General features: G+C 42.5%; 8 protein-coding genes and 2 long non-coding RNA genes across 20 annotated transcripts; 6 read left to right on the forward strand and 4 right to left on the reverse strand.

Annotated features, from left to right (window-relative positions):
* Positions 1-3,935: 3,935 nt before the first annotated feature.
* LOC146559069 (uncharacterized) lies at positions 3,936-6,362 on the forward strand. The gene is made up of 2 exons (XR_014888255.1): positions 3,936-4,217; positions 4,737-6,362. It is a non-coding gene; the product is annotated as an uncharacterized LOC146559069 (long non-coding RNA).
* A 13,221-nt stretch (positions 6,363-19,583) lies between these two features.
* On the reverse strand, positions 19,584-22,191 carry LOC146559070 (cobalamin binding intrinsic factor-like). The gene is made up of 4 exons (XM_085245234.1): positions 22,086-22,191; positions 21,851-21,992; positions 19,889-20,025; positions 19,584-19,785 (listed from the first exon to the last, which is right to left on the reverse strand). The coding sequence occupies exons 1-4, from the start codon at positions 22,156-22,158 to the stop codon at positions 19,724-19,726; spliced, it is 414 nt and encodes a 137-aa protein (XP_085101360.1). The 5' UTR covers positions 22,159-22,191; the 3' UTR covers positions 19,584-19,723.
* Positions 22,192-36,291: 14,100 nt separating this feature from the next.
* On the forward strand, positions 36,292-57,855 carry LOC146559071 (ATP-binding cassette sub-family G member 4-like). 2 transcript variants are annotated; one of them, XM_085244801.1, is made up of 16 exons: positions 36,299-36,380; positions 37,034-37,170; positions 44,127-44,395; positions 48,319-48,436; positions 48,567-48,699; positions 48,837-48,887; positions 49,124-49,269; positions 50,307-50,430; positions 50,685-50,799; positions 50,920-51,041; positions 53,559-53,657; positions 53,773-53,941; positions 54,036-54,136; positions 54,690-54,848; positions 54,925-55,043; positions 56,404-57,855. In XM_085244801.1, exons 3-16 carry the CDS (start codon positions 44,140-44,142, stop codon positions 56,627-56,629), a joined length of 1,938 nt encoding a protein of 645 aa, XP_085100927.1. In that variant the 5' UTR covers positions 36,299-36,380; positions 37,034-37,170; positions 44,127-44,139; the 3' UTR covers positions 56,630-57,855. The 2 variants fall into 2 exon arrangements, with proteins under 2 accessions (XP_085100926.1, XP_085100927.1); XM_085244800.1 differs by lacking the exon at positions 37,034-37,170 and having other exon boundaries at positions 36,292-36,380.
* Positions 57,856-58,163: 308 nt separating this feature from the next.
* lyrm9 (LYR motif containing 9) lies at positions 58,164-64,900 on the forward strand. Of its 4 annotated transcripts, none has more exons than XM_085244732.1 (5): positions 58,164-58,226; positions 60,404-60,547; positions 62,755-62,847; positions 62,928-63,001; positions 63,414-64,900. In XM_085244732.1, the coding sequence occupies exons 1-4, from the start codon at positions 58,164-58,166 to the stop codon at positions 62,943-62,945; spliced, it is 318 nt and encodes a 105-aa protein (XP_085100858.1). In that variant the 3' UTR covers positions 62,946-63,001; positions 63,414-64,900. The 4 variants fall into 4 exon arrangements, with proteins under 4 accessions (XP_085100858.1, XP_085100856.1, XP_085100855.1 ...); XM_085244729.1 differs by having other exon boundaries at positions 58,222-58,324; XM_085244730.1 differs by lacking the exon at positions 63,414-64,900 and having other exon boundaries at positions 58,181-58,273; positions 62,928-63,390.
* Positions 64,659-68,051, reverse strand: ift20 (intraflagellar transport 20 homolog (Chlamydomonas)). 2 transcript variants are annotated; one of them, XM_085244727.1, is made up of 5 exons: positions 67,756-68,051; positions 66,298-66,435; positions 66,129-66,214; positions 65,870-65,973; positions 64,659-65,389 (listed from the first exon to the last, which is right to left on the reverse strand). In XM_085244727.1, exons 2-5 carry the CDS (start codon positions 66,422-66,424, stop codon positions 65,308-65,310), a joined length of 399 nt encoding a protein of 132 aa, XP_085100853.1. In that variant the 5' UTR covers positions 66,425-66,435; positions 67,756-68,051; the 3' UTR covers positions 64,659-65,307. The 2 variants fall into 2 exon arrangements, with proteins under 2 accessions (XP_085100853.1, XP_085100854.1); XM_085244728.1 differs by lacking the exon at positions 67,756-68,051 and adding an exon at positions 67,535-67,718.
* Positions 68,052-69,310: 1,259 nt separating this feature from the next.
* tnfaip1 (tumor necrosis factor, alpha-induced protein 1 (endothelial)) lies at positions 69,311-75,057 on the forward strand. The gene is made up of 7 exons (XM_085244740.1): positions 69,311-69,463; positions 70,363-70,718; positions 71,585-71,754; positions 73,174-73,257; positions 73,530-73,582; positions 73,752-73,947; positions 74,374-75,057. Exons 2-7 carry the CDS (start codon positions 70,472-70,474, stop codon positions 74,602-74,604), a joined length of 981 nt encoding a protein of 326 aa, XP_085100866.1. The 5' UTR covers positions 69,311-69,463; positions 70,363-70,471; the 3' UTR covers positions 74,605-75,057.
* Positions 75,058-79,943: 4,886 nt separating this feature from the next.
* Positions 79,944-189,004, forward strand: sgsm2 (small G protein signaling modulator 2). 5 transcript variants are annotated; one of them, XR_014888271.1, is made up of 25 exons: positions 79,944-80,565; positions 89,140-89,215; positions 143,053-143,221; positions 162,279-162,446; positions 164,176-164,243; positions 166,108-166,256; positions 166,375-166,509; positions 169,181-169,305; positions 170,071-170,138; positions 170,457-170,620; positions 171,500-171,632; positions 171,839-171,973; positions 175,148-175,322; positions 175,831-175,895; positions 176,729-176,874; positions 179,209-179,337; positions 179,426-179,608; positions 180,710-181,096; positions 181,278-181,402; positions 184,776-184,858; positions 185,051-185,160; positions 185,244-185,340; positions 185,455-185,622; positions 185,897-186,227; positions 188,237-189,004. XR_014888271.1 is itself a non-coding variant. In XM_085244733.1 (24 exons), the coding sequence occupies exons 1-24, from the start codon at positions 80,506-80,508 to the stop codon at positions 185,983-185,985; spliced, it is 3,207 nt and encodes a 1,068-aa protein (XP_085100859.1). In that variant the 5' UTR covers positions 79,944-80,505; the 3' UTR covers positions 185,986-189,004. The 5 variants fall into 5 exon arrangements, 4 of the variants coding, with proteins under 4 accessions (XP_085100859.1, XP_085100860.1, XP_085100861.1 ...); XM_085244733.1 differs by having other exon boundaries at positions 185,897-189,004; XM_085244734.1 differs by having other exon boundaries at positions 169,184-169,305; positions 185,897-189,004.
* Positions 189,005-198,689: 9,685 nt separating this feature from the next.
* tpst1 (tyrosylprotein sulfotransferase 1) lies at positions 198,690-240,574 on the reverse strand. Of its 2 annotated transcripts, XM_085244738.1 has the most exons (6): positions 240,351-240,574; positions 223,821-224,852; positions 213,686-213,884; positions 200,429-200,479; positions 199,850-199,918; positions 198,690-199,151 (listed from the first exon to the last, which is right to left on the reverse strand). In XM_085244738.1, the coding sequence occupies exons 2-5, from the start codon at positions 224,675-224,677 to the stop codon at positions 199,883-199,885; spliced, it is 1,143 nt and encodes a 380-aa protein (XP_085100864.1). In that variant the 5' UTR covers positions 224,678-224,852; positions 240,351-240,574; the 3' UTR covers positions 198,690-199,151; positions 199,850-199,882. The 2 variants fall into 2 exon arrangements, with proteins under 2 accessions (XP_085100864.1, XP_085100865.1); XM_085244739.1 differs by lacking the exon at positions 200,429-200,479 and having other exon boundaries at positions 240,351-240,573.
* Positions 240,575-268,007: 27,433 nt separating this feature from the next.
* LOC146559077 (uncharacterized) lies at positions 268,008-269,861 on the forward strand. Its single transcript, XR_014888256.1, has 3 exons — positions 268,008-268,248; positions 268,327-268,501; positions 269,429-269,861. It is a non-coding gene; the product is annotated as an uncharacterized LOC146559077 (long non-coding RNA).
* A 10,880-nt stretch (positions 269,862-280,741) lies between these two features.
* On the reverse strand, positions 280,742-283,711 carry LOC146559078 (zona pellucida sperm-binding protein 3-like). The gene is made up of 8 exons (XM_085244671.1): positions 283,181-283,711; positions 282,970-283,088; positions 281,850-281,953; positions 281,610-281,784; positions 281,322-281,424; positions 281,162-281,244; positions 280,987-281,084; positions 280,742-280,880 (listed from the first exon to the last, which is right to left on the reverse strand). The coding sequence occupies exons 1-8, from the start codon at positions 283,676-283,678 to the stop codon at positions 280,831-280,833; spliced, it is 1,230 nt and encodes a 409-aa protein (XP_085100797.1). The 5' UTR covers positions 283,679-283,711; the 3' UTR covers positions 280,742-280,830.
* Positions 283,712-288,358: the final 4,647 nt, after the last annotated feature.

The raw sequence follows: 288,358 nt of genomic DNA on the forward strand, positions 1-288,358 counted from the left end.
ATCCCCCCTCTGGGACACCTACTGTACCTGTGTGCCAAGTTTCAGCCAGATTTACTGTAGAATTCCTCAGAAATTAATGGAAACATTTATTCAATCTAATACAGTCAGTACAATAGAATTATGTCAATTTTCAAAAATTCATTAAAAATCATCCTGATTAGTTGATGTACAACTTTCAACACATCCCTCCTCTGGGACACCTACTGTACCTGTGTGCCAAGTTTCAGCCAGATTTACTGTAGAATTCCTCAGAAATTAATGGACATTTATATGCAATTCAATACAGCCAATACACTACAATTATGGAAATTTCAGAAATTCATTAAAAATCATCCTGAGTAGTTGAGGTCCAACTTTCAACACATCCCTCCTCCGGGAAACCTGCTGTACGTCTGGGCCAAGTTTCAGCCAGATTTACTGTAATATTCTTCAGAAATTGCAGGGAACTTATGTTCAGTGCAAGAAAGGCTGAAAGACGACCACCACTGAACAAGACACACAAGCTGAAATGTCAAGACTGGGCCAAGAAATATCTCAAGACTGGTTTTTGTAAGGTTTTATGGACTGATGAAATGAGAGTGAGTCTTGATGGGCCAGATGGATGGGCCCGTGGCTGGATTGGTAAAGGGCACATAGCTCCAGTCCGACTCAGACGCCAGCAAGGTGGAGGTGGAGTACTGGTTTGGGCTGGTATCATTAAAGATGAGCTTGTGGGGCCTTTTCGGGTTGAGGATGGAGTCAAGCTCAACTCCCAGTCCTACTGCCAGTTTCTGGAAGACACCTTCTTCAAGCAGTGGTACAGGAAGAAGTCTGCATCCTTCAAGAAAAACATGATTTTCATGCAGGACAATGCTCCATCACACGCGTCCAAGTCCTCCACAGCGTGGCTGCAAGAAAGGGTATAAAAGAAGAAAAACTAATGACATGGCCTCCTTGTTCACCTGATCTGAACCCCATTGAGAACCTCTGGTCCATCATCAAATGTGAGATTTACAAGGAGGGAAAACAGTACACCTCTCTGAACAGTGTCTGGGAGGCTGTGGTTGCTGCTGCACGCAATGTTGATGGTGAACAGATCAAAACACTGACAGAATCCATGGATGGCAGGCTTTTGAGTGTCCTTGCAAAGAAAGGTGGCTATATTGGGCGCTGATTTGTTGTTGTTTTGTTTTTGAATGTTGGCGAGGATTCCGCACGGCACTCCCCTCCATTCACCTCGCGAATCTCCGCTCTCTTCCAAACAAAGTCGACGAATTACTGCTCTTAAACCGGACTAACAAGGACTTTGCACGCTCTGCTGCCCTCTGCTTCATTGAAACCTGGCTCAGTGAGCGAGTCCCAGACGCTGTCTTAAATCTGCCGGGCTTCCAACTTCACCGGGCGGACCGCGAAACAGAGCTCTCAGGGAAAACAAAGGGTGGTGGAGTCTGCTTCTACATTAATGAAGGTTGGTGTACTGATGTCACAGTGTTACAGAAACACTGCAGCCCACACTTGGAAAGTTTTCTCATCAACTGTAAACCTTTTTATTCACCGCAGGAGTTTTCTTCCTTCATGCTGGTCAGAGTTTACATCCCTCCACAGGCCAACGCGAACAACGCACTGTGCGAGCTGGCTGACCAGATTACTACCCTGGAGAGGAAATTCCCGGATTCCTTTACAATTATTCTTGGGGATTTTAACAGAGCAAACCTAAACTACGAACTCCCTAAATACAGACAGCATATAGACTGCCCCACCAGGGACAACATCATACTGGATCACTGCTACACCACTCTAAAAGATGCCTATCGCTCTGTGCCCCGGGCAGCTTTGGGACATTCTGATCACTGCATGGTCCATCTTATTCCAGTTTATAGGCAAAAACTCAAACGTGCCAAGCCTGTAGTCAAAACTGTGAAGAAGTGGACTAACGCAGCAAAGCAGGAACTGCAGGACTGTTTTGACTCCACTGATTGGACTGTTTTTGAAGCTGCATCTAAGAACCTAGATGAGCTCACGGACACTGTGACATCATACATCAGTTTCTGTGAAGACGTGTGTGTGCCAACAAAGACCTTTTGCACATACAACAACAATAAACCATGGTTCACTCCTAAACTCCAACATCTTCGTAAGGCCAAGGAGGACGCCTACAGAAGTGGTGACAGGGCCCTGTACAAGCAAGCCAGGAACACACAGGAGATCAAAGCAGCTAAAAGCATCTACTCCCAGAAGCTGGAAGAACAGCTCTCAGCCAGCGACCCTGCGTCAGTGTGGAGGGGCCTGCAGGAAATCACCAGCTAAAGACGCCCCCCACCCACTGTTGAAGCAAACAAAGACCTGGCCAACGAGTTAAACACTTTCTACTGCAGGTTTGAGACGGACAGACTCCCACGCCCCACCCTCCCCTCCCCAGGGACATTGCTTCAGACATTGACCCCCAACACACCTTCCACCTCTCCCCCCTTCACCCTGCCCCTCCCCAATCAAGACTCAACGACCACCCCCACCCTCCCCAATCCAGACTCAACGACCACCACCACCCTCTCCAACCCAGACTCAACGACCTCCACCACACCTCTCACCACCCTTTCCTCCTCCCTGAAACTAAGAATACACACTCAGGATGTGAGCCGACTATTACAGAAACAGAAGCCCAGGAAAGCCCCCGGACCAGATGGCGTCTCACCCTCCTGCCTCAAAACCTGTGCTGAACAGCTGGCTCCCATCTTTACTCGCATCTTCAACAGATCCCTGGAGCTGTGTGAAGTTCCCTCCTGCTTCAAACGCTCCACCATCATCCCTGTTCCCAAGAAACCCACCATCACAGGACTGAATGACTACAGACCTGTCGCCTTGACGTCTGTGGTCATGAAATCCTTTGAACGACTGGTGTTAGCCCATCTGAAAGACATTACAGGCCACCAGCTGGACCCTCTGCAGTTTGCCTACCGGGCAAACAGGTCAGTGGATGATGCAGTGAACATGGGGCTGCATTACATCCTGCAACACCTTGACCGCCCGGGAACTTATGCCAGGGTCCTGTTTGTGGACTTTAGTTCGGCTTTTAACACCATTGTGCCTGAACTTCTTTCCTCCAAACTCTCCCAGCTCAGCGTGTCACCAGCTACCTGTCAGTGGATCACCAGCTTCCTGACAGACAGAAAGCAACAAGTGAGGCTGGGGGAGATCACCTCTGAAACTCGGTCCCTCAGTATTGGTGCCCCTCAAGGATGTGTCCTCTCACCACTACTGTTCTCCCTCTACACTAACGACTGCACCTCCAATAACTCTGCTGTCAAACTCCTAAAGTTCCATGGCACACAGGTACAGTAGGTGTCCCAGAGGGGGGATGTGTTGAAAGTTGGACATCAACTACTCAGGATGATTTCTAATGAATTTTTGAAAATTGACATAATTCTACTGTATTGGCCGACTGCATTGGATACAAGTACCCTTTAATTTCTGAGGAATTCTACAGTAAATCTGGATGAAAATTGGCACACAGGTACAGTAGGTGTCCCAGAGGAGGGATGTGTTGAAAGTTGGACCTCAACTATTCAGGATGACTTTTAATGAATTTTTGAAATAAACATAATTGTAGTGCATTGACTGTATTGCACTGAATATGAGTTTACTGTGATTTCTGAGTAATATTACAGTAAATCTGGGTAAAAACTGGCCCAGAGGTAAAGTAGGTGTCCGAGAAGAGGATTGTGTTGAAAGCTTGGCATCAACTTTTAAGAATGATTTTTAATGAATTTTTGAATATGCAACCAGAATGTCACGATGGCTGTATTGGGCTGTTCCATTGTAATTTGTGTGCGCGCGTGCGTGTGACTGTTCACGCGCGAGTCTAGGCTTTCAATCAGGATATAAAGCGAAAAGACGCTACCGTAAAGACTGGTGTAAAAGCGCAAGGGAATTCATGCGGCGGATAGGAGGCGGCTGGCTTGACCGCAGCTCACAAATGACGGCTCACTTTACCGCGGTGCCGCGGAATGAGGATCGGAAACTGGCGTGGCTGGCAGCTTTAAGACTCAAACACCCTCCAAAGAGAGTTTATGTTTGCTCCTTTCATTTTATCGATAAAAAGCCCACAGAGCTACACCCCGACCCGGAGCTTTATCTGGGCTATGACCGACCCCCACCGAAGAAAAGAAGAAGGCTCACTCGGACCACTTTGAGTGTGACAGCTTCCAGTAATACGAACAAAAACACAGAATCTGTACCCGGTAAGTGAAAGTGTAAATGTGGTTTGCCACCGTTTCGCATTTTAAACACGCAATTCTTTGCTTTTACTAAATAATAGCCTATGGTGAATGGCGTTAGTATCAGCACTAGCTGGTTATTAGCAGCAAAGTCTAAATTTTAACGAAAGTTTATAATAATAATAATAATGCCAAAAGATTAGCTCCAAGGGCTGTAAAAGTCTTAGGTTTGTGTTTATAAAGAACATGTTTTTTCAAGTCGAGAAAACTCAAGTAAAAACGTTAAAGGCAACCTTTGCAAAATACCAACAGTTGTGACTTTTTTTAGAATGTAAAATAAAATCTAATCACATTAATTGAATAAAATTGTGACAAATTTTTAGGGGACTTAGGAACATTTTATGTTGACATTTATGATTTTGCATTTGTGTGAAAAAATGTAGAATGAGAAATTTCACTCAAAAATATAATAAGCTAAGTGACACTTTACAGTTTCTCTTATGCTAACAGTTTGACTGTACATCATATTTTTGTCTTATTCAGACTCCACAGTGTTACGTTCAGTGGAATTAGACCAGGCCAGCATCTCCACACAACCCCCTGAGCCACATCTGCACTCAGTCCACACACAGTGGGAGGATCCTTCGCAACAAGACCATCAATACTGCAACAGGTCTCGCAGAAAAGATGTGCAGGATAAGATGACTCAGTGTGATGAAGTTGCATATTTCATTCTTCAAAATGATGCAGACGCTTTGCTGTACACTGGGATAGCCTTAGAAACATTTAACACACTTGTGTCGACACTGGAAGGATATGACAACAATGAATTTACCATGCCTGTCCGAGATCAAGTCCTCATGACACTTATGAAATTAAAGAGTAACCGTGTAATAGGTGACCTAAGCCACCAGTTTCATATATCACAAAGCATGGCCAGCAAGATCATCTCACACTGGTTAGACAAGCTGGAGGAAGTTCTCCGACCATTAATTCCATGGCTGCCAAAAGAAACTATTCAAGCAACTATGCCTGAAGCCTTCAAGAAGAACTTTCCAAATAGTACATGCATTATAGACTGCAGTGAGACCCTTTTACAGAAACCCAGAAATCTGGGCTCATGAGGGGAATCATACAGCCATTATTATTCACACAACACAGTCAAATATTTGGTTGCTGTTGCACCATGTGGACTAATCATGTTTGTGTCTGCGGCATATGGCGGCCGATGTAGTGACAAATTTATCACAATGGACTCTGGAATATTAACATACCTAAAACCTGGTGATGAAGTCATGGCAGATAGAGGTTTTACAATTAAAGACTTACTCTTTGAGAGAAAAGTTAGATTAGTAATACCCGCTTTCACAAAAAAACGTAGACCGCTAACTGAGGAACAGGTAACATACACACGTCGGATTGCAAATGTAAGAATCCATGTTGAAAGAGCAATCAGACGCTTGAAAGTCTACAAAATACTTTCACAAATTGTTCCTATAAGCATGGCTCCTAAAGTAGACAAGATACTGAGAATATGTGCTGCTCTAGTGAACTTAAGAGAGGATCTCATTCGTGATACACAATAATTGTGTATGTTATGAACAATTGTGGACTCGGGGATATTAAGATGGTTACTCAGGACATAAAGTTGTGTAGTGTAATGTGATTATTTTCAAATTTGATGTACATATATGTAGAGAGTAAATAATTCCAGGTCTCACTTTTTTATCTTGTGTTCTAGATGAAAGGTTATGTGATACAGTGTGTGTGTGCGTATGTATGTATGTATGTATGTGTATATATAAAACAATTGCAATCAATCAATTGAACAATTATTACTTTTTTATTCAACCACAATGTGATAAATTTCTTAAATGAAAAAAAAATGTTTTTCTCAAATCTACAATAATTAGTTGTGCATTCTTGACATTTTTTTGTGTTGGAAGATTACAGAAATACAGAACTATTCACAACATTTAATGTTGTCAGTTTGTCATTCATTTCCCACCATATGTTACAACTACGTACATTTTAGTTGTATTGAAATATTTAACAGATTTCATATTGAATGTCTCCTTTCATTCACAAGACAGAGACCAAACTCTGCAGACATGTTGGTGTCTGACTGTCCCATTTATAGTTGTAACATGTATTAAAGCTTGCCCATTATCTTCAAGTATCTCTCATTTAACTGAAACCGTCCTGCTGCATACTCCTCTACAAGTCGAGGTAAGAAATATGAGAAGTAAAACCCTCTCAAGCGTTTTACTTGTTCCTTTACAAATGCTTCATCATATTGCACTGTAAATGAAACATGCTCAGTAGGTGTCCAGATCACAAGTGTGGCAGTCTTGAGCCCTGTGCAAAACATTGTAAGTTGCACTTGCATGTAATAGCCTCTGCTGCCAGTTTTCTGCAGCTGCAGTTCTCCATCTACCAGTTTGATATCGCTGCATTTCTGGGTAAGCTGCTCCGTGAGTGAAGGATAAGTCTGCACAGGACATTTTATTTCTAGAAGCACATCTGAGTCAATGACCCCGTCAGGACTCGCAGAGAGCCATGGCTCCTGGATGCTGATAACACTACCCCTGTGAAGGATGTTCATACCCTGTTCTTTCAGCTGATGACAAGCTTTAACTTCATTTTCTTTACCATAGTTTGTTTCATAATTCCCACGAAAGGAAGGGTACATGTGCTCAGATAAAAATTTGTCATTTTTTGTGGTGGCACGTACTGGAACTTTTTTAGCAGAGCTTGCTGTAAGTCTGATTTTCCTGCAGTTGTGCCACAAATCAGATGCACTTTGCTCTTTTGTTTCTTCTTATAATTGTTCTGCTTGCTCTTCAGAAACTTGAATGTATGCCTGGTAGAATGCCCTGCATGGATTACAGCTTAGTTTGTAACTGTGTGCTTGGTGTGGCTGAAAAAATTGCTCATCAACTTTACTGTTGCGGTGAGGACCTGCAGATGGCGAGGCATTGTAACACTTTCCAATTAATGTGTTCTTGAGGAGGAAAAGTGGCTTCACTGGTGCTTTGCTAACACTGTCAATAAAGTCTTGATGTGTAAGGTGATATGGTGTGTTAGGGAGAGATTGTGTCACTGCAGTCCGGGAGTTCACATCGTACTGCTGCTCTGCCCTGTGATGTCTGAAGTTTATCTGGCTCAGACGTTTAGGTTCAAGGTTCTTTGCTGTCCCTGCATTCCACCTGCGCTGCTCGTCTGTACACGCAAGCCCTGTCTTTCCACTGATCGCAGCATTCTGCACCTGTAACAAACATTAATAGTTTTTTCTCACTGTCAATACTCAAGATTTAACATAATGAGGAAGTTTACACTAACAAAAGCAGTACACGGTTGGTGTCCTGCATGTTATAGATATGACCCTGGGTCAATACACCTGAATCATATCCAAAACAGATATAAACACTGGCAAAGTCACCCATATTATCCATTTCATATTAATAGTCAGTTACTTTTTGATGCAGAAATATACATCCACAGTCTAATTTTTTTCAAAGTAGTGTGTGTGTACAAATATACATATATATAAACAAACATGTATTATACTACTCTGTGTCACTTCTTATAACTATAGTTGTTCTTATCTTGTAAATTTGACCTTAATGTTCAGTCTTTTATTTTTTTTATATTTTATCTTCATGTGATTGTACAGCATACAGCCCACACAAAGTTAACGAGTGGCTTTCACATGTAAACAGTGCTCCACGTAATACTTGGCTAGATGGCAGTAGCGTGACTCCTTAATCACAGCCTTTGACCAGTCCAGTGTTTCTGTTTCAGTGATTTAAACATTGTGATATCCAGATAAGTGATATACCTTCCACAGAATAGCAGCCGCATGGCTACATGATCTCCCTAATCCAGCGATACAGGAACAGCCGACTGTCTCCACTACTCCACTTTCACTTAGCATTGCCCATGCTAAGTGTTTCGCTTGATTAATACTCTGGCTCGGCTCTACAGCTGCTTTAAGAAAAATAAAGTCGCCTTGTTTGTTGAGCAGTACTTTATCAATTTTGTTGCTGTGCAGGTAATTATACGCCTCGGTGCTCTTGTAATTACGTAATTCCTCGCCATCAACGCCTTCGGAAAATACAAGGTAATTAATAATGTCGATGTAGCTAACATCCGGCCATAGTTTCATGTCATCTACCCACTCCGTGAGAAGTGACGGGTGAGGCACTGCAACTGAACTGTCCTTGCTGCTTTTTAAAACATCTCTACTGTGTATCCACCTTCGATGTGTTGCCATTTACTCCAGGTAAAACAAACTGCAGTGAGAGAAATCTTTATCAACAGTGAAGGTGTAACCCCGCAACTGTCAACAACAGCGCAAGCGGAAGTAAAAAACCGGCTTCCGCTATGAATCGGGGTAATGGCGCGAAATCAGAAATACTGTGGATAGAGATTGAAAATGTGACGTCACTCAGGGGTAAAACCGCAAAGAATTCTGGGAACTCGTGGCAAGAGGTACTAGCGCACGCAGGCTTTCAATTGAAATCAGTCACACAGCGATAAAAAGAAACACAAAAAATGGCAAGAAGCTGTTGTATTATTAACTGCAATAGCCGGTCGCAGACAGGAAGCATGTCACATTCGATTAAGGTGGGGAGTGGAATGTGAGTCTTACCATCTAATGACTCCATGATGAAATTGTTAGCTCGGCGCCCTGTTGTTTCCATAACTCCTGAGCAGGTCTTCAAGGTGTATGCTGCCGTGCCCTCTGTAACTCCAAAGAGCTCAAAAAACTCTGTTCTTGCCAAGGACTTATTGCTTTGCTCGTCGAGAACAACGTACGCCTTAACAGCTTTCTCTCTCTGGCCAGCTGGATAAACTCTGACAAGACAGATTTTGGAGCACGACTTTGCTCTGACGGTAGACCCACAAATGTCTGTGCATTTTGCTGTGACAGCTTGAGGAGCTTCTTCTCCTTGCTCCCTGCCTTGCTCTCTTGCGGTTACAGGAGTCTCTGATATCCAGGGGGCCGGCCCTGGGTGTAGCGCAATAGGGTGGTTCTCACTCTTGCACTCTCTGCACTGAACGTTTTTGTGGCAGTCTTTTGCTAGATGAGTGAACGAAGCGCAGCAATTAAAGCAAATATTATTGTCTCTAAGATAAGCTTTCCTTTCATCCAAAGACTAACTCCTAAACCCACGACAGTTTCTGAGGGGGTGTGGTTTGTTATGGAGTGGGCATTGTTCATCTGGTTCGGCCCTCCTCTTCCCTGAGGGGCTGGCTTGCATGCTTTTAGAGTTTGAGGAGACTTCTGTCTTTTTGACAGAAATGGGTATTTTCATGTTTGATTTGAAGGGGTGTTCTGGCTTCCCTGTCCTCCAACCACTTGTAAGAGGGGCAAAGCTTGGATCATTGAGCGTTTTGGCTTGATCACAAACAAACTTTGCGAAGAAGGAGAACGGTGGGTAAGACGCTTGATGATTTTCTTTGTAACGAGATGCTAAAGAGACCCACTTGTCATGCAGGGAGTATGGCAACTTTTGGACGATTGGAGTGATGCCCCGAGATGTGTCCAGGTAACTGAGGCCTGGTAGGAACCCATCGGCCCTGGCGGCTTCAAGCTCCAAGAGAATGTCTCCCAGCTCTCTCAGCTTTTGATTTTCTCGATTTGAGATTCTTGGAAAATCATCCAGTTTCTTTAGGAGAGCTTCTTCAATTGCTTCTGGCGATCCATAGCAGTCTTCCAACCTTTGCCATACCATTCTTACACCTGCAGCTGCATCGTGTATGTGGACTGCTCGTATCCTCTTAGCATGCTCTGATGACTTTGGTCCCAGCCATTTACATAGCAGATCAAGCTCCTCTCTTGACGTCAGTTTTAAGTCCTCTGTAGAACTGTGGAAAGATTGCTTCCAGGCCCAATAATTTTCTGGCTGATCGTTGAACCTTAACAACCCAGAGCTTATCATCTCTCGCCGTATTAGATACTTGGCCAAGTCTGTGGTCGATGATGAAGTGGGCTCGTCAGTCCTGGCAGCACCTGTATGAGACTTAGGCAGTTGGTAGCTACTGCTGTATTGTCTCATATCATGTGACTGTGTCTGGTGTCTGTGGGTATCCCTGGATGGATTTAAGCTGTGTGCATGTTCTTGCTTGAACGGGGCTGTCCTGCAGGGGCTTTGAGTACGAGGGTAATAGGGAGTGGCATCTTGACTCAATTTGGGTGTTCTCTGAACAGGCAAGTCGTATTTGCTGATCTCATCACTGTCGACTGGTAGTTGGTGCATCAGAGTTGGCATGAGTTCTGGTAGCTCTGAGTTTTGCTGAGGTTCAGGGCTTGGATTATGCTCAACGTATTCATTTTTCAGGCTAACCCGATCTAACTCCCCAAATTCGTTCTCAACAGCTGCTTCAAGAACATTCGCTTCAGCAATAGCAGCTGCAGCCGCGCTCTCAAGCCTCAAGGTATGCAAACTGGCTTGCAGCTCTGCTTTCTTCCTAGCAGCCTCAGCTGCTGCTTTTTGTTGTTCTTCCTCAATATATGCTTGTGCTTTTAACATATCTGCCTCTTTTTGTGCAAATAGTGCTTGAGCACGTGCAGCCTCTGCTTTTGCCCGTGCTCTGGCTGCAATGGCACTGGCTGAAGAGCGCTGACTGGCACGTGAGGTGTTGGAGCATATTGACCGCGTCTCAAGCGTGTCGTCGTTACTATCCATTGTAGCTGCCTCTGGATCAAGGACTTCCTGACAAATAGACCACAGTCTGTCAGACTCGGCCCCCACCGGTCCAGCACCATCACACTCAGCACCGGGTCTCCACAAGGATGTGTTTTGAGTCCCCTCCTGTTTACGCTCTACACATCCGACTGCTCCCCTACCCATCTCTCAAACACCATCATAAAGTTCGCGGATGACACCACAGTGGTTGGACTCATCTCAAGGGGGGATGAGTCGGACTACAGAGATGAGGTCAACAGACTGACTGAGTGGTGTTCAGTTAACAACCTCCAACTGAACACCACGAAAACTAAAGAACTTATCTTGGACTTCAGGAAGGGCAGAGCAGACCCGGCCCCACTCTACATCCACGGGAACTGTGTGGAGAGGGTACACTCCATGAGGTTTCTGGGCGTGCAGATATCTGATGACCTCTCCTGGACTGCAAATACTACAGCGGTGGTTAAAAAGGCCCAGCAGCGTCTCCACTTTCTGAGAGTGCTCAGGAGGAACAACCTGGAGGAGAGGCTGCTGGTGACATTTTACAGAGCCACCATAGAGAGCATCCTAACGTACGGCATAACAACATGGTATGCAGGGTGCTCAGCTGCAGACAGGAAAGTACTGCAGAGGGTCATCAACACAGCCCAGAAGATCACTGGCTGCTCTCTGCCCAGCCTGGAGGTCACTGCAAACTCTCGGTACCTCAGCAGAGCTGGCAATATCATCAAGGACCACTCTCACCCCAGCAACCAACTGTTTGAACTATTACCGTCAGGCCGACGGTACAGGTCACATAAAACCAGGACAAACAGATTCAGGGATAGCTTCTTCCCAGAGCTATCACCGTAGTAAATAAGCACAAAAACAATTGAACCTATTCCATACCGTCACTGTCATTATATTATGCTGCTATTCATACTGTCATTATATTAATGCTGCTATCCTGTATATATTGTACTTACTATTGTTTGAGTACTTACGATTGTTTTTTTTGTACTTTTTATATTTTACATTTATATTTATTATTGAAACTTGCACCAAGGGAGTGGCACTCCAATTTCGTTGTACTCTGTACAATGACAATAAAGGCTATTCTATTCTATTCTATTCTATTCTAGCTTAGAAGAAACAGAAGAAACTGTGTTTTCACGCAGATCCACTTTTCTGTAGGTAGCCGTGTTGGGACGATGCCTTTTTACTATTCTGCCCTCACTAAGGTGTGATGCTGGTTTCTAGCTTGGCAGATAGCTAACAGGTCCACAATAAAAGTACGACAATACACTCAACAAAAATATGCAATATGTTGTGCAAAAATTCAATTATTATTAAAAATACAAACAGAATAGGACAATAAAAAGAGATTGAGGATAATATGGCAAGATCTTATAACAATATCCTACAATTAAAGAATAAGAACATGTGGTCTAAAACCACTATGAAGCAAATACATTAGGCTCAAACATGAAAACAGAAATATAGGAAAATATCTTTTAAATAACTACCCCATCGGCTATTCAGTTTTGAAAAAGGGCGCTATGATACACAAGGGTTTTTTTCCATTACAAAAATGAGGAAAAGCCAACCAAAAATCCACCTTCAGCTAAGCAATTGCTGATTTCACAGAAATCCAAAATAAAAGCATATAGGTGTGCCTTATGGCCATTCAATTTAGCAAAAGTCACCATAACCCAGATGGCTAAACAGAACTGTAAAAACATAACTGTAATAAAATACAATGATACAGCAAAACCTGACTTGTAAACTGTAAAATGTGTGCACGATGATAAAACATGTAGGAGATATATGCAATATCTCCTACATGTACTGTATACTATATATATCTCTAACTTTCTCTAACTTTCTGGTGAACCACTACAATACATGTCATCTTGTGACATTACAGTAATAAAATTTGACAAATTAAAATGAACCTAATGCATTTTTTAAAGTTGATTTTGGATTCAAATAATAGTAAAATTGAATAAAAGGTGGAAAAACTGCTTTCATTGTTCACATGCACACATGCTGACTGAGGAAATGGGAATGCTTATAAATGGTCTCCAGACTGCCACTCTGAGACCTCTGCAGAAATGCATTTCACAAGTGTTTAGAAAAATATTGCCTCAGTTGTAATAGGAAAACACAGAAACACAAAGAAGTACCTCAAATTGCATTACAGTGGTATTTCACCAAAGACTTTTTCTTGGAACTCAGTTTCTAAACACCTTTGCTGTGACATTCACATGGGAACACTTTAGTCTTAGTTCACAACTCAAATATAATCTGTTGTAAAACAACAATAGCTTTTAAGCCATTGTCCGTGAATCAAACCTTTATATAATGTCCATAACCCACACATTTGATTCCAACATACTGTTCATCTCTGATCTGAAGTCAGGATAGCTGTCATAATTTATCGACAGCTCCAGTACACACCCACATGTGTGTGCCACAGGTCGTCTCTGGAAACCTTTAAGTTCGTTAAACCCAATGATGTCCACTCTCTCCACCGGCGTGCCACTGATGATGAGGGGCTTGTAATTCCTCGCCTGCTTTGTAGTGAAGTCCACGATCAGCTCCTTAGTCTTGCTGATGTTTAGGAGGAGGTTATTCTCCTGGCACCAGGTCTCCAGGTTCCTAATCTCCTCCAGGTAGGCCGTCTCGATGTTGTCAGAGATCAGGCCCACAACAGCAGTGTCGTCAGCAAACTTGACAATGGAGGTGGTGTCGGATGTGGCTACACAGTCATAAGTGTACAGTGAGTACAGCAGGGGGCTTAAAACACAGCCCTGAGGCACTCCAGTGCTGAGTGAGATGGAGGGGGAGACTTGTTTTCCCACCCTCACTGATTGGGGTCTGTCTGTGAGGAAGTTGAGGATCCACTGACACAGTGATGAGCTGAGTCCTAGATCCGTCAACTTGGTGAAAAGCTTAGAGGGAATTATTGTGTTGAATGCTGAACTGTAGTCCACGAACAGCATCCTAACATAATTCCCTCTGCCAGTGTCCAGGTGACTCAGGGATGTGTGGAGCAGGTGAGATATGGCGTCGTCTGTGGAACGATTAGTCCGGTAAGCAAACTGAAGTGAGTCGATGGTGGGAGGAAGTGTAGAAGTGATGTGATCTCTCATCAGTCTTTCAAAACACTTCATCACAATTGAAGTCAGTGCTACTGGACGGTAGTCATTGTGGCAAGCGGGCTGTTGTTTCTTTGGAACAGGGACAATAATGGACTGTTTGAAGCACGTGGGAACCACAGCTTGGGCCAGGGAGAGGTTGAAGATCTCCGTGAACACCGGTGCTAGCTGGTCAGCGCAGGCTCTAAGGACCCGGCCAGGGATTGCATCTGGTCCTGCTGCCTTCCTGGTGTTCACCCTCCTGAAGGTGTTCCTCACGGCATGCTCTGTGATGACGAATGCATTTTCTTCACCGGTGCACTCCGAGCGCGCGCAGCCTTTTGTTGTTTTAATTGCTGCGGCGTCGAAGCGAGCATAAAACGTGTTCAGCTCATCAGCCAGTGAAGCATCGGCATTCATCATTGAAGAAGCTGGTCGTTTATAGTCCGTTATAGTCCGCAGTCCTTTCCACAGGCTCCTAGAGTCGCACTGTCGTAGCTGTGACTCTAGTTTTTCCCCGTAGCTCCGCTTTGCCTTTCGGACCGCGCTGCGCACGTTGTAGGACGCAGCCTTGTATAGGTCCATATTACCGGAGACGAGCCCTTCATCGTAGGCAGCGGTGCGTGATCTCAGAGCGTCGCGGATGTTTTTATCCACCCACGGCTTCTGGTTGGGAAACGTTCGGATGATAGTTCTTTCTGCTGTGTCGTCCGCTAGTTTCCCGATAAATCCCACAACCGCTTCCATAAACATGTTGATGTCATCAGAGCTGCGCCGAAACATGTCCCAGTCTGCGTCATCCAGTGCGTCCTGCAGCGCGGCCACCGATTGGTCCGTCCAGCGAGCGACCTCCCTCCTGATTGGTGGTTGCTGCTTTAGCCTTTGTTTGTAAGCAGGCATGAGGAAGATGGCGGAATGGTCCGATTTTCCAAATGCCGGCAGGGGCTGAGCCTTGTAACAGTTCTTGAACGGGGTGTAGCAGTGGTCTAATGTCCTCGTGCCCCGGGTGGGGCAGTTGATGTGCTGGTGAAGGTTGTGAAATGTCCGTTTGAGATTCACTCTGTTAAAATCTCCCATAACAATGAGTGCGGCATCTCAGTGAAGTGTTTGTTGATGTGTGAGAGCCTCATGCAGCTCACATAAGGCAGTGTCCGAGTCCGCGTGAGGCGGAATGTAAACAGTGCAGGCAATGACCGCAGTGAATTCCCGAGGGAGATAGAAAGGGCGACACTTAACGATCAAAAGCTCCAGATTGGGCGAGCAAGAGCGTGTGAGTGGGGAGATGTTTGTGCTGTCGCACCATCTGTTGTTCACCATCAAACATACTCCACCACCTCTTTTCTTCCCCGACTCCATTGTCCTGTCCATGCGGTAAACCGAAAAGAATCCCGCCGGCTGCACGGCGTGGTCTGGTATCGCTGGGTTCAGCCAAGTCTCGGTGAAGCAGAGGAGGTTGCAGTCCCGAATGTCTCTCTGGAACTTGATTCTGTCTCTGAGGTCATCAAGCTTGTTCTCAATGGATTAAACATTGGCAGGATACTGGGCATGGGTGCGCGGTGTGCGCGAGCCCGTAGCCTGTTCCTGATGCCGGCTCGTTTCCCTCGAGGCCGTCGCTTAGGGTCGCGTCCTTTGTTCTCTCTCAGGATCTCCTTTGGCCAGGTTGGGTCCGGATTTAAACATGGTGAAATGTTCGTGTATTGCAGACCAATAGAAACCAGAGTGTCTCTACTGTAGCGGATTTGCATGATGCCCATGCAAGATTATGGCAGATATAGCAAAAAGTGACGAATATACAGTGGGGCAAAAAAGTATTTGGTCAGCCACCGATTGTGCAAGTTCCCCCACTTAAAATGATGACAGAGGTCAGTAATTTGCACCAGAGGTACACTTCAACTGTGAGAGACAGAATGTGAAAAAAAAAATCCATGAATCCACATGGTAGGATTTGTAAAGAATTTATTCGTAAATCAGGGTGGAAAATAAGTATTTGGTCAATAACAAAAATACAACTCAATACTTTGTAACATAACCTTTGTTGGCAATAACAGAGGTCAAACGTTTACTATAGGTCTTTACCAGGTTTGCACACACAGTAGCTGGTATTTTGGCCCATTCCTCCATGCAGATCTTCTCGAGAGCAGTGATGTTTTGGGGCTGTCGCCGAGCAACACGGACTTTCAACTCCCGCCACAGATTTTCTATGGGGTTGAGGTCTGGAGACTGGCTAGGCCACTCCAGGACTTTCAAATGCTTCTTACGGAGCCACTCCTTTGTTGCCCGGGCGGTGTGTTTTGGATCATTGTCATGTTGGAAGACCCAGCCTCGTTTCATCTTCAAAGTTCTCACTGATGGAAGGAGGTTTTGGCTCAAAATCTCACGATACATGGCCCCATTCATTCTGTCCTTAACACAGATCAGTCGTCCTGTCCCCTTGGCAGAAAAACAGCCCCATAGCATGATGTTTCCACCCCCATGCTTCACAGTAGGTATGGTGTTCTTGGGATGCAACTCAGTATTCTTCTTCCTCCAAACACGACGAGTTGAGTTTATACCAAAAAGTTCTACTTTGGTTTCATCTGACCACATGACATTCTCCCAATCCTCTGCTGTATCATCCATGTGCTCTCTGGCAAACTTCAGACGGGCCTGGACGTGCACTGGCTTCAGCAGCGGAACACGTCTGGCACTGCGGGATTTGATTCCCTGCCGTTGTAGTGTGTTACTGATGGTGACCTTTGTTACTTTGGTCCCAGCTCTCTGCAGGTCATTCACCAGGTCCCCCCGTGTGGTTCTGGGATCTTTGCTCACCGTTCTCATGATCATTTTGACCCCACGGGATGAGATCTTGCGTGGAGCCCCAGATCGAGGGAGATTATCAGTGGTCTTGTATGTCTTCCATTTTCTGATGATTGCTCCCACAGTTGATTTTTTCACACCAAGCTGCTTGCCTATTGTAGATTCACTCTTCCCAGTCTGGTGCAGGTCTACAATACTTTTCCTGGTGTCCTTCGAAAGCTCTTTGGTCTTGGCCATGGCGGAGTTTGGAGTCTGACTGTTTGAGGCTGTGGACAGGTGTCTTTTATACAGATGATGAGTTCAAACAGGTGCCATTCATACAGGTAACGAGTGGGGGACAGAAAAGCTTCTTACAGAAGACGTTACAGGTCTGTGAGAGCCAGAGATTTTCCTTGTTTGAGGTGACCAAATACTTATTTTCCACCCTGATTTACGAATAAATTCTTTACAAATCCTACCATGTGGATTCATGGATTTTTCTTTCACATTCTGTCTCTCACAGTTGAAGTGTACCTCTGGTGCAAATTACTGACCTCTGTCATCATTTTAAGTGGGGGAACTTGCACAATCGGTGGCTGACTAAATACTTTTTTGCCCCACTGTATATATTTATAATTATATATAAACATATATAAATAAAACAACTTTTTTTTACATTAGTAATTCCTTTTGTGCGTAATTTTATATTATTGTTAATAATAAATTAATTAAAGCAACAAAACAACCTGAAGAGTCGGTTCGGAGCCGAAAGAGCCGGTTCTGTAAAAGGAGCCGGAAATCCCATCACTAGTTGAGTACCTTCACTGGATGTGACCGCGAACACGCCCCCCCTACACTTCTTACGTAGCCAGGCTGCTCCAGTTTATCTGCTGATGGTTTTACTGACGACTCACTAAATTAAGGTAAATACAACCACATCACTATTATTAAAAAGACACACAGTTTATCATCTTATAATTCTACAATATCTGAAATCCCTCTGTTGTTAATTAGTTTCCTAGATTAGCCATTAGCATACACACTGTGTGTTAGAGGCTTGTTTTGCTAGCTAGTTAGCAGTGCCATACACCCGTTACTCTAATAGTCTGTATTTTTGAGTGATGCAGCACTCCTTAGTTGTTTTTTTATCCTTTTTAGACAGATATGACATCAGCTGCACACTCCACAGAGGCCCAGAGTTACTGTTAATATCAGAAATGTAATGTTGTCCTTTAGGATTTTAAAATAAGACTGAGGATGATATAAAACTGAAGATTTAAACAGTTTTAGATCCATTACACTTACAGAGCACTCTACAGCCTGCTAACATGGAAACTTTAAATTAAAAACACAGCAGAAGGTTTCATAGAAGTGTAATTTATTCTTTTCATTTAATAATAGAGTCCACAATATTATCAACAGCTACGTCCACCCTGGGGGGAAACTAGTGAGGGAGACCATCAGGACCAAACTGGGTTTCCTGGATCCAGAGGTTTGGGAAAACCTCCTCCCTTTCTTTCATCACAGCTGTCCTGTGCCAGATGTTCTGTTGACCCACTGAGAGAGGCATCATTTCAGAAACATCCGGAAGACTGAAGGTCATTAAAAATCATTCAGACTGTTTTTTTTACCTGAATGTTCGAAACAAACTTTTTAAAAAAAAAAAAACAGTGCTGAAAAAGTCATCAGTGGTTAAATTAAAAATAAATTTCAACTTAAGCTGCCAAACAGCCGTAGTTGGTGTCAGTACATAAATATTGGGCTTTGCTATTTTAGTTCACAGACACACTGTGTAACAAACTGCACTTTCCTATCACGTCTGTGTGTTTGCTTGTGCTTAAATTATGTCAGATGCTAATTTCAAGTCTGAACATGTTCATTTTGTCTATTATCATCTCATTAAAGTAAGAAAACGTCTCCAAATTTCTCAAGCACATTGACTCTTCACTTATTACATCCTGTTTCAAAACACTGATGGCAGCAGTAAAACTTCAGCTTGAGACATCACAAGAATTTACAAAGCAACACATAATGCACAAGTGGGAACTTGGAGAAGTAAATACTAGTATGAAATATGCATCCAGTCTCTTCTGGTTATCCTTACCAGGGTTGCGGGAGGAGTAACATGAAATGGTTTTATAAGACATGAAAGAATAAAGAAGTCTTGTCTCAGTTTCAGTTTTCGTACGGGTAGAAGGTTTAAGATGGGACTTGTCTGGATTATAGAGGACTGGACTGAGGTTCCAGTAATGATAAATGATCATTTAATTGATTTCATCACGTAAATATTATTTGTCACATCTGGAAACCACATTGAATTTAAGAAAATGTTGCTGTTTTTGTTGTGTGTATGAATATGAAATAGTTATTGCTAAATGACACTGAAGTGTCACTTTTTGTTAAGTTCAAATGTAACAAAGTTAAAAATTGTTATTGTTATTCGTGGACGTATGGGAGAAGACTGTAATTATATAGTGGTTCTTTAGTTTTAAAATAAAATGCAAAAGCCCTGGCATCGTCTCAGTGACGACACTGGGTCATAATTAGCAGACATCATGGACTCGATCATGGACACATCATTCACCCAAATCAAGCAGAAAGCATCTTTTGTTTCTTTTCTCTGCCAGGATCTGTTCTTGAGAACATATATTGCATTTTTTTCAGGTTGCTGCCTTCAGCACATCTGTATAACTGTGTTGCATACATATAATTGTTGTAAGTGATGATGATAAATTCAAAGATGTCAGGTGTTGCCGTGTCAGTAATGCTGTATGCCTCTTGCAGACTAACAACACCAACACTTGTAATGATGCTTTATTCAAATTTATTGTCACTCAGCAACAAACAGCTACATGTTACTGATCTATGAAATCAATTCCTCTGCAGTCACTTCCAGGATTAGCCTTTGAAGTCATTCTGTTGCATTCAGACTGATGAATATTTACCACACTGTAAAGTTCAGGATAATTTGCTGATATGGGCTGGGAATGATACAGCCGATACCTGCAAACAGTTCAGTATTAGAAATATTCAATAGATGTATCAATAAAGTATGATAAGTTGAATACAACAAGAAATGTGATGGAACATTTTACAGTGAGCTTACCAACTTCGGTTGGTTTGAATTCACTGTTTGTGACATTGGCCAGCAGCTGCCAGTAGGTACGAGCTTCATTATTCCCAGCCACGCCATTCACACTCTCCAGATATGGCCCATAGTTATCATTGTCACTGTAGGTGAATCTGTGAGAAAGAAAAGACCTTGTAAATGATCAACAACAGCAGTCAGGCTCAGTATTTGAGCTCACTTCCTCAGCAAATTTCCTGTTACGTGGCAGCTGTGTTTGCATTTCTTCTTTCTTGTTTGGACTAACGTGGTTCGGGTGAGGGAACGATCTTGGTTTGGTGTTATGTATGTGTAACATGACGATGAAAGTCATCATGTATAAGAGTATAAACAGCCACTTAAAGTTAGAAACGGCCAAAGACAAAACACTGACCATCAGTTTTGAAAACAAACAGCAGCCTTCCTGTCCCAAACATCACCAAGACCTCCTCTCAGTGCTGAGTTATGGCTCTGCAACTACATCAGCTCAGTATAATTAGTATGGCTGCTACGGGTCACTCTAACTTCAAAGAAAGTGTATATCCGATTGGTTAATTTGGGTAGACAATTGATGTCCAGATAATCTCAAATACTTACAGCATAGACTATACAGAAGATCCTTATGTCACCAAAGTGGTGTTTTTTAAAGCTACGTGTTTGGCAATTGGCTATCATAGATTTTAAAAATACAATTAATTTCAAGTCCAGATTAAAAACCTATTTTTATTCCCTGGCTTTTACTGTGTGGGTCACTGACATTTTTATTTCTTTTATTGCTATGTTTGGTTTTTGCTATTTTATTACTATATTTATATTTGTTTTGTACAGCACTTTGGTCTATCAGGTGTGTTTTTAAAGTACTATATAAATAAACGATGATGATGATGATGAAATTATTCGGTGAGCAGATTGGAGTAGAGGAGAGTAAGGCATGGATCTGACTCAGAAGCTGAAGGCCTTTTCGGGGCATGTAACGGACACACAGGTCCAATGTGTCCATTTCACACTTTTTCTCTCCAGAGTCTGAAATAGATGCACATGCAAAAGCTGAAATACCAGCAGGAGGAGATAATGTATCTAAAGCCATAAAGTGCTCGTTACCGAAGAAGGTATGAAGTCCTTTCCAGGGTGATGTTAGAAACAATTATGCTACGTGGATGATATGTATTTACATGTGTGTTTAAACACTTTCCCATGATTATTTTGGTGTTGGCTTGAAATAAACTATCACCCTCTTCTGGTACTGAAGCTTACTGCAATGTACTGGAGCTACGTGCATGTCTGTGGAGAGGCAAAGCGTGAAATGGACACAGTGGACTGGCGTCTCTGTTACACTCTTTCCTGTGATACTGGGTTGGACTGTCAATTAAATGGCAGCAACACCCTAATGTACACCCTGCCTCATCTGTTGTAGTCTACGTTTTATTGGAAAGGGGATGTATTGAAACAGGCTTAAGCTATAAATTGTAAATGTGGATAAATCTGACAACAGGATTAGCAACTGTCATAACAGATACCATTTCTTTTCTTTTTTTAAACGATGTACTGCATACTAGTATTTTACTGCCTTCTGTGACGATGTGTTCTGTGGAATCTGTAACTAAACTCAGTAATGATGTGACAGTTGATAACAACATACTGACACGAGGAGAGGAGTTAAACAGTTGCAAAGCTGCCACAGACAGTCCTTCAGTGCAAAATGAAAAGCTGCAAATTTCATTCAAAATATGGTGAGCGTCATATTGGGATTAAGGCATGGTTCCATGATGTTCTGTGCATATCTTAGTATATTAGATGTATGCACCAGATTTCATAGATGTATGTTAGCCATAGTTGCTCAATGGAGATTACATGTCCTTTAAAACATCCTAGCAGTTATAAGATTATTAAAATTCTTGTGTCAACATAAATTTCTGCATGTAAATTAAAAGACTGAGGTTCCAACTGATGCTGTTATCTCACATGAAGCCTGCATCGGAGTTATTGAGTCTCTTCATCACACCCAGCAGGATCCCCCCACTAATCACTTCAGTCTTGTAGGTTTGTAGAGGTTTGTTTTGTAAGGTGTTCTTCACCATTATCGCAATGGGAATCATTGGCGGTGCTAAATGAGCCACAGACAAAAGGTTAAAAATAGATATTAAATGATAATGACAGTCATTCTAATAAAAATTACACTTATTGTTATGAAACTTACCTTCAGTCAAAGTCCAAGGAATCAGTGAGAGCAACAGGGCTGCAGAGAGGAGCGAGGGCATCATTGTCATCATGGCTGTTAGGAGTTCGACTTCACTGATGATGATGCTCACTCCCCATGTTTTATTCCACTGATCAGTGTTTACATACAGACTTTATTGATCTTGGCTTGAAAAAGCAAACAAAGTTATCCATTGAACCAACTCTAATGTCACCTTGAGTCCTTGTTGTGAAATCATGTTTGAACTGATAACTTTGTAACTGTACAATGAACAATGACGTACCAACATGCTGCATCATGTGCCAACACCAGTGAACTCTCCCATGACCTTTCTGGATTGGGATTTCTGTTTTTTAACATTGCTTAAACTTTGTGCACATCAGCAAGAAATAAAAAGAAAACAACAAAAGTGTAAAAATGACAGTTTTACAGGGTTTTTATTAAATTATTATTTCTGTACCCTTAATATCTTGGATATTTTGTTTTTGTTTCACAATGCCTATCTACATAAATGAATGCTGCTTGACACTTCAGTCAACATCAGGAATCTCATTTGTTCTAAGAAACATGAGACAAGGGAAAACAGACAACCTGACAATGAACAAAAGGAAACAGAGGACTTAAATACACAGAAGGGTAATGATGGAAGTGTAAACACACAGTGAACACAGCTGACACTAATGAACATGACGCCCATACCCATGCCATTATACTGCTTCTGCTATGTTTGTCATGGTCCTGGGTCGTGTGACCCAGTGTGTTATGCTTAACCTATTTTGATGTTTATTGTTTGCTTAGGTTCTTTAAGGTAGTCCAGTCCTTTTTGTAATTATGTTACCCTTGCATTACGTCTCCCTTGCCCTTCGTGTGTTTATGTCTGTGTGTCTTGTACTGTCAAGTTCATGCTGTCAGTTATGTCACCTCCCCCTGTACTACGTCTCCCCGGTTCATGTCTCATGTTTCCTGTTTTACTTTGAAGGCCTGCATTCACTGTCTGTGTATTCAGCTCACTCCTCCTGTCCTGTCGTTAAGTTCATGTGTGTCAGCTGCGTTCCCATGTGTGGCCACTTCCCCTGATCATCCCTCATGTGTATTTAGTCTCTGTGTTTCTTACAGTCTGTGTCGCGTCGTCTGTGTTCCCACCCTCCGTGTTTCCATGCCTGGTCTGTTGTCTTCCAAGCCATAGCCTCACCATAGCTTGTTCCCAGTTTAGGTTTTTGTTTAGCCACGCCATCCCTGCTGTATTTGCACACCTTTGTTTTCAGCCATATTAAAGGCTCGCCTTCTGTTAAAGTTCACTCCCGTCTGTTCACTCGTGTACGCACCTGGGTCCATTACACGCATTCTCCACTCGGTCCGTCACAGCGGACCGTGACAATGTTAGACAAATGATATGGTATATCATGATCATGAGCTTCCAGTCATTCTGGAAAAGGAAAGCTATCCTGGTTTCATCGTCAATTCAATTCAATGTTATTTATATAGCGTCAAATCACAACAAAAGTCGCCTCAAGGCGCTTCATAGATACAGAGAAAAACCCAACAATCATATGACCCCCTATGAGCAGCACTTTGACGACAGTGGGAAGGAAAAACTCCCTTTTAACAGGAAGAAACCTCCGGCAGAACCAGGCTCAGGGAGGGGCGGGGCCATCTGCTGCGACCAACTAGGTTCTTTTGTTTTCAGATTCTCGCCAGATTCTTTTAGATCTTTATCGGAAAACTCAAATCTGGTTTTCCTGATCTTGTTGTATTTTCATTCATGAATACATCTCCTGATCGTAGGCTCTGGCAATGATAGACGTAAGGCCTCAAGTTTTTTTTCTTAAAAAAGGAAGAAATTTAGAATGATTCACTTCAGTATTATTTCATGGTCTTTCAGGTCTTTTGGTGTTGCTGAGCTGCCCAATGCATTCTTTCTTTTTAAGAATGTACCAGATTATTGATTTGTCTACTCCTAAAGTTTTTGCAATCTCTCAGATAGGTTTATTTTGGGTTTTGAAATTATTAATAAAGTTCTCTTAATATCTTGGGTATTTCTTTATGTCCAAAAACACAAAAAAAGTTTAATTATTGCTTTCAGTATGGTCTCTACATGTCCTAGTTGGTACCTATAACAATGATAACACTCCTATGAAAATACTGCATCCTTCTGGATGATTCTATATACAGTGTAACATTAAATATTAAATGACAAATTTCATCTTTTATTCTACACAGTCCTTATCCATATACATGAATGCTGCTTGACACTTCAGAACTGCAATCATTAACCATGTGCTTGCAAAGGAAGTTCAATAAGGTTATTGTACCTTTGCCTATTATAATTATTTAACCAGGCAAGTTATTAAGAGCACACGGCTATTTACCATGGTGGCCTGCCAAACAGCCAAGCCTATTGAGAAAATATGGCAAAGGCTAAAAAGAAATATAAAAGGTTCAAAGATCAGCAGCACACATCCGTATGCATCTCAACACGTCCTTTTCTACATACAGTCACACCAAACAAACCATGTGAAAACACATCATTTATGTTAATCATTTAACGAGGCAAGTTATTAAGAGCACACGGTTATTTACCATGGTGGCCTGCCAAAAAGCCAAGCCTCATGAGAAAATATGGCAAAGGCTAAAAAGAAATATAAAAGTTAAAAGTTAAGCTGCACACATCCTTAAACATGTCAACACACCCTAATTTACATAAAGTCCCACCAAACAAACCATGTGAAAACACACTTCACAAATAACATCCAATCTAACACAAATACTGCATCAGACAGGCAGATAACACATAATCGAGCAACTCAAGAAGGAACAAAACCAACAGACAATGCAAAAAGTGTGTGGTACAATAGTGAACAGCAGGCAGACTAATATTAGGGATAGCAGCGGGCTTGCAAAGAACTGCATCGCTCATTGAGGATGTACATTAACAGGTTTTAGCTCAGTTGTCTCATTTATTAATTTGCCCAGTTTTAATCTTGTTTTTTTCAGATTTCAACAATCTTTAGTTGCAGCAGCATGAGATGATGACAATAAAAGGGCATTTATAGCAAACTATATGGCAGAGCATTATAGAACATCAAACTGTACATAAAGTAAACTAAATCATCAATATTAATGGGAAAAAAGACGTTGTTTTTCCATCCATGAATATAATGATAGATCTAACTCCTCAAGATGTTTTGTCTTGTCTTGTTTTTATTTTTTTAACAAGGACGAAAATTTCGAATTATCCACTTCAGTTGTCTTTTATTGTCTTTCAGGTCATTCTGCTTGAATGGAAAAATGAAGGGAAAATGTCTCAGCTAAACATTAATTTGTTTGTTGATCGATTGACTGAATACATCTGAGCTTATAAAATTGTGGGTTTATGTATAAAAATGTCTATAATTCCTGAATAAATGTAATGCTTCAGATTGTTTGTTAAACCATCTGAACTAAACCTAAAGGTCTTCACTTTAATCACATCCTGTTTGTTTGATTTAAAATCCACCGTGATGGTGTACAGAGGCAAATTCCAAACATTGTGTCATCGTCCGAATACATTTGTACCAGACTGTATGTATTAGTTTAGCTACCACAGTCCACATTACAACATGTGCTTATCACCTTCCTAAACCTCATTCAAAGAGGTTCAAAGAAGTCCCAAGAGTACTTTCATATTCACCATCTGTACCTAATGATACCTGTGCAATGAGGTTTGTGGTGCACAGTCTAGTGTTTACAGTGTCATCTGTAATATGTGCGGCTGCAGCAGGTATGTCCTGCAGTGTTGGGGAGTAACAGAATACATGTACCGACATTATGCATTTAAAATACAAAATATGAGTAACTGTAATCTGTTACAGTTACCATTTAAAAAGGTGGTATTCCGAATACAGTTACTTTGTTGAAATAAGTGGATTACATGGCGGTCTTTTCCTGTTTTATATGTTAGGCTGCCCCCAATCTATTTTTGTTAATTCCACGCAGTTCTGATAAACCATCCTACTTTGGCAAAACGTCCTACTGTAAGTAGTTTATGCACATTTCTGCTGTCACAGAGTAATTCCAGCACTGCCACTTAACTTTGCCCATCAGAGTGTGCTTGTAGCTCATATTCATAAAGCCTGAATGGTTTGCCGCTTCATTTTACCCGTTAAAGTATGCTTGTAGGTAACATTCACAAAGGTATGGTTTGGCACTTAATTTCGCAGAAACAGGATGGTTTGTCAGGTAGGATGGATTCCCAGAACACCCGGTGGAAACCCAAACAAAACACACAATAAGAAGCTCTAACGCCTGTGTCTCAATCTCGCGGCCCATGTCACCACTACTTACGGCAGTGAGTGAAGAAATATTTTTAAAAATTATTATGCACAAATGATTTAATATGAAGGCAAAAGGCAGAGTGTTACAGGCATAGCCCTAAAGAATGTAGCCTCATGGGCAGTGTAGTCCGTGCTGCAGGGAGAATGGACTGCCATACCTGTTATGTGTCTGTGAGCGAGGAGGGAGAAAAAGGAAAAGTACAGCTGTCACGGAGCAGAAACGGGAGCTGGAAGCATGTAAATATAATAATAACCACTGCAGCCAAGAAGAGTGCCTGACGAGCCCAGCTGTAAGTAAGCTATTAAGACTCGACTGTACACCGTGTTCGTGTTTTCCTCTGAAACAATTAGTTTTGTTGGAGCAGCCTTTCAACGCCTCTCTCTGTCTCTGGCTAGCAAAGTCGACCCAGACAACAAAGTAAAGCTAGTTTTCTATGGCGTTATTTTTGTGCCGCCATTCTGAGCGCACGTAAAAAAAAAATGCAGGTGCAAGTGTTGTATTTTGAGGAGAAATTTATTTTGAGCGAAGAAAAGCTGAATTTGAGTGAACAAAATTCATTGCTAAAAAATGTATTTCAGTGTTTGTTGTTATCCACACACACACACAGCAGCCCCTCTCGCTCAGTTTTTGCATTTGCGTTCGCTCGCAATGTGTTGCTCGCGCTCACAACATTTCTGTCCGTGCGCGTTCAACTCTTTTTCTACACCGTTATATTTGTGCCACAAAACCAGCCAATCACAGACTTGGATGCAAAAAAATCTGATTGGCTGGTCTTAGCTCAAAATGACAAAATGCAATATCCCAGAATGAAAAATTGAGCGAGAGGGGCAGCTGTGTGTGTGTGTGGATAATAGCAAACACTGAAATACATTTTTTGCACGCAGCAATGAGTTTTTTTCACTCAAATTTAGCTTTTCTTCGCTCATAATAAATTTCTCCTCAAAATGCAACACTTGCACCTGCAAAATTTTTTTACGTGCACTCGAATTTTTTTTACATGCGTCAGAATAGTGGCACAAAAATAACGGCATACTTTTCAGCTACGAGCCCGACGCGAACCCGACGTATTAGCCAGAGGTCCCTTTACTACGGTTCGGAGCCGCGGACCTGTTGTATATACGCGAGGAATAGTTTTCTATACGAGATCGCTGCAAAAAGTGCAGCCTTACCTAATGTCCATCTACTGTTACTCATTTATATCAAGATTTAAACATCTAGTTGGTATTGGTATGGCGAGTAACCTTCAGTAATAGTAATAAATCACACAGCAATAGTACATTCATGTAGTTGTAACGTATTCAGAATACGTTACTTCTGTAATGTGTAATGGAATACATTTTAAAAGTAACCTTCCCAACATTGTCAACAGGTTAGCACCTCATACCACAGTGCAGCAAAAGCAGTCTCATGAGTAGGGATGGGTACCGGTTCTGACATAAACGGTAGTAACCAGACCGAAAAGCAGCGCACATTTCGGTGCTTTTTTTTCCTGAGCTGTGATACACTTCTAGCCAATCATTTTACGTTTCCGAGGATAGTAGGCGGGGCCAGGTACGTACGTTCTTTTATGCAGAGCTACAGATTAAAAATGCCCAAGGCGAAGCGGTCAAAAGTCTGGCTGTACTTCACAGCAAAGAATGCAAACTCAGCAGCAACAAGTGCTTTAAGCTGATACTGTGATACTGTCAAAGGAGGTAACACCTCGAATCCGATGAAACACCTGGCGACGCATAGCGGTTTTTTTTTAAAGCCGAGAAATGCGCCGTATTTGATAGCTTGCTGCGAGACCTCACACCGAGCACATCTACTGCGGGTGTGGTGCCTGTTATCGGACCCGGAGTTAGCAACATCCCCCACAAACCCGAAGAGGAGAGTCCTGGCCCCTAGCCCTGCCAGTGTAGCAGAAATGATGAGGATGATGATGCAGCAGCAGCCGTTCTTCTCTGCGTGAGTAGCTTAATGTTGTTCGTGTGTAATTTACGTTGAGTAGGCTAACCGCGTTATTACATTAATGCATGTAAGGTGAACTAGCAAACATCATCATAGCTACATGCGGTTGTCCTCTTGTTTGATGGCAGATACTCCCTTCACCCTGGCCAAAAAGGCTAAAATGACCAAAGAAAAAGTGGAAAACAGTTAAACATGAGAGGTTTTTGGACCAATTTTGTGTTCTCCATTCTTTAAGCACCGGTTTGAGCACCGGCACCATTTCAAAAGTACCGGTTTGGCACCGGTATCGGATAAAACCTAAACGATACGCATCCCTACTCATGAGCGCTGGGAAGGACAAGCCCAGAGCCCAAAACAGACAGTGCAGGAGATGACAAGGTTAGTAATTATATGGTGAAAATTATACTTTTAGTTATCTTGATTGGCAAAAAAAAAAAAGTAAATAAAAAATCAGCATTTTTAAAAGTTATTTCTGTAGGTCATTTCCGAGATTTTTTTTAAAAATTTCTTCCCTTTATTTCATTACAGTTATCCTGTGCCAGATGTTCTGTTGACTCACAATAAGAGGCATCATTTGAGAAACACCAGGAACACTGAAACTCATCGCAGGGATCAAGCAGGGCTCGTGATCTTCACCAGCAGCTCCCTCACATTGAAGTCTTCTGAGTTCCACTGTAGGCCCACCCCAGAAGATGGATAAACCCAGCATTTCATGAACACTGATGGAGACCTTTGCTTTGTGTAATGTTAGAAGTACTCAGATAATCCTCAGAGGGTCTGGACTTTTACATAATATCTTTAAGTCCTGTAGAAAGTTAAATATATGTTGTGCTCTCTGGTTACTCTGGTATGAATGACTCTGAATTACTTTATGATAAATCAGAATCAGAATACTTTATTAATCCCGAAGGAAATTATAGGTTACAGCAGGCAGCACGCTAATGGCGCATGCACACTTACAAAGGAACCTTCTGACCAGACTTACACAAACAACACATTGGGAAGACATGTCAGAGAGGTAGGCTGATAGGAAAAAACAACGACAATACATAACATGAGGTGAGAGGAGGAGAAAAAACTCCACTCAGACTGAGCTCCTAGTGGGAGAACAGTTTGATAACAGAAAAAAAACACCTCAGCACAAAAAGCACATGACTATCAATACACCATGAAACACAAGATAAGCAACAGGGTGGGTAAAGGGTAAGAGAGCCGGTGTAGACAGCGCATCCGGTCCTGCAGCATGTCTGCGCTGGTCCAGTCAACCGCCATCTTCCCCGGGAGGGGACAAGCATCGAAGCCGTTTGGAAAGGGAGGGGGGATGAGTGTGTATCAGTATATGTGTGTGTGTGTTTCCAGAGTTCAGCTGAGACAGTGTCCTTCGCCCTGCCAGGCTAAGTAAACAGTCTTCCAGCCAACCCAGGTGGCCTTGAGTGGGAAGGAACAGACTCAACACAGTCGTTATCAGGGTGTTGTTGTTCAGCTCCAGCCTTGAGAGCGCAGTAGGCGCCGAAGTGGTCTCCGCATGAAGTGATGGTGGTTTATACTTTAGTGCGAACAACTCATGTGAATTTCAAAGCTGTTCTAACACTCCAACACTGGCCTCTCAATCTCCCGTTGGAGAGCCGCGAGCTTCTCCATGATGTTATCAACCTTACGCTCCGTGATCTTGTCATTCTTGTGCTCAAAGAGCAGATTCTGAGAACTCACGACCACATTGAGCTTCTCCAAGATGTAATCCAATTTGCGCTCAGAGGTCTTATTCTGAGTGTTCATGGCAGCCGTAGCTTCTCCAAGATCTTATCCGTGCTGCACTCAATGAGCCCATTTTGAGAACTCACGACTCGTCCCATTGTTTCAATCCCAGCCTTGTGAGGGTTTGAACAGCCGATTCTGCTTTCTTTAATCTTCGATAAGCCAGGGCCCAGCCAGCTCCGATCAGCAAAAACCCTGTTATCATGGTTCCGAATAGGTAGATATCTTCAGCGTCTTCGATCGACAGTCCCGCCAGGCACACGACCCTCCAGTTATGCCACCCATCCATCGTGTATCCGGCAGATGGGACATTCCTCCCCTCCTGGGTTTGTGTTTGCTCTGATTCACCGTGATAGCATAACTCATTAACAATAATTTAGACAGTTTTTTAACCTGAATATTTGCAACAAACAAAAAATATACAGAGTCAGTGCTAAAAGAAATAATCAAAGGAAAAAATTAAACATTTTAACTTAAGCTGCCAAGCGGAAGTTGTTGGTTTCAGTACATAAATATCAGGCTTTGCTATTTAATCCGTAGCTACTGACTAATGAGGGGTTACTGAAGTGCCAGGTTTTTAAAAGTTGGTGTTAATGTCCTTCCACATGTGGCAAGCGACAGAAAACACATATTCAATAATAAGCTGTACACAGGAGCAGAAGCAGAGTCCAGCCTGTTGCTCTTACAGTATAATACTCATAATAAAAGTACAGTAACCGTGGTTAGTTAGTTACTGAGCAGCCCAGTGCATTTCCTTTGATTTCTTTAGACGGGGTAAATTCATTCACCTGCACGGGTTAGCTAAACGAACTTTACAAAACAGCTGAGTGCTCATCTTAGCTAGCTAGGTAGCTAGCTAAGGACCTAAGTTACGGATTAGCTTACAAACACATTTAACCAGTGTTGGGCAAGTTACTTTGAAAAAGTAATTAACTATAGTTACTAGTTACGTCTTCAAAAAAGTAACCTGAGTTAGTAACTGAGTTACAATATTCTAAAAGTAATTAATTACTTGAAAAGTAACTATTGCGTTACTTTTAAAAAAAACATTTAGCCGGGGAGGGAGGCGCCAGCGGGGAGGTAACGTACCGCTTAAGCTACGAGATGTGGAAAACAGGATGGACCGTCATGGCGGATTGAAGCCAGAGACGATAAGCAATGGGGTTGAGCCTGGCAGTGATCTCGTATGGGCCAACGAACCTGGGAGTGAGCTTCCTGGACTCGGTACGGAGCCTCAGGTGCCTCATGGAGAGCCAGACACGATCCCCCGGCCGAAAAGGATGACCCGGACGGTGGCGCCGACGATGTTGCTTGGCGTACAGAGCTTTGGATCGGGAAATGGCAGCCCGAGCCTTGATCCAGGCCAGACGACAGTGGCGGACCATCCGTTCAGTAGCAGGTACTTCAACCTCCACCTCCTGATGGTCGAAGACAGGAGGATGGAAACCACGACAGACTTCAAAGGGCGTGAGACCGGTGGCCGAAGAGATGTGAAGGTTATGAGACAGCTCAGCCCACAGCAGGTAACGAGTCCAAAGCGACGGTTGGGCGGAGACGAAGCACCTCAAAAAAGCGCCCCTGCTGTTGATTGGTCCGTTCGACCTGCCTGTTGGTCTGAGGGTGGTAGCCGGACGAGAGGCTGGGAGAGGCTCCAATCAGACGGCAAAAGGCTTTCCAGGACCTGGCAGTGAACTGGGGCCCCTGTCGGAGACGATGTCCTTGGGGAACCCATGAAGCCGAACGACATGTTCCAAGAAGAGCTCGGCCGTCCGCCTAGCAGAAAGGAGGCCAGCCAGTGCAACCAGGTGCACCGCCTTTGAAAACCGGTCCACAAAGGTGAGGATGGTGTCGAGACCGTCCACGGACGGGAGGCCGGTAACAAAGTCAAGGCCGACATGGGACCAGGGACGTCTGGGCACAGGGAGAGGGTCGCCAGCTGAAGGCTGAGTCGAGGACTTAGGCCGAGCACAGGTGTCACAGGCGGAAACAAATTCACGGACGTCCCGAGTCATGGAGGGCCACAAGAAGGCACGACGGAGGAGTTGGAGGGTCCTGTTGGGCCCCGGGTGACCAGAGAGTGGAGAGGAGTGGGCCCAGAGCAAGGCCTCCTGACGGCACCGGGAGGGGACATAGAACCTCCCTGCAGGGGTGTCAGGAGGAGCTGGTTCGGTGACCAGCTCCTCCGGATGGAGTCCTCCAGAGGCCACCAAAGGAGGGCAGCAAGCCGATGAGCAGGTAGGATGGGTCCAGGGTCCGATTTGAGGCCGTCCTGGGCAAACTGTCTGGAGAGGGTGTCCACCTTAGCGTTCTTGGAACCAGGACGGTAGGCGAGGTGGAAATTGTAAGACTCAAAGAACAGGGCCCAACGAGTCTGCCTTGGGTTGAGCTGCTTGGCAGTCCGGATATGGATCAGGTTCTGATGATCAGTCCAGATCAGAAAAGGGTCCTTCGCTCCCAGAAGCCAATGCTGCCATTCTTCTGAGGCCCACTCGATGGTCAGGAGTCCCCGGTCCCCGACACCATACCATTGCTGCGTGGGAGAAAACTTCCTTGAGAAATAGCAGCATGGGTGAAGTTTTCCATCTGGGCCATGTTGAGAAAGGACGGCGCCGGCGCCAACATCAGAGGCATCTAAAATCTCTTTAGAGATTAGTGAATTGAAAAAAATTCTCCAACAATCCTATTACTCTATGCTCTGTCAAGGCCTGGAGGTCTATCCATGCTTTGGAGGGCCGGGCCCATTTGACATCCTCCCTGGCAGGAAAGAGACCTAGGCCGCTCCATAAATGATCTAGTGTCACGGGACCGAGTGGTCTGTACTGAACTGAACTCAGGCGCAGAAACCCAGAGCAGAGACAGCAGATGGTTTAACAATATTTTATTAGGCTTAAGCGCTAGAAACGTAGCAAGGACAAAAAACAATAAGACGTAGAGTCTGACGTGGCGTGGCCTGGGAAACGTGGCTAGGGCGAGGGAACGGGGCCTGAGATGCAGAGTGGAGCTGAACAGGGAACAGTCACCCTGAAGAGAGAAGACAGCGGAGTTAGGGAAGTAGTGGAGGTAGCGCTGAAGTGGTAAGTAGTAAGTATAGCAATTCTTAGCTGCAGTGAGGGACACAAAGTGTTGAGAGGGGAGTGACGAGAATCCAGGGGACAAACTGGCGGTGAATGCACATCAACGTGTGGCTTAAATCCCTCTGGCTTGATTTCCTGCCATTGGCTCCAGGTGTGCAGGAGCTGGAGGAGGTGGCCCTGCCCAGGGACGGATCCCAGGTAGGTTCAGGAGCCTTACGGAAATTCCAGCCACCCACTGCAGACCATGACATCCAGACTGGCAGGAGATTTGGACGTGTGCCTCTAAGATATCTGTCTGTAATCAGGCTAAATGGATTCAGTTAAAAATTGTTCATCGGGTATACATCACACCCTCTTTAAAAAAGTATAATAGATGGAAACTCCTCCCCTTATGCTCGAAGTTTAATGCTGAGGACGGTGACTTTATGCATTGTTTTAGGTCATGTGTGAAAATTCAACAGTTCTGGTCTGATGTTGCAAAGGTGCTTTCAGTTATTTTCAACTCTGTTGTTCCTGTGGTCCCTCTGTGTCTTACACTGGGAATAATGGACAATCTGGTTATCAAAGGCAAGCACAATAGACTGTTCTAGCTGTTATTCTTTGCGGCCAGGAAGAATGTCCTGCTCCTCTGGGGCAGGCCAGCAATCCCAACTAAGAAATCCTGGCATAACATTGTATGGACTGTATTCCCAATGAATATATAACTTGTATGCTCAACTCCACCTTGGACTCTTTCCACAGAACCTGGGACCCATATCTGAAATATGTTGGACCTGTACTGTCATCCTCCTTGTTGCGGGGCTTTCCCAAACTGAATTAATTTGCCTGACTATTGGTCTTACTGTGATTTGTTTTGAGGGGTTGTGGTTTACCTCAGAATCTTGTATTTCCTGAGCTTAGTTCTGTCCTGGTTCTTGTGTTTGTTTTCTTTTGTCATTGTCTGTTTCTATGAAAAAAATCCTAATAAAAATATTTTAAAAAATGACCCAGGACAGTTACATTGTGTTCGTTTAATAAACATTGTTATAAAACGTTCGTTCCTCCTCCAGTCTGGGTTACTGCACTTGGGTTCAGTTCAAGTTACCGGCCTCCGGCCCCTTTTTGACAAAGGGAGTCTGAAGAATTCTTGAAAACAGAGACAACCACCTAGCTTTTGCCAGGCAAGGACACAATGACCTGAATAAGCAGGTAAACCAGTGCAGCCCCACAGTCTCATTGGAGTGAACTCAAGGGGCACAGCCACTGGAGTTTAACTGCCTTGGTGACCTCTCCTTCATCTCCAGACTCTGTCATCTCTGCTAGCTCTGTAGACCCTGTGTTTCTTACACTACCCGATTAGATCCTCATTTGAGGTCAGCAGCACTCCATCCACACCAGACGCGGACAGAAATCCGCCTAGTGTGAGCTGCCTGATGGTTTGGAAGAGGAGAAATCGGGCTGGCACCATCAACTATGAAATAAGATCCTCCCACCACACCCACCATTGTCATCGCTATCACTGCCACTGGACTAGAGCGTCGTGAAAGCATGAACAGGATCTATGATGGAATACAGTGGTGCAGTAATGCTGTTCTTCTTCCCCCCAATATTTTGGACTTGAATACTGTAGCTTATACACCACAGCATTCATTTACTTATAATTTTACAGATTTAAAACTATAGGTGTACTGCTATATGTTGATGTATTATTGCATCAGTAAGTGTATTAAATAAAATAATATCTAGCTACAGCATTAAAGTGACTCATGAATCAATCAATAAAATCATGTTTGTGATTCTATATAATGATCTACTAATACTGGGTACTCTATGTGCATTTAAAAACTGAATGATACATTACTTAAATAGGGTTGTAAGTTTTTACTGAATAAATATTTTTTATTACTTTTATGACAGTTAGTACAAAACTATTTTCAGACTCTTGTTGAGTGACATTTTCACATGTTACATCTTTATGAGGGTACAGAGGACACATAAGCCTGGAAACTGTGACCAGTGTTTTCTACAAGGATTTACAGAAAATATTTAATGTATATGTTGTTTTATGAGGAGAATTTGACAGATTACATACATGTGTGGATTTTTACTCTTCCTTCTAAACTTCATTTAGTGTCCAAAGTAACACACAGCAACAATGACTGCTTGCATAGCTTGCTCCTATCAAAAATGAGCTAATCTCTCAGTATTCGCTTCTTTTTAGGGGAAGCCTTAGTCATTTTCCTGGTGCGTCCTTTGTATGACGGTGTTGAAAACAAATCTTAACTGCAGAGTGTGGAAATGCAACTTCTCACCTGAAATTGACTCAGTCAATAAAGTTTTCATTCACTTTGTAAACACAGGTTTTCAAAATGTCTCTTTGCAAGTCGCCTTTTTTTCTGTTGTGTTTAAATCTCGTCACTGTTGGGAGTGAAGCAACACGTCTGAAGGGCCCCGTCGTCCCTGTTTGACACCAGGTGTGTTCAGGGCATGTCCCAGGTAGAGAGGGATGTGCTGTGAAAAGGTATTTGACACTTTCTTTCTTTCTTTTTGCACATTTGTCACACTCACATTTCAGATCATCAAGCAAATTTTAATATTAGGCAAAGATAACCTGAGTAAATACAAAATGCACTTTTTAGATAATGATTTCTTGATTTTAAGACTATCCATTGTTGCTGTACTTGTCACATCTTTGAAGACTCTGAAAAATTCCCATCCTTGACTTTCACTCAGTAGATACGGTGGCATCTGCTGTATCTCTACATTATACGTAGGCTGCACAGTTACAGGCTACTACTGTTTAGTGTTCAGCAGGACCTGCAAATACCATAAATCATCTTTAAATCATCTCTTTACCTTCCCAATGACTTCACTTTGCACATTGTGAAGCAGGGGTTAGTGTAAAATAAGGCTACAGGCTTTGGAAATGTGGGTTACAGAAACATAAGCCGGCACCTGTCTCTCATGATAAAGCTTAGAAATGCAGAAATCCACGTTTCTACGAAGTAAAGGAGAATTTTCCTCCCCTGTCAGATCCAGTGTCCCTCCTCCATCAGTTCACCAGGCCCCACCCCGCCCCTCCCAGTCTGCTCTGCCCTGCTCAGCGTGCAGAGATGCTGTAGATGCGGCAGACTGGAAGGTGTTTGGTAGTGGATGCTGCAGCCGGAGAGATAACAACATACTGACAGACACCGAGAAGGACAGTCACCCGACAGCAGTCATTGTAAGCTTTTTGTTTGCCCTCTTCTCTCCGTGTCTCCTGCTGACAGGCTGCCCATGTCTTAATCTGTGTTGCACTCTTTATATTAAAGCTTACTTAAAATACTTAAAATGTCTTTTTGAACCGGGTTGGTATTGTGTAACATTTAGCTAGAGCATTGTATTTTGAATGGGCCTAGCCAAAAATGACAGTTTTATCTTGCTTCATAAAGCTAACCTGTGTCTAACATAATCAATAGCTAACATTAGTGACAATAAGCAGATTTTGTTCTACAACAAAGCCTGTTACAAAAATTTTAGTATATTTAATGATTTGCATCTACAGACAACAAGCTGACGATACCTGTGTATCAGTGGCATGTCAGGTGATTTCTCTTCATTGAATAACATATTGTGGTTTATTGATGCCTTACCATGAATTTAAGCTGCATCGGTTTGTACACCGACTCTGCATTTAGAGTCAAACCTGGTCAGAAACATTTAAAGAAAATCAAAACGTATGAAAACACAGTTTATGTATTTTTATTACTCCTGCTTACAATAATTGCAGTTATGCTAACATGTTGCTCAGCAAGGATGTACTAATCAGGGAAGTAATGCAAACTTGGATACAACTTTCAAAATAAGATGTATATTTTGTTCATTAATGTGTTTCAGCTAAAATCATAGATGGAAGCTAAACACTGACTTGTCTGAATCTGCAACTGAAATGCAAGTACAGAAAGGAAAACTGGTGGAAGAATATTTGAACTCAATCTTAGTGAAATTGCAGCGCTCCTGCAACCCTGAATTGGGTAAGTGTAAGACGGATATGGATGGAAAAGCAGCTCAAACATGAACTGTTGGGTAAAAACTGAAGTGAAGCCCTGAAAGAAAACAAGTTTTCTTAGAAGTAAATTGATTAGCTGAATTTTCTCATATTACAGGAAGAAAAAAGAAGATTCATATTCATGTTTTCACTCAAATAATTTCAAGTCCCTACATGTAAAAATTATTATAGCTTATCAGCCTCTCTGTGCTGTAACTGTAGGAATGTGCACAAGCTTTCATGTTTTTTTTCTCAGCCAAAGCCTTTTCAGTGATTTAGTTCTCATTCTTTCAAAGTCATGGGAGACCAGTAGTATTAACATACTTTCTTGGGTTGGAACTTATCCTTATGGTCACTGTTCTCATGTCATGTAAGAACAGCCTGCTCTACTATAAGCTTTAGCAGAACAATCCGACCATGTTTAAGTTCCAAAGAGAAATCCTGTTTTTCCAGCAGATGTAAGGATCTGTCATATTTCACAGAGATGCAACACACAGAAAAGCTGTTGTGGCTTTTTTAGTAGTACTCTTTCCTTTCTCTTCGACGACTTGTTCATGTGCAATAATGCGAGCTATCCTTACTGTATAGAAAGTGACATTTTTATCCACTAAAGTTTTGATATCTTTAATTGCAAGTCTTACATTTTTAAAAAAGAGAACTCAGATCCTTTAATCAGCCCTGGTAGAAAATATGTCTGCTTGTAGGAGACAGGAGCAATAGTACAAGTACTTTGGCATTTCAACCACAGATGGGTGTTACAATGCTCGTTGGCTCAAGTGTAATGCCATGTATTAAAAGCTTTATTTATTTTTAATGGGTTGATCTGCTTGTGTGAGATGTGGATGGATTATGAGGCAAACAGATCCAGCTTTGCTGCGGTCATTTCTCCATCACTGTTTGATTCAGTTTGTTGTTGTTTTGTTCTCTTTGTTGTCATTTTCAATTTCTTTATGTTTCGAGTCTGTTTATGTGTTTGCACCACTATTTGGTTCTTTGGGTCTCTCTCTCTGTATGTGTGGTTGTAGTGGTGTTCATGGGTGTTGGAAGTGTCGTGTGCTTAAAAACAACCACACACAATTTTTCATGAGTGCAAATGTTAGTCATGGGATTCCACAAGGTTCTGTGCTGGGACCTGCACTTTTTACATTACTTCTTACTTCCTTAAACATTATTATTACAGAACACACCAAACTTTGTCATTGCTTTGCATTGCTATGCAGGTGATACCCAGTTGTGTTTATCCATGAAGCCCAATGATAAAAATCAGTTAAACCATCTGTCTGTCTGTTTCCTCTCAAGTATGAAAAGTCCGTCTCTGAACCTGCTGTGGCTGCACGTTTCTCACAGTTAAAAGAGTTTTTACTTCTCGCTGTTGCTAAGTCCTTGGTCATCTGATTGTCTCCTTAATATTATAATACAAATTATTTTTAGACAGTTGTTGGTGTGATTTGTTTCCCGATACATATAAAAAGTCTTTCTCTCCAGTGAGTTTCTCATCGTGTAGGTGTACTTCACCTCGTTCTCAGTGCAGCGGCGCATGAGGCAGTCCTCACCTGCTGAAAGTTCTCATTAGCAGAACAAGGTTCATCAACGCCAACTAGGCAATCCATCATCCCGGGGTCAGAAGGACCAGCACGTGGAGGAAAAACCACTTAGATTTAACCTGCAATCTCAAGGCAACAAAAGCAGACTACAGTAGACCAGCTCAAAACAAATTCACTGACACTTATTGGAGTGTTATTAAAGATATGAGTTTTCCTACAAAGAAAAGATACTTGTGTACTTTTCACTTATGTATATCATTGATTAGAGACTTTGATTACTGTTTTTTCGTGCTCCACACATGCTTTTGAATGGTGAGTCAAAAAATTGTCACCTTGAAGCTATAACAAAGCCAAAGGCTAACAAAGCATGAATAAAGTGGAACATCCTGAAAGTAGAGTTTTTAGAGAAATTATGTGGTACAGACAGGAGACTCTAGGAAAGGGTTTTGATAATGCATAACTACAGGCATTATCAAATGGAAGGTTTGAAGCCTAATCTTGAAAGTAGAGATAGTGTCCGTCTCCTGAATCCAAACTGGAAGCTGGTTCCACAGAAGAGGGGCCTGAAAACTGAAGGCTCTGCCTCCCATTCTACTTTTAAATACTCTAGGAACAACAAGTAGGCCTGCAGAGCGAGAGTTATTTCATCTAACTGTAAGCCTTGGAGTCAGAAAAAAGTGTAACAGCAGTACAGTAGATAATCTAAAGCAGTCTAATCCCAGGTCATGGAGTTCTTTCCTTATCCTCTCTTCCCTCCGTGGACCTTCCCTCTCTCCAGAGCGGTACAGGACCATCCAAGCTGACTCGTGACACGTTGGCATACATAACATGTCTCATTTCTCATTTGTACCCTTTGACACCAAGACCTCTGGTTTCTCCCATGTGCGTGGAAGGCACGTAGAGGAGCAGTCGATTCCCATACGTTACCTCGGTTGGGTGCTTGGTAGTGTGCCTGACTCTGCAGATTTTTCCCAAGGCAGTAACTACAGCCCCTCCTGCAGATCAAGGAAATAAAAGAAAGTTCATTTTAATCCCCAAGCGGATTAAGAACCCCATGAGTGATTAAATGAGGCTTCTGTCTCAAAAAGGACAAATTACTGTACCACCTCAGACTTGGGAACCATTTTTACAGTTGTGTGTGCAGAACAAAGTAGATTAGACGTATCTCAGTTTCAGTGATCATTAGTCACGTCAGGAGATTGCATATTTCTGCTGCTTAAAGTTCTGCATGGATAGTAGAAGTGGGTTTTGTGTGACGCTGGTCGTGCCTAAGCTGTCTTTTCCCATGAAATGTACAGATGTTTACATTTAATCTAGACTAATGAACTAATAATCACAAGAAAATCTATTCAGGACATTTCCAACTTAGTTATACTGAATTATCAGTTGTCACTGATTAAATCAATAGCTTTTGCGCTCCTCAAGTAATACTTCAGAGCACAACAGCAATACTTCTACATCTTACTGAAGAAACATACAAGCCATGTCTTGTTTTATACTTGGCTTAATGAATGGGAGACAGTCAGAGGCAGCGTTGTACTTCAGGTTTTTGAATGGTGAAATCAAAAACGTTCTGGCTAATGTGAGTCCTGGTGTGTTTTAGAATAGCGATGCATTATGTACAAAACTGAACAAAAGCAATATCAGTTGGAAATATGAAGCAGTATTCAGTAAAGCAGCCAACCGTCTTAGGAGTAACCAACCCGTTCTCACTCCCAAAGCGTAACATTTTACGCTAGGTGACAAATCGTCACCATATTACGTTTTCGGCTACCCACCACGTTCCTAAATGACGACCTCGGAAAAAGAGGAAATATGAGAACCGTCTGGACTGAACCTACACATGTTCGCTCTTATTCTTCAAATCGCTTAGAAACACGCTATTTAACATCATTAAAGTCCTGGTTAAGGTCAGGAATAAGGTTATGGTCAGGGCTAGGGATAAGGTTAGGTTTAGGGCTGGAATACAGGGCTGGAACGTCTATTACCGCGGGAGCGTCATTGCACTGGATTCCAGCCATAACCCGCCGCGTACCATAAGAACGCCGAAGGTCTCCTTTCGCGTTCCTCAGACCGGCCTTTAAGGTGTCGCAGATAAATACAAACTAGTACCGGTAAAAAAAAGAAGAAGATTTATTCATAACACACGAGAAAAGACCCAGGGAAACCAAGTTAAAGCTAAAAACCGATAAAAATCCTGAAAACCATAGATTTCACACCCAAGCCTCAACTCTCACGGCCCGGTACCAAACGACTGATACCGGTCCGTGGCCCCGGGGTTGGGAACCACTGCACTAAACCATATGAAGGGGAATTGGATCAACAATCCAATAAAACAAATTTGGTAGTGGAAAAAATGAACGTTACAGTCTTGCTGTAATACCTTTCTAGGATAGTGTGGGTATTCCTTGTTGTCCACAGATAACTAATCAAAACTGGGCACTTACTTCAAACTACACAGGAAACCTGTTGTTGACATGACGTAGCTCTCCAAGTACATGTACTACAAAGCAAGTTCAGCATACATATATTTTCTTTTTCTGGATACGGCTTCATTAACATCAGGAATCATGTGGTCACATAAAGGTGTTTATCAACTGGTCACTCAGCCCAGGGTTTCCCAATAAGTTACAATATTCCTAATGTGGTGTTCAGATCAAAGGGCGGGTTTTTGGCAGAACCTAATTAACCTAACCCGGTCATAGAACGGTCTACCAGCAGCCGAGGAGCTGATTTTACAAACTATAATATCAGAAAAATATCGAGAGGTTAAAAACATGATACAGGCTGAAGCAACTGCACCAGATAAATAAAACTTAACTGAATGTAGCCAACAGGTAAAAAATAGGAACACGGTTAATCTAATAATTCTTGGAACTGATTGGTCGATAAATTCATTATGTAGGAAATCAGTAAGTGCTGATTTTGTGGTCTCTCGTCTTCAGCATCACCTCCTTTGGTTACCATGGGGATGAACGCCAGCTCATAAGCACCCATTGTTACCAGTTGTGGGTGGTGTTTTTTTCACCAGTCAGTTGCCATGGTGACACCTACTGTAGCAGGAAGAAACCCTCGTATTAGTTTTGGATACTTTGGGAGTCACTGTTTATCTGCAGCGTAGTTTTTAGATACTACAGTGTTTCATGAAATTTCCTCTGTAGAGATGACATGAAAATTAAAAGAAATGTTGACACTTGTTGTGATCCAGAACTTGTTGTTGTTACAGATCCCGGGATTATCTTAACTTTAACACAAAGATATAATTCATCATGGGCTGAAATGCATCAAAAGGAAATGATATGATTAATATAAAGCAACCTGCTCATGAAACTTTGAAGAACAACCAGGATGTAATTTATGTTATAACTGATAGTGGAGAGGAAGTGGAATTACAGGCATTTTATACGTGCTGCAGACTGGATCAACATCACTGCCTGGAAGAGCAAGTATTAAAATAATCACCTGACATTTCTAATTTGCATGAGTGTCAATGTTGAGAAGACAGATTGATATAAACCAAGTGGATGAGACAGTCTTTGTTACTAACCATCATTTTTTTTTATTATTTCTGTGTGATTCTCGCGTTTGGGGAAATGGACTTTAAAAAAACACAACTCATAGATTAGTTAACTTCAACATTAAAATGGAACATTAATTGCATCACATTACATAGATCAAAAGACTGAAAGTATTAATAAAATATAAACCTGAGAGATTAATAGATCATACTAATTGTTAGCTGCTACAAATACAAAATTCATACTGATTGCAAACTATCAGTATCCTCTTGCTGAACCTGAAGCATTAATAATATTATTAATAACATTTTATAACACCGCTCAGGACTAAGGCTTTAATTTCCTTAGAATTAAATTGAATTTCCATGTACTTTACGTAAAATTAAAGTATTTACAAAGAAATACTTAGCAGTATATAACCTAGCAAGTAACATTTATTTATTAGTGCTTTTCAGAGCAAGAAATCAGCCCCTAATTAATACAGGGATCTCAACAAATAAAGAAATAAAGAAATTACTTAATCAAAGCTTGTGCAAGAATGAACACACACACGCGAACCTGTGAAACAACAAAACTCAAAGCAGAGCCGGAACGCACACATTAACTTTTAGGGACGTTACAGGGTGCAAAAGAGAGGGTGGCGAGCTGTTTCAGAGTTTTGGAGCAAAGTTTTTGGACACACTCTTACTTTTCAGACACATCTTATCTTAATGACCTTGTAGTACCATATCACCCTATTAGAGCACTTCGCTCTCGCTCTGCAGGCCTACTTGTTGTTCCTAGAGTATTTAAAAGTAGAATGGGAGGGAGAGCCTTCAGTTTTCAGGCCCCTCTTCTGTGGAACCAGCTTCCAGTTTGGATTCAGGAGACAGACACTATCTCTACTTTCAAGGTTAGGCTTCAAACTTTCCTTTTTGCTAAAGCATATAGTTAGTGCTGGACCAGGTGACCCTGAATCCTCCCTTAGTTATGCTGCGATAGACGTAGGCTGCCGGGGATTCCCATGATGCATTGAGTTTTTCCTTTCCAGTCACCTTTCTCACTCACTATGTGTTAACAGACCTCTCTGCATTGAATCATATCTGTTATTAACCTCTGTCTCTCTTCCACAGCATGTTCTGACTTCTGTTTTTCCCCATTTTTTGATGATGAATACATGTGAGGAGGAAGAGGAAGACTCCCTGGCCCTGCTCTCTGATGCATATTCAATTTTTTTTAACTCTCTTGTAGATGATATTCCAGGCTCAGTCATAATTATATCTCTATGCCTAATTAAATGTAACCCATTCACATAAAGCAAATCTTTATAAATAATGAACATTATACAACCTCAGATGTTTGGAATGACATCATCAGAAGAATGCTTCCAGTGCTGTGTTTGTGCCATGTTGTGACTTGTGTTGGTGCAGTGGCGTTAGTGGCTGTCACTCCCAACATGCTCCTTTAACATACAGGTTTACTATGGATTATGACACAAGTCCTGATGTAAACCTAACCAGGTACATTTCTGTGGTATAACATCGCTGATTTATTTTTTTACCTGACCCTATCCAGGTAGGCCTTGTTGCCTAAGCACCAATAACGTTTCATGAATTGGTCGGCCTATTTTTAGCTGGTTGCTGGCCTCATAATTCACAGCAGTGTGGATGGGAAACTGAAACAGTGTGCAAGCCAGCAGTGAAAAGGGCAAAAACATCGTCTCTGTTCTGAGCAGAGCTGCTCGCTGGCTCAGCTTCTCTGCTGTTCTGTTGTTTCAGCGTTGATAGATAACTTAACTCAAGCACAAAACCTCACCTGTAAAATTAGACCGTTGAACCGTGAATGACCTCCCTTCTCCTTTTTGTCTCGTCTCTTTCCTCCCCACACTCCTCCACCCACAGTCTGTGATCTAATATGGATAATAAGGCACTGGAACTTGACTCTGTTAGCCTCCCTATGGAGGAGGTGGTCATATGTAATGGTGACAGCCAGCCTGCTGCTCAGCCTCAGCCACAACAGGAGGTATCCATGCTGACCCACCTGAAGAAGGTTGAGAACCAGATCACTGAGGCACAGCGATTCACCCACCTACCCCGACGCTCAGCTGTTGACCTGGAGTTCATCAACATCTCCTACACCATTCGGGAGGGACCGTGCTGGAGGAGGAGAGGTAACAGACTTCTAACCATCCTTTATATACAGCTTTCCACTTTAACCAGTTTCTAACTGAGTAAAGATACTGTGAAAAGGCAAAATCAAGACACGAGACAGTAGATGTGTGGATGGATGAACCCCAAAATAAACCGCATGTATCTAAAAGTGTTCCCAGAGACAGCGAGCTAGCACAATGCTTAAAAAGTCGAGAACAGCTAGATCATTCATTGTTTCTAAGCGGGAGACATCACAGTAGATGGACACGGTAGTACTTCTTCAAACTAATAATAATAAAATTAAATAATAAGAGTTATTTAATGGATGTCAAAAACAAAAATAAACTTGGACCAACATCAGTATCGGTGGGTGTTCACCCAAGTAAAGTCTGTGTTTGCTTCAGTCGGTGAACGCTCGGCTCATGTGGAATCATTCTCTGTTTCTCCATTCAGTCATTCAGCTTTTGTCACCGCGCTGTGTGTTAAATATTTGCTGCCTTCAGGCTTAAAAGGCGCCTCTGACATAAAGTGTTAGGAAATCTCTGGCCTGTGTCTTCTCTGTTTGCTGTGCAGCGCATTCATGCTGCACAGTAAACGGCAGGGTGCACGTTTCACATTTGATACTGGAGATGTGGAAATAACGGTTTTGCAACGCTGACAGAAATAATTAATAAGTGGTTTAAATCTGCACTCAGTCTTTCAGTTTAGGTGGGAAGGTTTCTGAATGTATTGTGTAAGCTTGTCAGTCATGCTGCAGAGGCATCTATATTATTTAATATATAGAAAACACATAACTGGATTTGGTTGTGTCATAATGGGCTGCTCAGTAGTTTTGTGCATTGTAGTGATACTCAGGTACACAAATCATTCTCCTTGCCTGTCAGCTTTAAGATGCATGAGGTGCAGTGCAGTCACGGGTATGTCTCCTCACGTTTTTGATGACACTGGCTCAAACACAGCACGAGGTCTACCCTCCACATGTTATAAATGACAATGATTTCCTGTAGTTTTGCAGACTCATTTAAACTGTTAATATTTTGTTGCCAGCGGTATAGCCTACAATAACACACATCGTGGGTAAATTATGACTCTTTATTTGGGCAGGACGTTTATCTGCTTTCTGCAGCTGACAAAAAAAATCATTTTTCACTAATATTTCTCTCGTGTGTTTCTTTGCGACTGAATCACCAGAAGATGAAACGTTGACACATTCACTGACAGCAGTGTGTGCTTCCAGCTGTTGTAACCCTGATCGCTACTGATTTTTCTTATTTCCCCGTCACACAGAGGAGGCGAGGCTGATTGTTTCTGACACGCTGCCCTCCCCACGATCCACCCTGTTCACACCCCCGATCAATCCATACCATACATCGCTCACAGAGACTAACACACAGATGCTGTGGCTATTACTGCATGTACTTTAGTCAGTACAAATAAAAAGTTATGTGTATTTGATTTTCTTGCATGCACTGCCTTAACTTTTAGATCTGATACTGAATTTATGATTGAATGCAAGATTCCTGAACCAACCTCACTCAAGAATATTTGCACCACCAGTCTTTAACACTCGTACAAAAGTTTGTTGGTCATTTGTCCAGGCAGGTCGTGTCTTAATGCACATCTTTCTTCCTGTCTTATGTTCTACATTCATCAGCTAAGCGCTATGCAAATACAGGCCATTTACCATCAGCTCCTTGAAGCCCTCCTTGTATTTCTAAGCAGCCTCTCTTCACGTGTTATTACATTTCCATTTGTATCCTTAAACATCCAAACAAGCTGCACATCTTTTCCAGCCAATGAATACAAGTCCTTCTCTCCTTCTTTGGTGTCCGGCCTCACATATAACTGACAGCAGGCCATTTCCTTTGCGACCTTTGTCTTTGCTGGATGCCTGGCCTCCCAGTACACCTTACTCACCCCCACCCAGAGAGAGAGAGACATTTTCATCCAAAACAAAACAATTCATTTTCTAATCAGTAAGTCAGAGAGTTCCTTTTAAGATTGATGATTTTTTAACTTTGAACTCAAACAGACACAAAACACATGAGTTGTTTAATTAACTTTACTTCTGGGCAATATAAAGAAAATGCACTCTTTAGACTTATGACAAGCTTTACAGAACACAGAGATAAGGAATTTTAAGATGACACAGATAACAATAACACTGGGGATGTGCTGCTCAGTGTCCTGTGGATTGCTGAAAAGTCAGGGATCGCAAACTCATAACCAGAAATCTGTCTGAATAACAAGACAACGTCACAGCTTTACTAAGGGAACACGCACTAAAAATGGTGCCGCGGATACTAGAATAAATTAATAAAATTAGAAAGAAACCAAGGTATTATGAAATTCAATTCAATTCAATTTTATTTATACAGCGCCAAATCACAACAACTGTCACCTTAAGACTTGTAAGGTAGACCCTATAACAATACATGCAGAGCAACAATCATATGACCCCCTATGAGCAGCACTTTGGCGACAGTGGGAAGGAAAAACTCCCTTTTAACAGGAAGAAACCTCCGGCAGAACCAGGCTCAGGGAGGGGCGGGGCCATCTGCTGTGATTGGTTGGGGTGAGAGAAGGAAGACAGGATAAAGACATGCTGTGGAAGAGAGACAGAGGTTAATAACAGATATGATTCAATGCAGAGAGGTCTATTAATACATAGTGAGTGAAAATGGCTCAAAAACTAGTATAGAGACTCAGAAAGCAGAGAGAAACACATATGAAAGCAAAAACACTCAATAATCACTTCAGCCATAAACTAGAAGACATCGAAGAATTGTTTTAAATTATGAGAGACTTGTATAAGGAACCATAAACAACCACCCTCACCCACAGCATAGTTGGTGCTCCATGTTGATGCTGGTAAACTTGACATTGACACGTGATTCTGCACAGTCTACTGTAATATAACAGCTTACTGTCAAAAGCAAGGGCCAGTTTTTACTGCTCATTTGTACAACAATCTCAGATTCATTATAACTTGGACCTAAAATTAAGCGCCTTGAGGCAACTGTTACTTACAATGTGTTTGAGGCTGTCAGATTGTGTAGTGGGAAAAGCATTTATCAACCTCTCAGAAAATGTGACCCCGGTGAATCCAGAGTTGGGAGTGTGGGAAGTTTACTGGGGATCATCAGTCATCACCATCCCAAAGTGCAGAGGACATTCATCCACTTTAACCAACCATATTTGTACTGTAAGTGTTGATGCATCTGCCAGCTGAATTTACTGGTCAGTTTTACTGTCAGACATGTATTAATATTATTCCATATGAGCCACTTCTAGTAGAGAATAATGTGCGACTGTAGCTCTGAAGACATTATTTTATAATTATGTTATAATCAGTGGAAGGTGGAATATTGAACCTCAAATTCTTACCTTGTTGTATTAGCTCAAAACATTTCCCCCTGTGCTTACATTTCTTTTAAAGTTTTAAGCAGTTCCTATACGTGTTAAATGATGAACAGAGCAGCAGAAAAATAGGATATGTTAGCTAACTGAACAGTTTCATTTCTTGTCCCTGCTTGCCCCTGGTGTTTAGGGAAAGTAGGGATCCTCTCATGCCCCGGCTTGTAACACAGTGGGGAACACTTGGCCCCACCAGCTCACATCTCAGTGGAAACCCTTCTATGCATGTTTAATTGAGGACTCAATATTTATGTTATTTAGCCACAGTTGCTGTGCATCTACAAACCACTTTACAACCCTCCTCTGCCCCAAGACTGACTTTCATCTGTGTCATATGTGTTCACGGACTCCTGCTCTGTTCGGTGATGGGGGCAGTGGTGAAGTCTTTTATTCCAAGTGGCTTTTTTTGGAACTAGTAGCTCCTATTTAACATGAGTATTTGCATTATGCTTACATAAAGTTTGTTCTTGTGGAGTAATATAATATCACTGCTCATTCCCATGAATACCCTGTCACTTATTTGCAGGTTTCAAAGCCTTATTAAAGTGCCTGTCAGGAAGGTTCTGCAGCAGAGAGCTTATAGGGATCATGGGACCATCGGGGGCAGGGAAGTCCACCCTGATGAACATTCTAGCAGGGTACAGGTGAGCCGACTCTCTGATACAGTTATGATGACATAAATGAGGCCTGTGTGGTACAAACATAAGGTGTAGTTAATTAATAAAGTTTGTCTGGGCAGTGAAATGTTTGGTATCTGTCCTTCGTGCTGCTCAGGGAAACAGGGATGAAGGGTCAGATCCTGGTAAATGGGAAACCCAGGGACCTGAGGACCTTCAGGAAAATGTCCTGCTACATCATGCAGGAAGACATGCTGCTGCCACACCTCACTGCCAGGGAGGCCATGATGGTGAGCCGTAAACTCAGCCTCGGAGCACATTTTGAAGCGTTGCTTTTGTGTAGCATCTGAACCTGGCTTTGTGTTTTGTTTCGTAGCTTTTTTTAGCTTGTGATTACGTTAATGCGATCTACTTTCTCTTTGCTCAGGTTTCAGCCAACTTAAAGCTGGATGAAACTATGGATGTGAAGAAGGAACTGGTGAGAGCAGTTTACCATGCGCTGTAAACTGAACCAGCCAGTTTACTCATAATGTCCACAAGCAGTATTTTATTACTCACCATCTATTTTGTTATGTAGCACCACATTCTTATTCCTGCCGAGCATTTTCATGTTTTTTCTCCCTGTTTAGATATAAATATAAAGAAGACATTTTTTATTGGTGCTTTGATAATCAGTGAAATCCGGCACTGTGCCTTTCTCTCTTCTCTGTTCAGGTGAACGAGATTCTGACTGCTTTAGGGCTCCTTGACTGCGCCCACACTCGTACCAGCTCACTGTCAGGTGGTCAGTGTAAACGTCTGGCCATCGCCCTCGAACTGGTTAACAATCCTCCAGTCATGTTCTTTGATGAGCCCACCAGGTGAACGGGGAGGAGATGATGTGTTGCCGATTGTATACCTAAATTATATCTTTTTATTATGTGAGATGTGCTTCCATAAAATCACATGCTGATAGTTGACTGCTGGTTCAAAGACTCAGTGAGTGTCAGAACTGGAATACCTGGTTTTAAATCGCACCTCTCTCTCTCGTCATGTTTCTTTATATCAAATGCAGCTGCTGCTCGAGACATTTTCAAATACAGATGAAATGTCAGTACTTTCCTTCATCTTTGTGTGCAGACCTGAGCTTCCGACAGTTTTACACAATAGCTTATTAGATTCAGCACTTCAAAAGGTTGCTGTTAGCATTCCAGCTCTTAGTACAATTTTGGTATCCAGTCTTCCAGCCTCTCAACTAACATTACACATGTTTGTGTTTCGGATTCTTAGATTTTTCTCATATAAACTTTTATCCAGAGAACCATTCGGTGCATTTCAGCAGCTTCAATAACAATTACAGAAATGTAAGAAAAACACTGATGTTGTAAACAGCAACAAGAGCATTAGCTTTAGTTGTCAAACTATTAGCAGTTAGCTGATAGCAACATGAACCAACATGGTAGCAGCTAGCCGCTATGGCTAGCCATTATAGTAACATTTATGTGGGAGCTTTAAGGTTTATAGACTTATCTAAATTTAACAGATTAACAATTAAAATCATACAGTTATTTTACTTTATGTATTAATTATGTTATTTTTTGCAGTTTTCCAGTTTTTACATAAAGCCACGTTTTCTGGTTGTAGGACGGAGCCTAAACGGTGTACATCCTGTATGGTAGTGTATCATTAGTGTGTCCGTTTCCTTTAAAATCTGCAGACAACTGAGAAAACATGTTTCCAAAATTACTAAGCTGATACAATAACGACAGATTTTTTTAATAGAGAGATATCATCCTCAAGCTTTCTCATGTTTAGCTAAACTCTTATGTGACACAGTGAATCTGCAAGTCATTGTGATTTGTCTACTCTTCCGTTTCTTTTAGACCGGTATTCATGGATCTTGTCTCTGTGTTTTAAGTGGCTTAGACAGCGTGTCATGCTACCAGGTGGTGTCCCTAATGCGTTCTCTGGCACAGGGCGGGCGTACCATCATCTGCACTATTCACCAGCCCAGTGCCAAACTGTTTGAGATGTTTGACAAGGTGTGTATCTGCCAATGAAGGAGGAAATAATGGACAGAAGCATAGACGCTGTATTTTGAAACCTCAGCGTATTGTTTTGGCTGCCACCATGTTGGTATTTGGAGCCAAGTGTCTGAGAACCAGTGGGTGATATCATCCATAGCTATCTCCACCTTTTAATATACACCACTGCCATGTAAAGAAAAATAAGTTGCAGTTCTGTAAGCTTCTGTAGAGGCTGCTTTTTGTCAAACCTGAATGTTTTTGCTCCACAGCTTTACATCCTCAGTCAGGGACAGTGCATCTACAAAGGCACCGTCCCTTACCTCATACCCTATCTGAAGACGCTCGGCCTCTACTGTCCTACCTACCACAACCCTGCAGACTTCAGTATGTTCACCTTACAGTACCTGTTATTGCTAGTTCATGTTCCCCAACTTTTCTGCATGATAGCAGCATTTCCAGGGAGTTCATTCTGTTCACGTCTTTCTGCTTTTGCTTGTGATTCAGTCATTGAAGTGGCATCAGGAGAGTATGGAGACCTGAACCCGGTGCTGTTTGAAGCAGTCCAAGGTGGAATGTGTGCTTTAGAGGAGAAGAATCAATCAGTCTGTGCAACAATCTGCCCCGTTGTAAGTAACAGATGCTATTCCACACATGGGAGAGTGTGCTGCAGAGAAGTTACAGTGACAGCAGTGCCATCGAGCAAGGAAGAAACTTGCTAGGACATATTGCCCTACCAAGACGAACACTATAGAGTCTCTGTACGCTCTTCTTGTCAATCGTTTTGTTTTATTGATTTATTTTATTACTCACAGTATTATCAGTGAGGGTATTTTGCTGGAGCGGACAGCCCCCCCAAGAGTGCCTTCAGACTCTTGGGGGGGCTCCTGAAGGCTGAAAGGCAGCAACAACCAGTGGGGAGCGGCATGGAGGTGCTATAACAATCTAGAAGACAGATTCCCACTGCCCAAATCATAAATAAAATTAGCCCGATCTACAAGTCCCTGATCTCTTCCACCCAGTCCTCCATAGCAGAACCACATGCTGACGCTTGTTCTGGAAGGAGAGGATTATTTGCAACAGAGTAGTGATGGGATTTCCGGCTCTTTTTAGAGAACCGACTCTTTTGGCTCCGAACTGGCTCTTCAAGTTGTTTTGTTGCTTTAATTAATTTATTATTAACAATAATATAAAATTATGCACAAAAGGAATTACTAAAGTTAAAAAAAAAGTGGTTTTATTTATATATGTTTACATATAAATATATACGGTGGCCCCTAGAGACAAAACACGTACAAACTCCAAAACACATTTCTAGCATTAACTGAACTTCCAAAGCAGAGCTACTAGATCACTTAAATTACACAACTGAAAGCATGTGTGTATTGTTTGTGTATTTATACACAGGCACTTATATATATTCAAATAATTTAAAATATGTTCATTTACCTGTTACTACCACACACCAAATCCGGTCGTTGGTACTTCCTGGCTTGTGTAGCCACGAGGTAACAAAGCTCAACACTGCCCCCTAGCATCCTGGAGCACTTCTGTTGTGTTTGTACGTGTTTTGGAGTTTTTACGTGTTTTGTCTGTAGGGGCCACCGTAAATATACTTTTATTTATTCACTCCACATAAAATGTAATAAATAAATCATATAATACAAAAACCAACTATTCACATTTCAACTTTTAACTATTTAAATGTTCAGCTTTTTCTTTTTAAACAAATTTAAAATGAAACAACACAAAACACTGCAAACCACAACACAATTAAATATAAATTATAATATGAAAACAAAAAGAACATGCATATTCTCTGTCATATGGGCCTGCATGAATAAACTTTCTGAATCCTTTATCATCTGCTACTGAAAATAGTTGTGGATGATTACTATACCTTTCTTATGTGATGTTGTTGTCCCTGGCTCTCTCTCTCTCTCCCTCCTGCTCTGTTCCTGAGCTACTGAGTGTAACTAACGCCCCTCCCCCCTCTGCTCAGCGTAAAGCACAAGGCTCGCTGTGGAGTGAAGCGGGAAAAAAGAGAGAGAGAGAGAGAGAGAGAAAGAAAGAAAAAAAAACCCACGGCTTGCGATAAGGAGCCGGCTCTAAGAGCCATTTCGTTCGTGACCGACACATCACTACAACAGAGTTTAAAGAACCATGTTGACCATTATCTGAGTGGGGTGCATTAGGTGCAGTTTGCTCCTGCAGTACCTGTTCCTAGACGAGAAACTCCTGGAGCTTAGTGGTCATGACTGAAACGAGGGTGATTCAGTGCAATAAACACAGGTACTTCTTCTCCAGGATGACCAGAAAACATGCAGCACCAATGCTCAGCAGATCTCTCAGTGTTTGTACTGCTGTTTTAAAATTACATTTAAAATTAAATCAAACTCCTCTGAACCATTGCTGTGCCCTGCCAACCACAAGAATGTGGCCCTGCCCCACTGCATCAAGGCATTCGCCATTTAGTCTTAGATTGATTTACAGTCCTTTCACATTAACAGTTTAGCTTAGCTGTGTCCATTTCTGTTTCTCTGGATGATTGTGTTGCTTCCTAAACTCAGAACCAAAGCAGGAAACCATTACCCAAACTGGGACCTGTCATACTAGAAAAATAAGGGCTGGCAGGAAATGGGTAGAGCTTAGCTAACTATAAAAACCAAGAACTACCAAAGCCTGCAGAGACCTCAAAAGTCCCAACAGAAGAACACAGAGTTCAGCTGATATGGTCCTATGGCCTGTCTGCCATAGGGCAGGAAGCAGGGTACACTCAGCAAGACTGACAAACATTTACGCCTGTGGACAACCTAGAATCACCAGTTTAACCTAATTCCAGCAACTGTACCTGGAGAGAATCCACAGAGACACAAGGAGAACATGCAAACTGCCCACAGGAAGGCCAGACAGTGGATTCAGACTCGGGACCTTCTTGTTGTGAGACGACGGTGCTAATCACCAGGCCACTATGCTAGCTGTGTCAATAAAGACAAACTGACAGCAGGAAGTAGAACCAATATGTTCTGGCAATACCAGAAACCCATAAAAATGGTCTGTTGCTCTATTTTTACCCAGTTGATTCAGCTCTGACTGCAGGATGCTTTGTGTTGAGTTGACGATGATCATTTCTTCCATTTTTCCAGGATGCCAGGCACATAGAAAGCCACACCTTTGCCACAAGTACGCTAACACAGTTCTGCATCCTCTTCAAGAGAACCTTCATAACTGTATGTCGAGACCAGGTGGGTGGAAGGATCGCTTCAATAATCACAGCTGTCACGAACAGATCAGATGTGCTCTTACCTGAAACGAGCCTGATCATGGATGTTTTCTTTCTCTGCTGTCGTCCATTCTCAGGTTTTGACCCACCTCAGAGTGATATCCCACATCTGCATAGGTGTGTTAATAGGTTTGCTCTATCTCAACATTGGCAATGATGCCAGCAGGGTGTTTAACAACACTGGATTTCTCTTCTTCTCTATGCTCTTCCTCATGTTTGGAGCACTCATGCCTACTGTGTTGACCTGTGAGTATGATCGAGAGGTTATGGACTTCCTCCCCTGTTGATACTATTATGATAAATCTCATAAATGTGTGTAAACATTTTGGGCTTTTGGCAGTTCCTCTGGAGATGTCTGTATTCCTGAGGGAGCATCTGAACTACTGGTACAGCCTGAAAGCCTACTACCTGGCCAAGACCATGGCTGATATTCCCTTCCAGGTGAGCTGGCAGTGCTGTGATTGGATTGGTGGGTTTACTCACTGAGGGCCTGAGTGCTGACAAACAACAAAATATATCCACTTAGCTTCACAACACTGTACTCTAGTGTTAGCAGATGGTGTTTGCAGGTTGTAGGAGCAGATTAGTTTGCTAACATTGTTGTTGGGTCTCATCATGTCAAAGAAGTCACCCAAGTGTCGGTTATTGGTTACACTGTAGAGCGGCAGATTCAAACGTTCTCAGATGTAATGCGTGGGCGTTATCATGGATTGAAATGGAAACGAGGTAAATGTCACAGTGATTTGGAAAGCTACTTTTGATCCTGCTGACCATCATTGTCATTGAGTACAACCTTAATTTGTATTAAATCCATCAACATTTATATCTATTAAATAAACCATTGTGCAGTACTCCAGTCATTGTGATTGGCTGGCACGGGAGCTGAGGGCTCTGTGTTTGGATGCGAGTGTAGCTGCAGCACACTTTAACATCTGTGACAGGGTGTCCTCGCTGTTCCTCTACTAAACATCAGTTAATGAACGTGTTATTTTAGGTGATCTGCCCCATCATGTACTGCAGCATAGTGTACTGGATGACAGAGCAGCCTCCTGAGGCAAGTCGCTACCTGCTCTTCATAGCCCTGTCCACCTGCACTGCCCTGGTAGCCCAGTCTCTTGGGCTGTTGGTTGGCGCTGCCTCCACCTCACTACAGGTAGTGCATGTTTGCATTGTTTAATACACATTTTCTTGGCTGATGTAACACGATGTATATCCTCTACACCTCCCAGGTAGCCACATTTGTAGGGCCTGTTACAGCTGTCCCTGTGCTGCTGTTCTCTGGATTCTTTGTCAACTTTGACACAATCCCCAAGTATCTGCAGTGGAGCTCCTATGTTTCCTATGTCAGGTGAGTGTCGCTGGGAGGAACAGCTGCAGGTTCAGTCGGGTCCACAGGGTTTTGAGGAATGACACATTGCTTTTCTGTCTGTACACCATCACAGCACATTTTACATCAAGCATTTAAGAAAAGATTGAAGAGCAGACTTTCAGCTTTAATCATAAAATTATAAAACTATGTTTTCTTGCCCCAAAGATTATGAAGTTAACAGTATTTGAGTTTGGCTGATTAATATATGATTTGTGAATGTTTTATTTCTTTAGCAGCTGCCAAAACCTGGAAGAGTTGGTATCTTAAGTGTTTTGCTTAATTTGGTCACTTTCAGTCATTCATGTTAACTTAAGACAAGGATGTCAATCTCATATGGATAAAAAACCACACTCATAAAAATATAAACAATCTGCAACACAAAGCTTGCTGCTGCAGCATCGAGTGAAGCACCAGCTGCTGCCCTCCAGCACAAAATGCTTGAGCCTACTGTAATAAGTGGAGATTAGTGGACAAATAACTAATGGTAAAACACTGTTAACACATTTACATCTGGTTCTGTGCAGTCATGGTGACTCTGTGTTTGTGCTTTTTGATTATTAATGTGCTTCGTTTCAGTTAGTTTCTGGTTATGTTTCAGTGATTTCTAGTTCTTAGGTTTTGTTCCTGTGCCTCCCGTGTTTAGTGTGTCATGTCTCTAGTGTAGGTTTGGTTCTGTTTCCCATGTTTCTGCCTCTGTTCTTTATGTTCTGTCAATCTGCATCTCTGGTTTCCTGTTTTATTGTGATAGTTCCGCGTCCTGTGTGAGTCTATTCTGTTTTGCTTCTTCTGTCTCGTCGTGTCTGATTAGGTTCAGCTGTGTCTTTCTTCTGTTGTGTATTTCCCTCGTTACCCTCTGTGTATGTGTGTTCTGCTTTCTTACCCATCGGTTCGTCTGCTTATCATCCACTGATAACCGTCCATGTCTCAGGTATTCATGTATTTCCTAGTATTCCTGGTTTTTGTGTATTTCGTTTTCCCGGTTTAGGTTTTTGTGATTAGTTTCTCATTTATCTGTTTTTCGGCCTCAATAAAAGGCACGCCATTTGTTAAAATCCAGTTCCGTTTCCACGTTTCGTGCATTTGGGTCCACTACTTTCCACTCCACAGAGTCTACCTGCGCTGACACTGACACTTAGATTATAAAGTATCTGACTGATCCTTTCAAGCATTTTTTGTCCAAAAGTTATTCATAGGATGCTAACTATTTGTAAGATGCATTCAAATCCTCGATGGCTGGGCCTGATTACCAAAGTCATCCGCATTTATTACAGAAACAGTAAGCAATATTTGAGCTATTGTGACCGGGCTGTTTACAGATAAGACTTCGTCTCTCTCGTAGGTATGGCTTTGAAGGGGTCCTCCTGTCTATCTATGGGATGAACCGCACAGAGCTGGAGTGTCCAGGGCCGGTGTGTAAGTTCCAACAGCCTGAAGAGGTTCTGCAGCTGCTAGATGTGGAGGATGCAAAGCTCTATGTAGATTTTATTGTCCTGGGAAGTTTCTTCATCATCCTACGTCTGGCCACTTACCTTGTCCTCCGCTACAAGGTCAAGTCAGAGCGATAGATTCTCTTCAGCTCATCTCCAAAACACACAACCCCCCCTAGACTCTGGACTCTTTCCTGTGCAGAGAGAACCTGTCACGTCATGTAGGAGTTTGTTTCATTTCATTTTACATGTTGCTGCTAAGTGGACAGAACAAATTCTGGTTGTGTTCTCCTGCCAGCTGGTGACAGTCCTTTAAACCACTATACAGCTGTTTTACCTCATCAAGAACTAATGGGTGTGCACAAAGCCATGTCACAGAGACTGAGCCACATTCAGCTACACGTGCTGTACGTTTTATAACTTACAGAAGTTTTTAGAGCCAAGCAGATGGGACTCAGTAGCAGAACTGACATCCTGCTTTAGTCCACACTGTGCTGCTGCTCTGGCAGAGTATATCTCTGGTCCAGGATACTCACCCCTTACGAAATTCAAATGCAAAAAGAGTGTTTACTTTTGTAAGCCAAAAAAAAAAAAAAAAATGAAGTTGCACTAAAGATGTTTGATAATGTGCCTGAAAGAGTGAAAAAGCAACAATCACGCGGCCTTTGTATCACTGAAAGAGAGAGCGGATTTGGGCCGTAGCCCTAAAAACATTAACTTCTCAAAGCTGTGGTTTTTATCATATTGATAGTTGTAAATTGAGCTTTGCTATGATCGCCTGAAGAAATTTGATATTTTTTGTACTTCCACATTATAATCATGAATCTAAATAAATCTGTTAGTGATGATCACGAGGACAAGCCTTAATCATATTCCACTATGTTTTATTATCTTTAGTACTCCATGCATATGCAGTTCAGTTAGAGCCAAGCAGGTGGGACTCAGGAGCAGAACTGACATCTTGCTTTAGCCCACACTGTGCTGCTGCTCTGGCAGACTATATCTCTGGTCCAGGATACTCACCCCTTACGAAATTCATTATTGTATTTAAGCTACATAGGTGAGTTACTGTACTGTCATTACTGTTTTTGTGTCCGCTCTACGTCCACCAATGCCACTGATCTGGGTGCTATCTCACATTTCATTTTAATTACACGTTTTTTTTAAAAAGCAGATGTTGAGACTGCACATTACAGCATACCGAGCGACCAAAGACTGCTAATGAATCTGCACGTGTCTTCATATTTTTTACATTGTGTTCTGTTTTTGTTATGACCACTTGTATGTTTATTAATCCATTCCATGTTGAAACACATAACAGCCAAAAGTTCTGTACAGCTATGTAAACTTCCAATAAACACTGATATGACAGATGCTTTGTTTAATTAATAACAAAACATGAAATATCCAATCAAAATTCCAAGAAATAAGATTTAAGATTCTGCATTTAAAGTGTCAACAGTGGCTAAGGACAATCCACAGAAAGATCTGGATGATCTACTCTGAGCTACAGTCATGTACCAGAACATTAGACAAATCCTCAGGTCTTAAATGAGATAAACACGACTTTATGAACAATGACCAAAGCTTATGTATTACACATTACTTTGACTCTTTAGGTACAGATGTGTGTACCTATGTTTGTAGTTTATAGATCCAACAACAGGAGTCGATGCTCTTTCAATGTAACACATTTGTCAACCATAGAAGAAGACGGGGCATCAAGTACATCCGGGTAATATTATAGTCGGAGCTTATGAATGCAGTGGTCATAGAAGTTTGGTAAGAACACTGAGGAGAGTTTGTGATGTTTCGTTCACCCTGACAGCTACAGTAAGCATACCCACGCGTGCTTTATAGTAACAGTGTAGCCTCCGACCTGTGGAAAAGAATGCTTCTGTCAGGGAGTAGCTAGCCTCAGTTAGCAACACTGTTTACATCCAGAGCAGCCAAGCGTAAACCTGGAAGGTCAGGATGAAAGCAATTTCTAAACACCGAGAGCGAAACCTGAATATTTTACTGCCACGTGGAGCTTTTTAATTTTTAATATTGCTACATTGGAATAAGTTTCCAAGTTAGCTGGCTAACTGAGAGTAGTCCTGCTTGATTAACTGGAAACTGAATGATGGACACTGTTTCATGTTTGTGGCTGATAGGTGATCTTTATGGTGTCCACGTCTCTGCTGTATCTGATGTATTCTTGTATCTCCATTAGGGCTGCCACGATTAGTCAACTAGTCACGATTATGTCGACTATTAAAATCGTCGACGACTAATTTAATAGTCGACGCGTCGTTTGAAGCTTTGTAAGATCACAAAGGACGCAGGAATGAGTAGTAGGATTTAAGAGTGTAATAACGGACTGAAACAGAAGATGGCAGCACTGCATGTACAAGGATGCCAGCTGCCGTTAAACCCCGAAGAAGAAGAAGCTGTGTCCCAGAATTCATAGCGCAGCCCAGCGCAGTTGTCAACAATGGCGGCAGCTAGTTAGTTTTAACTTTACTCTTATTATTCTTTCTGGGTCACAAAATAAACCTTTAACATATTTTCAGGCGAGAATGTAGCTGTGTAAACCTCAAATATCTGCTCAGTTTATCAAGACACCACATATTTTCAAAAGCGCTCCGACGGTTTCGGAGACGTCTGTTACCCACTAGCTCGTTAGCGAGCCGGGGGCGAGGCTCACTAGCGCCGTGAGAACACCGGACTCCCGGCAAATCGTTTTCAAACCCACCGCCGTCTTTCGCTAGTCAGGTTAAACATATATATAAGTCACTTAGATAACTTAAAAATGTTATTGTTTGGCTTTCTTTAGTATTTTATTTGTTCCTGAGTAAATCGGTTTGGCTGAGATTAAAGTTATAGTTTTTGCACAGCTAAAACTGTCAAGCAGACAGCTGATTATCAGAAGTGTGAGACGCTGGAGAATATACTCCGGTGTCCTGTTATATTTTAGAAAGCAAGGAGTTTATTAAACTTCACCGAAACAATCTGCAAATTTCATTAAAAATTAATAAACTACCATCTTGTCTTTATTTTTAGTTAGCACAAACACTTCAAGCTGTAAGCTAATGATAGTTATATAAGACCAGATGCTGCTGGTGCAATAAGCTGTACGCTGTACGTCCAATGGATGATGATCTGATTAGTCGACTAATCGCAAAAATAATCGGTGACTAGTCGACTATCAAAATAATCGTTTGTGGCAGCCCTAATCTCCATTTGTCAGTATTATTATTTTTAATGTACTTTGAACTACTTTAGCCCAGCTCTCTTTTCCCCAGGGCGCCAAACCTACACAAAACCTCACAAGCTAGCCAGTGTCCTTCTGATCCAGGCCGGTGTTGTGCCAAAAAATGATAGCTCGTATTTAAACTGCTATAAATAACTTGTTGCTCTGTAATATGTGAAACAAATGTCAAATGTATCTCTCATGAATGCTATCAGGTCATCTTGAGGCACAAACAACATTCATGTCACAAGGTAGAAGCTGCAGTCGTTTTTTGGCAGTGACGTTTATATATCCTTAATTTTTCCAGTTAAAAAAAACATCTTGTTGACTTTTAAAATGTCTTTTTCAGAGTATTCTGTTCACTGAAGTCTATTAACCAACATACATAAAGATATTACACATAAAAAACACAGAAACATTTGAAATCAGTTTTTGGCACAACACTGGTGTTGGCATTACTAATGCTTCATCTGTCTGAAATCACTAACCACATGCCTGTACCAGATTTATGTTTCCAGGCATCTTGTTGGTGTTACTGCTGTTGGGGAATCATCTCTATAAAAGCTTCACAACATTATATTAAAACGCATGTGCTTTCCCCTGCTGACACACACTTAGCCCAGATGTTCTCACATCTGCAGTCTACACATAGAGTCCGTTTTTATTTTTACCAACAGCTGTTTAACCAGGAAGGGATGCCACCTTTAGCTGGAGCCGAGTTGGTCCACACTCCATTGCAGCTGTATCGATACCTGCTCAGGTGCTGCAGGCAGTTACCATCCACAGCAATGCAACAACACTATCGACATGCCATAAGACAGGTGAGGTCATTTTATGCACCGATCAATGACAAGCAAAATGTTTTCCAAGTGAAACTGTGACGGTAACTTTAATACCTTTTGGACTCTTGTGTGACAAGACTAACTGAGCTACATCACATCTGACACAGAGAAATGGTTTTAAACAGCTCATTGAGAATCAATCTGTGCTCATGAAGTATTCATATAATCCTGCACATAGTGAGGATCGGGAAAACGATGAAAATTGTCTCAATGCAGAATTAGTGAGCCGTCTTTATTAAGCACCAGTTCACAGCAATAGTTATTTTAGGGACCTGGCATTAATAAAGAGAGAACAGTCACATGATCACAGGGTGACAGTGGGGAGGAAGAACGTCACTTTAACAGGAAGAGACCCACCCAACCTGGTGTGTTTTCGGGATAATTCAGTAATCTTTGTATTACTGTAGAGCAGGGGTCCCCAATCCCAGTCCATGAGGGCCGGTGTCCTGCAGGTTTTAGATCTCACCCTGGGTCAACACACCTGAATCACATGATTAGTTCATTACCAGGCATCTGGAGAACTTCGAGACATGTCGAGATGGTCATTTATCCATTTAAATCAGCTGTGATGGATCAAGGACACATCTAAAGCCTGCAGGGACACCGGCCCTTGAGGACTGGGATTGGCGACCCCTGCTGTAGAGTCTTGATCTTACAATATAAAGTGCCTTGAGGAGAGTAGCGCTTTATAAATAAAACTGAATTTATGGCCGTGTGATGTGATGAAATATATCAAATGACAAAGCCGATTGTTTCATATTATACTCGACAGTTTATTTTGTATTGTGTGAAATACACCGATAACTGCGATACTTTTGCACCGACAGTAGTCACCACGGCAACACAGAAGGAGCATACAAAACAAATCGAGGGGCTCGTTGCTAGACGAGGGGTTACCTCTGTAACCGAGTCTGACATGGAGCAGAAAACTGTGCCGACCCGGCCCCCTCCACAGACACCCACACCACAGACCTCTGACACCACCTAAGCAAGAATCGCGTGTTTGCGAATGAGAAGCACAAAGAATCCCGAAGATAAATATACATATATGGTTTTGTTCACTGATCAAAACACACAACACGTGACTGTGTGGGGTGTATTTATAATTGTAGCGACTTCCACAGTCGCTAGAGGCCGGGGATGAAGCCTGCCTATTTGCCTGACGCGCTGTCAACTTTACGCAATAATGCGAGAGGTGGAATTGTTTGCTTGTTTATTAAAGTGCTCTGCGATTTTTACAGAGTAGTATCATCGGCTCCTGATTCAAACTCTTACAACATCACAGGCTCTAATATAACGAAGCAAACATGTAGTGCAGCGGTCAACAAAAACTACGGCTACCCAGCCCTCCTCTCTGTCAAAATCAAAACCAGTGAATGACAGACTGACAACGCCCATTTATGTCACCGCTAGCACCCACGTGACTCCCATAACAACCAAACAAATAAAAACCCAGTGATCATCAAAATTCAATACATTCAATTATGGCTCCTACAATAATCATATTTATTTAACTTTTTATTATTTCAATGAAGTAAAAAACGAGCAGTACTTTCAATGTGTTGGTTATATAAACTATTCACTGAATTTACAGAAAATGCCAATATTGTGATTATATCGTTATGGGGATTAGAAATGACTTGTGTCAGGAGATTTGGGTGATGGTGAATACAATTCATCTTTTGTTGACTGTACTGAAAACCCCAGTCTTAGAGTCCATACTGACCACTTTAGACACGTGTGTTGTGTATTTTAAGTCAACAGAAATGTTAAAAATCTGACCATTTTTAAACAGATATAATATAAAATGGAGAAAAGCAACAAAATATCTTAAAAATAACTCGTGCACAGTTCTACAAACGGTTGTTGCAGTGACGTGAAGAGGCCCATCTAACGCTGCCTTCATCGCTAACCTTATTTTCGGTTTCTGTTGTGATGTGATTGGCTGGCAGCAGCAGTAGAACAGTTGAATTGTTAACGAGCCGTTTCCTGTGAAGGCAAACTCCCGACCTTTGACCTTTGTGCTGCACTATTGATTTGTATTATTAGATAGTGCTGACATGTTTATGGTCACCATAACAACCAATAACTGTGACTCATGCACCATTAATGTATCATCATCATCATTACTGCTGAAAGTAGTTTCTGCCAAGATCATAAAGTCTTTGTTTGCTGTTTGTTTCCAGGGTTACAACAGCCACTCAGATGAAGACGACCCTGAGAGGACACAGATGATCATCCAGAGAGCGATTGCAGATGCTGACTGGATTCTTGATAAAGTAAGGATAAAGGAAAGAAGACCTCCAAGGTTACACACATGAACATAAAGCGTAATGTTCATTTCGTTTGTCATTCACAGTATACCAAGAAGAAATGAGCGCGTGTCCACGGCGGTGCATTTTGCAGGGCTGTCCTGGAGTTACACTGGTGAAGGTGCTGTCCCTGTCTGCGAGTGCTCAGGGTGTTATGGTTTTTTTGAGGGATGACTCGCTGTAAATACTGTTCTCAAACTATGCCATTAAATGTGCAATCATGAACTTAGTTGGTTTGTTCCTTGGAGCAAAAGTCGAACAGGAGATGGAAACTGAAACTATTCAGCGAACTACAAAGAGTTCATGGTTTTATGCTTTATATACATATCAATGTCCTCTACAGCCTCTGTGTCTGAATGATGAACACACGTAGTAGTTGGTCCAGTGTTGTCTGAGCATGGCTCCCACCTTAATGCACGTTTAAAACTTTAAATATGTTTACAGCCTACTAAGAAAGGTACTAACGTTCGTACCAGAACTGTGAAAAATGCTACAGTACTTGTTTTTTGTTTGTTTTTCCTTTACTGCCGTAGGTTCCTCAGGCTGCGTATGTAATGATGTAGAAGCAGAACTGAAGGGGACGACATACGACCGACAAGGCTTCTAGATTATCTTCCATGCTGAAGAAGAAGGAGAACATGGAAGATGGCAGCAAGTACAGCTGCTAACATATCGCTGCCCGTACTTGTTAATAGTAAAAGTCTGGTATGGAAGTACTGAAACACACTTTACTACTTTGTTTGAGACAGCTAGCATCAAATCAGCTGTGTTCCTTACTAGAGCTGGGCAGTCAAAAAGGAATCAAAACTGACACTGGGAATCTCTAATCCACCTGATCTTTCCCGTGTCGGTTATTTCAGTTTTTTTAAATTCTGTGTTGTCACGTGACTCTGTGCTTTCTGCAGCATCATGGAGAAAAACAAACAAATCAACACATCGAGCTGAACGCACAACTTCAAATCTCACGTCTGTTGTTTGGACACGTTTGACTTTAGTAAAGACGACTTCAAACAAAAGGGAGAAAAACATTTCATCATCCAACAACAATACTACTAATCTGTTGCAACGCTTGGAGGACAATCGTGTCACCAATTAAAAATATCCCACCTTTAACAGTTCGCATATTTACAGTACGACCTGACTGCACGGGGTTATGGTGTGTTGTGTGTCGAAATTTAAAGTGAAAAATGAATCTAGTTTGGAAAAAGGCTGGAACGTGACAAAACGTGGGACAAGTGAGTGCTACGGTCAGTGTACTGCACACAGTGGTGATGGACACGTTTGAAAAAGCAGACCGTGTAATATAATGTACTCCTATTGATGGTGTCAACAACAAAATCAATGTTAACCACCTGAAAGAAAATCATTCAAAGTGTACTTTAGCTGTCAGGCTGCCCTTTCAGACTTCCTGGGTTAGATCCTAAAGGCCTGTTTCAGCAGATTTGCAGGTCAATGTGTAGTCGGTGGTTGGACGAATAGAAAAGCTGCTCTCATGTTGCATCAGTGGAGGGTGTCCGATCCAGGATTGCAGGGGAAGCAAAGATATTTCTCTTTTCTTTTAGTAAATGAGGATTTTCAAGTGTTGCTATTTAAGTACTGAAAGAAGAAAAAGAACTGACTCGAGATCAGATTTCAGCCAGTTTGTCACAACCAGGAAGGAGTTTAGGTGACTCCATCCGTGGACCTACAGTATATAAAAGCACACGTGAACTGCCCTCTGCAGTTTTAGGCTTGTGACATGCTTTCTTCCCTATGTGAGGTAAAACAGTGCCAGAATATTTGCATATCACGTAATCTTTATTAACACAATACTTAAATTGCACATTGTTAAACTTTGCTCACGCATCTCTTCTACAGCTTGGAGGCAAAGGTGATACTTCTGTGCAACATACAGTATTCAAGTATAACCATTTTTCTCAAATAAATGCTGGATAACAAGGATACACATACAAGAAAACAATGAGAATGTTTCGTATGTACTGGCCTCACCAACCAATGGAATAAAACAAAAACATCCTGATCTGCTCATTTTTCTTGAACTGAAACTTATTTACAGCTACGTGCACATGCAGTATTAATCTCCATTGATACAAAAAGTAATAAAACTAGATATACAGACTAAAGTATAAATAGTATAAATAGGTTCTCTTTGTATAAATAGCTCCATCGTCTTCAGTGTTGGTGTGACATGTTGAGACACTTGATGCCAGCAGAGGTGAGCACGTGAAGCTGCAATGTAAATGCACACACCTGCTGTCCACAGTGGGAAACAGCAGGCAGTCAGTTCACACACAGCACGTCAGAGGAGGAGGCGTCCGTGACGTCAGAGTTTTGGGACTGCTTCGGAAAAGGAGCTGCAGCGGAGTAGTTCTCTGAAAATGGGATAGGCACTGAGGAAAGTCGCAGACTGTTTGGTCTCAGGAGTTCTTACTTCTGGAGAATAAACTGGTCGATGAACTCGTTCTGCTCTGACTCCACTTTGGACAAAGCTTCGTACTCTATACGATATCTGGGACACAACAGAAAACAGCAGACAGACATAAGAAAGGGATACCTGACTATCCTTTACTTACGCCTACCACACATTAGGACAGCACTGGGCCTCCTCCGCTAGCATGTGTATGGAAATGTTTCTACCCTGCACAGAAAATATATATGTTCTCCACACAAGGCCTTTATTTAGGCACACACAAGTACTATTATAATTTTTTTAGGAGTGTTACAATTAAACATTGGAATACAATATAAATGCAATATTGTATAACTGTGTGACAACAACATGGAGCGTGCTGGTCTGATGAAAGCTGGAAAGTTTATGCTACATGTGTTTTTTTCCTATTGTGTTTCACATCCTGTAAAAAAACAAAACAAAAAAAAAACACTAAGGTTTTGGAGAAATGTCATATCCCCGATTATACACATGGGACATCATAGCCTACTGTCCTGCACAGATGGGTGTCTCTACCCACTCTTTTTTTTCCTATATTACCTTTCAAGCTGCATCTTCTTCTCTGCTATGAGAGCCTGAAGCTGCTGCTGCTGGGCCTCTCTTTGCTTTGCTACAGACGTCAGCAGGTTTCTGGCTCCAATGGCCTGAAGGAGAATAACACAGAATCATACCTGATAAAAGTCTCATTCTCATGATCACATATCATACAGACACACTCAGATGTTATAAAGCTTTAGTACACGAGCACTACAACTTCTTTTGCAAGAGCCAATGAAAAGTCTTCAAATATCGAGCTTACCTTCATCTTTTCTGTCTCTGCTTCTTTTGCCAGTTCATCCACGAGCTCAATCAGACCTCCCACTATCTTCTGAAACTGGCCAATTTCTGTAAAGAAGAACACGTGTCTGTAGATGCAGGACCTGCTAATGTTAGGAGAGCAGGTTAAACTAAATGTGATCTGTGCTTACTGTCCACAAACTCTTTGCACTCTTCTTTGAGCTCTGAAGTCTTCTGGCTGACATCAGGCTCCAACACTCGCAGCTTGTTGAGTTCATCAAAATAAAAGCCTGCCTCAGCTAATGGGTCTGTAGCCATGGCCACGGGGCCTGCCACAAAGGAGACAGAAAGAGTGATAGAGGAAGACCGGCATGAGAGAAGTTAAACACGGATAAAACATATAGCTTTGATATCAGCATCCAGAACAAGTCCTTTAACTGCTACTGTAGTTAGCAGGCTTTCCAGCCCGATATAAAATCTTACAGTACAGATGACTTCATCTGGCCCTCATTTACTAACACTGTGTTTGCATCGGTTTTCTTCAGCTTCCTCCCACAGAGACATGCAGTTAGTGGGGTTAGGTTAACTGAATCAAAATTGCCCATAGATGTGACGGTGAGTGCAAATGGCTGTCTGTCTCTGTGTGTTAGCCCTGTGACAGATCAGTGACATATAGAGTCTCACCCTATGGTGCCTAACAACAACAATATAATAACATTATTATATATTATATACATAAGTTATAAAATAATTAGAATAATACTAAAATAATATTGTCTTTTTGTTCATTATTTGCAGTCTTCCAAAACATCAAAAGTCACAAAATAGATCAAACTGCAGGTAAAGAAACCAACAAACTAAACTGGAAGGTCTAGTGAGGTCACTGTTACGTCTATAGTGCCACAGCACTATCTGTTGAGCCCTGTGCTGTGGTTGTTTCTGCTGCTGCTGACTGAAGGTTTCTGGGAGTTTAGTGTCATCATGTTTGTTCTACTGGCTAACAATCAAAGATATCGCCGCAGGGAAGCCACCTGTTTGAAACCGAAGACCTCAGTTAGCCATGGTCACATGACGTCAGTGTTTCCAACCAGACGTCGGAGCCTTGTTTTTGACTGTATGTCTGCACGTCCAGTCACGTTTAGCCACTAACGGTAACATATGGTCCGTTCATGCAAAATGAACTTTTCGTTGAACTGTGGTCTTCAGTGAGAGACAGGTTCGAAACGAACATTTTACAAGCAGCTCTATTCACGGTCAAATTATCATTAAATAAACACGTACACATAACTACAGGCTTCTCCAGTGCAAGTCATCAGAATCACATTAACATCGGATACAATGGAAACTAACCTTAACTTATTTGAATGTACAAAAACGTTATAAACAGTCTGAGTAAGTAAAACAAAAGAAAGCTGTAGTATTACTCACTATTTCCTGCCAGTCGAAATCACTAACTGTGACACAGGCTAACACTGTTAGCTAGCTTGCTAAAATTAGTTAGCTAATTCAAATAGCTAGTTAGCTAAGCTGCTCACTAACGCTAGTTGGACGCAACACATTAACCCCGTTAAAGCTAATAAACCTACGAGGACAACACGGTTTCATTAACCCCTAATATGATTTAAAAACGCTTGTACGTGTGATTTTACCTCTTCTAACCGCAGTCACAGATGGTTCTCTGTTGTTTGACTATGTGGCAGAGTAACAACCAACCAAAGCTCCTCCTCATCTTCTCGCTGCCAGGGAAACCAAACGCTCCTCCCTGTGTTTGTGTGTGTGCGCGTTTGTTTCCGTAACCTGCCTCATCCAGAGCCCTATGATATGAAGGCACTTCTGTATTTTATAAAAGGTGCTTCCTACAGTCACAACAAAGAGTTAAAACTGAAAAACCAAGGTAAGACCTGTGGGAGGCGTGACAGCTGAATGAAATGGAACGGGACTGGCGTGTACACGAACATTCCAATCCAATGAAGGCAGGGCAGTTTGTCTTGCAATACCTGTTACTGACGGACGAGGGCAGCATTGTGCTTTGCAATTGAAGGCCTGGCCAGCATAAACTCTAGTGATGGGATTTCCGGAGCTTTTTAGAGAACCGGTTCTTTCGGCTCATCTCAATAAAAAGAGCCGGCTCTTTCGGCTTCCAACCGGCTCTTTCGGCTTCCAACCGGATCTTCAGGTTGTTTTGTTGCTTTAATTAATTTATTATTAACAACAATATAAAATTATGCAAAAAAACACGTGGTTTTATTTATATATGTTTATATGTAAATATATACAGTGGCCCCTAGAGACAAAGCACATACAAACTCCAAAAAGCATGTACAAATTCCAAAGCACGTACAAACTCCAAAGCACATTTCTAGCGTTAACTGAACTTCCAAAACAGAGCTACCTAGATCACTTAAATTACACAATTGAAAGCATATGTGTATTGTTTGTGTATTTATACACAAGCACTCATATATATTCAAATAATTTAAAATATGTTCATTTACCTGTTACTACCACACACCAAATCTGGTCGTACTTCCTGGCTTGTGTAGCCACAAAAGCTCAACTCTGCCCCCTAGCATCCTGGAGCACTTCTGTTGTGTTTTATACGTGTTTTGGAGTTTTTATGTGTTTTGGAGTTTGTACGTGCTTTGTCTCTGGGGGCCACCGTAAATATACTTTGGTTTATTTACTCCACATAAAATGTAATAAATAAATCATATAATACAAAAAACAACTATTTACATTTCAACTTTTAACTATTTAAATTTTCAGCTTTTTCCTTTTAAACAAAATTAAAGTGAAACAACACAAAACACTGCAAACCACAACACAATTAAATATAAATATGAAAAAATATGAAAACAAAAAGAAGATGCACATTCTCTGTTATATGGACCTGCATGAATAAACTTTCTGAATCCTTTATCATCTGCAACTGAAAATAGTTGTGGATGATTACTATACCTTTCTAATGTGATGTTGTTGTCCCTGCTCTCTCTCTCTCTCCCTCCCGCTCTGTTCCTGTGCTACTGAGTGTAACTACCGCCCCTCCCCCCTCTGCTCAGCGTAAAGCACAAGGCTCTGTGGAGTGAAGCAGGAAAAGGGTGAGAGAGAGAGAGAGAGGGTGAGAGAAAGAAAAAAACAAACCCCACAGCTCGCGATAAGGAGCCGGCTCGTGTCGTTCACGTCAAAGAGCCAGCTCTAAGAGCCGTTTCGTTCGCGAACGACACATCACTAGTAAACTCGGTGGAAGAAGAAGGCGTGGGCTTGAGTTGGTTGAACTTCTTTTTCTTACGCAGCGGCGATAAAGCTGACTGCTTGTGTACATTTATCTAACAACTGAAATACAGCGCAGGGAGGTCGGTGAGTAAATGTTTGCAGACGTATTTAGTGTCGTTTACTCTCAGGATGTAGCGAAGGGCGACAACGTTAAGCTTTCCACTGAAATCTGTCAGTTTCATGTGACTTGTTGAGTGTGACACACTTACTTGGCAACGTAAAGTTTCTCTGCGTCATATTTAAGCTTTGCTATCTTTGAATAGATTCAAAACGTGCTCACATAAACACATTTTCAAGATCTAGGATTTCCAGGTTTTCGCGTTCGAAGTCTTGACATCCTGCTCAAACATTAGCTAACCTTAGCGAAACACATGCGCAGGAACTAGCTGTGAAACATTGACGCAAAGCTAATAATCCAGTAGCGTTACTATTTCAAGGATCCGGTGAATTATCGGTAATAACGTAACGGTGTGAAATGAGTACATAATAACGTTTCGACCGAACAAAGCATGCCGAGTGACCTGACCCCCCCACTGACACGTGAACGCATCTGGTTAGTTTGCTGAAAGTCATTCTGCTGCTAAACGGTCTCTTTCTTTGACATGCGCACTCAACAAAAGCTGTACGAGATTATTGTTATTAGCCTTTTACTCGTTATTAGTGATTTTAAAGTTGAAAAATAAATATTTTTACTACCCTTCCCGAGAAAAACATAAAACGCGATTTAAGCTTTTTATGTGGCCCTTTTCAGTGACTAATGATATGTGCCCCCTCCCCACCCTTTCAGTTTCCGGTCCAGCCTCATTCCTCTGAGGGAGAGATGGCAGTAGGGCAGGTGGTTTCCACTCTGGGCAGATTCCCCTCCATCTCTGCGTGTTTTATATGATTAATGCAACAGTTTTGATCAACGCTGACCTCCGTGTAGCTCCACAGAGAATGTTGGGGTGTAATTCAGGACTCTTGTTTGTTTTGTTGTTTTTCAGGAATGACCTGGAGCACCAGGAGGTTGTGGCGGCCTCATCAATAGTGGTCAACACGGCGGGGGACCTGCGGACCTCCATCTGCAGGGTGGTCATCTATCTCCAAAGGGACATGTCTGGGGACAGCTGCCTACCCCAGGACCTCAGCAAGTCCGAAACCACCTCCCCAGACCTTCCTCTGGCTTGTCCCAAGACCAAGACCTGTAGTCATCACGGAGCAGTGGGCTTAGGCAACAAGTATGTTCGGCTCAACGTTGGAGGGATGCTGTTTTATACGACGCTGCAGGTGCTGACCAAGCAAAACTCCATGCTGAAGGCTATGTTCAGTGGAAAGAAGGAAGTGTTCACAGATAAAGACGGTGAGCATTTCTGAGCTGCAGATACAAGTTTCCCAAAGTATAACCTCACATACACTGCATGCATACATTCACTGTGTTTAAAGTAGGAAAGATTACAAAAGTTCCACTAAATGTTTAAGTCGAGATTCTGGCTCACGAATCCAAGCTTGACTTTAAATTTCAGTCACTTTGAATTAAATTTTAGCTGCCAGTATTTATTCATTTATTTCAATCTGTACTGATTGAACAACAGGTGCTTTTGGATAGTGGGGAGGCATGCTCTAAACTCGCTCTGTCCTTTGTGGAAAATGCTAGTTGACGTCAACTATGCAACAATTAGTTTTTCAGCAGACGTCTTTCTTATAGAGAAGTTCATCTGCAGAGTTGCACTGATCTAAACTCTATTTGATATCAGACTTGTCAGCTGTTGATAGTCGGACTCTGACATCTGCACCCAGACAAGCACAGAAGAGGAAATGCTTAGTCGTCTTCTAAAGCTTCATATATGCTTTTTCTTACACGAACAGGAACATGTTTACCATGAACTCGTGCAGAAAAGTTTCACAGTGATGTTTACCAACAAGGTTTTAGCAGCAAGCCGCAGAAATTGCACAGACCAGTTAAAATATAAAGTTTTATGACCTTTCTAATTTGCTAGAGACAGGTCTCCATGAATGTGTCCGAGGGTGTCTGAAATACAAACCTATGGGCTTGATAATAAAAGGCCGGTCCAACAGTGGATAAGACATTTTGACAGCAGTAACACCAGCGAGACTTGCACACAGCTTCCTCTCAGAGATGCTGGGTTTGCTGCCATGTCGGCTACACGCTGTTTCCTTTGAGGTGCCACAGCAGGTCCATGTTCTCAGCACTGTCTCTTTGCTCAGGTTGGATCCTGATCGACCGCAGCGGGAAGCACTTTGGCAGCATCCTGTGTTACCTTCGAGATGGCAGAGTTGCCTTACCCAAAGGTCGACAGGCCGTCCAGGAGCTGCTGGTCGAGGCAAAGCATTTCCTCGTCCAGGGCCTAGTGGAGCTCTGCCAAAACTCGCTGCAGGTCAGTTCCATCCATACGCATTGCTCCGGTTTTAGCCAAACTACATTGGCTCCCTGTTAAATATCGCATAGATTTTAAAATGCTTTTGTTCACTTTTAAAATTCTGAATAATTTAGCGCCCAGCTGTCTCTCTGAACTCCTCCACTTATACAATCCCAACAGAGCACTTAGATCATCCAATCACAGGCTCCTAGCACAACCTAGGTCTCGAATGAAGTCGAGCGGTGACCGGGCCTTTGCAACCGTGGCACCTCTGGAATAACCTCCCTGTTCATGTTCGTACTGCCGAGTCGATCCAGTCTTTTAAATCACGTCTTAAAACTTATCTTGTTACTTTGGCCTTTGATTCTAACTAGTTGGCTGTTTTAGCTTGTTGTGTGTTTGTTTGTTGTCCTGTTTTATTGTTTGTTTTAATTGTCTCATGCTTTTACTGACTGTGAAGCACTATGGTCAACACTGTTGTTTTACTATGTGCTGTATAAATACAGTTTGATTTGATACGGACTCGTACGGTCCACACAGTGTTTGGGCACTTTGTTGCTCTTCAGACTGCAGCGCTTCAGTACCCAAAAATGAAATACTGGAAACTACTTTCAAGCTTACACAAATGTGAGTAGCTCTAGACCCTCATATTAGCACATTATCGTCATCATTAATAATCATAAGATTACTGATTCTTGTTGGTTGTGTGGACGCAGCCTTTAGTCTGATCTTCAGCTCTGGGATCAGGTGATGAACACAGCAGGGCTCCGGTTCTCCATGATGTAACCTCTGTGGTTACTCCTGTCAACCTGTTCCTTGCATTAGCAGTGAGATTATCTATAAATGCCAGTTCACCTGGCAGACGTGCAGGCCCAAAGATGAGCTCCGTCTCGCCTGTGACACAGTCCCTGTGTTTTTGAATTTAGTGAAGGCTTTTGGTATCGTGTGCTGGAAACACGTTACTCTGTTCTTGCTGTGCAGGAGCCACGAAAGTGCTGAGAAGAAAACATTTGGAGATAAAATATCTTTTTCGAAGCTCTCAAATATTCATCTCGCTGTTGACTTAAAAAAATAGAAATATCGGAGGTGTAAAGCGAGCAGTGTCTGATCATGTGACTCCCCAAATTCTAGTTTGTTACTCATGTGGTCACTGAGGAGTTACAGTGCTGGCCTTCAGTGTAGTGGCTTTCACATTTACTTAGCAAGTGTAAGGTTGCTGGTCCAATTCCAGCCAGGAACACCGAGTCTTGTTTGGGGCTGTGACGGGAACGACGGCCTGCCCACTGTAACCATCCACAGTTTGTCTCAGGTTCTGTGTGAAGCTACAAACGTCTCTGTGGATCAGCCTCTGTCTGGTTGGTTATTGTTAAACTTCCAGGAAAAGCAAGACTGTTATGATGTCAGATGTAAACTGTAAATTATAATTATTGTTAACAGGGTAATAAAGAGCAGCCCATGTGTGTTATACCTGTAGTCACCTCAATTAAGGAAGAAGAGAAGCTCATCCAGTCTTCTACCAAGGTACATGCAGAGCATCACTGTTGTCTTTGCAGCATCAAGTAAGGCTGTCATTTCTGAAACAATGTGTTTTTGATTATAGCTTCAGTGTAGCCTTGGTCATTTTCATTGTTACAGCAGAAACATGTCAGTAAAACGTCATTGTAGCTGATCTCTAACACATCATGTATAAATTCTTTTTATTTTTTATAGTACTCTTGCAGTATTTGAAATGCCTGCTTGAATATTAACGCAGTGGAATTCAGATGTTTGATCTTTGTGCTTGCTCCTGGTAGCCTGTCGTGAAGCTGGTATACAACAGAAGCAACAACAAGTACTCTTACACCAGGTAACAAAGGTTCCTCCAAAGATCTTATTGGCTCTCGTAATGCAAGAACAATTGTTTTCCTTCCTTTCAAAGTACTCTGTGAGGGGAGACTGTTGGTTGTTTTGAAGCTGATAAACTGTACTGAGCTCGTGGACCTCTGCTCTACATCACTCCGCCTTTATCTCAACAGCAACTCTGACGACCACCTGCTGAAGAACATCGAGCTGTTCGACCGGCTGTCTCTCAGCTTCAACGGCCGCATCCTCTTCATCAAAGACGTCATCGGGGACGAGATCTGCTGCTGGTCCTTCTATGGCCAGGGTCGCAAGCTGGCTGAGGTTTGCTGCACCTCCATCGTCTACGCCACTGAGAAGAAGCAGACCAAGGTGAGGCGGAGCGGCTGGTGGGAATCTCCCGTGTTGCTCTTTGTGTTTTGTGGGTTTTCTTCGGGGTACCGAGTTCCTCCAGTTAGATTCTTATTGTGCTCAGCATAGTTTCTGGGTCACAGGCATAACCTCTGACCCTTCATCATGGACGCTGGACTGAAGGCTCTGCTGCCGGCATGCTGATGACTGCGCTGTGTTTGCCAGCTCTTCTTGTTTGATAGCAGCTTTGTGCACTTTGTTGCTTTTTTACACACATACAGGTCGTTGAGTTTGTGAACTAAAAGGAAGTAAGAAAACATTAAAGCACAGTTTGTATGGTGTGAGTGGCAGCAAAGGTGGATTGCTTTACCTGCTGTGACGCTCCAGGTGATGTGACTAAGCTGGGTGGTGGGATTTCAACGTTTCCTTCCAATCACTCCTTCTCAGGTGGAATTCCCTGAAGCGCGAATCTACGAGGAGACTCTGAACACCTTGCTTTACGAGACGATGCCGCTGCCCGACAACTCCCTGCTCGAGGCCACGCGTCGGAGATACAACAACTGTGGCTCTCACAGCGAGGAGGAGGAGGGGCCTGGAGGTCCAGAACTGCGCGAGCGTGTCCGTAGAATCCACGTCAAGAGGTACAGCACATACGACGACAGGCAGCTGGGACACTAGGACCGCTGGACAGACCGCAGCTTTTTTTTTGATGATGATGAACTTAAAGTCCGATGGATGCTCATATGTTTTTTTTTATTACTTTCTGCCGTCTCAGAGGTGCAAGTGATGGCCTCAGTGAAACCTCACATGACTGTAGATGTTCTCTGCTCATTCTTACTTTACACATCATCAGGATTCAGAGCAGCGTTAAACACCAAATACCTGCAGCTTTTTCTTTTCTAATCAAATTTACATTTTGAAGTGCAACAAAGAAAACCTCTACCATGCACTGTTTATTAGAACCATCATAGCACACGTAGCAGCAAAGCACGTTTCACATTTATTGACTGTATTTTTCACAGACACATTTCCAGGTTGTTGTTTGCCGGTGACGAATCTGTTGGATTTACTGGAAATGCTTTGCCTCGAAGATGTTTTAATGGAGTTTTTCATAAAGCCTCTAAGATAAAAGTTAGTGTTGTTCTGTATTTGTTTGTCTTTGTTTGTGGGAGGCAGGTGTTATTGTGGTTTGAGCTCAGCTGTCAGAGGATTCAAACGCAGTCGACTCGGAGACCAGCTGATGCTGAGCTATTCTAACGCCTCAGCTTTCAGTCTTCAGACAACTTCGACCATTTTCAGAGGACTGTTGGGGTTTTTGTTTGTCATTCAAGCATTTAAAAACAGGAACCTAGCAACAAGGTGATTCTCCATTACTGAGAGTTGATTTTGTCGTCGGGATAAAGGAAAAGGGAAGCAGGGAGATGCTCTAAAGCACAGGTGTCAAACTCCAGTCCTCGAGGGCCGGCGTCCTGAAACTTTTCCTCGTGTCCCTGCTGAAACACACCTGAATGACATTAGTATGTATTTTGAAGATTTTTACAGGTTTAATATTGATTCATTTGTAATGGAGTACAATACAAAGTGTTTGTGTAAAGGGAAATTGTGCAAACACGTATTCTAAGTCAACCATGGTGACTCTGAGCTGCTGGCATTGAAACACCTGAAGCAACGGACACAGATGGAGGAACGGCTGCTACAGCATGACTGCAGCTCTTTATTATTCACCCAAAGCACCGATGCATAAGTGCTGAAAGAGCAAATGTGTTGGTACCTTTGCAGGATCACAGTACTCACTGCAACACTTACCTTGTGTCCTCTGCCTTGGAGCTTGTTCCCACTTTCAGTGACACAGACGGATCCACTCATCATCCTGTGGGTTCAAGTCAGGTGTCATTATTAAATTATAGCGGGCATAATGCTCACTAATGCTGAACCCTTGGCCTGTCCCGACCAAATATACAGTTTCTTTGTGAAACAGAACTGGATGTAAAATTTCATTTAGTCTTAAATGGATGATGGAACAAAGCTGTTCACTGGAAATGTGTTATACCATCTTTGGCCACAAGAGGGCGAGTGTGCACACACATATAGACTGATCAAACCTGACTGTGCTACAGGAAACAGATACTGTCTAGTTCCTGCATCAAAGAAGGCACCGCCATCAAAGTTTAACAGGTTGTCAGTTGCCCTCAATCACATGTGATGAAGGTACTGGAGACACTGATAGAGGTCCACAACCATTACATCACCAGGTCGTGGCCCACCTCAGACCACAGGTGAAAACATGTCTTGAAACGTACCCGTACAAGGCGACTGTGATCTCTGTTTCTGTTCACCATCAACTAAGACTTTCAGCACGACTTCAGGTCATGTCACCCACACAAATACTCACAAATACAACTGGATGGATGTGTTAGTGACAGGAGCTCCCGCTGAGGATTTTGCAGAAACATCTGGCGGGAATCATCGGCTGCTGTGATGGAGGAGTACCTGGGCGCCCACTCTGACAATTTGCTAAAATGGAAGACCAACATAGAGGCTGTATGCAACAAGATGAGTATTGTTACAAAATGCTTCAGTGAGAGCACACATACAAGGTCTTAAATAATCAGGCCCCATCTTATCTTAATGACCTTGTAGTACCATATCACCCTATTAGAGCACTTCGCTCTCGCTCTGCAGGCCTACTTGTTGTTCCTAGAGTATTTAAAAGTAGAATGGGAGGCAGAGCCTTCAGTTTTCAGGCCCCTCTTCTGTGGAACCAGCTTCCAGTTTGGATTCAGGAGACAGACACTATCTCTACTTTTAAGATTTTCATAAAAACTGCCTTTTAACTTAACTGTTAAAAGGGATTTTTTTCCTTCCCACTGTCGCCAAAGTGCTTGCTCATAGGGGTTCATATGATTGTTGGGTTTTCACTGTATTATTGTTGAGTCTTTATCTTACAATCTAAAACACCTTGAGGCAAATGTTGTTGTGATTTGGTGCTATGTAAATAAAACTGAATTGAATTGGTGCCCTGAACCAAACCATGTGCACACAGACACCAGGAATCACTGCAAACATGGGACGTGCAGGGCCAGAGTCAATGATTCTGACTTTGATAGGACGCGGCTAGAGGTCCACAACCATTACATCACCAGGTCTGAGGTCACCATGGAACTCAGGTAGGACGGGGCATTTGGCAGCTGATATAAAATTATACTCAGTTCTCTTATAAGGAAGCGCTGATTATGATGACAGCAGTCAAACAGGCATTGATGAAGGAGTTCAAAATGTAAACAGATAAGCTCACTGTAGAGGAAAAAGTTGTTCCACTTCACACTGGCAGGGATCTGGATCCACGCATGACAGCTGCTCCAGGATGGAAAGGTCCAATTTCAGGATGATTCTTGATCTCAACGGGCTCAACAAACTAGCCCGCTCCAAGGAAAGGCTCTGCATTGGTACATTCCCAGAATGTTCCAATCTCATCTGCATTCATCGACGTGCTGAACTGTGCTTGTTCAGGAAATTGTAGAGAAATTTAAAAAAAAAATTTTGGGGGGGGTGATAAGCACTAAAACAATTTTTCTCCTACTTAGAGAAAATCTCCAAGACAAATTCATCATTTTCATTCTAAGGCGTGTATCTCATGGAAGAGGATTGGGGCTAGGGGGGGGACACAAAGAGGGGGGGGGGGGGGGGGCTGTTTTGAGGAAAAAAAGTCACAATTCTGAAAAAAACAAAACGGAATCCAACCCCCCCATTTATTAGTTCCCAGTGGCCCTAATCCTCATCTGTACCTGTGTTACTGTCCGTCGAGGCTGTTCCGGGTCCCGGACTGAGCCACATTTATTCATTGTGGGTCAAATCAATGGAAGTTGTGGTTTCTGGGAGTTTTGAAATGATGAAACTGTGCACGCCATGATGCGCGCAGGAGCTGCAGCGTGTCAGTATGTTGTGAAAAGAAGCAAACACGTTTTCTTTTCTCGGAGTTGCACTGCTCGGACAATGATATGGGCTCAAAATGTGGTCATAAATATTTTGTACTTGTAAAAAAGATTTGTGTGTGCGTAAAAAAGATTTGTATGTGTAAAAAGAATTTGTGTGTGTAAAAAGAATTTGTGTGTGCGTAAAAAAGATTTGTATGTGTAAAAAAGATTTGTGTGTGCGTAAAAAAGATTTGTGTGTGGACTTAGAAAAAAAACCCCTGCAAGTTACAAGTACGGATTTTTGACCCTATTTTTCTTCCCTTCATCTGATTGGTCAATGTCACATCAATCAAAATTGTAACAATCCAATCAGAGAACAGATGGGTTTGGCTGTCGAGGGGCGCTTTTTTTGAACTGCAGGTCTTTGAAGGGAATAAATGCCCTTTTACATGCCAACCCAGCCTTTTCCTTCATCACCACGAAGGAAAACAGTCTGTGGTCGTCCGAGTTTGGTGATTTTTGTGTCACAGGTCTACGTGTTTAATACAGGGACTACCACAGCCTTTTCAACAGTGCTGCGGACCGCAGGGTGGGGGCGGGCAGTGTTTTGGAAATGACAGTCTTCATTACAAAGCTTTCTTCGTTATGAATTAGCATACATGTTTTTATTGAACATTTGAAGAACTAGCAAAAAAAAACTCTTGTAGAGGACATAAAGTCAGAGATAGAAAAGACAAGGAGCAGGTGCATCTAGTACAGGTAGAGCTGCTGCAAAAACCCACAGAGCCCAGCAGCCAGCAACAAATTCTGGATCCTTTGCTTTTAGTTAGCATTAGCAGCGTATCCTGCATCCGATGTGAAAGGACTTTTATGCTGCGCACTGTGACTCACAGCAATGGTCCTGGGTCAGCCCTGACTTTGTGTTAAATTAATCCTAAAGTAATAATGTTATTTCTAACCACTGATATACCACAACTTTATCCTTTCAACAGCTACTGAAAGTTAGGGGACCTAGCTGCTATGATCTTTATATAGCGATCCTCCAGCTTCAAACTGTATTACCCTTCAAGGACCTGCAGTTCAAAACAGCGCCCCTCCGACAGCCAAACCCATCTGTTCTCTGATTGGATTGTTACATTTGTGATTGACATGACATTGACCAATCAGATGAAAGGAAGAAAAATAGGGTCAAAAATCCGTACTTGTAACTTGCAGGGGTTTTTTTTCTAAGTCCACAAACAAATCTTTTTTACGCACACAAATCTTTTTTACACATACAAATCTTTTTTACGCACACACAAATCTTTTTTACACATACAAATCTTTTTTACGCACACACAAATCTTTTTTACACATACAAATCTTTTTTACAAGTACAAAATATTTATGACCACATTTTGAGCCCATACAATGACAGCTGTCGGTTTGCATTCGCAGCTCTCTGTTAGGCAGAGGCTGCGATGTTTGCTGAAGCTGCGTTAGTGCTAGTAATGAATTCCCCAATCTGGACATAATGAAGAGTCATCTTTCCGTTAGTGCTGGTGTAACAATATTGATGATGACTTTGGGAAGAGATCAGCTCCACATACGTGGCATCTCTTTCGTGCCAGTACTTATGCTAGCAGGAGCAGACAGGAAGCTTTGACCCTGACATGAACGGCAGGCCCATCCTGCCACCTGTTACACGCCACGGACAAAAGAGCGAGCCAAGGTCGTTACTAATGGCGGCTTATTTGTGAAGGCGCACACTCCCACGCGTGTAGTTCAGGCAGCTCTCAGAGCAGAAACCAGCTGAGCCAGAATAAGAGTCAACACGACGTGGAAAAGATTTAAAGGCACTTCTGAAGCAATCCCCGAGTCCGTTGCAGAGATGCAGTCCGTGCTGTAAAAAGCACCTCTGACATCCTCTAACGTCACTTACACGCAGCAAGCATTTGCTGCGTGTCGAGTTGACTTTACTGTCACATTCACGTGAAACGTCGTGCTGCAGGTGCACACTCAGTCCACACGGAGGCACAAACACAAAGTTTCATGACGGGGTCTCCACTAGAGATTACTGTGCGTCACGTTACCGTGACGTCATTCATTTTGCATCTGGCCGACCTGGCATCAGAGGCGACTGCGCTGTCCACATGTGCTGTAATCAGATGCTGCCCCCTCCTGTGCCTATCAGCGTGTGGATAAAGACAGAAGGAATACTGCACCTAACGATCTCACTCCACGTTCACGGCACCGGAGTCCCGGTGGAAAGCTGTGCGGAGGCGTTTGCTCCAGACAAACATAAAGTGGGGGGATTTACAAGCTGCAAACATCGACTGAGCCGGAGCAGCATTTTCACACGTTTCCACAGAATATGCTATAAATAACTCGAGGCTCTACAGGTTGGTGTGTTGGATGCTGAGTGGCTGCAGGCGGCGGGTTGAGGAGGGGCTGGATGCTGTGGGCTCCAGTGATTGTTTTCCTCCTTTCTTGCGCTTCCATTGATCAGTAACGCGAGGAAGGCGGATCCTCTGACGTCGCCGTCAAGCTGCTCGGCTGCGTCAGAGTCCTGCTGAACCAAGGAAGAAGGAACCAAGAAATAAAAGGAGAGCGCTTCGGAAAGGCCGAGCGGAGCGCACGGAGCGTGACGGGGACATACAGACGCGTCGTGAAGAACACCGCGGACATGGAGGGCTGCACGGAGGAAGAATACAAGGAGAAATTACTATGGAACGTCAAACGAGAGGTAGGCGCTCACACGTGACGGCCTGCCGAGCTGCACATCAGTACTCTATTACTTTATTGGACTCAAAAATGCCCACAGAGAGGGGGGTGTTTGGGGTGGAAGGGGACCGTGTTCGTGCTGTGTGGGGCTCAGCTGTCAGCGTCACAAGTTCAAGTTGCCAAACAGTTCAATAAATGCACCATCAGTCCTCATCCACCTGCACTCCGTCAGTGATAAAATGCCTGTTTTCTTTGCTTCGTGTTTATTACTGTTACGTTACGAAGCTGGATATTTCAAATATGTTAGCATGTCTGTTTTTGTCCACAGTAATTCCACTTTCGAGTACACATGAAGGCTTTTTAAAATGTGGCGTGGCTGTATGTGAAAGCCCAATCTGGGGTAATTACATGTTTAAATGATATCAAGTATTTTGCCTAATGATCTGACAGCTAACGATCATCAAACATTTGGCAGAAGTGGGGAGGAGGAACCCCTTATTTTCCAAACTGTTTGTATCGACATGATGATGTACGTAATTTGCATCCAATCATAAGCGAGCCCTCCAGGAGGATTGCATTACAAACCTCGTGTTTTAAGTGATAAGCCGCGGCATCTACCAGCAGCACTAACATCCACGGTGCACGCTGTGCTACAGGCTTTTTCTCTTCCTGATGATGAATGTCTCACATCTCCCCAGTGAGGAATAAATCATTACCCCTTTAACCTTTCTACCCACTCTCTTTGTAATCCTCATGCTGAAAGCTACAACTGGAGATATTTCCCTGCAGATGAAATGTCAGTAAAAACCAAAAGCAGCCTCTTAGGAGGCTGGATGTGGCGAGGTGTGGCTCACTGCTTGTACCTCAGTCTGAGCATGAAGCTCCTGCCATTATAATGGAGAAGAAAGGTCAGGCTAAAAATAACAGGCCAAAAATCTGATAGAGCGAAGAGGTGGGGGGATTACCTAATCAGTGCTCTCTGTGCTGTGAGTTAAAGTATCCCGTTCATCAAACAGTACCTCATTAGTTCTCCGTCACTGCTTCGCTTTAGGCAGCGAATGACTTGATATAGTTGAGTTGTCATGTTTGCGCCAGTATTCAGATACATTGACTGAAGATTGTGGTTTAGTGGATTAATATCACTGCTGCATCTAAAAGAAGACGAAAGCAGAAAATGGAAACACTTTTACTTTAAGGGAATAAAAGCTGCAGCTGAGTTGGACATTTGGAGCCATTGTGCAAACCTCACCACACTTTTCATCTTCCTTTTACAACTGACTAAAGATGCTAAATGCTGATGGCCTGCTGACAGCATGCACATTATGTTTGAATCAACAGACCTAGCAGTGAGACCTAAATATGATCATTATTCCTGTAGCTGTTTCTTTCATTCTGTGTTGACCACTTAACAGTGTGTTACCTTTTCTCTTCATGTCCAGTCAGGATGCAGAATTCTGGGCTGATAAACCTGTATTTCAAACAAGTAACATTAAACATGAACATACGCAGTTTTATCATTATTATAGATTGATTGACAGGATTTTTAAGGCCAATATTAATATTTAGTGATTTTAAAACATGTGATTTGTTGGTTTATTTTTTTCAGACCCACAATAATAAACAGATTTTCCTAACACTTGTAATGTGTTGTATATATGAGTGCAGTTTAAAAATATCCTTTTTTATTGTTAGAAGTCATTGAATACTTTACTCTCTGTCTTTGTGTTGCCAGCAAAGGGAGGTTGCAGAGTGCCCTCTGGTGGACAAACTGTAAAACATCAGTATTAATTACGTGGTTGAAGGGTGTTTCTCCTGCCTGTCATACATACTGGGAAATGGTTAAAATAGCTCCTGTGCAGTCTGAGGTGCAAGACTAATTTTGAATATCTAGGCTAAACACTTGTGTTCTCCTCCAGCTATTCCAGAGTCACCTACAGGTTTGAGTCTTAAATAATTGAGTCATAGCATCGCCTCAGGCTCAAAATAGCTCCAGTTCTCAGGATGACTGTAGGTGGTGGGGTCTGCGTCTACTAAACACAGACCACGTGGGAAAAGGAAAAGACTGTTGCAGTCTTGGGTGACTGAGCCACTGACAGGTGTGTGTTGATATGCCGAGCTGCGTCTTCAAATACACCTCCGGTCACTGTCTTGTGCTGCAGTAGCATCAATTGTTAATGCATGCTGGCTGTTAACATTTAAACAACGCCTCGGTGTCTCGGTGGAGTGTCTTTGTATTTGAATTTTGAAATAATTTAAGTTGTATTAAAATCCTCTCTACATGTGATGAGGTGGTCCTGTTTCTGAGATCTGTTCAACATGTAATATTGGACCATCTGCTTCTTCAGCGTAGTGCTTCTCAAACACAGGGGTTATTGTCAGTTTCTTTTTTTCATACACACCAGTTCCTGTTTTCTGTCAATTAAATGCAGATCTTTTAACTTTAGACTAGGATTGATGTGCCCTCACGTGAAGGAGATGCTGTTGCTTAAGAAAGCATCAGTTATCTGTTTTTGCCATATGCTCTAACTGCTCTAACTCTTCATGTTCTGTATATCTTTGGTATACACGATTATCCCAGAGTTCATCCATGGCACGCCCGTCACTGTCTCAGGATGTTTTAAAGCATGGCAAATTCAGCTGTGTTGAGAGAGCCTGGTTTGAACGGGGCTGACTGGCTCCTGCGTTAAAGCTCTCTGTCTCTTTAAGCGGCACTCTGTTCGCTCACTATTGCTTGGCAACTGAAAGCCTGTGCAGCTCCCAAAGAAGTTAAATTGCATCAGTTGGCGATTAATATCTCAGCAGTGAGGCGGCCCTGTCAGGTGGTCTCTTATACCGAGTCAAAAATGCCTTTCTGTAGTCACCTGTTTCCTTACGCATCCTTCTCCTTTTATAAAATCTGTCGTAGTTTTCTGGTGGTTCCAGAAGCAGCTTAGTCGTCCTGTAGATCAATACTTTTCTCTGTCTCCACAACATAGAAGATTTTTGGAGGAAATTAATTTCCCCCTAAACACAGAGCTTTTCTAGCAGTTTCTTAACTAGTCAGATAACAAATCAAAGTATATGAAAGAGGCTCTGTGTGCTTAAAATATAGTATCCTGGGTTTTTCTGTTTTCCTGCTGCAGTAAAAGATACTTCACTCAAACCTGAGCTGAATCGAGTGTTTCATACTCGATTCAGCTCAGGTACAGTGCATGTGCATGTAGCTGTACTGAACTGTTACCCTCATGTAACTGTAGCCATGCTTGCTGATATGAGTGATTAAATACTGTAGTGTTTACACGTGTCAGTGTAACAGCTCTGCACATGTTGGCCGTCGCGTTTGCTCTGTGATAGAAATAAAGGCTCTCTTTAGAAGAAGCAGAGAGCCGGGTGAAATGCATGTGCGCGCACACACACACACACACACACACACACACACACACACACACACACACACACACACACACACACACACACACTCCACCCATGAAAAGTTGCATAGTTGTAAAAGCTCTTCATGAGTAGTTCCCCAGCTGCTCACAGAAAATGGAAAATCATCTTCAAGATCAGGAAACTGTCACATGACCAACATCAATACTGTGACCGTAGTGTTGGAAGTTGGCTTTCATTTCCTTTACGTACTACACTGGGTAGCCTTGGATGCTGCTGTGTAACAGCATTAAATAGTTTCTTCTCTGAAGAAATATTCTAGCATTACAAAATAGTAGAGGTGGGAATCACCATACATCCCACAATATGATATTATTGCAATTTTTTAAAATATTTTGCGATATTCAGATTCTGTACATAAAGGTTTATCAATATTCATTTTATCTAATATCAAAGTCTCACACTCAGTCTTTCTCTCATTTCAGTTTTATTGTTGACAAACTGAACGGTTTGTATTACAGTCTAGTCCAACTTAACTGAATGCAACCACCTGGTACAATTATAGCTATTCTGAACTATGCAATATGAAAACTATGCAGCCCCTTCAGCAACTGAAGAATTTGAAAGTAAATTAAAACAAAATATAATTTTACATTAAATAAAGTTTTAAACGTAATTAAAATAAAACATGTCTTAAATTAAAATAAGTAAACTGTCATGTTTATTGCTGCCAAAAACAAGTTAAACACATTTGGACAGTGTCAGGATTGTTGCTCAGAAAAAGGATCAACATGCTCTGAAGTCAGAGCACAAAAACCTTTTTTGTAACAAAATATCGATTTCTGCTGTCCCTGTATCGATACATTATTAGCAAACAAAATATCACGACACTGCACAGTATCGATTTTTTCCCCACCCCTACAAAATAGAGTGTTGGGTAACGTTTCCCTCAGACTGACACTTTCTCCAGAACCAAATAATTTCTTCCTGTAACAATCTTATTTTATGGCTGCTGCTACGAGAGCTTCAAAGCCAAAACAGCTCGTAAAACTACACAGACATCTACTTGATATTTTATACTCTTAAGGGTAAACGCTAAGTACGTTTTCTTTACAGGAATATCAGAGGTATTGGTTTGATACAGGATATGTCTCTTTAAGGAGAGAGTTATCTCAGCGTCATAGTATCTGTGAAAAGCAGCATCAGGTCAACAACTGCATTATGAGTGAGGACAAATGAAGTCCACCAACTCATCCTTCAGCCTCCCTCTGCCACCACCAGTGTTACGAGGGCATTGCTTATGACCTCATTAATGACGGTGTCTCTGCTGTGGCCCCCCCACCCCTGAGTTAGAGGCTTCTTCAACAACATGGACGCTCAGTTTTGAAACCAAAAGTCTTAAAAACAAACAAACACATAAACAGTCATTTATTACAGTTTTTATAAGCCATCAAATTGAACATCCACCCAGGATTAGATAAAGTCAGTGTGGCTGGTTTTCCAACTGTGAAACGAATCTAAGAAACACACGTGAGGCTCTGAGATTATTGCAAAAATCACAATCACACTTATTTTGGACAACATTGTAATTTCTGCATTATCTCAAAGCAAGGCGCTTCCTCTAAATTCCCACCTGATACGGAGACGGGACGAGCGGAGAGAGCTGACAAACGAGCGAGCAGTTAACACCATCCTAATTTTTGCAGTGCGCTGTTTTAAAAGTCACACATGGTGCACCTTTATCAAACACACAAGTGACCTAATAGAGACAGGCTGTCATTGCCTCCTCCACCTGTTGGGGCAGCAAAGATCCCACCTGGGTCGGAGGTATTTTTCACAGTAGCACAAACTTGTAATTGATAAAAACTAACAATGGCGACTGAGCTGCTCGGGCTTCAGTATCCATTCAACCTAATTATTTGTGTTAAAGTCGAGAGTAATTCCCGTCACAGCGCTGCCCGTGTTCCACTCTTAGACACGGGTCTAATCAGCAGGAAGTGGAAACACCTGTGCCGCCGTTAATGAGCCAGACTCGTATCTAAAAGCGCGCACCCGTGCCGCTGTTGTTTACCTTTCAGAGAAGAGCGCCGTGCTTCACGCTAATTACAAAGTGATGAGCTGAAAATGTGACAAATTAATGTGAAATTCTCGGCTGTCACCTTACGGTCATTTAAAATAGTGAAGCACGTTTAAAGGTGGCACAAAAATGCTTTAATATTGTTATTTATCACAAACCAAAGAGGCTGGTGCTCCGATAAACTGACTCACCTCAGGAAGTGAACAAGCCCTGATTACTCTTCCCTTAATCATAAACTCAGTACCACCCTGGGTGGACGAGAAACAGCCTGAATTAGCAAACTGTCTGCTGCACAGTCCCGTCACTTACTGTATTTTCCACTGTGTGGAGCACATTTGCATCAGGAGCATGGTTCTTGGTGGTGAGCACAAACAAACTGTTGGTGTTCGGTTGTTTGTTTAGTCACGAACATGAGATAAAGGGAAAATTAAACGTCTCCTTATGTAACAGAGGGGGGCTAATGAGCTCCTTTCTCCATTCCTCCCAGAAAGCATTAGCTTCAGGATTCGTAGAAGTGTGTCAGAATCACCCAACTCTGCTCAGCCATTAACGACACAAAACCCCAAACACAGTGAGTTTGTCTTCAACGTTGTCCCTGGAAGTGCATGCTTATTAATGCAGGAACGTCATCTTTAAGCTAAAGCCAATAAATGCAGGTATCTCTGAGGTCATGTGACCTTTGTGCCAACAAAACGAGCTTCTAACGTGCTCCAGTCATGTGAGTTTGGCCTGCAGTGTATATACGCCTCCTCGTTAACAGGTGGGCCGATCTGAGCAGTTATTAACATCTGTGTGTTTTTAAGAAACATTCACTATGAATTTGGATTTTTAACCATGTTTATTGCAAATGTGATGTTACGTTATCTGCTGGAATTAAAGCTACTAGAGCTCACTGCAAGGCAACTAGACAACTAGAACTAATTAAACTTGTTAGTTTCATAGTCCCACCAGGTGAAGGTATCGATCCCGCTCTGTGGAGCTGCTGGTGTGGGTGGAGCTGCTCTCTGCATGAATATATGGATCTACTTGCACATCTATAAAACTGGATGAGAAGGAGAAAGTTCCCCTAACCTGACTCATGGGGTCTGCTCCTGTCTCTGTGTACATGTTCTGTTAATTCAAGCTTCTGAGTCATGGATCTTTTAGCATACTGACTGGAAATGTACCTGCCAAATACAGGAGCAGGTAATAGTGAAGCCTTTATAACTGAGCGGTATTTGGTGGTAGACTGAAAATAGCATTTTGTTTTCATTAAAGGTATTGCTGTAATCGCAGAAATATAATATTTAGAATATGTGTTAACAGATGACTCAGTGTTTGCCACTCTGACCTTCAAATGCCACGACATTTCCTTGTTTTTCCTTGTGGCATCTATGACTGACTGTTACGCTGAGACAGGAATGGTAAAGAGCCAGTTTGACTGGATCTGTGGGCTACTGGCATGTGTCCATCTGGTAACATAACAGACTCCGTCATTAGGAAGTTTGATTTTTATGAAAAATTGCTTCTTTCCTTTAAGGGAATGACCCCAGAGCCCAGCAGTACTACTATAATACTATAAGACTACTAGTAGAAACTGCTGTTTGCTTCGCCTTCCAGCAGTTAATAAAAATGTATTTTTACCACACTGAAGTTTTATTTAACAAGTACAAATTTAACCCTGATGCAGAAAATAATTTTTCACAGGCTCAACACCTCTTAGTGACTATTTGTATTTGCAGGTTTTCAGTGCAGCCTCGTATAAGCTCTTTGTGACCAGTTTAACCTGTCGACTGTTCAGCTCATTTCAATGTTATTTATACAGCACCAAATCACAATCACACAACAACAGTCGCCTCAAGGTGCTTTATATTGTACAGTAGATCCTAGAATATTACACACAGAGAAAACCCAACAATCATATGACCCCCTATGAGCAGCACTTTGGCGACAGTGGGAAGGAAAAACTCCCTTTTAACAGGAAGAAACCTCCAGCAGAACCAGGCTCAGGGAGGGGCGGGGCCATCTGCTGTGATTGGTTGGGGAGAGAGAAGGCAGGATAAAGACATGCTGTGGAAGAGAGACAGAGATTAATAACAGATATGATGCAGTGCAGAGAGGTCTGTTAACACATAGTGAGTGAAGAAGAAACACCCAGTGCATCATGGGAATCCCCCAGCAGCCTACAACTAAGGGAGGATTCAGGGTCACCTGATCCAGCCCTAACTATACGCTTTAGCAAAAAGGAAAGTTTGGAGCTGTTTTAAACTGAAGGTTCTTCCTCATATTCTTCTTTTCAGGAACAAGTCTATAGCAGCTGTTTGTTTTTGTGGCTCTCCAAATCGAGCGATTTAGCCCCTCCCTTACTAAAATCTTAACAACCTCCCACTCCTCCACAATACAGGGAAAAGGTTATGAGCGAAAGAACGATATTGTAGTAAGAGCTTCATTATAACACAACCACACAAGCAATTAAATCCATTCTGTTTATCAATTAGACCCAAACCAGGCGGAGGTGCCAGACACGGCCTGGATTAATTACCGACTGCAATTAATTTTTTGGAGAGAGCGAACTTGGACAAGCGAACGGCAGATTGAGTCAGTGTTGCTGAACTCGCTCAGGCTCTCCTCCCCAGAGACACAACAGATAGCAGCAGAAAGACTCATTTGAATGTTTCCAGGATGCCAAGATATTAATTGGAAGTCAGCAGTGCGGATGTTTGGGTGAGATTGTCAGAGCTGTTATTCCTACGTGTCACAATTTGAAGGGGAGACTGCGTCACTCTTATTTATATATATTTTCAAAAACAATTCCCCTCTCGCCCCTGTGGGTGGTCCATCCTTCAAACTCGGGTCCTCTACCAGAGGCCTGGGAGCTTCACGGTCCTGCTCAGTATCCTAGCTGTTCCTGGGACTCTTCTGGACAAAGATCTCCGATGTTGTTCTTTCTCTCTCTCGATCGATCGATCGATAGATAGATATCTGGTAATGGGGTAATTTACGTTCCATAGAAAAACATTGTGTGTGTGTTCAGTTCCTGTGACAGTAGCTTTTATGTAAAACCGATGCAGATTAGCTTGACTGTGAGACTGGATGCAGCTACCATCTCTAAGGTTAAGGTTAAAGACAATGACTCTTAGCACAGAGTCACTCCGGCTCTTCTGTGTGCAGGTGAAGCAGATTATGGAGGAAGCAGTGACTAAGAAGTTTGTCCACGAAGACAGCAGCCACATCATCGCTCTCTGCAGTGAGTACTCTTCCTTTTCTCTCGTTTTCCACCACATGTACAGTTGTGTGTCTTCACAGGATGTTGCATCGACTTATAGTGATTGTCTGGATTTGATCAAAACTGTAATTGCTGCGGTGATGACACATTTTCACGTCAATATAATTTTCATTCCCTCCTGTAAAATGTTCTCACTAAACATAATTTAGCATCACCCTTCCCATCAGTGCCTCTCTCTCTCTCTCTCTCACACACACACACACACACACACACACACACACACACACACACACACACACACACACACACACACACACACACACACACACACACACTCAAACTTGTTGAACTCCTTACCAGGTGACTTCTGCTGCTTCTCCATCAAGGACTTCCTTTGACGTCACTGTGACTGTGCTGCTGTCTCAGTGGAACGTTAGTAATCACAATGGAGATAATGGAAACCTAATTTCATAGAGAGGCTGTACAAAACCCAAGCTTTCTAAGCCTGTCTGTGTGCAAGTGTGTGTGTGGCCGGACACAGGGGGGTTGCCCCTCCTGACCGGCTTGTTGAGCTTGCAGTACTGTATGAGTCACAGCTTCCATGCTGGTTACAAAGCTGCCTCCGCCTATAGCTGCAGATCAGCCAAGTCACCGATCTCACAGCCAAAGCTTCTCTTTCTTGGGATAAAGATATATAACTGCACCATAACTCGAATAAAATACATGCGTTTTAAAATTTTATCTGAATATGACAAATGCTGCCAAAGAGGTTTTGGCCTCTGACTATTTAATTAAATGTCCAAATATAACAGAAAACGTAGAGACTTCTGATAAGTCTGGGTCGTTGCTTTATTCTCTGACCCAAAACATCCGTCACTCCTGATGAAGAACTACCTCCAGAAGACCAAAGTGAGTCTTACTGACTGGCCTGCACAAAACCCCGACCTGTGAACTGAAGACCAAGGTCTGTGCCAGAAGAGCAGCTTGTGAGACAAGGATCAGAAATCATTTGCTGTGGTTCAGAGCATTTGTGAAATATGTATTTAAAAAAATACATGTTCATAGTGGGACTAATAATTCTGCAGATACAAGCAGTGGAAATGAGATTCATCTCAAGGGTAGGTGGGGTATTTTAGGGGGGTGGGGGTCACGGTGCTACTCCTTCACATCAGGAGAGTCATTTAGGATGTTCAGGCGAGGTGTTTCTGGTCTGTCCTATCGGAAATCCTTGTTTCCACGGTTCTCTGTCTCCCTGAATATGAACAGCAGATAAAATCTAAACCCAAGAGCAGGAGTTGGTATATGGACGTCACTCTTTCTTTTAAACATATCAGAAATCGTGTGTCCACTGGGTGTTACCTGGTGGCTTGCTGGCTGCCATTCATTCATCCAGTTATTCCTCATCTGGCAGAGCTTTTCCCCCTAAACGGATGCTCCCTGAGCGTATTTCCATCTCTTCATGTCTTCTCAGCCTCAGTAACTGTAACCTGCACGCTGTCTCATCTCCTGTCACATTTCTCTCCCCCTCTGCTCTCCTGTCCATTTGTCCTGTCCCCCTCCTCACGCATCTATATGTGTAAGAAAAATGATATTTCATATATATGCTACTTTAACCTTTATTATTATAAATGCTTTACAGAGACTGAAATGAAAAGAAAAGGCTTTTTTTTAATTAAAAGTTGAATTTTCTCAAATGAAACTAAGTAGTCGGCGTCTCGATGGATGGCCACGGTTCAGCCTGGCAGGACCTTAGATGATGCCTGAGGACTGACAGCTGCCTGCTGGTAAAATTCCCCAGGTGTCTGGATCGCACGTCAGCTGCTTGTCCGCTTTGTTGACCGAACCAAAGAACCACCTCTTTGACTTAAGATGTAGTAATAAGATCATCCTTTCCACACCCACACAAGCAGCGACACCAGTGATAACACGAGTGGCACTGCTGTCAGGTGCACAGTGGGGGAACGCTGTAGTATAAGAGAAGTGACTCAGACTGCACATGCTGGTTGTTCAGCCTTAAGTAACCTTGGCACTATCGATTTCTTCTCCTTTATTCTTATTAGTTTGCATTAAGCCCCACGTCCACAGGATTATCACTGACTGACGAGGACCAGAAGTCTTCATGATAAAACTGTGAATCCGTCCTTTTGGATTCATAGGAGGATTGTTCAATCCAGTTAATCCAGTCTGGTTATTCTGTCTCAGTTAGAATTCCTCAGTATTATGGATGATGCAGTGTTGTTCCTCCTCAGCCACAGGCAGCTGATTTTCAGGAGATCATCCCTGACTCCTTTAGCCCACATGTTAAAGTGTAAAGTCTTCTCATGTATCAGAACTGATTCAACCTTTAGTGCGACAATAAAGTCGTTTTTGACATTGAGACAGTTTTCAGTCACGTGCGGGGAAAGCTTTAAAGTAGAGAGTGTGGCTGTGTTAAAGAAGGGAAGCAGCCTGAAGTATGAGAATGCGTCATTAAAATGTTCTGTTTACAACCTGCGGTCAGAGTTTTGCAGCCCACACTTTAAAAATGCTGCACTCTTCAGTGCTCCATGAAACCTGCTCTAATCACTTGTCATTTGAAAATTTCCAATGTCCTTTCATACGTCAGCGACACATCCACCTTACTTTCATGTTGGCAAAGAGAAGGAAGAACGGCTGCTGAGTGAAACACTGCCATTGCAGCGTTCTCAATAATCCTTGACATGAACGCCGAGTCTGGCCGAGTGCTCAGATTTGCACGTCCAGAGGTGCGAAAGGACCCGACCTTAAAGGCCAGGGAGGAATTACAGCTATTGTCATGTTTAAAATGCAGGAAGGTCAATTTTTGAAACGTTGTGTTGATAGATTTTTAAACTTTCTAGTTTTTTCCAGCCACTAAATGATCCTCATTTCCTGTGCCAAAGTAAACCAGGCAGTAACTACATGATGTTGCTGCACATGTACGTGCTTCTTCCTTTTCGAGGTCGAGCTGCTTCAGCACAGAGCGTACTGCTGGGAAGGACGAACTGCTGAAACCAGATCATTTCTCTGAGATGTGCTGACATTTAAAGATAATAGCAGCCTGTTCTCTAATGTTGGTGCACACACACTGGATCATGCAAATTTCTCATCCACCGTCTTCACTTGATCCAACATTTGTCTTCAGAACAGCCAGAACCATGTTTGACCTCATCCAAGCTGTGGGAGTGCATGTCCTTCTAACTGCTGATGTGAGAAGAGGGCGCTGTGGAAATTAAACTGTCAGCCTTAGTTTTAATCATAACTCTTCAAGACAGCACCCAGAGGCGAGGTCTCTCACCTGTCACTGCTGGGCTGGAATGACGTTGTTGAAACAGGCGCTAAAGTCTCGGCAGCGCTGCGCTGCTAACTCAACAAAGCTAAGTGAACTCGACTAATCGAGCAGATGAGATTAAAAGTAAAGGAAGTTTTACACAGTAACATAGATGGTTTTATTTAAAACATTGTGGCCTGTTACATAATAACTGGTATGTAGTTTTAGAAAAATAAGTGAATCGATAGATCTGAAGTAGGAGAGTAGGAAAAAACGTTTCTTAGCTTCCTTTTTAAAAACCTTACCCGTATTCTGAGCTGCATTTCTCAATGACTGGTATATTTGGGATTTTGACATCCCATCAGTAACAATTTATATCAAGCTGTTATTCTTTAAAAGCCTGTTTTATGCTAACTGCACTGCAGTGGTTTCTATGAATGTAGCGGAAAGTTTTACTTTTGTTCGAGTCTATTTTTCCCGTTTATTCCCGTCACCGTAAATGAATGGTGGCAATAAAAGGGAAGCACAGCAGTAACTATGCTACTCTAATTAATTTCTTAGAGCCAAATGCATGATGTGATCAGTCAGTGTCTCTAAAATCTGCTCAAGTGATTTTAGACAGAGCCTGAAGCATCTCATAACGTTATCTGGAGCTGCTGATGGTTGAAACGGTTGCTTATTAGATATATGGGCTTGGACAGTGCAAGTGTGTGGTTTCTCTTTTATTTAATAAAGCAGATCTTTAAGGAAGAGTAATTATTTTTGTTAGACCTTAGCAGCGGCACACAGCAGTCCGGATTGTTTTCAAGCCAGCCTTGGAAGAGACAGGACAGTGGTGGAAATGTGATGTAATCATATTTACATATTTGGGGGTTTAGCACTCATTAAAATAAATGGAACTGGCTTTAATTTGACACCAGTGGCCACATAGTTAGTTAGAGCTCAAAAACTGATTCTAAGCGATATCTTTAGGCTCTTTGTTAGTGTCAGGCTGTTTCTTTAGTTGAATCTACCAATAAAAACCAAAGATGTTTCAGGCCTAAACAAAAACAAACTCTCTGCAGCAGATGAACAGTATGTGAAAGTGATATCCTTCAAAAATAGGACCTGACACAGTTGGTCTCATAGGAAGGGTGTCCATCAGCAAGTCATTCTAAAGGATGAGAAACAGGGAAAAGGCTGAGGTATTCCAAATTATATAAGAACTGAAATTCAGTGGGTTTGTTCTTTATCCTGTCTTCCTTCTCTCACAGCAGATGGCCCCGCCCCTCCCTGTGCCTGGTTCTGCTGGAGGTTTCTTCCTGTTAAAAGGGAGTTTTTCCTTCCCACTGTCACCAAAGTGCTGCTCATAGGGGGTCATATGATTGTTGGGTTTTTCTCTGTATGTATTGTTGTAGGGTCTACCTCACAATATAAAGCACCTTGAGGTGACTGACAGAACTCTTCCTGAAGATTTTTGAAAGAAATTGCAAGAAAGCTCAGCTAGGCCGTTCAGATCATGTTGAAGAATAAAGGTGGTCTTACCAAATATTAATGTCCAATCTTGTTGGGATCGTGCAAACTCTGCTTTTGCTTTTACATCTGGACATGTTTCAATAAATTAATGATTAAATTAATGAAAAACTAAAGAAATGAGAGCTGGCTAAAGATTTTCACAGTAGTGTCCTCACGATTTTGCTGCTTATATCTCACACAAAAATGATTTGAAAATTGTCTTCGACCCACACACTGCACTGAAACCTGTTTTCTATGCGCCGCTACTGTAGTGTACGCGTCAGCTTCCTCTCTGATGTTTGCATGAAGTTTTGTGACACAAGTGGCTGTTACTGACTGTACAAATCTGCTGTGTGCCCACACGACCCCATCAAGGAAATTACTATTTGACCCTGTTGCACCTTTAATGTGCGCTCGGCCCACAGATGCGCAAATGTGTTAATGTGTGTATGTGAGCGAGAGGCAGAGAGAGAGCGTGCTTATAATATGCCAGCTCATGGAGTGTGTCGTGAGATGCACATGCACACCTATGCCTTACTGTTACAGAGACTGAGGACATTTCACTTTCTTCATGCAGCTAAAATATTCCAGTGTATAAGCAGTTGGTAATATAATCCGGTGCAGATGCTCCCTCTTCACTGTAATGTCCTAAACTGCTGCAAATGTTACATAGAGTCTGTAGAGTCGAGTGGCCTGGTCAGACCCTGTCATGTTCATCTCATCACTCCTGGGCTGAAAGCCCACAGGCTAAATAAGTGACGTCAGCGTAATGCAGGCTGATTATCAACCTCTACAGCTCAGGGGTTCTCAGGAAAGGTGAAAGGTAAAAGGTCAGGTGGTAATGATAAGTAATGATCTCTGCAAATGAATGAGTCACGAGGCTCTGTTAACATCTACTGATGAAGGCCACTGTTTTTATTATTAAAAGCCAACAGGAAGCACTTTGTTATTTTGGTGGAGAGGGACTATTAACCAAACAAAGAATACGTATTTCATAATTATTTAATTTTTATGGAAACTGCCAAGAAGGTGTTTGATGTATCCTTTGGACAGAGAAGAGAAGACAAGCAGACTCGGTGGTGGAATGAAGAAGTACGGGAAAGTGAAGGGAAGGAAGAGGTTAGCATTGAAAGGTGTGATAGCCGGGGAGCTAAAGTAGAGAAGAGCTACTGGGAGGCTGCGTGTACAGCAAAGAGAGAGGTGGCAAAGACGTACAGTGAACTGAATATGAGGCAGAAGAAAGGAGACGTTCATCAACAAGGCTGATGTGAAGAGTTGTAGTAACTACAGAGGGATAAAGATGATGTGCCATGAAGATATGGGAAAGAGTAGTTCAAGCGAGGTTAAGAGGAAAGGTGACGATCAGCAAGCAGCACCATGGTGTCGTTCTGAGAAGAAGCACTACAGATGTGATGTTTACTGTGAGAGTGTTGATGGAGAAGTATAGAGAAGGTCGGACACAGCAAGACGATGCTGAGGGAAGATACAGGGGTGGGGGTGAAAGTACATCGGGCATCTGTTCTGGTTGAGTTATGCACCAGATAAAAGAGAAATGAAAGTAGACGCGAGACAGAATGCATGCAATTGAACGAGAGGGGGGGCAGATGAGCCGGTGAAGATGCAAATAGGTGAGGCAGTGAAGGTGGACGAGTTTAAAAACCTGGGGTCAGCCGCTAAAGGCAGAGGACGGTGCACGAGAGAGGTGACCAGTATAGGCAGGATGATTGTGGGACCTGCTCTGATGTATGGAGTCGGTGGCAATGACAAAAAGACAGGAAGACCAGGATGGACAAGAGTGGAAATGAGTGCATCAGAGGGGTTTGGAGATAACGTTAGACTGAGGAGGGATATCGAGTATGAAGCTGTCACGCCGGAGAAAAAGAGAAAGACCATAGAGAAGATTCATAGATGATACCATCCCTAAAGCAGCAGCTGACATCTTGTGTGACTGACCTTTCTGATACAAATGAAAACAGAAATACTTGAAGAGTTGATGCACAAAGTACCCATTGTGTTTAAGTGGCCTGTCGGGACTCTTGTTGGGTCCTCCTCCATCCCCTCCACAAGACCCAGAGCTCATTAGAGAGAAGGAAACTTGATGCAAAGACATTTCTTTAGTGCACTTCCTCTTCCTTTCCTTGCATTGATATTAATGAGCCATTCAGCTTGGCTGACCAAAGAATTTCAGTGGGAGCTGGTGTCAGCCCTGGTATCTACTGCAGTTATACATAGACATAGTTATACAACAGTCAACTCCAACCACACAGTGAGACTAGCCAACAAACATCCTGTGCGTTTCTATGTGTAGGAGTCCAGAACGTCTAAACAACCTTCAGACCGATAATATAACTCTCCCTCATTAGCCTCCTGGATGGGGGAGTCGAGTTGTGCAAAGTGTGATTTCTGTTTTGTGAAAAGCATTACTTGTTATGGTGTCATACGTATTAGCCGTGTGTGTGTGTGTGTGTGTGTGTGCATTCAACACACAAAATCTCAAAAGAAAATCGTGCCCAGGACTGGGCACTGCGCATGTGTTTATAAAAAGAGATGCTAAGAAATTGTCTTGACATTAAACCAGAACATTTTGTTTTTAATATTAAAATGTAACTGCTTTCACACTGTCTTTAAAATATAAATACACATGCTAATAAATCAAACCTTCTCGTAACCTCTGTGTACACATACTGAATTTGGCTGTGGGGGGGGCACAACACTTGACGGATTATTGAAAGCAGCTGCACTGGACCTTAAAACACTGGCAACCTATTGCCTCAATTTTGCCAGTTGATGAACTGAAAAGTAAAACATTTTCAAATATTTGATATTTTGGTTTAGGTTTTATATTTTCTTATTTATGTTTCCAATTCAGTTTTATTTATATGTCACCAAATCATAACAACTTAAAAGCAAGGTAAAGACCCCACAATGTAATAGTTATGGCTGTAATTCCAGTATATACTACATCTTCCATAATTAAATATTGGTGTGATAGTTTCATCTTTCTCACACACTGAGACCTTTTTGTAGGGCGGCTCGATTATGGCAAAAATGATAATCACGATTATTTTCACTGACATTGAGATCTCGATTATTTGACGATATTTATTTAACAATAACAATGTGTTGAATAATGACTTTAAAAAATAATATAAAATAGTGTGTAAATACCGATAACAGTGCAAATGTTTGCAATATAAGAAATAAATGAAAAATGTGAACATCTATGTTTAGTGAACTTTGCAGTGTTGCTCTGTGGTGCAGCTACACCGTAGCAAAGTTTACACACTGTGTCTACTTGATCCACGTCTGACTGCCAACCCATTTGCCACACGGAGCAGCGCGAGAGTAAACCACGAGGGAGGGGCTAATAATCGGCTCGGTCATTTTTAATGATTATCGAAAGCCCAGATCGTAATCGAGATTAAAATTCGATTAATTGAGCAGCCCTACCTTTTTGTGTTTGCTGATATTTATTGAGCTGTTTGAAACGCATTCTAATTATCTGCCACTTAAAACACGTTACTCCTCTTCTGTTCACTCAGCAGTAGCTGTCAGTCTTTAGTGCTAGATATGAGTGCTGGGACTGGATTTATTTACGTATGCACTATGACTGCCCTGCAAGGATCCAGTATCTCACTGGGATACCATCTGGATGCAGCACATGACAGACTGACTCTTTCGCTACTGTTTTGCATTAGAACCTGTCTGTCAGATTTAAGGTGCTAGAACACCATTCAGGATTGCACCGTTCCACTAATCCACTGATTAAAACCAAAGAGCAACAGAAGAATACATAACTGAAATCAGCAGTGGGAATAGAGACTCGTCATACGAGATTATTTGGGGCCTACAGAGCAAAGCATGTACCTTTGTTACAGAGCAGTTATCACCAGAGAAAAGTCATGTACGACTCGGTACTGAGAGACTTCTAATGCTGAGGTCTGAGTGCTATCTCCCCCTTACCCTAACCAGTGCCATGTTTTTGGGAAAAAAAAAATCCTGTCCACACATGCAGTTTTGAAAAAATATCTTTGTTCACATGTAAATGCAAAAAACTAAGTCAAACGCTGTCAACATGCTAAAGCAACAGGTGGCGATGTAATCCTAACCATGTAGAAATGTTGGCCAATCAGAACTGTGGAAGCCTGAGAGGGAAAGAGTAAAGAAAGACCACCGACCTGATCTCGTCCAAAACCAATGTTGGCGTCAGGATTTGGGTTGTGAGAGTGTCTGTGCTGAAGCCACGTCTGAAGTTCACTCTCTCTGTCTTTCTAAATGGAGGGACAGTAACTGTGTGTAAAAACTGCAGATGGTCAGATTGACAGCAACAGTATTTTGTCCACCATTGGAGAAATTCATCTGCAATAACGTGGTGCACAGCGTGACGTCAAGACAGGCGCACACCTTTGACATCGCATGACTAAATCTCTGTTTTCTGTACACACGTAAACACAAAGACGGAGTTTTCGAAACTCTGCACCCTGGCAGGAGTTTTTAAAAATCTCTTCTTTCAGTGATTCGAAACGCCGTTTACGTGTGGACAAAAGGCCCAAACGCATAGAAAAAAAATGCCCGTGTACGTGTGGACGCAGCCGTAAACTGTTTTTTTTCTTGATTGCAAAGACTTGAGAAAAACAATTGTCCAAATCCAAAAAGAACATAGTCTGGTAACCTGGGTTTATGGTTATTACTGATGATGCCTCAGGCCTGACAGGGTTAATGATGGAGATGATGTTTCCCAGTTATTACAGTTGTCCCATACTCCTCATAGATGATGTTATCTTCCATTAAAAGCTGACCTGTACAGATTGTCAGTGGGTCTGTGTTGAGCACAGTTGCAGGCCTGTTTTGAATATCAGTCTTTCATCGTATAGACCTGATTCTGACCGCCTTACAGACAGGTCTTTGTTCTGGCCTCTCAGATTTTATGACTTTTTCAATGCTGCTTTGAATGGCCTTAAAATGTGTACAGATGTGCTTCTACATGTATCCTCTGCACCAATTAAATAACCAACGTTTAACATATGTGCAAAAACCTGACAAAACTTCACAAACTTATGATGATAAAGACATGTCAAGAAATGTCCCATGTTGTTTTTTACCAGCATTGAAAGTCTAAGAACAGCTTGATAGTCTGACCGACTACAGTCAAAACTGAAGACCAGTTCAGCCTGTTCAGCTATACTCATGACCAGGTAGCTGAATTGTTTGCCAATTTGTACTAATTTTTTACATTTGTTTGGTTTTAATGGAGAGCAACAGAATGAAAATCCATAAAAACCAAATAACTCGATGTGTATGTCATTGAGGAAATAAGTATTTGATTCCAAAGCAAAGCCTGACCTAGTATTGGGTGGAGAAACCCTTGTTGGCAAGCACAGTGGTAAGGTGTTTCTTGTAGTTGGTCACCAGGAGGGATTTTGGCCCATTGCTCTTTGCAGAAACTCTAAAGTCTTTAGGTTGCTGCTTCATTGGCAAACGTAAGACAAGTCTGCACATCTGTGTTGATCTTGCAGACACTGTATTTCTATTACATTTTGGGATGATCCAGCACCTTTCTCGTGAACATCCTCACGTCGTGAGGCGAGATATTAAGCTCCAGACGAAGGGCAACTGATGGTCGTTTTATATTTCTTCCATTTCTAAATAATCACACCAACGGTTATCACCCTTTCACCAAGCTTCTTGCTGCCCATTTCACTTTTGTGCAGATCTACAATCTTGTCCCCGATGTCCTCTGACAGCCCTTTGATTTTGCAGTGGTGGAGTCACTGAGGCTGAGGACCCATGTGCTTTATGCACTGAGATCAGGAGTATTTGTGACTGATTAACTGATTATAATCACCAATCTGTGGGAACCTGAATCCTGGCTATGTTATAGGGGGATCAAGTACTTATTAGATAATATTAGAAATCAACGATTACTTTTAAACAAACTATTTTTTCTGTAAATGTGGATAAAGTTATCCGCATTAGTTAAAGTACGTAACTACAAACTACAGCAGCCATCATGGCCTTTGGGTGGAGCTGTGCACTTTGTTATGGCTGAAGTACAGGGAGGTGAGAAACGAGGGGGTGACGGGGGTGTTAGAAAGAGTACACGATTTGATGAACTGGAAATGTTTCAACGAGTGGTGCAAAAGAACTGGGGGATGTTGAGGAAGAGGGCAGAAACGACTAATGGGCTCATTAGGAAAGTCGCGGTCATGTAATGACCTGTCACCCAGTGGACATCTGGGGTTCCACGCACTGTAGAGGGATGAACAGACAGAAATAGAAAGAGCAATTAGGAAAGAGACAGTTGAAGCATTAGGAAAGAAGAAAGAGGAGGGAGACACATTTAACCAGTTTTCAGATGGATTTTAATTGGACATGGACTGTGATCAAAATCTCTCTCTGCGTGACATCTCGCCAGTCCTCCAGTTTCCCCCACAGTCCAAGGACGTGTTTTAAAGAATGTTTTTGCATATTCGCGGTGAGAATTGGAGAATTGTGGACTTGCATGTCTGACACTTATTGGAAAGTAGATACTTCTGTTTCAGAAAATGTGCTTGCATAAAATGTTCTTTTTAACATCAAATAAAATTATTTTAAAAAACGACCAAACACTTGATCTAAGCAGATTCTTGGGTGGATTACTTAATAGGTCTTGATGCACGCTCAATCATCCAGGTAAGTAAATCCCAAAAGGTTGATTCTCTTCATCTGGACGTTTTCAGTGCCCATTGTTCGTTCGGTGTGTTTCACTCACTGTGGAAATGTCTTGTTTATAAGGTCGGAAACCTGCAGTCAGCTGAGACTGAAGGAGTCATCTGGATGAGTGACGAAACGTTTCTCCCACTGAAAACGTCCAGATGAACCGAATCAACCTTTTGGGAAAATGGCCATGACTGTACATGTGAGAGTCTACAGTTATGGCCATGACTAAGTCCTGGACCTCTAAGGTCCTGGTGGTTAATCTGCTTTAAGTCGAGCCTTTGCTGGACAGGTGTTTAAGAGAATGGATGGAGGGCTGGAATAAAAACAGAGCTTAGCTGGTGATTTGAACACTTTTCCTGTCCACAACAATTATGGGCCGCTACGCCGACTTATACTGTTTCCCTCATATTTTATAGACAAGGCAATTAATCAGTTTATAATCACAATACCTGATATTAATTGAAAATAACTGTTGGCTATTTTCACTCTGTTCCACCACAGATGCCTCTCTAATTGACTTAATTGACTGTATTGCTGGTGACTTCATTACTCCACTCCATCTTCCAGGAATCTTAATTTGCTATAACCCAATGTTGCTTTCCACGATCAGTTTGTGGAAGAGGGGATGAAAGATCACGATCCTAATGCAGATCGTGACCGAGAGTGTAACGACACAGCAGCAAGAGAGCAACATCATACGTATACGAGGACCGTAAGTGGTGACCGATGAAAAAGCAGAGGGCCAAAAGGCAATAAGGGCTTTGAAGACTGCACATCAGAGTCAGAGCAGAGTCGTGACTGGAGACGCACCACTCTGTGTAATCCTTCTGGCTTCACTCACATCACAGTGTGCAGGCTGCAGCTGCAACATGAAAGCGTATGTGTGTACATGCACAAACTGCCAGGGCCGGGCTGATTAACCGGTCTCAGCACCGTTGTTCAGACAGCCCAGGATTTTTTCATTGTAAATGTGATCATCTATATTAACTGACCATAAATAGTCAATCACGATCTGATGGGCTGATGCAGGAAAACACCTCTGTAAGGAGATAAATGCCATTATTAGCACATGTAGGAAGGCAAGCAATCTAAATGGGTATTATACATAACACTGGCTTGCCTGTGATTGCGCTTGCATGACAATAAAATATAAATGGGTAAGTATATACGAGTAAAAATGTGAAGAGAAATACTGAAGCCAGTGCCAGAGAAGAGAAAACAGCCAACATTAGTCTCACAGTGTTACTTCACTCAGTATCTCTCACCCACCGCCCGCTGACCTGAAAGGAAGCTGTAAAACTTTATTTTTTTAACTTCTCTCCTTCCCACAAAGCCCACAGAGAACAGAGCCGGGTTTGGAACAAGTGCATCCAAACCTTCACGGAGACTTGTCAAAGTGTAAATGTTGCTGTTCTCTCTCTTTACAGCCTGTTGCTTCTATTTTTTCTTCTATAAACGTGCCAGTGCTAACCAGCTGGCTAATTATTAATGCAGGCTAAATGTTTTGAAAACCATTAAAATGATAAAATATTATCATTTTATCATTTTAAAATATTATATTTGGTTTTACAAGCAATCTCCTGGGCAGAAAAATGAGGTTCAACCAAATCACAACAGCAGTCTGTGTAAGACAACGACCCCCCCCCCCCCCCACACACACACACACACACACACACACACCCACCACCACCACCACCACCACCACCACCCTTTAAGCAAGCATTTGAAACCAAGCGAATGCATAAAAAAGCTGCATTTCCTATACTGTGCCCTTGAGACTGGCTCCAAAGTGAGTCAGTCCCATAAATTCTCCTGTTAAAATATCCGACTTCACAGCATTTGAAATCATGTTTACAGCCTCTGTAAGTGCAGTGTCCTCTGAGGTTTTCCCCTCATCCATCTGGATACGGATGAGACTTAAATTTAGGGAACGGTTGCTATGTTTAAAGACCTGTTGGCACTGGCAGCTGTTGCTGGTCAGCGTCTGCTATGTCTCACTAGTTTGAGTCACTCAGCTGAAGCTCTGCTGTTTGCACTGTTGGTGCATTTTGGAGCACTTTAAAAGAGGGTTTTAATCTGGTAGGTAAGCCTATGCCAAATCATATATCATATATCATGCTGCCCACTGTAATATTGATATAAATTTTCCTGTGAAAAAAATGTCCCCTTGCAGGTTTAATAATATAGTGAAGCTCCATAGCACACGCACAACAACGAGACAAGCTGAGGCATGTCTGAGAGCAAGAGCAGCAGTTATCCTCCAATGACAGTTTAGAGCCTGAGAGGGGAGCTAAAGTCTGCAAAACTGTTACAACTGAAGGTGGAAACGACAAACATGTTTCAGTCCTAATGACCGGAGAGCAAACAGTGGATAGAAATTTACTGATGCTGTTACAGGCAAATGATGGCTTCAAGCACCTGGTTAGAAAGCTCGATGCAAGGTCCAACATCTGTTAGGTTTAATTTTATTATGTAACAATACTGTGCACATAAACATCATCATGACCCACCCCGACTGTTAGTGTTAATTCACAGTGTTAGTTTGCGTTGCTACCATATATAACTGCTAACCAAGCTGTTAACTTAGTTTTCCACCGTCTTGGCAGAGATATCTGTATATATATATTAGGGGTGCAACGATACTCGTATCGATGTTGAACCGTTCGATACAGTGCTTTCGGTTCGGTACGCATATGTATCGAACAATACAAAATTTTTGATTTATTTTATCAACTTTTCTTCTGACGATGCTGTCTGTGTTGAGCGCTCAGTGGATCTGCGTTCGACTACTCTGCCTAGGCTGCACTGTCGAGCGCAGATCCAGTGAGCGCAGCGCAAGCTAGCAAGACAGAAACTAACGTGGCAAATTGAACCTCCCCCACCCTCATTCAGATCTGGCCTTTGGAACTATTTTGGTTTTCATGTGACGTATGACCCTGAAGGTAAGCGAGTCATGGACTAAAGTAAAACAGTATGTTGGATGTGCCATGCAATGCTCAGTTCCATTGGTGGGAAATAGTGCGTTAGCGCAGCTACGGGGCGATCCGCGGTAGCTCATTAACGGAGATTTGCCGTGTTGTGGCGTTAACGTCATTTCAACGAGATTAACGCTGACAGCACTAGTGGGAACACAACGAATATGACTGCACATTTACGCCGACATCATCCTAGTGCAAAGACAAGTGGAAGCAGACAAAAACAACAAGCAGCATGCTACAAACTTTAGCCGAGTCATTTAGACAGCCGTTAGCACAGGATTCTCCTTATGCTGCTGAGAATATAGCCCAGAAGAAGCGTATAGTATAGCTTTTATTTTGGAAAGAGACATTTCTCTGTAATAAACTCTCTTTTCCAAAGATGAGGGATTTCTCGATCAGATAGATTTTTTTTTTTTTTATTATTTTGTTGTTTAAAAACTGTACTTTTGAGTTAAAATATATATTTATAATTTTAATAAATGACAAATTAAAAAGGCATGAACATTTTTTTGTATCGAAAAAATATCGAACCGTGACACCAAAGTATCGAACCGAACCGTGAATTTTGTGTATCGTTGCACCCCTAGTATGTATGTATGTGTGTGTGTGTGTGTGTGTGTGTGTGTGTGTGTGTATGTATGTATGTATGTATGTATGTATGTATGTATGTATATATATATTTGCTAATGCTCAGTGAATACCTCAGGCAGCAGAAACCCAAGAAAGAGGAGGGAGACGAGGAACCATCATGGAAGGACAGGCCCCTGCACGGTATGTACCACCGGCAGATAGAGGAGGTGGCTGATATCCAGAAATCCTACCAGTGGCTGGACAAAGCTGGACTGAAAGACAGCACAGAGGCACTAATCATGGCAGCACAAGAACAAGCTCTGAGTACAAGATCCATAGAGGCTGGGGTCTATCACACCAGGCAAGACCCCAGGTGCAGGCTGTGTAAAGATGCCCCAGAGACAATCCAGCACATAACAGCAGGGTGCAAGATGCTAGCAGGCAAGGCATACATGGAACGCCATAACCAAGTGGCCGGCATAGTGTACAGGAACATCTGTGCCGAGTATAACCTAGAAGTCCCGAGGTCAAAATGGGAGATGCCCCCAAGGGTGGTGGAGAATGACCGAGCTAAGATCCTGTGGGACTTCCAGATACAGACGGACAAAATGGTGGTGGCTAACCAACCGGACATAGTGGTGGTAGACAAACAGAAGAAGATGGCCGTAGTGATCGATGTAGCGGTTCCGAATGACAGCAATATCAGGAAGAAGGAACACGAGAAGCTGGAGAAATACCAAGGGCTCAGAGAAGAGCTCGAGAGGATGTGGAGGGTGAAGGTAACGGTGGTCCCCGTGGTAATCGGAGCACTAGGTGTGGTGACTCCCAAGCTAGGCGAGTGGCTCCAGCAGATCCCGGGAACAACATCGGAGATCTCTGTCCAGAAGAGCGCAGTCCTGGGAACAGCTAAGATACTGCGCAGGACCCTCAAGCTCCCAGGCCTCTGGTAGAGGACCCGAGCTTGAAGGATAAACCGCCCGCAGGGGCGTGCTGGGTGTTGTTTTTATATTTATTTTAGGGGTGCAACTGTATCTGTATCTATCTATACCAGTGTCCTAAATAATTATGTTCGGGGGTGGACATGCTGATTGACGGGTGTTCAGGCAGCCGATCAGTGTTTATCCAAGTCATTAAGAACCAGGGTTGCTGCACCACATTATTCTGTTAGTGAGATCCTTTGTCTCCTCCCTTTGTATTCTTTCACAGTAAGTGGAGGACTAATAAGAGACACGATTCAGAAATATCAAAGTGACAACAGAGAGAAACAAACGTGTTTGCTGATGTATGCTGCTCTTTGTTCGATTGCAATTTGGAGCCCTTTAACACATCCCACTGCAGTGTCTAACCTCCCACTGCTCCACAGCTCACATTTACACATCACACATTTCTTAGAAAACAAGAAACTGATTTAGTTTCAGTCAGCACCAATGCTAGCTATCACAATACATACAAAAGATAGCGTTCAGCCATTATGGAAAGGCTAAGAAGAGGCAGCTGGGTTTGGTGTGTTGCATTTTACATCCGTTACTCATCTTATTAGAGATTCCAGACAAAAATGTCCAAACTTCCTATAACAGCACCAGTGACTTGATTTTCCATCACAGTGAAACTTTACCTGTATTTTTCTTTCCCATGTCATAAATCAAAATGTGATTCTTATTTGACTGGAGAAAAATGTTTTTATTAGCTCTATTCTTATTCTGGCTTGTAAATGGTAAAAGGGATAGCTCAGTAGGTAGAGTGGTTGCCCCTTGATCAGAAGGTCGGGAGTTCAACTCCCCTGAACGGCTACCCTCCGGCACCCCTGAGCAAGGTACAACAACCACTACACACTGCTCCCCGGGCACTGCGTTGGTGGCTGCCCACTGCTTCACTGGGTGAATTCTAACTACATTCAACGTGGGTTTACTATCTTGCCCAAGGATACTTGACATGCAGACTGCAGGAGCCAGGGATCGAACCACCAACCTTCCGACCAGTAGGTGACCTGAGCTACAGCCAGGAGGTAGCTTATCTTGTAAAAATAAGTGATATAGTGAAACATGTTGAACTAATCATGTAACTGTAGCATTTCCAAATGCTTTGTTTCTTATGGAATGCAGACTAAACACTGAAATGTCGTGCCAATGGTTCAAATTGTCAGACCCGATTAAAGGCTTTAAGATAACAGAGCACAGGACTGTTTCCCTTTCTCGCTCCCTGATGTTCAATTTATTTGGCTCCCTCAGAGGTAATGGAGAATCACAGGAATCGTAACTCACGAGAGACTGTAGTGAGGCGTCAGGTACACCGTTGATTAGGATGGGTGTCCATGGCAACCCTGCCCTCCCTAGATAACTGTTTGTAAAACAGCACCTTCAGAACTATGAGCAAATTTAGACTCATTCAGAGGGGCATCTGTGATGTCTGAGTCTCTGCTGGTGGGCTATTTGATGTTTATTCAAGGGGCCGTTGCACTTGCGAGCTGGCGGCTGGAGCTGTGATGTAACTGGCCCAGTACTGCAAAGCAGCAGCTATAGCTCGATCTGCATGGCTATAAGTTGACGCAATACACACTCGTAGGGAGAGAGAGAGAAAAACAGAGCAGAGGAAGAGGCTCAGGTTTGAGGTGAACCTCCCTTCATTCATGTGGTGATCTGTTTCTGGGTGTAACACTGCTGTCGGTGGCATTCATGCAGTCTGTCACAGAGGAGCTGTACTCATCAATGTCCATCTGTGTGTCATAGGTAGACTGAGAGGCATGAAGGCAGCCTGTCTGCTGTTTGCAATGGCTGCACGTAGTTTTATTGTAAGCTTAGCATTAGCATCTGTTGAAATGAATGCAGCTGATATTAGCTTAGCATATAAAAAGGTTTGCACTGAACCATGAGGAATTCCAGGTTAGCAGCGTGATGTCTCTCAGTGATAAAAGTTCATGCACCAAGCTGGGCTCACACAGCTCAGCCTCTCTGGTTGTAATGCCATCATTTGTGAGGAAAATGCTGGTTAAAAGCAGCTCATTCAGTTCTAACTGAGCTCATAGTACTCAACGTCTTGCCGTCTTTATTTAAGGTCTCAATGCTGCCTACAAGTACTTCTGCTCAGCTGGGTGGAGTGTGTAACCTCCAGTGTTTTGGAGAGCTCAGGCATGAGTCTCATAGTGGTGACAGCGCTGCTGGAGCAGAGTAATCTGATTTCTAAAAGATCCCTGTTGAGAGTATGTTTAAAATATGTGAAAGTGTTCTGTATGAAGAGACTAGCAAGTATCAAATACGTCTGCAGATTCTTGAAAGACACTGAATGTTGCACGCATGCTGTCGTCTTAGTCCTACAGAAAATCTTCAGTAGGGTCTGAATCATTTAGTTTATGTTGTTTTGTTTATTAGCGTTTTCCAAAGAAATCTTTTAAGCAGATATCTGAGTGAACATGAGATCCTGTGTGTCTCTGCATGGTATACAGAAACAAACAACCTTGGTAACTGTGGAAATGTTCAAATAGGGTGTGAGTGGGTGCACGGGTGAGTGTGTGCTGGGACAAATAGGCTGAATGTTCTGCACGTCATTCAAATCAAAGTTCTTTGTGTGCTGTCGATGTTGTTTTGTTTTTTTTTAATTTGCATTCTTTTTATTATTTATTTATTGTTCATATAAATATGAATACACTGCATATTAAAGGTCATCACACAGTCCCCATCAAAAGTTTAAGACCACTTGAAAAACAGCCAAAAATCCTATTTTGCACGATTGGATCTGAACAAGGTTCCAAGTAGAGCTTCAACATGCAACAAGAAGAAATGGGAGTGAGACGAAACATTTTTTTAAACATGCAAATGATTGATTAATTTGATTTCAATCAATCAATTCATTGCATTTATTGAAAACACCACTTAAACCGAAACAGGCTGTTTTACAGCTGATCAAAAGTTTAGGAGCACGTGCCTTTAAAAGGCCAAATCTGTGCACAAATGTTTATTCACTGTCATTTTCTGTCAGGCAGTCACACTGTCATGATGCTCTGATGGCGAAGGCAAAGAAAACTTGTCTTCTTGCTGCATGTTGAAGCTCTACTTATTAAGATCCAACAATGCAAAATGTGATTTCGGGCCATTTTGGTGGTCTTGAACTTTTGATCCAGACTGTATATGCCATTACATGCATATAATAGTCTAAAGGTTACTATTGTGGTCACTGCCTGTGCTTTTTCTTTTATTTTAAGAGCCGGAAGTGATTTCGACCAAAGAGCGGTTCGCTAGCTGAGGCTAACTCGCTTGTTTAGAAAGCTGCTGCTGTTTACTGTACGACACATATCTGCTGGTATGTAGCGGTCAGTGATGCAACCTTTTTCACTGAAAATGTAAAACTAATATTTTGGCTTTGGATACATTTGTATATGTGCTGCTGTCGGTCACTGACTGGTTGATGAAACAGCTCTGTGTTTCACTCTGTGGAAATGACTGGGAATTAATCGTTATATGGAAGATAATATCAGGCCCAGCTTAAACAATACATTCCACACTTTGTAAAGTTAAATATAACAAATAAATATGTCTAATAAATCTATTGAATTAGTAGAGTAAGAAAACTGGACGAAGATTAATAAAATAAAAATGTATGAAATTATACTATAATTAGTCAATCAGTTTTTAATTAGTGTCACTTCAGCACATGAAACACTACTCTGATTACTTTCCAGTAGTGCAGCGTCGCTGTGATATGCATCATCAGTGTAACAGTGGAGCAGACATCAGTTCAAATTCAGCTGTTAATGATGATTAGAGTCACTCAGTTACACCTCTGTAGCAGCTCAGCCATGTTCGCTCACAACAGAAAGGATTGCAGTGTCACGACGCTGCATCGCCACAACCAACCTTAGCGTTTCCCCACCAGCTCAATCTCACTTTAACCTCTGACTTTAGTCATTTACCTGTCAAGGTTTGGCAAAGTCAGCCATCTACCATGTAGGCAAACAGGGCCTACATGGTAGATGTTGTCATATGATCGAGCCAGTTCATTAGAATTAGAGTACAAGTTGATATAAAGCACAAATACACCCACAACAGATAAAAACATAAAAACAAATTCATATCTGTTTTAAATGTGGGATAACTTACAGAAAAAAGCTTTCTGCCTGTATTCTGATGTTACTGAGTGAAGAAGGTCCGTTCTTGTTTTCTTAGACGTGTTTTAATGTTTAATGTTATCTGTGGAGTAGTGGGAAGTGTTGAAAGGCTCCAGATTACAGTTGAACAAAGGAAAGAATACATTAGCAAACACGTTTATTTTGCTCTGCTGTTGCAATTTGCAGTGTTGTGATTCTGCTGAAACACAGACAGGTTTTATCTCTTTACTTATATCACAAAGCTTTTGGCCTGCTGGGGAAACTGCTGTTACTGCAGTGGGAGGGGTGGGTGGGGTGCTTGTCAAAGCTGTATCAAAATAAATACTGCAAACCAAGATTTCACAGAAAAGCATGATGATTGCTGCAGCTGTCAGTGGTTTCACTGTTTTGGCTGATTAGTACGTTCAGAAAGTCTTGAATAACCAAAAGGAAATATTAACATTATGACCTTTTGAATGTAACTGCTAAATTATAAGGTTTGCACCACAGGTGACTCGTTTTTACTGCAGTGCAAATAAAACAGCGTTCATGATATTAGTGCTCGTCTGCACTTTATTGATCTGCGGCCTTTCCAGCACATTTAATCAGGCTCATGTATTGTGGTGAAATAATCGTGCTCCAGAAACAACTCGACCACGTTTCACGTATTAAAGTCTCAGTGTGCACTTTGTTGTTTTCACAGCTGGAAAAGGTTTGCGAGACGACCAACTGAATGCAAATTCAGGGGGAAGATGTTGCGATGCTTTTTCTGTCCCATGAGTATTCACAGAACAACACGCTGAAACACAGTGTTACTCCATCATACACGCTCCTCGCTGATGTGCCCCGTCTCTGAGCACAGGACAGCACAGGCTGATGAAATATTGATTCAGGCGCTCCACACATCGCCTCCTCTGCTTCTATATGTAAGGAAAAGTGTGCGGTGAAAAAAAAACATTGTTGAGGTTTATTTCCTGTCACTGATGGGACCTCAGGGGCCCAAACAGCATTTGCTCATTTAAATCCTGCTGGAAATCAATTTAAGGTCTGCAGATCATATAGGAGGACTTCTTTCACAGACTGTTACACACTCGCACACATGCATGGGCATGCACATGTGACTGCACAGCACTGTCAGCTCCTGAGGAGGCACATTAGATCTGAGGTGATAAACCATGAACGTGTAAGGGCAGTCGGACTGGTTTAGATAGATTTGTTATAGATATTTAGACTCTGTGTCTTTGTATTTGATTCTCCATATTTGGCTGCATTCATCCTCCATCCGGTTGTGACCAGCCTCTCTCAGGTGCTAAGTTATACCGTATTTTTTGGACCATAAGGCGTAGGGATGGGTACTGATAAGATTTTCACGATTCCGATTCCATTTTCGATTCTGTTTAACGATTTGATTCTTTATCGATTCTTTATCGATTCTTTTTAAAAAAGGAGAACACTAAGGTCGATTAGCTTAGAACTGTGTTTTATATCTTCTCTTTGAACAAGATAGAAATTTAGGAGTAACATGGCCTTACAAACCCAACAGTGAGATCTTAAGAGATCCAGCCTGCGACTCTTCAATGGGGCGTCACAGGGTCCCCAGGAAAAAAAATTTAAATGTAAAATAATAAAATAAATATTCTTCTGTAGCAATAACAAAGTATAACATAAATTATTCTGTAGCAATTACACAAGAATATCCAGTAATGTCCCTGCCTACCAGTGTTGGTCAAGTTACTTGAAAAAAGTAATCAGTAACTAATTACTGATTACTTCCCCAAAAAAGTAATCCCGTTACTTTACTGATTACTTATTTTCAAAAGTAATTAATTACTTAGTTACTTTTTAAAAACACGATTTACAACCTGAAGAGGTGATAAAGTGATAGATCTTTCAGCCCAATTCTACTTTTTCTACATAATCCATCATACAAAATGTAATCAAATGGAAAAGACTCTTTTTAAAACTTGTTTTATTAGTTTTAATCTTTTAACTTTATGCATCAAGCAAACATTAAATTATCTGCAACATTCTCTGACTGGAAGAAATTAGTTTAACATTTAAACCTATTTTCTGCACATTCCAGAACATAAAATAAAATAGTTTTTGTGTTTACACTCAGTCTTTCAAATAGATGCAAGTAAAACACAGCAGAAAATAAATAAAGTCAAAGACTCAGCGGTCCTGTTGCTCTATTTTCACCTGTAAAGCAGGAGTGGGGTAGGCGGAGGTTTACCCTGGTGCAGGTGTGCCGCGGTCAGTGTAAGAATCCGCGAGTTTCTCTGTGAGTTTCCCATTACGTCGTAGCTACTCGGTGCTTGTTGGAAGTTTAGGGTTTTTTCGCTGTAAAAATAAGTTTTCTTCCCACGCACAGCGGACACTAATGTTTTTGTCACTTTTTATGGAATCAAACTCAAAGTAAGGTCAGTACTTCCACGCTTTAAACGCTGCACGCTCATACTCTCTCTGCACTCGATATATGATCCACTGTTGATCTGCACACAGCTGTTGTCACTAACGTCGCACTCGCTTACGTCACTGTCATGAGACATTCTCGCAAAAAAAATCACGGTTTTAGTAACGCAGTAACGCAGCGTTCCTACGGGAAAGTAACGGTAATCTCATTACCATTTTTGCAATAGTAATCCCTTACTGATAGGTTTGTAGCTTGAACCCATCCGCTGGAACGTTGAAGACAATATAATTACACTGCAAAGCAAGACACAAGTAGGCAAGCTTCTTCATGTTTCTCGTGCACGGGAGAGAACCGGACAGGCGCCGTTCCTTCGCTTGACCCCAGTTGCTCTCGTCCGTTCTCCCATACCACTGTTCTTTTATTGAGGTTACATGAATATGCATAAGTTCATTAACATATGACGTCTACATACAAACAAAGAGTACCTTGCCTCTGTGTGTGTGTGTGTGTGTGTGTGTGTGTGTGTGTGTGTGTGTGTGTGTGTGTGTGTGTGTGTGTGTGTGTGTGTGTGTGTGTGTGTGTGTGTGTGTGTGGACTGCTGATCAAAGGGTCAAACATCCTTGGTCAGGAAGAGGGTAGCCTCCCCCTCACCCTAGATGGTTCATCCTAGATAACACGGTGAGGAAGTCCTGCAGTTCATCTAAACAAAGAGCACTTAGACTAGAACAGACGCAACTACGTTAATCCTACCATAAAACAATAAGACACGGTATGACCTCTCATGCTCCCAAAGTGCTGTCTAATACACACAAAGTTTGCAGACTATCAAGGATCAAAACCTCTACCAATCTACAACTAATTACAAAACTCTAAGCATATATAAGTAAATATTTCTAAGCATAAATGACAATCAACAATACAAATCTAACATTTCCCCCCTTTTTGACCTTTATGCTTGAAAAGTTCCCAGGTATGAATACCTCATGTCTGACAGTTTCAATGCAAACCTTTTTATACTCAGCATACGTCAAATCACCCTAAATTACTGAAAAGGTACACAGTTTAACAAATGTATTAGCAGTTATCCCATTCCTCATTGATCTCATCTCATGGCAAACTGCATCCCACAAACAAACAAATTGTTAATTTAATAGTGAAAATAAGAAGATAACATTTTCAAAAACATCTCAGCTTGGTGATGCTTCCTCCGGGTGTGCACATCACATGTCTCTCTGCAGAGTGGTTTAAGCTCTGCAGGGCGTCATGAATGTCTCTTCCAGTTGTTTCCATCACTGTCCATAGGACCAGAGTCCAAATGTATGTAGAATAGACATTCAAACATACCAGTTGGTTTTGTTGTTCGTCAACATGGGTCTCAGCTATTTCCAAGCTGCAGACTTCTCAGCACTCTAGTTTTATGGCCTCTTACCAGCCCCCATCACCTGACTTCAGACCTTCGTCTTGTGAGGGGGATATTTATGACTCCTTCATTGTCCACGCTCTGCAGAAAAGCTCTCTGTGGAAAGGGTGCTGGGTTCCGTCATCTTACTGCTGTTATGATCCCAGCAGCCTTCAGAGTGTCATCGTATGCACAGTACAGTGGCACAGCGTTAGGTGATGTTCATAGTAAACTGCTGTCATCACCACCATAGCTTCTGGTTCCTGTGCTTTTCACAGAATCATGACGTCATCCTCGAACTCCTTCTGCGCTGTCGATGGAGCTTGGCACGCTCCCCTCATCCCTCGAGTTTTCATATCCCAACGCTGCTGAAGATTTAAGGCAGAGCACGTCGTACACCTTAATTGTCTTTCTCAGCGTCAATATTGAATGTTTCATTTTATTTAACATCTTGCTGTGGGAAGTCTCCTCTTGATCTCCTGGAAGCTCAGTAGCACAGCTCTCTGTGTGATGTCTGCTGTGCTGAAGATGATCTCTGATCCTCCTGAAGCCTCTCTCCTGGCCTCAGCTCCCATCCTGTGGACGATCCTCTCAGGCACTCCTTCTCGTCATGCATAGTCCTGATTTTGGGCCTGCTGGATCTGTCTCTCTTAGGTGAGAGTTGTCATGTGTCCATCTCCTCTGCCTTCCTCCTGGTTCAGCTGTTTCCGGCACCAGCTGGGGTCCTATAAGGATGAGTGTCGTAGTCAAGGTAACCAAGAGGGTCCTGGTCGCACACAGGTCCGTCACGCCTCGCACTTGGTTGCCCTAGAGTTGATCAGAGGCTGGAGGTTGAAGTGCGAGCTTACCCTACGGGGGCTCAATCAGCACTCCCCCCTCACCACTGAAACAACCAAGTGTGAGATTTCTCTATTGTGCTGTCTTGAGGGTGCCGGGGTTTCCTGGGACCTCGACCTCTTGCAGTGGCTCTGATAAATCCAGGAGGGTCTCTCGCTATTTTGCAGGCAGTTAAAATGGTCCTTGCTGTGGCTCCAAGGTCTGATCTCATGATGGGCCCCAACCAGCTTGACCTTTGACCTCAACCACTGCCTGGTCCTGTCAGCTATGCGCTTCTCACTGGGCCTCTGAAGATTTCTCAGGAGATTACTGCTGCACCTGTATTTCCTTGCTAGGAAGACAAACTATTTGGAGAGTATGTCAACAATCATCAAACCACATTCTTTAGTTCAGTGAACTTCACTTATAGGCCATCAAAGCCTCATCTGAACATGGGTGCACCACTTGCATAGGTTTAATATTTGTAAATAAAACGGCTAATCACACAAATCACTGCAACAATAATAGTAAACATTGCTTAATGTTACTCCTTGGACCCCACCTCTTGACGCATGGACACACCCATGCGCCAACACACCAAACCTGGATTCCTGTCTTAAAGAAAAAGATTAGCTAGATCATATCCCAGGCAACATCAGGGCATCTCCTCCCCTGGAGCAGCACCACCCTGGACCTATAATCCTGCAATGAAAATGTTAGTGTGCTTTGCATATTAAGTTTGCTTAACACCTGGCTCTCCCAGGAGCCTGCATACACACCATCACGGCCTGGAAAGCAAAATCTGGAAGTAAAATCAAACTTCATACCTGTAAACAATTGTATCATAAGAACAAGAAGCATTCAACATCAGCAAGACAAGTGTCATGTGCAGGTTTTCTCAAATCAGTAAACTACAATTATTTTCATAAGTCGCCTCAGACATGGATCATCCCATGTACTCAGGCAACATTAATGTAATCGGTGACTGCTCTTAAGCAAAGTCACTCCACTTATATATTACTATGGGCTCAAAAGTGGCCAGCTAATGAGCCCATATCAAACTATCCCAGAAACACTGTATCTCTTATTTGTTCTTCTCATGTCACTTGTCCGCTTCTGCCGAATCCTCTACACACAGTCATAGAAAAACAAACATTAGCAACACAGTGACTATTGGTGGTCAGACGCAGGTCGACAGGTTCCAGAGGTGCCATAAAAAGACCATAAAGTTAGCCATCTATAGCTGTGGAAAGAAGTAACACCAGTTCTCAACACAGGAAATTTCACACAGGTTATTCACATTATCAAAGTAACCTTCACATTTTCCCATCAACACAATGCAACAGCATCACCACTCATAACCTGTAAACACAGTTTTCCTCACACATAAACCCAGAAATCCTGTAGTAGGAAAAAACATCAACCAGTTGTCCTGGTATAAATCGCATCATCAATTCACATGAAGAACTGGCATGCTGTAAGAAAAGAAAATGCAAATATTAGCGCTTGCGCAGGCGTATGCATACTTTGTCACAGTTACCTCTGTGAGCAACACAAGCCTATGAATAACACACCTGATAAATGCACAGACACAGAAAATGGCATTTAAAAGGTTAAATCATCATGCAACCTCGAGTGTTGCTGTCATCTTTCTGCTCCTGTAAAAGGAAACACATGGGTTCATCTGCACCTTTGTCAGGTGGGGGTTAACTTCACACAATCATGTTCAGTCAGTCAGTTATTTTAAAATTCTTACTCATTCACTCAGTGGTTCCTTCTTTTGCTAATTGTGGAAATTATCATCGCATTCGTTTCCACGCTCAGCAAAACGACGTTATTTCAAAAAGAAAAATAATTTAGACTGGATTTCCTCGTTGAATCCTTTTTGGGGGGGACTCTCATTTCCTAATTGTCCCAAATAAGTGGCTTTCTCCTGAACCCATTTTAAATGTGGAGAAACTCACTTGCAACAATTTTCTTGACGACGTGTAACGCTTTTAATTCCCGACTTGCAGATCTGCTCAAAGAAAAGAAATTCACAAGCAAAAATCAGTGCTTGTTCAAAAATGAAAAATAAAAAATAACAAAGATTATCAAACCAAACTCTCAGTGCACTGTGAAAGTATCAAAATAAAAAGGCCTTGTTAAGTCATGACACAAACTCCTCATCATCTTCACAACAGGAGAAGAATCATCAGCTAGATTCACTCCAAACCAACCATCAGCTGCACAACACACCACACCACATAACTATGAGTTTAATCACCAGGTCTGTGCTCTTCACTCATTTAGGCCACAGATCTATTTTATTCAATTTTCCTTTTTCCCTTCATCATAAAACATGTGACATGCTGTCATGCACTTCACAAAAGAAGTTCGTTCTGACGTATTCAGAGTTGTGTATCTAAATACAGGATTCACTCGCACATCAAAACAGGAAACTCAGTGTTTTAGAGTCTCCACTCTAACAAACTCCAACACATCCCATTCACTCGTGCTAGAATTCAGTCACCTTTCATTAATCTAAAAACCAATCAAATAATTTGCATATCGGCTATTAAACCACTAAGTTGACAGGACGACAGAAATGCATGTTCAAAATGTTATCACTAAAAGAGAATTTCCCTCATACAGTAAATTTAGTAGTAAACTTGTGCTGCATCAATCAAGCAGGAAGCTTCTCCCAATTTACTATATTAACACTAAAGTTATTATCTGATCACTGGTTGGTCAAACCAGAATCTTTTTCCCCACAAAAGTTTAAATTGTTGTCCTGCAACCTAGAGAGTCAATTTTTTGCATTGGATAAATTCAGCATTTGATAACAAGTGTCTGCTAAATTTACACTATTTTAGCACTGATGAAAGATAACAAGCTAATTTTCATTGCATGTGTGTTTGTTATTAGGCAGGTTTAATGCATGTCTGTGGAGCTGCATATCCAGCAGAGCATGTTCTCTGCCTTTCCTACACATTTCTCTGCTATTATTTGATCACTTCTTAACTAATGTGCTATGAGTCCACTGGTTTTTGCATCACATGAGGTGACTTGGACAAGATGATAAACAGACTCACACGCTTAAGATGTTGTCTAATCTTCATAAGCTCTCTTGTGTTTGTGTTAGTAGGGTTAATGCATGTTGTGCTTGTGTGTGTGATTTTGTATATGTTTCTATTTTTGCAGTGTTTCAGACTCCTTCACAATTTTCCAACTTAAGCAGTCAGTTTTGTTTTTCCCAGGTTTGCTAACCCAAATTTTGATTTCCCACATTAAATAATTCCTATGTGTTCTCACCTAGTCTTCTCACTCTGTTGTCTTCTCACTCTGTTGTCTTCTCACTCTGTGTCCTCTCCCACTTCAACAGTCCAACAGCCGGCAGTTCTCCTTCAGCTTTGTCCTGTGTTCCACTGTCTCTTCTTGCCATTTTACTCCACAGGTGGCAAATGTCAAACTCCAACTGTTCAGTTCTCCTCAAACGTTTTCTTCACATGCACAGTGAAGTTTCAGCTTGTTGTAAACACAGTGCCATCCATCCGATCAGTCAGGATGATGGGTTTGCTCTTCTTCTCTGATGCTGTTTGTCCACATTGCTGCTGCTTTGCTGAGACTCTTTGCTCAGGACTTGCTGCTGTCTCTTTATCATGTTATTGCTTTGGAGCTGCATTCCTTGTCTTCAGGGAGGGGTGAGAGCTTGCTTGTGAGGTTGAGAGACACATGGTGCTGTAAATAAATCAGCCAGAAACTTGGCCTGCATGTTTCCAATGATGTTGAAATATAACTTTCTTCCGACTGCTGCATGTGGAAAATTGATTCAGGTCTGCTTTTCACCTGAAAGTGACAAACTAAGACATTTTTCATTATTATCATCGCTGCACACATCTCTCTCTCTGTTTTTGTGAACAATCCTTTCTTAAAAGCAAAAAATAAAATCGTGGTTGTTTTTGGCTGATCAACACAAAACCTTTTCCCTATGATTTATTTTTCATCTACAATATAAATTCTTCCTCTTTTTCATTTGCATAAATAAATCACATGGCCGATGATACCATGGTGATCCATAAATATAATCACCAGTTTATTAAATTATTTTTAACCCAACAAAACAAATAAACAAAAACATGATGCTGATGCTACACACACACACGAGTCAAGGTGCAGGAAAACTGCTCATGGAAACGCTGCACACTCTCTGTTTTCCCCCTCTTTGAGTAGTTCCCAGATAGCTCTTGATCTGATAATGTGCAGCTTGCTCATCAGCTCAGAAAAAAAACTGCAACGCAACATCACACAGTAGTTGCATGCTCTGCCCACAGCGGCAAAGTCTTACACTTTCATATTCAATACAGCTTCTCCATCATGTACTTTTAGATGTTTCATACAGGGTTCAGCATATTAGTTGTTTTCACAGGTGTGCTGTATATCTCAACAATGGCTCATAACAAGACGACAGTCTTTCACACAGGTCAAGTGCCTCTATGCACTTCATTAGTTTAAATATTTACCTATATCACTTCACCTCACATGTCATTGTATTGAATTTAAGCAACCACAAGCTTAATGTAGATTACTTTTAACAACTATCCACCTCAATTACGTCTATGGTCTGGCACACAGGCTGTTGTCGATCAGGGCAAGCTAAAGAGTTAACATTTTGTGTCAGCTGCCAGGAGCAAAGTCCAGCACAAACGTCTGTCTCCCTCCAACTCACTCTTGGTTGCTTAGAAACCCATGATAACAACAACAGTCGGTGTTACAGACCACGTGTTCTGCTCCGCACACACTCACACAACAACAACAACAAAAACGACGACGACAACAATGACAACAACACAAAATAAGCCTACTCCGGACTCACACCGGACCGCTCGGGACCCTGACCCAGTTGTGGGACGCTCACCCACTCGCGCGACAAAACCCAATGAAGGGACGCTCGGGACACACACCCAGGGCGATTTCAAAACCGGACACTCACCAGACGCTTGGGACCCTTGGGCGATTTAACCAAAACCTCTTTTTCGGGACACAAACCCAGTTATCGCTCCACAAAGCAGCGAACTTCTCAACGCCTCACAAAATGGCGGAGACTGCACAACGACACGGTTATAGAGTCGGCCTCTTTAAACTTACTTGGCGTTGCTTAGCGTGTAATATCAGCTTCGAATCCCGCCGATCGCCATTCATCGAGGAGAAAGATAGACCGCGAATCCACAGGAACTTCCTGGCTGACGTCAGTCTTTCAGCGTGTCCCTCCTCCCCTCGGTGAATGCGATTCCAGGGCTCCGGCTCTCGAAGGACCAATTAATGATAGGTTTGTAGCTTGAACCCATCCGCTGGAACGTTGAAGACAATATAATTACACTGCAAAGCAAGACACAAGTAGGCAAACTTCTTCATGTTTCTCGTGCACGGGAGAGAACCGGACAGGCACCGTTCCTTCGCTTGACCCCAGTTGCTCTCGTCCGTTCTCCCGTACCACTGTTCTTTTATTGAGGTTACATGAATATGCATAAGTTCATTAACATATGACGTCTACATACACACAAAGAGTACCTTGCCTGTGTGTGTGTGTGTGTGTGTGTGTGTGTGTGTGTTGCTGATCAAAGGGTCAAACATCCTTGGTCAGGAAGAGGGTAGCCTCCCCCTCACCCTAGATGGTTCATCCTAGATAACACGGTGAGGAAGTCCTGCAGTTCATCTAAACAAAGAGCACTTAGACTAGAACAGACGCAACTACGTTAATCCTACCATAAAACAATAAGACACGGTATGACCTCTCATGCTCCCAAAGTGCTGTCTAATACACACAAAGTTTGCAGACTATCAAGGATCAAAACCTCTACCAATCTACAACTAATTACAAAACTCTAAGCATATATAAGTAAATATTTCTAAGCATAAATGACAATCAACAATACAAATCTAACACTTACTTTACTCGTTACTTGAAAAAAGTAATCAGATTACAGTAACGCGTTACTTGTAACGCGTTACTGTCCATCTCTGCTGCCTACAATTAAATACAATCACTTATCTAAAATCGGGGCATCTGCTGTGGCAAATGGGTGCGAGCCTTTGACCACAAACTGAGTCACTGCTCGGTGACATTCGTCTATCCTGGCCTGAAAGGAGACGCTACCGGTAGACTGCAGCGAGAACTGCCAGCATCTGAGCCAGACTCTGTCTCTCTCATCATGGTCACCTACATGTACAGTAATGGCAGGTTTGTAATAAGGCAGATCGCACTAACATAATATGCACTGTTAGTTGATTATTTACCTGCCGCATTAACGGGAGAGGACGTGCAAACGTTACCGCTGCTGCTGGGTTGAGATTCACGAGTCAGGAGCGGAATTAAAAACACGACATTCATTTAAGGTTATCACGTGTTTTGTGAGCAAATGCTTTTGCATATTCGTAGTGTGAAACAGTGAAACAGTGAAACAGTGGGAACCGGTTCTCAACAAGAACTGGGTTTCGATACCCATCCCTAATAAGGCGCACCGGATTGAAATGCTCAGTAACCCATATGGAAAAGAAATAGTAAAAACTTACATGATTTACTCATGAAAGTGGCCACTTTCTCATTACTTTCATATATTGTTTTAGTAAGTATCCAAAACATACAAGTTTCATTATATAATTTTTCAAGGGATCTTATATCTGTTTTCACTCTTGTATGCTTTTCATACAAGTTTCACACAAGACAGATACAAACTTTATAAGATTTATATCAATCTTTTCCATATGGGAAGTGAAACAAAGTCAAACTTTATTCAACTCATTCTTCTTGCTTCCTCCACTTCTGTACCATTGATTCATTAATGCTGTATTCTATCACAGCTGCTCTATTCCCATGTTGTTGCAGTATATTAATGACTAACCTCGTATTGTGGATGGATTATCTCAGTTGTTCTCCTGACTGAAGTTTGGTCCGTTTACAGCATCCTGCCATGCGACTGTATTTGTCTCTAACCATCAGGAACCCTCACGTTAACTTTTATCGAGTGGGAAAAAGTTGGCGTTCATCCTCCTGCTTCACTGTGTTTATGCTATGCTAACATAGCTGTGTCGCTAGCAATCACGTAGCACATCATTATATAGCAGCTAGCCCAACTTCAGTAACCCTACAAACTAGGGATGCACCGATACCACTTTTTTGGAAACGAGTACGAGTACGAGTACTTGCATTTCAGTACTCGCCGATACCGAGTACTTAATAGAAACATGATTTAAATTTACAGGTAACAGCTTTAGTCCTATAATTTAACAAAAAAAAAAAAAACCCAAGGGACTGGTTTGGAATTAAGAACATTTATTTAAAATGAAAAGCATGTTGTATGCAACATATTACAGAATAAATAATTATGAAAAAAAAAATTTAAACAGTGACAGTGCAACTCAAGTATTTTTTTCAGTTTATTGTAAACTCTGCCGCTTTGGACAACACAGGGGGCATTAATAAACATCTTTGCTATTTAGTAGAGATGGCACGATACCACTTTTTTATGTCCGATACCGATATCATAAATGTGGATATCTGCCGATACCGATATGAATCCGATATAGTGTTTTTTAATCAACAAAACTGTTTTTTAAATATCTTGCTGCATTTTGTATAAGTTCATACTCAAGTTTAAAACAACAACTACACTAAAGCTATTCTGTTATACCTGTATGCAAAAAAAAATATTTCATAGTTCAGCAATACTGATCAATCTAATAAACTTAAACCTACACCATCCTCCCTATTCTGGTATTTTAAAGAGTACTTAGCATAAATATTAAGCAACCTAACTAATAGGGTTCCAACTCCCAGCAACAACAAAAATAAATAAATAAAAAATAGGGAACCACCCCTCACGCTCCACCTCATGATGCTTAATCGACGTAATCAACCTTAATTTGATGCAGTGTGAAAAAAAATGCACAGAAATCAATTATTTTTCAAGAAATATTAAATAGATTCAACATCTTTCTTCAACAAAATTGCAGACTGCACAGATGGTACATTCCCAAAGGAAAAAGTACTATAGCTTACTAGGGTATATATATTAGACTTAATAGTTACTATATACAGTAATTGACTTCTATTCATTTTACATCAAATTAAAACTTTGGGTGTCAGATAATTATTTATTAAAAGCTCGACATTTTAAATGAGAATAAGAAAGAAAAGTATGTCTTTGTGCCCCTTTTCCCTGTTAATGCCCTATCGGCCCCCCTGGCTAAACTTTGCTAGATCCGCCCCTGCACAGTTACCAGCCGTCAGCTACGTAGAAAAAGATCCTCGAGTAGAAAGTAATATTAAATAAATTCTAACAACAGCTGATCAAGCTTAAACGTGCTGCTGTTGTTCAGCCGCTGGTTTCCTCTTTCTGGTGCAAAGTGGGCCAAAAACAAACTAGAGACACGGACTCGCGACAGAAAAGCCGATCAGCTGATCATTAAGCAGTTTCATGATTGAAGTAGCAGCAAGAAGAGGCAGTCGCTCCATATATCGTTTGTTAAGCTTAAAGCAGGAATGCTTTACAAACATTCAGAGATGGACTTACACACTTGCTTTACTTCTCTCGGGATAACTTTGTCGGAGATGAAATGCCGGGTTGCTAGCGAAGCTCCACATGCTATCCAGACCACCACAGGTCCCGCATGCCACAGCCGCTCTATCACGTGATGCATACTGCTCCGACGTGCTAACGTTCTGAGGTGAGTTACGGCGTGTTGCAAGTTTTGTGAGGTGCTTTCGTGATATTTAATGGATCGGATTACATTTTTTATTTTTCTCCGATATCCGATCCAGTAATTTAGGTCAGTATTGGACCGATACCGATACGTAATATCGGATCGGTCCATCTCTACTATTTAGTGCACAATATTTGAATAAACTAACAACATCCACCAACATAGAACTGTGGCAGTCAGTGCAGCTGAGGTAGGTATTAACATCAAGTCTAAGATGACTCACTTAATGGAGAGAAAAAGTGAGTGGCAGGTTTTTTTTTTTAAAGAAAAGTAGCTTTTCTGCATTATCAGCAGTCAGACTGTTTCTGTTTTCATCTATAATGTGTGACACTGAGCCAAAAAGCCTTTCACTTTCCACACTGCTACATGGGGCTGAGAGGTATTTACTTGTCTGTTTCTCTGTTTAGAAGTCTCACTAGCACAGTCACAGCTGGGATGACATCAGAGGCTAGTGCGTCGTAGCTGCTCACTTTTTTAGTTAGTTCCTCAAAGGGGGCGAGGATGGCAACAGTCGTCTCCATAAGAGCCCATTGGTGAGCGGTGAGATAGTCAGGGAGTTCGTGCTCGGACACATACATGCCCAGCCCTCGCTTTTGCTCTGTGAGGGGCTGGAGCATGTAATACGTGCTGTTCCAGTGCGTCTGTACGTCCTGCTGTAGTCTCTTTATTGGCTGGTTGAGCTGTCCCTGAATGTCCTCAAGGTGGGAGTAGGCTAAGGCGGAATGTTTAAAATGCCCAACTATTTTCCGTCCCACTGCTGTAGCATCAGCTATGCTCCTCTGTGCTAATAAGCGTGGGTAAACTCTTTGTACTCGTTGTCGTGTTGGGATTTAGGTGCTTGATTAAATTACTTGTGTTAAATGCGCTACCTTTAGAGCCTCCTCTGGACAATTTCGCTGAGCACAATTTGCAGTCCGCCTTTGTTTTCGCGTCTTCGTTCACTTTGAAATAGTTCCACACGGCTGACTTGTCTCGCCTGCCCTTCTCTCAGCTCTGAGCTGCAGCCGGGGCCTGGGGGCGGGCACTCGGGGCCTGGGGGCGGGCACTCGGCGCCTGTGATTAACCGATTACATGCCGCTCAAACATAGACAGGTCTCAGACCGTGGTATCGGTCCCCGGTATCGGGGGACTTTTAACGAGTATGAGTACTTTAGAAAATGTGGTATCGAGGCCGATACCCGATACCGGTATCGGTATCGGTGCATCCCTACTACAAACGTCACTGCTGTTTAGTTTTCTGTCTTCATTTATGTTGGAAGTGATAGCAGAGCTGTACGTTTGAATATTTTCAGAAATCTCTCAGTCAGAACATGCTATATCATGCTTAGCTGGAAACTAGCGAGCTAACTTCCTACTAACTTCATCTCCGTTAAATTTAATAAATTCTGTTTTCATGGATGCCTGGATGCTAAACTTAATTGTTACACCTGGTAAAGCAGCAACGCTGATCATTTTATTAAAGATGAAAGAATTTAGACAGATTTTAACTCTCAGTGATGCTGCAGTGTTAGTTTGACTTTGGGACCTGAAGCTGACGGAGTTTAGGACCCAGATTACTCCGCGAGGCTCCTGACTACAGCAGCCGTAATGCTCCGACAATCCATCAAGCGGTGCGGCTTCGTAGCTTAGCAAAGTCGTACTAAAACATGTTTTGACAGATTTTTGAGCGCCGTGTAGCACATAAAATCGGTTCGAGGTCAGTAAGCACAACCAGAATTCATACAAAAGGTGCACTGATGATTTTTGAGAAAATTAAAGGATTTTACGTGCACCTTATAGTACGGAAAATTCGGTAGTATAATGCTACCACCACTGTGCTTCACTGTAAACACATTAGCAGTGATGGGAATAACGGCGTTACAAGTAACAGCTGATTGTTCCGCAAACAGTTTGAAATGGTTATTTAAAAAAAAAAAACGGTCAAAGGTAAATGGCTGCAAATAACTTTGTTTGCAAAACTTGTCCATATGATTTTCAAATTGACAATTTATATTTGCATCTAAAGTTATGAAATATGGTTCAATAAACATGTCTGTGGTTGTTACAGTAAAAAATATAACTTTTTCTACTCGGATTTTATGTTTTTTGTCTGATTTTAGATCAATTGTGTTAATACAGTTTGTCAAAATGAAAACATAACTGTAAATTCAGACACGTGAGGCTGTGCTGAAAACAATGATACCAAACAAGACAAAGTAAATAGTTTGTAAAGGTGAAATGTGGAGGAAACATCAGAAGTAGTTAAAAATGGCCAATTATGACCTGGACCCCAGAGGGTTAAACATTTTTTTAAGTAACGCAATAGTTACTTTTCAAGTAATTAATTACTTTTAGAATCTTGTAACTCTTACTCTTACTTTTTTGAAGAAGTAACTGCTAACTATAATTAATTACTTTTTCAGAGTAACTTGCCCAACACTGCACTGTAATATACAGCACAGTGGGACTAACTATTTCGAGACATTTCAAAGTTCCAGAACGAGGCTTTTTTTAAACATATCTGCAAACGACAACATGTTTCTGTTCTATTGTTTCTGAGAGTTTTGGGTCATGGATGAATGAACAAGTGTAATAGCGTTAGTGTGTGTGTGCGTGCACTTCTATTAGACGCTGACGAACATCAGATATGGTTTTAATGGTGATGGGATGGTTCAGCACCTTCTGCACTGGTTTCTCAGTCTCCTCTCTGCCCAGCAAAGCACCGACTGAGCACAGACAGCATTTCAGAGTTTTGAACAGAACATCTCAGAAGAGCCAGCTGCCTTCACGTGTTAGTGTATCTGACTATTCTTTGTTCTTAAACATTCGTCAGCTCTCCTGATTTGTCCCTTGTGATGGATGTCCCGTGTTTCCTACTCCGACTTTATTCAGAGGCATGAATAAAGCTTGTCTGGGCAAACTGGCATCAGGAATCCTGACCGTGTGTTGAGCTGCAGTAAGCAACGGGGGAGGCCTGGGGTTGTGAGAACCAATACCCACTCTCACCTCTGCCTTGCTGGTTTTAATCCCTCCGTGTTTTTCCTCCTCTCTGCTGGCAGCCGGTTGCAACCTCTCTCACTCCCACGCGAACAACACGGACTCTCTACCTTCCACAGTGGGTGGACAGTAATGGAAACACCACACAAGAAAGGACTAGAACATTGAATGTGAGGCTTTAAAAGTAACATTAGCAAATTAACTGGTTTTGACAGACAGCCGGACTCACAAATTCAGATGATTCATAAATTCAGGAATCCTGACAGCATGTTTTAAGAAAGAGCAGCGCTGGGCGTCACTGACTGACAGATGCTCAGCAAACTGCACATGTACTTGTGGCAGGCCTGCCATTCACAAATTTCCTGTTACATTATATCTCATATCAGCAGCATGCACGGCGTCTGAAAGCTCACAGTGTTGCTTATGCAAGATGATACAGTGCAGCTTGCTCCTGACTCGTAAAGCAGCCGTTCTGCTGTCAGTCCTACCAGTACTTAGTGACACACTCAAACTAAAATGTTATTCACAAAAATAAACTGCAACAGAAAGAGGAAATGTAATGAGCTTTTTCCAGAGGAGCATATTACAGAAAATCTATCCAGGGAAGCCGCAAAACTAGCAATATGATAACTAATAATAGATTTCTGCACTTCTTTTGCTTTAATCGCATTTCGCTCATTATACTTGCAGATTTGTACTTATGGAACCTTTTCAGTGTAGTACTTTTGTTTACTTTTGCAGTACTTCACACTTTGCATGTAAGTTAATGATCTGAGGGCTTTTTTTCAGCATCATTTGCAAGCTGATTTGTTTGTTTTCTGGAGAAATAATCCCACCGAGGTAACAATGATACAGTATCTGTGCAAATAACTGCTTCTATCAACAGCCACGTGATGTCAAGCTCCTTCCACAGCCTCCAAAACAGTCTGCTCGGGATGCAGCGTGGTAGCAGCTACAGCTGAGTATCAAGTACCCTCAGCAGAGATCTGAGACTCTCGTATGGTTGGGTCTTTTTGTTAGGCTGCACTCCCCGGTGTGCACACAGACGGAGCAGCCTTCATATTATTTCAGTGCTTAATCAGTTCCAACTCTGTCTGACAATCACCATGATTGGTGCTTCACTCCACACATCTGTGCAATGTGACGTGAAACCTGCTAAGAGAAGAACTGCTCTGAAAAAATGCCAGCCTGCTGCTACGACACCGCAGGAAGTTATTCATGGTGGAAATCAGCGAATTACATCGCATTACAGACGAGGTATATTTTTGGGGTGATATGAGCAATCATAGGGTGTATATAATCGAGAATAATTTAATTACTATGGGTATGAATAATTAGAATGGCTGTAGGTCAGAAGGCTGGGCAGGTCATCAGGTCATATGCTGATCGCAAGGTTGGTGGTTCAATCCCTGGCTGCTCCAGTCTGCAGGCCAAAGATATTAACCCCAGTATTATAGATTCTAACAGATTTTATCTATCTATCTATGTGTGTGTATATGTATGTATATATATATATATATGTATGTGTGTGTGTGTGTGTGTGTGTGTACAAACCAAAAATAGCCTATAAGTTTCTCTTGTCTTGCAGCCTAAACCTCGTGCATTCTGTCCATTGAATCTGAAGTTGGACTGTTGTTTCCTTAATAAAGTTTATTAAAACTCACTGTGTGACTGCACGAACAAAGAGAGGAGGTGTTGGACAGCAAAACAGAGAAAGCGTGGAGAAGGAAGTGTGAATCTCAAGAAGATAATGTTGAAACACGCACACATAACACTGTTAGTGTGTGTATGTCTGCGAGAGATTAAAGGCTTTAACATGAGTTTTTATGGTGTCAATGAAGCCGAAGATTTCCATATAATGAATGTGTGAGCTTGAAAAAAATTGTCCGGCAGCCTCGCCTCTGTCAGACTACAATGTAGCTGCCATCACCTGTGTGTGAATGACTGAATGTAGTCTAAAGTGCTTTGGAGTCCTTAGGGACTGAGTAAAGCGCTATACAAGTACAGGCCATTTACCAAGTTAAAGAAAATACTCATGTAAAAACTGAAATACTAATTTAAGTAGTAAAAAGTAATCTAAGTAGTAAAAATGAAAAGGTACAGGCTCTGAAATGTACTCGGAGTAAGAATGTAAAAAGTAGCTCTTTGAAGGACGTTTCTACCAGCTGTTTTTCTGCAGAGCTAATTCAACCTCGTGCTATATTAACTTAATATTAAAATAATAATGGACATGGGAATAAAAACTCTTTTTTTTTAAACTTCCACACCCAAACAGAAACATGAGTTTCGTGTACAGGCTGAGATCAGCTGACCTCCTGCTGCTGAGGTTTACAGCTCTGTGGATTTACACAACTGAATTCAACGACATGTAACCCTGTATTTCACCATCTGTCTGATCTCCACTCACTACACTGACAGTATACTGTTTATACTGCCTGCATATTAGACTGAATACAGTTAACATAAAGGTTGAATTCACTGAATGAATCTAAGCATCATCGCCTTAAATTCAAGGTCATCTTGATGTAGCCTAACCATCAGAAACATTGCTTTTGAAATGACCTGCTGCCCTTGAAATGTCACCCGCTTTATCCTCACGTCTTTTCTGTAGCACGAGGTTAGATGGAGCTTATGGACATGAGCAAAGATGCTGTTTCAGATTATCCGGACCCCCTTTAACCCCAGAGCATAGAGCTAAAAAAAGGAGACATAGATTAGTCTTCGTGTGGGATACCAGTGATGGAGGCACCAACAGAACTGGTCTTTGTATTATTGTTACCTTCATCGAGGCTTAGCTTGGTTTGATGTTTGAAGAAGTGAAAACGTCCCCTCAGATCCATTAAACCTAAAGTAATGAGCCTGATTTGAAAATTTGTGTTAAGATAAATGTAAAACTGAAACGCTGTCAGAAAAATATTTACTCAAGTGCGGGTACTTTACATTTCTAATGCTAAAGGTGGGAAGCAGCGAGCAAGAGACGGGGAATTTGAGCTGGAAAGTATCAAAGTAGAAAGACTTTCATACTTGTGGCACGGGTATTTGTGCCCTCAGCTTTTCTTCTATTTTGCATCCTGCTCAACTTCAGGGTTTTGGGTTTTTTTTTTGCCTGCATTCAACTCACCTAAGTTGCAATTACATTTGAAGCCCTGCCCTGACCCTCCCTGTCCCTTCTACATCTGCTGCATCATGTAACTTGGACTGCAGTCTTAATCATAGCAGACGCTGCATCTCTTTATTTGAAAAGCTTTGATCACAGCTTGAAAAAGCCAAGGTTGCAGCTCAGCTAGTGCAGAAAGGGGACGGAGTCAGGTCTGCTATGTCTGTAGCTCTGCACACAGCTATCCCTGCAACGGTTCATTTTAGTTAGAAACAGATGCAGGTTGGTCTCCATGCCAACCCGCCTGACCCCGTGACCCTAGCAGGCTCTCCCTTTCCCCGCTTTCGCCCAACCTCCTCACACCTTACACAGAAGACTGGGAAGCAGAAGCCACGGAGAAGCGAATCCTCAGGAGACTGAGTCGAATTACACCAAATCTGTTTGAGCCGATTTAGAGACCCCGATCCTCTTCACAGTTTTAGGAGCATCCAAGATCCATCCACACCTGCAGGAAGCAGATACTGCAGAGACTCACTGCAACACTGCTTCTTTTGTTGTCTTTCCAGGACACATTCATCTTCATAGCAAATAATACCAGCTCACAGCAGCATCATCTCACTGCTGCTGTCCTGGCTCACAGTGCCTTTTCCTTAATGTTGAGGCTATTCAAAGCCAATTCTAAAAATGTTGTGACGCTGTGTGAAATGTTAATAAAAATGATCATTTGCAGATTTCATATATATACATACATACATACATATATATATATATATATATATATATATGTATATATATATATATGTATATGTATATGTATATATATATATATATATATATATGTATATGTATATATATATATATATATATATGTATATGTATATATATATATATATATATATATATATATATATATATATGTATATATATATATATATATATATATATATATATATATACATACACATATTCACGGGCACTGATGACAGGTTAAGGATTTCCAGAACACGTAAATAGCGCAAAGCGGCAAAAACCTCCTGTGACGCAGCACTGAGCTGTGGTGTAATTATGGCACCATCTTTCTTTTATTTTGAACTGAAATACTAAATATTTACATGATTTAAATTGCACAACAATATCTGTATAAACTCTTAAGGTAAACAATGACGTTTTCTTTCCTCCACGTCTGATCACGACTTTTATTTGAGATCATTTGCTGCCACAAACACTGTCCAGAAGAGCGGCAGAAATTGCTGCATAATTGCTGCTTTGTCACCTGTTTGGCAGCAGACGTGATTTCCTTGTGAGAACTGGGCACTACGAGGAGTGAGTGGGAGGAAAGAGCAAGTGCTTCCCATCTTCTGTGGTGAAGTCATTCTCGTCTTTGCCATTTGTCATCTCTCTGTGCTATTTCTGCCTTTCAGTCTCCTCCATCTGTCTGTGTTGTTTCATCACTGTCCGCCACTATCTTGCTTTTACTTTTCTGACTGCACCTGTTTCATCAGCAGCGACGTGACTCATAAAGTCACACAGGTATAGAGCCTTAGAAGTGGATTAAAATAGCTGGCGCTACGTTTATATCAGGGGTTAGGCTGGAAATATCATATCTGTATTTGTGCACAAGTTAAAAGTGGCATCATTAACTTTACCTATATATGGCACTGGCTGTGTAAAAGAAACAGTCAGTGCTTGGTAGTAAGATTATGTAGTACACTACCAGCCAAAAGTTTGGACACAACTTCTCATTTAATGATTTTTCTTTATTTTTACTGCTCTACAAACTGAATACATCAAATATATGAAGATATATGGAGTTATGTATTAATGGTGTTGGGACCATCAGGTTGGTGCACAGCTGACAGCCTCGTTTGGCAACTGTTAGAGTTCATATTATAGCAAACAGCTGAATAAAGGGAAACAACAGCCCATCATTACTTTAAGAACTGAAGGTCAGTCAGTCAGAAAATTGCTAAAACGTTGAATGTGTCCCCAAGTGCAGTCGCATCAAGCACTGCGATGAAACTGGCTCACATGAGGACGCCCAGGAAAGGAAGTGCGAGAGTCCCTCTGCTGCTGAGCCTCAGAAATCGTTAGCAGCAGCTCAGATCAGAGCCCAGATAGATGCTGCACAGAGCTCCAGCAGCAGACACATCTCTGCATGTTCAGAGCAGACTGTGTGAATCAGGCCTTTACGGTCAAACAGCTGCTGAGAAACCACGACTGAGGAAAAGCAACAAGAAGAGATGTTTGGACTAAGAAACACAAGGAGTGGACATTAGACCATCTGTGCTTTGGTCTGATGGGTCCAGATCTGAGATCTTTGGCTCCACCTGCCGTGTCTTTGTGCAGAAAAGGTGAACGATGGTCTCTACATGCATGGTTCCCACCGTGAAGCATGGAGGAGGAGGCGTGATGGTGTGGGGGGGCTTTGCTGGTTTCACAGTTGGTGATTTATTCCAAACTGAAGGCACACTGAACCAGCATGGCCACCACAGCATCCTGCAGCCACATGCCATCCCATCATTTATTTTCCAACAGCACAAGGACCCCAAACACACCTCCAGGCTGTGTGAGGCCTCTGTGACCAAGAAGGAGAGTGATGGAGGCCTGGCCTCCACAGCCACCTGACCTGAACCCAGTGGAGCTGGTTTGGGATGAGATGGAGCGCAGAGTGAAGGCAAAAATCGGGTTCAAATAGCTAATAGCTTTACTAACATAGTAGCCCTTAATGCGATCACACCATCGTTCAGTCCTTTAATACTAAACTAGTGCACAGTGTTTTTCCTGCTTTGTCTGCAGCAGCAGTATTGCTTTCATTATGTGTTTAACCTCTTCATATTTTCCCACACTGCAGTTTTATCTTCCTTCATCAAATCAGCTGCTCTGTTCTGTAACTGTGATTGGTCAGAGGCAGCCAGCAGCACGTCTTTCACATGAACACACAGAGGAAACCCTGAGTTAGCATAGCGAGCTGAAAACCAGACTAAGTGAATCCAAAGATGGAAAATACTTTTTGTACGTGGAACTGGCTTCGTTGCAGGGCGCGTGTTCACCGTCACGTTAAATGTAACTGCTCCCCGTGCTGTAACCAGTGCTGTGACGCAATCACAGGACCGCGGTGTCATCGGTGAGTGCAAGGTTGTGAGCAGACGATTGCCTCCACCAGCGTCAGTCAGGCAGACCATAAACAATAATATAAACATGTAATACGTATGACTACGTGTGGCCACGGTGCCTCCAGCTGTCTGCAGAGTAGAACTGCTGCTTTAAGCTAAAGCAGTTTAAGTAGAAAGCAAACATAGTGTATGCAGTTGGCCAGTTGGAGGCACCTCATCCATCAGCTGATGTAGGTTAGTATTGAAATCACCTGGGATTGTTGGATGAGCTCAAACTCTGTTGTATTTATTTAAAGAAACCTAAAACACTTCACTATAAACTGATTTCATCAACAGAGATGGTTTTATGGCATGAAGGTATGAGACAATCCACCACCAGTTATTGCTGAACACATACTTAAACATGATCTATAATTATGACAGATGCACAGTAGTGACACAGACATCTAACCTGTGTGTCATCTGTCAGGCCTAAGGCTACCAGCATTATTAAAGTCATCAATCAGAGTTTACACGTTCATGCAAATGTATAATATTATTGTGTACACATCCCACACAGCAAACGCCGTTAGATGCTTGCGCGCCTCCTGTGAAATGACCAGCAACCTGTTGTAGTTGCAGCTGATTTAAAAAACGCTCGTTTAGAGAGCAGCTAGTTGGCTTCACATGGTTCACGTTCAGGCTCAGGGCTGAGCAACATGGACCAAAAATCACAACTCAGTATTTTCAGGCTGAATGGACGTCCAAGATGTATTTTACAGTTTAGCTATGAAAGCAGCATCGGCCGCATGGAGTGGTTGAAGAGTTACGTTCCTTTGAAGCTGCGTCGTATGAGATCCTCACCCACAGTCAGTGTGTGGTGCTACAGTAACACTGTGGAGAACAGTGCTGGACACTGTAGCACAACCAAAACGATCCCAGCTGTGTGCAATGAATTGTCGTTGCCTTTAAATGATTGCTTTGAATAAGAGGAGCAATCAACTGAGGTCAGCTGATACGTTCAAAACAACATTGGTGCACCAAGATGGCGATAAACAGCTTCAGCTATCAGCTCATGTGTGAATGGGTCACGTGTCAGTTACATTATCCAGTCCAGCCTGAAGCACATTACATTACACAAGTACATTAGTTCCCCCACAAACAGTGACACAGTTGCTGCAGGATGGCAAAATGAGCAATCTGCACACAGCTACCACTGCAACGGCAATCTTGCTTTTATATCGTTTTATAACCAGAATACAAGTAGCTGCCAACCAGGTGACCCGAGTCCCCTATTCAGTCTAGTTCAATGCAATTAAACAACAACAGTCTCCTCAAGGTGCTTTGTATTGTGAGGTAGAGACCCTGCAATATTAGACAGATGATGCACTGTGACAAGCCCTTGGCAACAGCAGGAATGAAAACGTCCTTTTTAACAGGAAGAAACCAGCAGAACCAGTCTCAAAGAGGGGCAGCTGACAGCCTGGACCAGTTGGGCTGTTAGGAAAGCAGAAAGCAGAGTTTAATCATTACTAATGATGACATACAGTAGTACTGTATAAGCTCACAGGGAGAGAAATGATGTAGCAGCAGCACAGCTAAGGGATCGATCAGGGTCACCTGAGCTTAATCCAAAAGAAAAGTTTTAAGTCTAATTTTAAAGGTAGAGCGTGCGTCTGTCTCTCCAAACTAGGAGCTGGTCCCATAAAAGAACTTTTAAATAAACTATTGAGTAAGGAAGACATTTAAAATGAAATCTTTAAGATTGGATGTGGATTATTTGAGATTTTGTATGTGAAGAGAAAGAATTTAAATTCAATTCTCAACATGGAGTCAATGAAAAAAGGAGCTAACCTGTGATATTCTGTAACTATGTTTGTGTGAGACACACTCTTCAAATCTGTCAGATAGATGTGATTCACACACTACAGCTCAGTACCTTTCACGGTGTGATCTCTGTGTCAGTGCTAACGCTGCACTGAGGTCTGACACAGGTCCACTGGTTTATCTGTGAATCCTGACTGAAGCTCCTCAGATAAAACATCCTTTGTAAATAATCACGTAACTGTTTGACAAATATTCTTTCACCAGTTTTTGAAAATAAAAGAGGGTTTGATGTATAATTAGCTGAGACAGCTGGCTCAAGTAAAGACTTTTTAAGTAATGGTTTGATTACCGCCACCTTAAAAGCCTGTAGTATGTATCCTGTTTAGAAAGATAGATTAATCATTTAAAATGTAAGCGTTAATTATTGTACTTACTGGCACGACTGTGATTATTTGTCTCTGATGGTTAAAACTTTATCTGTGGCGACAGTCTTCAAATCATTGCTCTCGAAGGTTAAAGGAATATTTGGCTCAACAGAGCTTTTTGTCAGCTTTATTCCCGTTTTCCTCGATCAGTGACAAACAGTACGATGTTCCAGGTTTATGGAGGCCTTTTATAGAGTAACAAGTTCTCCAGGACAAATGAAGATCTGTTAAATTAGTGAAACCATTTCCTGTTTGAGTGTTATAACAGGAAGTCAGATTTCTCCTGAAGAAATCACTTAATGAACATAACCTTAATTTCAGCACAGTCCCACACTGCTTTAGGAAAATTACCGACTTCATATTAATTTTAGCCTCTGGGTGTTTCCATCATCACAGATGAGTTGCACTGACTGGTGCAAATCGTCATGTTGAATGCTGATGAAAAACTGACCTTTATTTGGTGATTTCACAAGATTCCAACAGAAAGTCCATAATTCAGACTGAAGACAGACACGGGGATACCCTCAGGCAGAACAGCCACACAAACTGGGAAGACAAATGATGCCAGAACCAAGAACACATGTAAGCTCAGGCCTTACATACACAGGAGACTAACTGCGGAAACAAAAGTCAGCTGGAGGAAAACAGGTGATCAGAGTCAAACTAAAGAGACAAAACTAAACACAAGACAAGAGACTGGGAAACTAAAACAGGAAGTTACTAAACACCAGACACAGAGACAAGACTCACGGGGGGGGGGGGGGACTAACACCGAGTTGCATATAAACAATAACCGAGAGCAGAACCAGAAACTAAGACTAAGAAACAAACAGAAAGCGAGATATCAAGAACTACATAAAGACTACACAGTAACCAAAATCTGTAAATAATAACTCAGATGCCAAAATATTAAGTCCCATAAGTGAAGTGCTGGGTCAGAGGTCATGATTTTAAATCATGCTTTTTATTTGTTTTTGTTTCTAATGTCTCTGTAAAGCACTTTGAATCACCTTGTTGTTGAATTGTGCTATACAAATAAGCTTGCCTTGCCTCTTATTGCAACATGTTGGTGATCTGCTTTGGCACTCTGTCTCAGTTGGACCGTGATCGCTTGGAAATTGCCTCCAACTTTTCAAATCGCCATGCGATGGAAAGTGTTGCCCAGAGGTTGAGGGGTTACATGCTCAACCTCGGGCATCAGACCGACCAGCCTCCACTGACAAAGACTCATTTTACATCTCATACAAGCTTTTAGTGCCACCTTATACATTAGTTGTTTTCTTTCATGTAACTTTGTAACTTTTAATGGATTCGTTTAGATTCAGCTCCTGTTTTCTTTGAGGTAAATGTGACACTCATGCAGCAAATTTGTCTGCAGCGGTGCCTCAAACAGACAATGATGTTAAATGTATAGAGTGAAGGTGAGACAGTGTGAGAGCAGACAGAGGAGATCTGAGTTTATCAGACGGTGACAGACCTGATGGGAGACAAGTGGCACTAATTAACTTTTGCTTTCATTAGATCTTCTAATGAATTCAGTGGCGATAGCTCCAGAGCTGCCTGCCACTACCCTGAAGACACTCAGTATGTTTTCTTTGTTAAAGAACACAAATATAAATAAACAGAAAGTAAACCTGTGTAAATGCTGTATGTACTGCTCACAACCAAAGATACTGAGTGATCTAACTGATTGAGATGAAGTGCTTTCATCGTGAGGGACAAAACAATGAGATTAGCTCAAATTGATGGGATGTAGTTTGGGTCAAACTGAAGCAAACTAAAGTGTAACAGTGTGAAAAGAATGAAATGAAAGTAGGCGTACCGTATATGCAGAGGAGAATAAGAGCGAGAGTCATTACTGTAGCTTAAACTTCCCGATTTAGTGCTGGAACAGCAGCGTGTCACTGTGCTCCTCAGGAAGTCACGTCCTTCTTGAACTGCAGATGAGTCGTGGTGTTCGAAGCACTGAAGCTGAGCCTGTGAGACGCTGCTTCTGCACTCAGTTCACACAGGCTTTCTTGTACTGTGAACCAAGGGCGTAGATTTGGTTTTGGCATTGGTGGGGACGGATGGTTCAACCACCGAACCTGCCCCGTTTCTTTTTTTCCCTTTTTGTCGTTGCTTCTTGATAAATAAAGGAGAAAGATACTTGCCTACATGTGCTATTCTACATGCTTTTAAACCATTTAAAATTACAATTCATAGTTTTATATGTGAATTATATAATGTTAAATTACTATTAAACAAATGACTGACTAAGTATTTTAGACTTTAGTTTACTTCAGCCATATTCCATATAACTCAGGTATCATACAAAAATAAAAATAGAGTGTGACAATAAAAGAATATGACTTTAAGGACTTAACAACATTACTTCAGTTACACCAACATCTCTGACACATCAGCACTAAGGGAACACTGAGTGACCTGGTGGGTTTTGTCCATAAAACTACTCGTCTAAGATGACCACAAAGTAAAAGATCTCTCAGCAACATTATGCAACATTTTAGGCACTATTGCCCCGATCAGATCAGTGAGCTGGGATGTTTTATTCTAAACATGAACTACGGTTACAGCAACATGGACTACTGGTGTCCCACACAACAACTCAACGTCCACTATGTGAAGCAGCCAAACACATGCCTTCTCCTCTCGTTAACTGAGATAAACTGCTGGCATATTGGTTTTACATCTATACTGTCCAGTATGTCCTGGTGGACACACAGCAGCATTGTTTAATCTCATTTGAGTCATTGTTGACCTTAGCCATGTTTTTAGTCTTCTGAGAGCACTGAAGCTTCTTTCATCCTCAGTACCTGCGTTTTATCCTCAGATTAAAATTATTATTCTGTGCTTGATGTGCCTCACCTTTGGCCCTGGCTCCTCCCCTCTGACTGCTGTAGGAACAAGGAGGCAGTGAGCACGTTGTATAAAGGGAGCGGACACACAAAGCCACGGGCAAGGGGAGAAGACACTGGACGGGAGTCGGGGAGCACACGGGGATTTATTATTGGATTGTATTTTCTTCACTGTGAATAAACGCACCGTTTGCATTGCAAGAGTCCAGCGTTCGGGTCCTCCTTCCCCACATCCCCACGGTCTGCCAGCGCAGCCGTGACAAGTTGTTACTGAAGCCTGATAGAAGTTGCCTTTAAGTTTGTCTATATTTTTGGATAGCGTGTTTCTGGTCTTCCACAGATTATCCACGGGGTTCAGCCAAGTTGGCTAATCGATCAGTCTGACCAATAACAGTCTTGGTACCGTCGGTAGGTGACCAGTCCCACTGGAAAAGGAAATAAAGGTAAAGGAGAAAGTGTCTCCACAAAGCTTTTCATGGAAGTATGACATCCTGGTAACGGGCTGCACTGACTTTGGACTGAATAAAACACAGTTGACCAAACACCATCGATACCAACCAAAGACAAAGCAACTGTTCACACACTGTGGAAACTTCTCACTGGTCTTCAAACACTTCACACCCCTGGAACTTAATTTACAAATAAAATGCATCTAAAAAGAGAAGTTTTCTATTTATTCCACTACTTTTGACATTGTCCCTGGCTCAGGAGTGGTTTCATATTGGGACAGCAACAGCTGTGTAGTCAGTCACGATGCACAGACATCAGTCTCACATCGCTCTGAACTTCTAACTTCATTCGCTTTTCTTGATAATCTTCTCAAGGCTTTAGTATTTTATTTTATTTTCTGAATTTTTGATACGACACTCTGTAAACAGCCAGCCCTTCAGCAATGACTGTGGCTGCGTGTGCTGAACTAGACCTTCCTGATTTCAGTTTTTTGCATATTTGTCACACGTAAATGTTTTAGATGATCAAACATAACCTGAGTAAATGTAAAATGCACTTTTTCACTAGCCATACCTACAGCTGATAGCTCCCAGACAGATGTGTGTGTGTGTGTGTACATGTTTAGACATCTTTGTGAGGACAGATGGCGTGATGCTATACTTGTGGAGACCGACAGTCACTTATGGGGACAAATTGAGCGTCCCCATGAGTTTGAAGACATTTTTGAGGCTCAAAATGTGATTTTAGCATCAGGGTTACAGTTAGGTTTTGGTTAGGTTTAGGCTGAGGGTTAGGCATTCAGTTTTGATGTTTAGGGTTAGGGGCTAGGGAGAGCATTATGTCAATGAGATGTCCTCACCAAGATATGAAAACAAGTGCGTGTGTGTGTGTGTGTGTGTGTGTGTGTGTGTGTGTGTGTGTGTGTGTGTGTGTGTGTGTGTGTGTGTAGATGGCTGGAAACCCAGTATCATGGCAAAATATGCCGACATGCTGGTCCACCGTGTCCATTTCACGCTATTCCAAAGTGTGAAATGTACACGCATGCATCACCAGCAGGAGGAGATAATATGTTTAAAGCCAAGAAGTTAAAATAAATAAATAAATAAAAGCCAGTAGTGATCAAAAAAAGTATGAAATACATTCAAGGGTCATTAATCACCAAAAACATTGAAGCTCGGCAGCTAATATGTATTTACATGTAACTGTGTTAATGTCTGTTTAAATGTTTTCCCATCACTTTGTAAGTAAACACCTGAATCTCACACATTGTTATCTCTGCTTGTTTTTGAGGTCCAGAAAGAGTGTAAACATGACAACGTTCAGATTTCTCTGCCCAAACATTAGGAACAGCTGTGACATTAAATCTTAGGACAAAGTCCATTCACCAGAAACAGCATGCCAAAGTCGTCAAGCACCAGCAGGTACCAAGCAACCAGGAAACACACACACAACAGCTGTAAAGGGATGGCTAGCAAGCATATGGAGCTGAAATACAATTAATATAAACACTATGAAACACTGAGAGAAAAGGTTCGAGTGCAAAATACAAAAATGAGTTCACAGCAAGGGTGTAGATTTGGCATGGACGGAAGGGACGGGGAGAGGGTGGAAATATTCCACCTCGTAGTGCAGTTTGCACAACTTGTTTTAAAAATGCACTCAGCCTACAAACATTACTGATGAAGATCTGCACAAAGTGACAGAAACACTGAAGCAGCTGCACATTTTATTCTTATTGTCATGTATGTCCTATTTGTCAGGTGACAGCAGAACCAACACAGAGAGTAATGGTGACACAAGATCACAGGTGAAACTGGATGATGACTTGTTGGTTCATGACTGTATTTGAAGCACATGTGTGACTGCATGTATTTGTCTCACTGTCATTCATCAGGTGACAGAGGTGAAGAGGCGAGGTCACAGGTGACTGACTGATGAGTTGGTGCTATAGATTAACTAGTATTTATTATCACGACAGTTGTTAGGCTGCTGATGTAAATTGATTCTTTAGTGTACATTTGACAAAGAGTCTGAATTGACATTTCTCACTTTTTATATGGCACAAATCAATGTGTTATTTTATCAGGTGGCAATATGTCGTGTATCGATGGTGTTTGGTCAACTGTGTTTTATTCAGTCCAAAGTCAGTGCAGCCCGTTACCAGGATGTCATACTTCCATGAAAAGCTTTGTGGAGACACTTTCTCCTTTACCTTTATTTCCTTTTCCAGTGGGACTGGTCACCTACCGACGGTACCAAGACTGTTATTGGTCAGACTGATCGATTAGCCAACTTGGCTGAACCCCGTGGATAATCTGTGGAAGACCAGAAACACGCTATCCAAAAATATAGACAAACTTAAAGGCAACTTCTATCAGGCTTCAGTAACAACTTGTCACGGCTGCGCTGGCAGACCGTGGGGATGTGGGGAAGGAGGACCCGAACGCTGGACTCTTGCAATGCAAACGGTGCGTTTATTCACAGTGAAGAAAATACAATCCAATAATAAATCCCCGTGTGCTCCCCGACTCCCGTCCAGTGTCTTCTCCCCTTGCCCGTGGCTTTGTGTGTCCGCTCCCTTTATACAACGTGCTCACTGCCTCCTTGTTCCTACAGCCTTCCAGAAAAAAAACACAGAGGAGCCGTTAGTACACTTGTGTCAAAACGGACATCTAGCAGAGAAATTGACGGGTAGCCTCACGCAACGATCCCACGTTGATGGGAGCTCAGCCACTCTCTAAAGCAGGGGTGAGGAACTCCAGGCCTCGAGGGCCGGTGTCCCTGCAGGTTTTAGATCTCACCCTGGGTCAACACACCTGAATCACATGATTCGGTCATTACCAGGCCTCAGGAGAACTTCAGGACATGCTGAGGAGAACGTTTAGCAATTTGAATCAGCTGTGTTGGATCAAGGACACATCTAAAACCTGCAGGACACCGGCCCTCGAGGCCTGGGTTCAACACCTGTGCTCTAAAGTAACTCCCTCCAGACGAGGCCAATCAGCTGCAGGTGTGTGGCATCATCCTAGGTGTGGCCAGCCTCCTGGCAGGGCCCACCCACCAGGGTTGATGGTGCCTGTACACTGGCCTACCAGATACACCTGTACCCCCCCCCCCCCCCCCACACACACACACACACACACACACACCAGCAAGCAGGAAAACAAGGGACAGCAGCACAATACATTCAATATACATATAGCATATAATATCAGTCCAAATCTGCTCATGGACCCTGGGTCTGAGGAACCCAGGGTCCATGACTCAACACAGTGCTGCAAGCTTATTGGCTCCATGTTACGCCACACTGATCCAGTAATTCATGGACTCAACATACTAAGTGTGTAAATTAGTGCATTGTTGGTCATTTCTGTATGTTAAAATACTTTTTCATTGATATTAGGAAATATTCTAATAATGTGTGATGGTGGATTTCTGAATGACCAACGTGGACAGCCGGATCTTTAAACTGGCGTTGAAAAACCACACACAGCTATGCTTGTCATAAATCTAGAGTTATCAGCAGAGGTATCGAAGGGGCGACTCGAAGGATTCGGCGAATGTTTTAAACCAAAATGAAAACATTTTGCATGGCGAGCATGTTTTGGTAGTATTGAAACGAGCCTTCCGCTGCTCTGTGGTCCCAGCAGCACTTATTTCACAGTGTTTTCTTCCATAGCCCTAGAATGATGCTAATTATTCGTGTAATAGCTTGGATTTGATGATTCATCAGAGCCACAGACACCCAGAACATGAATTAACAGGCCAGTTGTAAGGAGAGGCAGCAGGATGAGCTGATGCTGGGTGCGGTTCCTCCCGTGGGAGAGCTGCTTGCATCCTGTCCTCAATTCTTGTGTTTCCACAGAAACAACCGTGCATCAATATTCCCTCCCTGCAAACCTTCACTTCTTCTTCTGCTGCTAATCCTGGCGATCCTCTTCTAATAGGATAAAGGACAGTTTTACACGAGAAAGTATTACCAGCAAGACGTCCCCAGAGGCTAATGTATTAATCTGCCAGACAGAAGCTGCTGTGAATGTACTGCACAGACAGCTTTGTGAGTGAAAATCTCCAAGCCTCTGAGCAACCCTCTAAGGTGCCTAGAGTAGCAATAAAAGCAGACGATTGCACCCATAAAGCAGGTTTTTCCCAGCATCGCAGAGAATAACATTGTTGTCGGTCTGTAATATTATGTGGTAGATTCACCTCACAGAGCAAAAGCAAGCAGAGAACCACAAGTGCTCAAACCTGACATGAATCACATATTTCAGATGGGCTTTTTAATAAATATAATCTTTGTGGCTTCTGTATATATACACTGAAGCTCATTTGGATCCAGAGCATCTGCAGACACCTTTATTTGAAATAACGGTGCATTAATAAAACATGCTGCGTATTAAAAACAGTCTCTGAGTAAGTACGAGCTAAATTCTCTGTTTGCTTTGGCTGAAATAATTGTGTCACAATCTTGCTTTCAACATCAGCCCTAAAGCTCATTATGGCTGAGCACTAATGCAGCAATTACAGAGGGAGGGAGGGAGACGGCTAATGGATGGGTCACAGCTAGGAAGAGACTGTTTACCTCAATTTCTCCCTCATTTTCTGCATATGAGTCAGTGCCCTTCTGTACTTGTGCCTCAGCTCATATACTAATGTCCTGTTCGTAATGCATTTGTTCTTCCACATAGTCATCTTGCAGCTGCACGCTGAGGTTACCGCCGGCAACCCTCTAAATATGTCAGGGTGTTTCACTAATAACTTTATCTATAAAAGCCTGCAGGTGGAAATCAGAGGTCAGCTGCAGCAGCACCCATGTGCACATAAACACTGCTGTGCAGCTCACTTGCAGAGAAATGACACATGTAGTTTTATATTCTCAAACCAGCTGCATGTTTAATAATTAGCAGAGTTACCACTTTGCAGTTCAGAGGAAAATCTTTGATAATTCCACATTGATTGGAAATTGCCATTAAAGGATGAAAGCAAAATCAAAAGAACTGTAACAGAACATGTTTGTGCTCATCAGGTTCCTTTCATTGCGACTTCTCACATTCGTGGGAAAATGTGAAAATGAGGTTTTGTCTGCCTTTTCTTTCAAAAACAAGTTTGTCTCTGTTCAAATAAGTTTGAGTCAGTAGTAATTAGACAATCCGCAATCAGTGTACTCACAGGCACTGCTAACAGCAAGCCACCTCCCTAATGTTCTCTCTACCCACTGCCTTGATAGCCTGGTCGCTGTTGTAGTCCTGCTTTTTTTCGTTTTATGAATCAATAAAGATTTATCAAGTACATAAAGTAAAAAAAATACATTAACACTTTAAAACACTGTATTTCTTGTTGGAAGAGCACAATCTTCCTCTGTGCTGCCACGTCAGCGCTCAGTGCTACAAGACCGAGTGGATAGCGTAGAGATACAAACACTAGAACAGACTATAACAGTGTTCAGCTGATAAAAATGCTATCGTCTCAGCCATTTGGCGTGTTTGGTTGTGCTGACCACAAGCTTTTCAGGCTTTATTTCATTTAATGTGATAATTATGTCAGTCTCCATCTTTCTTGCTGATTCCTTCAATTCAAAATTGAGCTGTTATCTCTTCTCCTCCACTTTGTGTATACTTTCCTCTGGTTGCTCTCCTGCCCTTGTCAGTATTAACTCAGCTGCCTGCTGTCCCTGCAGCTGCCGTCGAGGCCTGCCTGGGTCACCTGCTGAAGAGACGAGCTGCTGGGTTTCTCCGCAGCGACAAGATCGCAGCCCTCTTCACCAAGGTCGGCAAAGTCTGCGACACCGCCGGCGAGGTTTGCCGTAAAGTGCAGGAGCAGCTCCAGCAGCAGGCTGATCTTACCAGGTTGGTCACGCAGATGTCGCCGACCCCTCCTGTTGCTTTGCTTTTACTGTCTGCTGTGCTGAATTCACCCAAATCTGTCCCGAGGCAGCCATGACGCATCGCTTACTAAATGCTTTTCGAACCCCTGTCATGATTCCACATTAAGGTTTCAGTTCATCACTTTATGACGAGAGCAGCAGGACCGTACCTGACTCCGCCACCATTAGTGCAAACGGAGTGAATCTGTCGTCTTAATTAGAAAGGGAGAGACTCTGTTCCCCATTTCAGCCCAATTTATGAAGGAGGATAAGAAGACTGTTAGTGTAGCCCTAATTATTCACCTGAACTTTAAATGATTAAGGGACAATAAATGTGGTAGCAGAGACAGTTTTATGACAGGGTGGACAGAATAACAGACAAACGAGGTCTCCCCACAGTTGATGCTGTTGCTCTGAAGATTACAGAAATGTGATCTGTGTTAGTTATGATAGCGATAAAGAAATCACACAAAAATCATCCAAGTTATTGCAACAGCTGCCCTAAATTAACATTAATGCTTCTGTGATGCCGAATGCACCAGTGTTTGCATGTTCTTTAACTGGAATGATATTTTAATGATAAAATAAAATTATTTTTATTATATAATGTTATCCATCCAAGCAAATTATTATGTTTTGATTAAGATGGCAAATTATAATTACTGACTCGCTTTCCTGTACAGAAAAAAACGAATGAATGAATATGCTTGTTTCATTTCTGACTTCTCAGCGTCCACCAGGCTCAAATTTGGGTATAAAAACGTCTCTAATCTCAGACACAGTCCATGAAAATGCTCTAGGTCAGTATTTCCCAACCTTTTGGAGCCACAGCATGTTTCACATTAGAAAAACCACACAGCACACCAGGCATAGCGGAGTTAGCTCGGATTGTCCCCAGTTTACCTTTTTTGCTTTCTTATGATCACTATTCATGCTCGGCCTTCCTCTCGGTCCAGGACCAAGGTCAGACTGACTTTTTCCTTTTCAAATGACTATTACCGTAATTGTCGGGCTATAAGCCGCTACTTTTTGCACCAGCTTTGAACCCTGCGGCTTTTAGTCAGGTGCGGCTTTTCTAAGGATTGTCCGTGATTTTTGTCATATCGTAAGACGATTTGTTTTGTTTGTTCCGCTATTGTACGGCACTACGTTGCCTGGCGGAAGGGCATGTGATCAGACACAAAGTATCGGGGTTCAAGAGTGGTATGTTGGTCACGTGTCCGTCCGCCAGGCAACATAGTGCCGTACAAGTAGCGCGAAAAACAAACTTCAAAGTAGCGTTCAGCGGGAGTCGTGGATGACGAGCGGCGATAAACTTGCGAAAAGCAAGTTATGCTCAACTCCACCGGTGGATTCTGACAGCGTGGAAAAGTGTGAAAACATCCACGATCACCAACGGATTTCGAAGGGCTGGACTGTTGCATGATGGAGAGGAGGACACCGCCACGGCCCTTCAGAGGGTGTTCGACTCTGACACTGACAATGACAATGAGGATTATCTTTGGTTTTGAAAGTGACAACGAAGGAGAGAAGCTGAGAGTGGATGACGAAGCCATCCTGGGCCTGTTCGTATCCGACACTGGAGGAGAGGACTTTGGTGGTTTTAGAGCGCAGGAAGAAGAGAAAGATGGTGAATGACTGACTTTTCTTCTTGTTAAAGCTGTGTCGCTGCACCTGAGCCTGAAAGGTAGTCCGGATCTATTTTTCTGGTGTGCTGTAGGTTACTGTTATGTACTACATGTGCAAATATGTACCCATAACTTGTTTTTCAAAATATTAACAAAAGGGGTGTGTCTCCAAACAGCCATCTCTTTCCTGACAATTCGCTTTGTGCATATTCTCTTACATATGATAAGTCAACATTGAAACACCTGCGGCCTTTAGTCAGGTGCGGCTAATGTATGTACAAACCAGGATTTTCCCCTGATTTTAGCTTCTGCGGCTAATATTCAGGTGCGCTTTGTAGTCCGGGAAATACGGTACATAAATTCTTCTTCATCTTCTCCTGTTTTACTGGCAGTTGGCACCATTTAATTAGAGCAGGTAGTTGTACTGCCCTCTAGTGGAAGAGAATGTAATTGTTCTGCCCTGATAGCTTAGAGTACTAATCAGGTGAAACCAGATAATCTTCCATGGCAAAGGTCTAGGTGATGTCAGACACCTGGAGACTTGGCGGGGAAAAGCGAATGGTGGCTCAGAGTTAAACAAATACTGGACTCAATCGATAAGCGACTGTCCAGCTTTCAGGTTTCAGCTGTGGGACTTTGTCACTTGTCTAACTGAGAATGTGACCCAGCTGAAGAAAATAAAAAAATAAAAGAGAGTGTCATCGATCTCCAGGCCCGTAGCATGAGATTACCTTCAGGTAACTTTTGAGGAGCAAAAGTTACCATTAAAACCTTCATGAAGACCCACCTGAAGCTTCGGGAAGACACTGTAAAGAACATCACCTTCCACCGTGTTCATCGCAGGGAGCCAGGAGACCGCGACCTGTTGTGGCCAAATTCAAAGATTTCATGAGGAGACGGTGAAGAGTCGCGACCCCAGCACCTCTCCCTGGTTGTATTAACGCCACTCCAGATGAGAATGCACTGCCTTTTTCTCTCCTCCTCTTCCCTTATCTGTCTAGCTTATTCATGTCAATTTGTTAATGCAACGTGACGTCATAACAGATCAATCACCCTCAGTCACCGCAGCGTAAACGTGACGGTTACTATGTTCTTGTTTTCCTTCGAGTTTCCCTTTCATCTCTGCCTCTTGGCCCTTTGCATGTTCTTCTTCCTTTTCTCTTCCCTCACTCTACAGATCAGCTGTTTTCCTACTTAGTTACAAACAGCGTACTCTTTTCACTCCTTCTCAACCCCAATGTCCCCCCAATTAGTTTTCTTTCTTGTTTTTCTGCTTCTGCACCCTTGGTCTTTACACAAAGATTATTTCATTTGCACACCACGATCACGCAGATACACACTCAGTGTCACCACATCCACTACATCATATAAGTTAATGTGCACACATATAATCAGACAACACCAAACACCACTCGGGTCTACATACTGCCACACTTTCTTACAACCGATCGACGTGTTTTTTCTCATTCACTTGAGCGTCAAATGCAGCGTTCAACATTAACTACACACACCCACAAACTATGGGCAGGATGAGTTGCAGCAAGAAAGCCATCGCTAGGACATCAGAATAAGACAAAGAGGCTTGCTTGGGCCATGAAACACCACCATTGGACTACTGAAGACTGGAAGAAGGTATTATGGACTCATGAATCAAAATTTGGATTTTTGTAGAATCTTTGTACGCCGTCGAGTAGGTGAAAGGATGGTTGCACAGTGTGTATCATCAACTGTCAAACATGGAAGAAGAAGTGTGATGGTCTGGGGCTGTTTTTCTGGATCCAGGGTGGGTGACTTGTACAGAGTGAGAGGCACCCTGAACCAAAAGGACTACCACAGCATTCTGCAGCACCATGCAGTACCCTCTGGTACCCACATAGCAAAATTGGTATGGCCCGGATCTGGACTACACAATGTGCCTACACAAGGCCCACATACCGCAAAGAATGACGGCCCTTTGGTGGCCCAGACCTGGTTTGCCAGAGGTGGCCCACACATGGGCCAGCACAAGGCCAGTTGCAGATGCACTGGTGGCCCTGTGCTGGCCCAGAACAGTTTCAGCTCTGGCCCCAGATGTCAGCCTAATGTGGGCCTTAATCAAGCCATGTAATAAGAACATGTGCCAGAATGTAATAATGCAAAAGTAACATGACGAAACTCTGTTTAGAGAGTGAGTGGACTGATTCTTGAATAACGCTTTTCTACTCTCCCAGATTACTCAAAGTGCTCTATACAACACGCCACACTCACCCAATAACAAACATGAGTAAACCGTCACTAGGTTTTGGATAAAGTGTACACTCACAAACCTGTCAAACCTGCATTTGAAACGTTGGTGTGTACTGTGTTCATCGCAGTACCACCACATTGCTAAGAAGACTGTCCCCATGAAGTGGAAAAACAAAAATAATCTTAGTATTAACCGATATAGAGCTCTTTTGCTGGACCATATTAGCCTTGAGACAGCCTCTGCCGCCACATCAGATCAATCTCTCTGGGTTCCTTTGATCGCTCCATCACCTAGTGGGGTTAGGGGGGCGTACGGACTTGGGGGGTCTGGCGGTTGCCTAGGGGTGGGTTTCTTGGGGGGTTCTGTGCAGGAGCTGTGGTTCTGACCAGAATGGGGCTTCGGTGACTCTTGGGTGGTGTTTTTCTGGCGGCTGCCTGGCCTGGTCACCGCTCTGCTCCTTGGCAGGTCCAGGGTGGGCTTGGAGACTTGAGATACAGGGGGCACTACGCCTTCGAATTAGGGTTCTGGTTGGGCCTGGGGGGTTTGGGCCGTGGTTGGTGCATGCGCTGGGGCCCTGCCCAAGCCCGGGGGTCTTCGGTGCATTGGTAGAGGAGGAGGTTTTTGCCATCTTTTTGCAGGTGCTCTCTACTTTGACTTTTGTTTGCTGGGTGATGCTGTGTATGAGCTAGTTTGTGCATATTAGCATATTTAAGTCATAATGGTAGACAGAAGAATTTGCTTGTAGTTTTTTTTAATTGTGAGATTTTTAAAAGATGTGCAGTAGCATTTTAAATTATTGACAACATCTGCCTGATTCCATCGATTCTGGGCTTATTGATTGAACTTGTTAAATTAGGTGTTTTCACTTCAAAGGCTACTGTTGCATTATTGTTAGTCCATATTTATGTTTTAAAGTTTCACTATCTTCATAACGTCCACTTGGGCCCGGTTGGGTTCTAGAGCCATAAAATTCGTCATCAAAAGCACAAAGGTCCACTAGGATGTCCAAATGCCTTCCAGTTTTTGTAAAACACACAACTGGAGATATATCTCCAGTGTCTGTCACCAGCAGACACAATATCAGCTCAGTTGAGTGTTTGCTAAGGATGAATGGTCTGTGTGCACACCGTGATAAGCCTCAGGTCTGCATTGAGGTCTGCATGTGAGTGTGTGGATTACTTGCATCTTTCTGCATGTGTGCCTGCAGATACAGACTATGATAAACTGCTTCATCTACAGGCGCAGAAGTACTAGCTGAGCTGTTTGCTTGGTCATTAATTGTACCACATGGCTACCACACACACACACACACCTCCATATTTGCATAAACTATGTGCAGGCAGAATGTGAACCACAACATCATTGCGACATGGCTGCGTTATTTGATGTAAAGCTGAGTTAAACGTGTTTGGGTACACTGGGTGCTCAGCGCTGCGTCTTCATATCAGCGTAGTGTCTCTCATTCATCTGTCACATCTGGTCGGCCTTTTCCCTCCCGAGAGACTGCACACAACATTAAAGCCTATTGTTGTGTGTAAATGTGGTTTGCACAAATCACATCCCTGTGCTAGAATCCATACATCCAGTCAAGCACACTCAGAACGAACACACACACACACACACACACACTCCCAGACAATGCTCTCTGTCATCCTACCTCAGGGCTCCATCTCTCATTTACCCTGTTTGCCATGGCAACATGGTTTGGCCCACTGGCGGTGAAAGAATCGCTGAGCATGATGGGAAACGAGAGGCCAGAGAAAGAATATGAGCAGAGATCAACAGTGGACTAAAGAGTTATGGGGGTGAAGTGAGTAGTAATTACAGCAGAGCATGAGGGGTTTGACTTCTGTGTGTCACCGACTACAGTGGACAACCTGCCTCGATGCTTTCTCTTTATGATTTATTGTTTTACAACCATCCTTCTGTCACTACTGTGATAAGCTATCAGCTTTGTTGCCATTCATAAACTCTACGGGTGCAACTCACACATGCAGTTATTAGTGCAGTAACAGATGAAAAGAAGTGTCCAAAGCAGATTCTGAACCAGGCTGTGAACATGCTTTTTAATAATGTTATTGGCAGTGTTGGGACTAATGCGTTATTAAGTAACGCGTTACAGTAACTACGTTATTATTGTGGTAACGAGCACGGTAACTAGTTATTATGCCAAAATCAGGAACGCGTTACTCGTTACTGGGATTTAGATAGGCTCGTTACTCGTTACTTTGTGTGGTGGCTATCGCGGAGCTTTCACAGATTCAGTAACATTAGCAAGTGGTGGAGGCCAGCAGGTGGATGAAGGAAGGGGAGGCAAGAGGAGAGACCCGAAGCGCTGCTGGTCCGAGAGTGTCAGCCTGTCAGGTGAACTGAACTTCAGGTAAGAAGTTATGACCTGCAGTCTCTCTGGGTCAGATATGAACCAAGTTTAGGTGGAGTTTATTTTCGTTATGCTGACTTTTTCGTACTGCGTGCTAGCTAGCATGACGGAGTTTCTATACAGCTGGGTGGTGCTATGTTACTGATGTTGAACTTTATTTTGTTCATAAGGTTAATTATTAGAGCTGCCAACCGTCCCGTAAAAAACGGAATCGTCTGGTATTCAGAGAAATTATTACGGGTTTCCTGTTGAGGTGAAAAGGAACAGTTTGTCCCGGACTTACTGAAATATCTGAGCCTGGCTTTTTAAGTAAGGGATGAATAACTGCATGCTTAAACTCACTTGGTACTTGACCTGACAAGAGGCTGGTATTGATTATGTTTAAAATATGTGGTCCAACAGTAGGAAACACCTCTTTCAGAAAACGGGGTGGAACGACATCATTCGGAGAACCACACGGTTTAGCACTTAACACAAGCTTCTCTAGTTCAGGTAGAACAATTTGCGCCAGAAAGAGGAAACCAGCGGATGTCGTGCTAAACAGGAGCACGTTTAAGCTTGATCAGCTGTTGTTAGAATTTATTTAATATTAATTTCTAGTATCAGCTGATGTTTGCTGGAGCCACAGCTGTAAAGCTGCTGGTCATGATATCGGTTTGGTTATCTGGTGAGAGGGAAACATGAAGATGAAACCAGGAGACGTCCTTACTGAATCATCAGAGCTGTGATGGAGAAACAGGTTTACCTTTTAGGTGACATGAATGAGTTGAAGTTATGAACTGTTTCTGAGAGACAAATAACCCCAGGATCCTTTTTTATGTCGCTGACAGCTGGTAACTGTGCAGGGGCGGGTCTAGCAAAGTTTTGCCAGGGGGCCACATAGGGCATTAACAGGGAGAGGGGGGCACAAAGACATACTTTTCTTTCTTATTCTCATTTAAAATGTCTCACTTTTAAAAAAAATAATTATCTGAATCTTACAACAAACGATTGATAGATTGATGCATATATACCATCAGAACAGTGTACATCACTGTCACAACAGCGTTTGTTTTCATTCAAAGGCTTTATGATTTTTCCTATAATGGTGGGCTGGTCTCTAGTCAAAACGCCCGGGCTGATTTTTTGTCCCAGTCCAGCCCTGTATGCAGCTCATCTGCAGTCTGGTGTTACCTACATCTTCCTATTCAGAAGGCAGAATTTCCGAGTTCTGAGTACAATCGAAAGCACCACGACTGCAGTTTTTGTGTTGGATGTAAAAAGCTAGGATAGAATCAGGCGTGGGATTTCTCTCGTGGAAATATGCACATTATCTTTTCCTTTGGTAGGTGGCACAGTGCACTTGTGGCAAGTAAGCAAGCTAGAAGACTGGCAATCTTGCTGGGTGTCCAGTTATGGAAGAAACACATTAACAAGAGAATTCTGAGTAAAACCAAAGTTACTTTCCCTAGTAACTAGTTACTCTGAAAGTAACGAGTAACTTGAAGTAACTAAGTTACTTTTGATGGAAGTAACTAGTAATGTAACTAAGTTACTAATTTAAAGTAACTTACCCAACACTGGTTATTGATAATGCTCATTCCATGGGATTCTGCAGTTTTTGGAACTTCTCCCCTGACTTCATTTTTCAGCTTCAGCAGTCACTGCTTGGTTCAAAGATGCTTGGGAACCATTTGAATTCTAAGTCGGCTAATCGAGTGCCTGATGGGTTAGAGCGTAAGCCATGTTATTATAGATTCTCCTAAACACATCACATGCACGTAAAGTTTGTGCTATGACAACTAGACAGCTGTATGGATACACTTAGTTTGTGTGTGTGTGTGTGTGTGTGTGTGTGTGTGTGTGTGTGTGTGTGTGTGTGTGTGTGTGTGTGTGTGTGTGTGTGTGTGTGAGTCCTACTTTTTCACAGCCTGTTTAGTTTTGGATTAACGATTAAGAGTTTTGATGGTTACAATCTGGGATGAGTGATTTAGGAATACAGTAATGTTAGTGAATGTACTCAAAAGGAGAGACAAACGATGATGTCTCTCTTTATTTGTAGCTTTTATCCTACACATTGTCATGGTCCTGGGTCAGTTTGACCCAGCGTTTTGTGTTTCCTTGAAGTTCATTTTTGTGCCTTGTGTTTATTCTGATTTTGTATTAGTTTAGGGTTGAACCTGAAGTTCAGTGTTTTATCAGCCCTACCTGTGTCTGTCCTCGGTGCTCTGTTCATGTCCCCGTAGGGTTGCCAACCGTCCCTTGAAAAACAGAATCGTTCCGTATTTAGAAACAAAAGTATTGAGCTGAAAAGGGTATGCACTTTGTCAAATGGTTAAAAAAATAACTACACACACAAAAACAAGAGCTAAGAAATTCCCCACACTGGGAAGGATGAAGACAATCGGGTCGCCCAGCCCTGGCCAATTAGGCGTCCTTTTTTTTTTTTTTCAGGGAGTTGGCAACCCTATGTCCCCGTGTTGTGTTGTAAATCAGTCTGTGTGTTTCCTGCTTTACTTTGAAGGCTCGTGTTCTGGATTTCCTGTTCTATTCTGAAGGTCTGTGTCTGTTGTCATTGTGTTCAGCTTGTGTCCTCCAGTCATTGTGTGTATTAGGTTCAGCTGTTCTTCCCTCCTGTGTGTGATTACCCGATTACCTTGTGGGTGTCGGTCTGTGTTCGTTGTCGGCTCGTCTGCGTTCTATGGTGTTTCGTTCCTGTCTCTGCGGCTCTCTGCCCCGCACCACTTTTGTATGCTCTCAGGTTTGTCGTTTAGTTCTCCCAGTTTAGGTTTCTTCAGTTGTTTTGTCATGCCTCACTGCTTGCTTGCCACTATCCCACCTTGTAAATAAACGTCACACTTCATCAGTCAGCTGCCTGCATTTTGGATCCTTTTCATTCCACTACACGACTGCTGGCCCAGCCGTGACACACATGAAATGGAAGTCACCACAGGGATACAAAAAACATAATAAATCAATGTCAGTAAAAATGCCAAGTCTGAAGCAGGTAAACAGGTGAGTGCTACTGTTAACTTGTTCTGTATGTCAGTATTAGGCTAAGCTAAAATATTTTTCTACAGATAAAAAAAATGTGGAGTGCTTTGTCAGATTTGTGGCATCTCTTCTCTCTGTGTATTTCCAGAATTTTACCCTCCCTCACTAAAAGCACCTTACATTTAAGCATTCTTAAGACCGTTTCTGATCACTGTAATCAAATCAGTTATTTGTTGACATTTTAGAATGTGTAAAGCCTAGAGACGAAGGAGAGACAGCACTGTGTGGGCAGCCATGTTTTCAGAAAGGATATTTACACAGTAAATCAAACCTCCTGAAACTACAAATAGATTACACTTATGAGAGAAGATGCTTTGAGGCAACACATCCACATTAAATGCATAATAGCCTGATGGCTTATGAATAATGCATGCACAGTGGGGTAATGTTATACTCGCATTCAGTCAGCAACACCGTTAGTCTTTGGATAGACATGGTTTGTCACACATGGTTTTCATTCTCGAGTTTGGTATTTTGACTGCAACCAGCAGGATTTTTGCAGAGCCTAAATGTATATCTTTAGACAAGAAGGTGGAGTAATAAGTTGCTACTAATTGCTACTGCACATTAATAGTATGTGTTAGAGATGGACCGATCCGATATTACGTATCGGTATCGGTCCCATACTGACCTAAATTACTGGATCGGATATCGGAGAAAAATAAAAAATGTAATCCGATCCATTAAATATCACGAAAGCACCTCACAAAACTTGCAACACGCCGTAACTCACCTCAGAACGTTAGCACGTCGGAGCAGTATGCATCACGTGATAGAGCGGCTGTGGCATGCGGGACCTGTCGGTGGTCTGGATAGCATGTGGAGCTTCGCTAGCAACCCGGCATTTCATCTCCGACAAAGTTATCCCGAGAGAAGTAAAGCAAGTGTGTAAGTCCATCTCTGAATGTTTGTAAAGCATTCCTGCGTTAAGCTTAACAAGCGATATATGGAGCGACTGCCTCTTCTTGCTGCTACTTCAATCATGAAACTGCTTAATGATCAGCTGATCGGCTTTTCTGTCTCTAGTCCGTGTCTCTAGTTTGTTTTTGGCCCACTTTGCACCAGAAAGAGGAAACCAGCGGCTGAACAACAGCAGCACGTTTAAGCTTGATAAGATGTTGTTAGAATGTATTTAATATTACTTTCTACTCCAGGATCTTTTTCTACGTAGCTGACGCTGGTAACTGTGCAGGGGCGGATCTAGCAAAGTTTAGCCAGGGGGGCCGATAGGGCATTAACAGGGAAAAGGGGGCACAAAGACATACTTTTCTTTCTTATTCTCATTTAAAATGTCGAGCTTTTAATAAATGATTATCTGACACCCAAAGTTTTAATTTGATGTAAAATGAATAGAAGTCAATTACTGTATATAGTGACTATTAAGTCTAATATAAATACCCTAGTAAGCTATAGTACTTTTTCCTTTGGGAAGGTACCATCTGTGCAGTCTGCAATTTTGTTGAAGAAAGATGTTGAATCTATTTAATATTTCTTGAAAAATAATTGATTTCTGTGCCTTTTTTTTCACACTGCATCAAATTAAGGTTGATTACGTCGATTAAGCATCATGAGGTGGAGCGTGAGGGGTGGTTCCCTATTTTTTATTTATTTATTTTTGTTGTTGCTGGGAGTTGGAACCCTATTAGTTAGGTTGCTTAATATTTATGCTAAGTACTCTTTAAAATACCAGAATAGAAATTTTTGCGTCATAACTTTTGCACTGTCCACTTCCTGCTGTGACAAAACAAATTTCCCACGTGTGGGACTAATAAAGGTTATCTTATCTTATCTTATCTTATCTTATCTTATCTTATAGGGAGGATGGTGTAGGTTCAAGTTTATTAGATTGATCAGTATTGCTGAACTATGAAATATTTTTTTTTGCATACAGGTATAACAGAATAGCTTTAGTGTAGTTGTTGTTTTAAACTTGAGTATGAACTTATACAAAATGCAGCAAGATATTTAAAAAACAGTTTTGTTGATTAAAAAACACTATATCGGATTCATATCGGTATCGGCAGATATCCAAATTTATGATATCGGTATCGGTATCGGACATAAAGTGGTATCGTGCCATCTCTAGTATGTGTAAGATTTCACTGACCAGTGCATAACTATGAGTTAGCCTGATGGTTGCTGTGAGGATGATGATGAGAAAGCTGGTGGATTAACCCAAAACTCCACGTGAGGAGCTTGTTAATGATCTGAGAGCATCAAGAACATGTCTGAAGTTTGCCAGTGAACATCTCATCGACTCAGAGAAGGCTTGAAGCAAAGTGCTGTGGTTAGATGGAACCAAAACCGAACTCTTTGGAATTAACTTAAGCTCCTGTGTGCATCTGCTACGGAAACAGGATGACTTCACTGCATTATGAGGCCAATGGATGGGGCCATATTCTGCAAAATCTACACAAGAACTTCCTTCCCTCTGCCAGAAATCTGAAGCCAGGCCATGAATGGGAATAATACTTAACCAAAACGTGCTGCCAAAGTATGAACATTAAGGTCATCAGTCCAGATCTCACTCCTATGCGGTCTTTGAGTCTGACGTTATTAGCCATGTCTGGGCCCAAACTCTGCTGCAGGTCCCTGAGTCACACAATCACAGCAGCATCACTGAAGCCTTTCATCTTTAATAAAATGATCAGCGTTCTGCTCTACCAGGTGTAACAATTAAGTTTAACATCCAGGCATCCATGAAAACAGAATTTATTAAATTTAACGGAGATGAAGTTAGCAGGAAGTTAGCTCGCTAGCTTCCACCTAAACATGATATAGCATGTTCTGACTGAGAGATTTCTGAAAGAATTCAAACGTACAGCTCTGCTATCACTTCCAACACAAATGAAGACAGAAAACTAAACAGCAGTGACGTTTGTTGGGTTACTGAAGTTGGGCTACCTGGTATATAATGATCATGTGCTACGCAATGGCGTGTCCAGCGGGGTGGCCTGGGGGGGCACAGGCCACCCCCCCAACCAGACTGGCCACCCCAGGTGCCACCCCAAAGGCAAAACAATACAATTCAATCAAATATCAAATGTCCGATTATGTTTTCACGGTGAAGCTCAGATATCAGAGTGTAAGTGAATGCAGCATCGGCTTCTGCGCTATGCGCATCACGTTAGCAAAGGTAGGAGAGCCAAGCACGAAAGAGGCACTGCAGGAAACAATTTTTCGGTGAAAGAAAATGAGGACAGAATAAATGTCCCGGTAAGTAATATTAAGTTTGTTGAGTTTAGTAAACTTCGGTGAAATTAGAATCCCAAGGAAAAAATAACACTTAAAGAATTATTACAGCCGTCGAATATTTCAGACAGTATGCTACTGAGGGCAGCTAACATAAGAGTTATGAGTTATAAGATATCATCTAAGTCGTAACATTGCTGTATGGAGCTGCAGATTTGGTTGCAGGTTAACATCGCTGGACTGGCCATCGGGCATACCGGGCATATGCCCGGTGACTTTTTTTGTAATGGCATGAACAATGAGAGGTGGTGGATTGGCCAGATGCAGGTCGATGTGTAAAAATAACTCAGTTGTTTGGTGGTGGCTATGGCGGGGCTTCCACAGAGGCCAGCAGGTGTATGAGGGAAGGGGAGGCAGGAGGAGAGCCCCGAGGCAGCCACCAGTCCGAGTGTCAGGTGAACTGAACTTCAGGTAAGAAGTTATGACCTGCAGTCTATCTGGGTCAGATATGAACCAAGTTTAGGTGGAGTTTATTTTCATGTTGCTGACTTTTTACCGTCAGTTGCAATAACTCATACTGCCCGAGCTAGCATGACGGAGTTTTTATACAGCTGTTCAGTTGCTATGATGTTACTGATAGTGAACTTTATTTTATTCATAAGGTTAGTTAGTAGAGTTGCCAACGGCTCCTTAAAAAAATGGAATGGTCCCTCATTCAGAGAAAATAGTATGCGTTTGGTATTGAGCTGAGAAGAGACGCAGTTTGTCCCGAACTTTAGCTAGAATGGAAAAAGGCACAAAGCTGGAGTTATTCTGTGTGTTTACGCTGCACAGCTGCCTCTTCTCTCATTCTCTCCTCCTCCGTCTCCCGTTTCTACTTCAATCATGAAACTGATCAATGATCAGCTGATCGTCTCTCTTGTTTATTTATCGCCCACTTTGCGCCAGAAAGAGGAAACCAGCAGATGTCGTGCTAAACAACAGCAGCACGTTCAAGCTTGATCAGCTGTTGTTAGAATTTATTTAATATTAATTTCTAGTATCAGCTGATGTTTGCTGGAGCCACAGCTGTAAAGCTGCTGGTCATGATGTCTGTTTGGATATGTGGTGAGAGGGAAACATGAAACCAGGAGATGTCCTTACTGGATCATCAGAGCTGAACAGGTGATGGAGAAACAGGTTTAGGTGACATGAATGAGTTGAAGGGAAGTTATGAACTGTTTCTGAGAGACAAATAACACCAGGATCCTTTTTTATGTAGCTGACAGCTGGTAACTGTGCAGGGGCGGGTCTAGCAAAGTTATGCCAGGGGGCCAGGTAGGCATTAACAGGGAGAGGGGGGGGCACAAAGAAATACTTTTCTTTCTTATTCTCATTTAAAATATCTCGCTTTTATTAAATAATTATCTAAATCTTACAACCAAAGTTTTTATCTGACGTAAAATGTATAGAAATCACACATATACCAACAAGACTGTACATCACTGTCACAACAGCGTTTGTTTTCAAAGTCTTTATGGCTTTAATACCTGGTGGGCCGGTCTGTAGTCAAAATGCCCGATTTTCTGTCCCAGTCCAGCCCTGCAGGTTAATACTGGCAGTGTCACGATGCCAGCTGACTGTATTTTATCATCAGCCAGTGTTGTTCTTTATCAATATTACCAACGTTTACCATAAGGCAGCATAGAAAGTATTTACTTGCTTTCAGGTTTTATTCAAATGTTAGTCTTTTCAGTTGTTTCCCCACTTTTTTCCTGTTTCAAAATCAAACACCAGTTTGTGAGAAGATTATCTTCTTTTTTTAACAGGCAGATAAAGTTTTGCATTGGAACTGGCTAATTTGTCAATTGTTTGTTAAAGATGTTCGTATTTTAATATTCAAAAATGTTTTTGCCCAAAACATATGTGCACTATATGTCAGTAAAAATACTATGCAAATATTGCTGTCCTTGAATGCTGAGTAAACACTGACAAAGCACTGATTGTATCTCTTGTACTTTATCAACGCAGTATCTAAAAACTTTGCACCGTAGTGGTTAAAATCTCATTCTAATAAGACTTAAAAGCGCATTCGGTTATTAGGTTTATAGGATTATTGAATTATGGTTAATGGTTGGTAGAATTTTTTTTTTAAACATTATCTGCCAATTACATCTGCCACCCTTCTCCAAATCTGTGCCCCTACCTGGCCCCCCCAACAAAAATTTTCTAGACACGCCACTGGTGCCAAGTGATCGCTAGCGCGACAAAGTTATGTTAACATAACATAAACAGTGAAGCTGGAGGATGAACGCTAACTTTTTTCCACTCGATAAAAGTTAACGTGAGGGTTCCTGATGGTTAGGGACAAATGCAATCGCATAGCAGGATGCTGTAAACGGACCAAACGTCAGTCAGGAGAACAACTGAGATAATCCATCATTAGTCATTAATATACCGCAGCATGGGCTGGGCTGTAGTTACATCGTAAGGGTTTAAAAACTGAGCTTTAAAATGATGAGCGGTAATAAAAACCGAGAGAGGTCGACAGCGATCACTGACTGTTTTTAGGGGCTTGTTGAGATTAAATAGAACAAGATACAAAGCATTAAAACATGTTAAAAACACAACAACCTTCTTAAATGCAGACTACTTTGGGCCCGGAAGCAGAATTCGTCTCGTCATCACTTAAAGACCGGATAGAAAATCTGTGGAGGCTGAAACTTCGAGATGAGCAGCAGCCAAGAAACCTCAATGATTTTGAGTTTCTGTAAAGAGGAGTGCATTAAAATCCCTCCTGAGATGTGTGCAACAAACGTCTTAACACTGGCTAGCAACAGTTTCAAACCAAGCACTAAGTCATGTTTTGCTTGGGCATCAAATACTTATTTCATTTAATGCATTTTTAATTTTATGTGTTTTTCTACATTGTTGCTTCTCTCCATTTAAAAGGAAGCTACCATAAGAGTTAGACATGTAGGACTGCTTTCATTTATTTGCACAATGTCACAAAATTATTCATGTCAGTCTCAGAGTAAAGCTAGCTAATGCATTTATTACTTCTAGGCTGGACGTATATGATTCATTATAATCTGGCAGCTCTAAAAACTCCTTTAGCTTAACCAGAAGCTGGAAACAGAGAGCACTGGGTCCCCATTAAACCCAGAATCAAATTTAAAATCCTTCTCCTCACATACAAAGTCTTGAATATCATAGCAGAGCCTTCGGCTTTCAGGTGCCTCTACTATGAAACCAGGTCCCAGTTTGGACTGGACAGAATCCAAAGTGCACAAGAGAGATGAAGAAGAGAGTGTAGGCAGGGTGGAGTGGCTGGAGATGAGTGTCAGGGAGGATTTGTGACAGAAGGAAAGCAGAAAGAGTGAAAGGGAAGGTTTACAAGTGATGGTTTGGAGACAGTAGTACTGGGAATAAGACAGAAGGTCGATCTGGAGGTGGCAGATGTTACGGTCTGGAGTCTGCTTCTTGTATAGTGGTTTTCTACTCTGTGAGCATTTAAAGCACTCAATCACACAAGCACTTTCTGCTGTATCTATTATTGTACGATCTACTGTGCAAGATAAACGCCTTGAGGTGGCTTTTGTTGTGATTTGGCACTATATAAATAAAGTTGAATTGTTTTCTACCCAACATTCATACTCTGATGGATGCATCGGGGAGCAACTTGAAGTTCGTACCTTGCCCAAGGATATTTGGCATATAGACAGGGATCAAACTACTGCGCTACAGCCATCCTGCCAGTGACCGGATGGACAGGATTATAAATGATCACATCACAAAGACAGCTTGAGTTAGGCCAGTGGTTCCCAAACTTTTTTTGCTAGGCCCCCCTTTGTTTCACAAGGAAAATGTTCGCACCCCCCCACCACGCAAACACATCCTCCAACCACACACGCCCATATTTTGCTCCATTGCTGTTTATTTCACACCTTAAACTTATTGTAAACAATTAAGCAGATAAAAGTAAACTGCAATAAATTACAGGTAGTAATAGAATAAACTACTAACTCTTTTACGCTACGTCCGCACCTACACAGGTGATTTTGAACACGCAGCTGTTTCGTCCACGTAAACGGCGTTTCGAATCATCGAAAACTGAGATTTTTTAAAACTCCTTTTTTGCGTTTACGTGTGGACGAGGAATACAGAGTTCGTTACGCAGCGTCAAAGGTATGTGCCTTTTTCACGTCACGCTGTGGCCACGTTATTGTTTACATGAGATGAATTGCAGAATGATAGAGACGAAATGCTGTTAATCTGACTGTCTGCAGGTTTTACACACAGTTACTGTCCCTCCATTTACAAAGGCAGAGGCGTCACAGTGTCATTATTTTACATGTAGTTGTTTTTTGTCCTGTGTAATAATATTCAACATTGCTGTCAATACATTTTTAAAAAATGCCTCTCTGTGCAAAATGGGTTTAAAAACATAAACAGCTGTTGGATCCTGTTTGTCCGTGATTTGAACCGGGGAACAAATCGTGGCAGGATCAGCCTGATGTTATTTGTATCCCGCTGTAACTTTACTGTATAAAGAGCAAACATCTCCAAAATGTCAGGAGTAGTGAGTCATTACAAAAAGTGTTTGTGAACTAAAAATCAAGAATGTGGGATCCTGTTTGTCCGTGATCTGGAGAGCCCAGCGCTGCTTCCGACAGGGAAAACTAATTCTGTCACAGAGACCTACCTTGGCACATCTCCTGCTTTGCGTTTGTGTGGGAGCCCCGTCAAAAACCTGTCCATGATGCTAGCAGTGTCCAAGTGTTTGTTTTTTTTGTTTGTTTGTTTTCTCACACCACGCCCCCCCTGCAATGGCTCTGCGCCCCCTAGGGGGCGGGCCCCACACTTTGGGAACCTCTGAGTTAGGCAGTTTGGAGACAAAGTTAGAGAGACAAGGTGGAGATGGTTTGGAGATGTGCAGAGGAAGGACACTGGAAATACTGGACAAAGGATGCCAGGCAGGAGGAAAAGAGGAAGCTGAGAGAAGATTCATGGATGTAGTGAAGCAGACGTCTGTGACGATAGAGTGAGGCAAATGATCCTCTGTGGCGAGCCCCGAAGAGAGCAGCTGGAAGAAGAACGCTATTCTCTCGGTCTCGCACGCACGCGCGCGCACACACACACACACACACACACACACACACTCACACTCACTGGGGGATTGCTATCATCGTGACTGTGGCAGCCGAGCCACATTCAGCACAGACGCACAAACGCATCCTCATTAGCTTGTAGAAGTGTGTGTGTGTGTGTGTGTGTGAGTGTGAGTGGCTTTGTTTGATTGCTGTTGAAACACCAAAGATCAAACTCAGTCGGAGATGAAAGTGCTCGTCTCTCAGCCTGATGTTAGTCATCTGTATCCATGAAATGCTTCTCACAGCTCAGGTCCAGAATAAAAGGACACATTTTGCTTGACGTTGAACAGATTTACTAATAAAGCAGCCGGTGTTTAGCTATTATAAATATTAATAAGTTATAATGGGCTATAGTAAGTATTGTGCTGTTAAATGCTGCCTCCTCATGGCCAAAGGTGCAATTTTGAGTCAGCCTTTGCACATAAAACAAATTCATTCCTTGTTTGCTTGTGTTACTGGAGACCATTAATGACATTTTCAGATACTTTATGAGGTCTTGAAGCAAAATCTACATACATCCAATAATGTTTGTCAGGGAAAAAAAGTTTTTTTTTTATTGTAATTATCAAATATTAAATGCTTTTAAAGAGGCAGGAAAAAACTAACTGGTCAAATGCAGCATAGCTGAGCATGAGCTGTGTTTCACGCTCCACACCTGTTCTTTGTATAATTATTTAATTTTCACTGAGCTGAAAAACAGATACAAGTCTGTGTGTTAGCTGGAAGTGCAAAAGAAAATCGATAGTCATAATATTTGTCAGGTAAATGTAAAAGAATGGTCCAACCACACAAACACAGTCAGAAGGTCCAGCTTAGACACTCTGGTCATGTTTGTGCATTTAAGATTTACAGGTATTCAATTCAGTTTTATTTACACAGCGCCAAATCACAACAACAGTCGCCACAAGGTGCTTTATAATGTAAGGTAAACCCTACAATAATAGATACAGAGAAAAACCCAACAATCATGTGACCCCCTATGAGCAGCACTTTGGCGACAGTGGGAAGGAAAATCTCCCTTTTAACAGGAAGAAACCTCCAGCAGAACCAGGCTCAGGGAGGGGCGGGGCCATCTGCTGCGACCGGTTGGGGAGAGAACAAATGCTCTCAAAGGTTGGGGAGAGGTTGAGAGGTATTGAAATAGATACAGTAAGTTAGTCATTGTTATAACGTATCTTCTGCAGAGCCGTTTGAAGGCAGAGAAGTGTAAAAATGGAACTGTTTTGCCCATTTTTCAAATCTCACATAGACTCATTGTAACATTGTAACGTGTCTTTTATCCTTATCCATGATGTTTATTTATTCTTTATCTGTAACTGATAAAGTTTAGGTTCTTTTGCAGGTTGAAATTTATATAAGTGTAGGTCAGCATCAGCCGTAGAAATCCTGTGTGTCATGAGCGCTCCTGCAGGCTGGTTAATTACAGTAACTGGTGCTTTGTTGTGCAGGAGAACCCAGAGCGTGGGCCACGAACCCCTGAGGAGACAAGGCTCTTCCACCACCAGCCGGCCCCCTCAGCCCCTCTCCGCCCAGGCCATCAAACACATCTGGGTCCGCACGGCTCTCTTCGAGAAAGTTCTGGACAAGATTGTGCAGTACATTGTGGACAACTGCAGGTGAGTTTGTTTTACTGTCTGGTGTTGCACTGTGGTGACTCACAGCAACCTACTCCAGGCTTTGTTGTACCTGAATAAATGATCTATTTATGCGGCCCATTCTTCTCCTGTGTTTGCTTTGTTCTGCGTTCTGTCTGGCTAACAACCACTGTGTGTTTCGACAAGCTGTCCACACACTGCAATTCACTGATCAAAGCTTCAGACATGAAGTGCACTGATGGGGTTCACAAACATGGCAACGGTTATCAGACAACCCTAAACAAGACTTGTGCGGTTTTGCTGTTGTATAGTTCCTGTTAAAAGCTGGGCAAATATTGTAAAGTCGGCGTTGTGTTCAGACAGCTGCAGCGGAGGTGATCTAATCTGATGTTAGACGCCCACGGTGAATGTCAAGGCCTCAGAAGTCCCTCAGAAGTAAAGAGCATCAAACAGCAACCTTAGTAAACCTTTATTCTGGCCTTTGTTGTGAAGCCTGCAGACCTCAGTGCTCTTCTCGCTGTGTTTACAGGTTTCACTGGGCCTAACATCACACATACTGGGAAACAATATTGTTTCAGACGTGATGAGTGTTGGGGGTTTAGCTGTATAGGACATCCTAGCTGCTGATGCGTAAACTTATTATCCTTCCTCGTCCTTATTGGGAGGGAAGTAGAGATTTTTAATTTAACGCTGGTGTTGGATCAGCTCTCAGTATTGACAGATGCCTGAAGCCAGGGTATATTTATTTTATCGGGGATGCATCCTTAATGCACAGGCATATCTTCAACCTTTGAGAAATCACAGCACTTGGAAATAATGTGCGCGTGAATCAGCCGTCCAACCTTAACCGTCACGGTGAAGCACTCGGCCAGCGCTAATACACAGAAACGAGCCCATCAGTGATTCTTCTACTCACTCGGTCCTCTGGGTGTGCTGCTGCATTCATCATGTGCATAAAGTGTCACTGCAGCTTCTATACACTTACAGCAATCACACTGTTGAGTCAAGTGAAGGGGATAATGGGTGTGATCTCCTACACTTGGAGTATTTGATCACTTTTAAAGATGAACTGAGCAAACAATTGGTGCTTTGTCCATTTATGCTGTTTGATATTATCTTGGGTTTGCCAGACTTTTCTCTGACCTGCTCCCTGCCACATCCTGCGATCTGTTACGCCCCCTGTACGTCTACCTGTGCATTAGGCGGTGGCTCTAACCTGATGTTGAAATGCTTATCCTTAAATGTAGTCTTAATTTGTAATGAAGGTGGTGAGCTCAGATTGTATCTGTGGCAAAACCATTTCTGCTGCATGTTCTCTGCCACGCTCCTCGGGTGAAGTAGAACTCACTGTGTCATCCTGGAGGACAGAGTCATGGTGAACTCCCACAGAAACTACTGGGAACTGCTCACTCAGAGCGCTCTGTGGAAGTTTGGTGTTATTCAAATACAAGGTCACATTGTAGCTATTCAGCATGAGTTACCACGGTGATTTACACTGGAGCCAGCCAGAAACCACATCTTCTTAACCCATGTGATGGATCTGTGATGTAATGCAGCCACTACATATGAGTGAGGGGTGGTGATGTAATCAGGCAGGTGTGTCATCTGAGTTTCTAGCATGCGTTGCTGAATCCTTGCCTGTTCTTGGATAGTTGACAGATCATACTTTAACCTTTAACCTGCGCTCATCACCTCCAAACTGATCATATCTAGTGACGTGTTTCTTTCTTCTCTGTGTTTCTGACGGCAGTAAATACTATGAGAGGGAAGCTCTGATGCATGACTCAGTCTTTGGGCCCATCTTGGCAGCCCTACTAGGTGAGTATGTTAATGTATTTAATCACCAGAGGCCAGTAAAAAAGCATGCACAGCTGATCATCCAGGTGATTGTTCATATATTCATTTAAATTTGCAAACAAATACACAAGACAGCATTTTCATAACTGTTTGGAATTGGACAGCAGGCAGAGACTCGGAATCAGAGACACCGGGCAGTCAGACAGGAACAGGAAGCAAACAGCTTTGCCAGCTTGAGCAAACTAGAAAAAGTTAACTGCGAGACAGACTGGTGAAGAGAAAATAAACACTTTATCATCTCTGACTAAAGAGGGAGTTCGGGACACTGATGAGGCAGATAATGAGTGCTGATGAGGGGCGGAGCAGAGTATAGTCATGAACAGCTGGGACAGAGACGCACATTAATGTGTCCAAACACCTGCTGCATATTTGCTCCGCGCTGACAGAAAGAAAGAACTGAAACCATTTATGTAATGTATATGCATTCATATGGCACTTTTCTAGTCTGACCATTTAAAGTTCTTTAGACTGCTGCAAGCCATATTTTTGGTGTTATTGTACCATTGATATTATTAGATTACTGATATGTAAAAGAAAAAAAAGTCCCGTACACAGGTATAAATACTGTTTGTCCACACAGGCTTTACTTGGAATGCAGCACAGGTGCATTTGGAAACTTACAGAATTTTCCGTACTATAAGGCGCACTTAAAATCCTTTAATTTTCTCAAAAATCGACAGTGCGCCTTATAATCCGGTGCATCTTATGTATGAATTCTGGTTGTGCTTAATAATAATAATAATGGATTGCATTTATATAGCGCTTTTCAAGGCACCCAAAGCGCTTTACAAAGCCACCATTCATTCACTCTCGCATTCACGCACTGGTGGAGGCAGCTACAGTTGTAGCCACAGCTGCCCTGGGGCACTGACAGTCTGCATTAGCATTAGCTACACAGCTATGTTAGCATAGCATAAATACAGTGAAGCAGGAGGATGAACGCTAACTTTTTTCCACTCGTTAACGTGACGGTTCCTCATGGTTAGAGACAAATACAGTCGCATGGCAGGATGCTGTAAACGGACCAAACGTCAGTCAGGAGAACAACTGAGATAATCCATCCACAATACGAGGTTAGTCATTAATATACTGCAACAACATGGGAACAGAGCAGCTGTGATAGAATACAGCATTAATGAATCAATGGTACAGAAGTGGAGGAAGCAAGAAGAATGAGTTGAATAAAGTTTGATTTATCTGACTGCTTTGTTTCGCTTAATGAGCCTTATGGTCCGAAAAATACGGTACATTTGTGCCACACTGTTTTATCTACTAAGGTTGCCGGTTCGAGCCCCGGCTTGGACAGTCTCGGTCGTTGTGTCCTTGGGCAAGACACTTCACCCGTTGCCTACTGGTGGTGGTCAGAGGGCCCGGTGGCGCCAGTGTCTGGCAGCCTCGCCTCTGTCAGTGCGCCCCAGGGTGGCTGTGGCTACAATGTAGCTGCCATCACCAGTGTGTGAATGTGTGGATGTCTGGTTGTGTAAAGTGCTTTGGGGTCCTTAGGGACTAGAAAAGCACTATACAAATACAGGCCATTTTACTAGTGAACCATTGTGATGACCTGGTGAAATATGCAGGGTCGAGCCCATCTCTCACTACATGCCAGCCCTGATTTACTTTGGACAGGAGGACAGGATTATACAATATTGTTAGCAATGAAGAATCCTCTCTAATATTGTTATTTGATCAAAATTCAATCAAGAATTCGAATACGTGCACACAGGAGCATGTCGTAGATACGCTGCAGGTTTTCCATCACATATACAGAAATGAGCAACATCAAATGTTTGCTTAAAGACCGTGTATGTGTGTGCTGTCTTTTTAGTGGGGCCGTGTGCTCTGGAGTACACGAAGCTGAAGACTTCGGATCATTTCTGGACAGACCCCTCAGCCAATGAGCTGGTTCAGCGCCATCGTATTCACGGGGCCCACCGCGGCCAGGACGTCTTAGCCGGCCACCGGCCTGCTCTGGGGGTTAGTACGGGGCATCCTCTGGAGGTGTTGTTCTAAGGATAGATCATCGGCGTGTGTAGGATTGGTTTTCTCGTAGGAGTCGTTCGTTGTATAAACTGGCTGTTTGCTTCTTTTCTAGATCCGCAAAAGGCAGTCGAGCGGCAGCATGTCAGAGGACAGGTTTGCTGCATCAGCGAGGGAGTATGTGGAGTCTCTTCACCAAAACTCCAGAACGCACCTGCTCTATGGCAAAAATAATGTCCTTGTGCAACCGGTACATCTCACTGACACACAGTAACTTTGCTGTTTTTGTCCCATCATCCTCTGGAGTGCTTTCAGTTCCTCCACAGTCTCACAGCCCAGACATATAGTGACAATACTTGTACTTTGGTAAAGGGTCATATCTCAGTCCAGTCTCATATTGGATCCTACAGTTTTTCAAACAAGCCGCTGAGAGTGTGTCTTCACTTTGACCAAACTTTACATCCATCAAAAAAACCATAAAAACTTGATTTGTTATGTTTTCTTTTGATTTATCCAAGCAGAAAGTTTGGATATATTCCTTTCTATTACTAGGACAAAGTCTGCTGCGTTATGGACTTTTTCTCTGCAGCACTGATTTTGTGTTGCACAGCTAATTCTGTCACACAGCAGTGTGCAACACAAGAAGACACTATGTCAAATATTGCAACATTATCAGCAAAGTAATATCTGCTAACACAGCACGACAGCTAGACTTTATGCTGCACGCTCACATGGAGCCTTGAAAACAAGTAAGAACCACATATCAGCAGCTTAATTAGATTCAAGTGCTGATGAAACGGGTGAAAAGAGATAAAGAAATAAATATAAGGCACAGGATGTGCTCATTTCAGTATGTTTCATCAAGTTTTAAAGTCAGTCTGTTCTGCTCTAATATAAAATCAGATGATTCAGCTCATGTTGGCTGAGTAAAGAACAAAGCAGTGACGGAAACAGCAGCTCTGGATGATCCGCGGCTATTTCCAGTCGTGTGACAGCGAGCTGTGTGTATCAGATGCATTTCACTACATTAGTGTGCGGCTGACGAATATAAGCAAGAGGAGGGGAAACGCAAATGTAAGGATGTAACACTTTAATGTCCCACGAGAAATCAATCGTAACAGTTGAGGAACGATAATGAAAAATACTCTTTGATTCTTTGTAAATCACAGTTACAGTTACAATGTTTCAAGACATGCTGAGCAGTTTCAGTCCCCCATACTGCTTTTTATTTCTTACACTAAGCTGTGTTTCATACATTCAATCGTACAAACACAGACAGTCTTAGAGCAGAATAAAATGAACTATGTCTATAGTGTGTGTGAGATATAATGTGACAGCTTAGAGCTTAGCTTTCTGAAAAAATCTTGGCATAAACTTTGATAAAGGTTGAAACTTTGTGTAGCTGTCAAAGGTTGCAGGGCTGTGTAGGCCCCGAAGCTGCTGCTTTTTTAGAATAGCAGCAGTAATCCTTGGAAGCCTACACACTGTACGTGCAGCGCCCACTCAGCTTGTCCTGCAGGCAGAGAGGACCCTAACGCAGGCCCCACAGGCTGACAGGATAAACAAAAGCAAACCTTTATTTAGGCAAAGTCCAGAAAGTCAGTATCCATAAAAAGAAACGGCAAACTAATCCTTCAACTGACAGCGAGCGCACCGGGAAACCACAGGACAGAGGGAGGAATAAGTCGTACACACATGCAATCAAGGGAGGTAAAGCTGAATCCAAGATAAATGGGACAAAAAAGACCGGGGATAGAGGGGAGGAAGACTACATTTCAAATTCAAACCATAAAGAAACCAAACAGGAAACAGCTGTTATAAGAAAAACTCAAATCACAAGAATCCCAAAAAAACCCCCAAAACTCGCGTTGAAACCCCGAAGGTCCATCACCGAGCTGCTAAAAGCACAAGTAGTAGAACTGTGCTGCACAGTAGTGTGTGTGAGATCTCTGAAATCACATCTTGCTTCTGCCTGCGTTGCTCCAGCACATTTGGCCCTGAGCACGTATGCCTCCCAAGATGCCTTTCTCCGAGCCCCGCTGACAGACATGCAGAGAAGTACAGCACTCGCTGCACTGGTGTGCAAGAGCAGCTCTCTCATCGTGAGCTACCGATCGGCAATGACGTGAAAACCACAACAAGTGAAGCGACCTTGTTACAATGTGAGGGATGTGGATGTTACTCTGACATGTGACACCCACATGAACTCAGCCTGGTATCGTCCACATTTCTGATGATTGAAATTCCATCTACTGAACTGCGAACAGGACTGAAAATATGTTAGCAAAGGGATCCTGGAATCGCAACTGAACATTAGCGCAGTTTGTTGGTCTAGGAGATACTTGAAGGTACACGAGTACTTCACAGAGATCACGAGGATAAATTCAGGCTTTTGATGTGGCTTAAATATAATTTTTAAACCTGGACCGTGTGACATCATCACACTTCCAACAAATTAGATTCAGAAAAGTGTGATGAGTAGATGACAATAAGAAAATAAAAGCTAGAGAAAGTCTGTGGGAATAAATGTCAGAGTTGGGCAATAAACAGTTTCCTTAGTTTAATAAATCAGAAACATGAATCAGTGGCTGATGAGCTCATCTCACTAACACCAGATTATCAGGGTGTGTTAAATAAATGCTGGGATCATAGAGCACACAGAGCTCAAAGCAGTTTCTGGTGCTGTGTGAAAAAAGTTTAATGCAAAAAACATCCTCGTAACTGCAGAATTAAGTTTTTATGTTGTCGACATCAGTGTGTCGCATTATGGTTTCTCTCTGCAGCTGATCACGTTCAGCAGTGCTGTGACCTCCACAGTAGTGCTGAGGAAAAGCATCTCATGTCACACGTTTGAGTAAAAGCGCTTTCTTCATCTTGGTGCTAACAATGTTCCATCTCCTCCTCTCCGCTTTACGTGGCAGAAGAAGGACATGGAGGTTTTACGGGGTTACTTGTCTCTCCATCAAGCGGGGGATAATCTCACGCTGAAGTGGACACCCAATCAGCTCATCAATGGCACACTGGGAGACTGCGACCTGGAGAAGAGGTAGCCCGAGTGTACGAACACGTGAGCTAGCGTCTCAGAAATGAACAGTTTGAATGCATCAGATAAAGTCTGCTTGATACAAAAACAAATGTAGTAAAGAAATGCAGATGTGCGCACACACACGTTTGGCACGTCGCAGGCGGATTGTCGTGTCATGATTTTGTTGTAACAGACACACCTGAAGCAAACCTACAATATTCAGGTGTCACAGAAAGTGTTTCAGGAGGTTGTGCTGGTGTTGTTATTGGCTCACAGGTGAGTGAGAGCCTCGGCTTTGATAAATACCTGCGGCATGCATTTACAAACACACTGGTCAAGATCAGTTGGTAAATGATGTCTCGTGTTCTTCTTCACACGGCCGAGGGGCCACCCTGAGCTTATACACAGAGCTCTGCTTCACATGACAGAACTGTTTTAGTAAATGGATAGATGCTGCTCTCTGTGGGAGACCTTCCAGAGATCCGTTTCACAGGAAACCTCATGACTGATTCATGTCTCGCTGATCTAAATTATCTTTCTACTTTCAGGGAGAAATACTAGATAGGTAGATATAGATATATATAGTTGTGCATCATCTATCTATGTATATATCTATGTATTAACAGATTAACCTAATATGTCTGCTCTCTGTTTTTGGACTGCATTTGCTATGATTGGGTCTACATGTGTGTTCCTGGGTTCATGCATTGTTTGTGGATCATCAGCAGATCGTTGTACTCCCGTCACTCTTATGTTACTAATCCAACACACGTGCTTCTCCTTTAGTATCTACTGGGATTACGCACTCACTGTTCCTCTGCGCCAGATAGTATGCATCCACTGTCACCAACGCTGTGAGTATACTGCTGCACACACACACACACACACACACACACACACACACACACACACACACACACACACACACACACACACACACACACAGTCTGTCACGTCAAATTTAGATCATGTCATGAAGAATCTGTTTCATGATGTCACTGATCATGACAAAGTATACACAGAGAATCCCTCTCCTCCTTTTCCTCCTTTTCCATTTCTTACATGCACAAACCTTCAGTTTCTTTTTACAGTATCACAGTTTATGTCTTGTCCACTATTAGAAGACAGTATTTGATCCACTTTGTTCTTTTCTTTGCCTGTTCATATTCCAGCTGACTGTGGGGGGACACTGGTTCTGGTCAGTCAGGATGGGATCCAGCGGCCACCCCTGCACTTTCCCCCTGGTGGTCACCTGCTGGCCTTTCTCTCCTGTCTAGAAACGGGCCTGTTACCACGGGGCCAGTTGGAGCCGCCTCTCTGGTCCCAAAAAGGAAAGGTAATAGCATGATTCAGGTAACAAATGAAGATCATAAAACACTAAAATAAAATAAAGCACAGTGAAGTGCCGTCAGACTGTAGTTATAGGACCTACAACCTACAGAGTGAATCTAACTTTGAGACAAGACCAAAAACTCAGAGTTGAAACTTTGTGCAGGTGATGAGATGATGCTGTGACCAATAAACAGTTTTTACATCCAGCACTTATATTTTGAGGCTCCTTAGACTGCTGATGTCATGAAATGGTATCAATACATAAAGCCCGATACAGCAGATATGTGTAGAATCGAAACCTCTAAACTGTGAAGGAATCTCAAAATTTTATATTTAACTAAAGTTCGTCACCATCAACATAAAAACTCAGCTGCCCTGCGTCAAAAAGTAGTCCCCCCTCAAACCTAATAACTGGTTCTCCACCCTTAGCAGCAACAACTGCAATCAAGTATGTAACAGAACTTTACTGCTTCACAAAGAAGAGCAGCTTTGGACTTTTATTCCTTAATAAATGAAATCACTACATGTTGTATTTACTCGGGTTGAAACGGTGGGACAAACGTGCAAGAAGCCCAGGACTTAGACTGCTCCAGATTCGATTTTTCTGTCTACTCGTGGCTCTTTTACATCAGTGATATCTATAATATGAGCACAACCCCCCTAACCCCACCTGCAAGTCAGATGGCACGTTTGTAAAACCAGCCAATCAGAAGAATGGTGGCATAGTCAGTTAAAACAGCTGTTTTAGACAACAGATGAACCAAAGGTCTTAACCCAGGCGGCTCAGTGTTGGAGAATCCCACAAAGCTAATTTAAGAGCGTCCCATTAAACCTGTTTAAGTTGTGTCTTTGACCTGCATCACATGCTAAACCTGTCCTACAGGGTAAAGTATTCCCTAAACTGAGGAAGAGGAGTAGTGCCGCCAGGCTTATCGACCAGGAAGCCAACGGCGAGGAGCAGTCGGCCGCCGACTACGTGTTTCGCATCGTCTACCCTGGATATCGATACGAAGCCAGTAAGTAACAGCGCAGGCGCCCACGAGGCAGACGTAGCTGCTCGTAACCAAAACGAACCTTGTTTTGTGGCGAACACTAATCTGATTAACGGCTACATGAATGTGTTTGTAAAGCACCCTGGTTTCTTTCCCACAATACTCTTGCAGAGCCATGCAGGGCACCGCTTTTCTAACTTTGTTCTCTGTTGTCCCACCGGTGCTAACAGTCACTATAAACTACCACCACACCACGGGCAGCCGCGCGCCATCGCTGGATGATGACGAGGAAGAGGAAGATAGGCTCCATGCTATGATCTCAATGATCTGCTCGCGGAACCTCACAGACCCTAATGTCATGAAAGGTTTTTATCACCTTAACACACCTACCCGACCCTGCTGCCCCACCCTCACCAAACCCTGCTGCCCACCCCGAGACCTCACCTCCGCTTCTCCTGCTCTTTCTTGCCTCCCATTATGTTGTCTCAGGCCCTCTCCCCTCCACCTCCCAACCCCACCCGTTCCAGCTTCGTCTGCCTGTGTATGTTCTCCCCGACTCCGAGCCCAACAGTGTAGCATGGGCTAGGGATGGTTGTGTTAGCAACTAAACAAAACCAGCGAGCAGCGCTTAGAGCATTAACACATTTATGTGAGATCACGGTAGGATCGTCAGCAGTACACTGCACCATAGACGTGGACGAGGGAGTTTCTCAATGGAAATCGCCACAGATTAACAAATAGATGGAAGAATCTTTTGGTTGTTTGTCTTGTGTTGATGATGAGTTCTGGTTGGTGGAAGCTGCAGACTTAAATATGATTTTCATTTTAGGCCGCAACATCGTCTCAAACAAGCTAAAGGTCTTCTACAGTCTCCATCGAGGTTCTGGTTGAGTGCACTAATCAATATTTCATATGCATCATGTAAAATGAAAGGTGTGCTTATCATTTCCAGCCTACAGAAAATTAGCCCCACATTAGAACCATGAACAGAACTCTTCAGACTCGTCTAAGTAAGAGGCTTTTGTTGTTGTTTGCTCTTGTACGAAACACTAAATTCTTCCTTCATTGACTTTGTGTCCAGCTGCACCACATGAGTTAGTAGCTTCTGGGTAGTAGCTCCTTCTCTCACCCCACCAATCACAGCAGATGGCCCCGCCCCTCCCTGAGCCTGGTTCTGCCGGAGGTTTCTTCCTGTTAAAAGGGAGTTTTTCCTTCCCACTGTCGCCAAAGTGCTGCTCATAGGGGGTCATATGATTGTTGGGTTTTTCTCTGTATCTATGAAGCGCCTTGAGGCGACTTATGTTGTGATTTGGCGCTATATAAATAAAATTGAATTGAATTGAATTGGGAGTTTTTAGGGCACTGTGTCAGAAAAAGAAGAAAAGTACCTTCCAAAAATGTGCACCTGTTTGCAGTTAGCCTGTTGGTTATTTGGTCCAGAGTTTGTGTAGCTGACTGACCGTAGTGACTGCCTCATGACACATCCATTAGACAATGGTAGCATATCCACTACACAACCCAATAAAAGCTCGCTAACGTCCCTCAGAGTGACAGCTCGAACTCAGCTGCTGTGGCTTCTTTGCAGCAGCTGAGCCGTCAGCAGGGTTATGAAGCACTGCTAAGTTGTAGGTATTCATCAAAATGTGAAGCAGCTAATGTTCGTAATGTAACTATGTTACAAGTACTCTGACACGCTTCTTTGTTAAAAAGTTTAAAAATGCTACATTGTAAAATGTCTTGAAACAAAACAGAGTGTCAGTGATTTTTGTTGTGGGCAAACCATTTTCCCCAGTAAACATTCAGACGTGGCTGCCCTGCTGGTAATATGGTGAGGTAACACACGAAGGATTTTTCAGTTAAACAGACTTTTTTAACTTTGTGTAAGCAAAATGAGAATAAAAGAGTAATTTAAAAAATTGCTATGACAACACAGCTCAGGGCTTTTTTAGGATACTTGTAGAGTCGGATACAGCAGCATCTCAGCTTATCTCAGGTTATCTGTTCAAACCACAGCATTCACTTCTAAATAGTGAAAGTAGTTTCTGTTCTAGCTGGAAGTTGGACGTTAAGAACACGCTGCGGTCACGCGTCTGGTTAATACCGCAGCAGCCGATAACACCCTCTCCCCGCCTTCTGTTCCTGATTTCACTCTTTCTGTTTTCTCTCCATCTTTCCAGCGCTCAGTGACACAGATAAATCCACTTCTTACACAAACCTGTGAAAGACAGGAAACACGCTGTCTGATGAGCAGACTTGTTTTATAGTCACTGCAAATGTCTTTCAGCAGGTTTCAACACAGATCCAAACTTTCCCAGGTGTCCTCGCCTAGCCCTAGGGGCTGCTTTGCATTCTGGGATGCTCCTTAGAGTTAAAAAAAAGGGTTTATCTGTTGAAGCATGCCCGAGTCCTGTTGGGTTTTCTCTGTCGTGGCTCTTTCTTTTTGCACTCTGTTTCCTTTTGGCTCTTTCTTTTGTCACTTGCGACATGCTTGACAGTGTTTGCATGTCTGCGCCTGTTTGCTTTTAGAGAACGACTGTGTGTTTCTGCATATCTGTGATGGACTTTCTCACAGTCTCCTCTGTTTGTTTTTGATTTCTCTCTCCTCTCCAGTTTCTTCTTCTCTGTTCGTGCAGTCATTCGCTGCAATGCTGTTCACTGTAATTCTTCACTAACCCCACCACCCCACCCTCCCCTCGCCCCGTCCTCCACCCCTCTCATTATGGTCCTGTGGGGTTCCGCAGTAGTTGAGACGTGGAGTCCTGGTGTGAGCGGGGTTGCGTTACTGAGCCCAAAACCAGTTGTCGATCACGTCTAGTCCCAAAGTAAATCAGGAGGGGCCGATGTCGGTCTTGCTCCGGCACAATTTCTCTTTGCTTTTTTGCTTTTTTGGGTTCTGAAACTGACTTTTTTATGGGGGGGGGTTATCGAACGACCAAAGCACAGCTTCATATTCATGACAGGTCATCAGCTCCAACCTGAAGAATTAAGGTGAAGAGCATTTGTTAATGTTTTCTGATTTCTTCCCTCCCCTGTGTGTGCCCTGTTCCTGGTGTCCATTTGTTTTGGTTGTTTCGAGAGGATTTCTTTTGACGTCTCTTGTCTTGTTCTGGTTTTATGCATCCTGCACGGCCTGAGCGTGAGCCTCGCCCTCTCTACTGTCAGTTCCTCCTGTCTTCTGCTCTCCCGTTCATCTGGAGCATCGTCCCGAGCTCCGCTGTCTCTCTTGCCTCCTCTCTGAATGAACTGAACCGGCATCCTCTCAGCCTGTTTGTCCCACGGCACTGTTCCCGCTTCCCAAAACCATCCCCTTCCACTTTTGGTTTCCTTTGTTTTTCGAGCTCTCATATTTAACACGAGTCTAAAACTCTCCATCTCCTCATTTCTTAATATTGTGATGATGTATTTATGGTTGAGCTGAGGGACTAATGTCATAATATGTAAGGCTTAGCCTTTCACAGTAGGAGAGGAGTGTCGGGAAAAGAAAAGTGTCTCCGAGCACTGAAACCTCTCTGTCTTCTCGTTTTCCTTCTCTGGCTTAGACCACGGGGACATGATGGACACGCAGGGCTTTGGAGGCAGCCCGTCGTCATGGCAACAGGCTGAAGTCACCACTCACGAGTCCCTGTGCCAGTCCTGCTCCACCGCTGGCAGCAACCTGTCCTTTGACTACGCGTCTGGCTGTACCTGCATACACGACCCGTCAGATATTCACACGTATGCATCAAAGCAGAAGCTGCACACGATTTGTTTAAGCTACCTGCAGCGTTGCATTAGCTTACAGGAGTTGTATAGACATTGTATAGATTTGAGAAAATCACATCTTGTAAATGTAAGAAAACATTGAATTAAGAGCCACGTGAAACCAGTACACATCAAGAGTAAAAGAGATGTTTAAATATTAAAATATTCTTGAAGCCTTTATTTATTTAGTGTTGATGTGATGCCACACTGAAGATATACACAGTGTACATGAGGTAGGACGAACGGGCCAAGAGCAGAGCTTTACTGTCTGTGGAAATAATCAGCTGAACACACAGAAAAGTACCAGCGATTTGAGACGGCCGTGGCTTCTTAGCTGTAACACAGTGAGAGATTGTACTGAACGGGGATCTTCACAGGTTATCTGTGCACTGAGAAACCACAGGCACGCACAGATCGATGAGACGGATCCATCTTCTGGAAACGTGTGACGATAACAAATGATTTCTTTTGTTTTCTCCAGTATTCCTCTGAAGATGCTCTGCCAGAACATGAAGCGGCAGATAGTCTCCAGAGCCTTCTATGGATGTAAGCACACTTTATTCTTGCGCTTTGTTTCCAGTGTGATCTGTGGCCAGAGCCTCGTATCGTATGTTCCACCTGGACTTTACGGAGATTTCAGTGAAATTACAGTGATCTTAAATGAACAGTTTCATATATTCAGTATGTTTGTGATGTAATGAAGAATTCATAAATACCGCCTGTAACAAATACGAGATTAGATTTAGTGTCACACATAATAAGTTGATTTATTGCAGCAGTGTGAGAACCTGCTGACCTGTGCGACCCTTTGAGTTACCTGAACTAATTCTGCGCTTGCTTTTTGTCCTTATGCACCATCTGCATCTCTTATGTAATAAATCTGATGTGGTTACATATTCTTTTACATATTTTTCTATATATTCTTCGAGGGTTTCGTTTGTTTCAGACCATCAATGTTACATTAGACAAAAAGTTTCAGTCACAGTTTTAAATGATTCATTAAGTTTTCAAACCTTTAAGGCCTCGTGTGAAGAGATGAGTGATTCGTCCACGGTGATGACGACTCATTGCCGGTTATTGCAAACACATGATTGTGCGGCACAATCAGTTCGTGGGTCTAACTCAGTTCACTTCTATTTATATAACACCAAATGAAAAACAGTTTGGATAACTTTTCCCTTAATGAATGAAATGATCATTTCAAAACTGCCTTTTGTATTTACTCTGGTTATTAATGCCTAATCTTAAAACTTAGCTTGATGATATAAAACATGCACGTGTGGCAAATATGAAAAAAACGATGAAATCTGTTTCAAAGACTGATTGGAGCTAAACGTCGTCTCATCCTGACCCTACTGTTGTGCACATGTGCCCTTCAGGGCTGGCATACTGTCGACACCTGTCCACAGTGCGGACTCACCTGTCAGCTCTGGTCAACCACAACATCGTCCCCCCAGACAGACCCTGCGAGGCATCCGGGGGCCTCAGCAAAGAGGTGTGGAGCAAGTACCAGAAAGACTGCAAGGTGGGTGCAGCCATTAATCCTGCAGACCCTGCAACATAACGAGACTGCCCGTCCCTCCTCAGTCTGACACCCCCCACCTCTCACACACAATGGCAAATTTAAAACCCAGACACCACAGCAAATTGCCAAGTCATCATCTTGTCAGGGATATTGATCAGCACTGACAGACACAGTAAGTTACGGCTGTTTTGTGCTGTGCAGGCACTCTGTGAGTTGTATTTACAGTAATAGTGAGGTCATCTGATCCACACTGTGAGAAACGCTGCTTCAGAGAATAATGAGGAGCAAAGCAAAGCAAAGGATGACAGGACGTATCTGCTGTGCTGCATAAGAAACAACTGAGTTACTGCGTGGGAGGAGCTGCACTCATGCTTAACTAGGAGTTTATTTATCAGGGACAAGTACAGGAAAAAGTCCAGTTCATGTGCATATAGTTCCTGACACCAGCCCCTTGATTGGTTTAAAAAGTGCCCGCCATGAAGAAGAAGGTCCTAGGTTTGAATCCACCATGTGCCGGGGCTTTCTGTGCGGAGTTTGCATGTTCTGCTCGTGTCTCCTCCCACAGTCCAAACACACGCAGTTAGTGGGGTTAACGGGTGATTCTTGAGTGCCTGTGGGTGTGAATGTGAACGGAAGGAAATCGTGTCTCGTCAGGCGCAGTGGGCTGTACTTAAGTCAGATGCATAAAGCATGAAAAAGGCCAAGCTGAATAACTGTGTAAACTATCATAAAACCTTTGTTGCTCTTAGTTGCAGATTACTAATTCATGAAACTTCTTGCCTAGAATCTACATTTTGTTTAATCTGAGCGTTGGGCTCTGTGGAAACCCAGAACCTACTAATGCCTGTGGTGATTTGCACACAGGCTCGGTTTAATGCATCCTTCCCAAGGATACTTAGACATGCAGACTGGGTTAGTTTGGGATTCAACTGCTGACCCGGTCGACCTCCTGAGCGATGGAAAAAAATCCCTAATAATTCCTCCCACCGGGATCTCAGTAACACATTCCAGAGCTTCAAGCACGGTCTGCTTTATCTAACTCCCAGTGAACTTCAGAGGTGCAAATAATAAGTAATAGATAAGAAGCTAAAAAGCTACAACAGGAAAGGATACAAACAGCTGGAACAATATGATGAACAGTCCTGTCGGCGCTGACTCTTTCCTGAATGCACCCCGTTACACATGACAGCTGTATGCAGTGACACCTTTCAATGAACAATAGTGTGTTTGTGTCCTGAACAGACGTGAACACGACTACATCGACTCGCCCGCATTGTCCTGCTGGCCCGAACAGCTACTAGAGCATCAAACGCAGCTTAATCCTCAGCTAAAAACAGCCCAAGCAAATGCACTGGATGTCATTAAACTGTTAACAGCTGGAAATTGATTTTTAAATAAATTAATGAAATATTAAACTGTTCTGAAAGATTTTTACCAAACATGGTCGAGAAGCTATGAAGTCTGAGACGAGGACAAAAGGCTAACTATAATGATCCCAGCGATACCCTTTCATCACTGCAGCTGAAAGTCCTTCACTCCTGCGTGGACAGACGTGAGGCTCTTCTAAGCAAAAGTCTTTCACTTATTGGATTTAAGTTCAAATCCCATGTTAGCTCTGCTTAAGCCAGCTGCATGTGTGAAACTGCATGTGTCTTCTGAGCAGAGCCAGGAGGAGGAGAAAGCTCTGAAACTGAGTAGTGCAGTTAGAGCGGTCTGAAGCTGGCGTTTGCAGACCCCAGTGTGTGACTGTGTCCGTGCTCGGTGTGAGATCCACCATTAAAACGCAGCAGTTTCAGAGCAGCGTGTTCCTGCACGGTGCTGTAAACCAGCATTATTACCTGTTGTGTTTGTAAAGCACAGAGTCAGTTATTAACACAAAGCCAAAGCTGAACTTCGTGAGCCTCGGTTTCCTCATCCTGCACTCATATCATTCCACCTGCTGATGGAGCATATTAATTGAAAGTGGAGGATGGTGCACTGCTCCTGCTGTCTCCACTCTCTCCTTCGCTCTAATGAAAAGTTAATGAGTTTCAGTGAAATGAAGTCTCCGTGTGATACCATCGCAGCTATTAAAGCAGCCGCCGTAATCATTCATCAGCTCCAACAAAGTCATCATTACTAATTTACACTCTATTCATATCTGTGTCGTTTATCTTCCGCTCTAATCTACGTCTACTCCCGTACGGAGCTCCATCACTCTTTCACTCCTTCCATTATTGATGCACTTCCTCTTCCTCTCAGGCCTTTTCTTGTCTATTATGTTTCCTCTTTTTTGCCTACCTTCCTGACATTGTGTGTGTGTGTGTGTGTGTGTGTGTGTGTGTGTGTGCGCAGAACTACAAGGAGCTGGAGCTGCTCCGGCTGGTTTATTACGGTGGAGTGCAGCACGAAATCAGAAAGGAGGTGTGGCCTTTCCTTCTGGGACACTACAAGTTTGGCATGAGCAAAAAGGAGATGAGTAAGGTACAGTGCACGTGCACACACACACACACACACACACACACACACACTCTTTGAATTTGCCCTGAAGTTAGTAAAACCCTGTGTGAAGATCGATGCAAAGATCGGCGAGCGGTACCAGCAGGTGATGCGGGAGTGGAAGGCCTGCGAGGTGATCGTCAAGCAGCGGGAGAAGGAGATGCAGTCGGCCATCTTTGCCAAGCTCTCCTCGGGCAGCAGCATCGACAGCCACGTCCTGCGGCTCGTCCACAGAGACTCCACGCTCAGCAATGAGGTGAAGGGCTCAGAGCAATATAGCATCCACTCAGTGATACACTTTATTAAGTTGGGGGGTGAGAGTTTATTAAACGTTATTAAAAATCTGAATATCCGCTGTATGAGGTGAGCTTCATACAAGCAATATCCAAAGTCTTTGTTGGGTTGTCTGGGTGAGCTTTATATTATCCTCAGAACTTCATTTGGTATCAGCAGCATGCAGACGCTGCACCGTGAGCTCTGTTATTATCTGTTATATTTTCATTTCAGCCTGTGTTGTTTTGCATTAAGACGTCAAACTAAAACCTCCACGGATGGAGCAATAAAACATGTTAGTGGCTGAATTATAGACAGTGCACATCTCAGTGTTTCTGCATAAGATGAAATCAGTAAAAAATCCGGATGTATCGACTCGTTTTTAAAGAGATTAAACTGGCACAAACAGACTGAAGTATGATTAATGTTCACCTGGACAGTGAGTGCTGTGATGCTGTTTTGATGGTTTCTGTAAAGCAGTGTGAAGTAACAAACAAGCAAAATAGGTTTCACTCTACAAAAGTAGGCTGCAGACGTCTCGCACAAGCTGTTAGTCAAATAACAGCAACAGTGTTTGACAGATGATCTGATAACAATGCTGCAAAACGCAGCAGCCGCACAAAGACGGCTGAAAGATCAGTCAGTGAGTCGATGTAGCAGAGGTGAGACAACGCAGCCGCGCCCCCACCTCAAAGAATCACATGCATAGTTAGGTTTATATGCATGCTCAGTCGTCCAGTCAGGAAATCCCAAAAGGCTGAATCTGCGTTGTCAGTGGGAGAAACCAGCCGACTGCAGGAACAGTGGGCTGTGATGTGATCATAGGTACTGTTCACAGAGAGTTGGGGAAGGGCTGCACTCACCTGACCTCGCAGCCCATCGTTCCCTCAGTGGTACTAGTTTCATTGTGCAAACGTCCTGTTTATGAGCGATGAAACGTTTCTCCCACTGAGAACGTCCAGGTGAACAGAACCAACCTTTTGGGATTTACGTAATCACACATTATATTGCATAAAGCACCTCGAGGCTTCTGTTGTTGTAATTTGGCACATCGTGCCTTCTGATTCCTCCGCCCCCTTTTCAGGTGTTCATGTCTGTAGATGAGCAGGATGCAGGAAGCCAGGAGACCCCCAGCGGAGAGGACAGCACTCCCACAATGACCAACCTGGTGCCCCCCGTGGCCCTCCCACAAGAAGAGCGTCCTCTGGTAGAATTCGATTCCCCCGACTCAGGGCTCCCCTCCTCTAGAAACTACTCTGTGACCTCTGCTCACTCCCAGATCCTGTCTAGTATCGATGACGGTCAGAGCACAGAGGAGGAGGGTGGGGGCGCGGAGGACGGCAGGACTCCCAGTGAGCTGGCGGGGTGCCGGGACTCTCTGACAGAAGACAGGCTGTGCAGTCAGCTGGACAAACTGGTGACCAGTGGAGCAGCTGCTGAGGGGACGTCACCATCGCTCTCTTCCTATACAGTACGTACAGTGTGTGCATACATTATGTCCGTTTATGGGGCTTGTTTTTTGCATTGATGCCACATGATCAGAACAAAGTGCTTGGAGAGTGACACCAACCTACAGTCTGTGTTTGATGGACACACTGTGCAGTAACACTGAGCAGATTCCACACAGCAGAAAACTATTTTTCATTTTGCAGATCGAGTTGTTGGACACGGTCGCCCTCAACCTCCACAGAATAGACAAAGATGTCCAGCGCTGCGATCGCAACTACTATTATTTCACCACGAGCAACCTGGAGAAACTCCGCAACATCATGTGCAGGTAGAGAAAGACCTGAAGACGGAAGAAGATCCTCCTGTTGTTTTATGACGATGATTCAAATCACTGAGTGAAAAAATGAAACTGCAATGTGAAGCTTTCCAGCAGAAAGACAAACCTGTTTTACTTGACGTGTCACGTGATGCTGGGTTTGAAATGACCAGAGTCAGGTAGTCGCATAAAACCAGAACAGGTTGGTTTCTTTTGCTGTAAACAAAATCAAATCCACTTCCTGTAAATAGTTTCAGTCAGCCTTCACTAACAGCTGCTACTGTTGAATATCAAAGAAATGCATCTGTATCGCTCTGTGGTTTCACTGGTGTGGCATCGCAGGCACTGGGTAAGGTCTCTGTTAGTAAGAAGTAGAGCTGGGCGATATGAGATTTCTTCATGTCACGATGTTTTTTTCATTTCAGGCGATAACGATATCTATCACGATATCAGCCAAATAACTATATTTGTAAGATTTAAATGTGCCGTTGCTCACAAGTAAAATGTGAAATAATCAGCAGCTTGTTTTTATTTAAATATTTATTTCCCATAATAAGTTCAACAGGGTAGATGTACTTAAGGAACATGAGACTTTTTCAGATAAATAAAGGCAAATATTGCAAACTACACAAAAGGCAGCCGCTAAAGCGTTTAAGTTTCAAAATAGAACAAACGAAACAGACTAAACTGTCAATTCCACTTAGAAACAAAATATTAATTCTAAAAATAAATCTTAGTTTGTTTTACAGAAGAACAGACAAAACTGACTAACTTTTGTCAATATCAAATAAACTGAGAACTAAAAGGAAATTCTCAATCTCTCCTTGTTGTATAGCTGAGCTTTTCAAACAGTTTTAACAGTTACTTTAGTCTGACAAAAGCCGAATGACGAATTAGCGCTTCCAGTCAGAGACTGAGGCTACGTCCACACGTACACGGGTATTTTTGAAAACGGAGATTTTCCGTTTTCGTTTTAAAAAATAATCCCGTCCACACATAAAGGGAGAAATGAAGGAAAACGCTGCTATGAACATGCCAAAGCAGCAGGTGGCGCTAGATTCCTAACCGTGCAGAAATGTTGGCCAATCAGAAGTCTAGAAGCCTCGGTGGGAAAAAGTAAACAAAGCTGGGGCATAGAAGCAGAACCGAGTCGTATGTGTGGAGGGACAGTAACTGTGTGTATATGTAAGCATTTAAACACTGCAGAGAGTAGAATTAACAGTATTGTAGAAATTCATTTCACCGAAACAATAACGTGGCGCAGTGTGACGCATGCACCAGTTTATTGTATTTCCAGACTTGCTTTCGGCACAATTTACAGTGCAGCTACTCTGTTTTTTGTCAGACTTGAAATAGCAGAAATACCTTCACACTATGGAACTTCTATGGCTCTTCCGTTCGACAATCTCTCCGGCGTTGGAACCATCATCTGTTTTCTCTTCGGTCACGCTCGGTTGATTTTCCTAGTCAGCACACTCATTTCCTCCATTACCCGCTGGCTGCTTCCCAAACAAACACATGTGCGGCTTGGCACTTGTGCTGTACGTAACAAGTCACGCGACGTGACGCTGCGGCTGTGATTGGTTCGGCTCTGCGCTACTTAATTTGGATTGGCTGACCTTTGTTTTTTTTTTTTTGTTTTTTTGAGGACAAGAGCGGCGAGGTCTATCGCGATAGCTTAATTTCTCTATCGAGTAAAAGTTATATCGCGATACATATCGTTATCGTTCTATCGCCCAGCTCTAGTAAGAAGGCTGTAAAACTGATCCAGGGTCAGGTGCGATGAAGGGTTCTCATAAACACATCTGTTCTTGCTTCCTGGTGAAGCGATGCTCTGCCTGTCCGCAGCTTTCACACGTTCCAGTGACAGACAGCTCAGTACTAACCCGTGTTTGATACCCAAGTCTGCTTTATGGACCTCAGTGCTAAATGGCATCATGCAGCCAGGGCTATGTAAGACAGGCCTTTAAGGTGGAATTAATTAAGCCGTTATTTAAAAAGCCATCAATTATAGACCTCAAAAATTCTTGTGAGTAGTTGTAAAACAGCTGATCATCTGCAGAGGAGCTGCTTATTTGTCAGACTGGGTAGGAAGATAGTAAAGCAGTGAGCTGACTGCAGATCTGCAGAGCTGTAGATCTGAGACGTACTCTGAGGGTTTGGCTACTCTCTTCACTTTTTGCTGAATACTGTATGTACAGGAGTATTAGATGATGATTAGATGATTACTAGGGGTGCAACGATGCACAAAATTCACGGTTCGATATTTTTTCGATACAAAAAAAATGTTCATACCTTTTTAATTTGTCATTTATTAAAATTATAAATATATATTTTAACTCAAAAGTACAGCTTTTAAATTTAATGTTGCTGAAACAACAAAGTAATAAAATAATAAATCTATCTGATGGAGGAATCACTCATCTTTGGAAAAGAGAGTTTATTACAGAGAAATGTCTCTTTCAAAATAAAAGCTATACTATCCGCTTCTTCTGGGCTATATTCTCAGCAGCATATTAAACATATCAGGTCCCCATAAGGAGAATCCTGTGCTAACGGCTGTCTAAATGACTCGGGTAAAGTTAGTAGCATGCTGCTTGTTGTTTTTGTCTTTGCACTAGGATGATGTCGGAGTAAATGTGCAGTCATATTCATTTTGTTCCCACTAGTGCTGTCAGGGTAAATCTGAAATGATGTTAACGCCACAACACGGCAAATCTCCGTTAACGAGCTACCGCGGATCGCCCCGTGCGTGGGGCTGGACGGCCAACAGTTAACGAGCTAACTGCGCTAACGCACTAGTTCCCACCATGTAATTGAGCATTGCGTGGCACATCCAACATACTGTTTTACTTCAGTCCATGACGCGCTTACCTTCAGGGTCATACGTCACATGAAGACTAAAATAGTTCCAAAGGCCAGATCTGAACGAGGGTGGGGGAGGGTCAATTTGCCATGTTGCAAGGAGCTCAGCTTCTGTCTTGCTAGCTTGCCCTGCGCTCAGTGGATCTGCAATCGACTGCTCCGCCTAGGCTGCACTGTCGAGCGCAGATCCACTGAGCGCTCAACACAGACAGCATCGTCAGAAGGAAAGTTGATAAAATAAATTAAAACTTTTGTATTGTTCGATACACATGCGTACTGAACCAAAAGCACTGTATCGTTGCACCCCTAATGATTACTTGTGCAGTGATGAGTAGGTGCAGAAGATGGAGGCGAGTATTTTACAGAGTGAGAAGAAGCAGGTTTTATCTCCAGCCTGTTTGTGTTATTTCCAGTTTCTAGCGTTTTATTTGTGGAGAACGAATCACCAACATTCACAACAGCTACCGATGTGTGTGCTCTCTCTTTAGTCTGTCTCTCTTTGCCTCTCTCTTCCTGGCAGCTATGTGTGGGAGCATTTAGAGATGGGCTACGTTCAGGGCATGTGTGACCTCCTCGCTCCGCTCATGGTCATCCTGGATGATGGTGAGAGAAATGAACTGAATTACTGAGCTCACAGATCAAAGCCCTGCCTAACAATGAGAAGCTAAAAAGCATTTGTCCGTTTAGCCAGTAAACACATGTGCAGCAGCAGCAGAACGCTTGCTTTCATTTCTGCGACAGTATTTATTCCAGAACAAATATTCAATAAATGATCATTAACTGTGTGTGTGTCAGAGTGCCTGGCGTACAGCTGTTTCACTCAGCTGATGAAGAGGATGAGTCAGAACTTCCCTAATGGTGGAGCCATGGACTCGCACTTTGCCAACATGAGGTCACTGATCCAGGTGATGGATGATATTCATAGAGTGAGTATCAGAGAGCGAGAGACGCTCCAGCTAACAGCCGCTGCTGTTCTGTGTGATGGCAGATCCTGGACTCGGAGCTGTTCGAGCTGATGCAGCAGAACGGCGATTACACTCACTTCTACTTCTGTTACCGGTGGTTCCTGTTGGACTTCAAGAGAGGTGAGCACGCCATCCTCCTCTCACGTGACGTTTCTGTTTTCCGAGCGCAGACAAAGTGTGCATGTTGAGAAGCGCTCTTTAGAAATGCAGATTACGGGAATGTGCTGTGTGCAGAGCTGCTGTACGACGACGTGTTTGCGGTGTGGGAGGTGATCTGGGTGGCTCCCAGGATTTCCTCGCAGCACTTTGTCCTCTTCCTGGCCTTGGCGCTGGTCACAGTTTACCGTGAGATCATCGTGGACAACAACATGGACTTCACCGACATCATTAAATTCTTTAATGGTAGGACGCACATTCATACCAGTGCTCTGAGGTCTGAACAGTGAGTAGAAAGCTTCAGTGTCAGTGGGTCCGCATGTAGAATCTGCAGCGTGGCCGTTAGCGCTGCCATGTTCTCCCTGTACCTGTGTGGGTTTCTTAGATAATCTGGCTTCCTCACAAACACACACATAGTTCAAACTCATTTCAGGGCTCATCAGTTAGCTGCTGAAATCTACAAACTGTGCTGTATTTCCATATTGGTAGCGGTCTCTCTAACAGCCTGTCTGATCCACAGAAATGGCTGAGCGGCACGATGTCCAGCATATCCTGAAGGTAGCACGTGAGCTGGTGCACAAAGTCCAGTCTCTGATGGACAACAAGTAACTGTGATGAAGAAGGCAGAAAGAGGAATGGGAGGATGCGGAGGGAGAGTGTCTGACCCTGCTGGAAACTAGAGCACTTCCTGCCTCCACTTACCCAGGCCACAGCCGGGTGGTCGAGGCGTCCCTTTTCTCCAGGTGAAGGCCCCGGGGCGGCTGTTGGAGCTCGGCCCGATCTGTTTACATTGCCCTTCACGTGGAATGCCCATGGTACCTGTTCGGACATGTGGATTTGTCTGCATGCTTGTGAGTTTGATCACACTGTGAACGCATTCTTGAGTTTCCCCAGTCCGACAGAGTTTGCGTGCGTGCATGAAACACACACACACACACACACACACACACACTGTCACAACTCGGTTTTCTAAAGTCGCACTCTTTTCCTCGACTCTGAGACAGAACATGTTGGATGGCTGTCAGGAAAGTTGAGGCTCTCAGTGTTTGTGTTTGTCCATGCAGTGCCATCTGTGGCCACTAGAGTGCAGGATGTACACACAGCAGAAGACTTAGCCACGAAGACGTTTTCATTAGTGACCAAATGGACTGTGCCAACGACCTTTTCATGAGTGTTTTCTACAAGCATTTGTGTTTTTACCCCCTCTTTTCTTTTTGTCCACAAAGTCATTATGACACAAATGTTGCCTTTTTCAGTAACAGCCCAAGGTACTTACTTGCACTTTGTTGTGAGCGGGTCCTTCGCGGTCCCTGTGAAGGCCACGCCACAGTCTGTGGGGGCCGGAGGAGCCTGCGAGAGGCCAGACCATTTAGGAACTCAGGATGAATTGCAGCCAGCTTTTCTGAACATGTCGGTCAGTGTTTGAAGCATGTTTACTCCCAGAGCACAACAGGAAACGCAAGCACACGAGCCTTCCTCCTTATCCTCGCAATTTTAAAAGGGCCACAGCTACGTTTGAGAGCTGCACCTCAACTTATCTCGATCAGTTTCACCTTGAGTTTAAATAGTTTTTAGCTCTTTTTGTGGCTGCTCATCAATTTCAGAGAGCCAAAGGTTTCCGGCACAACGTCACCTACATCCAAGGTGAGCAGGAGAAAGGTGGTGAAGAATCCAGCGACACTTGAAACACTAGGAAACGACTTTACGTGTCGGGGTCATTACAAAATACCAAACATGCTATTTCTGGCTTCGCTGAGCCTACAAAGACTGACTGAGTTTTCAAAAGCAGACTAAGAAGACAAACTGATCTAATTAGGATTAGTTGAATTACAATTTAAAAACTGATTTATCTAGCAGTGTTTGGATATTTTTATGAAAAGAATGAAAATCACTTCCTTGAAGGAAACCTCAAACAGCTGGCTGTAGTTTAGCAGACGTCACAATAAGATCATAGACTTGAGTTAGTGTTGTAGTGCTGTTTGTTCATAACTTACAGCTTTTTCCAGCTGTTTAAAAACAGTATTTAACAGTTAGTCACAAACATGTACCTTTCTTGGTTCCCCGTCCCCGAGACTTAAAAGGAAGTTCTTGTCTGATTGTTGGGATCTCTCGCTAATCTCAAAGGGTCTTTGCCTTGCTATTAAATCACACTGAGACAACAAGTAGTTGAGCTAATTTTGTGATATACTTCCTGGAGTATAATTATTTCAGATAATCTTTGATTAACATTTAAATTTGTATGATCCTTAACTATCACACAACAGAGCTGAACTATAGTGTGAAAGCTCCAATAACCAGCTACAAGTAAATCCATTTAACTTCATAGAAAACGTCCGTTTCAGATCGATCTGTGTTGAAATGTTGACATTTGGTGAAGCTGCAGGAAATAGAAGCACACATTATTAGGCATTCCCTGGGAAAAAACAAACCAGATGGAGTATATGGGATAGAACGCGAGACACGAGGATGCAGGATGTGGTCAGTGCTTGTTTGACTTTTCGCAGCAAAGAATATTCTCGGGAAACATAGACCATCCTTTCAGTAATTTCCTTTGAAACATGCACGCTGACCTGAAGGCACCACGAAGACTGTTCAACTGTCCAGAGAAGTGGTTGCAATTGTCCCTGTGAAGCCGAAGTCCAGCCTCTGAGACTCGGACTGGGTTTGTCTTTACAGTCCCAGGTTTAGAGAAAAAACAACAGAAATCTGAAAGAAGCTGCTTTTAATGCCATCACTAGTGTTCAGTGGATCAGTATTACAGTGTGTTGGTGTTGGCTTCAGAGTAACAGCACATTCACGTTTGTATCTGAAGGGAGTCGGATGCTTTTTTGACACCCTCCCTGCTCTCCCTTCTTCTCAGTGTGACCCTTTATCGCTCCTTAAACCGTCCATCGCGACCGCGTACGATCGGTCGTCCGACACGGACCTGCACCTGTGATTCAAGTGCCAAGAGTCTTCCCCGATCCTAACGTGTACTGTAGTCATCCTGCTCTCCGATTGCTAGTTTGATCCCAGGAACAGGCCGTGGCATTGGATGGACCTCGCTACGGCCCCTCCTCCCCGCCGCCGCGGAGGCTCGGAGGAGGAATCGGGTCCGTGCTTTTTCTTCCGATCAGGACGTTGTGTACCAAAGCCTTGAAACAGCCCCCTCTGTGGCATGACGACAACGTGCAATTTCATACTGCATCTTGAAGACTGACTGTTTACTATTTGTGTAAAATATTTTTGGAAATGGTGTTCTTGAATTCTTTCACTACTGTGCAATTTCTGTCATTTGAGAAACCCATCAAAGTCTATACTGCTGTACATATGAACCAAAAGCCCAATATTTCTATGAAGACAGACACAACATATATACAAATACACATATAACTTATTTTGAGATCTATTTTTATGTTGGTTTTAGCAGCACTAGCCAGAGGTGTGTACTGTGCAGAAATGCAGAATGTGTGCAGACCATGTTACAGATTGACTGTTAAGTGTTCTCTCTTAATGTTGTGCACTGACTTTGAGATTTCAAATTTCTATTTATGTAGGGAGCCAACGATTGCATTGCTGAATATGTATTGGTAAGGGTGTATCATTTGCCTTGAATGTAATGTATTATTAAATAAGAAGTTGTTCATGACCCGCCTGCTCTCCTTCCTTTATGCTTTTCTTGCTAACGTGTGGACACTTTTAATAACGTCTACACTGCCTTAAGGTTAAAAACACCTTTTGCTCTGCAAAAAATACACCGTGACCGCCTCACCACGAGGGGGCAGCATTTATTCTCGTTTCCCATCCTTGAAAAGAAATAAAGTGGGCTGCCATCCAGCAGTTAAGTTTTCTAGTAGCTTTAATAGTTCAGAGAGTCAAACACAATAAATGTATTTTGTCAGGAACACAAAACATTAGCTGTCGGTAAGATTACACGATGAAGCTGATATATTTAACTGGATTGCAAACAAAGGCTCTGTGTGTAAAAGTTACTCACTAGCTGTCAGGAGATTGCAGTCAACCTGTTTTCTCACCCCTCCAAACTCGAGCGCATAATCCTAGCTACGGTGGCCACTGTAGGACAAAACAATTCTGGCTGCTGTTCATCTGTAACGGACGCAGGTTGAGCTCCTGTTGAGCTCAACTATCAAGATCATTATGGCTGTATCCCAATTCAGGATCTGCAGCCTTAAAGGCCGCATTTTAAGGCCGATTGACACGACGAAGGCTGTCCCAATTTGAAGGCTGCTCAAAATGCGGCCTTCAAATGTGTCCTTCATTTCCCTGAATTTTAAGGATGTGGCGGTGTAGACTTCGTGACCCAACATATCCCAGAATGCATAGCGCGGCGGTGGGTGTGGATAATTTTGCCGAAAAAAACGGTGGAAGCGGAGCGGCCGAAGAGTAAACTTTTAAAAGTAAGTACTGAATATTATTATCGGAATTTAATCAGATTCATCAGAGGGAAAACATGATTTTAAGAATCAGAAAGAGTTTTATTGCCAAATGTTGAGCAGGTTTACAACATTAGGAAAATGCTGCGGTACTTAGTGCAAACATACTGTCAGACTGTAAATAAACATAAAAATAAGAATTAGATATATAGTAGATAGATATATACATATATACATGAGTGCAGGTGGTGATCAGTGCAAACATGGAATGATGCAGTGACACAGCGTAGGGTCATGTGTTAGTGGCGGGAACAGTCATACGGTTATTGTTCATGTGTTCAACAGCAGAGGGGAAGAAACTGTTCTTATGGCGAGAGGTTCTGGTGCGAATGGACCGGAGCCTCCTGCCTGAGGGGAGCAGGTCAAACAGACTGTGTCCAGGGTGAGAAGGGTCAGCTGAGATCCGAGCTGCACGCCCCAGTGTCCTGGAGGTGTACAGGTCCTGCAGAGATGGGAGTCTGCAGCCAATCACCTTCTCAGCAGCAGTGGCAGTCCTAGCCTGTTTGGCGCCCTGAGCGAACACACCTTCTTAATATTAAAATCTGTAACATAATGTATTGTTTGGAGTTTAGTCTGTTACTGTTGCTATTTTTACCATTTCTTCTTGGAGCAACTGTAACGCACATAATTTCCTTAGAGATTAATAAAGTTTTCTGATTCTGATAGTTTCAGGATGAGCTGCCATTATCCAATCACACATCTGCTTACCTGCATCTTTTGCTCGTTTCTGCTTGTTTTTTCTCTTTTTTTCTAAACTGAGCACCTGATGGCTTTGAACTTTTCTTGTCCATCTTCCACTGGTTTGAATTTTGCACTCCAGTATGAACAATCATCCCCCAACCCGAGGATCGCCACAACATGATCTAACACACCTACACCTTAGTTCAAGATTCACTTTGTCTAAGGTGTATTTCTGGGATTTCACACAACCCAGGATTCAAATCATGAATCCATAATGGGCTTGGATTTACAACATTATGAATGAAATGTGCTCGATCTGGAAGCAGCTGGCCCCTCCCTTTTCGACGGGTTGTGTGTGAGACTTTAAATCATCAAATTATAAATTTTAAATTGTTATTGATCCTTTACCCCTGGTCCTAAAGTGTATATTTATTTTCTTACTCTTCTTATATTTGTTTTTTGTTTACTTGCACTGCTGTAGCTGGAGCCTCGTCGTCTCGTCTCTCTATATGCTGGGCTGTAAGTAGCGGAGATGACAATAAAGTTTACTTTGACTTCAGCAGCGCGCAGGCGCACCGAGGGCTCTCGCGCTCACTTTTCACGTACAGAATTTCGAAAAAACATCGGTGCAAATTATAAGTCTGTATCATGATGTCTGGTGTTTTCGTGTTTGTTGGTTTGTTTTTATTTTGTTTTATTTTGCGAGCTGGTTATTAGACGCTGCTCCAGCCAGCCAGAGAATCCCCCGCCCCCGCCTCCCTGAGCAGCAGGCGCACCTCGCAAACGGAGGGCGCCCTTACTCCCAGCAAATGGGCGATAGAAAACCGATCGGTGCCTGTGACATTCCCGATATGCGCTGGCTGACGTCGGGGCAGCACGAGTACGAGCAATTTTTATTTTTTTTGCCGATGCCCGTGAATCCGCCCCGGGCAACCGCCCGTGTCAGAAACTGCTACTGCTCAGCAGAGCGCAGTGGCGTGTCTAGAAAATTTTTGTTGGGGGGGCCAGGTAGGGGCACAGATTTGGAGAAGGGTGGCAGATGTAATTGGCAGATAATGTTTAAAAAAAAAATTCTACCAACCATTAACCATAATTCAATAATCCTATAAACCTAATAACCGAATGCGCTTTTAACTCTTATTAGAATGAGATTTTAACCACTACGGTGCAAAGTTTTTAGATACTGCGTTGATAAAGTACAAGAGATACAATCAGTCAGTGTTTACTCAGCATTCAAGGACATCAATATTTGCATAGCATTTTTACTGACATATAGTGCACATATGTTTTGGGCAAAAACATTTTTGAATATTAAAATACGAACATTTGTAACAAACAATTGACAAATTAGCCAATGCAAAACTTTCTCTGCCTGTTAAAAAAAGAAGATAATCTTCTCACAAACTGGTGTTTGATTTTGAAACAGGAAAAAAGTGGGGAAACAACTGAAAAGACTAATATTTGAATAAAACCTGAAAGCAAGTAAATACTTTCTATGCTGCCTTATGGTAAACTTTGGTAATATTGATAAAGAACAACACTGGCTGATGATGAAATGCAGTCAGCTGGCATGGTGACACTGCCAGTATTAACCTGCAGGGCTGGACTGGGACAAAAAAATTGGGCATTTTGACTACAGACCGGCCCACCAGGTATTAAAGCCATAAAGCCTTTGAATGAAAACAAATGCTGTTGTGACAGTCCCATATGGAAAAGAAATAGTAAAAACTTATATGATTTACTCATGAAAGTGGCCACTTTCTCATTACTTTCATATATTGTTTTACTAAGTATCCAAAACATACAAGTTTCATTATATAATTTTTCAAGGGATCTTATATCTGCTTTTACTCTTGTATGCTTTTCATACAAGTTTCACACAAGACAGATACAAACTTTATAAGATTTATATATATCTTTTCCATATGTACACTGTCTTGTTGGTATATGTATGATTTCTATACATTTTACGTCAGATAAAAACTTTGGTTGTAAGATTTAGATAATTATTTAATAAAAGTGAGACATTTTAAATGAGAATAAGAAAGTAAAGTATGTCTTTGTGCCCTCCTCTCCCTGTTAATGCCCTACCTGGCCCCCTGGCAACACTTTGCTAGACCCGCCCCTGCACAGTTACCAGCTGTCAGCGACATAAAAAAGGATCCTGGTGTTATTTGTCTCTCAGAAACAGTTCATAACTTCCCTTCAGCTCATTCATGTTAACTAAAAGGTAAACCTGTTTCTCCATCACCTGTTCAGCTCTGATGGTTCAGTAAGGACATCTCCTGGTTTCATCTTCATGTTTCCCTCTCACCACATAACCAAACCATCCTGACCAGCAGCTTTACAGCTGTGGCTCCAGCAAACATCAGCTGATACTAGAAATTAATATTAAATAAATTCTAACAACAGCTGATCAAGCTTAAACATGCTGCTGTTGTTTAGCGCGACATCTGCTGGTTTCCTCTTTCTGGCACAAAGTGGGCGATAAATAAACAAGAGAGAAAAGCTGATCAGCTGATCATTGATCAGTTTCATGATTGAAGTAGAAACAGGAGAGGGAGGGGGGAGAATGAGAGAAGAAGAGGCAGCTGCAGCGTAACGACAGAATAACTCCAGCTTTGTGTCTTTTTTTCATTATAGTGAAAGTCCGGGACAAACTGCGTCTCTTCTCAGCTCAACACCAAACGTGTAATATTTTCTCTGAATGAGGGACCATTCCATTTTTTAAGGAGCCGTTGGCAACTCTACTAACTAACCTTATGAATAAAATAAAGTTCACTATCAGTAACATCATAGCAGAGGTGTGGACTCGAGTCACATGACTTGGACTCGAGTCAGACTCGAGTCATTAATTTTATGACTTTAGACTTGACTTGAAAAAATGTTCTAAGACTTGTGACTTGACTTGGACTTTTACACCAATGACCTGGGACTTGAATTGGACTTGAACCGGTTTACTTGAAAAGACTTGATATTTTACCCCAAATATAAAATTTAACATGCATATTATATAGAGATTGAAAATGTGACGTCATTCACGGGTAGAACCGCAAAGGATTCTGGGAACTCGTGGCAAGCGGTACTAGCGCACGCAGGCTTTCAATTGAACTCAGTCACACAGCGATAAAAAGAAACACAAAAATGTCAAGAAGCTGTTGTATTATTAACTGCAATAGCCGGTCGCATGACAGCCACGGGAAGCCGACGGGTAAAGAGATCGGTTGTTATCGGATTACGTCGTTGAAGAGAAATTGTTCGAGCCGTGTTTCCGAAGTAACAAAGAGGCGACTGGATTGCAGCCATTCAAAGACCAAATATAACGTCCCAGAACACTCCAGCTCACAGGTTAGTCTGCTCCAAGCATTTACACAAAGGTCAGTGTTTTTTAGTAGTTAATGCGTCATTTTTCTTAACATAATTGGTGATATAGGTTACAAGCAAGTCTGGCGCTGAACAGAAATTGTTGCGCTATGCTCCTTTGTTTATTGTGCATAAATAGTGAATTGTCCTGACACAATATTGTGTTTCGCTTCTGTTATTATGGTACATTGACAAAAACTATACTTTTATTCACAGGATAAAACAGTTTTTTGTATCACTAATTGCCCAGTACGATTACAGCATACAGTATTATTGTCACTGCTACATTTCTGTGATGCTACCAGAAATTATTTCCACTACTAATTAATTACCGTTGAGCTCAAAGGTCCTATTAATAAACGGTTAAGGAATGTATATTTATGAAGACGATTTGTGAGACTGGTAAACTTATGATACGTACGATGGTCTTTCGTTCTACACGGTGCATTTCAAGGTCCTGCACCCATCCGTCGGTAAACTGTACCTGGGCTTGTTGCAGTGACCTGAAGTTACTAAACTTCATGAGTGTGTGCACTCACTCCAAGAACCATATAATTATAAATATGCATATAAATATGCTACGATGAGATAGCTGACTTCATCTAACTAGCAAATGTTGTCCAGGCTACGTTGGTGATGCAGTTTTTTTTAATATGTATGATATTTTTGTCATGCGATTTTAAAGCCGGTCCTACAACCGCATCCAAGAATAACATGCAGCTTATCTCAGAACTGTCGGTGAAAATTATTCTTGGAGCTAGGTTTAATTGAGCTGCATTTTAAAGAGGTGCAATTTCACAATTTGTGTATATTTTCTAAGTTCACTATTTTGTCATGTGTTGAGAAAAACACAGATTTTAAAATTACATGGTCTAATATTTACATTTAGCATAACTGCAACATTCTTTTTTCGTTTTTTTTTTTTAAAGACTTGAAAGGACTTGAAATTCAAAGTTTCAGACTTGTGACTTGACTCGGACTTTTACACCAGTGACTTGAGACTCGACTCTGACTTGCCTGACATTACTTGAGACTTGACTTGAGACTTGAGGATAAAGACTTGAGACTTACTTGAGACTTGCAAAACAATGACTTGGTCCCACCTCTGCATCATAGCACCACCCAGCTGTATAAAAACTCCGTCAAGCTGGCTAGAACGCAGTATGAGTTATTGCAACTGACAGTAAAAAGTCAGCACAACTAAAATAAACTCCACCTAAACTTGGTTCATATCTGACCCAGATAGACTGCAGGTCATAACTTCTTACCTGAAGTTCAGTTCACCTGACACTCGGACCGGCGGCTGCCTCGGGGCTCTCCTCCTGCCTCCCCTTCCCTCATCCACCTGCTGGCCTCTGTGGAAGCCCCGTCATAGCCACCACCAAACAACCGAGTTATTTTTACACATCGGCCTGCATCTGGCCGATCCACCACCTCTCATTGTTCATGCCATTACAAAAAAAGTCACCGGGCAGATGCCCGGTATGCCCGATGGCCAGTCCAGCTATGTTAACCTGCAACCAAATCTGCAGCTCCATACAGCAACGTTACGACTTAGATTACATCTTATAACTCATAACTCTTATGTTAGCTCCCCTCAGTAGCCTACTGTCTGAAATATTCCACGGCTGCAATAATTCTTTAAGTGTTATTTTTTCCTTGGTATTCTAATTTCACCGAAGTTTACTAAACTCAACAAACTTAATATTACTTACCGGGACATTTATTCTGTCCTCATTTTCTTTCACCGAAAAATTGTTTCCTGCAGTGCCGTCTTTCTGCTTGGCTCTCCTACCTTTGCTAACGTGATGCGCATAGCGCAGAAGCGATGCTGCATTCACTTACACTCGGATATCTGAGCTTCACCGTGAAAACATAATCGGACATTTGATATTTGATTGAATTTTATTGTTTTGCCTTTGGGGTGGCACCTGGGGTGGCCAGTCTGGTTGGGGGGGGTGGCCTGTGCCCCCCCAGGCCACCCCGCTGGACACGCCACTGGCAGAGCGCACAACACGCTGCAGTCTCTGTTTGTCCCTGATAGTGGCTCCAGCGTACCACACGGTGATGGAGGAGGTGAGGATGGACTCGATGATTGCAGTGTAGAATTGCATCATCGTCCGTGTTGGCAGGTTGAATTTCTTCAGCTGCCTCAGGAAGTACATCCTCTGCTGGGCTTTCTTGATGACGGAGGTGATGGTGGGCTCCCACTTCAGGTCCTGGGTGATGGTGGTACCCAGGAAGCGGAATGAGTCCACAGAGGTGATGGGGGTGTCAGTCAGGATGATGGGGGGGAGTGGAGCTGTGTGCTTCCTGAAGTCCACAATAATCTCCACTGTCTTCTGGGCATTCAGCACCAGGTTGTTGTGGCTGCACCAGGACACCAGACGTCAGGAAGTCAGTGATCCACCGGCAGATGGGATCAGGCACATTCATCTGGGAAAGCTTGCCTCGGAGATGGTCTGGAAGGATGGTGTTGAAGGCAGAGCCGAAGTCCACAAACAGGATCCTGGCGTAGGTTCCTGGGGAGTCCAGATGCTGCAGGATGAAGTGTAGGGCCATGTTGATGGCGTCGTCTACAGACCTGTTGGCTCTATATGCAAACTGCAGGGGGTCCAGGAGGGGGGCCGTGTGGGTCCTGAGATAGGAGAGAACTAGGCGCTCAAATGACTTCATGACCACAGATGTCAGAGCCACGGGTCTGTAGTCATTTAGTCCAGTGATCCTAGGTTTCTTGGGGACAGGGATTATGGTAGAGGACTTGAAGCAGGCAGGCACATGACATGCCTGCAGTGAGGAGTTGAAAATGCCAGAAAACACTGGGGCCAGCTCGTTTGCACAGTGTCTGAGGGTGGCAGGAGACACGACGTCTGGGCCGGGAGCTTTTCGAGCATTCAGGTTCTTAAACTGCTTCCTCACATCTGCTTCATGAATATGAAGAGTTGTGGTGGGAGGAGGTGGTGTGAAATCCTCTTTTGTGTGGGGTTTGGAGGGGGGTGTTGTAGGTAAAGTGTTTGAAGGTGGTGATGGCTCTATGGAGGGGGGAGAGGTGGGGGAATGAGTGTCCAAAGTGTCTCTATTGTTGGGGTCGTTGGAGGTGTGAAGGCTGCCTGATGGCTCGTCAAAACGGCAGTAGAAGTCGTTGAGGGTGTTGGCTAAGAGCAAGTCGTCAGTGGAGTGGGGGGTTTTAGGCTTGTAGTTTGTGATATTCCTAAAACCTTTCCACACAGAGGCCGAGTCATTCTCTGAGATCTGCTGCTGCATCTTCTCAGAGTGCTGATGTTTAGCAATGTCCACTTCTTTAGTGAACCTGTACTTGGCCTCTCTGTCCCTGTCTCCGCCTTTCTCTTTTCAGCCACAGCTTTTTGAGTTTAGGAGTAAGCCACCTGTTGTTTAGTGTCAGAGCTGCTGGCAATAACTGCGATAACATCAGGAAAAAATGAGGATGTTTATACACACGTGTTAGAGAAGACGGTGAGAAAGAAATGAAAGTATTGGTCACATGCAGTTTGACTCTTTCAAAGTAAAATTACTTTACAAGGTTCACTACGTATGTCGCCAATCTCTGGCCACATACATAAAACACGTTTGGGTGGACGCGACCCATTTTGGCACCAGCAGCTTCCACATTTTTTCTATCAAACCCCCCAATATTTCTGTACCTTCAACAGCTTTTATTTAGGAGAAAGGGTTATCTGTCGGTGATCCCAACACTGAGTCAAATACTTTAAAAGCACTCTTTGACACACTTGTACTTTTTTTTAAACAAGCAATGATATTTTAATTTGAAAGCTTTACTCATTTCAGATACAACATCTGCTCCAGCTCAAATGATGTGGTAATAAAGGCGCGGTGTGTAACAGTAACAAGTATTTTACAAAAAAAGCTCAAGTATTACTCGTATGTTACCCAGTAAGGCCATGAACGTGATGTGCTGCACTGCACATCCAGAACTTACCGTTTAGTTTTTTTTAAATTAAAGATGGTCAAATGCTTTGATTGCATCTCTTTTTCTTGCATTTCTACATAATGTATACTTTATTAACCCCCACAGGGAAATTCCTCTCTGCATTTAACCCATTCCCTCAGTGAAGCAGTGGGCAGCCACCAACCCAGCACCCAGGGGGCAGTGTGTTGGGACAGTAACTTGCTCAGGGGGTACTGTTCAGTGGATTTGAACCCCCGACCATCCAATCATGGGGCACCACTCTACCTACTGAGCTATCCCTGCCCTTTATTCATTTTTTAAATAATGGTGCACCACTGCAACTATGACGAGACCCAAACGTGCCTTAAAGCGTCTAACAAAAAACCAAGTTTGCTCCACTCTTATTTTTCTTGGATCAAAATATTAGGGGCAAGTTAATATGTTTCAGTACAACTCTTGTAAAAGTACTACTTTTGTTGTCATTAAACTGATTTAATTACAGCAGCACATGGTGCACAGGTGGGCCTAACAGAGTAGTCAAATCTCCTCAGATTATTTCACACAATCAGGTCAGAAAATAATAATATGGTTATGCTTATTTTAGTTATGAGCGCTTGTTTGAAGAAAAATAAAAAGGGAAGAGGATCGAAGCTCAGAGCTGAAGTAGAGCGGGTCGCCTAGCGAGCAGAAGGCCAGCTGATCGAGCTGCGTTTCCCCGATGCATCCATGCAGGTGTGGGTGGATGAGGCTCCGAGTGTTCAGAGTATAAAAGCAGCATGAAAGTACCAGACTGATGTTCATAGCAGCACTGAGCTTGTTTGGTTGTTTCATTAAACTGTGATGATCACGGGGTATTTGTAAGCACATCTTCCCGTATTCGGATCATTATACACAAGAAACAGACAAGGTTTGTTTAAAAAAAAGCATCTTTTATCACGGTTGATACGTCAAACTGATCAGTACCCATGACATTGCACAATACAACGGCATGAAAAACAATAAAAAAAAGGAAATCATCATCAAAATAGGTATTCCATCTTCCAAAAGCTAATTTTCCCATTCATAAATACTTTTCCTCTAAAAGGCCAGAAATGATTTCTACAAGCTGATGAGCATGACGCGACGTGAGACGACGACCAGCAGACATTCAGTGGCGCTGACATCCATGTTTTTGTACAGTACAATGCTGAAGGCCGAGACTTCTGATGACAAGGAGTGGTCGCAGCCCACCTGTGTGTGTGTGTATATTTATATATTGGGGGGGCGTGTCCCAGCTGTGGTCATGTGACACTTGAGATGTGCCAAAGCTGAACAGGGCTGTGACATGACTGAGACGATATCGGCGATGCGCTGTTCCTTTGCAGCGAGTCCTGTACCAGAACAAGAGCACACACGTTACTGGTGGGCAAAGCTCACGTTAGCAGGTTTGCTGGAATTATATCGAGAACCAGGCCCGCCTGAGCCTGGTTCTGCCGGAGGGTTCTTCCTGTTAAAAGGCAGTTTTTCCTTCCCACTGTCACTTGCTCATAGGGGGTCAGCTGATTGTAGGGTCTACCTTACAATATAAAACAACTGTTGTTGTGATTTCATGCTGTTTCCAAACATATGTGCTTCATAAGCTTGACACTGTATCTAAACATCAGTGTGGAGCGTCCCATCTCTAACTGGTTTGTGTGGTTTCCATGAGCTCACACAGGGAACAGGTTCAAGTGAAAAAACAAGATAATATCACAACATCAGTCAAATTAAACGATAACTTTATTCTGTGTAGTGCATTGAGGCGGTGAGACTCTGTAAGCAAACCAAAAACAAGACTTTCAGTTGTTTCTATTCTTATTGATAATTATTGGATTGCTGCAACACTAATTAAAGCAGATTTCTGCAGTATATCTTATGACGTGGTTACAGCAAATATTGGCCTCTGTGTTAATATCTGTAATCATTTTAAGTAGATATAGGAGCTCTTGCTTTATTTCACCGATGTCTGTAAGCAGCAGTCCTGATGGACTCATTTTTAAACACGTAGCTAAACAGGAAGTGTATTTGTGAAATAAACTTGCTTCTGTACCTGTGTGTTTTGGTGCCCACGCTGCCTCTGCTCCTAACTGGGATTGGGTCTCTCTGCAGCCTTCTGGATCTGTACGGATGAACAGAAAGCAGGTTAGGTTTCACCGTCAGCTCCTCTGTGATGAAGCGCTTGAGGGGGAAATGCAGAAGTTTGCATCTACACCCCCGAGAAGATGCTGACAGAAAGCCAGATCGCAGCGATCGACAGACAGAGACTGATTGCGTTTGGAAAAAAAGACAACTGAAAGCTTCTGTAACAGAAAACAGATGAATGCAACTGCCAGGAGGGGGCAGAGGTGCTCTTCAGCCAACGTGAGGCTCTGAAACCAAGAGACGACACAGTAAAGAAAGACTACCGAAAAACAAGGAGGAAAAAAAGGGGGGGAGAAAAAAAAAGGGGGGGATTCATGAAGCAGGAACCGAAAATCAGGCTGTTAGATGGCTAGAAACTCAAGAGGAGATGACTAACTGTGAGCAAATGGAAACCTGTCACGTGACTGTCCACTGAGCTGCATATGGTTCGACTCGTATGAGAACAAAATGAGGAAAAGCTCAACAACAGGCAGGATGGTTACTGTACCTGTGGCTGTTCTTTTAGGAAATCTGGGAGCTGAAATTCACCTTTATAGACCTGGAAAAACAAAGGGCCACATTTAGAGCTTCACAGTCAGCGCTGCACAGTTCAGCATCCGGGTTTCCATGGTGACATGTTAAAAATGTAAAATAGCATTATCCCTGCCTAAGTTCAAACTCAGCCGACAGAAAGAGATGGGGGAGGGAGACTGGGGGAGTTTCTGAAAACCAGCCACAGCAGGAGGCTGCCATGAAAACATCAGATCAAACTGGAGGCAGGGGGGTGGCCTGTAGGGCATACCTCTGCTGTGCATGTGGGATTCTCAGAATAGACACTGGGTGTTCCAGTAGTCCCATAAAAAACACACAAATCACATTTCTCACAAACGAGCGCTTTAAGCTTCTCCCTCAAAGCTGGAGATAAAGGAAGGATGCTGGAGCTGACGAGAGGAAACAGGAGGAAGCAAAGAGACAGAAAATGATACAAAGATTCACTAAAATGCTTCAATCCAGTTCGGCTTTCATCGTAGAGCTACATGCGGCATTTGGATTGTACGCAAACAACAATCCTGTTATTGCTATAATATTTTGTCCCTCCTCTATGGTTTACATCTCCAGTGCCCAACAACAATAAGACTCATCGGTTGACAAAGTCCGACCTCTTCCGGTCCCAATGTCTTTAAGCAGAGCTGTGCCCATCTCTGACTCCAGCTCTAGTAAAGTCAGCTTTCCATGAGCCGCTGTGTGTTGACGTGGTAGCATGGATCCATCCTGCTCTGCATCAACGTAGTGCAGCTGGCGGTGTAGCGGCGAGGCGGATATGTTTTTGGCACACCAGTTGTTGGTGACCACGTCAATCATGTATCGATCTTCTGATATCTAATGTGTCATATGACAAAGCTCGAATGGCATCCAGAGTCCCCGGATCTGTGTCTAACAGAGCAGATTTAGTCTGTGACACACACACAGACATTTACATAACATACAGCAGGAGTTCAAGCATCGCCTCCATCTGTCTCATTATCATGCCATCTTAAAGTGGTACCTATCCATTCGTATAGATGTTGGTGGAATAGTTTCAGAGTTACAGGAAGTAATCTCAGCCAACAGTGAAAAAAAAAGTGATTCAGTATCAATGAAAAGTATTTGATTGAGTCTGTGCTCGAGTTTAAAAGTCCTGTGCTCAACATTCTGGAATTCACTGATTCAAACGTTCCCCCAAAACACAAACTCCCTCCTTAATCCCCCTGCGTGCCTTCATGCTTGCTTGCGTGTTAGTCTGAAATTGAGGCAGGGCCAAAGGGGGAGTGTAATCCGACATTACTTCCCAAGGCAGAGACAGAGAGGCGAGTGCATGTTTCTGATTTCCTCCCGGGTGCCATTTTGCAGCTCTGTCGGGGCTCAGAGGCTCCAGGCCAGACTGCTCCGAGCCAGTCCGAGCCTTCTGCTCAGACGGAGACAGAGCACGTGCAGGGGAGGTGGAGCATGTTCTACATCAGGACACACCAGAATGCACACGCAGTAAATCCAAAGGATGTATAATTAAGATGTGTACAGATATAACGTCTAGATCAATCTGTCCTTCGGTGAGGAGATGGAACAAAGACCAGGCGACATGCCTGCACGATGGGGTCGATGTAGGAAGAAGCCAGCTTGTTTTTGTGCAGCAGACTATGATTTGCAGGTCCATTACCTCACAAGGATGTGTTCAAATGCTCATGGAAGGAGGAATATTCAGACTGGGAAAGATTTACCTTCTGTTCTATTCAGACAGACAAACAACGTCTGCTAATACAGGCCACGCTCCAGCATCCATCACGGTCACAAAGAGTTTCGCCTTCCCCTCAAATCTTCCCTGATAACAGATATCTGTTACCAAGTCTGTGTCCATACTGCATATAATTCAAAGGGAGCTAAACAATCCGGTTGTTCAGTGATGACGCGACGAATCCTACTTCCGGGCCTAAAGTAGTCTGCGTTTAATATGGCTTTTGTGTTGTTAACATGTTTAATGTTTTGTATTTTCTTCTATTTGATCTCAAAAAGCTCCTAAAACAGTCAGTGATCCCTGTTGACCTCCCTCGGCTTTTATTGCCGCTAATCATTTATTTAAGCTCAGTTTTTAAAACCTTAGGATGTAACTACAGCCCAGCCCATGCAGCAGTATATGAATGACTAACCTCGTATTGTGGATGGATTATCTCAGTTGTTCTCCTGGCTGAAGTTTGGTCCTTTTACAGCATCCTGCCATGCGATTACATTTGTTCCTGACCACCGAGAACACTCACGTTAACTTTTATCGAGTGGAAATAAAGTTAGCTTGTTTATATTATGCTAACATAGCTGTGTCGCTAGCGGTCACGTAGCACATCATTATATACCAGCTAGCCCAACTTCAGTAACCCTACAAACGTCACTGCTGTTTAGTTTTCTGTCTTCATTTATGCTGGAAGTGATAACAGAGCTGTACGTTTTAATTTGTTTCCAAAACCCCGCAGTCAGGACATGCTATATTGTATTTAGATAGAAGCTAGCGAGCTAACTTCCTGCTAACTTCTAACTCCGTTAAATGTCATAAATTCCGTTTTCATGGATGCCTGGATGTTAAACTCAATTGTTTTACCTGGTAGAGCAGAACGCTGATCATTTTATTAAAGATGAAAGACTTTAGACAGTTTTTCAACTCTCAGTAATGCCACAGTGATCGTTTGATATATGGACCTGCAGCGGAGTTTAGACCCAGACACGGCTAGTGACGTCAGACTTAATGACTGGATAGTGTCATTGTGCTGTCAATGCTGCTGCTGGCCTGCCAAACCACTGATGCAGGTTTGCATGGTGTCTAGAAGAGGAGCCATCCTCACTTTAAGAAATACCAGAACGTCAGTGAGAAATCCAGAAGCACTCACTGTGAACAAATCCATTCTTTCCTTCGAGTCAAGACTACAGAGATAATTGGACTACATATAAGATGGAGCTTTTTGGCCTAAGCAGCACCTTCATGTTCTCAGCTAACACTCTCATAATGACTTTCTTCTCTCAAATGTGGTTCATTTTGTGAACATTTACACATTTGTGATGCAGCAGCATGAGAAAAGCCAGCTGTGCATTTATAATTACAGCCAAATAGCTTTCTGTTGAGTCATCAATGAATTCACTCATTGTCTCAACTATACAGATCACTTTTTGTAGCACTTTGAGATGTTTTGTTAATCTTCATTTATTTATTACACATAAACTCAATATGCTTATCACAAAACATAACATAAAAACCCATGTAGACTCATTCAAGTTTTTTTTTTTTTTTTTAAATAATGACCATGTACAGCGCACATGCACATGCACACGCACGCACACAGTTATTCGGTGTAAGCCTGATGGACAGTTGACCTCGGGTCAGTGGGCAGTTTGTTCCAGAGGTCCACTGTAACTAGTCGTATTTCTATCCACTTACTGTAACTCACTTCTGCATAGTTTTAAAAGATCTGCATTGCATCAGTTTTGCATGAAACAAAAACACAGTCGAGCATTTCTGGTTGCTGCAGTGAACAAATAAACCCCAAACAAAAGGTGTGTACGGTTGAACAAAAACCCTAGAAACCCTTGGCAGCTCACCTCAGAGTTGTGCTGAGCCAAGTCAGGGAGGGACTAACACGGTCGGGTCAGCCAAGCCGCCTGCTGGTACAAGCAGCAGGCCGGCCCGGTGTGGTAGTGCCAAACTAGAGCCTGCAGCGGTTCCGCCTCAGCATTGACTGCAGCGCCCTGTGACTAAGCTTCTGTCTCGGGGGGTTAAACGTGCCAACGGCCCAGTGCCTTTGAAAAGTTGCCACTGCGGAGCAGCAGGGCCGAACGCTTCAGCTGCACACTTCCACTCTCGCTGGGACATCGTTACCTTTAAACAGCATGCTTCTAGCTGATCGGCACACTGAAGCTGTTCTGCAGACTCTGATCTAACGTTTGTGTGTGAAGAGCAACTCGTGCTTCAGAAACCAGTTATCTCCCATTATCTCCCATTCAAGTCTCATCAAACAGACCAGGGAGGGAGGGAGGGGGGGGGAGAGAGACAGAGACAGAGAGACAGAGAGAGAGACAGAGACAGAGAGGGAAACAGAGAGAGAGGGGGAGACAGAGAGAGAGAGAGGGGGAGACAGAGAGAGAGAGAGGGGGAGACAGAGAGAGAGAGAGAGGGGGAGACAGACAGAGAGAGAGGGGGAGACAGACAGAGAGAGAGGGGGAGACAGACAGAGAGAGAGGGAGCGAGGGAGAGAGAGACACAGAGAGAGAGACAGAGAGAGAGAGAGAGACAGAGAGAGAGAGAGAGACAGAGACAGAGAGAGACACAGAGACAGAGAGAGAGACAGAGACAGAGAGAGAGACAGAGAGAGAGACAGAGAGAGAGACAGAGACAGAGACAGAGAGAGAGACAGAGACAGAGACAGAGACAGAGAGACAGAGACAGAGAGAGAGACAGAGACAGAGAGAGAGACACAGAGAGAGAGAGAGAGACACAGAGAGAGAGAGAGAGACAGAGAGAGAGAGAGAGACACAGAGAGAGAGAGAGAGACACAGAGAGAGAGAGAGAGACAGAGAGAGAGAGAGAGACACAGAGAGAGAGAGAGAGACACAGAGAGAGAGAGAGAGACAGAGAGAGAGAGAGAGAGACAGAGAGAGAGAGACAGAGAGAGAGAGCACATAACGGCAAATGTTTTCATTGGGTGGACAGTGGACCCTCAACAAAAGTTTATATCAGAATAGAGAAAACTTAAAACTTTCCCAAAGTCCAGGATAACAGGACAAAGCTGTAATCAAATGTGACAAATGTGAAGCTGGTGAAAGGGTCGCATTGTTATCAGAAGCAAACTACAAGCACAAAAAAGGCACTACAGTGATAGCTGGCTCATGGATTCAGGTGGAGCAGGCCACAACAACCCTGATATCTGTTAGGACAAGCACGCCTATGCTAATGTGGTACCAAACAAGCTGAAGCAGCGCTGATAAATAATGAAGAAACTCAGTGTAAGGACTACACGCATCAGGCTAACTGCCGTCATCTGACACAGCTTTGCTGCTTTGATTACAGCTGTGCAGCTAAATTATATCTTTCCTTTTGTTGTACATAACAAGCAAGCACAGCAAAATATAACCTGTTCCTCCACTAATATAATGGGAAAATATAGAAGCAAGTCTTGAGCTGAGCTTAAGCAGTAAGAAGCAGCGATCGAGAAATTCTTCATCGAAGTCCTAATTAGGTCCCAATCCTGACTCGTCTCTCTTCTACCCAAGTCTAGCCCACAGTTTCATGGATACGACTTTCTGCTGAGGTCTGAGAGCCAAAGAGCACTGACCATAGCCCAGAATCAATTTGATTAGCCTGCCCATCATTAAGAAGGACAAGGTCCAGCCACAGAAGAAAAGCCCAACACAGCAGACGAGGAAATCTACAAGCATTATTATCTCGTCTCTCTACCAAATCATCTCATTATTTTTACAGTGGCAAAACTGAGAATATATCGATCCCAATATCCATTTCTCACCAGGGATCAGAGCAACTGCAAAGCCACTTAAAAGCTATTGATTGTGGCTTCAAGAGCCAGGCCTGATGAGCGTCATTTACAGCAAGCTTAAATAGCCTGAAGCACAGACAAAGCTGAGGTCCAAGTCAACAGGTCAGATTTTAAAACATGACCCAGGAGGATGCTGGGGTTCAGCTTTTTAGCCAGCTCAGGAAGCACAGACAGTGGCTGAGGTGGACGGTTCTGACACTATGCTGTGCAAAGTAGCTTTACATTATGGCTTTATACCATGTGTCCAGCAGGGACGAAGCTAAAGCACCGACAATAGAGATGTGAACAGCAGCAGTCTGCATCATCAGCTGTTACGTGTCGTTTTCAATACTGCCCCAACTGACAGTACAAGCTAAAACAGCAAACTCAAACGCAGCGGCATCACTGAGAGTTACAAACTGTCTAAAATCTTTCATCTTTAATAAAATGATGAGTGTGACTGCTTCACCAGGCGCAACAACCAGGTTTAACAAAAACAGGACTAGTATAACGGCGTTAGCTCACTAGCTTCCATCTAAAGACGATACACCGTGTTCTGGCTGAGGGAAACTAAAACACAGCTCTGCTATCACCTCAGAAAAGAAGAAATGAAGTACTGGGCCTGCTGGGGGTTGGGCTAGAGCACATCCAGGCTACACTAGAGAGATTTTATCTTTCGAGGGGGGAGGGAGGCCCCGGTCTCTGCTGAGGCTACTGCCCCTGTGACCTGGGCCCAGATAAGCAGAAGAAAACAGATGGATGAAAGATGGACGGATGACTTATTCATTGAGCCATTCAATAACTCTGTCATTCATTCTCAAGTCTTTAGTTTGGTTCTCAATACATATAAAGTGATGGAAACTAAAATGAATAAAACGCTGCACGAGAAGTTCCTGATATTTCCAAGGTTGAATAAAAACAAAGGCTTGGGGGAGATAAACATCAACCACAGAGTCACTCCTGCTTACAAGAAATACCTATAATCCACAGGGGTCCTCACTCACAGTAACAGCAACAAAGCACGAGTGAGATAAGGCTGATCCTAACAGGTCAGGCTTCCTTAATCCTTTGCATCGTCCCCCGTGTCTGCACAATGCAAACATTCAGCTCAGCCACTCCTTCCAAACCATTTCTCTGCTTTGTGCAGTTCGATCCAAGCTGCATGCTCTGTGGTGAAATGGGGGTGAGGAGAAGAAACTGAGGGTAAATATTTGGATGGGGTTGGGTGAAGATTGAAGACAGAGCATTTCCACATGTAGCTTCATCATCCAGTGAGTTAGCTGAGGGCTGGTTGCCAGATGTCTTATGCAATGCAACACAAAATTTGGGTGGGAGGCAATTACTAATAGACTAAGGGGGTGGATGTCTTCAGGACAAAGTGAACTTTGGTCTCTGTGAATAGTTGAATTTGTATCAATTTTAAAAGAGAAAGGCTATAACAATAATGATAAAAGCCAGAAGAACAAATAACTGAATGGATAAAAACAAACAGGGTTGCACTGATGCAGAGGAGGAGAAACAACCTCACTTTTCTCATCCACCAACATTAATGGGTGAAGCAACAAGATAAATCCTGGAGAGGAAGATCCTGAGATAGACCGAAGATTTTTCAGATAATAGTCAAATTGGCACAGATTCCAAAGTTTTTCCAGATCACTTGCTTTCACAATTACTTGCTTATGGCTCGGGATAGGAATCGAAACCCGGTTCTTGTTGAGAACGATTCCCCTATTCCCTCCTCGAATGACTTCACCACGTTGTGTAGCGTCATTTAGCAGGAAACATGGCGCCTAAGTGGCATGAAAGGGAGGAAACACTACGAATATGCAAAAGGTAACTAATCAACTAACAGTGCATATTCTGTTAGTGCGATTTGCCTTATTACAAAACCTGCTACTGCTTTGCGCTGCATTTAGTGACCATGATGAGACAGAGTCTGGCTCAGATGCTGGCAGTTGTCGCTGCAGTCTACCGGTAGCGTCTCCTTTCAGGCAGGATAGACGAATGTGCTAGGCCGGATCTCTTAAGATCTCACTGTTGGGTTTGTAAGGCCATGTTACTCCTAAATTTCTATCTTGTTCAAAGAGAAGATATAAAACACAGTTCTAAGCTAATCGACCTTAGTGTTCTCCTTTTTTAAAAGAATCGATAAAGAATCGAATCGTTAAACAGAATCGAAAATGGAATCGGAATCATGAAAATCTTATCAATACCCATCCCTACTTATGGCCTTTAAAGGTTCCCTGTCATAACATCTGTGTGATGGGTAAACTGTTTTCAGTGAGCGCTGATAATGAGCTGCAGCTGGTGTCTGCTGGGCTTCACCTCCAGCAAACCGGACCTCATGAGTGGGAGAGAGCATGTGTGTACTGTTGACGATGCCTAAACTCAAGGATTCGAAATAAAGAGTTTGCTAAACCAAAGTCCATCATCATTGTGGCTATATCTATATGCACACGTCAACAAGAGCCATTGTTCAGCTCTGCAGTTCCAGCACGCTCTTTGTGGCATGCTCATCTGCTGCAGGTTTGGGTTAGTGTGGTAATGCATGGAGGCTATGGTCTCCAGCTGCTCTCCAAAATAGTCAGGTTGGGATCAGACTCCCTGCAGGACATCCATCTGCAGAAGCTACTGATTGCTATCAATCTGGCAGCTGAGAGGAAAAATGAGAACAGAACTTGAAAATGCTCTGCCAGATGATGGAGGGAGAGGGCCCACTAGCTAGCAACTTCAATGTTTTCAGAAATATGTTGCCAAGTATACTTTGGGAACAGCTGGCATACCTGGGTAGCCTTCCCAAATAAGATTCTTGTAAGAAACCCTACAATATCATATATTTATAATGCAGGGGTGGGCAACTCCAGGCCTCGAGGGCCGGTGTCCTGCAGGTTTTAGATGTGTTCTTGATCCAACACAGTTGATTCAAATTGCTAAATGTTCTCCTCAACATGTCCTGAAGTTCTCCAGAGGCCTGGTAATGACCGAATCATGTGATTCAGGTGTGTTGACCCAGGGTGAGATCTAAAACCTCCAGGACACCGGCCCTCGAGGCCTGGAGTTGCCTACCCCTGATGTATTGTAAAATCTGTAGGCAAACAGACTGCAGAGCACTGTGACAGTCTGTTCGTTTGTCTAAAGCTGGTCCTCCTTTGTATACAAGAACTGTGGGCCAAGAGGGAGGGAACACAGAGGACAAATAAACAACATAACCTCTGCAGCTGGCTCGGTCCAGAGGGATCGCGCTGATCATGTGTAGATTTACACAACATATCTGACAACGAGGCACGCAAGTTTACTGTGAGCAATGTTAACTATTTCAGAGGAACCGCCACACTGACATGATTATTTACTGCATCCAAATTATGCAAACAGGACCACCATGTATGGCACAGTGACAACATGGAGGGAACAGCATGGAGAGCTGAGCATGCAGGCCTTGACAGCAAACTGGCAACACACAGGAGTGCAGTGCAGCACAGCAGCAAACGTTGCGATTTTAGGAGCTGTTCACTACAATGGAGCGTCACAAAAAACACTGCAGCTGCATGCAAACATGGAAACATCAGCATCGGCGAGCCACATCCGTGATGTGTGCTGCAGTTAATATTCATTGATATGCTGAATATGACGATCCAGTTATATACTCTGTTGCACCAAGTCGGTGACTGGATAGAATATTTCCACTTTAAACTTCATGAAGCGGGCTTTGCAAATCTTTCTCTAAAGTTTTCATCTCTCTGTGGTCAGACAGATTATTCCCAAGAAACACGCCAAAGCCCTCTCTCCGCTCACATCTTATACTCCAAAATGTTTCCATTCAGGTCATTACACTCCTGACGAGTAAAAATAGCATCAAGATGAATTCATTCTTCGCCTTCTCTCCCTCAAGTCCTGTTCTAACAAATGGAAAAGCAATCCAAACATTAAACACAAACCCGACACACAACTTTTTCAAAACCACCACTTTGAGTGCATCTCAGTTATCAGCCTACCTGCTAAGGTCTCACTGAGAGGTCAGATTCTCACTCTCTGCTTTGATGTGACCAGGGAAACACTTTGGAAATGGTACTGATGCTAGGCTCGAACTTAGCCACAGGTTATCTTGAGAGATGATCTCCCAATTTATGACACATTAAACCTACTACTTAAGAGGCTTCCCAAGTCATCACACACACTTGTATAAAGTTTATACTCTTATGAGATGCACAGCAGCTTAACTTTATGGTAAACTCTATAGTTTAAATGCCAGGTGTAAGACTTTGGGAAATACCTTGATGTTTGTTTGAAGAGATGGACAAGTATGTGGCACGGATGCCGACAGCCTCCACAGATGGACAGACAAAAAACACCCAGTGAAGAAAAAGCTCTGTGCTTTCAGCTTGGAAGCAACAAGTCAGACAAAAATGTTTGGACAGCAGTCTGATAGGGTGAGAGGTCAAGCCTGGAAAAACACACTAATCGTCCATGTGAGGCATTCTTCATCGTGTTCCAGCACTAAACTACTAATCCAACTGTGAACAAGAGTTCAAGGAGCACGGCTCGTCTACCTTGTCTTCTTACCAGTAATTACAATACTCTACTAACACCAGTCTACCAGCAGCAGACAGCTTGGACCATCAATCAATCACAGAATGGAATTTCACACTAATGGAAACCACAGCCTCCCTAAACTCTGAGTACCGGACGCCACAGGCACCAAGTGCAAGTCTTCCCAGTGGTCCTAATGCCTTACAATAACTCAAATTAGTTCCATGACGACTTGATGCTAGCATCTCTTATTAGAAAAAAGAAAATCTGACACACTGAGAAAACAGGTATCCAAGTAACAGGGAGACCTTGAAATAAAAATTAATTCCTGTCGCCAGACATGCAGTTTAAAACTCAAAGAGTGGGGCTGATAGCACGTCAGCTGATAGCACGTCAGCTGATAGCACTGCCTGAGAAAAGGGGTTCAATAAAACATATCCTGCTCCAAAAATAACTACTGAGGGTTACACGTCTGGCAAGGATACGACTATGACAGCAAGTGCTTAAGCAGCAGCACGTTTATCTGATGTCAGCCATGAACTGTTGGTTTGGTGGTTCTGTTCCTGTCCCTCCTCTTACCCACAGGTCAGGCTGTTTACAGGCAGTGAAAGCAGACATGTACAGACATAAAAAAGGGTGTCTCTGGACACAAGCTTAAAGTGGTACTGGAACAGTACACAGCAGCAGTAGTTCATGCAGTAAAGTAGAAGCAGCTTTAATGGTAATAAAAATAGTTACATAATACACATAAAGTACTCCAAAGTGCAATGTCTGTTTCTACTGCATTAGAGTGACATGTGAAAGCAGAATATTCAAAATTGATATGGATCAAAAACATCGCCCGACTTTGAATCCCAAGCAAGTGTCAAGCTTAACCATACAACTATATCCTATACCCTTTTAATACTTCAACTACACATCTCGTTGTAGATACATATATAGATAGATAGATAGTAGGGGTGCAACGATACTTTGGTGTCACGGTTCGATTCGATACTTTGGTGTCACGGTTCGATATTAAAAAAATGTTCATGCCTTTTTAATTTGTCATTTATTAAAATTATAAATATATATTTTAACTCAAAAGTACAGTTTTTAAATTGAATGTTGCTGAAACAACAAAGTAATAAAAAAAATCTATCTGATCGAGAAATCACTCATCTTTGGAAAAGAGAGTTTATTCGTGGGTGGGGCTGGACGGCGTCAACGCGTTAACGAGCTAACTGCGCTAACACACTAGTTCCCACCCATGTAATTGAGCATTGCGTGGCACATCCAACATACTGTTTTACTTTAGTCCATGACTCGCTTACCTTCAGGGTCATACATCACATGAAAACCAAAATAGTTCCAAACGCCAGATCTGAATGAGGGTAGGGGAAGGTTCAATTTGCCATGTTGCAACGAGCCTAACTTCTGTCTCGCTAGCTTGCCCTGCGCTCTTCCTTCTGACGATGCTGTCTGTGTTGAGTGCTCAGTGGATCTGCGCTCGACTACTCCGCCTAGGCTGCACTGTCGAGCGCAGATCCACTGAGCGCTCAACACAGACAGCATCGTCAGAAGGAAAGTTGATAAAATAAATTAAAAATGTTGTATTGTTCGATACATATGCGTACCGAACCGAAAGCACTGTATCGAACGGTTCAATATCGATACGAGTATCGTTGCACCCTTAATAGATAGATAGATGCAATTTTTGGATTTTACTTTCATATGTAAATTATTCATTTGAAACTGACCAAAGAAATGAGTTTTGCATGCTGCAAACTGTCCTCGGTAAAGGCAGATTGCCATTTCTTGTCTAGACCAGGGGCGGGGAAGTCCAGGCCTTAAGGGCCGGTGTCCTGCAGGGTTTAGATCTCACCCTGGGTCAGCACACCTGAATCCAATGATTAATTTATCACCAGGCCTCTGGAGAACCTTAACACATTTAAAATCAGCTGTGTTGGATCAAGGACACATCTAAAACCTGCAGGACACCGGCCCTCGAGGCCTGGAGTTCCCCCACCCCAGGTGTAGACCATACACTCAAGCTAAGGTAACTCTGATGACATCATTATGTCTTTATTGCAGTTCATTTTTAAAACTTGACTAAGATCACAGAATCAGTGAAAATATAAAATATTTGCTATTCCATAATCTCTTGTGAGCACAGTACAGAGTGCTGTAGTAACATACACTTCATCTTGTATCTTCGTATTGTCTTTGGACACGATACTGGGTTTGTGTCCACATTTACATTGTTAATACTGAGGCTCATCGTGTTTGATCACACTTTCTAGACACTGTTCCTACCATGAAAATCATTTAGTGGACAGCAAAGGCAGGGTTTTAGAGTTTAAAGAAGGAAAAAGACAAACTCAAAATAAGTCAGGTGAAGCATTTGTCGGGGAATGTAATCATTTTTAGGGAATTTAGTTTCTAAACATCAGAACAATGACACAGATGTGACTGGATGCTAAATATGATTCTACAGGGTGGGCCATTTATATGGATACACCGTGATAAAATGGGAATGGTTGCTGATACTAAAGTCCTGTTTGTGGCACATTAGTATATGTGAGGGGGCAAACTCCTCAAGAAGTTACGTTGAAACCAAGCACACCATTGTTTTTCTTGTGACATTACCAATAAGTGTGATGTGTCACATGGCCCTCTTCCTATTGAAAAAACAAAAGTTGCCGACTTCTAAATGGCCACCATGGTTACCACCCATCTTGAGGAGTTTGCCCCCTAACATATACTAGTGTGCCACAAACAGGACTTTAGTATCACCAACCATTCCCATTTTATCACGGTGTATCCATATAAATGGCCCACCCTGTATAACCAGAAGCTAGTTGGACCTTTTTAGTTCAGCTTATCTTAGCATAAAGATTTGATAGCACTACTGTTGCTCAAAGGCAATTGTTATTCATCCAGTCACTGAAGCTCAACAGTAAACACATCATTTCTCATCCATCTTCTTATCCAGTGTGTGAATGTGAGAGTGAATGAATAGTGGAGTTGTAAAGCACTTTGGGTGCCTAGAAAAGCGCTATATAAATCCAATCATTATTACCCCTATTAGTATTATTATTATTATCCACTAAAAGTACTCTGACATTTCTCTACAAAACTTAGAAATAACATTTTAAGATGCTAATGGAAGTCCAACTGAATATAAATCATGAACACGTCTGCTTAGTACTCACCCTTCTAGTGTTGTCCAGCACTTTGGGGTCAGGTTGGCCATAGTTTGGGGGATTGGCATGTGGGTCATAGCCTAGCCTGGACAGCATAGGGGCGATGACGGCCATGTCCCTCACCACATCAGCTGGGATCTTTCCCACCCACTTGGACAAGGCCTCCACATTAACTGGTTTGATGACCTGGTCTGTGGACCTCTCCACCCTAACAGGACACAAAGAAGTGTTATTTCAAGTACGCACGTTGTTGGAACCTCGTTTTGCAACAAAGTGACTGTTAGCACACATTTAACCACGCTGACCACAGGTCACAGCATTATTTACACAGGTTGCCATCGTGGCTCGTCCTGTTTCACAACAGACCAGTCCATCACTCGCTTCTGTTCAGTGGAAGCATCTAATTGGCTGTAACCGGATTATAAAACGCTATTAAAGCTGAACTGCTGGCCTCTGTCACCAGCAGGTCCCCGTTAAACACAATGAATGAATAACTTTTTACACCATTACTTCATCGCTCAGCCGACATCCATCTCATTTGATCTACATCACTGGAAACGACACCTGGATCAACCCTAATGGCTTAATGTCTGCTCCACACCAACATCTCCGTTTCACTTTGTTTAGAAAACTTCTGTAGCAGACAGAAAACCTCAAGAGTAAAAAAGCAGCAATAAACACATAATATAACTTATTTCTATGGAATCACAAAAAAAAGGCTGTGACCTTTTTTAGAGCCTCAATACTTTGACTTTATGCTGAATTATCTGCAGAATTTAAGTGCTTCGTAGCGGCAAAGCTCTTCTAAGTAACATGAACCCATACAGGCAGATTTTTCTGATTTTAGGTTTTGTTGATGCTGAACATTAAACTGCTGTTTAGGTTGAAGATGAATTGCTCCACTCAGCCTTTTCTTCCATCCACCATTATCTTGGTAAATTATTCATCGTCTGAAATTAAATATTCAACCAGTGAGGGGATTGGACTTGATGGACTGCAGCTTTTATTTTCTGCAAGGAGCAAAGTGTACTAGCACTGACGAGCAGTGAGATGAACACTGAGCTCTATGGAGATGTAGATAACTGCTCTCTTAAATCACAAACACAACAAATCAAAGGGCATCCCGATACATGAATAAAATTAGTATAGAGTACTGTACCATTAGCCAGAGACCTGAATCAGTTTGACAGGCATCAGCTGAAAACACATTTAGATATTAGAGTTGCTCAAATTAATAAATCTCAGTGCTATCAGATTGTAAAAAAGCAGTATTCTGACTTTTTTCCTTCTGTATAAGGACAGATAGGATATTTCAAAGTAGTTACTGAAAAAAACTTTCATTAAAATATACAGGTTGCATGTATAACATACAGTTAGCTTTTATTTCTTTAATGGATGAATAGTCTTTAAGTGATGAAGAATGGGACCACACATTAACAGATGACACGTACAGTCCCGATCAGAGGTTTATACAAACTCAGGAGCATGAAAGTCATGGTAATATGAGCCGCTTTTAATCGTTTCTATGAAATGCTCTTTTTCCAGGGTGGAAGAACTGGGTGAACGAGTTCGAATTTATTTTGGTTTACAGTACACATACAGACCGTCTAAGATAGCCTGAATCTATCTGTCACAACTCTTTGGGGCAAAGGGAGGAAGCTGCTGTCTGTCCAATCAACCCTACAAATACATCAATATACACACACAGACACGACTTAAATACTTTACTTGGTGCTGAGTTCAACAATGCCTTAAATTCACATTTCGACACTTTTAAAATGTCACTACTTTGGGTCGTCTTTCAGATCTTGGCAAACTGTCACCCTTAGATAAGAGGCAATAGATCAGGATGAACAACCCACGAACCCTCAAGACTCAAGCCTGCCATGAACTGAAAATTACTGGAACCGCTACTGTCACTCGCCAGCCACAGCTTTGCATTGCCATGGTGTGGATGTTACCCGAGAAAGAAGGCCCTGCTCCAAAGGTCAACTAACATTTTCAGCTGGACAGGCCAAATACATAGTCTCATCTGGCTATAAAACTTTTCTATACAAAGGTTGATCTGTCACAGTTACAAGAGATCATTGGGGGAGTCAAGGTGAGGATTTCAAATCTAAGGACTGTCAAGCATGGTGGTGGTAGCATCATGCTGTGGAGCCGTTTTGCTAACCGTGGTACTGGTACATTACACAAAAGGGTGGAGTAATGAAGGAGAGGGGCTAGCTCCAAATTCTATAACAGCTAGATGGTTGAAACTTCTTGGATATTTATGGAGTTAAAGAAAGAAGTTAGTCCGTGGAGTCGTGGATAAAGCAAAGAGAGAGGTACATCTGCATCTAAAGGACTCTCTTTGGATGATCCCAATGTTCACATTTTGGACAGAGAAGACAGATGGTTGAGAGGTGAAACATCTTCAAGAAACTTAAAGAAATCTAGACTCTTTTCTTTCCAAGCTCCTTAGTTTATGAGGGGCTTATGAAGGCAGCAAATGAGAAAGGAGGACAGAGAGGTTCATGACTCATGAAGTGCAAAAGATCGGTAAGGAGGAAGTGAGGGTAGCTACAAAGAAGATGAAGCACACTGGGTCTAGATGAGGTATTGAGATTTTTAGGAGAGGGGTCAGTCGACTTTTTAACCAGACTGATTAAAATGATTGTGGAGTGAGTGGATGCCTGAGGGATGAAGAAGTGTACTGGTGCCAGATGTCAAGAACAAGGCTGATGGTCAGATCTGCTGAGGTATAAAGCTAAAGGGCATAACTATAACTGATTGCGTAACAGATTAGTTGATCAGCTAAACTCATACCGTTTAGGTTTCTGTCTCTATGAATTTGCTTACTATTTCTCCCCGTTGCCTGTAGAATCTTGGAACTCAGCAGATGTAACTAATTTTAAAAAGAACAAAAAAAGAAAGGAGATTTTACACAAGTTTACGTGAAACTAAACTTGTCCATTGTGTTTACATTGTAAAGATATCATCTTTGTAGAGCTCAGGCTGGGTTTTCACCGATAAAACTGCCAAAAGTGTATTCAGTAGAACCTTTCAGCCAACCGACCTAAAGAAAACAAAATGCATTTTTAAAAAGGCCTAAAACTGTGAAACCAGTGAAAGCAGCCTCCTTATTGATTAGTTGAACATGTTTTGTAACAGGGTCAGCAATCCATTTATTCTAAAAGGAACACACCGACATCAGTCTCTCCTGCCTCAGCTAGATTACACTCAGATGACCAAATATAAAACAGAACTTCAGCTTTGACCACACTTCATCACTTTTTCATGCAACAAAAATTTAAAAATGGCTTCTTTTATGAGATTATTGTAACTGGTTTGATGCCCAGTCAAGCACAGTGATACCTAAAGAGCAGGCAGAAGGAGAACGCTCACACCACAATGTCTATTTACCATCCAGGGTCCAGCCCCTCAATCCTTATGTTTCCTGTCAGACTCTATACTTCAATACAGCAATTCACTTTCCTCTAATCCATTTACTTTGCAATTGAATCTTTACACTGTACAGGCATAGCCTCCTGCATGATTAATAGATTGAGCTGGTTTTGTCATCTCAGGAGGACGGTGGAGATGGTTTCTACGGTACGGGCTAGGATCCAAACATCCACTCTGCAACAAATGGGTAGGGAATCACTTTAGGTAACTCCATCAAGACCCAAGGGGCGGCTAAGTGTTGATGTGGAACATAAACTGATAAAGAGGGAAGGCTGCTGAGCTTCACCATCAGGTTAGATGGAGCTAACCTTATTGACAAGAGAGCCAAAGGTCTCTATAGTACACATACCAATACAAGCGCCAAGTATATACAGGAGTACATCTGTGTCTCACGGTTCTGAAGTCATGCTGAAGTTCTGCAAACCTCAAACTTACATAGACCAGCCATACATTAATACTCAAGCATTATGAAAACACATATGGTGCAGTTTGCCATATAAATCCCATAAACTGAAGGAAAGTATATGGTAAAAGAAAACAGCATGGTCGTATGGTCACTTCACTATATGGCTATAAAGTGTATATATATGCGTATAAAAATCCCCCCCCCCCCCCCAAAATCCTTCTGAGAAAGCAGTCCATTGGCTTTTACTTCTGAAGGTTAAGGTGCTGTTAGCTAGCCCAACTTCTTCTTTTCTGTGTTTCCCTGCTGTAAGGATGACCATGATGCACTCTGACTTTAGTTCTTGCTCTAAGCCAGCGGTCCCCAACCTTTCTTGCGCCACGGACCGGTACCGGTCCGAGGCCCGGGGATTGGGGACCGCTGCTCTAAGCTGAAAGCTAAACATTGTAATGAAGATATTTTTTAATCCCCATTACATAACCCCAGTGAAAACTATTACTAGCAACAGACAATAATGTAATTTAATGCAGCGAGGTTTTTTCATGTCCAGTATTTTATGCAGTTAATAACTAAGCTTTCACTTAGATGCTTGTTTTATTTTGGAAAATGTTCCTTATCACAATTTACAATTAATTAGCACTTTTTATGCAACTTGAGAATTTACTTTCCCCCAAAAGGAGCACATAAGTAGGACACTGACACAATAAATGAGGCAGACAGTTCAGTTTTAAATATCCCGTCTGTATAACTGAAGATTGACAACAATTCAATCATTTGCACTCTTACTAATGAACAAATGATGCATGCGCATTTCTCTTCTCAGCTTTAAATAAGATGTGACAAAACCCTTTTCTGGCCATCACATGACCACTCCCCTTCATCCTGTAATGTTCTTAATGGCCTTCAGCTTGTCAATTATTCAGTGCTGGGCCCTCTTTACCCAAGGTGGTGTTCTGTATCACCAAAAGCCAATAAGAGAATCGGATAGAGACATCTCGATCACAAATAGGTTGGAGAGTTGGGGAGGATGGATCAGACAGTTCAGTGCTCTGGGATAAGTAATGGAGCGGGTCTCTTAGCTAAGCATGGCCTCCACTAAATCAACGCTAGGTAATTGATGTTAATGCTAAGGCAAGGTCCCAGTATGGGGCCTGGCTGCCCACTGATTGAGATTTTTGTGTAGATAGAGACCAAATGCTGTAGGGTGGTGGAGGATGGGATTGTTGGTGGTTGGAGTGGGAAAGAGCCTTTAGCTGCCAGGTGTCATGGGGGTTGACTTTAATGCACTCTGGGCAAAGTACTTGATAGGAGGGCCAAAATGTTTGTGATGGTAAAAGGCAGTTGTGCTGCCCCGAAGGCTACTTGTGGCTGGCCGCATCTTCCATCAAATCGTATCAGAACCCATTTATGGGAGCGGTACGACTGTGGATCAAAGCCTCTTACAGCAGACATGTACACTGTGTACTCAACAAAAACTACTCATGGATGCACGTTAGGGTTGGGCAGTTTACATCACAGTGGAATCACCTCACACCGCTGAGTGTTTTGTTTCATTGGGTTTTTTTCTCCTGTTTGTTGCTTTTTTTTTTGGGGGGGGGGGGGGGGGGGGTGCTCATGGTTACCTAGTTAAACACGACCCGAGGTTGTTTTTGGCTAGTCCTGTGTGGTTGTTTGATTTTAACACATGGCAGGATTGACATTACTTGATTTATAGTCCCCACAAATGTGTCCTTTTGTGTACACTTCGTCACACAGAGGGGGGCTCTTCACCCACACAAGACACGCTGCCGCAGGAAGTGGATGATGTATGCTACTGCCCGATGTTAAATGGTTGACAAGTGGTCAGAAATAGAGCAGGGAGCGATAGAGTTTACGAGGAACAGGAGAACCGCAAAAAAAAAACTTCAAAGATCAGAAAATAAAGCATGAGAGCAAAGACCGTTTCACTTCAACTCTTTGTATGCAAGAACTTTGCTCTCCTCTGCAGCTGGCTCACACAAACAGATTTTATACACTGCCTCCATCTGACAACAGAGCTCACCGCAGGCAGACTGGCAGGCCCTGAACATGCTAGCTCTGCCCATCATAAAACCAGCTTCACTCTTTCAATTCAATTTTATTTATACAGCGCCCACAGAAAAACCCAACAATCAACAAAACCCTATGACCCCCTATGAGCAGCACTTTGGCGACAGTGGGAAGGAAAAACTCCCTTTGAACAGGAAGAAACCTCCGGCAGAACCAGGCTCAGGGAGGGGCGGGGCCATCTGGGGTGAGAGAAGGAAGATGGGATCAAGGACATGCTGTGGAAGAGAGCCAGAGCTTAATAACAAGTATGATTCAGTGCAGAGAGGTCTGTTAACACATAGTGAGTGAAGAAGAAACACCCAGAGCATCATGGGAATCCCCGGCAGCCTACTGCAGCATAACTAAGGGAGGATTCAGGGTCACCTGGTCCAGCCCTAACTATATGCTTTAGCAAAAAGGAAAGTTTGAAGCCTAACTGTTATGGACCTTGAAAGTAGAGATAGTGTCTGTCTCCTGAATCCAAACTGGAAGCTGGTTCCACAGAAGAGGGGCCTGAAAACTGAAGGCTCTGCCTCCCATTCTACTTTTAAATACTCTAGGAACTACATACCTACAGCATGCTTTATTCGCTCTAATAGAATATTATGGTCACCAGTAAAGAACGCTGCACGGAGGTCTAGCAGGAAAAGCTAGACCTCAGTGCCAATTGTGAGACAGTGCTTGGAAGCATTCATCTAACTCGGTTGTACTCTAAAAAGCACTGAGTTCATTAGCCAACCCTGCTGATCATCACACTTCATAATCAGTTCACTCCTTGATTACCAAATTAGCAAGTTTGTCACTATATTTAGTGACTCATCATAACCTATTTGGTAACACTTTCTCTGAAAAGTAGCTGACAAAGTTAAAATGTAGCAGTCTTGCTCTCTCCGTCTGTTCTGTTCAATGACGGGAAGAACGAATCAGCAGCAACTGTAAATGAGGCATTTTCACATTTGCTTTGATTTCTTTCACTGACATGATTTTCTGCACCGTGATCATTACTCACTGGACAGACAGCATTGTAACTGAAAACTCGTGTTTGGATGATAGATAAAAACAAATTTAGCAGGTAACAGACACCAACAGAAACAGTATAATTTGATTAAATCTATCATCTTGTAAAGTGATGTAAACTCTGTAGATTCCTGCTACGTCTTGGACTTTGTCCCTGATTCTGTTTGTTCCAAAGAAAAGGACAAAGCAGTGTCTCCACATTATCACCAGGGTTCTGATTCCTGTCCCCATTCATTAATGTTTGATGCTGAATCAATTTGTGAGGGGCTGATGTGCGCTCTAAATGGCTGCAGATCAGCAAACCCCAAAGAGGTCTTACCACACCCTTACCTGGTGCAGACATTTGATCTGTTCTGGCCTCTTTTTTCTTTCTATTCAGGTTTTGTAGCTTCCTGTACCTGTATAATAAACAGGCTTAAGCACTCGGTGCTTGTTTAACTCAGATGTAACCACTGAGGAGAATTTTTCCACCGTCTGGACACAACTGAAAGTCGTTGAGAGACACAGGTACTTTGGCCTTTCTGAGGACCTCTGCCTTTGTCATTTAGTCATCAGAGTTGTACCAGTAGGGCTGAAGGACACTCGGGAGTCTCTGTTGTATCCAAGCCTGCGTCACAGCACGCATGAAAGCACCTGACATTAGTTTCACTGCTTGGTTTAAAGCACGAAGCCATCATGGTTTATTCTGTTTATAATGTAAGATGAAACCTAAATCCAGACGTTTAACTGTATCAATCTTTTTAAAAAGTTACAAATTAGTCTTCAGGGCTTTAATACATCTATTAGTGTCTTTTCAATTTGAGATAGACGGGATAACTTTAACAAGACACTTGCACGTTTTTGCAAAAATAGAGCAGCTGCAGGAGAAATGTGGATATATTTAAACACCACATTAATATAATGGAACATAAACCTAGTTACGTGGATCTCCCTTCATCTTAATGACAGGGCAGTGACACTGACAAAAAAATTATAGTAGGCATTTTTGTTCTTCCAGCTTTGCTTCCTGGCTTCATTTGAACTTTACTAACACAGCATTTTTACAGCCTTACTGACCAAAGCACTTAAAAGCACACAGAGCTTCACACCCACTCACTGGCCCCAGGTCAGTCTCCTGCTTATGTAGTGTGGACTCCTTGGTAAAGTAAATGGTGAAGGTGTTTATATAGAGCTCTAACCTCATTGAGTAATAATCAATTTATCCATTCAGATGCACATACATACAACGCTTTATTTTATGACACACACACACACACACACACACACACACACACACACACCTACCTCCCAATCAGTGGGTGACCTGATCAGCCCACTGTGCCACAGCAGCCCTTCAGACAAAGACTTGGTTTAAACACGTGTGTCAGTACATCTCAGATCTGGATAAAGAATCTCAGTGCTCTAAAAGCACTGGTTGAGGGCAGAGGAAAAACTGCCCTCCAACGGAAAGAACTTTCAGTGTGAAATAACTGTATACACGGAAAATATTAGATGTATTATGTGTATTTAGAATATGAATTATTTTGAATGCAGTCAGCGTTTTGTCCACAAATGGAAATGAGCTGCAGGCCTGACCCACCTGATCCTATCCAATTCAAAACTGGGCATAACTGAACTTTACTGACCTCTCGCCTACATGTTCACCGTTCCTTAAAACTAATATTGTTTATTGTAAATGTAAAACCTAAAAGAAAGAAGACGGCCGGTTACCAATTTCCATTTGGCAGGAAAGAACTCGGCCCTCGCATCTTACGACAGAGGAAGTTGGATGTCTTCACAGAAGATTACAGTAAAGATGGGCAGTTACTGCTCAATAGACGCAAAGCATTTTAAACAGAAACTTGGAAGTGTTCTCATAGAGGGATAATAACAAAATGCGGCCTAAATATCTCCTGGAGAATAGGGAGTGTTTTCTACCATGTGGCAGGAAGACCGTGGTAGCAAAGGGGGTTGGGGATAATATGAAGCAGACAGAGAAAAGTTTCCTCAAAAACTTCCAGAGGCCAGCCTCCCATAGCAGAGTATTCAAAACAACTCTGACACCAGGCAGGGCCATTAGGCAAACGTGCTCACAGTGCAGCAATGCAGACATCGTCTCATATGTTTCAAGTCACTAATGATGAGTCTCACTGTGTGCAGCTGCAGGATGTTTCATCTGTAGTGAAATATAACAGTGGAACAGGGAGGATACGTTTCAAGGCCCTGTTTTTAACACCATCAAGAACTCAGATTATATAGAACATGACGTTTCACTTCACACATTGCTCACCAACAAGTCCTTTTACCTTAAGGTTAATAGTCAATCCATACATTCTCTCCCTCAAGGCTAAGTAGTTGAAAGCCAAGTCGACATGGGCGCTCCCAAGCGCATTTCTATTGCAGTGGGAATGTGATATACGACAAGCCTGGCTCACCAAGTGGAGCTTGTGGGCCAGACACGATTTACAGCTTCTTGCATCACCAAACATTTAGCTTCAGAGCTTCAGCAATGCAGCTGTAGAAAGAAGGTTGTGTAGAAACTGTAGCTACATACATGGATAAAAGGGGAAACGGCTTTGATAAACTACATTCCAACGGGGTTAAATGTCCAAAACGTCAACGATCCTCAGAGCAGCGAGCTGGAAATGAATCATAACATAACACAGATGGATGATGATTCAGCGTGCGCTGTGCTAGTAACAGCTACAGAGCACTGGAAGCAGCTCAGCTACCCCAAAATGCGTCTTCAGCATAAGACACACAGACACCCATTTTACTCATTAGTGCACTCAGTCCTAACACAACAGACACACAAGTGAAGAAAGGAGGCGTTTGAGTTTGAGCAAACTGCACGAAGAGGAGATTTTCCCGAAAAGGCGTCGTATAGAGCTGTGCTGTAATGAAAGAGCTTACCCTGCATGTTAACAAAACGGTCGCCTGCAGACACAAACAAAAGGGATCAAAGACACATCAGCCAATGATGCGTCACTCCGACATTTTAGTTTAGTTACTGTAACTGTAGCCAAAGTTGAGCTACAACTGATCACATTTGCCATGAAACATTCACAGTTTTTCTCCCAAAAGTCTATAGTTTAAGAATTTTTACAAAACAACAAAAGAAAAACAACGTTAGATTGACATTATCCAGACCAGACGTTTCCTTTCAAAGTAAAAGCACAGAACACAGGGCTGGGAAAGGAAAATTGTAGGAATGCCATCAGCATTACTTACTTGGAGAGGGACACTCCTCCAGCTTTCCCTATGAGCTCCTCGTGGTGGAGAACGGCATCATTCCAGGGAATATCAAGGAACTTCAGCAGTGTCCTCATCCATTTTTCAGGATGCAGCACCAATTGTTCATAGTGCACAGGCAGGCATTTGTCTTCAGCGTCCAGGCACTGAGTGTACATCGTCTCTATGGCCCGGTTCCACTTGGTCAGGCAGTCCCTGTAGCTCCCCAAGTCAAACCCAGCAATGGTCACCTTTCGCGAGATCATGGAATGGACCGAAGCCCGACCGTCTCTAATCATGAGCACAAACTTGGCACGGGGAAATATTTTGGCCAGGTAGGAAAGAGATTTCAGTGCAAATGGGTCCTTGTTGCACAGAAAGTTGGCGGGCTCACCGTGCTTGACGATTATTTCCAGCAGGAAGGCCTGCATGGCGGCGTCCAGCACCTCGTCAGTCACGCCAGCCTCGTCCAGGCGCATCTTCTCCCGACCCGAGCGGCTCCACATCTGTTTCATGGCCAGGATGCGTGGGATGACGCGAGTTTCCTCACCACAGCGGACCTCGGGGTGGGCGTCCAGCATAGCTCGCATTAGTGTGGTCCCGCTACGGGGTACGCCACCGATGAAAATGAGCGGCATGTCTTTGCTGTAAATGAACGGCATGCTGAGGTTCTGGCCTGTCCGTAAGGTGGTCCGCATGCTGCCTCCCAGCCCAGACAAAGGCAGGATTCCTCCTGGCTGGCTGTACTCCTCGATGCGATGGTGACACTCCATTGCATGGCGGCCTAAGTAGAAAACTGTGACCGAGCTGATGACCAGACAGGCCACCAGCAAGTTCTGTTTCAGCTTGCCAATCATGCTGGGGCCACAGAAGGGAAAGGACAAGATAACCACAGGGGCGATTTTTGGGTATGGGGGTAAAGGAAGTAGAGGGCCAGTAAGGTTCCCACCCTTTATGTTTGTTTACTGGGAACCGGGCATGGATCGAGCTCCCTGGTGCACAGCAGGTGTCTGGTCTCCAGCTCCATGAGCCCTGCATGGTGGAGAGAAGAGACACATTGAGATCTGGTCGCACCACAGGAAACACTGATACGACAGAACTGAAAAGAATCATTTGTGTCCAGATTCGCCTCGTTCTCGAGTTATCGTATTTACAAATTTGGGGTCGATGTCCTGCCGACCAGCAGGGTGAAGCAAACTAAACGAGCTCTGCCTGTTTTTTGCAACACTCTAGTGGACCTTAAAGTGTTGCAAGTCAAAGTTTGTTGAAAGAAATAACGAGTTGCTAATAACAGACTAAGAATACACAACAACAAATGTGTCCAAGCTGCATCCCAGCTTTGAATTTCTGGCGGCACATATTTCATCTGCGACATTTATCTGTCAACCTCTAATTATGATATGGGCAGCCACTCATGCTAATTCTGCAGAAAGGACAATGTGTGCATGCATTCAGTGAATACACACATCCTGCTCATACATACTGCAGTGGGCAGGCTGGCAGTTTTTGACAAGTGAAAGCTGCAGGCTGAATACAGCATATTTGCTGGAGCGTTTTCTCTGTGCTGGCAGAACAGCCACAGTCGGCCGTACTGGAAGAGGAAGATGTTAGGGTTCAGGCAATCCACAGCAGGCAGGGGCAAAGTGAATCCTCATTTTCAAACCACATATTCAGTCTTGTTAACAATACCAGTAGACTGTCTAAATAAAATGATCTTCTGTCTTTAAAGCCATTTGCATCCAAGGTATCTGGACTTTTGGCCTCGGGAACCTTTTGTCTGGAAACATCAACGTCAAACCTGTACAGGAGCTTTGAGCACTTAGGCCTCAGCTACACTCTGCTGCTGACACAGGGAGAGACAGCACTGAGTAGTCATTCCTGTTATGGTTCTTTGAAGTCTGCTTGAGGTTCATTGCTAGGTGCACATGTGCGGTTGGTGCATTGCAGAGCAGCAATGATTCATCAATTAACTGACGTTTTGTTTAATCCATGTAACAGTGAGTGTTACAGCAGAAACAGATTGAGGAGCATGCATGTGAATAAAACTACGGCAACCATAAACTCACGCGGCCCACAGCTTTCTCCACAAAGACACTGATAACACAACAGCAGCAGTGAAGATGATGCTATCATAGTTTAGCATTGAATGTGAAACGTCCAAAACACCCACACTTATACTGTAATCACCATCAAAACCTTTACTCCTGGGAAAAAGCTCATGCAGGTCCTTCATGTATCATCATGTGCAAACTCATGTGAACTTTCTGCCATTTGTTTTACACAGCAGTAAATCCATAGCACAGCTGTTCCAATGAAAGCATACGTACACAGCTGAACTGCTAACTTAGTCCGACCAGGCAGCTTGCTGAAGGCTGACAGCAGCTATTTTACTTTATATGCCAGTGTCACCTGCGATAAGCAGAGGGTGAATCTAAATGGGGGCATGGAGTCTTAATTCAAGGCTTTAGTAGATTATTTTGTAGATTTAGACGAATATAAAATATATTAAACTGCAGTAACAAATAACATGCATATAAAAAGCTCATTCTTTTTTGTGGGCCAATAAAAGCACACGTGCCAGTAAGCCACTGACCAGAGGCTGTTAGGCTGGGCACTGAATTATTATTAACACTAATTATTAATATCTACACAATCAGAACATGAAACGAAATGTTGCAACAAAGCACAGGCCAAACCTCAGATCTGCGCTCGGAGAATACTGACTGGTCTCTCTCTTCATTGCCGTCATCACATGCTCTTTTAAAGGCACACAGACACACACTCACCCATAAACTACCACTATCTTTGTGTGCATCTGCGCACATACAGATGAACACACACCTCATCCAGGAGATACAATACTGAATGCCTTTGTCTCCTAGTGCAATAAAACCTTAACTGAAGCAAAAACTCTGCATCAGAGATTTTTATCTATGTATTCATATTACGTTCACCGAAACATCCTGTGGCTGCTCCAGCTTTGTCTAACGCCAAAGAAGATTCAGGTTGCCATTAAATTTTTTGATCAATGCTCTTTAGCACCTAGCCTCATACCTGTATTAACTATTTAGTCTGTTTACATAGATTCCACCTCATATGAGCACGATGGTTAGCTGCCTATGACAGCATCAGTCCACAGCAGTGGAACAGCGGGGACTGCGACACCAGCACGGGACAGGCAGAACCCAATGCAGCCATCTCCACATTTGCATCATCATCAGTGCCATTTGGATGCATCATCGTCTGGAACACCAGACACAACATCATCATCATCTTCTTTCTCTAATTGATTAGTGGTTTCATTTCTCCCAAAGCCAACTGCAGACTGGGATGTGATGACGTTGTGGATGACGGTATTAAAACGTCTCTCGTTTCCCCGTTTATTTTGTGCCGTTGCAAAATACACCATTTACTGCAATATTTTTTAATTGCTTTACATGACGGTTTCAAATAGTCACCATGGCAACACAGAAGAACCAGCCAAAGGAAATTGAGGAGCGTTTTTCTAGACGTGGGGTTAGCTGAGAAGCATGGACGCGGTTTGGTTATGAAATTAGTGCTGAAGCTATCGATTAATCTATCAATTATTCCATCGATTAATCTGATAAATACTTTTGTCTTATTAATGAGCAATGATAAATATTCAGAATAGAAAAAAATACGCCCCCTTCAAAATTAACTGTAAAATAAATATGAAATCTAAACTGAGGCCTTAAAAAAAAAAAAGCATGTTTACTCTGTCTTGTTGGAAAGCTTTATGAGTCATTGTGCGCGTTTGGCTGTGTGTTTAAGTGTGCAGGTCAATGAGTGAGTTTCTGCCTGTAAGCCTATAAAGGAGCATGTGAGCATAGCAGCATACTGAAGTTTTCCCTGTGCTTTGATGCAAAGTTTGTGCTGCTGAAAACAAGACATTATGATGGAGCAGACGTTCATTAATATCAACAAGAATTCACCGCCTAACCTAAAATCCCTCTCATCAGTTTAATTTTTAGATTTTTAACACTATTTAATTAACAATGTTTGATATTATTTCCCTTTCAGTCTGAAAAATATTATGAAAACTTCAAAATAAATATGGTTTAGTGCATGCCATGCCCCCTTTAGACCCACCCCTGGTAAGTTAACAGTTAATCTGCATATTTTAACACAACTTCTGGAGACTTCCTGCAGATTTTTATCTATGTAAAGCAAACAGTGGTGGATGGAGCAGGTACAAAGTTCGCTTTCCTTCATGTCAAAGTTTGTTGGTGCTTTGATGAAGGACCGCGGTTGCGGTTTCCCAGTAAAGCTTTAAATGTTGATTACAGGAACAGTGCTGCTGATTTGGACACTAGAAACATGTTTTCTTTCACTTTACCCGAGGTCACGGTCCTGGTACCGGCTCTGCCGGGCTCTGTGGGCTTAATGTCGTCAAACCTTTTATTCACGCGCTGCTCTTAAATTCGTTTGTCTTGCAGATCTGTTTTAAGTTGCAAATGAGTTTAAGAACGTCAAGTAAAAGAAAGCTCAAAATAAACCACAGAGTCAAACGTTAGAACAGGGTTTTCCCCACAGCACGCGTACAGACTCGGAGACAATTTTGTGCAATGGTCAAAACCCCAACTCCGGGTATACGATGCCCACCCAGCCAGTCTCACTTATGTTACGAGCGTCGGGCCAAAGTTACGCTGCAACAGCAGATATGCGAACGACCCGAGCAAACGCATCCCTGTATGAGCTTAACGGTGCAGTTCATCCGAGACTGGAGACACTGCAGTAGAGCAGGGCGATATGGCCAAAAATATTTATCACGATATATATTTGAAAATTTGCGATAACGATATAACCGACGATATAATTGATGCGAGACAAAATACAACTCCACAACATTACTAGCGCAAAAAGACAACCTTCCATTTATTTTCACTTAAACAAGAAGCTGGTTTTTATGTACATTAAAGCTTTATAAAAATGTAACAGTGCAAATGCAAATTCCTTGCTGAAAGTTTAACCAAAAGGCATTTCCAGTAGAAATGGGCTGACATATCCTGAGCATAACCATGTATAATATCCACACAAGTTAAAAAGAGCTGCTTTGCAACATTAAACTGCAGTGTGCAGTACGTATTTTTCGGACCGTAAGGTGCACGGGATTATAAGGCACATTAAGCGAAACAAAGCAGTCAGATAAATCAAACTTTATTAAACTCATTCTTCTTGCTTCCTCCACTTCTGTACCATTGATTCATTAATGTTGAATTCTCTGGCAGCGGCTCTATTCCCATGTTGTTGCAGTATATTAATGACTAACCTCGTATTGTGGATGGATTATCTCAGTTGTTCTCCTGACTGAAGTTTGGTCCGTTTACAGCATCCTGCCATGCGATTGCATTTGTCTCTAACCATGAAGAACCTTCACGTTAACTTTTATAAGTGGAAAAGTGTTTAGTGTTCGTCCTCCAGCTTCACTGTTTATGTTATGCTAACATAGCTGTGTCGCTAGCGATCACGTAGCACATCATTATATAGCAGCTAGCCCAACTTCAGTAACCCTACAAACGTCACTGCTGTTTAGTTTCCTGTCTTCATTTATGTTGGAAGTGATAGCAGAGCTGTACGTTTGATTTTTTTCAGAAATCTCTCAGTCAGAACATGCTATATCATGCTTAGGTAACTAGCGAAACTAGCGAGCTAACTTCCGCTAGCTTCCTGCTAACTTCTAACTCCGTTAAATGTAATAACTTTTGTTTTCATGGATGCCTGGAAGTTAAACTTTATAGTTACACCTGGTAAAGCAGCAATGCTGATCGTTTTATTAAAGATGAAAGAATTTAGACAGTTTTTAACTCTGTATATTTTATATATTTTATTATTATTATTATTATTTTATTTTTTTACTATTTAATTTGTAAAAATGTGTATACACACACACACACAGGAAAATATTTAGTATACACATCCAGAAATGCATACACTATTATATATTGTACATATATTTATTAGTTTCAGGTTGGCCATTCTTGTATTTTGCTCGTTTGTGTTGTTGTGTTTGCACATCTCTGTTGCTTGTGGGGCTCGCACACAAGAATTTCACTCGCATGTGCTGTGCCAGTGTGCCTGCACATGTGATGTGACAATAAAAAGTGATTTGATTTGATTTGATGCTGCAGTGTTGTTTGACCTGAAGCATACGGAGTTTAGGACCCAGATTACTCCCAGATTTAAGAGCATCTTAGTCCGACAAATACGACAATAACGACGGCCGCTTGCATGTTCTGCAAAAAAATGTGCTTTGTTGTGTATCTGACGGACAAACACCAAACCAGTTCCACATCACTGAAGTTGCACCATTTTTACAAACCAATTCTGGTTCATCTGTTTCACTCAACAATCGGCCATGTGCGTATGAAAACAAAGGCACTGCGCATGCGCGTTTTACTCCCATTCTATCGCGATATTTCATTTTCCTATCGTTGCCTAACATTATACCGGTATTACCGTGAACGGTATAATATGGCCCTGCCCTACACTGCAGTTAAACTATTTTCCAGTCCACTGCTCTGCAGGGCTGAAGTCAGTTTCATAGTGGCATAACTGTCCGATACAAATCCTCATTCAAACAAGGTGAGGTTGTAGCTTTTCTTTTGATATCCCACTACGTTCACATGTGAAATCTTTACTTGGGGAGAAGATTGAACCCAGACTAAAGCTGACTGCTTGTGGTCAACATTTCCTCAGAGCATTACGCCAGCTCAATGCAACTAACATTGCGTCATTTTCAAACTGCCAACTCTCTGAGGCGAGCAAACTGGAGGTTTACACAGAAAGAAAAAGGACATTGATAAACAACATCTTTTAAATATCAGACCAATCCCAGTAGCTTACACACACCCAAAAAACTAAATAAATACAAAATTAAAAATTATATATCAATGAGCTTGTAAAGGACCACTTCACCATCGTGTGCAAGTCATCTGGAATCTATTTAATAATTGTTACAAAATTACTTAAATTCAAAAAAATCTACTATCAAGTTAGGGTACGAGTCAAACCGAGCAGGTGGACGTGGAAAAAGGTGATAAATAAGCTCAGCTATGAAAACAACATACATTAGGTTCATATATTCTAAAGCAGGTGACTCTGCCGACAGGTACTCATAACTACCGCACCCACACAATCTCACATCTGTGTGCTCAGTGATTCAGTGTTAAAGGTCAGGGGGAAGTCACAAAGCATCGTAGGTGGCCAACACCTTTGAAGACTGCTGCAACTGCACTTAAAGGTAAATTTCTCCTACTGATCGTCACTGGCATTTCAACATTACCAATCTGTGTAGGTTGTACTGAGATTTCTCCTTACGAAAAACTCTAAATCATCGCATTAATTCATTTGAGGTTACATAAATTTAAATTGACACTTTAAATTGACAGAGCGGCACAGAGAGAGAAGCAGCTGAAAGTTGGTTTAAACAACTGATAACAATCAGACCAGAAAAGTTTCACAAGAGCTGAAAGGAAGTAAGGGTGAGAAATGGAGAAGCGTTAAAGACGTGGAAGGTGAGAAAAACAACAAATGAGTCCTCACGGTACCGCTAATAAAACGGCTACACTGAGTGAGTTCTGAATTATTTAATGAACCAAAACTGTACACCTGACTTCTACTATGTGATGATTTATGGTCATTGTCATTATCCAGAAACAACAACATATCACTGCTGTTTAGTTTTCTGTCTTCATCTATGTTGGAAGTGATAGCAGAGCCGTACGTTTGAATATTTTCAGAAATCTCTCAGTCAGAACATGCTATATCATGCTTAGCAGGAAACTAGCGAGCTAACTTCCTGCTAACTTCATCTCCGTTAAATGTCATAAATTCTGTTTTCATGGATGCCTGGATGTTAAACTTAATTGTTACACCTGGTAAAGCAGCAATGCTGATCATTTTATTAAAGATGAAAGACTTTAGACAGATTTTAACTCTCAGTGATGCTGCAGTGTTCATTTGACTTTGGGACCTGAAGTTGACGGAGTTTAGAACCCAGATTAGTCCGCGAGGCTCCTGACTACAGTAGCCGTAATGCTCTGACAATCCATCAAGCAGTGCGGCGGCGTAGCTTAGCAAAGTCGCACAAGAACATTTTTTGACATGTTTTGAGCGCCGTGTAGCACAAAATTGGTTCGAGGTAGGGCTGGGCGATATATCGAGTTTTTTAAAAATATCGATATATTTTCATACGAGATATAAGATGTGACAATATCGTTCATATCGATATAGTCTATGTTACGTTATAATTATACTTGTGGAGCCGCAGGTTTGCCTCTCTTTCGTCCACTTTTGTCTCTACGCAACGTTACTCGGCCTGGCCTCTCCTTCACTGAACACAACTCCGCCTCCCCCATAACTTCACCTGCAGGCAATGACAAGATGAAAGCGGAAAATCTCCGTTAGCGAGTTACCGTGCGTGGGGCTGGACGGCGTCAACGTGTTAGCGAGCTAACCGTGCTAACGACATGCAGCCAGGAGGGGCTGCACGGCCTAAAATCCTTTCATTTTCTCAAAAATCGACAGTGCGCCTTATGTATGAATTCTGGTTGTGCTTACTGACCGCGAACCGATTTTATGTGGTACACAGCGCTCGGCAATCTGTCAAATGTTTTAATATGACTTTGCTAAGCTACGGAGCTGCACCGCTTGATGGATTGTTGGAGGATTACGGCTACCGGGGAGGAGCCTCGCGGAGTGATACGTACTGTGTGTGTATAAGGACCACAAATGGCACCTGTTCAGAGACGTGGTGCAGCTGTGAAGTCTCTTTGTTATTATGCTCAGCGTCTATTAGTTTACATTTTGACTGCACAATTGTGAGCTTTTTGTTATGCACAAAAACAACATTGTTTTCTTTTATTTATGGACCATGATTATTTAATATATGCTGATAATTTATTTTTGAGTAATATCTACGCTGTATGTAAATAAAAGTGCCCGTGTGACATCTGGGACACAGTGTGACTAAGAACTCTCTTTTTGTTCTTAACTTATGGCTTTAAAAGAAAAAGAAAAAAAAAAAAAATCGAGATATATATCTTATATCGCCATCCAGCTAAAAAATATCGAGATATGAATTTTGGGTCATATCGCCCAGCCCTAGTTCGAGGTCAGTAAGCACAACCAGAATTCATACAAAAGGTGCACTGATGATTTTTGAGAAAATTAAAGGATTTTAAGTGCACCTTATAGTGCAGAAAATATGCTAATTTGTGATTTGGTAACCCTAGAAGCTGGGAACAACACCTACCTTTCCCTGCATGTCCCAGTGTTTTGGAACAATTCTGTTACCTGGCGTTCATGTGCATCTCCACATGACATAAAGACACCGCCCAGATTCATAAACCGCTCCGATAAGCCAACAAAAAACAAACAAACAAAAAAAGTGCTTCATGAATACCACTCTGTTTAGCTTAAAGACACACTATCACACATCTTGTACATCTGCAGTCTCCCAAAGACAAAGCGAGAACTTTGTGATGATTTAGAGACGCTGCCAGCAGAAAGTATTATTTGGGTTTTCTCAAACTGTTCGTGCATGAAGCCATTACTCTGATTCTGAAGATGAAATCTAAGGATAGGTGTCCTTTGAAATGTAATGCCGTTTACACAATTAGCTCCAATTCAAAAAAGATAGTTTACATGAAACAGAAAGCAACTGTCTTTGTGGAATGGTCAAAACTCCCAAATGTATATGTTATCTAGAAACAGGTCGCTGCAATAACCAAACCTGATAAGACACTTTAGTACTGATAAATACCTAATAAGGAACATGATTCTGATAAAGTCTCTGCTCTTTTACAGCAATTCAAAGCACTATCAAATAATTAAATTCTTTTAGAAGTCGCAGATTCTCATTTTGTGTATTTCTGTGTAGTGGGACTGCCTAACCTGTCATTACTGGGGAAGGCTAATAAACAACGAAGATTTACAGTGGCATTGCTGATAACAAACTGCAGTTGATATTCAGAGCAGAGTCCTGTTACACCTCACACCGGGCTCAGATGTGTTTGCACTAAATTAATTGAGGCTCTTCTCTCCTGTTGCTGATATGTAATCCCGCTGGCAGGATATTTTTCCCATTGATTTGTTAGGGCGAGCAGCTGAGGCTAAGGCTTCTCTCAGTGGAGCAACAGTGAAACCAAACCACATGAAACACTTAATAATGATGGCATCTGCACCTCATGAAGTCCTGATGGGAGAGGTCTGTGATAACGGTGAGAAAAAGTAAGTTGGAGGCGAAAGATCCTTTCATATGTCTGTCAAGTCTGATGTTAAACGATAAGAAAAGCAGCCTTGTGAAACTTTGTTTTTCTCCCATTAAATGCTCCTTCTCTCTCACTCTCCCTGGCAGAGAAACGGGAAAAATGAACTGATGTTAACAATCTGTCAAACACTCTCAAAGCCACACACATTCAACGTGCTGCCTCTGCTACCTTCTATGGGAGCACAGCACAAATAGAAGCTAGCTGGGCTGCACCACATCTACTAATACAAGCTTGCAAGCATGTATGGAGCGGCTGTAGTTCAGGATGCAGAGCGGGTCATATGCTACTCAGGAGGTTGGTGGTTCGATCCCTAGTTGCTCCAGTCTACGTGCCAAATATCCTTGAGGTTCTGTAGCTCTGCATGCTAACAGACAATACTGTGTCCTTGTTTACAGAGTCCAACAAGGACACGGTGTCACTTAACCTACCCGTGTTTACACTGTTGAAGAGAAACAACAGTAGTGAGTTTGGTCATCAGGCTCTTACTGATAATGATTCATCCTTTCATTTCTGATCCGTGATCTGGTGCATTCCCAAACTTCCACACAACCGCATGCTCAATCACCAGGACCACAGCTTTTAACCTGCCCACAACCTCTGTAATAAATCAGATGTTCTGTACAAACCCAATGAATCTCTAGCTTAACCACATGACAGGGACCAGTGATGGGTTTCCGTTCACCCCGAGACAGGAAAGTCATGGTGGAGTTTGCCAAAAACCAAATAAGACCGTGCTAACCTCTGTATTACCTGCAGCCATTTCACAACAAAGAAACTAGGAATGAGGGTAAACAGTCTTCCTCTCCTCTTATATTTACAACCCTTGAGCTCCACTAAGCTCAAGTTCCACTGAGGAAGGGAGAGCAGTAGGTCTTTTGTTCTTAGCCAATAGATCGGCGTGCACCAAAACCACACCCCATGTCTGCTTCTGACAAACGTCAAAAAGGCAAACCGTGGAAATAACACCCAAGCAGCTCAGAGCAGAGTATCACAAAATCATCAGCTTTTTAGAACCAAACAGAAACTTTGACAGAGGACTCCCAATCAATGCTGTGTGAGGGTAATGTCACAGAAAGGCTTTGTGGGGCCTTGATGATCAACCAAGTTGAATGGCTGATCCAGCTTGTTAACTGACATATAGCACTTTTTAAATACAGTCGTCCCTCGTTTATCGCGGGAGTTACATTCTAAAAACAAACCGCGACAGGTGAAAGGCGCGAAGTAGCCAACTTTATTTATTTTTTTACAACTATTATAGATGTTTTAAGAAACTCCTCACTACACACTTTATACTCTTTTCTCAGACAGGCATGAACATTTTCACACTTTTCTCTCTTGTTAAACTCTCAAAGTTCAAACCTTCGTAGAAAAATAAGTCCAGTATCATAGAATGAAGCCAAAGATCAAACCCTGTTTTCAGCTCCAGAACATGGGAATAGAGCAGCTGCCAGAGAATTCAACATTAATGAATCAATAATGAATCAATGGTACGGAAGTAGAGGAAGCAAGAAGAATAAATGAGTAAAGTTTGACTTATTTGAATGTTTTCGTTTAATGTGCCTTATAATCTGGAAAATGCGGTAACTTCTACCTTCCTTTGGCATGTCCAGAAGCTTTTTGTGTGATGGTTAGCATCTTCCTCTGCCTTTTGGGAGCTACTGCAGGAGCCTTTGACGGTGCAAAATCTTTCATCGGCATTGTTGTGTTTGTTACTTACAAACATACAGTACAGCACTTCAGAGTCACACTGCTAGGATCGGAGATTTGTGTAAATTTGACAAGCTGGACACACTCTGTACTGGACAGGAGACACGGCAGGAGATTGATTGGCAATGGCCTACAGCCAATCAGGACGCAGAACACAATGCGCTGTGAAAAAAAAAAAAAAAAAAAAAAAAAAGCATGCACGAAACAGCGACGCCGGGAAAGGTGAACCGCGTTATAGCGAGGGAGCACTGTGCGACTCCTACTGTGCTGTGTTCGTCCTTTCTCACACCACTGATTTCACTGCAGCAGCATTTCTTACCTTTCCATCTCATCTGCTCGATGTACACCCATCCAGTTACACTTAATTATGGGAAGTTGAATATAAACAAAATTAACTGTGAATTGATTGGTTGGTTCTGTTTGCTGCTACAGGCCGTCCAGCTGAAAGTAACTGACATGTCTGTGCATCTCCCATCACCTGCTGTAAGTGCATATATGTATCAAGCCTGAAACAGCTCAGCTGTTCCGTCTGTGCTTTACCACGAATACAACATTGAGCCTTATTAATGTAACTGACACTGCTGCTGCCTCTCATTTATTGTTTAATTGCAGACCAACAGAGATGGTAAATCCCAATGAAGCTGACTTAAACATACATGTTTTTGGCTTAGAAGTGTGAAGATGCATTTTATGTCACCACAGTACGTCAGCAAAACCATCCAGTTTCCTCTATTATAATTCTGTGTCCTACATGCAATTCACACAGGAAGCATTCACACTTCACACCGCAACAATCTCACTTTAGTGAAGAAAGTAACGGCTCTGTCAGGTTTAGAACACTGCTTTCAATGCTCTCTGCAAAAGTAATGCAGTCCTCAGGTAACTGAGCTTCACCTCAGTGGAGAAACAACTCCACTCTCTAACATCATGCAGCAGTACAAAGAATGACAAGAAAGAGCAGCTGAGGGGTAAATCTGCCACTGACTTGACCTTGTGAGAATAGAACAGAATAGCCCTTTACTGTCATTGTACGGTACACGTAAATGAAATTATGGAGTCGGCAGCCACCAGCATGAATACAATTTAGAACGCAGTAGCACACAGACGTGCTGCCAGGGCCATCGGTAGAAGGAGGATGGTTCAGTTCTGATTCCTCTTGGACCATGGTATATTCTGGATGGTTGGATAATTCTTCACTGCTGATTATTTCCAGAATCTCAGATTCTTTTATTGTCATGATGCCAAAAAGCAAAACGGAATTGCATGTTGTCCCATTCAGTGCAAAACTCGACGAAAAAAAACAAGAGTTTCTAGTAAATAAATACAGTTTAAACTTTAAACAGATATGTACAAATATCTGTGTGTGCGCTTGAGTCATTAAGCTGGTCAAGCTGAACTATTTCATGTAAATGTAACTTAACTGTTTGAAAGTGTCTTTATACTTGGCAGACTTTTACACCAGATGTTCTTCCTGACAAAGAGAAATTTTATCTGCAGTCAGAAAAGCAACCTATTTTAAAATCTACTTAAAATAAACTATAATGGATTTAAAAGAGTTTTTTTTTAGATGCATACTGCAGACGCTGCTGTTTACATTATACATGCCTTCCTTAGCCAGTATCATTCGATGATACTCAACTCTATCTGTCCATGAAGCCAGATAACACACACCAATTAGCTACACTGCAGGAATGTCCTAAAGACAAGCCCTGGATGGCCTCTGATTTCCTGCTTGTAAGATTTCTGTATAGTTGTAGAGTCTTTACCCTACAATATAAAGTGACTCGTGGCAACTTTTGTGACTTGGCACTATGTAAATAAAACTGAATTTAATTTAGATAAAACTGAGGTTATTGTACTTGGCACAAAAAAAAAAAATCTTGAACATGGTGTCTAGCCGGACACATACTCACCTCCAGTAACACCCAAGAATCTGAGTTGTTTTTGACCATAACAAAAATGCGGGTCTGCTTTTTTACGTTTGTGCACTCTCTAAAATTAGAAACATCCTTCGTCAGAGTGATGCAGAAAAACTTGTTACATCTAGTCTGAACTACTGTAATTGATTATTATCAGGTTTGTAAAAAGCATTCAGTTGATCCGAAATGCTGCAGCGAGAGTACTGACAGGGACTGGAGAGAGCATGTTTCTCCCTTACTGGCTTCTCGTCATTAGCACCCTGTTAAATCCACGCTCTAATTTAAGATCCTTCCTCAGATATAAAGTCTTAAATAATCAGGCCCCATCTAATCTTTAAGACCTCATAGTACCATATCATCCCAATACAGCAGTTTACTCTCAGACTGCAGGCTTATGCTTCAGCAGGAAATCTACGTTGTAACTGGAAATCCCTTTAACCCTACACCATCATCTTCCATGTAACCTGCCATACACCTCCAAAGAAATCAGGTCAAACCTGACTGCCGTGGAAGGTTACAGGTGTGGTATTAAGAGTGGTTTCCAGTGATGATTTCCAGCTAAATAATAATTCAGGCATCACTAACAGAATCTTTCAGGCTTTATTTTAAAACTAATGCCCAGGATTTTTAGCTTGGAGTCACACAAAACATCTAATTTTCTATTCATTATTAGATGAACACATTTGTCATTTGTATGCAAATTAAAATCAGACATCCCAAACTGTGGGAAGCCTGTGCATGCTTGCACTACATGTGAACTATAAAACCCACAGTGAAAAGGCCCATTGTTTTTCCATGTCACCAAGGAAACCTGAGCAGTGCGTGGGTGCTCACCAAACTTGCTGCTTCAGAGCTGGAGACTTCTCTTCAATAGATACGTTATCTGTTTTCCACCAATGTTTTTTCATTGACACTTATTTTAAAACACAAATGACTCAAGGTTAAGAAAAGCTAGGAAGAGTTCACAACTTTTAAAGCTGCTGACAGCTACAAAGGTGTTAGCCTGTCCATGACCAGAGTCCATCACAAACTGTGCTGCATCACTCGTTTCACAGTGAAGAGGATCGATGCGGGACATCTAGTGACAGGTCTCACTACTGGTGTTACCATTACAACACCTTGGATAAATATGGGCCCTCGACAAGATTGAGTTTTTGAGAGTGAGCACTACGGACTGTAAGGAATTATGGTGCTCTGCAGTTGAAATCCTGACTAAGCCCAGCAGCAACACAGCTGCTTGACTGGATGTAATAATTGTGATGCAGAGGTGGGTGTCCTTTTCAGACACGGAAATGAGAGAATAATTGAGCTGGAGTCCGACTGATCCAGCTCTGCAGCTGTGGAGGCCAACTCACTGAGTGCGGCCAGCACTGATAAAATACTCTTCAACTGGACTTCAGTCTTTAGCTGCTCTTCCCAGACCACCTGCACACAGCAGATGTGTTCCTGGCTAGCAGCACAATGAAATACTATGCCCCCCTCCCTGTTTTTTCCCTTTCAGCCTTCCAGAGCTGCTACAAAGTATTATTATTAACATTTGTAAGCCTTCAGACTACAAGTGTATCTATGAACTTTAGGTCCAGGGGATAGTTCACTGAAGCGCTGGCCTGGTATGTCCTATATTATTGCTAGGCTTACATTTGCAGTAAGCAGTGCATTTGAATATGAACTTCTAATATGGGACAGAGCAGTGGAAAACAGCAACACTACTTTCTCAAAATAACGGAAAAGTAAAGTGCGATGATCCAATCAGTGCACTTAATGGAGATCACGTGTCTCTGGTCCACAGCAGGATAAAGAAATAGCCATTAAAACCACATCTTAATACACTTTTAAGCCTGACCCTATTAGCTCGGGGTGAAACATCTTTTTCCAACATTGGCTGCACTCTCAGGTCGAAACACTTACACACGTAACCTCATTAATTATCCATTAATGTTACACATAGCCTCAAAAACCAAGCTCTATTAAAACCCTGCAATTAAATGACTCTTCACCTGGCAAAGGGACACGGTTCAAGTCACCGTACGGTTCCTTTAATGTTTGGTTCTTCTAGGTAATCCGTAGAGCTTATCTGAACCACTGATGTGTATCAACCGTGAACTTTAACGAGCATAAAAGGGAAATATTGTATAGCACCGAGTACGTGCTTAGAGCAGTGCTGACCCAGGCTGGCGGGTCTTAAAATTCATGTAATGTCTTCGACATGTGTAACCTGACTGCGATGATCACGAAGGCTCGTTTTTAATACAGTTCGGCGCGACTTTCCCTCGAGGGCGGCACGCGGCGGAGTTATCTGTCAGCACGTAAGCTTGGCTACACCTATGTATTTGACAAGGGCTTAATCTGCCCGTACTCGTATCAGTCGCGGTCATTTTTCCAGCCTTGATAGCTAACACGCCGTACACCAGCAATTATGTAACCTCAGTTTAAGAAGGCGAATGTTAACGTTTGTGACGGCGACAAAACGTTCACGCCTATTCAAACCCACACCAGCAAAATAAATAAACCAATACAAATATGACTTTAACTGTCGCAGCTCGCGAGCTAATGGGAAGGAGAGAAGAGGTAGAGGGACATTACAACACCGTAACACCACCAAAAACACCTACCTAATGCTGCGGACACGGCACAAGCGGCTCGGGTTAGTCGATCACAAAACCTCCACCGAATCCGGTGTCGGTGTCCAGGCAGTCTTGCCGTCTCCTGGAGCCGGTTTACGAGTATTTTCTGTGGGTATACATGATATGTGGAGCGCGGTTCTTAGACTGATGGTAGACAGGAGGCAAGAAACGCCAGCCAGCCTGCTACAAAGCGAGGAGCTCGGCTGGTATTGAAAAAACAGTTGTGATTAGTCTAGAATTTTAACAGGGTTATGTTTCAGAGCTGCTGATTGGCTCTTGCGAAATAGGGCGGAACTACAGTAGATTTAAAAGCACAGTACAGCCAAACGGACTTTCACTGCAGCCTCAACGAGTCAGTGATAAAGTTTGTAGATATGAATATGAAGACATTTTAACCATTTTTGCAAACATTACACGGTTTTTACGAATCTAAAGTGTGGAGAAAATTCAAACTTGTAGACAAAGCTTAGGTTGCTTGTCGTAATGACTATGTACTCTCGATAAATATAGAATAATAGGTGTTTTGCATATCTGCGGTTAGCCTTGGGTGCCCTATAAATACCAAAACCGTAAAATGCATGTGAAACTGATGAGGCTGCTGTTCCGCCACTTATAATTTGATTACCCTGATCGAAAACATCCCAACTTTAAAGCACAGCTTGATGCTCAATGTTGCTGTGTCAGAATGAGCACAGGGTAAAGTGCTGAACTGCAGCTGAACCTGTTGGGAAGAATACTACTTGTCCTGCAATACCTGTGCAGCTCTTTCTATAAACATCTTGAATGCATGAGTGTGTATGATATAAGCCTACCCGTTAACCTATTTAAGATGCAAAAGGAAATAGGAAAAATAGGAAATGTAGCAAAGACCTTAGAGGTAAAAATAAATAAATAGATGGAAATAATAATCACCCATTGCAATATGGCAGACATTTGTTATTATAGCTTTCAACCAAATTAGAGGTACTTTGGAGACATTCAACCTCATGGTTTCCAAAGTGTCTCAAACACATTTGATAAACAAATACCAGTGATATGGAGAGTATGGCTGTGTGGTATATAATAACATATCCTACAGTCACAATACTCTCCACATCATAGTTTACACTGAGACATGTGTTTTATGTTTATCTCTAAATGAAGCTGCCAGTTGTTTGAGGTGCCTCACAAGAAAAATGGAAGCGTCAAAAATGTTAGTTTTGTGACGTGTCGGTGCAGAGGATGATGGCTACTTTAAATAAATGCCTTTTCTGTACTAGTTTATAGTTTGTATGTTTACTTAATACAAGTGAGGTGGCGCTGTTCGTATCACCGTTTCATTTTTCGTGATCTAGATGGCTAAAACAGAAGATGCTGCTTTGGATACATTCTTTGCTGCCTTGCATAAAGCTTCTGTCGACCGCTTATTCACAGGGTGGATGGATGTGCATTTGATTTTTTTATATCAGATGTCCTTCCTGATATGACATGTACATGTTCTACGTGCAAAAACGCATCTGTGTGCGTTTATGCAAAGTTGTGGTAATTTGTGCTTCACTATCACATCAAGCCAACTAGCTCAGCAAATATCACCAAACAGGTGAATTATTATTATGTTAGTCGTGCTAGCTAAAGATACAGTGGCTGTGTTTGGCAATGGGAAAAAATTTGAATGTACAATAATTTCACTCTCAGAGGTACAGAAAGATGTAAGAAGGAGAGAAAAGATAAGAGAATATGTTTTAAAGACTGCTAAGAACGTGATGATTTATAAACTGGAAATTTATGTAATGTCCTAATTTTGCGTAGGGAAGATAATATCACCATGAATATTACCACAGGGGTGACATTACCTTCTGATTTGTTGTATCTGCATGGCATGATTGCATTATGGCATATTTTGATTAGATGTTTAGAAACTACAGAGTTTGTAGCATAACTAATTTACTAATTATTCTAAAAAATAACGATTTTGTTATTACTTTGCATTTCAGTGTTTATTTTGATGATCATTCAAAGTAATTCTGTTTAAAATAAGGACACCTGGCACCACTAACTTTCATTTTAACATCCAAATACGTTGTAAAGCCAAAACTATTTCTATGTGTTTATTATAGGAACACATTCTTATCTTTCATATGGGTGAAGTAGGCGCTGTATGACATGCAGAAGACAAAAACCTCTAAGTGAACAAGGTCACAGAAAGACCGAAACTCTGGGACTAAAAGCACGTCAAGCCTGAGAGGGCAGATTAATCCTCTCACTGAGGAGATTGCTTTTGTGCTTCAGAAATATTTCTCATGGCAGTGGACGCTTTGAAGGCAATGACGGAGAAAAGATGCCCAATGATCAATGATGCCATTATTATGGATCTCTGGTTTCAGTCACAGTGAGCAGTCAGCAGAGATCAGCACTCAGCATCTCCAGCAGGGTTCAAAAGTGCATGTTAGCTGATATGAGTGGGCACAGAAAAAAACTAAGAGCAAACATTACTGGAGGTTTGACAGACAGTGCTGAAGTTTATAGTTGCAAAAACATTTTTAACCCTTTTGTGTTAACGATGAGCACATGCAAATCATTAGACACTCTCCTTCAATGACAAGGTTAATTAAAATATTAAATGTGAAAATAATTTAATAATTGCAATATTTGTTGTCCCGTGTAGCTGCAGTCACGCAGCAACCTTCATCATATCAGACAACTGTCTATCGGATACGCCTTAAATATTTAATTATATATTGATCCATCCTAACCAAATATACGGAGCATCGGTGGACAGCCGACACCTTTCGGCCTCTGAAGAAGACACACAGACTTAATTGGAACATAGCAAGTGGTTTGATATGATATGGTTTGGCCAACACACACGTTTCCCACGAGACTCATTTACAGCAGCAGGGTAACAATGCACAGAGTGGAAAAAACTATTCGCTGCAGTCCTTTGAAATGCGAGCAGCACGCGAGGCTCGTTTCACCACTGATGAAATTCATCACATTCGAGGTGGTGTAACACATTTACACACATATGTAGTGGTAGCTCAGGGGAAAAACAGCTGCCTGCTGGCACAATGCATTCCCTGGAGACATTTACTCAGGGGCCTGTGGAGTGTGAGACCGGATGGGAGTCATGATAAAAAGAGAGGAAATGTGTCCAACAATGCCAGCCTCCTCTGGAAGGAGGTACAAAGGCCAAGGTGCTGAGGTAAGAAGCCACTTATAGAAAAATGAGCAACATTGGCTATATTGTCAGCTAAACAAAAGTACAATATGGAGAAAGTAAGATCTCTGGTCTACCGTAAAAACTGAATTTTGTCAGTGAATAATAAAAGCCACTTTTAAAAAAGTATAAATCTAATTTCATTCTGAATATCTTTAATGAGAAGTTCATGATACAAGTCATAACCTTTAGAAAACAATGCTCACAGACACACACGACCAAATCCTCTGGCCAGAGGATCTGATCCTTCCATTTTATTAGAGCAAAACCAGGTCTGTTTAAATCCTCCACTCTGTCACTGAGGATGTCAGTGTCCTCTCCAGGTCGAGGGTATCAGTCGCTGTTCTTATCTCTAATGACTGACGCATCTTTTTACTTCCAGCAAAGAAGAATACCTTCTTTTTTTCATACAGCTGGCCAAAGGACGGGAGGTGACGTTGTTTATTCTGCAGATGCTGTGAGTTTCCTGAGACGCCCAAAGGCTCTGGTTATATTTGAACTTTAAAAACCTGTAAAACTGTCCTGACGTTTGGAGCTAGTGGCATAACAGCAGAGCAGACCTGCCTCGATATGTCTGGAAAAATTCTGGTCAACTTGCCCTCGTTGTAATGCAGCCTGTGCAAACGTTTTAACTCTATTAAAGAGTTACTAACATTAACCAAACCAGTATCAACCCAATTCAACCCCTTTATTCCAGGTCAGTCACTATTTCCATTCCTGTCCCTGTCCTATCATGTTTAGCTTTCTAATTTCCTGTTTTGTTTAATAAACAGACTGTATTACACGTCTTTCTGCACTGCAGTCTCTCAAAAACAGGACTAACCTGTTCTTAAGACAGAGATAGAAATAAGTCTGTACAAAGTGTCTGACCTGCAGATGTCTGAAGAAATCTGTCCTGTGCTTTTACTGAAGCTGCTGAAATCATGCAAATCCACCCTGGATGCATACATCACCAACACTGCAGAGCTCTAACGCATCATCCATCACTGGGGTTAAAGATAGATTGGTTGATATTGGTAGTGTGAAACATAGAATGCTGAACTTGAACAGTTTAATTGTTTGCCTCAGATTTAAAAAGTAGAATTGATAACCAGATTGTAGTATAATTTAAAACTATTAAAAATTATAATAAAAAAAGAATTAATTTGAATGGGAAACATGTATATTTTACCTATATAAATATTTGCTGCTTAATATTAACACATTCACCCTTCACTTGTATTATGTTTGCAAAGTTGTTCTTTTTATTTCTATGAGACTTATAATTCATTAAAGAATTATGGGGTCTTTTTAAATAAATGCATTAATAACGTAAAACATGTGAGTGAGATATATAAATGGGTAAATTGTGAAAAAGACACAGCCGTTGAGCGAGACGATCATTTTCACTACTTTCACATTTAAACACACAATAAAGATTCTTCTCCAGAACTCTGGTCTGAACTCAGGTCTCAGTCTCGTCCTACATAGCTGCACATTTGCTTCATACTTATATTTCTTTGCAATCTCAATTCCCAAATATATAATTTTATCCATATTTCATTTCAATGGCTCACTAAGCCAAACAAGCATCAGCTCACTTTTACACCACGTAACTCCAAAAAGCTCATCTCCAATAGGACGAGAACAGATGTCTGTGGGTTTGCTATAAATATCAAAATATCATCCACACAATATTTTATTTGTAGTATGTAGAACTATTTTTGCAAAGAGCTGTATGAATGACTATTATATATTTACTTTTCCATCCATCAGTTTCTCTTTCCCCTTTACATTTTATCTAAAAAAAAACAAAAAACCCCACAGATGTTGGCCTGATTCAGCAAGACTAGAAGATGTGAGGACATCATTTTTCCTAAATTCACTCCAGTAAAATGACAACAAAAAAGTGAACAATCATAGCATATAATATTTAAAAAGCGTTTGCTGAGAGAATGGAGTGTGTTTTTGGACCTTTTCCCCTTCCCCTCTGGAACCCTGGACCCTTCTCCCTGACACTTTGTATATATCATCACCTGGTGCACTCACTGTAAATAAACGCACTGCCAACTTTTGCAAAGGTTTCCTGGTCTGCGCCCGAGTCTGTCTACAAAACCGTGTCAGTAATGAAACGGCTTTTTGATTTCTAGGCCTGCAGCTTTTTTGGATGCAGTCTTTGAGCCAAGCTATGGTCATATCTCTGCACTGGACACACAGAGATGAACCAGATATAGTTCTTATAATATTTGCTCAGTTAAATCATTTTCGCAAAATGTTTGACCGTCAGGTTCCAGTATTGTAATAAAAATACATTGTACTGACAAAAGTATTCACTCCTCTGCCTACATGCACATGAACTTGGGTTGCATCCCATTCTTAATCTGCAGCGTTTAATAGGATGTCGGCCCATCCTTTGCTTTCACTGGAACTAACAGGTTGTGCTCAACTTCTGAACAACACCCCCACACTATAATCCCCCCTCCACCAAACTTTACACTTGGCACAGTGCAGCCAGACAAGTACTGTTCTCCTGGTAACCGCCCGACATAGACACATCCATCGGATTGGTGTGGGGAGGAAGCGTGATTCTTCCCTCCAGGGAACACGTTTCACTGCTCTAGAATCCAGCGGCGGTGTGCTTTACACCACTGCATCCGATGCTTTGCATTCCACTCTGAGATGTAAGGCTTGGAAGCAGCTGTTCAGCCTTGGAAACGCATTTCACGAAGGTCTCTGCACCTGTTCTTGAGCTAATTTGAAGGCCACATGAAGTTTGGAGGTCTGACTCTTTGCACACTACACAGCTCAGCATACACTGACGATGCTCTGTCAATTTATGCGCCTACCACTTTGTGGCTGAGTTGCTGTCTTTCTCATTCACTTTAAAGTCAAAGTAAACTTTGATTTCCAGTTTGTTATAACTCTACTAAGAATTGACTGTGGAATATTTAGCAGTGAAGAAACTGCATGACTGGACTTGTTGCACACTTGGCGTCCTGTCATGCAACTATGCTGGAATTCACTGAATTCCCGAGGGTGAACTATTCCTTCAGAAATGTTTGCAGCAGTAGTCTGCATGTCTGCATGTTCATTTTATACACCTATGGCCATGGAAATGCTTGGAACACCTGAATTCAATGACTTAGATGAGTTTTGTTGTTTGTATGTTGTTGGCTGACTGATTCTGATGGACAGTTTCAGGAAAGTTTTCCACAGGATTGCAGTATACCCTCGCTATTCCATAGGAATAATGGGTGGGTCATTTCTACAGCAGAAAGTAGAAACCAGGTGCTGCTAATCAAATTCCACCAGTCATCAGCAAGTGTGACCACCTCTATAAAAAGAGGAGTTTTGGCAGTCTGGAGCATTCAGGTGTGTATTCATACAATGACTCAAGAATTTCTTCTTTTGAATTCTTGTGAAAGTTTTATTTTTCACAAGATGTTCCAATGCGCATACACCCAGTCACTGGGTGAATAAACTTTACTACAGTGACTATTCCCACATTGACACTTTACAGTATACAGTATGTACAGCACAGAATACCTATTTTAAATCATTAGGCTTAAAGTTATTATGTATACATGTACACACAAGAACGATATGCAAACACAGAAAAATATATGCAAACACTTGTTCAGTGAAACCATACCGTTGTGGTCCTGCAGCGTATTAATGCTTCAATGTTAAATATGATCTGTCTGTTTCTATTACGCAGGCCTTTACTTAAAAAGCTATCGTCTGACCCAGCTGTCTCGGCTAATTATAGAGTCATCTCCAGCCTTAAAATTGCATCTAAAAAGTTCCTAAAAGAGCAGTTGTAAAAGTTATGAGAAGCTGTCCTTCAAGTAGAAGGTCGGTAGTTACTCCGGCCTCTGCCTTTAGGCTGTAGCATATAGTGGGCCTGCCCTGCACAGAGGCAAAATATCCCTTTTGTGAGGGGGACACTAGGTTGTTTTATCCCTTCATTTTCATTGATCATTGTCCAAATAAAGGATCTTTTAGAGTTTTATTGGTTGTCATCTTTTGCTAATAGCTGAGACGGTTGGTCAGACCAAGAATCTGTGTGTTAAAATGGTTTATTTGGAGAGTTTTGATTCAGAACTCATTACTGTACAGAAACATTGTTAGTGGTGGTTACAAACAATATACTAATAGTAATAATAATAATCTGCCAGAGGTTTCTTTAAATTAAAAGGGAGATTTTCCTTGTCACTGTTGCCAAGTACTTGCTAAAAGAGGGTCGCCTGACTGTCGGGGTTTTCTGTGTACTGCTGTAGCATCATTACATTTACATTACAGTGTAAAGCAGCGGCCCCCAACCCCCGGGCCACAGCCCGGTACCAGTCTGTGAGTCGTTTGGTACTGGGCCGCGAGAGTTGAGGCTCGGGCGTGAAATTGATGGTTTTCACGTTGTTGGTTTTTTTTCGTTAACTCGGTTTCCCTCGGTCTTTTCCTGTGTTGTAGTTGTGTGTCTTATTTTGAAAGAAATATTTAACAAGGGTTACCATAGCCAATACCATCTCATGATCAGTGTTGGGTAAGTTACTTTAAAATAGTAACTTAGTTACATTACTAGTTACTTCTCTCAAAAGTAACTCAGTTACTTCAAGTTACTCGTTACTTTCAAAGTAACTAGTTACTAGGGAAAGTAACTTTGGTTTTACTCAGAATTCTCTTGTTAATGTGTTGCTTCCATAACTTTGCCAGTCTTCTAGCTTGCTTACTTGCCACAGTGCACTGTGCCACCTACCAATAGAAAGGAAAAGATAATGTGCATATTTCCACGAGAGAAATCCCACGCCTGGACCGTCATTGACTGCTGCCATGATTCTAGCCTACGTCACAGAGTCATGCGCGCCTTTTACATCCAACACAAAAACTGCAGTCGTGGTGCTTTGATTGTACTCAGAACTCGGAAATTCTGCCTTCTGAATAGGAAGATGTAGGTAACACCAGACTGCAGATGAGCTGCATACAGGGCTGGACTGGGACAGAAAATTGGCCCGGACATTATAGGAAGAATCATAAAGCCTTTGAATGAAAACAAACGCTGTTGTGACAGTGATGTACACTGTTCTGATGGTATATATGCATCAATCTATCAATCGTTTGTTGTAAGATTCAGATAATTATTTTTTAAAAGCGAGACATTTTAAATGAGAATAAGAAAGAAAAGTATTTCTTTGTGCCCTCCTCTCCCTGTTAATGCCCTACCTGCCCCCCTGGCAACACTTTGCTAGACCCGCCCCTGCACAGTTACCAGCTGTCAGCTACTTAGAAAAGGATCCTGGTGTTATTTGTCTCTCAGAAACAGTTCATAACTTCAACTCATCCATGTCACCTAAAAGGTAAACCTGTTTCTCCATCACCTGTTCAGCTCTGATGATCCAGTAAGGACATCTCCTGGTTTCATCTTCATGTTTCCCTCTCACCACATATCCAAACCATATCATGACCAGCAGGTTTACAGCTGTGGCTCCAGCAAACATCAGCTGATACTAGAAAGTAATATTAAATAAATTCTAACAACAGCTGATCAAGCTTAAACCTGCTGCTGTTGTTTAGCGCGACATCCGCTGGTTTCCTCTTTCGGCGCAAAGTGGGCGATAAACAAACAAGAGAGAAAAGACGATCATTGATCAGTTTCATGATTGAAGTAGAAACGGGAGAGGGAGGAGGAGAGAATGAGAGAAGAAGAGGCAGCTGTGCAGCATAAAGACAGAGTAACTCCAGCTTTGTGCCTTTTCCATTGTAGCTGAATTACGGGACAAACTGTTCCTTTTCACCTCAATAAGAAACGCGTAATATTTTCTCTGAATACCAGACGGGACGGTTGGCAACTCTAATAACTTATGAACAAAATAAAGTTCAACATCAGTAACTTCATAGCACCCACCCAGCTGTATAGAAACTCCGTCATGCTAGCTAGCACGCAGTACGGAAAAAGTCAGCATAACGAAAATAAACTCCACCTAAACTTGGTTCATATCTGACCCAGAGAGACTGCAGGTCATAACTTCTTACCTGAAGTTCAGTTCACACTTGGACCGGCGGCCGCCTCGGGTCTCTTTTCCTTCATCCACCTGCTGGCCTCCACCACTTGCTAATGTTACTGAATCTGTGGAAACTCCGCGATAGCCACCACACGAAGTAACGAGTAACGACCCTATCTAAATCCCAGTAACGAGTAACGCGTTCCTGATTTTGGCATAATAACTAGTTATCGTGCTCGTTACCACAATAATAACGTAGTTACTGTAAAATAATGTTAGTCCCAACACTGCTCATGATTATGTATACTGTTGTTCCACAGTATACATTACGTTTTAATATTATTGCATCTGGGAAATCCATCTAATTCTTTATGCCCATCTATCCAGTTAACCTGAATGGTAAATGGACTGGTTCTTATATAGCGCTTTTCTACTCTGAGCACTCAAAGCACCCGATCACACAAGCACTTTTTTTGCTTGTAATGACGTAATGAGCTCACCTGTTTGCAATCAGTTCTTCTCCTGCTAGTACTTAAGGCAAGGCAAGTTTATTTATTTGATTTGATTTTGATTTTGATTTTATTGATTAGCATTCAAATTCAAATCTCAGTGAAAACAGTGAAAAAAAAAACAAACAAACAGTGAAAACAGAACAAAAATCTACCATAAAGAAAGAAAGCATGAGACAAGGCTAATCAAAAGGTATTGGCTGAAGCATTTGCTTATTACGCCAACCCTTTTCACAAAATATCTTTTTGTATGCAGCTCCTGTACACAGGGCTTGAAGAAAATAATAAAACAAAGCAAAAACCAAACAAACAAACAAACGAACAAAAAAAAAAACAAAGAAAAAAAAACTTTCCACCTTAGATAAGTAACTACATCAAAGCAAAAGAATCAAGAGGTTGTTTTTTTTTCTCCTTTTTGCTCTTTTCATTCTTGATTTATATATTTTTCTATTACTCTATTTTTAAACATGTTTTTAAACAAGGAAAATGAACTACACCTTTTTAAATCACTGTCGTAACTATTCCACAGGTTAACTCCTCTAACAGAAACACATCTCTGCTTTATATTTGTCCTTATCTTGTTTTTTTTTTAAAGAAATCTGTTCCCCTTAAGTCATATTGACTTAAGGGGAACAGATTTATATAGCACAATTCAACAGCAAGGTGATTCAAAGTGCTTTACAGAAACATTAAAAAACAAAAACAAATAAAAAGATTTAAAATGGGGAAAAAGAAAAAAACACTAGATAAAATCAGTAGTTAGTGTAAGTTTTGAAATTTAAGCTTAAAGTGTAGATTTGGTGCTTTATTCAAATGCAGCTGAGAACAGGTGAGTCTTCAACCTGGATTTAAATAAACTGAGTGTTTCAGCTGATCTGAGGCTTTCTGGGAGTTTGTTCCAGATATAAGGAGCATAAAAGCTGAATGCAGCTTCTCCGTGTCTGGTTCTGACTCTGGGAACTGATAAAAGACCGGATCCAGATGACCTGAGGGATCTGGAAGGTTCATACTGGGTCAGGAGGTCATTGATGTATTTTGGTCCTAAACCATTCAGAGCTTTATAGGCCAGCATCAGAACTTTAAAGTCTATCCTCTGACGGACAGGCAGCCAGTGTAAGGACCTCAGAGTTGGACTGATGTGGTCCACTGTTTTGGTCTTAGTGAGGACTCGAGCAGCAGAGTTCTGAATGAGCTGTAGTTGTCTGACTGATTTTTTAGGTAAACCTGTAAAGATGCTGTTACAGTAATCAAGCCTACTAAAGATGAATGCATGGACTAGTTTTTCCAGTTCCTGTTGAGACATCAGATCTTTTATCCTTGAAATATTCTTGAGGTGATAGTAAGCTGACTTTGTTATTGTCTTAATGTGTTTTTCTAAGTTTAGGTCTGCATCCATCACTACACCCAAATTTCTCGCCTGGTTTGTGGTTTTTAGATGTATAGATTGAAGTTCTCTGGTGACCTGTAATCGTTTTTCTTTGGCGCCAAAGACTATTACCTCAGTTTTGTTTTTGTTTAGTTGGAGAAAATTGTGGCACAACCAGTCATTGATTTCCTCAATGCATTTACCAAGAGCCTGTACAGGGCCTCGGTCTCCTGGTGACATTGTGATATATATTTGTGTGTCATCTGCATAGCTGTGGTAGTTTATTTTGTTGTTCTTTATTGTCAGGGTCCTGGGTCTCCTGGCCCAGCTTGTTTAGTTCTTCGTGGTTTTTGTATTATTGTACTTGTGAGTTATTCTATGGTTTCTAGTTTTGATCCCTTGCCCTTCATGTTTCTCTGTGCCCCCTCTGTTCTGTGTAATTGTGTCTTTGCACGTTTGAGTTTCTTGTTTTCTGTCACTCTGCATTGTGCATTATGTTCTCATGGTTGGTCTTTTGTTACTCCCTCAAGTCTAGTTTCTTGTGTTCCAAGCTGAGTATTTCCCTGTGTATTTTGGTTCTTAGTCCTCTGCCTTATGATTTATGTCTCTGTGTTTCTTAGTTGCTGTCTCCACTGTGCCAAGTTCGCCTCTCTGTGTTATACTTCCTGTTTTACTTTGAACATCCGTGTCTTATGTGAATGTGTCCTGCTTTGCTTCCTTGTCTCAACAGTCCTGATTTCTCCCAGCTGTGCCCTCCTTCTGTGTCTCATTCCCCTCGTTACTTCCCAGTGTATTTAAACCCTGTGTTTCTCTGAGTCAGTGTTGTGAAAGTGGTGGTTTTTCGTTTTTTGAGAAGTACTGGTCTCATCAAGAGGATCTGAGGATTCAGGAGTGACGGACGGTTAACAGCCAGGAGATGGCAGTAATGCAACAGTTTTGAATGCAAGCTGCCGTTAAACTTGACTGAAGAAGAAGAAGAAGAGTCAGTGTTGCGTCGTCCCTCATGCTGTGTGGATCTCCCTGTGAGTTATTCCCCAGTTTAATTTAGCTTACTTTGTATGTTCGTTTTTCTGCGACCAGCAAATAAAGCTGTGGTTTTGAGTTCATCCCTCGGGTCTGAGTCCTGCATTTTGAGTCCTCATCTCCTGCCTGCCACACAGCGTTTCATGACATTTATAATCTGTGCCAGTGGGAGCATGTAAATGTTAAACAGAAGGAGTCCCAAGATGGAACCTTGGGGAACTCCACATGTGATACTTGACTGCTCAGATGTGAAGTTACCTACTGATACAAAGTATTTCCTGTTTTCTAAGTATGTTTTGAACCAGTTTAGTACAGTACCTGAAAGACCTGCCCAGTTCTCCAGTCGTTTGAGTAATATGTTGTGGTCAACTGTATCAAATGCTGCACTGAGATCCAGTAAAACTAAGACTGACATTTTTCCACTGTCTGTATTCAGACATGTGTCATTGAACACTTTGGTCAGAGCGGTTTCAGTGCTGTGGTTCTGTCTAAAACCTGACTGGAAGGCATCATAGCAGTTATTCTGTTTGAGAAGTAGGTGGTGAAGCATCTTCAGTCTTTGCTGGATTGCTGAACTAACCAGTTAGTGAAGCTGGCTAGCTTCCTTTGGCCTGTAAGTTACATACCTCATTGTTCTTCTGTGCAGAAAACCCTGGGGATTCAGAGAGAAGGGCTTTTTTTTCTGTGGGTGATTCTGTAGTGGGATTGCACGTTCTGTTTGGACCCTTAACTTTACTGACTGGAAACCCGGGCCTTTGCCTTTTGAACTTTGGCTAAAAAGCTTATTTACACAACAGAGTCCGTGTTTGAGTCATACATATTTTGGAGGCCTTTATTTGGACCATAGAGAGAAGCCAGAGGCCCTGGATGCATGTTCTCCTCATGTGGATATGGGAATAACATGCATTCACCACATAGTGAGATGGTTTTGGATAAATAGTTGACTCTAACCCAGGACCATCTTACTGTGGGACAATGGTGCTAACCACCACACTGCCCATGACTGGTGTCTGCTTGCTTTGGTGTGCTCTTCTGTTTTCAGAGCATTAGCTTCCATAATTCTGTCATGTTTCTTCTCTTTGTCCAGAGCATACACCTTCACCACAGAGCAATTTGCTAATTTTTACAGCCACACCTGTTCGTTGTTGTATCCAGTAGTCTTTCAACATTTCTGGGAGTAATTTATTGTTCACAGCTTTTATGAAGCTTCAGTTCCTGCATTTTGAACTGTGAGGTTGTGAACCTTGGTAACTTGTTTTGGAAGATGTTAACATATTAACAACAATGAAATGTAGAGCTGTAGAAGTTCTTGTACACTTTTGAAATGTTGCAGATTTTATTTTAATTTAATCAAACCTGCAGCTTGCTCTCAATAACCTGTGATACAGCAGTTTGCTTCTTGTCCAAACTTGAGCTGCAGGTGAGCTGAAACCTTTCAAAAAACACCACGTATAAGAGTTGTGTTTGTTCGCCAACCTTCTTCCTTTTCTCCTTTGCTGTCAGGTGGAGTTGTGCTGTTGCTTCCTCAAGGACTCACCTGCAAGCTGAGTTTTCTTTCTTTCTTCCACCTGCTTCTTTATCCAGTTGGCTCTGGTATTTAAGGATCTGTTGGTGCTGTCATTCTGCACTCTTGCTGCCATAGTGGTGGTAATTGGGCCCCCTTTGTTGCTGGCTAGCACCTCTGTTTTTGGACTGGTAATGGTATTCTTTCATTTGTTCTCCAGCAGTCTGCCTGAAGACTGAGTACCTGCAGAGACTAATGTTACCCTGACGAGTTTAATGTCTTGGCCAAACAGCTGCACTCTTGTGCGCACACAAGACCTGAGCCTGCTCTCCCATTCTTTCATGACCTCATCAAAACCTGCCTACCAAAGGCCCCTCCAAACTTCCTGTTCAAGGAATCGGCAAGTAAGATTTAATCATAAATCTTATAGAGACTTCTTAGCTCTTCCTTGGCCACTGCTGATCTTTTTTTTTTTTCCACTGGAAACTCCACCCCACTCCTGTAGGGGGGCGGGGGCAGCCTCCCTTCTAGCTTTATTTGTGCTTTGACCTTTTATATTTTTTTCTATCCTCCATTTATATATATTTTTTCTTCCACCTGTCAGGTCTGGTGTTGTTACAATACATAAATAAAAAATTCGCTTTGAGAGCAGCTGGAGCAGGGTTTTCTTTTTAAGACCCCGGTTCTACTAGCTAGAGCTGCTGTGTGTCCATGTGCACAATTGGTGCAAGTACAAGTTTATCAAATCACCACCAGAATTTAAATTCAAAGCATAACTGAAGGTGTGTGTTGTGTGCATTTGTAATGACCAGTTTCCTGCTGGTCCTCGCTGCACTTACCCCTCTCTTGAATATCCTTCTATAATGTTAGCTGCGCTCTTCTACTGCGCCCCAGAAAGCTTTCTTACATGGATCAAATAGAATAAGAAGCTTTGCATAGACTGAAACAGCATGCACGTCTTTCCTTCTGAGCCCCAACGGCTTTCCTGTCTAAAACAAGCGGTTCCCTCGGGGTGCTTCCAATTAGCAATGGTACATCTGTGCTGATTACTTGATAGCTACTTAACCTCTGCCAGCAAAGCAAGCCAAAGATGAGAGAAGTTCTTGGCCTACACGCCCATTCTAACAAAGTGAAGTGGCATACATACAAAACAAAGTCAAGCAGTGCATGTCACTGACCTATTTGCCTTTTGAAGATGCGAGCAGGGAGACTAAAAGCTTGAGTTTAGTCTGAGATGAGGTAAGTTTAGGATTTTCCTTGAAATATTTCAAAATGCCAAACTGCTAGCTGGACAACGCTCCCTTCAAAGCACAGGAACAGTCTGGCTCGTACCATCCTGCCTGTTATAACTTTTAGCCACAAAATCGAAACCGCTTTAATAAATCCAAAAGCTTTCTAACATTTTCCACCACTGCAGCTGTTTGTATATCTAACCTGAAATCTTCATTTTCTTTAAATTCAGCCTTGTTTTTCTTTATCTTTTATGACCTGCATAAATCTGCACTGTTGAATCACGATCTTCGCTCCTTCCAAAGGATGAAGGTAACAATCCACAGCTGCCACACGCAGACGTGTCAGACAGGATGAACAAAGGTGAAACAAGAAAGATGACCAGATACTGCCTGAGTATGACACACATAAGAGAGCAATCCTCCTGACACTGACAGTGCAGAGTTCTCCCTGACGAGAGCAACATCCAAATCTTGCATCTGTAGGCCTCGTTGGGTGTTGCCTTTTACTTTGAATCCTTAAAAAAAGTTAATACCATCTTTTAGAGCAAAGACTGTGATTTCTAATTGCCATAATTGAACCAAATCAGTGTTTCTGTTGTACTCGCTCTTGTCTTTGTTAATCTTAGCAGGTTAAGTGTGAGTCTGGCCAGGTTTTATCCCACAGCTGATTGTCAGGGGTCTGTGTGTTTTTGATGGGCAGATGGTGAGGGATGGAGAGTTGGCGTTTCCCCTTAAGCTAGCAATATTAACCTTATATTAAAAAACAAAAAAACATGTTGCTACTCAGTTATTGTAAGAATTACTTTCATTTGGTTAAACGTGAATGTTAGACATTTAAATCACATCCTTTCACGTAAAGTTTGTTTACAACAACTGTACTTTACTCCTTAATTTATGGACACGAGCCAAATTACAAAGTCACAGCAGGCACCAAACCCCACAATAACCCTGGGACAAAAGGCCTTTTACACACAGCAGCAATGATGGAGAGTGGACAGGCACAGAGGTGGGACCAAGTCATTGTTTTGTAAGTCTCAAGTCTTTATCCTCAAGTCTCAAGTAATGTCAGGCAAGTCCGAGTCAAGTCACAAGTCTGAAACTTTGAATTTCAAGTCCTTTCGAGTCTTTAAAAAAAAAAAAAAAAACGAAAAAATAATGTTGCAGTTATGCTAAATGTAAATATTAGACCATGTAATTTTAAAATCTGTGTTTTTCTCAACACATGACAAAATAGTGAACTTAGAAAATATACACAAATTGTGAAATTGCACCTCTTTAAAATGCAGCTCAATTAAACCTAGCTCCAAGAATAATTTTCACCGACAGTTCTGAGATAAGCTGCATGTTATTCTTGGATGCGGTTGTAGGACCAGCTTTAAAATCGCATGACAAAAATATCATACACATTAAAAAAAAAAACCTTCTAGTTGTAGGCACCTCATTATGCACCTAGCACATACCCTCCCCTGGGCAGGTTATCTGGGTCACCAAAAAACCTATATGCGTGTTAGCTCACATTTCTTTTGGCCGTCACTGTACACAGACATACAGAAATATCGCTGTACATGCCCTACCTGCCAGAAAACTTGTCCAGCCCGCAAGCCTGACAGAGTCCTGCTACAGCTACTTCCTGTCATCTCCAGTCCCTTCTGTAGGATAGCTATGGACATTGTGGGACCTCTGGTAAAAAGTAGTTGGGGTCATTTTGGTGGTGTGTGATTATGCAACTCGCTTCCCAGAAGCTTTCCCTCTGCGTGCAGTCACGAAACCCAATTTTCTGCGTGCACTGGTATAGCTGTTCTCCAGGGTGGGGATACCAGATGAGATTTTGACAGACCAAGGGACTAACTTTACCTCAGGTTGATGCAGCTCTTTCACAACCAGCTCCTGCTTCTGCTCCAAATGATAAAGGAGTGGTGCAATTTGTGCTGGAAATGAGAGATGGGAAAGATACCATGAGGAGGCTGAAGTCAACCTGCGAGACGCTCAAAGAAGACCAACAGGTCCCGCACCGTGAATTTTAACCTGGTCAAAAGGTGTTCTTCCTTCAGCCAACAGTAAACTTCTGGCGAAATGGCAAGAGCCATACACAGTTCTTCGCAGAATGGGGCCAGTGACCTATGAGAGTCATCACCCTGAAAAGAAGAAACCGAAGCAGACTTACCATGTGAATCTCCTGAAAGAATGGGAAGAACATGCACACCAGGCCCCTGCGAAAGCTCTGATGGCAAGAGAAGTGCCAAGAGAAGGGAAGACAGAACCCGAGCAGAGATCCGATCCAATATTTCTGGTGCTAACTCATCTTAGACCACAGGAGGCTGTTGAGCTACTCCAAATCCTTCGGGAGACTCCATCTCTGTGTTCAGTTAACCCCGGCAGGACCACCCTTGTCGAACATGTGATACGCCTAAAGGATGGACATCCCATCCGCCAACGTCCATACTGGGTTCCACAACACTTAGTGGAAAAATTGCGCCAAGAGGTGGAGAAGATGCTGGAGCTCGGGGTGATTGAGCTGCCTTGCTCAGAATGGTGTAGGCCGGTGGTCATCATCTCCAAGAAAGATGGCTCACTACGCATTCGCATTGATTTTTGGAAGCTTAATTCCATTTCAGGTTTGATGCCTACCCCCATGCCTCGAATCGAGGATTTGCTGGAGAAGATCGGAACGGCCAGGTACATCACCACCCTGGCTCTGTGCAAGGGTTACTGGCAAGTGCCACTGGAGGAGTCCTCTTGACCCTACACCGCCTTCCGGACACCTGCCGGCCTTTTCCAGTTCACGGTGATGCCATTTGGGCTACATGGGGCACCTGCCACCTTCCAGAGGCTGATGGAGAACTTACTACAGGGGTGTGACCCCTAAAGTGCTGCCTACCTGGATAATGTAGTGATCTTCAGCAACACCTGGGAAGAGCATCTGCAGCACCTGTCCGAAGTCCTTGGAAGAATCCATAAGGCAGGGTTGACCCTCAACCCCTCTAAATGTGAGTGGGCACGGCAGGAGACCCACTACCTTGGCTACCAAGTGGGCAGAGGTGAGGTGTGTCCACAGATAGATAAGGTGGAAGCCATCCAGAAATGTCCTCTGCCTCACACCAAAAAGGAAGTCCGGTCTTTCCTGGGGCTGGTTGGCTGGTACCGAAGATTCGTGCCCCAGTTTGCGACTATTGCGGACCCTGTCTACGGCTTTGACCAGCAAGGACCAACAGAATCCTGTAACATGGACAGTGGAATGTGAACAAGCTTTCAATATGCTGAAAACCTGCCTGTGTATGACCCCAGTTCTCAGGAGCCTAGACTTCAGGAAGAAATTTCTGGTCCAGGCTGACGCCTCTGCAATGGGCCTGGGAGCAGAGCTGGCCCAAGGGGACCCTGGAGAAGAGCATCCGGTCCTATACCTAAGCCGAAAGCTGCTGCCACGAGGGACCAACTACTCAACTGTGGAGAAGGAGGCCTTGGCCATTAAGTGGGCCCTGGAGAAACTTGGGCATTATTTACTGGGACGGGAGTTTGAGTTGGAAACTGACCACCGAGCACTCACCTGGATCCATTCCATGAAGGACCATAACAGCCAGCTGACACGATGGTACCTTTCACTGCAGCCATTCTAATTCACCATCCGTCACAGACCAGGCAAGCTCAATGTAGTGGCAGATTATCTCTCCAAGTTGCCGCACAACGCCAACCTTCGGGTGGAAGGGGATGATGTGATGGAGTAACATCGTCTCGGGCCGCAGACAGGTGACCTGAGCGCATACACGCACCACCACCATTAGTTTCTACACTACCGTGGCTGCACGTCTTTTAGTCGACCAGGCAGATTACAGAAAGGGGAGAGAGGTATGTTTTGAGCGGCAGGAGGATGGCCAACATTTTTTTTTTTTTTTTTTTTTTTTTTTTTTTTTTTTTTTACTTACCTTTAATAAAGCCAGTCGCATAGACTGCCTGTGATCGCCGATTATATGAGTGGTTATGCAAGCCGATGGTATGGTGTTCCGGGGTTCGAATAGTGGGTTCGCGTGCGCTTGGAAAGGTCACGTGTGTGTGTGTGTGTGTGTCTCAGTCACACGGCTACCTTAGTGAGGACCTTCATTGACATAATGCTTTCCCTAGACCCTAAACCTAATTGTAACCCTGACACTAAAACCACATTTTGAGCCTCAAAAATGCCTTTAAATGCCTTCAAATTCTCTCTCTCTCTCTCTCTCACACACACACACACACACACACACACACACACAGCTGGAAATAAGCTGGGGGAAAGAAATGATAAAGGGATGACTATTATGCCTAGTGGGAGGGGCAATGGGGTATAAAAGGAGGCCATCAGGGCCGACCTGGGTATACTGTGAGATGTTAGTGAGGGTAACCTGCAGACTGGCTCAGCCGCTTGTGTTTTGTATATAGATTTTTTTTGTTTTGAATTAAGTCAGTTGTTTATTTTCTTTGTAAATAATTTGTGCACCTGGGAGGCCGGCAGAATAAACTATACACACCGAACGCTTCCTGACTACGCCTGGATTTGTTCGGGAGAAGTTTAGGAGGGGACCCCACGACAAGTCACGAAGACGCGACAGAGGGCCTGGATTGCGGGGTAAGTCCCGAGACACACCGTGCAACAAGAAATCCCTTTCACTGGAAAGAACAGTGACTGTCGCTGCCCCCTCTCTCTTTCAGTACTCCAGAGTGAAGAGACAGACAGGACAGCCGGGGACGCTGCCGGGTTTTCTTTGCCCCGCTCTGATTTTAGTGGATTTTAATGCTGTGGCTGACGCCACTGGACTTTTAGTGTTGTTTTTATGTTTTTACTGTGTGTTCTCCCTGGCCAGGGGTGTTTTTAACTGTTGTAAAACTTGTTTGTGAAATTAATTATATTTTAGTAATTGGGTTTTATATTGTTCTATTGCCTTGGCTACTCCACTGCTCTGTCTGTTTTTGGAAGGGTTGCCCTTTACTTAGAGTAAAACCTGGTGTCCACCTACATATCTGGCTACTCAGAACATGTCAGTGTCCTGTAACCACCCGTTGGTAAACTGGCCCTGCACGCTAATGTCTTTCGTCCCCTCTGTATGCTCGTATCGGTCTAACCCTTTCACTCCTTTGGTTTTTTTTTTTTTTTTTTTTCCCTTTTCGTCAAGTCTCTTTGTTCGGACCTGCCGTGCTCTCCTTCGTTTTGTACATAACTGTTTTTGGGGCAAATAAAATGCAAGTAGGGGTTAAAACCGCAGAATGAATGGTTACCAGTGCTGGAAATGCTAGTGCTTGATGCAGTGTTTTGATTTTGCTGCCACTTGTACCTACAATGCAACGTGCACAGGTCACGTGGTCTATCGATCTCTACAGGAATTTTCCAAGCAGGACCTGGAGGCATTGCAGGACTCGACTCGACTCGAGCTGAGATCTGAATAAACTGGTCACTGAAAGGTTGCTGGACCCACAAGGTAAAGAAGTTATTCTTCTTCAGGAGCTGATAACTCATAGCAGGTATTAGGACCAATCAGAGGGCATCTCTTAGACACTCATAGCAACAAGATTTGTAAACAGGCAAAACTCCCCTGATCGTGACAACACCAGACAACTTCTGGCTCCAAAAACTTAGGATAGAAGCCATGATAAAGATATGGCTTTAAAATTGTCATGATGTCCATCTTTTGTATACAGTCTTTTACAGACACTGGCCATCAGTTTTGTTTTTTTTTTAAACCAAAGTTTCTCCTACTGGCCAATCACCAAGCACATCACCAAGCACATGGTTGGCCCTGCTGAAGACGACCAATCATGTGCTTGTCAGCAACGTGTCTTTTAGGTTTACTTATGATGATCTGTGCTTAGTTAGTATTGGTGTTTGTTTCCCGCCCTATTGTGTGTGTGTGTGTGTGTGTAAATGGTTTGGCCCAGTGGTTCCCAAACTTTTTTTTTACAAGAAAAATGTTCGCGCACCCCCCCCCCCCACGCACAAACACATCCTCCAACAAAAGCTAAATTTGAGTAAACAAAATTCATCTCTGAAAACGGAGTTTAGTTGACCTCTTTTATGGGCCTACTGATTATATTTTTGAATCCTGTCTTTGTACGTTTTTGTTTTGTTTTTGAGGGTTAAAATAAAGAGAACCCATTTTAAAGATATTTTTTCCTATGTCTTTTATGCCTTTGCTACTTGCTCCCTCACAATGCTGTTTACTAATGTAATCAACCCTTCACATTTGGAAACGTCAGTTCAATTGGATACACTTTACAATGTTACCTTCAAACACAACATCAACAACACTGAACGTGAAACCTGTTTTCATTTTATTCTGTTGTCAATAGACAAGTTAGGAAAATACAACAGTTGAAGTTAATTCCAGAAAATGATAGTAAAATTTATTATTATTATTATTATTATAGTTATGTTTGGGGGGGTGCTTGAGCACGCGGGAAAGGGTCTAAACTCACCTGATTACTGCCAAGAGGACCTGACTGACTATGTGCTGTTAGAAATGGCTGTACATGATTAATAAAATGCTATATCAATTAATGGGAAACATTCAGTTACAGCAGCAACTTACGCATTATAGTCTATTAACCCTTTATTTACAGGTCTCACAGTCTCTTAATATGACGACTTTTCACTCACTGAAGTCACTTTCATATTCGAGTCCACAACCAGAGTAGCTGAGATGCTAACCAGCGTTTCGTCATAATGAACTAATGAAACAAAAGAAGGGCTCTTGCATGCATTGGTTATTGGGCTGATTTCAGAGGAGCTTCTAGCCTATCCTCACCCTAACAGCCTATCGCTGTAGAACACTGCCTAATGCTTCCAGTCATTATCCTCTCAGCCTATGATACTCACCGGCAATGACTGCGATAAGAGGGCAATTTCCTCAAATGTGTCTTTCACACATTAACCCCTCGTCACACAGATGCTGCTCTGACTCCAGCGTGGGCATCAGCTCTCAGCACTTACAAAGAGCTTTTAAACTTCAGCATAGCAAGCATTAGAAATTTCCCCCTCCCCTTCACAAATGTCCGTCTTTGTGTCACTATAGCTGGGTTACAACAGTTCTGTGGTTAAATGTGAAATCACACAGTTTCCAAGTTCCAACAGGCCAAAATGGCAATGGTACGAGGAGCAATTGTCTCCTTGCAATAAGACAGACTGAGATTTTGAGTGCTGGGGTGGTGGATGGGTTTGTACTGCAGCCAAGCCTCAGGTTGCATGCCTCAGACCATCAGTAACAGCTCTAGTCCTTTTGCAGTACATCTCTCCAACACTCTCAGACTGACAATAATCCACAAATTGGACAGAAAACAGTCTTAGAATATATTAAGCCTCGAGTGTTTTTATTAGTAGTGGACATGTGTACTTTACAAGTAATCATCTGCCTTTTCCAGAGGCAGACTAATAATGTTCTCACTCCCAAAGCCTAACATTTTACGCTACGTGACAAATCGTAGGTATATTGTGCTTCCGGGCACCCAACACGTCCCTAGATCACGAGATCAGAAAAATGAGGAAACATGAGAACCGTTTGGAATGAATCTACACATGCACGTTCGTTTTACTTAAATCGCTTTGGAAAACAGTATCTAACGTGAAAGTGCTGGTTGAGGTGAGGGTCAGGGCGGGAATACATGGCTGGAACGTGTATTACCGCGGGAGCGTCATTCTGCTGGATTTCATCCATAACCTGGCGCGTAGCATAAGAACGTCACCTTTCACATTCCTCAGGAACACCACGGGACAAATCATCACTATCTTACGCCTCGGGAGTGATAATGTCCCAATCCTATCATCCTTGTAGGGCAGCCTTAAATGGATCTAAGACTCTGTGTCCCCTTAAATGGTTCAGAGGTGATGGTTACAGAAATGTTTTCATAGTGAGCGCCTCAAAAACATACTAAAAGCTTTTATTTTATTAAATAAATTAAATGAATTATTAAATATTGCTATTAAATGCATTACATGTGAGTGGAAAACCAATAAAAATGAACCTGTAATCGCATGTAAAGTGAACAGGGAGAAAATGTAGCTTTATAAATAAGGTTAAAAACAAATGAGAAACTCTTCAATGGTGTGTACCACATCAATATAACACTTCTTTTTCTTTTGATACATTTAATGTGCATCTAAGTCACACTACTGCTACATTTCCGGGGAACACAAAGCATTGCAGTCGTCAAGTATTTGTTGTTGTGGGCTGAGAAATGGTTCAATCCAAAGGAACCATTGGCTGTAGAGCAAGCCATCCAGGAAACAAGAAACTAATGTGATTGGAGGATGTTAACTCATTCTTTGAATAAATGAGAATCGGCTGCCCATCCAGTTCCAGCAAATAATAATATAATGATGTGGCAATAAAAGGGCCCATATTTCCTCCTCCTGTCGTCGCAGACATAAATACAATGAATTTGTGATCTCAATAAAAGGAAACTGATTCTTCTCGTGTAGGCAGCTGTAACATAGACTGAACTACCAAGGCTGAACATATGCAATGCTCAGGCAACACAGGACCTGACCAGTGGCTGAGTAACAATATTCAGTCCAAATATAAAATCATTTTTAACCGAGTTAAAGCTGTTTTGAACAACTTTATGTTAACAGTTCATCAAGTTTAATAAATCAAATCTTTTTTAGTTTTTATTGAAAGCATCTTTCAGCTGATTGTTTTGTTGCTGTGGTCTTCTTTGTTCTTTGCTTTCATGTTAAGTCAACAGCAGACATCACCTTTTCACTCAGAGCCAGCATGCACACAGGTGCCTCATTGATTAGTTGTGATGTTAAAAGTAGAATGGGAGGCAGAGCCTTCAGTTTTCAGGCCCCTCTTCTGTGGAACCAGCTTCCAGTTTGGATTCAGGAGACAGACACTATCTCTACTTTCAAGATTAGGCTTCAAACTTTCCTTTTTGCTAAAGCATATAGTTAGGGCTGGACCAGGTGACCCTGGATCCTCCCTTAGTTATGCTGCAATAGACGTAGGCTGCCGGGGGATTCCCATGATGCATTGAGTTTTTCCTTTCCAGTCACCTTTCTCACTCACTATGTATTAACAGACCTCTCTGCATTGAATCATATCTGTTATTAATCTCTGTCTCTCTTCCACAGCATGTCTTTTATCCTGTCTTCCTTCTCTCTCCCCAACCAATCACAGCAGATGGCCCCGCCCCTCCCTGAGCCTGGTTCTGTCGGAGGTTTCTTCCTGTTAAAAGGGAGTTTTTCCTTCCCACTGTCGCCAAAGTGCTTGCTCATAGGGGGTCATATGATTGATGGGGTTTTCTCTGTATCTATGAAGCGCCTTCAGGCAACTTTTGTTGTGATTTGGCGCTATATAAATAAAATTGAATTGAATTGAATGTTAGACTAATGTGAGGACCTATTTACTTTCCTGCCACTTACCAGATGTACAGTTACTCATGTGTTAAATCTTTAAAATGTTGTTGTGATGTCTAATAGTTTCTGGTAGTAATGAAGCACATCGGTGAATCATGCCACTGCTGCAGGCCATTAAAACATTTTTCCCCATGTCTTGAACCTTCCAATGAATTAATCGCCATAATGGCCCGTGACAGCACCAGCATTTATGTCTAGCATACAGCTCCAGACACAAACTCCTTTTTACATTATGCAAAATGATTGGCAGCAACTTTCCTAAGATCCTTCTGCTGTAAATAAGCAAGCAGCAAGCTGGACGTAATGCATTTGTAGTTTAATTGGCGTTGACACTTTATTGTATTTCCTTCCCACTTTCCTAATTCCCCTGGGAGCTCTGGCCCTGCCTGGTGCCTCATTGGCGAAACTTGAGCCCAATCAAGACGATATACTTTTCCAATAAGAACCTCCTGATTGTGCCATGTCAGAGATTCTGCATCCAAGTCCGCTTTCTGAGTGGGGGGGATGGCTTTAGAAAGTCAAATATGTCGTCCAAACGTGCTCATTAAGTTTGAGGGGGCCACTGCTAATCGTGTATTGGGTTGACGCTGCAGTAACTGATAGCCGGGCTGATGAAAGTCAGAGATGTGGAGAGGTGATTTTACTGCTGCTAAGACGTTTTCTGCTCCTTTCAGATTCTGTTTCTCGTCTTAATGATGGTCCTGAGTGTGGATCTGCAGACGGATAAATTTGTATCTCTGTTCTGCCAATGCTGCAAAAACTGAACAGCTGGTATTATTATACAGTAGCATCAAAGCTTTGACACTTTCAAGAATATTTGGGCTTTTATTTTCTTAACAACAGGAGGTGTAACACATTTCAGTGCTGAATGCACAGTGCCCTCTAACCTGAGAGCATAAATGAATAAAAGTGCTGGTTTGATTTTGGTTATTTTTACATTTATGCAGCTTTCATCAGAAATATAGACGAGTGTCCAGTGACACATACAGTGCTGTAAAAAGTATTTGCCCCCTTACTTCTTATTTTTGTGCATATTTGTCATCAAACAAAGCAAATACAAATTGCAGCTTGCAAGTTGTAGCACAAATTAAGAGCAATGTATAGATGGATCAGCAGACACGGGCTTCACGTGTGGCACTCTCGATGGATTGAGTTGTTAATAAAATTGTGATGATGTGAAACGTCGCACAAATGTACGTCTTTTTTTCATATTGAAGAAAACGTCGGTCAATCTAAGCTGATCCCAGCTGACCTCGTACAAAATACACAAGCAACCAACAGAATCTGATCATTCAGTCATTTATGTTTAATCTGCATTCAACAAAGACATACTGAACAACGTACTGTGAGCTGACAGTGACGCTGTTTTTGGGAGACAATATCTAAAGTTGTCCTCTGTCACATGCAGCAGACAGAGGGAAATACCTCGAGTCAGCTCTCTGGAAATCATTGGTAAATATTGGGTTTAGATTAGGTGCTGCCCTACATAACATCCGAGGTACAAGACACATGCTGTGAATCCCGTGTGCTCTTCCCTGTGGCGTGTACCAAACAGAAGCTCGCTGGTTCCCGTAGGCCGCATTGTGCTCGGCCAACATACTGAACCGCCCCGGACCCATCCACGGCATCGCATTATTGTTAGAAAGTGCTCGATGCATTGAATAAAGTGCTGCGTGAATGTGGCTTTTAGTAAAACCACTTTGAGTACTTTGAGAGTAAAAAAGCACTGAAGTAAATCCCGATCCATTTACTTTGTGCTTTGTTTCCATCAGACTGCGACTGTGTGTGCACTGCTGCACAACTGCTAAAAGGTATTGATTCAGATAGTGACAATAACCATTCTGTGCAGACACTTTCAAAACTGAGTCGTAAAAAACAAACTGAACGTGTTCAAACATCTATTGCATAATGAGCATCGGACAAACAGCCCGAGCTGGCATGAAGGCAGCACCACCAGAGGAGCATTTTAAGAAGTGTTTGAAAAACATGGAAGGCAAAATCCAGATAATAATGATAAAAGCCTAAAAAACTATCATCAGAAATGTCTCAATATTCTGGAACACAACTCTAAGAGTTCTCAAATCACATTTTGTAAGTTACATTATTCTTCGTGCCCCCATCTGGGTTTGTTTCCTAACAGCCTCAGTCTCTATAAACATGTTCATCAGTATCTCATGAGGCAATACGTTTTTTTACCAAACTAGCAAATACAAAAACTAAGGTGATATTTTTAGTTTCGTTTTCCAAGATCGCAAAATAATTGTTTTATTTTCTATTTTAGTTAATTGAATATTTTTATCCCCACATCAGGTTTTAGTTTGTAGTTTAGTGAACAGTAACTATCAATTATTGTTGATTCATTTGAGGATATCCAAACTTTTACTCACCCTCTACAGCTGTAACTCCTCACAACAACTAGTTGCTGACTCGTTTGCTTTTCTACTTCCCCTCTCAAAAATACTTTTGGGGAAACTGAAGTAAGAACTAAAATACTCCAAGCAGCTGCTGAAGAGTGAGTCAGCTTGGTGATGAATCCCAGGCCCCTGCTCTGCAGTAAAGGATACAGGGCTGGTACGCCAGAGCCTGGGATGTTATGCAACACTAGTGTGCAAACACAGGATTGTAATCACAAACCTAACCTGCTGAACATCCTGTACCTCTCACCACACTGACATAGACCTATCAAACTAGACCTCGATTACACATCTGTGTTTTAGAGCACCGGGAGCAGTTCAGATATCTGCATTTATCCACAGGAAGTGCAAGAATATAAAGAGCGTGGAATGGGAAAAGCTGAGGAACCACATGGGGTGTAACATTTTTGCTTTCCACTCATCTGAACTTTGAACTCCTGTGGAGAAAGTGAGTTATTCCAAACATGCAGAAGCTTTGGTAAATGTCACAACTGTTAGTCTGACAGGAAACAAGTGAGACGGGAGCACAGAGACAGAGAGCTGCTGGGACAATGGCATGATTCAGAGCAGCGAGAGCACAGAGCAGGCCAGCAGGATGCAAATCAAACCTGTAAACAAAGAAATAAATCAAATGTGTAATTGTGCTGTGGCAGCCTGGTGATACAGCATGAACAGCTCGAGGTACAAAAGCATCTCTGGTGCTGTCACGCAGAGACAGACGAGCTGGAAACATTCAAGTGTAGTTAAATAGCACCAAACCATGACAGCAGGCTGATCAAGGTGCTTTAATACTGTAAGGTAGCAAGCCAACAATAATACAAAGAAAACAGAGGAAAGCCCAACAATCATGTGTCCCTCTGTGAGCAAGCACTTTGGGGCCAGCGGGAAGATCATGACCCAGCGTTAGGGATGGGTATCGAAAACCGGTTCTTGTTGAGAACCGGTTCCCACTGTTTCAATTCCTTGGAATTGTTTGCCATTTTTGCAAACGATTCCCTTATCGATTCCAGTCGCCCCGAATGACGTCACCACGTTGCGGAGCGTCATTTACCTGGCAGGAAACACGGCGGCTCAAACGCTCAAAAGTTTGATTATACTTTATGAGAACCGATGACAACAGGGCAACTTGCAAAGTAGATATTTCATTTAAGGGAGGAAACACTACGAACATGCAAAAGCATTTGCTCACAAAACACGCGATGACACGCGTTTTTAATTCCGCTCCTGACTCGTGAATCTCAACCCAGCAGCAGCGCTAACGTTTGCACGTCCTCTCCCGTTAATGCGGCAGGTAAATAATCAACTAACAGTGCATATTATGTTAGCGCGATCTGCCTTATTACAAAACCTGCCATTACTGTACATGTAGGTGACCATGATGAGAGAGACAGACAGAGTCTGGCTGGCGCTCGCTGCCAGTTCTCGCTGCAGTCTACCGGTAGCGTCTCCTTTCAGGCCAGGATAGACTAATGTCACCGAGCAGTGTCTAAGTTTGTGGTCAAAGGCTTGCACCCATTTGCCACAGCAGATGCCCCCGATTTTTGGTAAGTGAATGTGTTTAATTGTGGGCAGGGACATTACTGGATATTCTTGTGTAATTGCCACAGAACAATTTATGTTATACTTTGTTATTGCTACAGAAGAATGTTGCAGCTTTAAGGCAGGGATGACTCCTGGAGTTGCTTTCTCACTGCATATGCTTTATTTCACAATCAGATCGATTCGATAACAAAAACATACAGCAGTTCCTCTCCTACTCCTAGCCCTTCGCTGCGGTGGAAAAAAGAACGACTTCAATCCCCTTCAAGGAACATGTACAAAATAGTTTTCCTGATACACCAATGGGGCGTTCAATGCCATCTTGTAAATATGAGTACTCTGGCAGAGTAACAGTTCAAATGAAAAATACACCAGAACAAACAACCAAACAAAAAAAGAAGTGTGGGGTACCTTTGAACCAATGAACAAAGTATAACAATTTATACTTTTTAACATAACCCGACCCCGTCAATATGTGATATGTCTCACAAGAATATTTATTTTATTATTTTACATTTACAATTTTTTTTCCTGGGGACCCTGTGACACCCCATTGAAGAGCCGTAGGCTGGATCTCTCAAGATCTCACTGTTGGGTTTGTAAGGCCATGTTACTCCTAAATTTCTATCTTGTTCAAAGAGAAGATATAAAACAAAGCTCTGAGCTAATCGACCTTAGTGTTCTCCTTTTTAAAAAAAAAAAAAAGAATCGATAAGAGAATCGATAAAGAATCGAATCGTTAAACAGAATCGAAAATGGAATCGGAATCGTTAAAATCTTATCAATACCCATCCCTACCCAGCGTTGTGTGTTTGTGGACTTTTTTCATTGTTGTGACCTTGGTGAGTGATTTATGTTTCCTAGTCTCTCTTGGTATCATTTCTTTTCTTTGTGCTTATTTTTTGTTATTATTTACCTCTTGTGTAATTCAGATTCAGTCACCCCAGCCATAAACTGTTCAGACTGCTTCCATCAGGAAGGAGGTTCTGCAGCATCCGGTCCCGAACCAGCAGACTGAGAGACAGCTTCTTCCATCAGGCCATCAGACTGCTGAACACGTCATAGACACCTCAGCTTCACTACTGGAACTTCAACATTATGCACTCCACACTGTATATAAATGCCACTTGTTTTGCACATATTCAACTCTGTATATTTTATATATTTTATTATTATTATTATTTTTTTTTATTTTTATTTTTTTTACTATTTAATTTGTAAAAATGTGTATACACACACACACACACACACACACACACACACACACTATTATATATTGTACATATATTTATTAGTTTCAGGTTGGCCATTCTTGTATTTTGCTCGTTTGTGTTGTTGTGTTTGCACATCTCTGTTGCTTGTGGGGCTCGCACACAAGAATTTCACTCGCATGTGCTGTGCCAGTGTGCCTGCACATGTGATGTGACAATAAAAGTGATTTGATTTGATTTGATTTGATTACCTGTTGCGTTCCCCTCTTGTCCCTCAGACCTTTCTTACTAAGACGGTCCGTTATAGCCTCCATCTCTGTGTCTGTCTTCAGCTTCCCCTTTGTCTCCCCAGCCCATCGTGTCTCTCTCTGTCCCTCTCAGCTCTGTCCTGTCTGTCGTGTGTGTGTATTCTCTTCCAGCGAGTGTTTCCTGTCTTATTTTGATAGTCCTTAGCCGTGTCTCAATTCAGGGGCTGCATCCTTCGGAGGACACGACCAGCATGCGAGGCTGTGAAATTGGACGGTCTAGCTTTCAGATCTGCGTCACCGCTGTCTCGGTGGAGTTTAATAAACTCAGCCGTCTGCTCCTTACTATCTAAAATATAACAGGACCCTGGAGTAAACTCTCGACCGTCTCATACTTCTGTTTAATAAGTTTTCTGTTTGACGTTTATTCAGCTGTGTGAAAACCAAGGAGGAACCCACCCGGGGGATTAATAAAGTTTTATTTAATCTAATAACTTTAATCTCAGCCAAACCGATTTACTCTGGAACAAATAAAACACTGAAAAAAGCCAAACAGTAACATTTTTAAGTTATCTGAGTGGCTTACATATCATGTTTAACCCGAGTAGTGAGAGACCGCGGGGGTCTAAAGACGATGTGCCGGGAGTCCGCTGCTCTCGCCGGCTCTAGTGACCCTCGAGCTCTCGGCTAGCTATCGAGCTGGTGGGTAACAGACGTCTCCGAAAACATCGGAGCACTTTTACAAATATGAGCTATCTTGATAAACCGAGCAGATATTTGAGGTTTACACAGCTACATTCTCGCCTGAAAATATGTTAAAAGTTTATTTTGTGACCCAGAAAGAATAATAAGAGTAAGTGTCCTGTGTCGGGTGTGTCCTTCGTGTTGGGCCACGAAGGACACACCCGACCCATCCTTCAAATCTGGGGAAATGAAGGAGGCATTTGTCGGCCGCATTTGGAGCAGCCTTTGAATTGGGACAGCCTTCATCACCTGGCCTTGGCCTGCAAATGCGGCCTCCGAACGATGCGGTTCCTGAATTGGGACGCAGCCCTTGTCTCATGTGTTTTGTGTTCAGTTTTCTTCCCGTCTCTTTCTGTCTGTATGTCCCAGCTGTGTCCCCCTGCCGTCTCCACTCTCCCAATCACATGTCTGTGTATTTATAGTGTCCGTTTCCCTTTGTCCATTGCTGGACTGTCCAGTCAGGATGTGCAGGACACAGTCATTTGTCCTTTTCATGTCTGTAATTGCTCTCAGTGAACCTCCGTTTTCGGGAACACCTATAATGTTTCTTGACTGGCAGAAAGGTGTCGAGGCCCTGAGATAGGACCACCAGCTCATGATGCCTCCTCCACTGTAGTGTGCAGTGCTTTCTGTAGTCCGGGGAGTTCAGCACTGATTCTGTGGATCATCCAGGTGTCCGTCTGTAAACTGTCATTTGAAGAACATCATTTTCCTTTATAGATTTCTTGTTCAGCATTTTTCTTTCTGAAAACACATTAATAATACAGGTGTTTGCAAGTTGTGGAGATTTCGGTTCTTTTCCACCTCTTTTGAAATTGTCCACTGCAGATCTGAGCACGATCTGCAGGACACACACTTCTTAGGTGCTGTGCCAGTTGGCATCAGTAGCTTGGCCAGGTGGAAGCTACTCTACGTTCTTCAGTACTTTTTATTAGAATCTTTGTTTCCACATGTTGCTGTAATGTGAAGCATTAAATATGCCACATTTTGAGGTTTATTTTTTATTTTTCACACTTAACAAATGGAGGACAGCCACTGGTAATCCAACTGCTGTGACAAGAGCATGCAGGACTGAATCAAGTACAGATGAATCTATAAAGAGTAAGGTGGGAAAATGAGCTACTGAGCTGTTTTTAGTTTGAGGTTAACACAAAAACACAAAAAATATGTTGCCTTAAAAGGTGTCAGTGATGATAATGGATGAAAGGACTCCAAAGCTGATTAGCTTGTACACACTGGCAGAAACATAAAATAAGATTTTTGTAAATACAGATACCGAGAAACTTTAAATTTGGCGGTGTAATAATTTTAGGTGCTGTCCCTGGATGTTTTTAAAGCATTCACTCGCCCCAGTTTTCATCCCAACACACGCTGTTCTGATTCATCTCTGAGACGTTCTGCGGATGTCTTGATTCGAGCTGCCAATCCTGCCAAAAATTCAGCAGTTATATTTTTAAAAGAGTCCCACACAGCCCAACCCACACACCAAACAACCACCGAGTCTCCAGCACAGCATCGTAGCAGAATTATGGACATGTAGCTCCCTTCGTCTGAGGTTGTTGTGCTGGTTGGCATGACAACGAGGCAGCTGTAAACGCTGTCTCCCTGTCGTTGCCTACAGTAGTTGATCCTATCAGGTCACAGAGCGAGAACATCACTGATGCTTGATGGGCGACAGGAAACTTCAAACACTGTACTTCCACACTGACTAGTCCCTTTTTTCACTGCTTATAGAGTATAAGCAGTGATATCTCATATCGAGGATACACGGAGGGATCAATCAACAGCTGAGCTACGAAACATGAGCCAGTGTATGTAGGCTGTGCACTGAAAGATCAGTGCACTCCTCATCATTACAGTCTACTGTTATCATAGAATACAGGTAAGTGTCTAACTGTGACAGAGTGATGCTGTTGTTGAATGTAGACGGTAAAATCTACACTACCAGTCAAAAGTTTGGACACACCCTCTCATTTAATGGTTTTTCTTTATTTTTACTACAGGCTTTATTTATATGGATACACCGTAATATCATGGGAATGGTTGGGATATTAAAGTCCTGTTTGTGGCACATTAGTATATGTGAGGGGGCAAACTCCTCCAGATGGGTGGTGACCATGGTGGCCATTTAGAAGTCGGCCATCTTGGATACAACTTCTGTTTTTTTAATAGGAAGAGGGCCATGTGACACATCAAACTTATTGGTAATGTCACAAGAACAACAATGGTGTGCTTGGTTTCAACGTAACTTTATTCTTTCATGAGTTATTTACAAGTTTCTGACCACTTATAAAATGTGTTCAATGTGCTGCCCATTGTGTTGGATTGTCAGTGCAACCCTCTTCTCCCACTCTTCACACACTGATAGCAACACCGCAGGAGAAATGCCAGCACAGGCATCCAGTATCTGTAGTTTCAGGTGCTGCACATCTCGTATCTTCACACCATAGACAATTGCCTTCAGATGACCCCAAAGATAAAAGTCTAAGGGGGTCAGATAGGGAGAATTTGGGGGCCATTCAACTGGCCCACGACGACCAATCCACTTTCCAGGAAACTGTTCATCTAGGAATGCTCGGACCTGGCACCCATAATGCGGTGGTGCACCATCTTGCTGGAAAAACTCAGGGAACGTGCCAGCTTCAGTGCATAAAGAGGGAAACACATCATCATCTAGCAATTTCAAATATCCAGTGGCCTTGAGGTTTCCACTGATGAAGAATGGACCCACTATCGTTGTGCCCCATATACCACACCAAACCATCACTTTTGTTGTTCCAACAGTCTTGGAGGGATCCATCCGATGTGGGTTAGTGTCAGACCAATAGCGGTGGTTTTGTTTGTTAACGCCATTCACATAAAAGTTTGTCTCATCACTGAACAAAATCTGCTGCGTGAGCTGAGGGTCCTGTTCCAGTTTTTGTTTTGTTCATTCTGCAAATTCTGTGCGCCGATCTGGGTCATCCTCGATAAGATGCTGCAGTAGCTGGAGTTTGCAAGGGTGCCATTTGTGAGTAGCTAATATCCGCCGAAGGGATGTTCGACTAATGCCACTCTCCAGTGACATGCGGCGAGTGCTACGCTGTGGGCTCTTGCTGAATGAAGCTAGGACAGCCACTGATGTTTCTTCATTAGTGACAGTTTTCTTGCGTCCACATTTTGGCAAATCCAACACTGAACCAGTTTCATGAAACTTAGCAAGCAGTTTGCTGACTGTAGCATGGGAGATGGGTGGTCTCGTAGGGGGTCTGCATTGAAATCTGCTGCAATTTTATCTGCGTTCACCAGATATCAACACGATTTCGATCCGCTCCTCACGTGTTAACCTCTTCGACATGTCAATGGCTGTGAACAAAGAGAAACTTGTAAATAACTCACGAAAGAATAAAGTTACGTTGAAACCAAGCACACCATTGTTTTTCTTGTGACATTACCAATAAGTTTGATGTGTCACATGGCCCTCTTCCTATTGAAAAAACAAAAGTTGTATCCAAGATGGCCGACTTCTAAATGGCCACCATGGTCACCGCCCATCTTGAGGAGTTTGCCCCCTCACATATACTAATGTGCCACAAACAGGACTTTAGTATCACCAACCATTCCTATGTTATTACGATGTATCCATAGAAATGGCCCACCCTGTACTTTCTACACTGTAGATAAAAAATGAAGTTGTAGCCGCCTTTGACCCCCGGCCTTCTCTCAATAAGCTTCATGATGCAGTCACCTGAGATGGTTTTCACTTCACAGGTGTGCCTTGTCCGGGCTCATCTTCTTAATGGGGTTGGGACCATCAGTTTTGTTGTGCAGCAGTCAGGTTGGTACACAGCTGACAGCCCTATTTGACATGGCAAGAACCAATCAGCTCAGTAAAGAGAAACCACAGTCCATCATTACTTTAAGAACTGAAGCTCCTCCCATCTGGAATTGAGTGCTTGGTGTCTTATTTAGAGGAGTATGGGGTATTGGGCTTGTTGCTTTGTGCTCTCCAGCTCCAGTACAACCATTGCCAGTGCTGGATGGTAATGCCAGAATAAGACCAACTTACTGTCTGCTACAGCTGACCTTTGCCTACAGTTCTGTTCTGTTTTTATGGACAGAATCTGAAGGGGTGAAAGGTCTGGTTATGTAGTTACAAGATCTTGTTTTTACTTTTTGACAATAAAAGTTTTTTGTTGACTTCACTGAGCAACGACCTCCACCTGACACCACAGCAGTTTCTGGTTGAGAGACGTGGGCCAGAGAAAAACTGGCACCTCGAAGTCCGAGGCCATGGTCCTCAGTTCAAAAAGGGTGAACTGTGGTACCTTAATGGGTTACAGTGGCAGAGGTACCCCTCCTCTCAGCTACAGATCAAAGCTCGCCAAACTTGGACAGCTGGCTGGTCTGAAAGTCTCACTTTCTGCTGCCACATTTGGACGGCAGGGTCAGAATTTGATGTTAACATGAAAGCGTGGATACACAGTGCCTTGTATGAATGATTCAGGCAGCTGGTGGTGTAATGGTGTGGGGGATACTCTGACCACGTCCGTCCCTTTATGACCTCAGAGCACCCATCCTCTGAGGATGTTTCCAGCAGGACGATGCATCATGTAACAAAGTTCAAATGACTGCAAACTGTTGTCTTGAACATAATAAGTTCACTGTATGCAAATGGTCTCCATATGGTCATCAAATGTCAAAATCAGGAGATTTACATCATTGATGTACTGATACACAATCTCTGAGCACTGTCTCCTTGAATTAGGGCAGTTCTGTAGGCAACAAAAGGCTCCAACCAAATACGAGTCTCTTACATACAGTACGCAGCACAGAGTACAATTCAACCACTCAAGAAACGTCGTAACTTAATTAAAACAGCCATAAGGTTGCATCCACCTAAAAAAGTGAACATTCAAACTGTCATTAAGACGGGATTTTATTGCAGAACCAAAAAAAAGTTTGGTTTCATCAGTCTTGTAAGGTAAGCGGTAGTTGGAAACAGTGACAGGACTCTGTTAAAACACCATCTGATCTGTAGCTCTTCTAGAGCTGTCAGTCATGTCACACAGTCTTTGTCCACAATGTCTCACATTTCCACTATTTCACTTCATTCTCAAGCCTGATTTATAATCCTGTGTTGAATCCCTGTACAGCCTACACCAGAGTAGGTGATGCATTTGCGTGTGCCTTTAAAATTTGAATCAATTTAGCCTATGCATGGACGATGAGCGCTTTGAAAACCACAGAATATATAGTATTGTCTCAACTACATGCAATTACAGCCTTTAATTTTACAGAGGCATTATCCTTATAATATCTTTATACGGCACATTACTACTACGCAGACACAGGCTATGATTTTGGCATTGATTTAATGCAATACAATAAAGGAAGCTTAGTGTGTTACCAGCAGTGTTACCTGCTGATCAATAAAGACTAGCTGTATTCTTCCCACAGTTAACAATGAACGATAGCATAGTGATGCTAATTTGTGATACTCTAAATGATTAATTCCACAGAAACTGGAGCTAAATCATTTTTCCAAATCATTTCTGGCCATATCATATGCAATGTAAATATGTAAAAGAGTAAGAACAGAAAACATGTAGCTGACGTACCTGTCAGGTAAACGATGCTGTCTGACATCAGAGCAGCTGTTAGAAGCATGGAAATTTCCTACGGCAGGAAATCACAAATGTTACACTGTTGCCCCACAACCCAAAATCACAGATCACAACACTGAGAACAGGTGACTAACAGAGGCACCATCAGGCCTCGGAGCGCGTAATCACTTATAGCCGTGACAGATGGTAAACGATGGTGAGCTTTCACACCAATCAATGTTCCAGGCTGAAAGAACAAGAAAACACGGAAAGAAAGCCCAATGATCCGACTCGGAGTTTGTAAATTCATACAAACTGTGTAAAGGTGATTTCCATCTTATGTTTAATTAAAATTTACACAGACAAGCTTTGGTTGGATTTGTGGATACGGTCGTTCTAGGTATGAACTCGAGACTTTTAAAATGCCTTTGAGCACCACTCAGCTACCTTCTCTTCGTGTTCCTTCTCTTCGCTTCTCAAACTGATTCCAGACCAAATTCAGACCCATACTCAGAAAACAGGAGGTGTACAAAAAGCATGACTACACTGTACAAATAACACCAGCTGCAGTTTGTTTGATTTATACCCTGATGATCTCGTCGCCTTCCAATAAATCAATTGCTGTTTACCTCTGGATGTGTAGTTTCGTGTGACCAAAGGCTGCACATTTGCATCAGACATTACAGTGACATCAGTGTTTGTTAGTGATAACAGCAACTTGCCCAGTGCATTGATCCATAAATGCTACCTGAGTGTACCTCCTGTTTCACTGAGACACAGATAAGCTCAAAGACTTTATTTTAAACTGTCAAAACTGTTTTTCTGTAATAGAACTACGAAGACTGAAACCAAAAAAGTCCAAATGGCATTTTTAACACAGACAGTAACATGAGTATTGGACACATCACCAGTTTTCTAAAGGTGATAATTCTAACCAGATGTTGGTAACAGGACCTTAAGAGCCTTTGTCAGGAATTCAATGGTTATGGTTCTGCATGCGCCTGAACCTCCCTAACAAGATCAATAACAAAACCGGCTACTGATACCAAATACAGTAAGGTGCAGTCACCAGCCAGCTCCATGGATGATATCAAGTCATTTGCCAGAAGTGAACGAGACATCAAGCCACTGATCCACACCACTAGGATCTACAGCAGGGGTCAGCAACCCTTTTTTTTGTAACGGTATAAACAATGAGAGGTGGTGGATTGGCCAGATGCTGGCCGGTGTGTAAAAATAACTCAGTTGTTTGGTGGTGGTTATGGCGGAGCTTCCACAGATTCAGTAACATTAACAAGTGGTGGAGGCCAGCAGGTGGATGAGGGAGAGGGGAGGCAGGAGGAGAGACCCGAAGCGGCCGCCGGTCCGAGTGTCAGGTGAAGTGCAGATATAAACCAAGTTTAGATGGAGTTTATTTTCGTTGACTTTTTACAGTCAGTTACAGTAACTTGTACTGCGTGCTAGCTAGCATGACGGAGTTTCTATACAGCTGGGTGGTGCTATGATGTTACTGATAGTGAACTTTATTTTATTCATAAGGTTAGTTAGTAGAGTTTCCAACGGCTCCTTAAAAAATGGAATGGTCCCTCAATCAGAGAAAATATTACACGTTTGGTGTTGAGCTGAGAAGAGACGCAGTTTGTCCCGGACTTTCGCTATAATGAAAAAAAGACACAAAGCTGGAGTTATTCTGTCGTTACGCTGCACAGCTGCCTCTTCTTCTCTCATTCTCTCCTCCTCCGTCTCCTGTTTCTACTTCAATCATGAAACTGATCAATGATCAGCTTTTCTCTCTTGTTTATTTATCGCCCACTTTGCGCCAGAAAGAGGAAACCAGCGGATATCGCGCTAAACAACAGCAGCACGTTTAAGCTTGATCAGCTGTTGTTAGAATTTATTTAATATTAATTTCTAGTATCAGCTGATGTTTGCTGGAGCCACAGCTGTAAAGCTGCTGGTCATGATGTCGGTTTGGTTATCTGGTGAGAGGGACACATGAAGATGAAACCAGGAGATGTCCTTACTGAATCATCAGAGCTGAACAGGTGATGGAGAAACAGGTTTACCTTTTAGGTGACATGAATGAGTTGAAGTTATGAACTGTTTCTGAGAGACAAATAACACCAGGATCCTTTTTTAGGTAGCTGACAGCTGGTAACTGTGCAGGGGCGGGTCTAGCAAAGTGTTGCCAGGGGGCCAGGTAGGGCATTAACAGGGAGAGGGGGGCACAAAGAAATACTTTTCTTTCTTATTCTCATTTAAAATATCTCACTTTTATTAAATAATTATCTGAACCTTCAATTCAATTCAATTCAATTTTATTTATATAGCGCCAAATCACAACATAAGTCGCCTCAAGGTGCTTCATAGATACAGAGAAAAACCCAACAATCATATGACCCCCTATGAGCAGCACTTTGGCGACAGTGGGAAGGAAAAACTCCCTTTTAACAGGAAGAAACCTCCAGCAGAACCAGGCTCAGGGAGGGGCGGGGCCATCTGCTGTGATTGGTTGGGGAGAGAGAAGGAAGACAGGATAAAAGACATGCTGTGGAAGAGAGACAGAGGTTAATAACAGATATGATTCAATGCAGAGAGGTCTGTTAACACATAGTGAGTGAGAAAGGTGACTGGAAAGGAAAAACTCAATGCATCATGGGAATCCCCCGGCAGTCTACGTCTATTGCAGCATAACTAAGGTCATCCATAAACCAAAGTTTTAATCTGATGTAAAATGTATAGAAATCACACATATACCAACAAGACTATACATCACTGTCACAACAGCGTTTGTTTTCATTCAAAGGCTTTATGGCTTTAATACCTGGGGGGCCGGTCTCTAGTCAAAATGCCCGGGCTGATTTTTTTGTCCCAGTCCAGCCCTGGGCACGACACGCAGTGACTTAATCTGAGAGGGTGCATTAAAAAATAAATGGCCGCACCAGCGGTGCACATCGCAAATCAGCTCACATTACACACATTAGTTGTGCCGCTTCTTAATGACGGTATCTTAACTAACAACCCCAACTACCAGATTCAACTTGTCATTGGCTAAAAATAACTTAGCCTACTGGTCAGAGGGACGTTGTTAGCTTTCCATATTCCAACACTTCAAAAGCTTCAGGAGCTGTCCGCTCAGCGCAGCATCAGCACCACGGAGATACACGGATACATCCGTAGACTCGAGACACAATGCGTCTTTGGGACTTTCAGGCGTTTGGACCAATGTTTTCTTTTTTGATCAAACCAGAAAGCTTTAATGAGCAGCTGGATTAGTCTCGCATTAACTGGCTGAGTTAATGCCAGTTAATGCAACATCGAAGCAGCTGGACTCCACAGCTGTGCGTGTTCATGGAGCTGCATGTTCACCTGCTGGACATCACTACCTGACAGGTTTAACTGTCTTCAGAACATTGCAGAGGCCTTATTGACAGTATTTGGCTCTACATATCTGTGTGAGCAGAATTTCTCTCACATGAGTCCTCAGGCAGCCTCTGAATGCTGGACACTCTGAGACCTGTGTCTCTGAGTGGGAGACCAGAGATCACATTAACATGTGTCTCTGTATTAACAAACATGCATTTCTTTCAAAATAGCTGATAACTATTCACTGACAGCTGCCAACATCTGCAAACAAATATAATCCTATAAAGTGGTTCTATATAGTGTCTAACTGTTAATATAGAGCGTTATTAAATTTATAGCTAACGCTATCATATGGCACACTGACCTCTGAGGAAATTTTAAATGGCACTCACCGTCAGAAAGGTTGCCGACCCCTGATCTTCAGCAATGACAGGGGCCATAGTACACAACCTGTGCAACACTGTTCACTTCAGGGTTACCAGTTATTTGGATTTTTAAAAGCCAGCTAAGATGCATCGATTTACTCAAACACTTCAGTAACATTTGTGTATTTTATTCTTGTACAGCTCGACCTTTATTATTGCTGTTTTGTAAAAGCGCATTTTTAAAGTTTTCAACATTTGTCTTGTGTTTTAATCATTTCCTGTAATGCACTTTGTGACCGTCGTCTAAAAAGCACCATAAATCCATTCGTCCAGTGTCCTCACTATACATTTATCAGTCTTTTAAATGTGCTGCATGAATTTATTTGATGTTTGAAAGTTGAATAAGTGCCACTGATTTCTCATCCTTATTCAATCGGTAATAGTTTCTTTGCAACAAGCATGAAATATGATATCACTTCCTCTTTTGCACATGTTGTGTGTATTTCCCCAAACTACTAACCAGCATGTGCACGAGTTCCAGAAACGACCGGCTGGATCAACAGTCAACTCTTGTTAGCTGCACTGCGAACTTCAGGGTTGGTCACCGTTTATTCATTTTTTGAGAACAGTTTCCAGAAATGTCTTCAGTGTTTCACTCTCTGCGAAACCATTTTAAAGAAACATCTGCTGGTTATGTGCACGTGCCAGCTTCAGTGTCAGTTTAGAGACGTCACAGCTTCAAATGAAGTTTCTTTTTAAAAAGTTTATTTATTCTCTTTTGTTACAAATGTGTAAAAAAAACAAAAAAACAACATCTTTCACTCTACAACAATGGGGCCCACAGTCACTTCAGCTTCCCATCGCTCCACTTTAAAAAAAAAAAAAAAAAAAAAAAAAAAGCACATAAACGCAGTCATTTTGCAGTCAGGCATGAGAAATGAAGCATTGTGCACGTTCCTGCTGACATGCATTACCTGTGGCGTTGTCACTCAGGGCTCGGATCTTTCTCATTCCACAAGTGGACTCACAACAGGTACAGAACTCGTTCTTTCCATCTACAGCCATCCACATACTGTGGGAAGAGTCAGTGTCATGAAAGTCCTCTCGAAAGAATCAATGAATGAAAGATCTTCAAAAACGTTCTCATACCCCTCATAAAATGAGCATGCCTTGTTCTCAATGGTAACTGGGGCAGAAGCTGAGACGGCCTTCAGTAGGCAAGAGATATAAATCTGTTTAAATGAAATTAGGCCTCTTTATTTTAAAGTACACGACAGGGAGCATACATCATCAGCACACACTTACATACCATCCCCTGTAGACCCAAGCTGTGGATCGCGACCTGTAACCGGAGTTTATCAGGCTGAGATCGAGGCATGAACCTGGAAATGGTGTGCTGACCCCCCAGACACCTGTAGGAAAGGCAACACTCACACAGAAGCAGCCACACTCTGTGGGGACATGCTGGTGTGACACTTGAATGACACTCGCACCACACTTAAGGTGGATCAGATTATCAGATCAGGTCAAGCTAAGTGTAGAAAAGAGACTACTGATATAGTGTACTGTATCAAACTGCTGCCCATCCAGAACCTACCCGTCATTTATTAAAGCTTCTCTTCGTCCTGAAGTGAAGTCTGACTTTGTGGTAGCGACGCAGCTGTCCACCAGCACCCTGAGGGGGGTTGGAGTTTGTACCAAGACTGCTGCTTCCATGTGAATGACATCTACCAAAGCATATCTGGTGGACGTTCTCTCAAACTTCCAGTCATCTGAAGCAAAATTAGCCATTAAAGGTTTGCAAAGTCACAGTCGTGTTAATATTGCTGGGACCCACCAGTCATAAGTTTCAGAGAAAAATGCTGCTGTGTCTGTGCTCGCCTGGTAGCTTCACTGGACATCCAGGCAGGATGCTCGGGATCGCTGCTCGCACTGTGCTGCCTGAAATGTCAAAGTTAAGAGCAGTTTTTAGCATCACACCAATCATACTTTAAAAGTACACTAATACTTTAAACCTGCACCAGAAGGCTGTTGCTTTGTCATCCATGAATCTGCTGACAAAGTTATAAGTCACCAACAAACAAAAAGCCTACATACCTGGAACGTGACTGTATAAAAGCTACAGGATTTCTTTGATGCGTGGCTAAAGCATGGAAAGGTTCCATAAAAACATGTTCGACTAATTGCTGTAAAACCGACGGGCCACAGCTACACAGTCAGGTTAAAACAGCGTTGGTTTAAAAATTATTAGATCAGGTCAGTGAGCTTAAACATGCTATGTTGGTTAATATATCACCAAGAGCATCAGCCTGGAAAAAGGAGGAAATATGAAGTGCTAAAACTGCAGTACCAAGACTGGCTACTTTAGGTTGAACCCCGAACTCAGTCCCACACTCACACATTAAAATGTCCAGTTTTACAGCTCAAAGTGTGCCTGGGACAAAAGAGTTTCCACCTTAATAACATTTGTTCAGGGTGATTTTATTTTGAAACTAACGCATCCATCTGGATTTTTCTCTTGTTAAAAGATGGGGCATAATTCAAATCCATTTTATTTATATAGTACCAAATCACAACAGTCGCCTCAGGGCGCTTTACACTGTAAAGACCCTACAATAATACAGGGAAAACACCAACACTCAGATGGCCCCCTCTAAACAAGCACTTGGTGACAGTGGGGGGGAAAAACTCCCTTTACCCTTTCCTGGTTTCAGGCTGATGGGAGGAAGACAGGACAAGGACTGAAAGAACTAATGACAGGCCTCAACTCTAAAAACTTTATGTGACCACAGAAGACTTAATAAAAAGGCTTCGACTCCAGATTTTACATGGCGATGTGTTAGGACAGAGTTGGAGTCAGTGTTTAATTAAAGGCTGTTTTGTTGCAACACTATTCCTTTAATAAGGACCACCGTAAACTAAAGTGGGTGTTCAGTCTGTTCCGCATTTCTAGTCACCTCTGGTAGTGGCATTCAAGTCTAATGACAGCACTCTGGCTCCTCGTAATGCCGCTTCTGCCAAACACTTTGGGGTTGTAGGCCAGCGCAAAGGCATAAATGAAGGCATTTTCTGTCAACTAATGAAAAAATACAAAGTGTATTAAAAAAATGAATTTCACTTGTGTGAAAAGGTGATGTAACTGAATGAACAGAATAAAAAGGTTCATACCACTAGCTTGCTACCACAGCTGTGCAGCTCAGATTCAAAAACCAGCACATGAGACGAGTCATCAGTGTCAGTGGCTGAACAACCACCGAGGCTGATTTCTTCTGGCTTTATCAGCTTGCCGAGACCCAGCAAGTCCCGACTCACTTCAACAAAGATCTTACTTTCACCACACCTCACAGCAACGCGGTAGGCTGCCACTGGCTGCTTCAGTTCAAACTTGAAAGGTTTGTTCACCCGATCCACTGGATCTTCTGGAAATTTCCAGGAGAGGGGTTCAAGTGCTTGCTGGTTCTGCTTTGACTGGAGCTTTGCAGCTTGCTGAGCAGACTGACTGGAGTGCACTCTGTCAGGTTCTCCTGGAGCATCAGCTTCAGCCACAGCAGGCCTCTGTGCCTTGATCCCCAAGTGTGTTGGCACATTCAGACTGTGGAATCGAGCGTCACTAAGCCTGACCCATGCAAGTACGAAGCTAAATGCAACAAGCTGCCTGGCCCCCATGGTTGCAAACAGACACAGGTCTGTGCAGCCTTCTTAAGGATGAGCACTGAAGCAGGCTGACTCCTCCCTCTCCCTAATCACCTAAATCTCCTTCCACATGTGTGGATCTCACCCTGGAGGAAACCAAAGGAATTATATTTGTCTTATATTTATGTATTATATCCAATAATTAAGTATATTTATTATATTTATGTTTAGATAGATATTATAGATACTTAAAAACATAACAAATATTCTTGTGCAAAGTACTGATTCAACTTTTTTGCCCAAGTAAAAGTGCAAATGTACAGGCTCTGAAATTCACAGTAAGAAGATAAAAAGTAGCTCTTTGAAGAACGTTTGTACCGGCTGATTTTGTGCAAAGCTAACCGAACCTTGTACTATATTAATATAATAAAATCTTATGAGCACATGGGAATGCAAACTTTATTTCAGAGTAAATTCTGGTTTTAATACTAATGAATGTGCTCAGCTTGATCAGTTATAGAGAACATGAGCAGAGCAAAGAGAGATTAAAAAAAACAAACGGCTCTATTTCCTGTTGTAGTGGGCGGCTTTGCATCCACACCTAAACAGGAAGTGGGATTCAGCAGGTGGAGGAACCCTAAAACTGGTTGTAGTTGCTCAGCCCAGTTAAAAGAAGCTTACAATCATTTCTGCTATGAGCTCCAGCAGATGTGCAGGCTGTGACCATCAGACTGTGCTGCTGCTGCTCTGAGGTGCACTGCTCTTTGTGAATTTACAATTCAAGATGTAAGCAGATGTTTTACAGGCTGACTAAACTTATGACAGATGAGCTAGATCGTGTCCACCTGAGGATTTAAGCTCTTCTTTCAGATACCGTTATATTTTTGTACTTTTTAGATTTGGAGTAATCGTGGGCAGGGATGGTTTCCCTGTTGGAGGTTGACAGTTCCAGGCTCCAGTCACTGATGTGTTTGTCTTTCAAGTCACCTTGAACTCTGCATGCTTTAGAAAATAGGTAAGTTTTAGTACTGGACTTCTTTTTTATGAAGGTTTGAACTTTGAGAGTTTAAACATGAGAGAAAAGTGTGAAAATGTTCATGCCTGTCTGAGAAAAGTGTATAAAGTGTGTAGTGACGGGTTTGACAGCCTTAAAACATCTAAAATAATTGTAAAAAATAAAGTTGGCTACTTTGTGGATTTCACCTGTCGTGGGTTATTTTAGGAACTCCCACGATAAGCGAGGGACCGCTGTGGTCGGTCACCTGCAGTTAGCAGGTGTGGGTTGCCTTAATTAGGTGCATCAAGGTATCCTGTTACTCTTGTTGGATGGAGTGGCTGACAAATTTGCTTCGGTGTGTCTAATGAACCTTCTGTAAGCGTCACAGCAGATTCAATTCAATTCAATTCAATTCAATTCAATGTTATTTATATAGCACCAAATCACAACAAAAGTCGCCTCAAGGCACTTCATAGATACAGAGAAAAACCCAACAATCATATGACCCCCTATGAGCAGCACTTTGGTGACAGTGGGAAGGAAAAACTCCCTTTTAACAGGAAGAAACCTCCGGCAGAACCAGGCTCAGGGAGGGGCGGGGCCATCTGCTGTGATTGGTGGGGTGAGAGAAGGAAGACAGGATAAAGACATGCTGTGGAAGAGAGACAGAGGTTAATAACAGATATGATTCAATGCAGAGAGGTCTATTAATACATAGTGAGTGAGAAAGGTGACTGGAAAGGAAAAACTCAATGCATCATGGGAATCCCCCGGCAGCCTACGTCTATTGCAGCATAACTAAGGGAGGATTCAGGATCACCTGGTCCAGCCCTAACTATATGCTTTAGCAAAAAGGAAAGTTTGAAGCCTAATCTTAAAAGTAGAGATAGTGTCTGTCTCCTGAATCCAAACTGGAAGCTGGTTCCACAGAAGAGGGGCCTGAAAACTGAAGGCTCTGCCTCCCATTCTACTTTAAATACTCTAGGAACAACAAGTAGGCCTGCAGTGTGAGAGTGAAGTGCTCTAATAGGGTGATATGGTACTACAAGGTCATTAAGATAAGATGGGGCCTGATTATTTAAGACCTTGTATGTGAGGAGCAGGATTTTGAATTCTGGATTTAACAGGAAGCCAAAACAGGAGAAATCTGCTCTCTCTTTCTAGTGGACAGCTTCAAATACCTCGGAGTTCACATCACGCAGGACCTGTCATGGTCCTGTCACATCAACACCGTGGTGAAAAAGGCCCGTCAGCGTCTCTACCACCTCAGACGCTTGAGAGACTTCCAACTGCCCTCCAAGGTGCTCAGGAACTTTTACTCCTGCACCATAGAGAGCATCCTGGCGGGAAACATCTTAACCTGGTTCGGGAACAGCACCATGCAGGACAGACGAGCTCTACAGAGGGTTGTGCGGTCAGCTGAGCGCACCATCCGCTCCGAGCTCCCTGACCTGCACTCAATCTACAGCAGGCGGTGCTGGACCAAGGCCAGGAAGATCGTGAAGGACCTCAGCCATCCCAACAACAGACTGTTCTCTCTGCTGAGGTCAGGAAAGCGATTCCGCTCCCTGAAGACCAACACAGAGAGACTGAGGAGGAGCTTCTTCCCGCAGGCGATACGGTCTCTCAATCACACCACCACACAGTACTGACCCACACATACAGTTCTTACACACACACTGGACTTTCTGGACTTTGTTTTTGCACAACACTGGTCACTATATTCTTCATTTCCGGTTAATACTTGTACAGCTGCTGTTATTGTGTATATATTTATTTATATTTATATTTCTTCATACATTCTTATATAGTTCTATATTGTGTATTGTGTATTTTGTTGTACAGTTATTTTATTTTCAACTTTAATTTATATATTTTATCTTATTCTTCCCAGTTAAATTTACCAGAGGTGGGACCAAGTCATTGTTTTGCAAGTCTCAAGTAAGTCTCAAGTCTTTATCCTCAAGTCTCAAGTCAAGTCTCAAGTAATGTCAGGCAAGTCAGAGTCGAGTCTCAAGTCACTGGTGTAAAAGTCCGAGTCAAGTCACAAGTCTGAAACTTTGAATTTCAAGTCCTTTCGAGTCTTTAAAAAAAAAAACAACGAAAAAATAATGTTGCAGTTATGCTAAATGTAAATATTAGACCATGTAATTTTTAAATCTGTGTTTTTCTCAACACATGACAAAATAGTGAACTTAGAAAATATACACAAATTGTGAAATTGCACCTCTTTAAAATGCAGCTCAATTAAACCTAGCTCCAAGAATAATTTTCACCGACAGTTCTGAGATAAGCTGCATGTTATTCTTGGATGCGGTTGTAGGACCGGCTTTAAAATCGCATGACAAAAATATCATACATATTAAAAAAAAACTTCATCACTAACGTAGCCTGGACAACATTTGCTAGTTAGATGAAGTCAGCTATCTCATTGTAGCATATTTATATGCATATTTATAATTATACGGTTCTTGGAGTGAGCGCATACACTCATGAAGTTTAGTAACTTCAGGTCACTGCAACAAGCCCAGGTACAGTTTACCGACGGATGGGTGCAGGACCTTGAAATGCACCGTGTAGAACGAAAGACCATCGTACGTATCATAAGTTTACCAGTCTCACAAATCGTCTTCATAAATACACATTCATTAACCGTTTATTAATAGGACCTTTGAGCTCAACGGTAATTAATTAGTAGTGGAAATAATTTCTGGTAGCATCACAGAAATGTAGCAGTGACAATAATACTGTATGCTGTAATCGTACTGGACAATTAGTGATACAAAAAACCTGTTTTACCCTGTGAATAAAAGTATATGTTTTTGTCAATGTACCATAATAACAGAAGCGAAACACAATATTGTGTCAGGACAATTCACTGTTTATGCACAATAAATAAAGGAGCATAGCACGACCATTTCTGTTCAGCGCCAGACTTGCTTGTAACCTATATCACCAATTATGTTATGAAAATGACGTATTAACTACAACAGCAGACTGACCTGTGAGCTGGAGGGTTCTGGGACGTTATATTTGGTCTTTGAATGGCTGCAATCCAGTCCATCCGTCGCGTCTTTGTTACTTCGGAAACATGGCTGAACAATTTCTCTTCAACGACATAATCCGATAATAACCGATCTCTTTACCCGTCGGCTTCCCGTGGCTGTCATGCGACCGGCTATTGCAGTTAATAATACAACAGCTTCTTGACATTTTTGTGTTTCTTTTTATCGCTGTGTGACTGATTTTAATTGAAAGCCTGCGTGCGCTAGTACCGCTTGCCACGAGTTCCCAGAATCCTTTGCGGTTCTACCCGTGAATGACGTCACATTTTCAATCTCTATATAATATGCATGTTAAATTTTATATTTGGGGTAAAATATCAAGTCTTTTCAAGTAAACCGGTTCAAGTCCAATTCAAGTCCCAAGTCATTGGTGTAAAAGTCCAAGTCAAGTCACAAGTCTTAGAACATTTTTTCAAGTCAAGTCTAAAGTCATAAAATTAATGACTCGAGTCTGACTCGAGTCCAAGTCATGTGACTCGAGTCCACACCTCTGAAATTTACCCTTCATTCTAATTTGTGTTGTACAGTTATTTCATTTTTAACCTTAATTTATATTTTATTCCTTCCCAGTTAAATTTACCCTTTTTAATTTTTCATATTTATTTCCTTTCTTATTCATAGCCTTTTCCTTTTTTGTTTTCTTTAGGTCAC

The sequence above is a fragment of the Mchenga conophoros genome, linkage group LG14, assembly GCF_057382185.1.
Source record: "Mchenga conophoros isolate Kocher_MC1m ecotype Shallow Benthic linkage group LG14, M_conophoros_male_GT1.1, whole genome shotgun sequence".
In the NCBI taxonomy this organism is placed as follows: Eukaryota; Metazoa; Chordata; class Actinopteri; order Cichliformes; family Cichlidae; genus Mchenga; species Mchenga conophoros.

Coding starts and splice junctions, on each gene's coding strand:
- LOC146559070 (XM_085245234.1), bottom strand. CDS start 22,158: ATGATGACAATGATGCCCTCGCTCCTCTCTGCAGCCCTGTTGCTCTCA. Junction 20,026..21,850: donor AACTCCGATGCAGGCTTCAT/GTGAGATAACAG, acceptor TCTTTCTCACAG/ATTCACCTACAGTGACAATG. Junction 19,786..19,888: donor ATTCAAACCAACCGAAGTTG/GTAAGCTCACTG, acceptor AACTGTTTGCAG/GTATCGGCTGTATCATTCCC.
- LOC146559071 (XM_085244800.1), top strand. CDS start 44,140: ATGGATAATAAGGCACTGGAACTTGACTCTGTTAGCCTCCCTATGGAG. Junction 53,942..54,035: donor CATGCCTACTGTGTTGACCT/GTGAGTATGATC, acceptor GGCTTTTGGCAG/TTCCTCTGGAGATGTCTGTA. Junction 54,137..54,689: donor TGGCTGATATTCCCTTCCAG/GTGAGCTGGCAG, acceptor GTGTTATTTTAG/GTGATCTGCCCCATCATGTA.
- lyrm9 (XM_085244732.1), top strand. CDS start 58,164: ATGCTCTTTCAATGTAACACATTTGTCAACCATAGAAGAAGACGGGGC. Junction 58,227..60,403: donor GGGGCATCAAGTACATCCGG/GTAATATTATAG, acceptor TTTTACCAACAG/CTGTTTAACCAGGAAGGGAT. Junction 60,548..62,754: donor ATCGACATGCCATAAGACAG/GTGAGGTCATTT, acceptor GTTTGTTTCCAG/GGTTACAACAGCCACTCAGA.
- ift20 (XM_085244727.1), bottom strand. CDS start 66,424: ATGGCTACAGACCCATTAGCTGAGGCAGGCTTTTATTTTGATGAACTC. Junction 66,215..66,297: donor GTGCAAAGAGTTTGTGGACA/GTAAGCACAGAT, acceptor TCTTCTTTACAG/AAATTGGCCAGTTTCAGAAG. Junction 65,974..66,128: donor CAGAGACAGAAAAGATGAAG/GTAAGCTCGATA, acceptor ATTCTCCTTCAG/GCCATTGGAGCCAGAAACCT.
- tnfaip1 (XM_085244740.1), top strand. CDS start 70,472: ATGTCTGGGGACAGCTGCCTACCCCAGGACCTCAGCAAGTCCGAAACC. Junction 71,755..73,173: donor TCTGCCAAAACTCGCTGCAG/GTCAGTTCCATC, acceptor TATTGTTAACAG/GGTAATAAAGAGCAGCCCAT. Junction 73,583..73,751: donor AACAAGTACTCTTACACCAG/GTAACAAAGGTT, acceptor TTATCTCAACAG/CAACTCTGACGACCACCTGC.
- sgsm2 (XM_085244733.1), top strand. CDS start 80,506: ATGGAGGGCTGCACGGAGGAAGAATACAAGGAGAAATTACTATGGAAC. Junction 143,222..162,278: donor CAGCAGGCTGATCTTACCAG/GTTGGTCACGCA, acceptor TTTGTTGTGCAG/GAGAACCCAGAGCGTGGGCC. Junction 184,859..185,050: donor CATGGTCATCCTGGATGATG/GTGAGAGAAATG, acceptor TGTGTGTGTCAG/AGTGCCTGGCGTACAGCTGT.
- tpst1 (XM_085244738.1), bottom strand. CDS start 224,677: ATGATTGGCAAGCTGAAACAGAACTTGCTGGTGGCCTGTCTGGTCATC. Junction 213,885..223,820: donor GGAGGAGTGTCCCTCTCCAA/GTAAGTAATGCT, acceptor GTGTCCTGTTAG/GGTGGAGAGGTCCACAGACC. Junction 200,480..213,685: donor TGCTGGACAACACTAGAAGG/GTGAGTACTAAG, acceptor TTGTTTTTCCAG/GTCTATAAAGGTGAATTTCA.
- LOC146559078 (XM_085244671.1), bottom strand. CDS start 283,678: ATGGGGGCCAGGCAGCTTGTTGCATTTAGCTTCGTACTTGCATGGGTC. Junction 281,954..282,969: donor CTTGAATGCCACTACCAGAG/GTGACTAGAAAT, acceptor TTGACATTTCAG/GCAGCACAGTGCGAGCAGCG. Junction 281,785..281,849: donor TTCTCTGAAACTTATGACTG/GTGGGTCCCAGC, acceptor ATTTTGCTTCAG/ATGACTGGAAGTTTGAGAGA.